The 233,882-nt window shown below is 41.3% G+C and overlaps 1 protein-coding gene across 1 annotated transcript; it reads left to right on the plus strand.

The window, feature by feature from the left end:
- Positions 1-5,961: 5,961 nt before the first annotated feature.
- LOC121607944 (NT-3 growth factor receptor-like) lies at positions 5,962-217,134 on the plus strand. Its single transcript, XM_041939009.1, has 19 exons — positions 5,962-6,002; positions 6,659-6,871; positions 43,627-43,701; positions 48,006-48,077; positions 84,980-85,051; positions 108,506-108,660; positions 110,146-110,288; positions 111,581-111,725; positions 118,867-118,979; positions 119,815-119,998; positions 122,101-122,112; positions 123,195-123,241; positions 126,175-126,277; positions 164,839-165,027; positions 179,625-179,755; positions 184,773-184,945; positions 202,629-202,872; positions 209,470-209,628; positions 216,949-217,134. The coding sequence occupies exons 1-19, from the start codon at positions 5,962-5,964 to the stop codon at positions 217,132-217,134; spliced, it is 2,457 nt and encodes an 818-aa protein (XP_041794943.1).
- The last annotated feature ends 16,748 nt before the right edge of the window (positions 217,135-233,882 follow it).

Genomic DNA, 233,882 nt, shown 5'->3' on the forward strand with positions numbered 1-233,882 from the left:
GCTGGCAATATTCACGTCTCTCTCTGTCTCTCGCTTTGCTTCTCTCCATCGTCCTTTTGGTCCATGAACACATTTCATCAATATTTCTCTATATGGTGACTGACAATTCTCTAAGAGGTTCAGGGGAAAACTCTTTCTCTCTCACACACACATACAAAGACATACAGTACGATCAACCAAGACCTCTCAACATGCCACTAGTGAGAATGCTGGCATGCTATCGTAGCATTAAGCTCAGTGCAAGTCCCTGTTGTGACCTGAAGTGCTGAACAAGTGGACATTTTGAGCCGTTAGTGATAATGGCCTGCATCATTTCTTCGGATTATGTTAGAAAAAGTGGGGCTAATATTATATTCAAGGACTAGACAGCGACATATTCAGGGCAGCAGACATGGTCCAAGACTGGAGCGAGCACTAGCTCTTAGTCTGTCTGTGTGTTGTTTTTGTAGCCTTAAACTTTTTTTTCCTGCCTGTTTATTGTGTGCATTGTAGCCTTAGTGTTTGATTAGACCAGTTTAATCTCCACAGATTTCTAACAGGTCGTGTGAAGTTTTTTCCTGTCGCAGAGGAAATGTGTTCCTAAGTGAAAACATGTTGAAAATGTCCCAGCCTCTTTTTTTCCACCGACACAGACTGGATTGCTGTATATTCAGAACAACACAGTAATTATAAGTCATTCTCTGGGGAACATGAATGCCTGTATCAGATTGTTGGGACAGAACACTGAACCAAAGTACCCATGTTGCCACTGTGGGTCTGGAAATCGACAAGATAACAGGTAAGATACAGTGAAATTTCAATAATAAGCTGCAGGAGAGTCAATGCCGAAGCAAACTACAGCTTGACAGGGGATTAATCTTTTAGGTGCATGTAAAAAACTGGATTAGAATTAATAGTGTGTGTGTGTGTGTGTGTGTGTGTGTGTGTGTGTGTGTGCGTGCACTTGTGCATGCATGCATGTGTATGAAGAGAAAGCAAGAGAGAGAGAGAAAGAGAGGTTAATTTCTTTCCATCTGTCATGAAACCACAGCCTGGTCCCATGCAGTACATTAACTAGCCATTAGGAATCAATGGTTCATCCATAATGCATTGTGGTCATAGGTACATTAAGAAGTCATGACATTAACATATGATTGATGTCATCTGAACGGGTGGGACAAAACCCATTTAGCCAAAAAGCACGCCGGAAGAGGCGTAGCGGCAGCAGCAGTGCAGCGCTTTACGGTGAGGACGAAACGAGAGAAAACGAGAAGCACATACGTCTTTTCACTTCTTTTTTCTTTTTTTATGAAGGCACCCACAACAGCACCTGCCAAACAACACATATCGCTTATAGCATATGCATTCAGCATGTCCATTAGTTGAAGTCAGTGCTTCTACAACTTGGTTTTTACTTGTATCCTAATGGTTTTGACCATCACTCTTGTTGGTACGGTTCTGGTTCTGCTCTGCAAGTTAATTAAACTATGATACGGGAACATGCTGATGTCACTAATCCTGAGTTCAGTCGGTCAGAGAACTCAAGCGGTCAGATGTGGTATCACACAGTGGGGATTTAAACTGGACAAAACTCACTGAAGATGTTCTCTCATTTATGGATCAGCTTTGGTAAGGGTTACGGTTCGGCTCCTGCGCCATCGGGTCAGAATTGTATTGCTGTTTTGTACTTGGCTCTCAAATCTCAAATGGAACCCACCCCAACGCCGCCTCTCAGGCTCCACTTTGGACTGGATAGCGCTGTATGTAAAAACTGATGGCAGTAGGCAACTGCTGGCTGCTGCAGGCAACACTTTAGCACACACAATGCAAAACCATCCACCTCTCAGACAGCAGCTGAAGGAGTCAGTTTGCCCAGTGAGATCTCATACTTCATGGAGCCCGCACGCCACGGTGGGAGCCTCAGCAAGGCCCCGGTCCCTCTCGCCGCCATACTCGTCCCCTCAAAGATGCCGCGCGACCACTTCATGGCCCCAGGGCAGAGGGATCCAGGCTTCAGAGGCAGCTGTGACACCATCTAACAGCAGGATGAGAGGCCGGTGCACCACATACACACACACTCCCCCTCAAAAATTACTCCCTGCTGTTTGTCATCATGCCTCTTTGCCACTCGTCGATACGAGCACCATGGCCTCAAACATAATGAGCCAGAAGCGTCGCGTGGAGCCGGGACATGTTCACACACGTTTTGTACTGTACACCGTTGAAGGCAAAGGAGAAATTTGAAATTTATCCCAAGCTGCAGGATTTTCCACCACTGAATCAGGCCTGAATCAGGAGATAGGTCTGCCTATGTGAAACCAGGCTGTCACCATCTGAAGGGACGTGCACACAAATCTGCATTTGCAGAAAAGCCAATAGGAACGCCCTCTCTCTGAAATGAGTTTGGCCAAAGTCTCCCGTCATGGACTAGATTTTCTAAAGAAAACCGAGACAAGAGGAGAGGCAGAGGTTTTTGCCCCATAATGCTAAAAATAACCTGCTGCCACCACTTTCACATGCAGCAGCGGGACGTCTGAATGTACAAAGAAGACAAACAAATCAACTGATCTTCAAACTTTTACGCATGTGTTAGTCTGAGGCTAATTCTTTTACTGTTAACCACAGATAAGCCGTCGTGCTGCTTGAGGAGAAGATGATGTTCTGTTTGTTTATAAGTCAAGGCTGAACACTTATTAAGAAACCTAAATCCTACCATCTCCCATCCTACCATCAGCAAATAGGATTTTAACTTAGATGCTTGTTCAAGAAGAAAGGGTTTATTTTATGATGACATAGAACACAACAATCTGCTGTAAAACCAGAAAAAATCAACCAATTACTTTCATTTTGTATTTCCTTTATTGCACTGCCTGGTACCAAAGGAGGTATGCTTGCTGCTTGCTGGGCCTTTATCAGTCCTCACCTACAAAATTGACAATAAATGATAAGATCTTTTGCCCATGTGTTTTAATACTAGAATTTACAGACTAAACTTTGCAGCTCGTGTTGGAAACTTGAAAACCAGCAGCTCACGCCTCACATGAGGGGCGCTCACTGATTCAGATTACATTTCCATAAAGTTGGGAACTCAAAGGAGGGATTTTAAAATGACCAAAACTAAAGCAGCAGAGGAGGAGACATCGATCAAGCCCTCAAAACACAGAATCCTACATTTCCCACGCTACTGCTCAATAGCACATTTTCATTGTGTCATATGGGATTGATGGTAAAGACGGAGAAGTGTTGTGACAAGTGGTCACATTAAAAGACAACTCAAGATGGCGAAATTGCATCTGTAAGGGTCCAAAGTATGTACTTTGACAATATAGCTGTATTTCCGTTAAATATAGGTTTTATTATCTTGACCAAGAGACATTAACTGAGATGAAGTGTCAGCATTTCTTTGCTTTAACAAGAAAAGTTTCCCAGTCATACCTGGACGTGGATACTGATGTAAAGTCTATTTGGTCGAAATCTGGTAATTACAAAAACTCCAATACGACAGGAGCACAGGTTTTCTGCCAGAAACCAGTCGCTCAAATGGAGCGCTGCATGCTTAGCAGCCCAGTGAGCCGCTGCAGTACGTGTTGCTCTGCTGTTGTGCCAGTTTAGAGGCCTGTCAGCCTCTTCGGATGCCCTGAAATGCACTCATGATCAAATTCCGAGACAGTGAGCGTGGCCTTTGAGACACATGTACAAATACTGAATGAATGATTTTAAAAGCAATAGTCTCAATGAATGGTTGGATTTTACAGAATTTTCTGTCATTTTGTCACAATTCACTCTTGTACACAGGCTTAATAACACCTGAACAATATGAAATAATGACTGCCATTAGTTCCTCAGCATGGTGCCTGTTAATGTGTTTCAAATACATACAGTAAAACCTTCTAAATATTTTCTCTTATTCACATAACAAATTTTGATGGCTGCAGACAGCGTTTAAAGGACTAAAAGTGACTTTGTCATCTAGTTTTTGTGGTTGCTTTGAGTGGTTATGTAAATTTTAATTTAAAGCCGGATCACATCATGTTAAATAAAGTTGTACATTTGTTGTGTATTTGATCACCCCATGAGGATAAAATATTGCACATATGGCTTATTATTAACGGTGTTTCTACTGTGTACCCAGAGCCACAGTCACAGGCCAGGGCCAGGGGACGTTATGCAACACAAAGTAAGTGACACATTTAAGGACAGCCACTAAATCAAAGGTAGCTTATGTGATGTTAGCGCCAGCATTCATGAGCAAGAGGGAATATGAAAAATGAGACCTTCAGAAACAGGAAACTTCTCATTTTGTTTTCTGTTTGAATTCATTTAACATCAAACCAAAAGCACTATACTTGATGTGTTCTTGCATTTCTATTCTAGTATTTCTGTTTTTCTGCTGTGTGACACTTCGACAACATGCAAAGAAATCTGCAGGTATTTGACTACATCAGTGTTGATGCAAATGAGACTCTGGAGGAAAGAATCTGTGAAAGTATATGTATGTTTACTTAACTAATTTTAAATGCAGGACTTATTCCAGAACAGAGCGTTCCTGCACTGTTGTTCCACATCTTTTACTAGATTAATACTCTGAAATACTCAAGTCAAAGATGTGAGTACTTCTTCCAGCAGCAGTGATCTATGAATTGGTTCTAGCATCAGTGTCTCCTCAGGCTCCTCCGTCTCTTGAGTTTCTCAGAGGCCTTAAGCCCAGCTGACGGTGTTTGCATATGTGTGTGTGTGTGTGTCCCTACTGTAACATCTCCCTGAACTGAGCACCAAACTGTTTGCTAAGCCTACCGCCGTTCTTGACCCAGCTTAGATTCCTCAGTGCTTTTTAGTGGGTAAGATCTTGCCTTTATTCTCAGGTTCAGTGGAGCTTTCAAAAGACGAAACCATCCAGGGGAGAAAAAAGAGACGATGGGATGGAGGAGGGAGGGAGAACACACACCGATGTGAAGACTCAGGTCTCTGAGTTTGAGGGGGTCGCATTCTCAAGGACTTTTTGGACAGTTTGTGTTGTGTGTTTTAGTACTGGTCTTTCATCACAACCAAAGAAAGTGCATTTATTTTGGACTAGTCTGTCAATTCTGTTCATATAATAAGTCGTTAAAAAAGCTTTTGGCGTTGAACTTTCAAAAACGTTGTCATTCAGAATTTTGAAGAGCTATCCTCCATCAGGCTCAGCATCTAAACCCCTGCTAATACATGGCACAGTTCAAGCACTAGCTTAGATAAGATGGACAAACCTGACTGTGTGTTTGTCTGACTGCTCTGGTTTCTCAGTCCTAACCAGAGCTCAAAGCGCGTGGGCCGAGAATATCCAATGCACATTTCATATTAGTTTCAACAGAGGTATTGCACTCTGGACAAAAGTGGGAAACGAGGCAGACCGATGAAGCAAATAGCAGCAGCGTTTTTGGCCAAAAGACAGAAATGTACCGCATGATGTTCTTCTTCAATGTTCCACGCCATAGCTCAGGGCGGGCCACCTCAGGTATGACGGGTTTGACGACGAGGAACCTGGACCCAGGTTTTCTGTGTGACTGTTAACCTCAAGGCCAATAAGATAAAACACAGCATCTAGCCCTTACTGCGCACTTTTGAGTCCTGAAACTGGATTTGACACGGGGCCCCTCTTCCAGACATAATAAAATTCACAGTTAATCAAATTATATGGAACCAGTCTATATACAGTGAACCTTTGGGGCTTTGGGGCCTGTGGAGTTGTGTGGTTCTGGGCCAGGTGCCCACTTTGCTTGGTTGGTATTCAGGCTAGTGATTTTCTTTTGAACATACGGAAATAATGTTACTAACTTCATATGGGATGACAGGAGACATAACTGGACGTGCGTGTGTGTTTGGATAGAGCCATCCATTATGTTTCCTTCCATGTATCTGACTGCCATCTCAAAGCAGAAGCAGCTGCGCGCTCGCCTCTCCGTCAGTTTCCACTCTGCCCAGTAGGTGGGACTTCAAGCTCGGAGGATGGAGGCTTTCTCTCTCTCTGCCTCCCCGTGTCTGTGGAGGTCTCTCCACCATTTCCACCGCCTGGTACCAGCAACAGCGCTAGTGAGAGAGAGAGAGAGAGAGAGAGAGAGAGAGAGAGAGAGAGAGAGATGGAGGGATGACATAAAACGATGCAGAGAGAGGAGAAGAGGAGAAAGAGAAGCGGCGCGCACACGCTCACACCCCTTCATGTCATTCACCTGGAATATTTTCGGATTTTTCCCCCCGTGTTTTCCTTCCCAGCGGTGTAGTTTCCTTTTTTTTAACGAGCAGGAGAGCCGTGACTGGCATCATCAAAATTTGACATACCCACACACAGACACACACACACACACACACACGCACAGAGAGAGAGAGAGGGAGAGACGCACACACACGCATATGGATACGCACAGACATAAAGGGAGATGCTTTTTTCTCATTATAATTTAACACTTGAACTCCAGCGTGAGAGATAAGGTGAGAGCCCCGGTTACGCATTCATACACCCACGTACGCGCGGAGCGGACTTTGACCAAGCGGATTTGAGTCTTTTTTTTTTTTTTTTTTCCTCGCTGCTGCGCCGCAAAGTTGCGAAGAAATCTGGGGACTTGAGTCGTGACAGCATGGATGGATTCGGTGCGTTCTTCGGCGCATTCGGCGTCCGTCGCTCTCCCAGGATATGGTGCGACTGGAGGGTTTTCTTTGTGCTCAGCGTCTTCTTTCACAACTACCTGAGGTCCTTGCAGGACTGTCCGCTCACCTGCGCCTGCTCGCCCACGGAGATCTACTGCAATAAGTCCGACAGCAGCAGCCCCATGTCGTTCTCGCTGCTGTCCTTCCAGGGCACCGGCAGCGCCGGCAACAGCACGGGGAACATCGAAGACCTCTTCCAGAACATCACCTCCATGTAAGTGCCGCTGCTTCTTCAGAGCAGAGACGTCATAGCCGTGCATGTGTCGGCGGTTTTATTTCGAGCTGCTGGTGGAAATACACTTAAACTGAAGTTACCGAGGTTATCTGCGCAGGATGCACGGTTTTTCTCATTGGTTCTGGGCGGAAAAAAACCTGCAGAATTGAGCAAAGCCTAGATTCAGAGAATATGGGGCCAGTGGCCTAACTGATGCCAATATTGAGAAAAGAGTCTTCAGCTGGGTAGAAGAGGAGATTCGTGTGTTTAAAATGTGCTTTTTGGGGGAGAATTTGTGTTTGTCTTGCAGGAAATCAACAAATATAAACTTTAGATCATTAGTGAATGTGCAAAAATTCTGAACTGAGGCGGTCACAAGCCAGGCTTTATTTAAAACTTTCATTAAATTTAATCACAGCCGTGAAAAAAATCTCACACAAAAAAATGTGAAATTTGAACTATTCTAAAAATTGGACCTTTTTGCTTGCCATACGCAGTGTAGTGTGCTGGGATCCAGACTCAAGCCTCAGAGTACTCAAGAATAATTCACCAACTGGAGGTCGCAGTTCACCCTTCCTCTGTAATACTGTCTATCCGTACATCAACTCTATATTTGTGTGCACAAGCCTTTATATTGTATGTCCAGGTCAGCCAGTCCTGTGCAAGACACTGAGCGCACCAGGCAACCACCCTCCCTCGAAAAGACAGAAGACGCCTTAATACGATCTTAACCTTTTCTGAATTGATGCACACAGCTTCAGTGTATATGAGGATTCCTTCAACATGTATCCTTTCATCACTGACATGAGAGGAAACCGTTTTCTATGATTTGCCGGACCTAAACCTTTGGCTGTAAACTAGTTCAGATCTCAGCGCCCGTCAAACCTGTGATGTAGCGGCCGGTAACAGCCGAGACCCTGACCAGCAGCACGGCAGACAGAATCAATTCTGCTCTCAGATAAATATTTCTCCTCTTCGGCAGCACCGAAGACTGACGCACTGTGAATTCAGGTGCCTCAAAAAGGGTGGTGAATTCTTTAGAAAAGGTGGCGGGAATAGCCGGAGGAGGGACTACCTTTGTCTACATTCATGGCAGCAGGTCATCCTCTCCTGCTCAGGTTGACCTTGACCACAAAGATTTGGACTGCTCCACTAGTGTGTCATTGTGAGTGAGTCCATATCTGAAACAGTGGATGTTGGAGGAGCCTGAACGATGCTCCCTGGCCCTTTTACTTTGAATGAGCCAATGGAGGATGACTCGAGAGGGCCGCGTTTGAATTAAGTGCAGCAGAAAAAAAGCGTTTCCCGATTTTGTCCCTTTAAATGCCATTATTTCTCGGAAGTATCTCCCTAAATACCTCCCTTTTTTTATCCTGCGATGACAGAGAACGGCACAGCCTGAGAGGTAATAAGCCCGGATATCTCCAAATAGCTTTTTCATTGGATGATAAAAGCAGTCATGACTCAGTTGCTCATGAGCACAAATCTAAGTCTAAATGTCAGTTTCCTTGGGATGAACTGCCAACCAGTCATCCAAATATCCGTGAAAGCCTGATATTCCCTGGGTGGGCACTGAATGCAAACCGCTGCAGACCCACATCATTTTAGATCCTGTTTTCTTTGCGAGACCGGCCCGACCACCGGGGGCTGAGTCTCTCTCAGCAAACCCTCCTTCCTTTGGTTGAGAATGGCACAAAAAGACCCCAAACCACGTTTTATCAGAGAGAATATTTGATTCGAGACATTTACATGACCAAACCAGAGGCCTCAGCATAAGTTCATCTCACATGTCCAATCTCTTCGTGTGTGTGTGTGTGTGTGTGTGTGTGTGTGTGTGTATGTTTGTGGCCTCCTGTTAGATATCACTCATGTTTTATATTGTCCCCATGATGTTTTATCAAAATGGCCCCATAGAGGAGGACAATGTGCCGGGAGCTTGGCACTAGTGTGTGTATATTGCTTCAGGTGTTTCTAAGGTAGGTTTAGGTTATTTAGTGCTTAGTTACATCAGGTAGTTAGGTTGGTTTAATAATTAATATCTAAATCTGATCTGATCTGCTGAATGATTGTATATGCACCTTTTATTGCTGCTTACCTTTTACTGCTGTTTATATCCTTATTTAATATCATTGGGGTTTTTTTTACATTTTATTGCTTTACACCTTGAATTTCTTTTATAATCTGTTTTTATGTTTCTATAACTTCCTACGAGTTTACTTGTACAAGCGGAGTGAGAGTAAACATCTTGAATCTTGAATCACTTGCTTTAAAAGCGCTCAGCAACAGACAACAACAATAGACAGTCGATTACAACAGAATAGCAATAGATTTGCCATAGACCCATGGTGGATATGTGTTTCGAGCACTTCCATATTTCTCAGTCAGCCACTTGCGAAATATGATATCCGATGACATACGACAATAAATACAACGCGATGCGTCCCTACTTTAACAAAGTGCTTAACAACAACAATGCAGAAGAAAAAAGTGTGTGCAGTGGAAAACATGGGAAAAAACTGGACTTTCTCTGATGTTGAAGCAGCTCAAAGGGAGCATTGACGCTGTGTTCAAGTGTCAAGAAGTTCAGTCTGTTGAATTTCATTTCATCTTCGTGCTTCCTCAAACTGCTGCTGATTCCTCTTTACACCACTTAAGTTGTTGAATCAGATTAGAGAAATCAGCTTAAAGACTCTATAACGTCGCCGCAAGGATTTTCAGACAATTTTGGAGATTGTCTGTGAGTTATTATCTTGTGCTTCTCTGTGCACACACACGAAAAAAATCTTTCTAAAGCTCAGCTGAAGCTAAAATGGGCTTGAAGCAGTCTGTCTCAAATCAAAAGGGCATCTTCATCCTCACTGTTGTGTCTCGGAGTTTCACGCTGCAGAGGCTGTAACTTTAGAGGACACGCACTAAATTTGACCAATTCAGGCGGCTGAAGCTGGTCTCAGCTGAACTGTGGAATCCCTTTTTGCAAAGAACGAGGGCTGTGCGGTATTTTGCTTTTTCAGCACGAGAGAAATCCTGTGTCTCCTCGGGACCCAAACTTACAAAAAAAACGTCATGAATTGCCATAAAATCTACATTTACAATCTGCTGATGAAGAAGACAACAAAGCATGAATGTAAAATGTATAGGAACTGTATTTACCAACAGTGGCACTGACTACCCAGGAGCTCGTCAATGATTTGTCTCTGATCAATCGAGAACTGGTACCAGTTTCTGACCATTCCTTGGTATCCAGCCCTATTAAAAATACATCACTGGACTGCAAACAGCTGATTAGAAATGAGCTGTCTGACAGCAAAGTGGCATGTCTTAATGGGAAGTAACGGCTTCATTGGATCCTGGTGCAACTAAAATCTGTGTGTTGCCTGGCGTTGAGTTCAGGGACTCTCTGTTCTATGCGGCTCTAGCTCGGTTCACTTCACTGTGCTTTGGTGGCGTGAAAGTAGAAAACAAGGCTGACAGGGTGTCAGGATGAAAAGATCAACATTTTTTACATGAATTTCCTTTCACCACCTTGTTGTAGTGCACATGCACGAGTGTCTGTGTGTGTGTGTGTGTGCGTGTGTGTGTGTGTGTGTGCTCACAGGGATTTTCCAGCAACATTTCACCCAGCACTCAGAGGCTGTAGTCCATCAGGTGCGTGTTGTGGAAAGAAGCGGCTGCCACTGTATCCCCATGCTCTCTGCTATGTACTGTCTTATTTAGCCTGCAAAACACACACACACACACAGGCTTTCTCCTCCCGTCAGTTTTCCATCTCTCGCTGCATTCTGCGTCCCAGCAGCGGCGGCGTGTGAGTGCTCTAGATGTGAGCTGTCACTGCTTCCTTGAAAAGCAAAATCCCCCTCTGCCTCTGAGCCCGGGTCTTGCTCTCTGAGTTTCTCTCCGTCTGTGTGAATTCAGCCTTGTTGCTGCTCACAGTGAAATTAAACCATGCCTCTCCACAGCAACTCTGACTGCTGGAAGAGAGGAGGCTCCAGGATTTGTAGACCGCTTGAAAAATGCACACAGCCTAAACAGACATAGTGCACCAAACTCGATCTACTTTATTCAGGAACAGCAAACAATGCTGAAGCAATTCATTGAAGTTGACTGACTGAAAACAAGTCTTAATCATATTTGAATCATTTAGGTTATTGGCAAGAATAACAAACATTTGTTGGTTCCAGATTTTTGAAATTCCTAAATATTGATACCAGCAATATATTATACTGGGCTATAGTCCACCTGGTGTCACCTTAAATATATACCCGCCCCTGAAAGGTGTGAAAACAACACCTTCATTCTGTGGTGTGGTTAGCAATAATAAAAATGTGATATCTGGTTACACTTTCAAAATAAAGCTTATTGAGAAGCCTTTCAGGGAACGGTCGCAGTTTAGTTACTTTTAGTTAACAACTACTTGGCTAGTTTAAGAATCATCAGGATCAAGGTTCGGTTTGAAATAACTACTTACTTAAAAAAAAAAAACGCCTTCTCTTGGTTTCTGTGTGGAGGTCACGGAGGTCAATTGTCCATATTTTGTTGTCATACTACATTCACTGTTATTATCGCCCCCTGCTGGCACTGCACCTTCCCTCCCTCAGTGAAGTCTTTCAGCTGGCAGCAGTCAACACATCGCAGTGCGTTAGGATCACACAGCACAACAATTGGAAATAAAATGACAAAAAAAACCCCAGGAGCTTTAACTTGAAATGTGCTGCACGGGGAAGAAGATCAGTTACATTATCTATAAATCTTTACAAATGGGATGGGGAGAAAACGAAGAAGCAAAAAAAAATCTCCAACTGAAAAAGATCTTTGATGTGATAGATTATTTTGTGAGAACTAAACCTCTCTTCATTATCGATCCGTTTGGTGGAGAAGAAAGAGGCTGCTGCAGCACTGATTCCTGACTCCTGTTTCCACCCACCACCGTGTGTAGGAAGAGTGCAACACAGGGCTGCTTCCACACTGACTGCTTGCTTTCCACGCTGGTCACAGAGCACGTAGCGAAATGAGCGGAAAACACAGAAAATGAGAGGCGCCCTGTGATAAGGGAGCATTGTTTTTATTCAGCGTCTCGAGATGGAAAAAGCACTAGAGAGAGAGAAGATGGCGGGTAGAAAAGCAGTGTGTGTGAGAGTGAAAGCAGTGGGTGAAAGAGAGAGAGAAGGTGGTGGAGCTAAGAGACAGATGAAAGATGAGGGAGATGTGGACAGCAAGTAGGAAAGTACTGAACTGTTTGAAATCAGCGCCACATGTATTGACAGCTTGCTGTCACACACACACACACTCACACACAAAAAGTTTTTCTCATTTTCATTTCCTTCTTTTTGTTTCACAGACTGAAACCAAACGCTTGGCTTTATTTTGTGCTCCCATTAAGATCTGACATTTAGCATACTGACTGTTCAGAGGGGCGCTGCGGTCTCGGGGTTAACACACCTCCATTTGTCAGCGGACCTCTCTCGAACCCCCGCCGCTTCACATGAACAACGCGTTCAGTTTGTTTGTTGATGCTGCAGTGGAGCTTCCCAGAATTCTTCAGCACAGCTTTCCGGTCATCGAAAAGCCCCTGAAGAGTGATCTGATAGCTTTTTAACTGAATTGTTCAGTTCATTCAACACTTACACTGAGCCATGCAGAGAGTTTGGTTTTATTTGCCCAGGTTTGGGGATGCAGTGTCTTTCTTGGTGGCTGACTGATAAGATAAGATAATATGACTATTTCAATAAAGAGCTAATACGTTTAGTCATTTTTTAGGCAAAGTGCCAGCCTTTTGTTGTTTCCAGTTTCTCTATAATGTGAGGATCTGTTGCTCTTCATTATTTTTTATCACTATAAACCTGTAATATTTGATTTGGTTGGTTTGGTCTGTTGGTCAAACAAAACACGACATTTGAGGACATCACCCTGGACTCAACAAGCTGTGATTTTAATATTTTTCACATTGACATTTCATAGAAAAAAAAAAAGCCTAAATATAATTAATTGATAGAGAAGAGAGAGTTGCAGTCCAATTTATCACAGCACATATATTTATTGAAAGTTTCATGGTTTGGGTTACAACGGTTAGGAGACGTTTGTGGTTATAATAATGTAGCCCGAGTGTAGAAATAAGGGAGAAAAATAATTCTGTTCCAAATAAAGTTAAACAGCAAAAACAGTTAAGAGACACAATTAAATTGAAAGTGTTCAAGTTTTAGATAGAGGTAAATTACAATAAAAAGCACAGCCAAGAATGGGAGAAACTGGGATTAATGGGGGCGCAGCAGGTAATTTTTACCCCAGGACCTCCAGCAGGTTAATCTTGCCATGACTTCTAGTGGTATCTAGTCACGCAAAGAGTTGTGGTTTATCTGCCCATGTGTTCAGATATCTGTCTCTGAGATCTCTGCCACCACCCCACTAGAATGGAGTTCTGTTTGTGACTCTTCAATAGCATAGCAACAATACATTTGACCTTGTTGCAGAGTTTCATAGGAAGGTAAGAAAGAGTGAAAACAAGTCACATAGCTGTTGAGTTTTGCACATATTCAATACTCTAAGCAGTGCAAATGAAATTCCATGCATCTTCCTCTTGTTGGGATGGCAGCAGAAGCCTTCAAGCGCAGAGATCTCGAAACCGCAGAGAATAAAATATTTACAGTCTCCTTTATTCAAAGTCAATGATGTTTTTGCACAGAATACATTTAAGCTCAAAAATGTTTGTCATATTTTGTGATATGAACCCTCAAAAGGATGTTCAAACTCACTTCACCGTGTGTTACAACATTATTGCTATTATGAAAATCCCCCCCAAAATTCTAATATTTAATATTTAAGTGCAAAACCAATAAAAAAGGCTGCCTTAAATCCTCCCCCACCCTACCATCCGCTGCCTGTCAGAGGAAGTGATGATGGTAGCTTTTAAAAGCATAAAAGCTGCATCACTTGTTGCTGTAACTCATGTATTTTTCAATGATTTTTAGCAGAACGGACTGGAATGTAATTATTTGTATGACATTAAGTAAATGAGTGTTCTGTGCTGTGACCCAGCCAGTCACCGTGGCCCCAGTCAAATAAATAGATAAATAAAGAGAAACAGCCCGCCGCTCTATGTCCTGTCCGTGAGGCCGGGGCAGAGTGAACGAGCCGCTGTGCTTACGCTATAGGAAAATATTCAATAACATTAGCAGCCATTATGTACCACATCGGTGTGACAGGCCAGATCGCATCAGCTACAGTGCTGTGAGTGAGTGTGTGTGTGTGTGTGAGATGTGTGTGTGTGAGCGTGTGACGATGTGTAAAGGATTAGGCAGTCTGGGTCGAGATGCTGTTAAGGCGATAATGTGACACTGAGTTTTAGTTGGCTATTTTCTTCCTCCGGGTTCATCAGCACTCAGCGGGGAGTCGACTGAAATAATTAAAAAGACATTTCAGGATTGTCTGAGCCATGTGTCTTTTGAACTTAATTTTTCATTTGAATAGGGAATAAAGATCAAGAAAATATCCCAAGGAAGCCATAACTACCTAACATCGAAGACCCTGTGAGGGCGTTGACAGTGTATGCTGCAGATGCAACCAGGCTCCAGCCTCATGACCCTGAACTGGATAAATTAGAATTGGATGGATGGAGGGATACATGACTGGATGGATGGAGCTCAATTTTCCAAATCCCCCTATCAGATACCAAATAATGGCAGGTGTTCCTGCTGCTGTGTCACTGGGTCGGTGCATCAATGCTGATTAGCCACATGCAGCACATGCATAGGTTATTTATATATCTAATACAATAATATAAATTCCATACATTTTTGTAATTAGCACGCATGTGCAAGAACATCTGAAGATTTTAAAAACATCCAATGTCGTGCCATGTTGTATGTGGCTAATGAATAACCGCAGTAACATTTTAACATTTCTATTTAGCAGTGCACAAACCATCACTGGCACCTGTCAAACGAGACCGAGCAGTCCACCTAACGCCGGCGCTAAGCGCTGAAAACACGACTGTGTCCTCCTTTTCATCTTTATGTATCTAACAGAGCTGTTTATGGAACGCATTATGACACAATGTCAATGACTGAGGATCAATGCTGTGCTGATGTCAATATTAAAATGCTGTCAATTATGAAAATGAAAAAAAGAGTCAATATTTTGTTCAGTAATGCACTAATGCTGTCTGACAATGTCAATATCTCCCAGAGTTATGGATCCCAAACAGGTCAGAGGGATGTTTGACGTGTCAGTGTTTTCAAGGCCGACAGCACAGGCTGCAACGCAAGGTGGACTTTGACTGTCATGTTTGTTTTTTTTTGGCTTTAAAAACTGAAAGACTGAAATTCTCTGGCTCCTAGTGGGTTTTTTTCTCATAGGAATAATGGACAAAACTTTGAAAGTTCGATGCTGTAATTCGCCGTCATTTTCCCTTCGCTGTATGGGCAGATTCACAGTCTTTGTTTGTTGCTGGTAGGTTCTGTAATCTGTAAGTGTTCACTGCTCACATGTCCTTGATTGCACAAGTGTGAGCACAGCTAGAGTGTCTGTGAGTGTGGGTGAGTGTTACTCATGTGGGGACTCGCCTTCCTTTTGGGGAGAAAACGCAGGTCCCCACTGCATAAATCACGGTCACGGTTAGGCAAGCAGTGGTTATGGTTTGGGTTTCCAGGAAATGAATGCAACCCTGTTTAATATGATGGAAACACAAGGGTGTGTGTGTGTGTGTGTGTGTGTGTGTGTGGCCTTGTTTATCTGTGTTTGGGTCCCAATACCGGGAGCCAAGTCATGGTGTGGGGTCCCACAACTTCATGGGAACTAAAATGTGTGTGTGTGTGTGTGTGTGTGTGTGTGTGTGTGTAAAAGGGAGCAAGAGTGAAGCAGGTTCAGGGCTCAGTGATTGCCAGTTTCACGTACTGAGTGTGTGTACGGAAGACGATGATGTGAAGTTTATAGTGTGTCGGTATGCTGCATGAGCCAGTTAGAGTGTGTGTGTGTGCGTGTTTGTGTGTGTGTGTGTGTGCGTGTTTGTGTGTGTGTGTGTGCGTGTAGTTTACACTGATGTATGAATCCTTGCGGTTCATGGCAATGAATCACTTCCCCGCTGCAACCTACACAAAATAAGGTCACACACACACAAGCATACACACGCACACACACACACACACACACACACACACACACACACACACACACACACACACACACAAACACACACACACACAGTACTTCTTCATCGGTGCAGAGACATTGATTATAGTGTTCCAGTCTGTGTTATCAGCTCACTGTTAATAATGGTGGATAGTGACAAGGATGTAATGTAAAGCAAACCATAAAGCTTCCATTATCAGCCAGCTCAGAGTTATGTGTTTTGTTCCACAGGGTAAATACAGCTTGTCTCACTCACTACATTTGTGAGGAGAATGTAGAAAATAGCACCCCCCGCTGGCTGTGCGTATAATGGATGTGTTGTACGACTCGGAAATGAAACGCTCTACAGTGAAGTGATCATTTAAGCCAATGCTCAGCAGCGCCATCTTCAGTCTGTGGGACTATGCTGCTACTTCTACTAGTTCAGCTAGCACAACTACACCTATTGTTAATTGTTCTGCGTACAGGATTGCAGCTGCCGCGGCTAGTCTTCAAATTGATGCCGTGTGAAGTGCCTTTACTTTCGATTTCCTCATCAACTGCTCAACATACAATTCAGTTTATTGTGTCGTAGTAATGATGTCTGACACTACCACATACAAGTTGTGCAGGTGTTATTAGAGCAAGGGTAGCCGTTTCCCCCTGCTCTCAGCCTTTATGCTAAGATAGACTAACCATATCCTGATTTTCATTCATCGTTTGTTTCCATCTAAATGTTTTATGTCATCATGAAGACACTCAGCTGTTAGCATTAGCCAGGGTTCCATCCAAATGTGTTGCAAAATATGACCAAAGTTCAGAATTTCAGCAGAAGAAAATGGGAACTAATGCACATTTCCATCCACATTTCCATCCACCACCATCCTTCAATTATTAGGAGTTGGTTCATGGAGATACACAGCTGATGGTGCTAATCCTCCAGTAGGATGCCATTAAACCATTGCAGAAGAAGAGGGTGCAGCAAGATGGCTTAATTAATTGACTGCCAGCCAAACCTCAAATGGTGGAAAAACAATGTAAGCCACACTATAAATTTGCCATTTCTGTTTGTTTCATACCAGCATTTCTCATCTCAAATCACATGCTTCATGCACGTCATGATTTATTCTCTCAGTCTGTTTCCACGACATTTTGTGTCACACTTTCTTTCCTTTGTTGATACCCATCTTTTTTCGCTCATAAAAATGGGGGGACAGACACCCACGTATTGAAGTGGATGGCGGAGATTCTAAAGTCGGTGTATGCTTCGCCTTCGCCCACATCCTCTTATCCAAAGTGCGCTGGGTTATCTGTCAACCACTGGCACACAGACTGGAATATCGATAAGTTTGATTCATGATAATTTTTCTAGAACATTCACGTCCCGAGTGGGTGAATCCTCCTAACTTTGGTTTCATCTTGCGCCATCATCAGGCCAACATTTCAGCTTGTCCTGCACTTTGGTTCCTGCTCAAAAACCTGCAAAAGTAATGACCTTCCCATCTGCCTCAGCTGTACCTTATTCTAAGCGCTAATTAGCAAATGATAGCATGCTCAGATAGCTATAGATTCTTCAACTAGTATGTTTGTCACTGAATTAAATGTATATCAAAGAATGAAATAAAGATGAGAAGAAACATTTTATGGTTAATTGTCCAGTTTTGGGTTAAAACTCAAAGTTGAGAAATGCCAGATTTCCTGAGAAAAGAGAGATGGGGGGTAATAATTTTACAATCACATGTGCAGTCCACGTGTCGCTCGTTAGAGAATGACCTCCATTAAGCCCAGCTCTGGAGTTGTTCGTGCTTGGCTGTAAATTGGGACTCCTCCAGCGGCTCTCCAAGTCTGAAGCAAAGGCAGACATTCGCAGCTGAATTCGGCGTTAGAAAGGAGAGATGATTTGACTGCACTCACAGACCGCATCGCGTTTGTTACAGCTCGCCATGTCACACGTTGCCATCCGCAGCCAAATCCCAGGGAAATGGACTGTCTAACTCGTGTCGCAATTCTTTTATTCAAAGTCACACCTTGCTGTCAGCGGCAGAACCACGGAGAAAATGAAGCCTGGCCTCATACATACAAACATCGTTTCTGCTGCTGCTGAATAGGTTCGTCTGGGAGAGAAAGAGCGAGGCAGAGACAGGACGGCAGTGAGTGGAGAGCAGGGCTCGCATTGCAAAGCAACTAGTGGACAACTGCAGAGGACGGCAGACAAATGCAGCACATTCCCTGGATTTCTGAGGGTTGTATCGTCGTGATTGTGCTGTTTCTAAAATAAACGGACAAAATTTTGGTTTATCAAATATAATTACCGATATACATGTACACATAAAACTCATGTTCACTTGCACATCCAGCATCGTCCTCCTCAACCAAATCCTCCTGTTTAAGTGTAACTTTCAGGTAGGGGGACTAGTCGGAACACAAAAGCTTATTTCCCTATTAATTAGCTACTGGAGTAATTCAATTACTTTTGAGAGATGTAACTTGTAATTTTCAGTAACTTGCACAGCACTGATGGAGATTGAGGCCTCTCATTCAAATGTCATCAGATTTTGCTCTTTAACTTTGCTCAGTATTTTTATTTGTCGCATTATAAAAACATAAGCAGTGTTTAAACTGAGAGAGTTTGAGCAACAAGTTCTCAGCCCATTTCTACACTGGATCACAGCCAAATGAAGCTGTGAATGAAGCAATAGGTTCAAATGAGTCTGTTCCTTAGAGGACATATGTTGATAAATTTATGATATGAGGGAGAAAAATATTATTGAAAAATAATTTGGTTCAGCTGGTGTCACTATTTCAACTCTTTTTACACAAGAAATATTCTGACCACATTTTATTAGCAGATAGCTGCACTAAAAAGACTTTCAGCAAGCCTTCACTGTTTGATGGTCGCTATCGAGCCACAGAAAACACAACAGTAAACAGTCTCAAGGTAGAAATGGACTATTTAGGGAGGAAATAAATTTGGCTTGAGTGGAATCCAATGCATTGTCGGAAAATTGGCAAGCTACACAGATTCCCAGAGGCTTAAGAATTAAAAAGATGCCTACACTGAGGAATACGAATCCCGATTTCCCACAGAAATGGGAGCAAGTCTGAAACATGTGCTCATTCATTCACTCATTGAAACAAGACATCACAGAAATAAAGAATAAGATACTAGGACTCAAAGTGAAGACAGGTTTATAGCCACCGACAAGAAGTTAGACAACTCCAACGTTCAAAAATTAAGAAATTTGAATGTGATGCGGAGGATTACGTGAGTGGATCGGTGCATCATTGGACAAGTGATCAGAGGGAGAAGAAGAATCCCTGGAGTAGAAAACCCAAACGAGGAGAGTGGTGAACCAACAGGGAGCTTTTACACAGAATGCTATATAGATCCTTAGAGATGAAGCGGATTACAAATGCTCAGTGTGAGTTTTTGACAGCAGAGCATCGTGTCACCTCTGCATTATTTTTACTTCTGAAGATCGGTGACAGACTCGCAACTCCACTGGGCAGACCTGCTGCTGCAGGGAACAACACTTTATTCAAAGTTTGCTCATCACTTCACTGAAGATGTTATAAGAACTTTACACTGATGATGTCTTCAAATTATTGTCAGATTCCAGTAACATTTGATGATTATATACAAACATTCCACATGAAGGCGGTCTTGATGCCATGCGATAGTTTTTATAATTGCAAAGAGAGGAATTACCAGTTGAATTTTTAATGGTTCTTCTGAATTTAGTTTGACGAGCGCGGGGCCTCCCTCTGCTCCTAATTATGCTGATTTGTTTTCTGAAGAACATTTTGTAACACGAGAGATTTATTGATGATGCGGTTGTGTGTTTTACATCTACTGAGGAAGAGCCCCATGTTTTTTGTAACTACATTAATCATGCTGACCCTACGCTGAGATTTACCATGAAGTCAAGAGAAAAGCTTGCATCAGATACTGACTGAAATGTTAATTCGGATGCTCGAAGTCCTGAGGAGATGCTAGCCAACATTCCCTGTGCACAGTTTGAAGGGTTGGAAGGTGAATGTAATAAAGGCAGTGATTCTGATGTCAAAACAGGAGAAATGAAGGCAAGATTTGTCCAAAGAGGTAACAAAGACCTTTTATGGATACAGCGGTCAACAAGTCTAGTGCCCTAAATAGAGAACAATTATTTTCTCCATCTCAAAGACCTGAAGAGTTTCTTTTGTATCTGAATATAATTCTGTCTCTGGAAGGATGAGCAGAAAACACTGAGGTCTACTAAAATGTGACTCTACTCTGCAGCATGTATCTGCTCCTATGCCAAGCTCGTGTTATGAAAGGGGTAAGAATGTAAAGGACTCCACTGTGACGTCTGTGTATGTACAGAGAGCCTAACAGGAAAACTAACTGGCTCTCTAAGGAGGAGGAGGAGGTTTATGGAAATTGCAGGTGTGGTAGACGTACACATTGCTCTCACACTTATGATAATAAAGTGGTGAAAGCGGAAATATAAAATGAATTTGATGTCTGTGTCCATGTGGCTTTGTATATGTAGGCCACACAGAGCGTAGTGTGAGGCTGAGGAAAGCTGAACGTGAAGCAGCTCTAAGAAATGAAAACATGCAGTATTGCGAGACGCTGCGAGGAAACAAACCGCGGTTCTGCTGCTTCTCTTATATTAACCGGGACTGAGGGAGTCACTGCTAACCCAGGGGGTGGCAACATCATACATCAGTTATTGAACAGGCAATCTTATTTTAATCCAAACTCAACTCCTCAGAGCCACACGGGTTGAATGAGGCATTAGACTTGAGTCCATTTTGTAACTTGTATGTCAGACCTACATTGTTCCCAAGTGCCCACAGGTGACACTGATGTAGGTAAAGTTAAGCCACTAAAAGTCCTCCTGGCACACCTCTTTCCCTCCTCTCCCTCATTAAGACAGGTATATTTAATATCTACTCTGCAAATAATATCCACCTCCTCTGATTTTTGTAATGTATCATAATATATAATATAAATTGTGTACTGTCCTCTTTTTTATCTTTTTAAATATTTTTTTCTGCTAATTTTTCATATGTATCTTATTATGAGGAAAGTTATGTACTATGATATTTATGGCATCTTAAGGAAATGTTTGGTTTCTGGGTCTACTCATTCTTGTAGTGCTAGCCAGGTTTTGTACTCTGACATTTACTGGATCTCATTAACTTACAGAAATGTAATATTTATACTCACTTTGTATGTTGGAATTGTTGTTGCTGTTACCAATAACTTGACTGTCTGAAGTTCATTCGTATTGGGGAACGTGAACCTGTTAGATTCTCTGCTAATCAGCACCTGAACACTTCAAGGCACACCTGATGGCAATCGAGCCCAGAGCGAACCTTGTGAAGCAACATGCAGACTGACTTTTTGGTTTGCTGTGGTTTAGCCTGCACCAGCTGGCAGCCAGCAGAGAGGCACTGCTGTGCATGATAATGTGTCTCTGGGTTTGCTGGATGCAAAAAAGCAACTCATGCTAACACATCTGTGATTAAAAAAAATAATAAACTTGAGAGAGGTGATGATATGTTAGATGTTGTTTTCTGGCTTTCTCCACTGCCCTCGAAAGGCCAAAAAATACATCAATTTGAGTAAAAGCTCATGACTATTATCAGCCCAGAAAACCAGGCTTTTACCTGTGACACTTGGGGATTTATCATTTGAAAATGAAAATGTATTCACTGTCCTCACAACATAAATAAATTCTGTACAAATGTACTGAAGCAGTCAGGTGCTTTTAGCTCACTGAGTCAGTCACATAACTTACAGATGCACTGTGTTAATTAGATTTCTTTCTTTTTTTTTTTTTTTTAACCAATCTCAGTTTGCTGGAAATTGGTCATACAAATGAATCTGTCCTTTTAGTGCTATTAATCTGCCAAGGCTTTGTTTAATGGAATAAGTTTATGCAGTTTTTAAATGTCTGCAAATTTTCCCCAAAATTATGGCCTGAAAATTGTTCATATAAGATCATGAATATCAGCGCAAAGCACCGCGAGCACCTTCAATCCCTAAATCATCCGTAATGATGGCGTGACAAGACAGCTGTTTCAGCTCGTCTCTGCTGGTCTCATGTCACCACTTTGAGAGTGTTTTCACACAGCACTTAACCGATCAACTGGTTTTCAGTGGAACCCCAAGCACGCATCCCCGCTCGTGTGTGTGCACACACACGCCGTGTCCTTGAAGAACCCTCGTCGACAGAAGAAACAGGGCTGGAAATCTCGCTGCAATTGCTAGTCTCTGATTGCCAACACATCATCTTAAGAGTGACTGTGTGTGACGGCGTGCGTGTGCGTGCGTGCGCGCGCGTGCGCCGGTCGGTCGCAGTCTAATCACAGTGAACAGAGAAGGCAATTTGTTCAGCCAGAGCCCCTGTTGTGTTGATAAGCTGGTCACACAAACCGCTGTCTGCCACCAGCTCCCTCTCTCTCTCTCCGCCTCTGCTCCTATGTCTCTCTCCCCTCCCTCTCTCTCGCTGCCTTGGCGCCCGGCCCGCCTCAGCTTCCAGTGTGTTTAGATCCAGGCTGAACCTGGCCGCAAAACAGCTGAGCCAGCCTCGGTTCACGACCGGCCCGGAGCAGGTCTCAAGCCTCCGAGCGCATCTACATTAATGCTCAGCGATTCTGGAGAGGAGCCATTTCCTGTGTGTCTGCCCAGGCGTTAAAATGTGACAGTTTCACTTTGAGGAGCTGCACAGTGATGGTGCTGTGCCGTGCAGTCCTGAAAAGTTTTTCCTGACGCGCCACGATGCTGTGAGGAAAGTCTAGCCAGTCCACCCATTCATTTCTGTATGGTCCCATCTGGAGTGCTATATGTTTTGCTTACTCTATGACTCGTTTTGTTGAACTGACACTGACTCGTTCAGCACTCCTGCATCAGCTGACGTGTTTTTCTGCAGTGATGATTTCGCTATCAGTGTTTGACTTTGAGCCGTTTGTCAGCGGGTGAAATTCTCTGCTGGTCTCCCTAAATGAAGACGTTTCTTTGGCCCGCTCTGACAGGAATGTTAAACTTTCCTCCTGCCACAGGCACCGACTCAACAGTTTCAGCATCAAACGCCCCACACAGCCAGAAGCAATGGGTTGTAAAATGCTTTTGCTTTTTTTTTTTTTTCCCCCACTTTAATTCAAATGTGTTTTTTAATTTGGTGTCATTAATGGATGTCCTCCGTTTGCTCTGAGCGCCACGATGGTCCAATTAAACTAATTTTGTTGTGTTTTGGCTGGAAGCAGTTTGAGTTGTTTTCATCCGGGCCAACTCTTGGTGTGTTTGAACACATGAAATTATTCGTCTTGAGCAAATTCCTCGACGCACGCACGCGCACACACACACACACACACACAAATACAAAGGGTAAATTCTACGAAACATTTCCAAGCAAAAATGAAAATGCTCCCTGAAAAAGTACAACATTTTTCATTCGAAAGTCCAAACAAGAGGAAAATACAACAGAAAGGGTTATTAATTCAATACAAACCAGCGTCAGAAATTCAGTTTAGAGCTGAGGACACGGTGAGGCTGGCCCAGTATAACTCCTCATGCCTCTTTAGTGTAACGAGTATAGTTTATATAGTTTAATAAAGTTAGTCAGGGTACTTTGGTGGACTTTGGGTATAACATGAACATGTCCATTTTGAATCCTCCTCCCAACAGACCATATCTGGATCAACCAATCAGGTTTGTTGTCATGCAAGGCTGAGCAACGCGTCATAGCGATCTGGAGCTTAATTTGTTGGCTCTTCCGTAAACAACCTGAAACTACCAACCATGTGACCCTTTTCTGGGTACGTCCGCAAAGATGTTTATGTGTAGCTTTGCTGAAGTAGAATACCAGACAACAACATCCTCAAGAGGCTGCAGTTTTTGTTACAGTCCCTCTGAGCTCTAGAGGCAGGTCAGGTTCCTACTCAGACCACCTGTCAGACTCTAATTCAGGGAATTCAATCAGAGAGATGTTTTCGTGTCAGGGAGGCGAGGCCATTGCATCCTGCCAGTGAGGAGGCAGTCGTCTACACAACTGCGATACGAGCAGAAGGAGGTGATGGGGAGAACCAACATATTTGATATTTAACTTCCAACAATAAGGTGACTAAAGAGGAGAAACAGTCTGACTTGTCTCACACTACTGTCACTCCTTCAAACCTTTAAGTACATTATACTGTGTTTATGTGAGTAGTACAAGTTCAAGATTGTTGTAAGGACCCTGTCCAGAAAAATTAATTGTACATTTTACCCCCAATTAAACAATGCAGCTCTTGATACAAGCCCAGTCCGCTGGATTAGGGATGTTTCTTTTGCCTTTGTTGCCTGATTGCACTGCCACCTTTACATCAGCAGATAAAGACACTTGCTTGTTGATTGGAAACCAACTTAAAAAGTCTGAAACATTTTTAAGCAGCACCTCTACTCAATTTGTGTATCCTGGAGCAAGTTTCATTCTTCCGCACACTGGTGCATCTTTGCATGCAATTGTGCTGACTCCAAATCCACATTAGACCTGTACGGCTTTACTAATAGTGAAGGTAAAACTGTAAAATCATCGTATACTCACAGCAATGTTTATGGTAATTTGACGAGTAGTTGCTCTCGACCCAAGAAAAATACATGCATTTTGGCGAACATGCAGAAAAAAGTCTGAAGTTGGTATTTGCAGTGACTGTTTCAGAAACAGGGAATGAGTCAGAGTCAGTGAATTAAGGGAAAAGCTCACTGCAGCCGGTTTCCCGTTGTTCTTAATACATTTTTTACAATTCACAGCATGAAAAGTAATTTTCTGTATGAGTGAGAAACCGTAACATGAGGTTTCAACAATGAATGCTTGTGCAGTAAATCTTGGTTATAAGGCTATAAGCAGGTTAGATATGAGCACGTGTCTCTATCTACAGGCATTTCCTAAGTGGATTAATGTCTCGGGAAAAGATGAACAGCCTCCGAGCTTCAGCTGCTGTGGGTCTCTGCTGAGAGAAATTACACAGAGAGCCGCATTAAGAATTAAAAAGCATGTCCTCCATCATTAACCGAACATCATGTCTGGTGTCTTTTATGGACTCCTTTGAACATTTATCAACCGCTGAGAGTGACTGATGATATCAACTGTAGTAGAGCGCTGGCCCTGCTCAGTGGAAGTTCTTCATCACGGATACTATTTCAGTACTTTCAGACTTCATGTGACTCTTATTTTCATAGCACTCCTGCTCTGACAGTAAGGCGGCAGAATGAGCGAATAGACTGCATTCACACGCTTCATAGGTGAGTCGCATTAGGTTGAATTCACATGAGTATTATGTTAACTACACAAGAGTTTTGGGAGTGTTCATGGAAACAATGGACAGAACTCCAAAGAGATTACTGCAGGTGTACTGGCTCAATATAAGTCAATATGTCTACTATGTTTAAGAAGAAATAGTTGAGGAAACGGTGACATCATTCAGTATGAGGCTGCAAACCGTGACCAAAATTCAATTTTTCTGGGGGAAAACTTAGAATATCAACATGCATCATGTCTTTCATCTTAGTCTGTTAGAAACAAAGAAATAACGCTTTGCACCAGCATGAGCAGCAATAGTGGCTTAGTACATATGTGGCTCAATTAATGGCAAAAGGCAAGTCTGAGAAAACCTCAGTGAGAGTTAATGACTCATATGTCACCAAAATCAGGGACAATCAGTTGATCAATAAAGTATTGTGATAATAGCTTTTATTCATCCAATGCAAGAATACTTCATCATACACATGGCTCTCGCACACCCCTGCATTTGCTTTACTTCTCTTAGATACTGCTGTTTTTATTCTGAAAACCTGACAGCACCATATAATTAAACTACTACAATGAGGGCTTTTTGTTTCCCAAGTGACAGCTTGGTATATATGTATTCATATGTGCTTCAAATGGCTCTTGCTGAATCCCAGAGGGTTCTGTATTTTTTCCTTATTAATAAGGCTGTGGCAGCTAATTGTAGAGCAACTCAAATTCGTTACAAATTCACTGGAATAGCTGTGCTCTAACTAGTTAAATTGCAATTATTGGAAAGGAAAACCCACAAAACCACCAACCTTTTAAAATGTACAAAGAATAGAGGAAAAGAAACTGAGGGAGGAAGAAGAAGAGCAACTGAGATGACGGAGGGTAAGAGAGGATCTGAGAGAAGCACAGAGAGAGATGTGAATGAAGGCAAGGCGGTAGAGGAGGAGTTAAGGTGAGAGAGAGAGATAAAGGTGACAGAGAGGGAGAGGGAGGTAAGTGAGCCCTTAAATTGGATTGTAACTTTAAATTACTGATTTTAAATGTTTCGAAAGTCCCCAAATGGAGTTGAAATATGCTGCCATTACACTGAAGGCTGTGGTAATTACGTTTTCAGAGCCACAGTGATTATAGTGCAGTAACAGCCCCCAGCTACGCTCCAGCCACAGACACGGGCCTGCTGTACAATGACGACGAGGCGTTTTTACTGCCCACCACACGCCACGTTAGGAGTTTTCATCAGGTCGCCTCAATTTCAGAAAAAAAAGATTTATACTGACAGGCAATATCGCATATGTACTCACACATATGCTTTAGTCAGCATATGATTTAGCACCAACGGCATGAGGAATATATTCAGTACTACATTGAAACCGAACACTCCTGTTAGGACTATACCAACTGCCAAATGAAGCATCGCTTCTCTCCTATGAAACCCTGCCTCCTGCAGCTCTTTGCGTTGTGTACAGTCTGCGCTGCCCTCCTGATGGATGCCTGTGTCTGTTTTGGTCCAGGAGCATGGTGAAGTGTGCATGTTCTCACAGGATTTCCATTTGTCCAGTGTGCTGTCTCTTTATTTGCTGATGCGTTCAGGAGTCAGTTAATAATCTTTAAATCTGTCCACGTCTCGGCCCTGCTGGTGCAAAATCTCCCACGGCTGCTCGTTTGGGGCGAGATCGTGTGACTGCGCCGTAACATATGATTTATATCATCCTCGTCAAAGCATTCAGTGAGGAAGCATCTGTAATTTGTCACCCGTCTGCAGAGTGTTCTGGAAGAGAGGATGTTGTGTCACTGATTTTTCAGTAGCGTTTTAACGCACTGATAAAGAAAAGTGCCCGCACTTCGTAATCTGTGCCACTATCCAGCATCTTCTTTTGGACGGAAACCAGTTTAGCCCCCTTTGAGAAGGATTCAGATAGTGCTAGTGCAGATCCAGTGAGAGATGAGATGAAATCATGCAGCTGCACTGCAGAAATGCTTCTGTCCTCATTCCTTTTCTCTCGCTCCGTCTTACACACACATTTCCCCCAAGCTTTCTCCTGTGTTGGAGTGCCCTGCAGAGTCATCTAACCTCCACGTTGTTACACTCTGCTGAAGGAACAAATCCTTTGTGTGTGTGTGTGTGTGTGTGTGGAGCATGAGAGGAATGCAGTTCTTTGAGAGAATATTAAGAGGCAAAGTTTGCCTCCAACCCCTTGTCCTCCTCCCACGTCACCCATTTTTTATAATTTAAAGCTTTTCATTATTAATTGAGATGATTGCTTCAAGCAATCAAACCCCCGTCCTTTTATGTACTTTTTCATTTTTTCCCCCCAAATTTTGGAATAATAAATATGTTTTCAAACACTAAAGTAACTGCAAAAGGCTGTCCCAGCGTGCTGCCTGTGTCTAAGTGTGTGTGTGCGTGTTGCCGTACTTGCAGATGAAAGCCCAGGACGTATTCAGTCGCTATTCTCCACCCACATGTGTTGAAAAATGAAGGCACGGCTGGATGAAAAGAGACTCACTGCTGCCAGTGTTTAAAGGTACTAGCTGTATAATGTCAAGGAAAGGTGGAGGGATGGACCATAAGGTAACGTAAAGAAGAGTCAAGTTAAACAGGCAACTTTCCTACATACGTATCTTTATACATGTTTTGATCTCCTTCTATTCAGACCTTTGCCCTTCAGAAAGGTTACTGAAGGAATGACTCTGCTTGAGCTGCAGGATGATAATGAATCTGTCAGCAGATGAAATTTATGTCAAAATGTATCAAAAAACACATAAAATGCACAAACAGCTACGACGGAGAGAAACAAGAGCAGCTAGATGATAGTTTTAAGTTAATAAAAAGATAAAAATGTGCTCTTTTTTCCGCTCTTTGTGGGATGTGAACATTTGGCTGTCTGCATCACACCAACCTCTCGTTTGTCTCTCCCTTCTCACTTCCTCCGTTCTTTTGTTGTCTGGTTTTGTCTTGCTGTCATTCGCACCTCCCTCTTTTCAAGCATCTCGAACTGTCTCCTCAGTCTTTCCTTCTCAACCCTTTCACGGCCTTCACACCACTGGATCATCGTTTTTATACCATGCGATTACACCCATCGCCCCTTCTCCTGGTCCTGTGCATGAGCGCGGATGCCACCTGTTGCTGACTGGCTGGGATGGCGTTGTGTTGTGCGGTTTGGTCGGAGCCACTGTGTTTGTTTCCCATTGACAGAGCCAGGGCTGTGGAGAAAAAGTGAGTTTTTTTTTCAGCGCACACACAGAACGGACAGCAAGTGGAATGTGAGGAGATATTCTCTGAATTTTAAATTCAGCAAATGTCAACAGTCTTTCTGCAGGATGACTCACCCCCCCTTTAATGTCGGTTTTACAGGCTGATTCAGATGCTGATATTTCTGGATGAGTGTCTTTCACCGGACCGTTTTCTCCACAGAACTTTATTCTTCTCACCAGAAAGACTTGAAGGGCCATTTCTGAATCAGACATGCACAAAGGCAAGCATGGTGGTAGGTCTTCGGCGCACAGACTGCGTGGGTGTCTCCACCTGCTGTTTTGGTTCATGTTTGTGCGCTAGCAAATACAGCTGAGTGAAGGTGAATGAAGATCAGAGGCTGTGGTGAACAATAGATACTCTCAGCCAATCGCATCACTGCTCCTTATTGTTCATTTGCATCTGCATTAGCTTCAACAGGGCGGCCACAAGTCTTCCTACGCATACAAACGTTCCATTCATTTCCTGATTTGAAGACATTATGCTGATTTCAAATGACTTCATCTTTGTTTCAAGTTCCTTGTATCCCATTCTCATGTCTTCAAGCTTTTCTTGAGTGCATTCAGCTCCCGAACATGTCTTATGACACCAGCCAGGCTTGTGTTAGTTCCATCCTGTAACTGGGAGAGTACACTCACACTGAATCATCATCGCAAAGGGAAGCATTACCATGTTAACAGGCATGATCTGTCTGGGGGTCATTCTCAATTAATTTCCGAATTTTGTACAAGCCCGCTATCAACTCCTGGAACATCATGGTCAAATTCAAATTCAATTCTTGAATTTCAATACGAATTTGAATTGAAGTGGAATTGCAATTCAAATTCGAATTGCAGGAAGTAGAATTGGAATTCCATGAAATTCAAAGAAATTCATGATAATGAAAGTATAGTTACAAAGATTCTGTGTAGACTTGCTTATGATTTCAATATGTATTTCATATCTACAGTATCTACAGTATATTAATATACGCCCTTACCTTATGTCCACAGCACGGTTTTGCATATTTGTAAAAGAAAATGGCCCCATTTGTACCACAATGTGTCACTACATATATATACTCAATAAAACTGACCCTTAAAATTGTAAACATTGAAATGGAGCAAAATTAGAAAAGAAAAGACTTCATTTCCCAGAATGCAGTTCTTTAACCCAGTCTTCAACAGACTTGTTTTGGGTAGACTGTTGTGTACTACCTTATTTAAGGGCTATAGCTGGTGTTGAGAGGATATTTAGTGTTGGTGGAAAGATATTCCGACCAGAGCGATGCCGCCTCAATGATAAAACATTAGAAGAGCTGATGACCATTAAATGTAACACTGTTACCCCGTGAAGTAAATAAAACACTTATTGCATTCACCACAGCTTTGTGTTATTTGATTACTATAAAATGAAAATATTGTTTTTTAATATAAGTATGTATGCTTAATAATAGTCTCTGTGTTGCATTTATTGTGTTTCAGATATTATTATTCCAATATGCAAGAAAAACACATGCTAAGTATCAGATTCTCATTGATATGTGGTTAGAATGAATTTCTCTGAATTGCAATGAATTTAAACTTCCACTTCCTGTAATTCCAATTCACATTTAATTCCATATCCTCTGGGGGTGGAGCCAATTCAAATTCACTTCCTGAATTGAATTGAATTCTGAATTTTGTACAAGCCTGGTTGATAGATGTTGGAGATCTAGTAGGCCCAGAAGTCAACTTGACCACAGTGAGAGACAATTTGGACCAAAATCAACTTGATTCAGTGAACGGCTACTTTTAAAAGTTCCAGACAGGATTGCACAGATTCGTGTTGGATTAAACGAAGCCAGACCTTCTGAGACGAGGCATTGCAGCCAACTTGACTTCTCAAATTAGATGCTGCTGTCAAACAGCTGAGCCAATCACAGTGGAATATATCAACAGGAGGTCAACACATGCGACTCTTCTCCATGAAATCATATTCTTATGTGGATGAGCAGCAGAGCAGCACAACTTGAACACACAGCACCACGAATCAGCAGCCAGAGGCAGATGGTGTACTTGTTTTTACTATTATTAAGTACAATGGTGATAAACACACAAAAAAATGGTGATACCATTTAGGATCATATCAGGGCTTCAAAGTCTGGACCTCAAGCTTTATCCAGACCAAATGGCAAGTCAATCTGGACCCAGCCCTCATCGACAATTGGCAGCCCTTCAGCCTGCGTCTGATGCCTCACTTGGGTTGAATCCTTTGTTTTGTTGGTTGGATCATTGTAGAGTAAAGCAGCTGCTTTTTGCAAATTTGGCAAACAGCTTTATCTTTGTTGGTAATTTAGCCATCTGTGATGTAGAACCCAAAATACTTCCACACACTGCTTCTCAGATTGTTGGGTGTCGTGACAAAAAGCGAGCCCTTGTTCAATGTATGCTGATTTAAACGCACTCTACTGGCTTCACATTTGTGGCAGGTGTTTAGTTTGCTCCAGGTAAAAAATCACCAGATTGTCAGCAGCGTCACTTAAGTAAGATAAGACAAGATAAGATAAGGGTTAGTTAATCCCCAGCTGGGGAAATTCGGGTGTTACAGGTAGCAGGAAATAGTCGTAGACTTTGCTTTACTAATACTACACTGACAGGCAAAGTCAGGAAAAATACCAAACTGTCAGAGTGCTGCTCCCAAAAACAACACTTGGACCTCTCATATGGAACATACGCTTATGGAATTCATAGGAAAATATGACTTAGGCGAGTGATTTGGAGGACGGACACCATCCACATCCCCATATAGATTACTGTATTTCCTCTCTGTCTCTGTGCTGCAGCACAGAGGGAGCAGAGTCTACAGTCAATTTCACACCAACTAAATCTAATGGATGTAACAAGACTTCACTAACTCCTCTTGGCTAGTTTTCTCTGCTCTTTATCTCCTTTCACACTGCTGCTGTCTCTTGGTATTTCTCCTCTCTTCAGTCTTTCACAAACCACTTCTCTTTTTTTTGTTCTTTGTTTCTTCACTTGCTCAAATCCTGCAGCTGATAGAAAGATATATGCCTGGAATTTGAGAGTCTACGTGTACCTGCTGTGAACAGTTAATCTACGGTCTACTTTGTTCAAGGGCTTCATACGTACAGTTAATTAGAACTGGAAATGCAGATGTAATGTCTGTAGCATCGCTCGATGTTTGATGAAACATTCTGAAGCTTGGATTTGGGTTATTGCCCACTTCTTCTTGGCATGCACAGCAATACAGCCAGAAAATGCTAATTTAGGCTAATTTAAGAGTTTTTTGGTAGAATGAACAACTGGCAGCCACCGACTGTATGTGATAGGTTTAGACTATGACGGGGCCTTAACGGCATCAAACAGAAGTGTGTGAGTGCATCCTTCTGCTGCTGTGATCACACAGGATGTGTGTGTTCCTCTGTCTTCTTTATGGATTGCAGCAGCTGATGGGGCGTCCTGAAGGCTGGTTGTGACAGCACGTCCCTGTGGCCACCAGTGTTGACCCTCTGCTGAACTTCAGCGCAGAGGTGCAACTGACAAAAATACTTCTTAAAGTGAAATGTTCCCCCAGAGGCTTTTCAACGTATAATCTACTTAGTGATGCGCTTCACTTCCACTTTTGATTAACGGCTTTCAAGATTTTGGGCACTTTTGGTCTGCAGAGGATGAATCAGGGTGAATTATGTGATTCACATGATTTCCTCTAGTGCCACCATCATCATCGAATTCATGTCAGGCCAACATTAGGCCTGGCTTTGACAAGAAATATCCAACTCTAATGGGAGGATTTCAATGAAATTGTCTCACAGCATGTTGATTTTCTCTTGGGGAATTAATCCATCCCTCAGACAATCCATGGCCTTTCCTTTGGCGTCATTATCATGGCAAACTGCCAACATCAACTTGACGGCTTTTCCTGAAGTTTTCATCTGAATCTCACTGTCTTAGAACTGATGTCACATGACGACAACCGAGCTGTTTGCATGAAAACTGAAGAATCTCCTGAGAAGCAGACCTTGAGTTAATTCTTTTTTTTTTCAAACTACTGTTTTCAAGGTCAAGAATGACCATACACGCTCACAATAAATGCAGTACAGGACCTTAATTTCGTGTGCGAGCATGCTATTTGCTGATTAGCACTAAGCACAACGTCCAGCTGAGGCTGATGGGAATGTCATTAGTTTTGCAGGTATTTAATCATTAACCAAAGTATTAAACTCAAATTCAAATTTGAACCAGAAGGGAAACTCATGGGAGCACTAAAGTTGTTACAATTCATCCCTGGGAAAAATAGCAACATTATCAGCATATTGCTGATTCTGCAAGTTAGCGTGCAGCCTCTAAGCGCCACTAGGGGGGTTTCAGACTTGTAGGGGGTTTTCAATGCATAGTCAGGGCTCAGCAACAACCCCTGCTTCATATTTCTCAGTTGCTCAATGAATATGTTATCAAACTTACAATATAATGACCAATATCAGCCCTGTGTATTAGCAAATTGATACATTGCTCGAACAACAGTTTGGAGATTAGACGTTTCACCCCAGGCAGCTATGGAAATTACAGCAAAGTCTGTAATTGAGGCTTGCATCAGGCCAACAGATCTGTGTTGAGGCCATGTGGTAAATGCAGGCTCTTATGATGTCTCCATCTGTACAAGTAGTGGTGGGAAATCATTTATTCCTTTCAACTCTTAGCACTGGTGTCTCTCTCTCTCTCACACACACACACAGATCAAAGATTATTTAATACTTAAACATGCTGTCTGTTTCCATGTCAGCATGTCCTCCACAATGTTAATCTAAAGCAGTCCTGTGTATCACCTCCTCTATTCCTCCCACACACACACTCACACACACACACACATACACACACACACACAAACACACACACATTTGCTGGTCTCTTTAGTAAATGGAGCTTCATGAATGTTTAATGTGTTTGAAACCAAACACGGCAATCAATTCACCCCTCACACCTTATGCACACACCGGGAAAACACCGACGTAATCACATCCCATTCTTCCGTAGCTATTTCTCTTAACCCCGTTCCGTTCCCTCTACCCCTTTTCTTTCTTCCTCAGTCCTCTCCATCTCTTTTCCCCTCCACCTCTTCCTGTGCCTGCTGTACGTCTAGCTGAATGTAAATAGCGTGTGATAGCTGAAGACGGCGGAGGCAGCTAGTTGGCCCCGGGAGGCCTTTCTTTCTTTTAATGACAGGTTGGCTTTCAGAGAGCGTGAATACATCAGTGGCTAGAGAGACAGCGAGAGGAGGAGGCACGAGAGAGACACAAACGGGGAGAGGGAGTGAGACAGAAATGGTAAAGGATTTCTGAAGGACACACACAGAACATACGCATACAATCTAGAAGAGCAGTACCTGCAGCGGATACCTCGTCAGGACAAGAACTCAAATCTGACAATCAAATTTACATAGACCTACAAAAATGCAGGGGAAATGTAGCAGTAATGGATTTTCCTTGTATTGTACACAGGATTTTGCAGAGAGCGGGGACCTGGATGTTGCTCTGTTTTTCCCGCAGGTGCAAAGCCAGGCTCAGGCAAATACAGTTTTTCTGCGATTTTTCCTCAGGCAAAAATCTATTTTTTCTGTCTGTTAGACAGTTTGGTAATATCCTGGCACCAAACGAGTGTGTTTGTGCCAAGGTGCGAAAACAGGCGCAGTTGAGGCTGTATTTCTGCTGATTGGGTGGCACAGTGCAGTTTTGGCACAAAACTGCATTTACGTTAAAACCTGCTCAGACTGCATGTATGGACGTCAGTTTTCCTAATGTGGTATAGCAGTTAGTGAACAGTACAACAGTGCACAACAATGTCATGAAGTTAAGGATCATGTTATTATGGGGTATAGTGCGGTTCACATGATTGTACCTGGGTACAGTAAAAAAAAAAAGGCTCCATCTACTTTAAATAATCACGGACAGTTGAACATATTTAACTCTCTCTCCAGATGAGACTGCCAACAACCACTGCGTTGCTTAGCAACATAGTGTTGTACCTGTGTGCTACACGGTGTGCAGCCTCTCCTTTTGTTTAATACGTGAGCTTGTGGCTGCAGCCGCTGCCGACTTTATATTGTTTATGCATCTCTGGGTTGTCTACCTTGATGATGTTTTATTCTACTCTTAATTCTATGAGAAGTGTCAGGCTATCATGGTTTTAGGCACAATAAGGTGGTAATAGACATCTATTCATCAATGACAGACAGAGATCAATTCGTCAAACTTTCACTGTAAAGAACATTTATTTTTTCTCCTCGTCAGTTTCTCCTTTCAAACACGTTAGAATGAAGCAAAAACGGTCTTTCCACACTGTATTTTCTTTTCTTTCCACACAAAGTGCTTTTACTTGAGCATCATATTCTAGTAGTCTTTTCATTGCTTGATAAAGGCTATAGGAGTTTGACATATACATTACAACAACCAGAGTTTAGACAGGTATACCTTTTGTATTAGTTTTACATGGACATAATAGAGAAAGCATAACCTTGATTTACATGAATGTACAAGTATCAAACCATTCATGTATGATAACTGTAGCACTCAGTTAATGTTAGTTTTATATAGATGTACTTGAACCAGATGTGTTATATTATTGACCTTGTTAGGGGGAAAACAGGAGTTAGATACAAATGGTTCTATACAAATGGTTCAATAGTTATGTAGATAAATCTAGCTGTAGTGTGGCCACAATCATACATATTTCAAGAGTCAAACACAAATAAATAACTGTGGAGTTTGACTTGGACTAAGAAAACCTGAAATTCAAAATGCATGTGCATTGTGCAGCCATGTGTTACCCTTTATTTCCACTAGGCACGTAACGTCCGACCCAGCCGATCGCTGCAATCTAGCCAATGAGCGCATTGTGTTGCAGAGGCGCCCCAGAGGCACATCCATGCTCTGCTCCAGAGAGAACCAGCACAGTCTATTTTTGGAGGATGACGCATCAATCTGCACAGAGCGGATCCGGCCAGACAGGAAGTCAAAGACAGGAACGATGGAGAGAATCCAGTCATTTTTCAAAATAAAACACCCTGTGCAAACGGAGCAAATACGCCTAGCACGTGCGACGTCACGGATGCGTCCTGGTGGAAATCTCGGGTTAACCCTCCATTAACATACAGTTGATCAGTAAGAGATGACACATGTATCACAACTGTGATTACAACTTAAAGCGGAGAATGAGAGACATATACATCCAGCACAGCTGTTTAGCATAGCTGTAAGATTAGCATCAAGCAAATGGAAAAGTCGGAATTGGATAATGTAATCCTGATATTGGTGAGCTCTTTCCTGATGTTGGTGTATCCCTCCATATATCCATCCCTCTTCCTCCACTTGTCCAGGTCTGAGTGGTGCTTAAGCAGGCTAAGTAAAGCAGATCAGAAGCCTCTCTCCCGAGCTACAGCTCCTTCTGAGGGACCCTGACGTATTCACATGCAGGTCAGATGGAATATATTGTCCCTCCAGTCCGTTGCCCGGGGTCTCATCGAAATTGGACCTGCATGGAGTTCTTCCACAGGGAGGTGTTCTGCAGGCAGATCAGATCCAGCCCCAGACTGGATAGCAGACAGCGTTTCAGTTTTACTTGATTGTTGTTTTGCCAGTTTGATAAGGAAGGAGTGTTTGCGGTGACTGAGCCAAGGCCACAGTGGCAAATCTAATGTGCAAGCATGTGCGACTGCTATCCAGTCGCAATATCCTCTCACTCCCTGATTGTCTTAAGTGCAACAGAAATGCTTCGGGTAGGCGTGTTAGGTGCTTGTTCTCTGCATTGATGCTGGTAGGCAATTTGAAACCACCTGTAAGCCTCTCTCTTGTTTCTATTTTTCTCTCAGCTAGCATTTCCCTCTCTTCACCTCCGTCTCTCTGGCTCTTACACTTTGGAGGCAGAGTGCGTAGGAGGCTGCTGTAATGTTGCAGTTCCTTCTCCGTCCTGGCAGGCAAACATTGATGGTTTGTGTGGGTGAGAGGTCTGACTCTTCACACACTGCCAAGATCAGGAAGGAAAGGGAGGAGAGGGGGAGGGTAAGACAGGGAGAGAGAGAGAGAGAGAGGACGAGGGAGAGTAAGGACAGGGGAAGTAGTAGCGTTGTGCATCAGAAATCAGTTCTGGGTTTGAACTTCTGTATGCCAACTGGGGATTGATTGAGCTGCTTTTTGATTCTGCTAACTGATGCTGGATGATTTTTGGACATACTGCACTTTGATCTACACCACATGTTCACGTGTATAGTGTTCACAATAGGCTGGCTTTACAGAAAGCAGTGGTTCTACAGGGCAGACTGATCATTGCACAGCAAAAAGCCAATCACATGGCTATGCGTTTCCTGCAGCATGGTGTCAGAATGCAGTATTTTTGCTGTCTCCAGTCATGGTCATAAGAGCATGAAGCACCTTATACTCGTGCATCCAGCTGAAGTAAAAATAATATGCAATTTAAGATATTTCTCACTATATCTAATAGAAATTACTGGTCATTTATGACAAATGTTTATTGCTGTTGAATTCTCCTGAAAAGAAGAATAAGGTGTTGTTGGTTTGTACTTGTGGCTTTTCTCATTTGAATATGTAATATGACAAGAATCAATAAGAACCACCAGAATTTATTTTTTCAACTATTATTTTAACATTAATCACAGAAACTCTGCTCAGCAAGCCTGTAATTTGATACGTTTCCATCAGTAAGTACGTGTGTAGGAAACACAAAGCTGGCCGGATTATGTTTTTATTAACATTTATATTGATCATTTTTCCTCACTGGTAGATTAAAGATCCACCCGGCAGCTATAGCATGATGAACATGTTAGTGGGTGTATTTAGATAGTCAAATCACTTGGTTAGGCATCAAAAAAGTCAACACTGACTTGAAGCACAGAGCACTTGACGCCTTGACCTTTACAGTTAAGCTGAAACCATCATGTTACCCTCTCCACACACACCCAGCAGACACAGACACACATTAGGTCCAAGTGGTGAACGTGAGTCGGGTGGTCACTCGTTTTTACCTCTGTTTTCGCTTGAAATGGACATAACTCTTTAACGATTCATCCAATCATCCTATAGGACCACCACAAATACCAAAAATAGGCACCTTAACCGAAATCAGAGGCGCTTTATTGACTGATGCAACATATCACATCACATATATGATATCACACTATATATCACATATCATGAGGAGGGACAAACGGCAGAACTTTGAGTGTGAGATTATTAAAATGCTGTCGGCTTTGTGATGATGAAACGAGTGTGAGATTGGTCTCACTCCTGGCTTTTATTTTAGCCAGTTGAGCTGCTTCCTTGAACCTGGATTCGTTGCTCGCAGCTTAATTTCTCTGTTGCATTTCTTCCTTGCCATCACTTCTCTGTCACTCTCCCCAGCTCTCTTGTTCTCTCTGCATATCAAAGATCTGAATCTAATTTGAAATGTTCCCAAATTTAAATGCACAGGCTGCCTGTTAGGACAGAGGAGCAGCTTATCCCAGTCTTACAGAAACATCTTGGCAGCCAGAATCCAGGGTGTGTATGGACACTGACCTTTTGTTCGAAAAACAAGTTACTAAAGTTGTTCAGTAGTGTTTTTTATCAATTAAGGAGCATCCCCCCCAAATAAAAACAAACAAAAAAAACAAAATGCAGCTGCTCAGCTGCTCAGCAGTAACAAATACTAGTTTAGCCTCTCTTCACTGGTTACCACTATGTTCCTCAGACGGGGCTCTGCTGGCTGTCCCTGAGTCCTGGCTAAGACTGAAGGTGAGTGAGCTTTTGCAGTCAGGGCCCCTCAGCTCTGGAGCTGCCTGAAGATCTGAGGCTGCAGAATCAGCAACAGCTTTTAAATCACTTCTAAAAATGTTTCTGTTTAAAAAAGTCCTTTTATTAATGCTACCAGAGAAAGTACTGTTACCTTAAAGACATTTTGCTCAAGTAAGAAAATGTACATGGATAAAAATTAAAACTTGTACTCTGAGTAAATGTTATCTGGTGGTATATGGCTGTACTGTTTAATTAAAGTACACCTTTAGGCTACACTTGCATCAACCCAACAACACAAGTGAACAACATTATGCCTCTGAGCCACAGCTTTTGCAGCCTGTGCATACCACTGATTGTCAATTACCAATACACAACGCAAACAAATGAATAAAAGAGCTATGGACACCGCGGCAGGCGCAGCAAGCAATATATGGCTACAGAAATGAAATAACTGCCACTTTAACAGCAGAATAAACATCACCCAAGCAGACAACATGGCGATGTAGAAATGATATAAACTCCACAGCAGCTGCAGCCACAAACACACTTTAAACTAAAGCGACCCTCCTTTACACATCGTGTCGAGCACACGCACAGCACAGCGTTGCAAGGCGATGCAGTGCTTGTTGGTGTCTCTGCAGTCGTTGCAGGCTGCTCGCCTGTCTGTATGTAATTCTGTGAGCCGTGTGATCGTCCTCACTTCATATTATAACCAGGCCTCTCAGCCTCTCTGTCCCACTTCTGTTTTTACTGTGTGACGGATGAGACTGGAAATTAAACAGTGCAATACTTGTGGTAAAAAGTACTTAACTGAAAGTAAAGTCATCGATTTTGAATGTATGTAAGTTCATATCTCTGTTTTTCCCTCTTTCTATCATTCCACCTTCCACTTTAACAAGCTTTTATATGATTTTTAAAATTATCTGACTCTTAGGGCGCAAGTACCACCTTAAACACCTCCAATCTAATCAATCCTCTTTATTTGGCACAACCAGGAAGTGACTGGAGGGTCAGAATAGGACAATGTCATGGTAGGAATTTGCCTGAGCGCCCTGTTTTGATATGCAGTACCAGAATAAAGCAGGAAAAGTATTTTTTTTTTTTAGCTCTTTCTTGGTTCTCTAGCTGTGCTTAGTAATCCTTTTATAATCCTATATGGATGTTTCGCTTGAGCATATCAGCATTTCCCAAGTCTGCATCATCAACAAGCGCTGGTTGTGCTTGAGATGCCTCGTCACAGTTGATAGTTTCAGGACTGGTGTGAGTTCAGAAACGCATCATCACACAAATCAAGCTGTGTTTTACCTGTAATAATCGAATACATATATTTTTTTCAGATGGCTGAACAGTTGGTAAAATATAGCTTTTAAGTTTTTTCCCGCTATAATATGCAATCTGTCGATAAACTGGTAGAGTTGGTTCGACTAGGCAAGACGTTGTGTGCAGTGTCAGTGGACAGTTTATGCAGCCATGGCAGCATTCTGCATGTTGTGCATTTGTTTTCGCCACAGAAGCCACCTGTTCGTGTTGGAACAAGAGGCTTTGTATTCCGTGCTTGTAGGCCATATGCAAATGATGCAAAACCTCAGCCGCTGAACACAGACCTGCAGACCTAAACAGCAGAAAAAGAAACGTGCACACAGAGGCAATAGCCAAACATCACTGAACTCGTTTTCCACATGTTATCAGAGCAATGCGAACAGGGTATCACTCTATGGAAACAGATTATCGTCCGCTGTGTAGGAGTCTGATTTGCTATTCTGTCCGTAGCCTGAGAGACTGTAGCTGCCCTTTGCTACGCAACTGTTGCTATTCTGCTCAGCACAAATAAGACGGAGAGCCAAAGAGTCACAGAGACAGAAAGAGAGTGGAGAAAGGATTTTTCTTCATTGATCTATCCTGTCCATAGTGCTGACACAGCAAACCATTATACTTCTATGAGGACCATTTTAAACAATCTGGAAAATGACAACTTCATTCATTCATTCTAATTACTGAAGCAAACAGCATGGCTGCATGGGCATGCAGTGAAAATCAGGACAGGACAGGAGGATACTGCCAGTCCTGACACTGTCTTCACTTCATCTGTTCCTTTCTTCACTCTAATTGGCAGCATGTCAGCTGACCCTCTGCAATGTTGTTTTGATGAAACAAACTACATGGTGACCATTCAGTTATTCTTAGAGCCACAGCTGTGACATTTGCCATGTGAGTGGCATTAGAACAGTGATTTCCAATCAAAGGGTCGGGAGGCTCTGATAGGATAAAAGATAAATGTGAGAGGTCGGCGGATGATGTTTGCTTGAGAATTACTGGAAAAATGTACCTAAAAACCACTCACTCTTGCATTGACCTCCCTTTGGGTTGCAGCATAAATCTAAAGGGTTCTAAGTAAACAGGTTTGAAAAAAACATATTTCTGCTCCAGAAAATGTGAAGACTTTTCTCTTCCGAGTCGGGAAATAGAACATTTGCAGTTCACGTAATCAGGTTGAAAATCCTGGACGTTCTTTTTAAGCACTCGAAGCTTCAGTCATCACTGTGGCGTGTCATGCAAGAAAGCCAAGAAAAACAAATGGAATGGTCAAAGTTGGCACATTGACATTTAAGATGCATTGATTGTGGAAAGTTGAAACTTTAGCCTGATGAATGTGCTAGAGGGAAGGTCAGGGGGTCTCCATCAACATCCTCTGGAGACCATAAATATCCACAGTGAATTTCAGGACCAACCAGCATCACCACTCTTAGCTATCGGGAAAAGTATTCTATTAGTCAAAGTTGTTTTTGAATGACTAGTATTAAATCCACAACTCACTCCAGGAGTGAGGAGGTTGCTTTTTAAGAAGTCTGTTTTCAGAATGAGTTCGAGTTGCTGTAGCCAAGGCTGCTTTTTGATGTGACCTGTATTTCAAGAAGGCTGCAGTGTGTTCATGCTTTGCTGTGATCCATTAAAGAAAAAAAAAATGGCTATTAAGGCTATTAAGAAGCAAAGCTCCAACTCTTACACTGGCTCTTCTGCTGGTGAATGATGTTATATTCAGACATGAAAGGCTGCCATGAACAGAGAACTCAATGGAAGTGCTTTTAAATTTCAACATGTGTTTGTGCATCTGTATCTGCGTTATAAAACCGTAATTATATCTAAAAGAAGATTTTCCAAGACTGGTCGGATGTGTCAACCCGATGTGTTGTTTCGAAATTTTTGTAGATGAGGCTGATGTTTGGACTCGTCTTGTCAGACCTGCTGGGCACAATTTGCATAAAATGTGAGTTTTTTGGCTGGAATCTGAACTGATTTCTTCATAAAACTCCTTCAGACATTCGTAGCTGCGTCTGAATTGCCTGCTGTGCTCGCCATGCAGGGATGATTTTTGACGCAATGTCTTTGCATTTTGGATTGCTGGTCAAACAAAATCTTGTAAGGCAGGCAGTTGTCAACATTTTCAGCCATTTTGTCGACCATTAATTGGTTATTATGAGATTAATCAATTATGAAAATAATCATTAGTTGCATCCCGAAACTATTCACACACCAGCAGACACTGAGCATTCAGTTGGAGTGTTTGTGTCCACTTAACGAATCTAAATCCAAAATTGTGTCTTTTAACTCTGTTTTTGTTCTCCACCAACTCCCCAGGGAAATATCTGACTCTTAAGCTGCTAAAAGCTCCACTGTGCACACCTGTTAGTGTGTGCCTGCTGTTTGGTACTCGGCAGGTCCTGTACGGCGGGTTTGTCAGAGGTTTTTCACTGAAAGCAGCTGCCTGCTGCGTTGATGAGGTTGATGAGGGTGGAATTTTCTGTACAGACAATTAAGGCAATGAGCAAAAAATGAAAAAGGCTAAAATGCTCTCTAAAGCTGAGGGGAACTGCAGAGTTGGTGATCATTCACTGTGAGTTCTTCGCCGTGACTTTCACATTAAACATTTGATCCAGTGTTCTGAAGATAGTGGTTAGTGCAGCTGTAAGTAAAATCAGCACAAGTGAGAGTGTGTGGGATTTTTGTGCTTCTCTTGTACAACCTGAATGCACCATTAGCCTCCAGACTGCGACCTCTGGAGGGTCACAGTCCTTTAAAGGAGGCGGCTCCTACAGTGCAACACAGCATGTGGGTTTGAGGCATGTGTGCAGTCTTATTCAGGATATTGAAAGATTTGCATGTCTGCTTTGTATCCGTGTGTATGTGTGTGTGTGGTTATGTGGATGTCGTCAGGATGAGAGACACAGACAATGACTGTCAGAGAGAGAGTAAATATGCAAAGGTGTTTTGGTGATGAATCAATTCCAGGAAGACAGATGGACAAACAACACCTCTAACTGATCTTTCCATGCATACCTTTACAACCAAAAACACACACACACACACACACTCACAGTCAGGGCCAGGAGGAGGTCTCTGGGGTAAACAGATGTTCAGGGCGATGTGATTTGCATGTTTTGATTTGTTGCCATCCGCTGCTGGATCCAAAATGGGCCACTATCCTTTTTCTGCTGCTGGGCTCCCACAAGGCCACGCTACAAACGTTCACGGCCAACAAACCACAGCAGCCAGTGAATTCGGACCGTGTCTGTGTGAGTGCTAAGATTGCGAGGATCCACGTTCAGTTTAACAGTTTACATTGTTTGCAGTGAACCTGTGTCACTAAAGAACAGCGGTGTTCACACTGCCACCGCCATACTAGTTGCTTAACTACTGTACAACTTCAGGATGCTAATGCAGAACGTTCTCCTAACGTTCTTTTGAGCTTTCGGTCTATCAGAGCATCCTCGTCTCGATTGCCTTTCCACCCTTCGAGAGGATTGGTATCTGATTAGGATTGTGTCTCATGTTGTCCACCTCCACCTCCCTGTCATTAGCTTGTTGACGGGTGCTGTCGTTGTCTATCAGGAGCAACATCATGGCATTGTAACCAATGTCAAACCAACAGATAGCATTTAGAGGCCAGTTTGCCTTCTTCACCTTCTTTGGCGCAGTCATTAGTCCACATTCAGTATGTTCACTAAGTAGCCCACATTGGTCTATTTAGCCACCTACATTGTCAGACACACATGGGGCCTAGACCACATAGAAAAATGCTTTACTTAAAAAAAAAACATTTGTATGATTTCCTTATTAGAACCTTAAATATTGCACTTCTCATAATCCTTACCCTCAGCTCTAACCTGTGCATCTGAATATGAACCACGTGGATAGATGTAAACACACTTTTGACACACACACACAAATATGAAGATATGATGGATATTGTTCACTATGTTCTGACATTGATATAGATCAGAATGATTAATAGAGCCGATAATGTGCAATTAATCGATAATGAAAATAATCGTGAGTTGCAACCGCACTAATATGCCTTGTCTGTTCTACTTTCCAGACACATCGAGAACTGGACTGGTCAGCAGACCTTGAAGGATATGGATATGGAGCTCTACACCGGCCTACAGAGGCTGTAAGTAATAACACATTCTTCCTCTGTGTGTCTGTTCCTTCGTGCGGTGCTTGTTGTAATGTTTCTGCAGTACATCACCACCAAAACGCCCCGCAGAAATATTTCCCCCCATTCCTGTTTATCAGACTAATCCCTGGGAAACATCTGTTGCAAAGTTTCAGAGCAGTATAAAAACAGACGCTTGATACAGATAAGAGAAATAATTGTAAAAAAAAAAAAAAAAAAAAAAAAAATACTGAGCATCTACAATGAAATAAGAAAAAGTAGATACCACGTTTATATGAGTTTTTATCATATTTAGTCAAACCTATTTCACATCAGATTTGGCCATCATGATCTGATGCAATGATTAAGAATGCAGCTGGTTTCTAGTTTTAAACTGTCACTTGCATCCTGTATAGACAGCATGCAAGCTAGGAATATTTATTATCATTAATCCTTTTTTAAATTATTTAATGATGATGGTGAACATTAAACTAAATATATCTGCAGAGACTCTGCCCCCTGCCATTATATTTTCTTATTTGCTGTGGTTCGATCGTTTCTGGGCATCAACCTTTGGAGCAGTGGATGCGTAGCCCCCAGCCAATAACAGTGCGTTGGCTGTCAGGGCAGTACTCCATAAAAATGTAGCAAGATAGTAAGCACACATCCAAGAAGAGCCGTTGAGCCTGAGGGGGCATCTTTGAATGTTGTGTTTACAAACCGCAACTGATAAATCCTCCTCATTGTGCCTTTAAGAGCGTTTTCGAACAGTGTTTCTACAAGCAAGTGCACATGCAGACGGCTAAGAGCTTCTCACCATCAGCTGTCTGTGGTGCTGAAGAGGAGATACACTTCAAACTGACTCGGTGGCTTTAACTGCCTGCGCGCTGTACCACACATTAAAATTTAAATCAGGACGCATAAAGGCTGTAAACAATACAACAGAAATGGGACCATTTCAATGCTCATTAATTATTTGGTTTGAAAATGGAGCTTAACGTTCAGTAAAGAGTTTCATCAGTGTGCATTTCATCAGGAGTCATTTCAACGAGAACACAAGAATATATGACACCATAAAGAGTCTTCAGTTGATTCTGCTGGAAAAAGGACAAAAAGAAAGAAAGGAAGTAAATCCCGGAGCCTCCGTCTCTCTCCATCAGAATGATTTGTAGCCATCACTGTGATTTCTGCTGTCTCGACAATGGCAGCCTGATACCATACAAAGGGAGCTCAATAACTAATAATCAATAATTGCTCAATCCATTAGTTCTTCTGTAAATCTAAACATAATCGCTCATTTTTAAGCATCATAGACAGCATCAGTGGTCATGATAAAAATACAGACTTAATGATGCAATTAAATGAATTAAACGACAATTTTACTCGGAGTCTACAGCCATGCTAACAGCTCTGTGAGCCTGTATTTAGAAGCAGTAGTGATTTTAGCTAAATGCTAATGATCGGATGGCAACATGTTCAATACTATGGTACTGACATGCTCATGTTTAGCAAATAGAATGTATACTTAGTTTAGCAATTTAACATGCTATCATCTGGTAATTAGCACTAAACACAAGTATAGCTGAGCATGGGAATGTGACTAGTTTTGCAGATATTTTGTCATAAACCAAAAAGTATTAGACAAATTAAAATTTTGACTTGATTGTGGTGCTAGATGAAAAGTCAGAGACCACCAAAGTCAGTAGGATTCATCTGCTGGGGTCCATGGATGTCTGCACCAAACTTCATGGCAATTGATGAATATCAGATTAACAGACAGACCGAGAGCCATGTTCTTTATTGTCTTTCTTGTATCTATGTGTACAGTGCGACACAGTTCACACACTCTTTATCTTTTTTCCTGTGCACACAGGCCAAAAAGAGATCCATAACCCCCACGGTCATTCCATTGTAAAAGATGTGGGACAAAGTCCAAAGTCCTCATTCTGTGTGAAAATGCATTCTTAAGTTCAGCTAAAGCTAATCGGGTTAAGTAGTCTCAGCAGCCTCAGTTACCCAAAGCAGTTGGGTATCTCTCCAAGTTACGGTCTCGTTAGTATGAAATTCACTTCTTTTGGTTCCCCCAGACAGCATTGCTGTGCTGAAGAGAAGGAATGGCAACATTGGGGAACAGATGGGACTTCGTGCACTGAAGACTGTAACTCTGGGAAATGCACACTTGATTTGACAGGCTCAGATTGCTAAAGCCTCATTTTAGCTTGGGCTCAACATTACAGTGCATTGGGAGAACAAGAACAGTTCCCGGAAATGGTTTCATTGTATGTGCATGTGACTGTTGTTTTAAGACCTAAGAAATAAATGCAGACCGTCCTGGAGTGGAAAGAATATTCTTTTTCATCTACAATCAGTACTCTATTATTCGCCCTGTCAAGGAGGTTAGGTCTTCGGTTTGTTTGTTTGTTTGTTTTTGTTTGTTGTCTGTTTGTCAGCTGGATTAGAGAAAAAATACTGGCCTGATTTTCATGGATGGAAGAGTGGAATAAATGTCATACAATGTCATACATCTGAAAAGCGGTAGATGGTAGTGAAGTCCAATAGGGACATAGCCAACTGTAGAAACATGATAAGTGTTTATCATAATCCACACTCAGTGCAGCCAGTAATCCTCTGGGGCAGAGTCACATGTGGTTGTTCAAACTTCATACAGACAGCAGTCGTTGTGGAGCGCTCAGAGACAGTGGTTTCATATGAGAACTGGTACAACCGCAACATCGCCATGACTGTAGCAACATTTTTTTTTTTATCAAACTAAAGCATGGCTGCGGAAACATAAATACACATCATGCAGCTAATTATACTCTTATGTCCGAATCAGAATTGCCAACAGTTTTGGAAATATACCCGGACATAGTGGTTGCACTTGCAGAGTTGGGCTATTGGCCTTGGTTCGCGCTCTCTGAGTGCCCTTCAAGTTCAATACAGTATGAACTTCAGTGCTTACCTCTGAGTGTAATTACTGACTGACAAGTGGCACTATTATCTGAATAGTTAAAATATTGGTTAGTTATTGGATGGCAAATTATATTGTGCATGTTTTTTGAAAGTCTTCCATTGGCTGAGGAGATGCAGGAGAAGAGAAAGCAGAAGAAACGCAGGAAGCTGCGTCGACTGTGAGGGGGTTGGTGTAGCACATCCACCGCTCTGTGGAACGGCTCCAACCCTCCAGCTGGGCACTGACGCTGGCTCCTCTCCCACTTACAACTCGCTGATTAAAACCGAGCTGCAGGTTCCTCTGCAGCTTCATTTTCACTTTCATATCCAAAGGTGCTATTGTGGGAGACACAGAATACACTAATTTACAACAGTTGGCCGATTGTCAGACTCACTTTAGTCTTCTTTCTCAAATGTTTTAGTTTGATCCGGTGACTTGGTTTCGGTCTTACTGCAAACAAACAGAGTGAAGATCTGGTTGATGAACAACAGAGCAAATTTAAAACAACTAAGCTAAATAAGCTAAATCTAAATGTTGTGTAAGGCTAATTGGCAGATAACAGTAATCCTGAGAGACATGGCTGAAAACCCTGTAAGTGGCCTGTAAAGTCAAGATTTTTACTGTCTAACCCACTCCTCCCTTTGTCCTCACACAGCTGTGCGTCCACATGTCCTTCAGCTACATCACACTGTAATGAGATTCAGAGGCAGTATATTTTAATTGAATTTGATTGGATAGGGTTAACATTTAAACCTGAAAGCAAAGAGAGAGTGAGAGGGAGTGGGCGATGCTCACAGTGTGGAAGGAAATCCATTCTGTCTTGAAAGGTTTAACCATGGCTGAAGGGCCTTTAAGACGCAGCTAGTCTAATAGCCACGAGATGGTGGCTTCAAAAAAAAAAAAACCCTCTTGAACCACCATAATGCCCCCAGAGAGCTATGGATCATGTTATATATACAGTACCTCCTCAAAAAGCAAGTAGATAAATGCTGAAAGCTTTAGTTTTCCTTTAGATTAAGGGTGTCCATGTGTTTTACCTTGAAGGAGAGAGTACTGATTATTTTCCTTAATCAATTCAAGTCAAGAAAAAAATAAATGTCTGTAGGTTCAGCAGAGGATCTGCTCGTCACCTGTCGGGTCCACCTGAGCAGGAGTCACACAGAATCCTGGCCAGTTTGGATATTTATCGAGAATCAATAACTTTCTTAACTCCTTGCTTTGCTTTGCTTGAATCGTCTTCTTGGGTAAATGTTCCTGTCTGCTTCTTCCCCTCCTCTAACTGACTGTAATTCAGAGTGACGGAGCTGAAAGTTATTCATCAGTGCTCTTTTTCTCACTTCTCCGTCTGCCTGTCTGTCTGTTATAGAACGATCACGAGGAGCAACCTGAAAACGATCCAGGTTCATGCTTTCTCCAAGAACCCCCACCTGCGCTACATGTGAGTACACACACTCACACACACACACACACACACACACACACAAAGGCAAAGGCAAACAATGTGGCTGCATACATGAATACAAAAACACATGCTGTCACTAATGCCTGTTCTTGAGCACGGACAAAGGCTGGCATGTGTCCCTGAAAGGAGTACAAACAGGCAGACACACACATGCACACACACACACACACACACACACACACACACACACACACACACACACACACACACACACACAGTGGTCTAAGTCAAGGCAGTAATTTAATCAACTTAATGACATACCTCTGTGGGCTGAGGTATGACAGCAACAATGCTGTTTGCACTGGCGCCTTAATTCCTCACTAATGCTGGAAATAAATGGTAATAAGCCTTGAGAGCAACAGGACTACTTTAAGTCTTTCTCCAAAAACATGCCTCAGAAAACGGGCGCTTATCTTATAATCAGGCTTGCCAAGACGTGGCCAAAGTTGCCTGTGAATTTCCACAGTGAGAGGTTTTAGTTACCTTGAGTCTAGACCGCAAGCATGTTTTTTACTGTCACGTCTCAGGCAACAGACATACCCTCATTTTAATCTATGCGGCTGTCTGCACAGGCTCCGTGCAGGTTTGAATCGCAGCCGTCTCATGGTCAGAACCTCGAGCCGGAGCGCCAAGTTAAGCTCCCCGTCTATTTTTTCATCAATACAAGCGTGAACACGAGGTTGATGCTCAAAAGAAGGGCGCTGAATAAATAGATTTATCTACATTTTGCAACCAGTGCTGTGCTCTTCTTGTGTTTACAGCTGCCTCTGTCCATGATGAATTAAACCATGGATTTAATAGCAGGCTTCCGAAAATGGAGTAAAAAACAAGGTTATGGTAACATTCGAGGTTTTCTAACTATGACAGAACTCATGCTCACCTAAACAGAGGCCATTCTCTATGTAATGTAGGTTCAAGTGTGGAAAAAGCCAACTTCACTATTAATTATGACTGATGTAAGTGTCGCCATATGCATCGGAAAAAGAGATCAAGGATGCTCACAGACAGCAAAGACATGCTGCCCAAGTTTGGCAAGATGGAGCCGGCACAGACAGATGTTTCAGCGTGGCATGAACACTAGTCTCACATAGCCAGACCTATTGCAGATAAAGAAAGGGTCTGCCATAAATGGCATACTTATACCCACGCTGTACATCCAGTGAGTGAGACTATGTGAACGTGGTCGTCACCTAAATGCAACGCCGTGACGTTTGCAGTCTGGACAGGAGGAAAGTGCAGAAAAGCTTCAGTTGCGCTGCGTTTAGTAGAGGAACATCACTGTGAAGCAGAGGATCCATGAAATAGAACAGAAATCTGCTGTCAGGACTTTCAGTTATTTAAGGCCATTTCCTCAATCTGCGGTATGATTCACACGTAGGCCACACGTTTGATTTATTTAAATCCTTACTTCAAAGTCAGTTGTCGGCTCTTAATGATATGCAAGTGCAGCCAATATGCATTTCTGGATGTTTCCAAAACTACGAGAATTGTGTCAAAATATGATTGTGCCCGGCTGAAGCCTCATCAGCTCAGCTGTGCATGCATTATGTAGCTCTACGTTGAAAATATTTCACATACCTCCCTGGTGGAGGTAACAATGGCTTCCATACAAACAGGGCTGACAACGTCAGCTGACTTTTGTGTGTTTCTGTGTTTTCTGTATTTGAGACATTTGTGAGTATTCTCTGCTACTGCTGAATTTAGTACCTGCCTGTCTTTTTTTCTTTGCTACTCCTGCTGTCTTTCTTCTTCCACTGTATATCAGTCACCTTGTCCATACTGTCTTTCCCCCCTCCTCCTTTTATGCATCTTCATCCTCCCTTTTTACCATTCTCCCCACCTCTTTTAAGTCAAAGTCACCTGTAAATGACAAAAAGTGATAAAGCTGTGCATGTCCGTTTGTATATGCGTGCAGTCTCGTATTGCTAACGGCATCTCATCAATCTTATGTATCCCGGTGTTAAATCTGAAGTGTCAGGTAGTAACTGTGGAGGCTTTTACCTCTAACAGCCATCTTTGGAGTCCTGGGAACTTAGTCCGAATTATCGGAGATTGTTGCGAGCAGAAAGAGGCACATCGTGGTGCTGTGGGAAGACATCAATCCGCCATCAGTCTTATGAGATACACTTATCATGCAGGGAACAGTGTTGTCAGCAGATGTGCTTGGTGCTACATTATTTTAAATGGCCCCTCAAACAGTGGTGTGAAACTTGTTTCCATACATCAGTGCTGCACGGGGTGTGGAAAAAGCATGTTGTGTGGTGCAAGCCTGATTATTAGGCTGGTTGATATTATTCTTTGGCTATCAGGATGCCCCACCCCTTGGATTTCGCTCTGAATGTGCAGTGACTGACTATCTTGATGTCTGGAACTGATCGGCTGAACCTGGGCTTCATGCTTTCCTGACTCTTTTGCTAAAGGAGACTTAAGCATGAGTCTTTAAACCCAGATTGCCATCTAAACGATGGTTCCGCTAAGGGAGAGGCTAACCTGTAGCCCCTGCATACAGCAGCAGCACTTAAAAATGTTCAACTTTCAAGCGCAGTTTGATTGCAGCTCCCCTGCGGGGTGGCTGCAGTTCCCACACAATATCCCCCAGCCTCATAAAATACAACATGCTGTTCTCTTTTCTGCCATGAGGAGTATCAAACTGACACATTAATGCTACTTAGTCTATAGTGCGTCTGGCTGTATTTCATGTCATACAGGGCTGCGCTGTTACAGAACTGATCATTACGTTGTTAACACAGTACCTGACTGTGTATGAAATATAACGCATGCACATTTGTAAAGTTAAGAGGACAGCTTCTCTGTGATTGCTCATTTTAAATGTTGATATGTGACACAGCTGCTCTCATTTCACTGCATGAATGTTGACTTTGTTAGAAAATGCTCTTTTAATTACGAGCCAGCAGTTTGATGCTAGTCAAAATAGTGTTCATAAGCCATAAAATCTATTTCTGCTTCTTATTTGCTCTGTTGTCTGATAACAGAGAGGACCCGTGATGGGAATTCAGCTGCATTAAAGCACAGTATAGGTGTAGAGCACAGTAAGAGAGGTTTAACAGGCTGAGTAACCAGCTGTGTCTGCCTGCTCTGGGGCTGTGTGGCGGTGACGTTAAAAAGACAACTGTCTGTCTTCTCTAATTTTATCTGCAATCACTCATTTTAAATATCAATGCAGCGATCACACAGCTGTCATGGCATTAACCTGTATTTCTGCTCTAGTGTGAGCTATTGCAGTGAGTTGGGGTCCGTTTTGCTTTGTCTTGTGTTTCAGCTTCAGTCGACGGTTGAGTGTGTGTGCCTCTGATGGTGGGGCTGGGTGTGCCCAATACCTGTGAGGATCAGCTGATGGGCCCTTAGGGTACATTACAGTTTGAAGGGTTGGAAGTTATCAGGGTCCATTAATCAACATGGGACTTTTTCTGCTGAGTGCATTATGTGGCATCATGAGCACATCATGAGAAGAGCAAAAGTATAACTTCTGGCTGAAGCATTTCCTCAAAGCATCACCCAGACCTTCCCAACAGGAAGCAGTTGATATTTCCAGGACAAAAGGCTTCAGGTGCGAATGTGCATCTCTTTGTCTCTGATTGTGCCCGCACACGTGGTTTCAGCACGAATAAGTTGAACAACATCATATATTTAGGACATTTAAAACTGACCAGAACTGACTATGCACCAATCTGGGAAATGCAACGGTCAGACACAGTGTCGCACACAATCCTGGCGACAGGCTATCAGTGGAGATAAACAAGCTTTACTGTCTGCATGCAGCCTGGACATTTGAACTGCTTGCGGTTTTTATCTCTTGATAAACAGGTGATTGTATCACAGCAACTATCAAACTGTGAGCCTCGGCTGGAGGCTCGTCTCTCCCTCTCCTCCCACTCACATTGCACAGTGTGTTTCCCTTTGATGATGCAAAAGCATAAAGCCATGTTAAAACACAATCACAGGGCTTCTTCTGTGCTTTAGTTTGTTAAAAACAGATACAGTGGGGTACTCGATGGTGCCGATGATGTACTGTACGAGCTCAATGCATGCCGTCATAAGCGTCAGTGCTGTAGTGGGTTTACCTGTAATTTAGTGTTGCTAATGTACATGCTTGGAGATTCACGGTCTCCTCACCTCACCTTTACTGCAGGTGAAGGAAGCATTTGTCAGGGTTGCCCTTGTGTAAAAGTAAGTAAGGCTTGTTCAAGGTGAGGTGGCCCATAAGACGGGACTTAATCTCCTGTTTCTGTGGTGTTCACAAGCCTTAACGGAGCGCTGCAGCCAGCAAAGGCCAACATCCAAGCAGTGACTTCAAATCACACAGCCACGCACATGGACATGTTGGATGTGAAATACATCCACACTGATGCACTGTCATGTCTTAAGGACTTATGGTGCAATGAGCCACAGCTTTTTTTAATCTTTTGTTTATAAGAAAAACTTGTATTGCAGATCACGCCATGCTTTCTGCCTTTCTGCCAGCGTAGCAGAAGCCAATCTGCTGCTCAGAGCCCCCGACCACCGCTATTTAGCACATTAACATGACACGTATGACATAACAGTGCAAAAAGTGAAGTAAAGTTTGGTTTTACTGTGTCACTTTCATGGTTTCACTTTGTGTTTGGAGTAGTAACCCTATCCGAGAATAGCACGCTGAAGACCTTATCTGGGGCACAAGAGGAAATTTGCATGATCGGGCAGCTGGCAGGTCACAGAAGTAATTATCAATAGCTGACAGCAGATTAAAAACGGACCCTGAACAAGAATACAGACTAGCACAAATGTAGGCTATTTACACTTCATCCAAATGAGTAAAGTAAGAATACATATAAAAATGATCAATTATTCACTACCATTCCAGAAATGTGCATCTCTGCAGCCTTAATGAGCAAAAGACAGCTGCATGTCAGCATCATCGAGTAACCTACATTATAGAATACTGTGAGCAGAGAAAGCTCCCTGTGATCATGGTTTATCATAGTTATATGCTTTTGCATCACTAATTCAGGCTTGGACGTGACCCAATGGATAATATAACACATGTAGAGAAAAACACACTCTATAATAAAACGCTTGTGTCAACTCGAGGAACTACCATTGGAAAATTTAGACCCATTAATACTGAAAAAATGCTGTGTGGTGGAAATAGTACCACCAAGATCACTAATGATTTGTCACTTTTCATTAGTGCTGCTGTCACACGTGCAGCCTGTAGACAAACACATGCAGCAGACAATATTAATCATTTAACACCCTGTAACATCTAATAACCTCCCCTAGAATACATGTGCTATTTATTATGCATCGCTCTGAGCTTTGCATGTCTGTGTCTCTCATAAAGAGATGATTATAATATGGCTTTGTATCACCTCAGGCTGGGAATATAACATCCAAGCCAATCTCCACATTCAGCCAGTGTTTTATCTGTTTACTGTTCATGCCAGTAACATCATTTACTTTAAGCTTAAAAAAGCTTAAAAAAACAAAAAAAACAGCTTAAATTGTTAAAAAACAGTCTCCATTCCATAATTGAAGCCAACAGGAATAAATATTCATATATATAATGTTTGCACCTCACAACTCAGGCTACAGTATGTTTATCATCATGAAGTAACCAGAGATTCGTCCACCTGACAGAAGAGTATGTCTTTATTTTCCAGCTTATTTCCATGGTGAGTTGTGATATGACGTGCTGAGGCCAGCCCTGCTCCTATCTTACCACCCGCTCGCTCACGAACATATCTGTAATTTCACAGCATTTAGTGGCATTTTCTTCCCAGGCTTTCTCCTCTGAATGGGCTCCCTCTCAGCTCTACCTTTTCTCTTCCTCTGCTTCTCTCTGTCTCCTGTGCCGCCCATTTGTCCTCCACACTGCTCGGCCACACGCACTTCACGCGCCGACTGAATGTTGTGTTCATGTGAATGCGTGTGCGACCATTCTTGGTGGTGACAGACAGATCATATCATCAGGTTAAAAGCAGCCAGGGGGACTGAGGGACTACTCTATTCATTGTTGGCTGCTGTGGATTCACCTGTGGCTGCGGATGGACAGTCAGGGACTGATTGCAACCAGTTCATTAGTGCCTTCGGGATGACCAAACTGACTGTGAAGCAAATCGTTTTCATTCTACTATTAAAAGTAATCAGACCCTCAAATTCATGGCCCCATGGCTACATAATGGGTGAGGCAATACATAGCCGTAGCTATTAATCATGGTTTACACTGGAAGTCATATTAAATCGGATACATGTTGCATTTTCTAACCTAATACTCATGGGCAATGCAACTTTAATGCATCAAATTCATTTAATATTGACATATAATTAATTATGAAATATATTTCCACTTCTTCATACTGGACTGTTTTATTTTTGTTTATGAACTGTCTGAGCAACCCCCAACCCCCAACCCCCAACACACACACACACAAGCACACACACACAGAGTAAACTTATATAGCAAGATTCCTTCTTAAATCCCAGAATTAATGTTAGTGCGGAGACAGATTTTGCAGCCAGTACTCTGATTATCTATTCAACAGCCTTCCTCTGTTTAGGCTCACAATTAACCAGAAAAGAGGACAAAACTTGATTAAATTAAACACAAATGTCCAACAATACATGAAAAGCGCCACCGTGGCGGTTATAACAAGCGATCTTAAGCTACAGAAATGAAATAACCGCCACTTTAACAGCAGAATAAAACATCACCACAGCAGACAACACAGAAATATGTAAACAATTTCAATTCCACAGCGGCTGCAGCAACAAACACTATTAAGTCAAAGAGAACTGCGCAGTTTTTACACTCTGTGTAGCGCACAAATACAGTGCTCCGTTGCTCTGCAAAGCAGTGGTTGTTATCTCTGCAACCGCTACATCCTCACCTGTCTGAGCATCACTCTCTGAGACTTGTGCACTGCAAAGTCCTCAAACGTCTGCTCTTGGTTCAACTTCTTTGCTTGATCATTCTCAGTTCATATTATGATATACTGTTGGTCTTTTATATGTTGAGAGACCACCATGAAAAGATGTGCTTATTTACTGTATATTTTAACCATGACACTAAGATCTCAGTTGATATGAATGAATTGTGACCCAAAAGTGAAGCCTAGTATTTACGGATGACAAGAAGAAGAAGAATGGCAATGTATGCTACTTGTGTAGTATCACCCCATTACAGACAATATAAAATAAGACAAGATCAACTTTCCCCAGCTTGGGAAATTTGGTGTTACAGGCAGCATCAATAGCAAATAGCAAAGGCAATAGAAAATAAAAAAATACAATATATAAAGGAAGAAAATACTAAATAAGAGGCAGACTATATATATGTGCATTTTATACAAAAGACTACAGAAACTATATTGCCAAGTTTTCCTGCTCACTTTAAGCACATCCAGTCTCTCACAGTGGAGTTTCTGTCAAGTTGCGACGTGGTTTCTGTGATGTCCTCTGATCCATCAAAGAGCAGACCACAAAATTCAGCAGACTGCAACTTTGCTCGAAGCTCTCCACTGATGGTTAGTTGCAGTGCTCTGCATGATATACACCTGTGACATTCACGAAATCCTCACCGCAGGAAGACACGGGACGTGCCTGTTTATCCCGATAAAATGCCAGGAGAAAAATATCAGGCAGATCTTGCTGTTGTTCTTCATTCAACTAGTTTCGTCATTTAGCAAGAGGGCGACTGGACTGGACTGTTTGCTAGCAACAGCTTGTGCTACATTCATGGGCTCGTTTCACGTTCATCAAATAATGGATGATTTAAGTTCTTTCAGCCTGTATAAAATGCAGCTGTTTCACCCGCTAGATGTGGATGCTAACGACATATCTGACACCACATTTCAGCCACTTTTCAGAGAAAGGTCTTTTCTTCTGCTCGGGTTCGCTTTGATGTTTCTTTGTGTCGGTGGAACGCCAGAGTAGCCGCTTAATGTCTGTTGTCTTTTCTCTCACAGTAGGTTACTTCACTGGGTCGAATGTGTTGACAAGAAACGCGTGTCGATGAGAAATGTGTGCAGATGACCAATGACAGCTGCTGCCGTCTTCTTATGTTGAGTTTTATTGCATCTATAAGTGTTGCATCTGCCAAAGCAATCCCACAACATTCACAACATCGTCCATTCTGTAACCCAGACTCCATTCAGCTGCTGTCTGTGAGGCAAAGGTTGGATGCTGCATTGTTTTGTCACACATGCATAACTGCATGTATTGTTGCATATAAACGGCCTCTGTTCAATGCAAGAATTGGATCAAAAACGATTTAGTACTGATTAATAAAGCTGTGCTAAATCATAACACGTGAGTAAAGTCCTTTGTAAGTATTGCATCATCATCAGGATGAATGTAAAATGCTACATTTAGTGAGCACACAAATGATGTGACAAAATCAATAGCATTCATTTGTTCTTCTACATCATGCCATCTTGTATCGTCTGGCATGGCAACTGTCTCCACGGAGGAAACAGTGGCCAATCAGGGCTTCGGCAGGCTCTACATGGGGGCGGCCATCTTAGTGCTGCTGAGACTTCCTGAACAGCAGGAAGTTGGCAGATGGTGTTTGTTCCTCTCTGCGTGTGTGGGTATGTGGATTTGTGTGGATTTGCGTGTGTGCGTTTGTGTTTCTGTGTGCTGCTAGGAAACTTGGACGCGCTCAGTCCTCGACGCTGCTTATTCAGTTGAATTGAAATGATGTTAATGATGTTAATCATTGGAAAAACAAACACAGTTAGGACGCCTTCACCTTCTCCATGCTCTGATTGAATTAATCACAACTTCATTAAAATGGATTAGGTTCATGCATTTGTAGTCATTTTTAATGCTCATTGAGCTTTTTGTCATGAAATCATCAAGACTCTAGTAATAGCATGGTTTTATGAAATTATTCCTGATAAAACTGAATGGAGCAAATGCAGCACCAGCTGCTCAATAATGAGACGTTAGCTGTGGATTAGCCTCTACTGACAAATGTTACATAAGGACATTTTTATCTAACTTGAAAAAGAGCATTAATTCATGTTAGGACAATCGATAAAATATTAGAAACAGGGACTCAATACAGTTCAACAGCACCACAAACTACAACCGCAAAGTGAGCCTTGATTTATTACGCGGCTGCTGTATTAGACTCCAACATGGAAACAAAAAAATGTGTCTGCGTGAACTTTAAAAAGTTTGGCGGTGTGGACAACCCATGACAAGTGTCCACGTGATTGACAAGTGAAACAACCATAGACAGCACTGTGTCACACCCACACAGACATAAACAGAATGAGTGACGGTTTTAATTACTGTGGCAACACCTGTCATTTCACAGCCCAGTCAGTGCTTCTGAAAATAGTCCGCTCTAATCACGCGTGTGCGTGTGTGTGTGTGTGATATTGTCCTCACTGAAGAGTTTCATCTGTGACAGTCATTATAGATAATCAGTGTAGACAGTCCTATAATTTATGCAACAAGAGTAACAAGAGTAAATGGAGAGAGCAGTGAGATAAGAGAGCGGCCATTATGAAAAGTCATGGTGCTAGTGATGATAATGACGGTAGCAGCGGTGGTGAGGATGGTCAGGATCGATGGAAGTGATGATGATGTTGGTACTAATAACTCTGTCCATATTTTATTATTGTTGTCTGCTTAAACCTTGTATGTCCGAAACAATTATTTTTCAGGAAATGAAAATTAAATGAAAAATCTTTTTAAAATAATTGAACACAGCATCACTCCATAACATTGTGCCTTTTTATATAGTCAGACATATGCATTTGACATTATCTTGTTAATTTGTTTTTTTTGTCCATCATTGATTTGTGCGGCATCATATTAAGTTGTCATCAACTTACAGGTTACACATGTTCTTCCTGTCATTGAATAAATTTGACCAAAATGTCTTTTTATCAAAAATTGAGTACCATAAACAGGATATTGAAGACAGTATTGGCTATGACTAGGTGGTGAGTGCTGGACTAAACTGACCAAAACAACTGGCTGCTACTTATACGTACTCTACAGCTGAGTGAAGCAACTACCAACAATTTTGGCTCACTACTGTTTCCCACTGAGTGCACAAAACTGAATCACCTCCACACTGTTTACCTTCAGCTCTGCTGTTCATTCAGGATGGAGGAGTTTTGAGGATCAGTTTGAGAATCCAGTGGAGTTAAGTTGCAAAATCTTTTTAATAATTTTCATTGGTTAAATATTTCTAAAATGTGCAGTCAGACGTAAAGGGTGACTAATAGCATTCAGTCATGGAAACAATCAGAGACAAAATATGGAGATACAAGGTTTTGGCACCTGAGAGCGACACAAGATATAAACAACATTTACTGCATCTCAATAGTACCAAACTCCCTGTAGGTTCCTTGAGAACCGAGGCTGCAGTCGACTTGAAATCATGTCATATATGGTGAGCTCACATGCACTCTAACTTTTTAAAGTCACAATTAAAGCCATGGCAGTTTCAGCTGGTTAAATCAACTGTTAAATGCTTCGCCATGGGAATTTGTGCTGACGTTTATGGTCCCCAGAGGATGAATCCTAAAGAATTTGTGAATCCCCGGACTTTTTCAGGAGTGCCACCATGAAGTTGATATTATCAGCTCAGTAAATTCAAGTATTTCAAGCGTTCCTCACTTTGGTCCAGAGTGAAATATCTCAACAACTATTAGATGGATTGTTGTACATTTTGCACATAAATTCATGCCCCCCACTGGGACGAACTGGATTAACTTTGATGATCCTATCGCCCTCGAGTGCCACCATAAGGTCAAACGTTGCTCTACTTTGCTTTATGACCTGCAAAATGTTCACATTCCCATGAGCCTCTGCCTTACTTTGTGTCTAGGGTTGGTTAGCAAACATCTGCATGTTAGCTTCCTAAAATCAGCACGTAGCATCGGCTACATGATCGCAATGACAATTGTCAATAATGACAAACACTTCCAAAAAGGCCCAGAGAGTGACAACATGAAGTCTGCAGGAATCAGTAATAAATAGCGCACATGTAGTCAGTGCAGTTTGAAGTAAGTGGTCAGAGCTTCTCAGGCAGCATTGAAGAGTAATCAGAGAAAAAAAGGGGGGGAAAAGCAGAAATAGAAATGGAAATAGAAATGAAATGTGTCTTTCTTGCTCTCTCCTCTCTTCCCTGCTGTCCTGAGAGGAATACTGATGAGGGCCATAATCTCAGCAGCTATGAATAATAAACATTGTTACATCATCAGCTGAAAGGAGAGGAGGGACACAGATGGAGCTGGAATCAAAGGAGAATGTGTGATCACAGCAGAGAGACACAGAGAGACAAACACAGACACAGGTTCACTGACGGCTGGTCACTACAGGAAGACTCGTTTTCATTACCAACACTCCTGCTACTATCACTGCTACAGTGGCTCCTTTTTGTTTTTGGCATGGGGAGTTCAAACAAACTTTGTTCTCATCCAGACCTCCTCCCACCACATGCACAACCTCGCCTCTTAAAAATTATGCAATATGAACAATTGAGCTATTGCAGCTATTTTTTTTTGTTCAAGCTTTGTATTTTTTTTTTTTAATCATAGACTCTTAAAACTGAATTTATTTACATGTGGGTGTCCTCCCATTTTATACACTATCTGCAGCTTTTAGAGAAAACCATGTAATATTTCCTAAGTTCTCTTGCTTTCTTTTAAAACTTCTACTGCTAATTTCCACTTGGACTCTATATATATATATATATATATATATATATATATATAGATAGATAGATAGATAGATAGATAGATAGATAGATAGATAGATAGATAGATATACATATTTTTCATATTTTTCTCAAATTTAAATCCTTTCTTCTGGACTTGTCTCTGGTCTTCCTAGTATTCTTTATATGCCTTTTCAAATTTCTGACAGTCATTCAAATGAAGCGATCAGAGAGGTTTATTGGACTAAATCACTCTTTGAGTAAAATGATTGTAATGTACTCTGTACTAATGTACAAGTGATGAAGGGTGACAAGCACATATTGCTTCATTTCAGACATGTTGAAAAGAGAATGAGTTGAGTGTCATCTGCAGAGATGTGTAGGAAAAGCCATGTGGCAGAACAACAGAGCCTCGTGACTTGTGTTCAGAGAAAAGAGGAGGGTCTCTAGAAGAGGAACCTGAGGGACCCCAGCAGCGAGGCTACAGGCACAGATTCTCTCACGCTCTAAGTGCGCTCCTTGGGGCAGGATGTGAACAGAGAGCGTGGTGCTATAGCGGCGAGCTCCTCTGACAGCAAGGATTTGTCTGTTGTGTCATATTGTATAAGAAATTCACACACCATTCCCACTGAGCAGTGTATGTACAAGAACATAAAACAGGGCATGCACAGAAGTAATGAAAAGATAAGATTAAAGGAGAAATAAGATGAAAAGAGAAGATGAAAGAAACAATGAAAAAGCTCTGCTCTAAGTCTCAAGAGGTATACGGAGGATTTGGTGGGATTTACACCAGGAACATATACATTCTACTCCAGATTCCTTACTAACCCTCCTCTACACTCATAGCTTCTCATGTGCCCTCTCCTCTGATATTTTCTTCACTTTCCTCCTCCTCTTATCTGTCTTCTCCTTATTCTACATTTCTTCTTCTTTTTCTTCTTCTTCTTCTACTTCCCGACTTTAATACCATCACGTTTGAGCTTGTGCTAAGTTGAAGCTGCTGAGACGTCAAACCTTACAGAAGATTGTAGGAAAGATATAAAACCAAATCAGTCAGAAGCCCACAAACATTTACTGTAGTGTACACGAATATCAATAAATAGCATCAAGATTGTGCTGTACAATCTTCCTCCTAATCATCCTGTTGTGAGGGGAACCATTACTGCACCGTACTGCAGTTCAACATTCATTTCAGTTTGCTGTCAGAAAAATATTAAATTCCTCCTGAACGTATTTCAGTCAGGGGGGAAACTTGAATGAAGTAAAGATACTTGTTTATTTTAAGGACAATATGTGATAAGTAAGTCTTGATGGAAAGCTTTAGATTCCACAAGGATATTTTGTCATGGAGGGACATCTACCCTGAGCAGCAGTCAGATAAATCCCCCCATGGAGTCCAGACAGTGGTGGTGGTGCTGGCTGATGGCTGCCTGGACTGATGGGCTGAAGAGGCTGATGAAGTGATGAAGCTGATGAGTCTGTGGTGATGGGGAGGTGGAATGGTTCACACAACACTATGAATGTACCAAAGGCAGAGAGAGAGAAAATTATATTTAAAAAGACAGCAGTAAGGTGATGGGCTTGCCTAGTTTTGTCTCTTGCCCACCAGGTGAGGTGTAACACCTGTGAGGCAGACATTCAAACACCGCAAATCTCCCAGTTTCTCTCTGAACTATATACACAAGGATCAATCCAAACCCCTCAGTTTCTCTGTGAGCTCACTGGTCACACTAAAGGAATAATAAGCTTCACTGGCAAGCTTTCTTTAAAACCGTTGTTTTTGTCCACCGACCAGACCAATAGCTTGGATGGAATTTTGGATGTCAGACAGCTGGTCCTACGGACAAGAAGGCTGCAACACAGTGTGATTTGAGGGATGGATTAATTTCATAGCACTGGCTCTGCACGCCTGGTGCTAGTTTAAGGAGGGTGATGTTAGTCTGTTTGCCCAACATTTTGTTCTGCAGCAAGATGTCTTGATAGCTCCTGGCTAGATTGCAGACCCTGACCTTTCCTGTAGCAAAAAAAACACAATGTCCTCTTGGCCAGCACTTTGGTTTGTGGCGTGGCATATCACAACACTAACGGGCAGATTCCCGTGGAAATTGCTGTGAATTTTCACGCTTCTCAGGAGACAAACTGTTTGCGGATACTCCATTGAGCTTTCCTCTGTTGCACACAAATGCCCCATGTACACTTGTTTTGCCATGTGTCATATTTGAATACAAGGATACATTTACATTTAGTCACATTATGTCCCCTCTCTTACACAAATCAACAATCAGACTGTGTAATCTAGCCCCTGCTAGATCCAAATCAAGGTCCAGTCCAGGGTTCTGCCATTCATCTGAAGCTGTTTGGTAATTAACACTTTAGCTAACCAGCAAAGGACTGATGATCCATCAAACACACTGACTACATCCATGGCTGGACAACCAGCAAGGCAAACACTTTGCATACCAGCATGGACTCTTATTCACACTGCTCTCTCCCTGATCAGTGATCAGATTGTTTTAATGCGACAGGGAGAAATATGGCTAATTTCAGTGTCAGTGAAGCTGCCATCATTACAGGGGACACACTCTGTAAGTGGTTACTTCCCACTGTTCTAACATTGCTACAGGAGATCCTCTCTTCTTTACTCAGGCCAACATTACTGCTGAAAGATATTCACAACCAACCAATGTACACACCCACCTCTGCATGCACACACACACACACACACACACACACACACACACACACACACACACATTCACATGCAATGCCAGAGGTCAACTTTATTCACAATACAACAGGGATGCACTGCAGGTAAACAACAAGGCTGTCAGTTTCTTAGAACATTTTCACATGGACATCTCCCTCGCTCCCTCTCTCCCTCTCTCTCTCTTTCTCTTTTAGTTTTTTAGTGCAGCTTCCCCATTTATGCCCTTCCTCTAGGAATAGTTTCAAGCTTGAGAGAATAAATATTATTGTGCGCACACACACACACACACACACACAGACACACACACACATCACCAACTCACACTAAATCAAAGCCAATAGTGCAGAGCACAATACAGCACAGAATTATAAATCCATTTCATTCAAACTGCTGACTAATCAGACAGCCCCTGTATATACACAAAACAGAAAGAAAGAGTTAACTCTTTGGTGTCTGTTCAGCCTTCATAGCACAGCAGCTGACCAACAGCACAAACTACAGTTAGTAACAAGTGTCGCTGAGAAACGCAGGGACATGCACATCCTGCGGTATTTAATACTGTGAATCGGCTGCAGTGCAGTTGCTGTTCACTTTCAAACGTTAGACGTTGGAATGTTCAAGATGTCTTTGATTTTACTTTAATTGAACATGAGTACAGTACAAATCCCATTAGCACATATGTAGTTTGGGAATGTTTTCCTTTTTCTTTGCATTTCTACACCTGTGGTCATGTATGTTATTGGAAAACATGAATTTGATCATGACTGCATTTGTTACAATGAGATTTCATCTGTTTTCAGTGGTCACACATCAGGTGACATTTCAATTGCTTTAATTTCTGAATCTGAATTTCGGACTCTTCGCTGGACTCATTCCCTCCTCCTAAATCCACCTTTTCCTCTCCTCTGTATCCGTTTATCTCAGCCTGAACCTTTTTCTTGAGATTCAGAAAACTATTGAGCTTTTTTGGTTCAGTGTGGGCGACAGTTTGAACTGCAGGCTCCTTCATTCCCCATGGAGCTCACTAAAGTAGCCTATACTATCTCTCACTTCTCAGGCAGAGCTGAAGCTTGGGCAACAGTGGAGGAGGGCTAGGCAGTCTCCGATTTGTGCATCTTTTGACCTTCGCAGCATTTTTGATCATACTGCTCCAGGTCGTGAAGTCTCTAGAGCCTTGATGGGACTACATCAGAGAAGAAGTCATGTTGTGGACTACGCCATCAAGTTCTGCACTTTGCCTCTGCTTGCCGCCTTTCCCCTTGAGTTGCCCTCAGTCCCAGACTCTCTCATCTCCTTTGCTATAAAGATCATTATTTGCCTGAGAGGTTCAAAGCTCCTGTCCACAAGGAACAGGCTACACTCACTCTCCTCACCTCTTGGTGCTCCTCCTTTCATCCATACCAGTCTTCACCCTCTCCTGAACCCACTGCTACTCCGGAGGAAACCATGAAACTGTGAAGAACAAGGTTCTCTGCTGAGGAGCGACAGCGCCGTTCACAGGAAGCGAGGTGCACAGTTTGGCCACTTTATCCCAGCACGTCTGGCTCATCGGTGAAGGAGAGGGCGCTGGTGAGTCATACAACCTCTCCCAGTCCTTCACCAGAGCCAGATCTTTGGATGGTCGTCGCCTTGTCTTCAGTGTCTGTCCAGGATTTGTCCTCCCCTGCTGAAGTCCAGCGTCTGGTGACTCCTGCTGTTCCTGAACCCTCTGAGTCACCGCCTGTCTCTCCTCCTCTGGATTCTTGTGACTCAGATTTCCTGCCTTCTATTTGGATCTCAAGGAGGTTTTTAACAGGGCTACAGTTGCCACTCTGCCCCGTCATTGAGCATATGATTGTGCTGCAGACCAGTTACCTGGCTCTTCACCCCGAAGAGCGTGCCTCAACTCTGTATCCGCCCCAGAGGTGGAGACTATGCACAAGTACATCGACTCATCCCTCGCTGCTGGCATCATCTGCGGGGCTTTGTCACCTGGATTCTTAAGTCTTGTTCTGTGTATTAAACATCATGTTTTCAGTTTCTTATTATCATTTCCTGTTTTATTTTGACATACTCATTTGTCCTCTCGATGCAGACGCTTCATTTCCTGCCCCAGCGTGTCTCCCACTTCTGTAATTAATGCTTTGCCCTAACGTGTCTCACCTTTTTCTCATTACACCCCCCCTTTGTGTGGATTTACTCTGTGGGTACATCTAAAATCTCTTATTTGATATTGTTTCGCTTCCTCGTTCTTGTCCGCCTTCTTGAAGATCGTCTCACAGCTTTTGTGATAAACAAGAGCAGCCTTCAGGGAAGGCTTTCACCAGCTGACCTATTGGTTATCAGTTATTGACTGGACTGTGCAGCTGATCAGGCTGATCTAAGAAATCACAACTCTAGTTTCACACTAGAGTGAAGACAGATAAAAAACTGAACTCAAGTGGATCACTTTCATTTATCAGGAAGATTTTTCTTGTCATGATCTGTTATTTTCCCCACTAACTTTTATTATAGACACAATTAAAGCCATAGAGAGCAGGAGAGTCTGTCAGTCAGTGAGAGACACTGTTTAAAACATCGTCATTTCTTAATTTCCAGTAAAGTTTTTGACAAAAAAAAATATTTCCAGTGTTCAAAAGACACAATAATTATATGCTGGGTTTTTTCATAATGAATTCACAATCAGAATATATATATAAACACAGATGCGAATAATGGATAAGTAATATAAACGCATTCCGCTAGTGAAAGTGGTTGCTGTGTGCCTTTGTCAGTGACAGTCACAGTGCATGTGTGCAGACGCCGATTCATCAGAAGGCTTTACAGCTGTTAAAGCCGACTGACAGCTGATCCAGCTGCGATCAGCTGCTGCTGCCGTCATCACAAACTTCATGTGTTGCTTCACAGCAGAAACATAGTTCCTCATTTCTCCTCTCCTCCCATGGTTTCCTTGCATCACTCCATGCATCCTCGGTGAGAGAGACTGAGATGCAAGGAAAAGACGCAAGTGAGGGAAATGTGGATGCAACTGAAGAGACTTGGGATGTGCCCTTTGTGTCTCCTTCCCTGTGTGCCAGGTCGTCTTTGTGCTGGAACTTCAACGGATGCTTAAACTTAACTTAGTGCAGACACTTAAATTGATATCTCAACTTATTTTAGTGCTTATACTTATACACTTTCTTTCAGCACCTCCATTTTAAGCACCATTTCAACTTCTTTCAGTAAGTATATTTCAACTGCCTTCAACGTTTCTCAGTATTTCTCAGTTTATTTGATCGGAACAGAAACAGTATAGAGAGACAAACTGAAAACAGCTTCTACTGAAAGTATCGTTGAGCTCACAGCAGACTAACACAGACTTGTGTTGCTCCTGTCCCAACTTGTTTCAAATGTGTTGTTGCATCAAATTCAGAATAAGCAGATATTCACAAAAATCAATGAAGTTGATGAGGGAAAACATTACAAATATTGTATTTGCACTCTTTTCAACGGAGTGTATGCCAAAAAGGATTAGCTAATTGTCACACTATGTTTTACACAGCATCCCAACTTTCTTCAATCAGGGTTGTATCAGAATGTAAACTATTTGCACAGCATGACAGCTCTCAGCTGAAAGCACTAAAGAGAGTAATCTCATACTGTAGTGAATGTGTAATCTGTCAAGCTGTGTCATTTCTCTCATATGGGTCTGATGGTGGACCACACTGGAACACATCTGGCTGCTAATTAAAGCACGGTATCAGTGGTGTTATTGGTGTGACTCTCACAGCCTGAGAGCACCATAAAATACTGTTGCTGAGCTGCCACAATGCTTCACAAGGGCTCCAAAGTGTGTGTTTCATAAATTGGTGGAACTAAGATAATGTGTGTGTGTGTGTGCACGTGTGTGTGTGTGTGTGTGTGTGAGAGAGAGAGAGAGAGAGAGAGAGAGAGAGAGAGAGTGAGTGAGTGAGTGATGGCCTCTTGAGCAGCTCTCATTAGGTTACAATGAGAGTCATGTTTTGCACTAATAGCCTGACTGTCACCATGGTAACTCTGAGATGAGTTGACAAATGACTGTGTGTGAGAAATATAGAGAGATTAGTTAAGTGACACATGCTGTCTCTGTCTTACATGTCAGTCATTAAGCATACATTTAGAAATACTGTATGCATTGACCATATTGATCATGAGTTTTGTACAGCTTTGTATGCTGTCGCCAGCCGATCAGCGTCTGGTGTTTGGACACCTGTGGTTGCACTATATAAATCGTGAATGTTTGGCATTTTTGCTCGCAAAATGACCTAAACGACCAATCTGTTACCAGAATAGTAACTGATTAATTTGCTGTCGGTTGACTAATCGATTAATCAATGAAACTGCTGTTTGATTATCAGCTGACAGAGATTCAGTGTCACACCTGCCACCTTGTATGGCAAATACACTCCACTTAAGTGGGGTTTACTGCCTTTGCAGCTATGCAGTAAGACGCACTCTGGCTGGACCAAATTGAACGTAGCTTTTATTGCACCTGTAACCACCCTCAGCAGTGATGTCACAGTGTACTGACACACCCTGGGGTACACCTCTACATCACTGCAGCAAGGTGAGATGTTGAACCACTGCAGGTCAGCTGCTGTCAGTCAGTTCTTTGTTTTCTAAAACAGTCTAAAACAAAGACCTCACAATCAGCGAGTGATGTACTCAAAGTCAGTATCATCACTACGGACACATGCTGTATGTGGCAACATTAAAAAATAGCTAGCTAGATAGTTAGCTGGTTAGCTAACATTTGAAATAATAGAAAGCATGCCCGCAGTAACTTAATACTACAGACATCATGACATTGTTGACTAAAAGCTGTGTGACTTAGCAGGCATAACTATGCAGGGGTGTTGCTTAGGATCAATTGTTGGATTTTGAACTGGCCTGTGGAATATTGTTTCTCTAAAACTTAATTTCCCATCAGCCCTCTTTAGCGTTGATAATGATGATGATGCTTGTTCATCATCTGCAGTTGTCAGAGGCTTGAAGAAGTTTGTGTGTGTGAATTTTGACTTACTGCAAGTTCTTATGCTAAATAGTTGCGTGAGAGTAATAAACCAATGTAAGTTGTGTGTGTGTGCACGTGTGTGTGTGTGTGTGTGTGTGTGTGTGTGTGTGTGTTATTTGTCCGTTTCCTTCCCCCCGTGGGGATCATATTTGTAATTGAGCTGTAAGCTTTAATATGCCTTACGTCATACCTTTGGAGTGTTTATCTATATCATGGGGTGTATGTACCCTCCACTATTAAGACCTTGCATATAAATGTGTGTGTGCGCACATTTTGTTTTCAGAGCTATGACTATGACTTGCTGAGAGCTGCAGTGATGCTGCGAGGGCAGGACACAGGAGAAACCACCACAGTGCTTCCAAAATGAGACTTCATTATTTATTCAGTATATGTATGAGTTTTTCTGGCAGGCATTTCTCTTCATATATACACATACAAACAGGTACAAACGGAGCACATCACATATACACATAAGATAGATTGAAGACATGCCCATATTGCAGGTGTTTATGGGCGTTTTTTCATGATGGCGTGCTGTGGGTGAGTTGAGGGGTCTTACGGCCTGAAGATAGAAGCTGGTCTGTAGTCAGGTGGTACCAGGCACGGCCTCAGGATTGCAACTTTGGTTGTCCAAAGTAATTTTGTCTGGACCTTTTAATAACAGAGATTAATATTGTTTCCAACTAGCCATTTCATTAAATCAGCACTCACTGATGCTATGGAAGGTGACTAGCAAGTCTGGTTGATTATGACACTTTTTAAATGTTTTTCTAAAACATTTCCATTGCAGAGAAAGTTTATTACGTACCTGCAACAGTTTTTATTTTTTGTGGTGGCGCACACAGGTATTGATCAAATGAAGCACCGCATCCTATCCATCATATCATCATATTTTTTGCTACAACACTGGGATTTTAACAGAGAGAGAGATCGACTGCAGGACGAGCTGGATTGACTTTTAACGAGAGAGCGAGAGAGAGAGGAGTGCACTGCACTGTTAATTCATGAGCTTGTCTCAGCAGAAATGCTCTGTGCAATATAGAGACAATCAGCTCAGATGGGAATTTTCAGCTCTGCGAATCCGTTCAAACAATTTTCAGGAATTTATAAATCAATTCCTGTCATAAAATAAATTAATTTAGCTGCAGCCTACAATATTGAAGAGATTTTCCAAAAGTTTTTCTTATGCATCATCTGCTGCAGAACAGTCTCTGTAGCGTAATGTGTGTGAGTGGGCCTAACAGGCCTGGGCCAACGTAAAATGGCCTGTTGTGATTGGTCCAGACTTCACACATGATAGTAGCCTGATAAATATTGTGTTTTACTTTCACAGCGTAAAGCCTTACCTTAGTCCAGCGCTTCAATCAAAACTGATAATATGATTGAAAATGAATTTTTCACATTTGTTTTTGTAATTGTAAGTCTAGGCCTCCTCCAAAAAAGGGGCATTTAGCCTATTTATCTCGATAAATATCTGTATTTTTATTCAGGTGGTCTATATTCAGGCGTCTATTTTCAACCCTCTGGGTAACCATACCCTATTTAGACTATATATCTTTATATTAAGGCCATTTACGGTCTTTATCATTTCAAACCCTATCCTATAAAATTGTTTGCAATTGGCTCCATATTTACACAGAAGACGAGGGCGAGGCCCTTCCTCCAACATGGACTCTCGTCGGCTGCTTTCAGCTGGAGAGATGAAATGGAAGATCCTAATTGGTCAAGTGAAGTGTCAGTCAAAAAGTGTGACTGCAGCGGCCAACACGTCACCACGTCACCACCTGTGCATGCCTACCGAAGTAACAGTAGCCAATTTGAAGTCATTATACAGCTTTCCATTGATTGGCTCCTTTTTTTCTAAAATCAAGGATCAGCTTCGGGGCTTTTCTGACTTTTAACAGTCCAAGAACGTTAAGTTCCTCACAATATGAAGAACTGCTTGAACCCTGTTGGCTCTGTATGCAAACCAGTGAGGGTCCAGGCTGGCAGGGATCTTGTCTTTGTTGTGCTGGAGCATGAGTCAGAGTGCAGCCTGAAAAAATAATCACAATCTGTTCGCATATATTTGTCAAATCGTGCAAACATAGAATAACTTAAATTCATCAAAAACAATCATCTTCAATTAAGCAAAAAAAGATTTTCAGCAGTGGCCTCACTTGATTTTCTTGATGAGTGACTGGAGGTTTTAACACCCACAGTCAGAAAGCCTTTTTCTGGCATTTCCTTCCCAAAGTCCCAAATAAGGCCAACAGTTCGCTTTGGTTATCTCTATAGAAGAAAATTACAACAGCTCAGAATTCCACAACGGGATTTAATGCCAAGGAGCAGCAGCAGCAGAAAAACAAAATAAACCCACGAGTCAACTTCAAAGAAACATCATTATCACAGTTCAAATGTCTTTACAACTTCTTACAAGCGTGCACCTAGTCCTCAGCTCTGCGCCTGTCAGGCTGCGTTCGGGCTGACTCGAGCTCTGCGTGAAAAAGTAATGCAGCCCACTTGTTCATTCATTCCGATTCATGTTTTAATGATTTTAAGATACAGTTAATGAATGCTTCTCGTACACGATTCAAAGTAAACTCCTTCCAGAGAACAGTTAGAGATTATACCCATGGAGTACTTGCAGGGCTTTTAATGTCAATCAAAAGCAAGAAAGTTTGTTTAAAAGATGCACTATCTGAGCTTTTCCAAAAGAAACGTAATCCCTGTCAATCATCGCTGATGACTCACGAGAAGTGCATGGTGGTGTGTTTAGCTGCAGAGACCCTGCTCTGCTTGTGCTTTCTCAAGTTCTTCTTATTTTGCGATGGTCCGGATGTTTCTGGGCTGCAGCCTTTGGGCAGTGGGTGCGTAGCCCCCAGCCAGCAGCAGTGCCCAGGTGAGGTCGAGACTTTATAAAAAGGTAGCAACCAGTACCGTAAGCAGCACACGTCCATGATGAACGAGGATGGATGAAGGAGAGGAAGGGGATGAAGAGCAACTTGGTTTTGTGTTTCTCATTCCAGACTTCAGATGTACCGATGATTTCCATAGTGCTCTCCACAGCCTGCACTGTGTAGACCACTTCACTTCATTCAGCTGTGTACACTGAGTCAGTCTTTTGTTTGAACAGTGGCAACCTTGACAATGAACTAAACAGAGCAAAACCCTCACTGAAAGTTTATCATGATTATTTTTTTTTTCAAATGCCCATAGAAACAAGAGCAAGATCCTGTTTTTCTGATTGTTCTGACTTTGAAGTAGGTGACAGCAATGATTCTAAGCCATTGCGCTTTGTATCATAAGCAATTAAGGAAGGAAATGTAAGAATGTCTTAAAGAGTGTGATCAGCAAGAAATGTGTTTTGTACCTACCCCTGTATGATCAATATTATGTGTGTAATGGATATGGAGTGAGTATATGTGTGTATAGATTTTTTATACATAACAATAAAAAGAAGACAACACACACTCGCCCACACACACACATTCAGATATGGAAGTGGGTGGTATAATAATAGCATGCTGAGGGTCGTGCTATCATCATATGCCTCCGTTAGTGGCTCTGTGATGATGTCTTATTAAGGCCACACTGAGCTGATATGCTGTGGAACAAAGGACAGAGTTGAGGGAAACAGAGCTGCAAATTGTGTTAGCTCGAAAATTGAGCAACTCTGACAGGAATCATACAAATGAAGCAAATAATCAGGGTCCATTCTGGATCATTTGAATAATAACATCCATTCAGGTTACGAGTTTTCCATGGATTTATGCAACAAATGGCATATCATCAGCATATCAGAAGTGTACAGTATGGCAGCGAAGCTTTAAGGCCATTGTGTACAAATGTATATGGAGGCATGTACATTAAGATATATATACAAGCTTAATGGGGTTCTTGTTATTGTTGCATCAATTCAAGAGATTCTCCACATGGTAGCCGATGTGTGTTGCATTGTCCCAGGGACAGTTCTCAACAAGTCATTTGTCAGATATTGACGTTTTCCCATCTGCCACTGCTTCCATAATTAAGGTTTCATTAGAGACAGGCACAACAACCACTTGGTTAAAGTCAGGGAATTACTGTGTAACTGTAATGTATGGAACTGAAAACAAACAGGAGTCCATCATGTCTAAATCACACACTTTGCTGACCCATCCAACCACCCAGACCTCCTCTCTGTGAGGTTTTGTGATGCAGCAACAAAGTCACACTGCCTCCACTTTCGCTTCAGACAGACAAGACACATAATTAACATGCCCACCAGAGTTCCTTGTCAGGTAAACGTAAACATGGGTTGGATTAGACATTTCAGCAAGCGACTGATGCTGTTGTTTGTCTTAGAGCGACAGTGTTACAGCTCCAGCATCAGCATACAGCACCCTGATCAGCAACGGTGATGGGCTGAAGTGAAGTGAAAAGTGTTGATGAATCTCGTCCGCAGGCCTCTTTGCAGGTCCCTCTGGTTAGATTTTCCGTCTGTGTGTTTTCGCTGTTTGCCTCTTTGGTTTTAAGTCGTTCTTGGCTTCTGCCCATCTGATACTCTTCAGACTCCATGCTTGCTCAGCTTCTGCTTGACGCTCATGTACACATGTACAGATGTTTGAGATTAGACATTTGTGCACTTAGGCTTCTGTGTAAAGGCATGCACAGCACAGGAGGTGTTTCAGCCACGTCTTTTCAGTCGCCCATCTCAAGCACATCTGACTGAACGGATATGTTTCTATTCGATTCTTAATCAACGCAGCTGCCTACTCGGGCTGTTTAACGGCTCGCGTATGCACGTAAACACAAACCCTGAGCATTTTTTTGCATTTCTGGCCTACTTCCCATTCTATATTCGTTTAACTACAGTGATTATGTGATGAGCTCTAAACTCTGGCAAAACTCAGCACCGTGCTTGAATGCATCCCGTGCAGACACAGATTCTGCTCAGCTAATGGACTGTTCATGCTACACATCCTGTATAGACATGGTGTAAGGTACCAGAGCCCCTGTCTTTTTACGTGCTAATGAATTTACCATCAGTGCTTTAAAACATGCTAAAACACTCACAGTGATAATGACAATGCTGTTACACAAAGCAATCTGCCTGTCACCATGAGTGCATGAGTTGCTTCATTTGAACTGAAAACAAACATTGAAATGCTCGACTTTATTCTGTCTACCTCTGAGAGACAGAAATAGATGGAAATTCAGAATATGAAAAGCTGGGTGAGGATAAAGACACGGCAAAGGTAAAGATACGGCAGTTAATAAGTGGTACAACATTCTCAATCCAATCCAGTGTGGCCTTGTGTTATGGTTGTGTAATGGTTATGAACCATTAAGAGCATCAGGCCACAGCTTTGAAAGTTTGGTAACCAGTTACAGACAATCAGGAAGTGATACCCAACAACAGGCTCATACATTTTGTTTGGGGTCATCTAAATAAAGAATGTTTGATGAATATTAGATAAACCGTGTGCCACAACAAGCAAAAAAAACATCCAAAATGGCAGAAGAATCTTACAGGTGCAAATGGGTGTGGCCTTCAGTCGAAACGGTCATCATCCACTCATTAGTGGATTGTGACCACATGGCGGCGCTATTGGTGCCATTTCCAGATTGGTCAACTGTCCATAAAGTATGAATACGTTAGCATTTAGCACTAGTTATTGAGATTTCAACTTTTGAACATTCCTCCCATAGACTTCTGTTTTAATACTTAAGTATTATATAATACTTAAGTATTTTAATTCTAGATGTATGTTTTGACATTGAAACACCATTTCCACTGCAAACAGTGTGAGAGCTGTGCCACAGTTGGACACTTGTGCATCCAACAGATGTCTGCTTTTTTTTGTCTAATTATTGTTTGTGCCACAACAAAAGGTGTTTTTCATCTTCAAAGCACTACACATGTTGTGCTAATCAAATGGTAAAAAGCCCAGTGAAATCAATTTGAATTCTAGGTTGTAACACACAAAGTGTGGAAAAGTCCAAGGGGGGGCGAGTTCTTATTGGGTACCAGTGATGTCCTGGGTAGTTTTATTCACCTACTGCAGAGCCCTCCTGTCCTGGGCCGTGCACATCCCATCCCAATTTGTAATGTTTCAAGTCTGATGATTTCTATTGCTAGTTAGTAAAAGCGAAGAAGGACTTTTACCTTCTTAAGATTCCTTGAGACATACAGTCGTTTCTGAGCTTTCTTTAGCAGAGCTGAGATGTGATGTGTGTCCGTGACTGCGTTTTTACGATCCTGTGATTCTCAGGAACCTATGTGCTGACATTGAACAGTGGGTTGTTCTCTGTGCACCACCCTGCAAGACTGTACATTTATTGGCGGTATGAAGTCTCATTACAGTTTGAAATTTGGCAGATGATGATGGTGGTGTCCACGAACTTCACATCAGAGTTCCCTCCGTGTCTGGGATTGCAGTCATGGCTGTGCAGCGTGAACAGGAGGGGGCTGAGCACACAGCCCTGCGGGGCTGTTCAACATCAGTGTGGAGGAGGTGTGACCGCCAGTGAGAACTGTCTGGGGTCTGTTAGTGAGGAAGTCCAATATTCAGTTGCAGAGTGTGGTGCTCGAGCCCAGAGCACGGCACAGAGTCAGCTCATCAGTTTCATGGGGGTGACTGTGTTGAAGTCAACAAACAGCATTCTGATGGAGGCGTTGTTATTTTCCAGACTGAGTGGTGGGCACTGGAGATCCTCTGTGGATCTGTTGGCTCTGAATGCAAACCGGTGAGGGTCCAGGCTGGCAGGGATCTTGTCTTTGATGTGCTGGAGAGCCAGTTTCTCAAAGCACTTCATCAGAAAGGTAGTGAGTGCTACAGAGCGGAAGTGGTTTCGACCAGACACTGCAGACTTATAGGCTCAGGCACGATGGCTGGGTGGCTGTCTTGAAGCATGTGGGAACAGTCTCCCGTGACAGTGGTTTGGTTAAAACATCAGTAATGACACGGACTAGCGGGCTGGCTCGTGTTCTTACTACAGGCCCAAGGATGTTATCACGCCCAGCAGCTTTACTCACATTCACTCCCAGCAGGGCTCTTCTCACATCTGCTGTGCATACTGACAGTGGCAGGTCCTCTGGAGGCGGAGGAGACTCGACAGATAACTCTTTGTTGAGGAGATCAAAGCGAGCATAAAAGAATGTCACTGAAACATGTAGAAAATGATGCACAAGCCTTTAAGATGTTTCCATTTGGTGGAGCGAGTCAGCCATGAAAAATGTTTGTTTTGGAAATTTCAAAATGCAGATTGTTACAAATGAAACCTTGAATTCATAAGCAATGAAACACATTGCGATTGGGAGTTTAGCTGCTACAGCCTTACTTGCTCTGATAGGACCAGTAGCTTATGGTGGCTAATGTTTACAGATGTGTGACTCCTCTCCAGTTGTACTAATATTACAATATATTTGAGCATTCAGCATCATGTCATAGAACATCATTTCAGGCTGCCGGTGTCCAGCAAAAGCTAGAATTTAACCCAATGATGACATCTAGGATATACCAAAATGAAGCTTCAAAGTTGTGTCCAAAGACCTGTGTCGTGAACTTAGGGATGGAATTTGAAATGTGAGGCCATTTGCATGTAGGATGCAGTGTTTTTGGAAGTTGGCCTGTACTAAGGGCTAAAAGTCACAACATCTCATCCTCTGATACTTCAAATTTGAACACTTTAACAACGAGAGACTCTCAGCGTGGAGTGTTACCACATTGCCCTTCGCGTTGCAATAGGATTCTATCGCATGCATTTACATGCATGCGCACAGCACTCACGTATACACGTTCACAAATACACACAATACTCTGTAAACAAGATAAACCCCATACACACAGTGCTCACAAACATACACAGTCCCTGACCTTCTCCGGTCATGACTCATTTCCCTCATTGCTCGTTGTAAATTGTAATAACACACACACATACACACCCACACACTCACGTTCGGTGGTTTGGTGCGTGTGCGTGTGTGTGTTGAGTGTTTTAAATATGAGGCTGTCCTTTTCTGCCTTATTGTAGTCAGGTTGACCTTTCCAAAGGACGCCCTCTGCATGTAGAGAGGACTGAGTGTGAGGGGGAAGGCAGTGAGCTCTGCTCCGGGACTGTTAGCTCCTATACACAGCCTACAGTATGTGTGCCATTCAGTGGATGCTTTCATCCAAAGTGCCTTAAAGCACCACGAGTGTGTACATTTATAGCAGCGGAGGGCACAGGGAATTACAGCCCTTCTCTAGGCAGAGTTAGAACAGCACTCTGTCAGCTGACTCCAAAACCATATTCACACCTGTACAGCACTGTGGCACCAGCACAGATAATGAGTTGGCTTTGATTCTTCATACACACGCTCCCAAATCCAGCCGCACATTATGCTAATATAATACTGTAATTATAATAATGTCTTAATTATGTTTTTTATTGAATTTGTGTAATAGTGTCGGCACGGGGAAGCGGATGAGAAAACCATAGCTGACAAACACTGCATCGTCTTAAAAGAGAAACAATTTGTTGGCAGAAAATCAATTGGCGACCATTCATTCATTAATTGTTAATTGTTTTTAAAGCAAGACTTGCAAACATTCTCTGGTTCCAGCATCTCAGATGTGAAGATCTGCTGCTTTTCTTTGTCATGTATGATAGAATGGTTGTAAACTTGTCCCTGATAATGAAAATAATGATGAGCTGAAGTCCCAAAGACAACTTTGGTCTGTTTTAGCCTCATAAATTATATTTTATTCACACAAATGCTCAATATTTTCCAACCTACATAGTAACCTTAGGTTACTGAATGTGTGTTTCCTTCTGTATCATCCACGCAGCCACTTGTCTCCATCGGAGGCGGAGACACTTGTGTCAAGGAGTTGATGATTTATAGCAAATAGTTGTGCGGTTAGCTTTGGTGTGAAAGTCTCTGCTGTTTGAGGGAGCTCTTGAGACATCTGAGCAGCAACACATTCTGCTGAGAGGCCTAATCTCACCTCAGCAAACAGAACTTTATTAAACTCAGCAGTGCCAAACCCTGAGCACATGAGGAGGATGCAGCCTGTTGGTAATTGGACAAGTGTCAGGATGTAATGGCTGCGCTGTACAGCTGTATTAATGCATATGATTGGCTGTTGTAAATCAGCTGGTAGCCACGCAGCAGGAGTCAATGTTGGAGAAGCGTTAATGAAACAGCTGATGCTAATCAGATAATGCAATTAGAATTTAGGCAATATTGTTCATGTTCGCCTCAGGATGAACTGTAATCGTCTGGCGATGATCTGGCTTTTCATCTAGCGCCATCATCAGGTCAGTCTTTTAATTTGTCCAAGTTCATGAGCAAATAGCTGCAAAATGAGCTGCGTTAGGAGGTCAGTATCAGTTCGGGGTTTGGCTTCACACCTTGCTGCAGTGATGTCCCGCAAGTGTGCTCCAGGAGCAATGAACTGGAGCTTCATAACACACCAACTAACTGTTTTCTCAGTCACAGAGCACCCAAGCACAAAAATAACATGTCAGAGGTCCACTGCAGCTCATACTGCACACAGTAACCACGGTCAGCACCATGGACAGCAGCCCTTTGAGAAAAGCTTCAAATGCAGCTCCTTTTTATGTCTAACGGTAAAGAGCAACTGACTGGTTCACAACAGTGTTTTTTTCATTTTCTGGGGGTCATCGACAAACAGCTTTGCAAGGCATTTTGAGAATCCGGGCGACACGGGAATGACCAGCAATGTGAAAAAGGAGAGGGATCAAAAGTTGAAAATTCAAGCTGTGCAAAATGAAGATGAATGAATTTCCTGCCTGGCGACCAAGAATTTACCTGAAATACTGCCAACAAAAAAACAGTGCAGCGGTGGGTCAGTGAGTTTAGTGTTTACCTGCAATGGTCTGTGGCAGAGAAGATCATTATCGTACTCTCCGGGTTCCCTCTTGTCTCTGTCTCTCCAGGGTTACAGATACAACATGCAGCTTGGCACAGCGTCACATGAATTGTGGGAGAAAGTACAGGTTGCTTATTTACAGAGTGTTGCTAAAGTGCAAGCCACTTGACTGACTTGTGGCGACGAGCGAGAAGTGGCCGAGGCAGTGTTTCTTAATTTGTTTGCTTCATGGGCGTTCTCTGTAAGACTGCCAGAGTGGAACCGCAAATCACACTCCTTACAAGCCACCCAGGTGAGGGAGCCCATGAAACTAATTACAAACCAATGAAACAATGACTCACACATCTGTGGGATATAGTGGCCCTTTGATGGCTTGGAGGGCCCTCAGGCTCTTTGGAGCCATAAGCTCAGCTGTAGTTAACGCTGCGCAGGGCTTTTTTGCACAGGAAGGGTCTGAGACTTACACATGCAGACTGGATTGCATAGCCATGTGATCATGCAAATGTTGAGTGCCAGAGTTAAGTGCCAGCATGCATATTCACTGCAGGATTACACTCCCAATTATGAGCAAACACATGGACACACACACACAGATAGAAGTCTTCCACCCTGAGGGCTGAGAGCAAACATGTTTAGATATCAACTGTGAAGAATGAATCATCAGCTTATGTTTGGAGTAGTTTGATCCCAGAGGTTTGGACTCACACTCGGAAATCAAGAACACATGCATGTTACTCAAGACGCCTACACATGGGAATAAATGTGCATTGTGACTCATACAGGCACACATACAGACTAGGAATGAATCCCAGAAAACGGGATTCCCAGGAATATTCATCCAAACCTTTTTCAAGAAATATATAAATAGAAATGCACATTTTTTGTTTGTTTGTTTAAAGGATTTGGAACACATTAGAATATATTTAGAAAATGTATGTATACATTACAGAAAGCTCACACCTGGATCTGTAATCCATGTCAGATTACTAGATTAATAATAGAATGGCTTTGAAAATGCCAAATAACTTGCCTTAACAAATTTGGTTTGTTTCTTCATTCTCTGTGATTAAATGTTAATCTCTTTACTCACTAACATCACTGATCAAGTGTATATGTTCAACCCTGACTTTGATTTACTCAGCTGCTCACACATGTTGTCTAATGGGCTAATTAATAAGATTTTTTAGATTAAAAAAAATACCCCACATGCTAAGTGGATCTATGAATGTATTAACACATTTGCTCCATTTATTCAAATAATGTCTCTGTCACTACGTCCTCTCATGCCCAGAACATGTGAGCTCTTCCTCTGGCTTCCTCTCCAGTCTGGTCCACTACCCACTCACTCATGAATGGCACAGAATAATGATAATCATTGCCGCTCTAACTTGATTTTAATGTGCTGAATTGGACCTAATGGTTCAAACTGTTATAGCTAGTGCAAGAGTAATCATTTATGAATGGGTGTGATGCTCTGGAGATTTATTTGTTTGTATTGACAGTGTATTATTATTACTATTATTATTGTTATTTCAATACCCATGTCAAATGTTGTGGGTGAATACATGTGCATGAGGGATAATATTCCAGCAGGTTAGTCTTTTTAAAGACAGTCACTGCACTTCTTCTTCTGGCTTTGGCTGCTTCTCTGGACCCATCTCAGGTGGCTCTGTTAGCATTGGCTTGCTAATGGCTAAATCCTTTTTTTACTTAATTTGACCACTTGGGGTGGAAATATGGGCTCCACAACCTACTTCTGGCCTCAGCAGTATGGAAGGAAACGGTTGTTTATTTCCACGCCCAGCAGGCTCAGAGCAACGTCATTCATTCTTTCAGGAGTCGTGTTTGTGTCCACCTGTTGACTGTTAGTCCAGGATTTAGTTCTGGCTTTGGTCTCTACCAGCTCCTGAGAAAGGCACCTGGCTGTTCAGCACTAACCGCTCCACTGTGCTCACCAGCTGTTCTCTAGCTGTGTCTGCCTGCTGTTTGCTGCTGAGCCGGGGGGGTTCAGAGCTTTTTTTTCACTGGAAACAGTGCCAAGACTGAACCAAAACAATCACGATATGTGGAATAAAACCAAAACAATGTGCTGAAAGATAAAAGTAATGATTTGTCACTATGTGCGACCCCACACACAATCATTTGACCTGTTATTGATTGTCTATTGGTGCCTTGTCTAATTCAATGTACAGTACATTGCCCTCTTGTGTACTGATTGCTAAAATAGCTCTTTTTACATGAGCATGTAGGGTATATCTTAAAGTCAGTGGCAGGGAAAGTATTAAAATCACTTAAAGTCAAAGTACCAATACAACAATGTTAAAGTACTTCACTACAAGTAAAAGACCTGCTTCAAAAATCCCCCTGACATAAAAGTACGAGCACGTTATGAGCTTCATGTAGTTAAAGCGTCAGCAGTAAAAGTACTCTCTCCTGTGACCAATATATGATTCTATCTGACATTATTAGATTGTTAATACTGATGCATAAATGTGTATACAGCATTTAAAGTGCTTGAGGTGGAGCCTGTTGTAGCTACTCATCTTGACATGATTAAATGGAGGGGAAAGAAGAAAAAATAATGTTCTGGTAAAATTGGTATTCATTTTTTGGACTTTGGACTCTCGTCATTGCCTCCTATGAATTGAACAGTTACCAACAGTTACCTAAATGAGACCATGTGAACTGTTCAGAACTTTCATAGACATCTGAACCCCATAAACATCAGGACCCCAACCAAACACTGTTTTCTGTAAGGGGCCACAAGCCAGAAGGTCAGGATGCGATGTGTTGTATTTTTCAGGCTCACTAGATGTTTTTTTGATACAAAATCTGCAACCAGTAACTTTTGCTGTAGAGTAAAAAGTAGGCTGCAGTATGTCCTCTGAAATGTAGTGCATTAGACATATAAAGTAGCACAAAATGTTATTTCTCAAGTACAGTACCTCAGGACAGTAACTGTACTTGGTACTTAGCACTGCATATAGTGTGAGTACATAATATGAAACTGGGACAAAAATGTTTCAATCTGTTACACAATGTTTGAGTCAGATGTAATCAAAGGAATTATTTTGGAGAGCTGCATCATTCCCCAGACAGAGAGAGGACATTCATCCTCTTGTCCCCAAGATGTACCAGTGTTGTGAGACAATTTGTCATAGTCTGTGTGTGTGTGTGTGTGTGTGTGTGTGTGTGTGTGTGTGTGTGTGTGTGTGTGTGTGTGTTTATCATCTGCTCATCTCCTGTTGGCCAAGTTTAAAATTGACTCTGGAAAGAAACCACACGTCTCCCTCGTTGCTCTCCCACGAGTCTCTTTTTCATTCTCACCGTCACTCTCACCTCATTCTCCTCTCCTCTCTCCTCCCTGTCTTTTTTGTCTGTTTTTCAGTCTCCATCCCTCCCCATCCTCCTCCGGTTCAGCTCCACTCTTGAGCTGACGACGACAGTAATCAGTATTACCAGCTCTAATTGTGTGTCATCAAATAGAAGTCCTGATGAAAAGGAAAAAATAGACTGTAGGAACTTCTGCTCTGATTGAATGTGTGTGTGTGTGTGTGTGTGTGTGTGTGTGTGTGTGTGTGTGTGTGTAATCATGACGTGAACAGATGTTGCGTGGTAAGTCAGTTCGTCAGTTATTTATCACCACCTGGTAAAGCAATGATTTTCTCCAGGTGGGAGCATTTACTGGACCTTTTCCTCTTTTAACAGGCTGTTGCTGATGCTTTTAGAGGGAAGACAAATTGTATATTTTAAATAGTGCCTACCGTAGCTAACTTCTCTTTTGGGTTCGTTGACCTAAAATCAGAACTTAATTATCCGCTTTTCTCAAGACATCAAGCTGTTATTTCGTGAATTAATTATCTAATTGCCTTGTGTTAACGAGTTGTGATCACAAGATAATGGACCTTCAAAAGTTATTAGAAATCTTAGGAAAGCAAAAGCTAGTTCAAGGGATTCAGTTTAAGAAAACATTAATGCTGAGGTATCTTAATGGGCATTGCAGGAATTAAGGGTTTGTCACACACCAGTGCAGTTTGTAGTAGTGTTTAGAGGGGAATTAATCCTCAATCAGTGCTCTTGTGAGTATTTTGCGCAGAAAAACTGCAATGTATATTGAGTTAAAATAAACTAAGGACTGCTAAACTGTACTGGAGGAATACGCTATGTCAGGTTTTGGATAGAAAGCCTTTTTAATGTGAAGAATGGAATAATTATCAGCAAGTCACAGCAAGTAGCAAAATAACATTTAATGGGCTCATATAGAAACTCTCACATTGTGATGTATGAGAATTATTCATGTCATAGTTTGAATTACAATGGTCACTGTCAGCTGCAGCTTTTGTGTTTTCCTATGTTTTGTGTTGAAAATGTTATTGAAAAAGCAGCAGTGGTCAGATTGGTGGTAGTTACCAGAGGCCTCCAGCAGGGGGAGCTGAAGATTATTGAGCTTCATTACGGGACACCTGCTTTCTCTCTTCGGTTATCACGCACGTGACCTGAGGAAACTTTGTGATTGCAAATCAGTCACTCAGATACTCTTCTGTTCAGGTACAAGTCCTTAATAATAACGACCAAATGTTGACTTGCATGTTAGATGAATGTGTATTTTGGTTCAGGAAAGTATTTGTAATACAGCATGTTCATGTGTTATGAAGTAATTAAGTCAATTACCTGAGGAAGAGTAAGCTAGCGACGTTAACCTTTTGCAATGCTAGCAGCGCTCTCTTCTGTTGAAAAGTGCTCCTTTGTAGCCGTGTAAAAACTGAGTTAGTGTGTTGACTTTTCCGTATTTAAGTTGCTGAAATGTCGGCATTACTGAAGTGGAAGTGAACCGTTGTGTTCATTAAATTACGGGTTACGTGCTATCCATGTATTATACTGCTAAATGCAGTTTATACGCTAATTGACAGCGTGCATTTTGTGCCTGGCTGTTTTTAAGTGTTGTGCTTTCATTTACCAGTGATTCACCAATAGAAGTGCTGGTGCTGAGTAGACATGTTCAGCTGTCAGGTGATTTGCGTTGTTTGTGGTAATGTTTCAGCACAGTCGACTAGTATTATTAAGTTGTGTAGATGTTCACATTATGACACTGCGCCTGCGTTTGTGTACATGACCATGTTGATGAGTCGTTACACACGTGATCTGAGGAACGTTTGTGTCCACCCATCATTCATTCAGACAACCCACCCACCTCCTTTTTCAGGGCTTTTGCACTTGGTTCATATTATAAAAGTGAACCCGAGCCTCATGGGTGAAAGTTGTTTCTTTCAGCCATCCCTCCATCCACCCCGCCTCCCTCCATTTACGGACTTTCTTGCTTTTTACACTAAGTCACCTTGTTCTGAGGGTCTAGCATTGTCCTGGATGGGTTTACAGTGCAGCTAGTTGAAAGCCCGGTGTGTCTCACACCAAGGGGCTTGACAGGGTATTTGACGTTCTTGGCAGTGAGTGATGTGAGGTCACTGCATATTCACATCAATCACATACAACCAGGGGTACTGGAGTCTGTGTACTGTAACCATCAAGTCAAGTGTGAAATATAATGTTGATCAGCAGTGTTTACTGACAGCACATCTCAGGTATGACACAAACACACGCACACACACATCCTTACACTGGAGGCTTTGACAGTCTTATTATTGGTAATAATGAGGTGGTCTGGATTCCAGTGAGTGTCTCGTCCCTCTATGGACTCCAGCCTGAGCAGCTGTACGTGGCTGGCTTTATGTTGCCATGGAAATGGACACCTGTGTTTGTGTTGTGTGTTACTGCGACCCAGAAGGCTTTACGAGTGAAATGAGTCGTGACTGTGTAAAGTTCAAACACTGCTCTCTCTCTGTGTGTGTGTGTGTTTTCAGAGTTGCTAGTCTGTGCTTTATCTTCAGTGTGTGAATGTCTGTAATCTTAAATCACATGTTGCTTGTTTCCTTACGTCTTCCTTATGGTGCCATTTATAACACATTATAGTAGTGATGTTATTGGAATGGAAACCTTCATTCTTACAATCGAACATTTGGAGGCTCAGGATCAAATATGAGAGCTCCATCTTTTAAAAGGACTAATTATGTTAAAAGAAATGACATGGCTGCAGTGACATCAGAGACAGACAGAATATAGCTGATTATTACATGGGCCTTCACTCTTGAATGCTGTGGCAGTGTTGACAGATGGAGCAGCTTCAATGTGTTTTCAGACTTACATTGCTTTTGAAACATTTTAGAGGATGTGTTCCAGCTGCCAGAACGTTTTGTGCTCACATTCAACAGAGAGCTTAATTGACGGAAGTAAAAAAATGTCTTTTAAAATCACATGAACATTTGGACCTACAATATAACCTTCTCAGCAGTTCAGTAGTTTCGGTAATGTTCCTATTTTTGTCAGCCTTTGATAAACACCCGCAAACCCAAGGCTGATGATCACTGACCAAGACTGAAGATGACCTTAACATAAGAGGCAAAAAGTCTGCACTTGATATCCTTCCAAAGTCCAGTTATCAAATATTGTGCAAAATCTTCATTTTCCTGATTGCAGATTTCCGATGTTATTATACAAATTATTTAGTGCAAGCAGGAGCAGAAAGCAGTGTAGACCAGCACACAGACAACAGATTGTGTAAAGACTCTGCTGTGGTCGACAAAAAACAGATGCAAAAAAAAATGTTTGTAACAGACTGTAACAGCAGACATTTGCAGTTAAATATTGTAAGGTTCATTTCAAAATCATGAACGCAAATTAAAAAGCACTGATATTTTTTTATTCTACTTTAATTATTACAGTAAAAATAAGCATTGCATTTGTTCATTTGGTGAAGGGTGCATGGTCTGTGTAACATTTACCAGTTTCACTTCCATACAAGAATTAATTAGCCCTCATAAATAAAGCCTAGCTTGAAAGAGACAGGCTTAATTTCAGTCTACTTTGTATTGGGCCAACCCTGTCAAAAAACAAAGCCTCCATCTCTGATTCTGTAGTTTCATCTGAGACACTTCATCCTCTTTTAAAGTCTCAGGCATCTCTGTGTTTATGTGATGGGCTACTTTCTATAATCTGGGGTTGTTTTCTACTTTATTCAGGTGCCAGCGGCTGCACTGGCAAGATGCACGTTCCCCCATGACTCAAAATAGGCTAGCTAAGTAGGCTAAATGTATGTAGTGAGCCTATTTAGAAAAAGTCCAGATATACCTTTCAAGCTACATGCTTTACACTTACTACACACTATACACTTACATGAGCACTAATGAGGCACCTGCGCCCAGAGTGCAGCAATCAGAGACATGGATGGCAATCAAGCATGAATTCTGCTCCTTGTTTACCAACAAGGAGTTTGTATGTTCAGTTATCCATGCCCAGTACTTGGTGTTGGATTGTAGCATCTCTGTATTAGATACTTATTTGCCTCAGTATATGAATAGTAAACACAAATAGCATGTTTCAGGTTTTTAGAAAGACTGATGAAAGAAACTCTGATTGAGTTACAGAAGCTAGAGGAACACAGGGTGTACAGGAAGAGACATCAAGACTTCTCATTACCTTTGAAGGCAACCGTTGACATAATGAACACGCCAACAAGACACAACTCTGAGCTCTTGTTGTCATTATGAAGTGAAGTTCACCTCTCATTTCTCATTCTCTCTACAGAAACCTGTCCAAGAATCCTGAGTTGACCACATTGTCCTGGCAGATCTTTGAACATCTGCAGCTCTTGGAACTGTAAGTTGACAATTGTCTTTTAGATGCAGATTACACATCATGCCCACACTGTCCTCCGCTCATTGTTGCCTACACAATCACAGCAAAAAGTCTGTACAGTGTATATAGCTACAAGACTGTGCTCCTTGTTCCTGCTCCAATACGCCTCAATCGGCCTGTGTTAGTCTAGTAGCCAAAGGTGGTGGGTTCACTCACTGGCAGACACCCAAATGTCTGTACAATGTCTGCTTTCTATGAACAAGCTCACCAACCAGAAGATGCTTAAAAGGTGACAAGTGTTGAACATTTACAGATTTAACCATGCCTGTGTTCAATAAAACTAGACTTTCCAGTGACTTTAAAAACCTCCATGCTAAGAAAGTGAGAAGTGAACTGCTGCAGGAATCACACCAGGCATGTTTACTGGATATGTTGATCTGTATATTGGCGATCCATTCACTCATGCCTGCAGCAACCACACTTGCAATTACGATAACCACGATTTTAAAAAAGTTGGGCCACTGTGTAAAATGTTCATAATCAATTGCATGCAAACTGTTTTTATTGACAATGATTTAATGTTAGCTGCAGTGAAGCTGGTAGCGTGCTAGAGGAAAGAGAGATATCAGAGGAGACATTTAATGAATGTTCCTGAGTCCATGTAGTATAACAATGAACTTTGGCCTATAATAATACAATCATGTGTTCAAAAAGTGGTGAACCTCGCTCCATCCTTGCTTGTGCCCGACTGAGCCTTTCCAGGTTGCTCCTTATACCCAATCATAATACTATCACCTGTTACCAATCAACCTGTTTACCTGTGAAATGATCCAAACAGGTGTTTTTATAGCGTTCCACAACTGTCCCAGTCTTTTGTTGCTCCTGTCCCCATATACCAGTGTTTATGTAGATGGTCAATATATCCATGCATGGATATTTCCAAACATTAGTGTGGATTGACCTGTTGTTGCCAATACCATTACCATTTACCATACAATACCAATACCATTTGAGAGTGTGTATGCATATATACGCATGTATGCATCAACAGATTGATATCAAGGAGGCATTTTTCATTCACTCATGCAGTTTTTAGTAGAAATGCAAAGAAATCTGTCAGTAGGTTGAACAGTAATGCTGCTGAGTCAGCATGACATTATGATAATTAGGCCTATAACAACCTTCATACTGTCATGTTCAGAGTAATGTTGCAAGTCTTCACATTAAAGATTTAAATACAAAGGAGGAGGGTTTCCTTACTTGTCTCTAGTGGCTGTAGATGTCTCCAGTTAGGTAACATGCAGCACTTCATTTCCATTTCAAAGCTTCTAGGGAAACACATGTTTTCATTTCCTCTTGTGATTATTCTGTCCTTGTTTTTAAGTCTTATATGTACTGCTCCTGTTGCTGTTTGAAATGTTTGGTATCATGGAGAAACACACCAGTGCTTTGCTACAGCTCACATTCACTCTGTTTTCACTGGAAAGTAACACATGGCTGCTGTCCAGGGTGCTGAATCCCCTGTCCTGCTATTTTACCACAATTTACCTCCATGGATTGGCGCACATTATCAAAATAGCAGCTCTCAAGTAACACATCTGCCACTGTGACTGTTGCTTTTCCCCCATTCCATTGCTTATAAACCAGCATCTAAAATGGTGTCAGTTCTGTCTGGACTCAACTGAAGCAACACAAATGCTTTATTCTGTGAATATTATCATAGCAGCTTGTTAAGACACACTGTACCGCCGTTTATGTGCTCTGCATGATTCATGACCTAAATTACTGCTCCTTCAGACAGTCAGTGAGGGCAGCAGTAAAACTTACTGGGCTGAAATGTTTTTTTATGCCTTGTCATCTGGCCAGATGCCAGAGAAACATCAGGGACTTCAGAGGGAAGCAGATCAAGAATGCAAAATGTTCATCTTTACTGGACAGATTAGAGGCTGTGGTTGTATCACTGCACAACAAACGTAGGGTCGAGGTGTCTTTCAGCGAATATGGAGTGACTTCAGTAGATATGATCAGTGAGTGGAGAAGTGAATGTGAGAAAATCTCAATTGAAGAGGCGGCATCAAAATCTTCAATGTCAGCAACCAGCTTTGAAGTGAAAAAGGAAAACTGGCATGAATGTCAGCCGTTTGTAGGATATTTCTAACCCAAAATCCTTGAGACGACTCAAGGTGTAATGCTTTCCAGGCCCCCCCCAGAGGTTAGCCCCCCCCAAACACCAAGGATAAAAGAAGTGTGTAGCCAGCTCTGACCACATACCAAAACAAAGATTGCTATCTACATTTAAGAAGATCAAAGCTGTCCTTGAGGAGACAGAAGACACAACTGATTAGTAACTGATTGCAAATGGCCCTGTTTGAAGTTACGCAGGATTCCCTGACAGCTGAACAGTTGGACCCCTGCCGTGCTCAGCGCAGAACAATCCAGACTTTGTTTCGAAGCCGCGTGCAATTTCTCATCCGGAACAACTGAAGAGTTATCAAAATTGGATTAAAAGATCAAACATTACTGCAAGATGGACTGAACCGAAAATGGTCGTCGGTGGCTGGGGCTGAATTAGTGAATGAATTAGTTCTGAAACTCATGTTAACCAAAACATGCCATTAAGCGCAATCCTTGTTATAATGCACCAGAAGCCTCATACATCATTAGAGGTAATGTTACAGTCAAACATTAACAGCATCACATAGCCTGGCACTGCAGCCATTACCCTAACCCAAGTCTTCACTCTAAAATCTAGTGATGTGTTATGCATCCACACACACCCACAGTCACACACACAGATGGCAGCCACATGAACATAAAATCCAATTGTAAACCATCAAAAACCACACCCAATAAACAACAGTGCTGAAATAGTCAATAGGCTACTACAGTCTGGAGTGGAAAATTAGTTTACTTTAGATGATTACAGCAGGAGACAATAGGGCTTGATATTCAACATTGAAATTATTTTATTACAATCCAACGATTCACTCATCTCTTTGAAAGAAGAGCATAGACAAAGAGTTCAGTTTGTATGTCATCATTGATGTCCTGATGGAGTTTTTTTATCTGACTGACAGTTGAAAAGAGTCTTTCAACAGTTCAGCTTGTTGTGGGCAGTCTGACGTGAAGAGGGCCTGTAGGAGACAAGTCTTTTTTGGAAATATATCACTGGGGTATGCATCAAGCACCTATGCACGTGATGGAAAGGACCTGTCTGCTGTGACCATTGTCTTCAGCTGCTGTGCAAACACTTGATGTTCTGCATCTTTCAAAGCAATGGAAATGTGGTGCTGGTGGGCTCTATTAAAGGTTTTAGGTAAGCAAGGAGCAGCAGGTCTCATACTCATACGTGTGCGCCCTAAAACGAGTGTTCACTTCCATGATCTGCCTCTAGTATATCATTCTATATAGTTTGCAGGTCAAGTTGTTCATGTACATTAAAAGCAGCCAGTGGAAAATAGGCTTCTGTTCCTCTGTGCAACGCACGGGCTGCACTGAATGAAAGAGGAGGGGCTGCTCACAATCTGGCGTTTGCAAAATGCACTGCCACTCAAAAAAAATCTGGCCCTCATTTCTTCATCATATGGTGTACAAGAAGCAAGCCACATTTCTATTATTTTATCATTCACTGAATGATCCAGAAAAAAAAGGAGGCCTTCTGGTTAGGTGGGTCTGAGTGCCAAGTGGGTGGGCCCAGATACATCGCGGCCGTCCACAGGTGCAGGGGCTTTCACTGCGAATGCATGTGTGAGCTCTGGAGGGACTGCGGCATTGCCAAACAAGCCAAAAATTGAGCTCTGTTGTGAAACAAGACCAGTGTATGAGGAGTCATCGTGAGGGTCAGTCTGCCATGCACAGAGGAGGCCAAAGCCCATTGTTAGCACTGATGTGCAAGAAAATATAAAAGTGGGCTGAACAAAGGTGGAAAGTGTTTTTCCAAATTCTCACCAGATCTTGATGCAGAGATGTTGCCCAGCTATCTTAAAGGAAAGACTGGCTGTGACTTTAGCTGTCAATATATTGTCACTGCGAACAACAGATACAGCTTATTTAAAGTGTGCATCAAATGCAATGATGTTGTGGAGATATTATGAGCCACACAAGGTGGGCGTTATGGGGCCTAGTACAGCTGTCTCCACACTTGGTGCAATTGTGCCGCGGGCTGCCTGTTGCAACTGCTGCCTGTTGGCAACAGTGTAGGAGACAGGGCCTGTGTTATGTTTACATGAAACCTTTTTTACCTTAACAGAATTTAGGAAAATCAAACTCTTTAAAGTAGAATTTCCATGAATCCGCTGGTGAATCCACAGCTCATCTTACTATGGGACTAGTGAGAGGAAGGAAAGGAGGTGTGGCTGTTCTATGGCACAAAAAGATGGACTGTTGCCAGGCTCTGTGTTGTCTGTTACTCTTGTGCCTGTCATCAAGGACAAAGCCGGCAAGGTTGAGAGCCTGGATAATTAGAGGCCAAATGCACTAGCCAGTGTGATATCTAAAGTTCTGGCAAGGATTCTGTTGTTGTTCATGTGAATACACTGGTACCATAGACGAGCAGTTTGCCTTCAAGCCTGAGCATGGTGCATTTGTGTATCTATGCCTTGAAAGAAGTCAAAACTGTAGTACAAAAGGGGACCTCAACTTTTCAGATTTATGTTTTTCATGGCAAGTGCTGTGTGTCTGTAATGAAAAAAAATTACCTTGGCACACTTTGTTACAGATCAAATGTTTGATGACGCTGTTTGATGTATAGGCAGTGCCATGTTTTATATACTCAAGCTGTCATATTAGCAAAAAAAATTTGACATGTGCTCAGGCAATGTTGAAGTCCTGTAAGTCTCATTAGAGCATATTGCAACCTCCCTTGTGTGGCAAGTTTAAAAAGGTGAGTTTCCACAGGCCAGTATGATAGTCACAGTGACTATCAACACAGACTGTTACACACATCAGTGTAACAGTCTGTGTTGCACCTTGTTTGTGTTGTATCTTCTGTAGTGGAATCTGAGTCAGACAATAAACCTGAACTGACCTTAACTGATAATAAATCATATGATGTCATGACATGTCAAGTCATGTGATATGATATAATGTCATATCCCATAATATGATGCCATGTCACTGCAGATTATATCATGCCATTGAATGCCTATCACCTATCACATGATTTCATGTGGCTCAGGAGGTTGAGTGAGCCGTCCACTAATCACAGGCTTGGTGCTCCTGTCCACATGTTTCAGTGTCCTGCACCTGTTGGACAGGCTAGCACTTTGCATGGTAGCTCACTGCCATCACTGTGAGAGTGTCTGTCTGAACAAGAGGCAAAATGTAAAACGCTTTGGCTAAAACCAATATAAATGCTATCTATTTACCATACAGCATATATTAAATACCATATCCTATCGAATGATGTAATGGTCTGTCATATCATTAGCATCCCATACCACACCATATCAATGTCTGTGGCTTTTGTCCCTTTGCTCTCTGCTGTGGGACTTTTAATCACCGACATTTCTCCACCAACACATAAAATTCTGGCAAATGATGAAATGAGCAAAAGCTCTGAACTCCACAAATGAAATGTTTTGTGTTACTGTAAGGTATAAGGTCAAGCACCTACGATAACTCGATCAGAGCAGCTACCAGTAGAATTGGAAGCTTGTTGACTCTGTGTGTCACTTAGAGCATTATAAAGACTTTTTTTTATCATTTTCTTCATCTCAAGTACCTTAAGGTCTGTATTGCCATATGCACAACAATTACAGTGAAGCAGTCCTTGGCAGTGAAATTCAGGTTCCCTCCAACAATGCCCATAGAACTATATATAAAAAGAAAACCGCGTAAGTAAAACTTGAATGACATATGACATTATGTCAATGACAAAAAGACATAAAATGACAAAGAAGTTAAAATATAGGAATAAAATGTAATATAAAAGTTAAAGTGCAAATTGCAATATCTGGGTCCATGCATATTGCAACAAAATTGAAAAAAATACATACAAAATTTGACATTTTTGCAGCAGATGACCTGAGAGATTAAGATGATGAAAGAATTTTGACTCTAGGTCAAGCCGTTTTTGAGATAATTACAACAACATGAACTTGGTTATTACAGCATCACAGGTCAATGAGTGTCGTTATGTGTGACTGAGTAGTGAGTCGCATTTGCAACCCACCTGCCAATTTTTTGGTGTTTCTAGGTCTTATGGTTTTTGCTGCACACTTTTAGCAGAGAAAAGTTAGGAAATTACACAAGTACTGCAGAATGTGGTATGTCAACTTTTCAACCACAAGAGTTCAAAACAGATGTATGTATGTATGTATAGATTGATGGATGCAGAGATGTATGTATGTTTTTATTTGTGGATGGATGGATGGATAGTTTCACTTATCCCAAGAATTTTTTTCTAGCCTTCATGTCTCTATGGTTTTTTATTGTTATAACAACATACCAACTTTGCACATTATATAATGAGAAAACAAAATATGAAAAAGTCTGAGACATGTCTGTATGACATAGAGATATGTTGATTTTGTGTAATACTAGAAAGTCTTATGATATAACAAGATAAAGTTATATGGTGTTAGAATAAGGAAATGCCAATGAAATAATGGCAGTTATGGTTGTGTATTTGTGTTTATAATCTTCTTGGTTTCAGTGGCCCAATATCACTCAACATAGTGTACGCTCATTCAGCATAGCTTACTCTATGTGAGCATGGAGCACCAAGCTCCTGCTGGGTTCATCATTTAAAAACCAGGATGAACTCAAGCCGGACCGCTGCTTTATGTGTTGCTTTTAATATGGTAGCATCGTTTTTGCTAAAGGAGACTCTCGTGTTCAGGTATCTTGCCGTTTGCCACTGGCTCCACTGACTTCAACAGTGATGCGTCAGTTTTTGTTGTGACTCCAGCTGTGGATAATGTGACAGGAGCGCCACTGCCTGTGAGGCAGCGTGAAGACATATATGTGCATTGCAACATGTTCTGCCAACAGGAGCCTGGAAAGGTGCTGCTGGCTATTCTAGCTGGGATATTTAAAGCAGTGCTGCTGGGATGTTAATAGTGTGATATTTCAAGCTATGAGCTACTTCAGGCTGCAGAGGTTATTTGCAGCACTGAGGGTGGAGTGCGGGACACACACACACACACACACACACACACACACACACAAACATAGGTTACTGGAGGTCAGCACTCTCTTACTGGCTGCTGTGAATGTTTTTAGTGCTGAATTTGTTTGAGCTTTTTGGGTCTCAAGAATTATATGATTCATGTTTTCACACCAACTGCCTAAGGGCTATTTTAGACATTCAGACATATGGCATTAATATTTCTAAAGCTACAGTTATTGTCGTGACTTGATTAAAATACATTATATTTAGCATTTGTATGATTTCCGTCCCTCTCCTTCCCTCACTCTTTACCTCTTCTTCCTAATTCCAGGTCTCAGTCCTTATTTTTAATGCAGCTGCCAAACTCAATTTAGTCAAACCTTTTTAAATGTCATAAAAAATAAAAAGCAACTTCCCATCAGAAAGGATTGACGCAAACAAGTGAAGCAAATGTCATGAAAAGAACATCCTGCAGAAATGTGGAAGTTGGAGTCTTTTAAGTACAGATAAGTCCTGAGACACTTTCTGTGGACTTAGAGACGTGCAGTTTTAGGACAGCAATGTTAATCTTTATGAGCAGCCTGAGTGGTTGTTCCACAGGTTTGACACACAGCAGCTGGATAGGTAAAGCTGCTGCTACGTGACTTATTTCAAAAGCTCCTCACCTCACCAGCACAGTGACTACCCAAACACACACACATACTGACACGCAGACACACTATTGCACTTTTTGCTGCAATACATTTACTTGATGACTTGATACTAGTTACTTCACAGATTACCAATACAGAAGTAAGATCAGACTTCATAAATTCACAGGCTGTGTTTCTGTGAATTTTAGATCAATGTGCAGCTGAGATAAAGTGAAATGAAAGAGACACTGAATTGGAAACTTTGGGATGTTTTTAACATATGTAAAACTTTCAGTCTGAACCATGGCAGATATTGTTATTCCTGGTGCACACTAGATCTTCAAGTCTTACCTGATTTAAAAAACAAGGGGGACCACATAATAACACATTTAACTGTTTTTCTTCTCAATTTAATCCTAAAAATGCACATCCCAGATCATTCAGTAAAGACGCAGAACCACACACTTGCTGTTTATACTGAATGATTACAGAATGGTGATTCTAGGGATCTCGCAGACACTTGCATGATCAAACGTGACTTCAGAAAAACATGGATATGGACTGCTGTCGTCAGCTGCTTGCACTTGTGCAATGACTTGCACCCAAAAATAAAACAAAATAAAAATAGGATGTGGATGAAGTCAGGGCTGAGAGGACGGATTTGCAACTTATACATTTTGCAGAGCGAGCTGGAGGTGAGCGATGCTTCCTGGTCAGCTCACTCTCATTGGCTGTTGTGGGTTTCTGCTCGGTAAACCATCGTTGTTCCTTTCACAAGTCAGGCAGCCTCCGTTCAGTCACCCCTCAGGCGACAAGATCATTTGGGCAGACAATCTGTTCAGACCAGTGTGGAATCAGGAACGCCGCCATGATTGTCAGGAAGGAATCAGACCCAAAAAAATTATTTTCTGATGAGACCAAACCGAACAAACCAAACAAAATAAAGAGTTCAGTCAACATGGCGCCAGATTTGGTGATTTGCAATTTTTCAGAAAAGCTGATGGATTTTTGTGTTCCTTCACAGATAGATCATTTTAAATCCAGCTGGCTTGTCTGAAAACATGGCTGTTTTTCTTAGCTCTGAAAACTCGATGTTTTGGAGATTCACAGGACAGCAGCCCACACAAAAAATACTCAAATATATAGTAAATAGTATAGTAAATATATAATAATAAGTGCACTCAACATTCACTTTAAATTCTTACCATGAAGGAAGTGTGGAAACAGTGGCAATTGTGGAGCACAAAATGAAAAAGAGCACATAACACCAGCAGATAAAATGATGAGGTCAGAAAGATTCAAGATCAAAATTTGCGTCCATTGACGTATTGCCCCAGTGCATGCTGGGAGGGACAGCTTCACACCAACCTCTCATGTAGTTCTCATTCTCTACTCTTGATGCCTTTATTTCAAACTGAGGTTTCATGGTTATTCCAGCTAACTTCAACAAACCAAACAAATCAATCCTCCAACTGTGTTTGAAGAACCAAATTAGCTGGATTAGAATTAACAGCATCTTTTTAATAAATAAATAATAAAGCCATCTTTGAACAACAAATGTTGGTGCTGTGAACAGTAATGATTTTACAAGGATATACTGTACTATGAATTTATATTATAAAATATGATCTAATCCTAAATAAAGTCTGAAATATGAATTAAATAATTACGTTAATCAGTGAAAATGTATTTATCTAGCCTCATAAAATTATCTGTGCCTGGGATGCCTCTACCTGGAATCAACCACACCTACACCTCCTGTGTGACCCGAATTAACATAATTTCTCTTGGGAAAAAAAAGCAGACACCTGACTCCTGCATTTAAGATACTTCAGTCATCAGTAAAACAAATTAAAATTTCCTTTTTGTTAACCAGCTAGGATAAAATTTTTATTTCCTCCTCCTGTCATTTTGACTTGTTGGCAAGTGAACATGTAGTTAATGAGGTGAGTCTTTTTTTTTATTTCCATGCAATATGCAATGAAATGTAAATCCAATACAAATGCAATTACACACACGAGAAATATGAATGAAGACATCTCACAACCCTGGCCAGTGCCTTCAGTATTAATAAAGAAATCCAGAGGTCAGAGTGCTCACTCAGTTTCCCATCCAGGGTTCTCTCGGGTGCTCTTTAATGATGAATGAACTGCTCACTGACAGGAAATGTTCGTTAGACACCGCAGAGCATGCACATACATCATATTAAACCCTTTACCAAGTCTACTAATGGTTTAAAATGATGAGAGGCTTTGACCTTAACACGGTGGAGATAATTATAAACAAACAGATGACACCAGGTTCACAATGCAGACAACAGAGCAGAATTAAACAGTATTTCAGGCTCTCAGCCTGTGAACAGAATGGACAGCTCTCCTCTGTGCTTGGATCCAGATGTGCTAGGTGTCTGTTTGAGCTATCTCTCGTCATGCGTCCTGTGTTGGAGGTCAGCCACCCATTTCTCAAAGGACGACTTGAACAGAGACCTTTGACACCCTAATACAACTGTAGAGCAGCTGTTTCTTTCTTTCCTTCTTTCCTTTCTCCTGAGGGGTGGTCTAGCCCAGCTCAGGTACTCTAAAGCAGAGTAGGTGTCCCTCCTCCTCCCGCCACTCTTCAGCAGCTGGAGTGTCATTCGGGGAGGGGTGAATGTGCTCATAGTCATCTTCCAATAGATCAGCCAGTGCGTGATTTTCAGCACACGCTCAGAGTGGTAGACATGATCATAGATCCAGGGCCTGTTCTTCAAACTTTAAGCCTCGATCACTGTGTGTAGTGCTGATGATTGAAGTTACATGGGAGGACAAAAAAATTGTGTTTCTGCGTTATGGATGTTATTTTGTCGCACATTGTGCTCCACAGTGTTTCCACTGTTCCTGTGACACATTAGATATTATCAGTGAACGTGGTCAGACTGCAAGCGATCTTGGAGCATGATTGGTGGCGTTCCCTCCCTCCATGAATACTTTTCAGTGATAGTCATAAGCCTGAAATGAAAATGAAATCTCACCCAATCCTTCAAAAAGCAGCTTTAATTGTATGGACAGTTTTCATCAAATTGAGTTTTGCAGTTAATAAGTTTTAATGATCAAAGAAGAAATTCAGATTTTATCATCAAATTAAGAGACAGATTCTGGCTTCATTGGTCTTTCAGCAGTTTAGTGTGGCCTTCAGAGTCGGGCCTGACTAACAGACTCATGGAAAGGTGTGAGTCCAGTCAGGTCTGGCTCCTGTGAGCACACCAGGAACAGGTTTTCATCTTGTCCTAGATGGCCAGCTTGCCTCAAGAGCAGCGACCAGGTTACTGACGACTGTAAGACGTCTTTGCTGCACTCCTGTCACTCACCGTCTCCAGCACACCCTCTTAGTCCATGTTCTGACACCCCTTTACACCCATATAAACTCACAGAACCTTCATTGCCCCCTTGTCCCACCTCAGACCACTTGGCAGACTGGGATCTAGTCTAGGATCCCTGTGTCCGTCCACTGTCCCAATAACTAAGCCTCAATCTTCTACCAGTTGACCCTAGCAAAAGGGGCTTTCTGATACATACCCAGAACTAAACCCCAGACCTCCCCTGACCCTGGATAAATGTGGTGACATCGTCCACATGGGCAGACGCTACAATTCTCTGGGTCTGCATAAACTGCAGCGGAGAGAAGCCACTCCGTCTGAAGCTTAAGGGTCGCCCACAGCAAGAACAAAATAACAATAACAATGATTACAATGTGAGTATTCACACTGATGAACAATTAAATTCTGTAAACAGTGGCACCAAGCGCATGCTGCGTGCTCCAGTTGTGGCAGCAGCTTAGGAAAGCGACATTGATTACTGCTGGATGGTGTGCAGAGAAGCAAAAAGAAACAATCACTCACAACTCATTTGGAGTTGTCGTCTTTTGAAGACAAAATTTCTTTGTAGCTTCGTATGAGTCAACATTAGTTTGCCTGGTGAACACCAAAGAGGACATAAGTAAGGACAAAAATGCTTTAATTTTCATTTAATTGCATTAAATAAGCCTTTGATGTTATTAGTAATAACATTAGCAGTAGTGTATCCCACAGTCGCAAAGTCTCCTGTTTTTTCTCCTGTTTACCTGTTTTTTTTTTTTTGACCTCAGTGATCGGTCCCTCTGCGACGTCTGTCACGGTGAAAGTGACGCCCTGTAAATACAGATGGATTTTGATTGGCTCACAGTGATTCTATTGATCATCAAATTGCTCTGAGAGTGATCCCAACAGTATCGTTCGCCACTGTCACTGACGCCAAAGTTGTGGGGTGGACTCCGCCATCCAAGTGGGTTAGAACAATTTTTGAAATGATGAGAGATGAGAGAGAGCGAGAGTATCAGGGGGTGTGTTTTAGCTTTTTGGAAGCAGAGCAGCTCCAAGGAGAAGAGTATGTGTTATCCTCTATGGAGCAGAGATGGACACAAATATTTAGAAAGATGCAGTTCGCACAGAATGATGCAGAGACAGGCATGCATACACACATACACACACACACACACACACACAAATGCACAGACAGTCTGTTTTATTAGTTTGTACGGACTGAGGTCTGCCTTTCAGTACAACAAGTGGGGCGTGTTTTGGTAATTTCGGGGGGGCCATGGCGTCCTCTTTATATCTATAATGTATCATATGGTTTTGAAGGACATCCCTTGTTTGCACAGAGCACAAGCATGCATTGAAACATATAGTGCTGTCATTGCTGATCTCACATTGTACCAGCAATCTCCTATAATCTCCTGTGAATGTGTGTGTCTGTTTGTGTGCGTGTGCGTGTGGGTGCTCGCTCTTGTACATCTATCTTTGAGGGAATCACTTGGAGTTTTAGACCAAGGGCCATTTAGGGTATATAATTTATGGATTTTTCATAGAAATAGGATGAATAAATTAGGAGGTAAAGTCCTTAATTGTGCCACATTTACTTGTCATTAGCATATGTGCTTTAATTACTAGATACATATGGGCTTTTTCAGGAAATGTCCGAAAACATTTACATGCAGACTTTTATATTTAATTATCAGGAAACTAATGTAAGAGGACATTAAACTGTGTGTAGCAGCATGTAGCCTGGATTAATTGCTTGTTTGGCCAGTGTTGCCCACTTTCAGTGCTATTTGAATTGTGCCACAAAAAACCCAGCTGTAATTAAAATGAATGCATTACTGCAAGGAGAACGAAAACACAGGTTTTTGTCCATTAAACATTAACATTGATTATGTTTCCCATTATATAATGAGAGGATGGAGAGCAGATGAGTTGTGGCAATGGGCAACTTAACACCAGCAGTGTAATTCCCTTATTGCTCCATTACACTTTGATCTACATTTTAACATAGACAGAGGATTATTGTTAGATGAGGATGCAGCACAGAAAAACTTAAAGGAGAGCCTGATCTCTTAACTACTACACCAGTGAATAAATGAACAAATGCAATAAATACAGCAATTAAAAACTACTGAATGCATAAATGAAGCCATGAATACAGCGGAAACAATGACTGGCTGAATGAGGACCATTGTCTACCAGCTAAAGTCATGGCATGATGTATTAACTCGAGGAAACACAGGAGACCACTAAGTGGAGGAAAAACATTCAGCAGCTGAGATTGCTGGGAAATATGAGTGGAAATATTTTAAACAACTCAATCTCAGTCTTACTAGATTGATTGATTGGAGAGGGTACTTCCAACCAAACATTTTTAGTAACCTATAGCATCAACCTCAACAGGAAGTAAAGTTGAAGAAGTAAAATTTCTCTTGGTGGTTCTTGATAGCACTGCCCTCCTCGTGTGGGCCACTCTCGGGCATTCTTGGAGGCGGTCTGTCCAGTGATGCAGCTTGGTCAGATATATGTCTCGTGTGGGAGCTCACTGGAAATTTTCAGGCGTCCTTGATCCCACTTGGATCTTTGGTTGGCCTGTCTCTCCCCGCAGTTCAGCAGTTGGTAGGTTGATCACATCTTCACGCACACCCACTTGGATGTACTGTAAAACCTGGTGACAGTGATTGCCAGAGTTTTTGTGACTTTTGTCACGTTAGAAATGCAGTCGTGGAGCAGCCAGACTTGAGCAGATTTCTTCTAGAAGGTTTCTTTCCTTCAGAGTTGGTTGGACGCCAGCCTTTGCCGCTCAGGATTCAGCTGAGTTGTGTCTGCGTGGGGAAAGCACGCTGCTGAATGGGCCATCAGCCCGCTCTCTCAGGACGAGGCACAAGGCCAGAGGGAAGAGGCTCAAGAGCCATGAAGTCAAGAGATGAAGACAAAGGGCTACTGTAAGGCCATAAACTTTCAGCTTCCTTTTGTTTTTTAGTCTTCTGTAAAACAACCTGAGCAGTGGTTTCCAAAGTCAATGGTGTGAAACTTCACCCCCCCAGCCTAAATCTATCTTGTCCTAATTCTTTCCTTTGTTCCAGTTTCTGTTCTAAAGAATTAAATGTTTGTCAAGCTTGGCCTCCTCAGCTGCTGAAAGATGCTGAAAGCCTTTTATCAATAAACAGGATATCGTCCACTGAGTAGTGAGTAATAGACAATGTTAACCCATGTTTAGAAAGAAAAGGCAATAACATCCAACATCTGATGTTATGACACTATATACACATATGTACATATATTATGTCTATGCATATTAACACCTATATGCATAGCAAATGAAATGAGTTAAGTTAAATCAGTACATGATATTGTTAATGCTTGTCAGAGCTCCTTGTGTCACAGCAATGTGTCTTTGTTTCCTCCCCCCTGAGAGGCATGAAAAGAGGAGCACATTATCCTCCCAACAGGCACACGCATGCACACTCAGGGTGCATTAGACAGATTTCAACTTACGTTTTCTCTTATTGCAAGCTACGATCAATTTTCTGGCTAGACGTGCACACATTAACAATTTTCTACTCGACGACTTCAGACACTGCATGTATATGTTTTATGGATTAGTGGACACATGTGCCCAGTTCCTGTTAGTTCAGAGTTTATTGTCCCTGCATCCAATTCAGCATGTTAACTCAAAACTTTGGATCGTTTTCATGTTGTTTGTTACAACAATTGACGTGCTCCTCAGTTCTGCATTCCCCATTCCTTTTGTTTTTTCGTCTCGTGAGCTCTCAGTGCTGTGTGCTGTGGGAGTGTTTGTTCAGTCTGAGGCCTGTCAGTCATAACTTGGCCACTTGTCACTTAACTTCCCATTAGTGCCATCCTTGAGCCCTGGCAGGGCCTGTTTTGTAACCCACAGGTCAAGTGAGCATTACGATCAGGAAAGGTTCGCTCATTTCTCGATAAAAGATTTTTAAAAATTTCATCATCATCATCATGCTACAGCAGCAAGCTCTGCTTCATTCAATCCAAATTGACAATCCAAATTGATTTTGGGACACATTCCTGTGCAGAGTCACACTGTGGCCCATCTTGGTCCGCACCCAGAATCTCCACAGTATTCAGTAAGTGTCCATTCCAGAATAAAATGGACTGTGCCAGATCAAAACTGGCTATGAACAGAAGCTTTTGAATCCATCTCAGCTCATAATCATAGTATCAGCTCCTGGGAAGGAACAGCAATGAAAATCTTCTACTTGCTTGTGTTAAAAATAAGGGTTCATGCAATATTAGTTTAATGCAATGTTCGGCGTCAAACTTTGTCTCTAGTCATAGAGATTCATAGTATTCATATATTCCTTGTGTACAAGTGTAAATTCTGAGTTTATGATGGTCCTAGAGGAAAGGTCAAGGGTCACAAAAATAATCAAGAATCATACTCAGACTGGCCCAGTTGCAGCAGTCCTTGGGACTAACGCTCCCACTTTGTTTGAGGGCTCATGGCTCTCCTACTGTGAAATCGCACTCATAAAAACCTGGAGGGCTCCCTGATTGACCGTTTGAGATCTTTACGCACAATTTGTATAAGCCTGCTCCTCTTCCGACTTTGCTCAAGGGAAAAACCCACAATGCATAGCGTGGTGATATTAAAACAGTGACAGTGGAATTTGTTATATACCTTCCAACTTGTGGGATGTAGTTAGTGCAGCCTACTGGCCACAGTTTTTCCCACAGTTTGTTATACCCACGCTATTTCCTGTCTCTCTTGCTTTCTGCCAAAGCATTTGACCTCATGCAATCCAGTCTGAGTGCACCATCACGGTGGACATTAGAGCTGCGCCACTGACTAACTGTCCCCTCTGCTACCAGGGCACATTTAAATTCACAGATAATAAATGCCTTATTCAGATGGGGCCAATAGATGAACTCTTCAGAAATTGAAAAGAGATGCATAACAGATTTGTTATCAAAGTAAAGATATCAGGACAGCTTCATTGGAGCTGACCCTCTTCCACAGATAACGTCACTGTCTCTCTAATGGAAATTCTCTCTTGTCATTCAATAATCCCACTGTTCTTTAGCTGGCATGGAATTAGAAAATCAAGTAGTGCCACACCATGCCTCAGACATGCTAATGGGAGCAACTGAATACAAGACAGCAGAATGAGAATAATCCGACGCAAACACTGATCCTGAGGCGAGTTTGTTATAGTTTTCACACCAGAAGTTAAAAAAAAAAAAAAAAAAAAATCATAATCATGATTATTTTGGTCAGTGTTGAGATCACAATTATTTAACACGATCACTCATTGACACTGGAAACATCATGCTTTTATTGAACTTTAGACTAAAACCTGTCTTTTTAACAGTGGATTTCCTTGAACTTTAAATATCATTTATTTTTTAAATATTTTCAGTTCATTCCGTTCTATCTACGTGATTCACGTCTGAATTTCTCCAACTCATTCGCACTGAACGTGCTTGGCGACAAGCTGCACGCTGTCATCTCCGGCCACCTTATGCACACACAGCCATCTCTGAAGAGTGCCGACACGCGCCCCGTCTCTCATCTAAATTATTCATACGAGGATTTGGGACTGCCATAGTGTGGCGTGGTCGTCCCTGCTGCTCTCCCAACATAACATCACTGTGCATGAGTGTGTGTGTGCTTGTGCGCTCGCTGTGCACACTTGTCTTCTTCCTGTCTAACAGCTTAATTGGTTTTACCTTTCTTGTTGACCAAAGGCTGTGTTTCTGTCATCTTGGCTCGAGCTGAATTGAACATGCCACAGCCTGAGAGTGAGCTTGGGCTTATAGGGAGGGGTGAATGCACACTGCTGTAAAGGAAAGGGGTAATGGCAATGGTAATGCAGCACAATAACCGTTTTATGTCGATTATCTTATTCTCATAATCATGGGCAGCCAAAATCCTAACTGAAAATAAAATTTGATTAATAGCGTAGTACTGTGTGCGTGTGTGTGAGGTGCTGTCAGAGGAGAAGGCATATGTGGAAATTGTTCACAATCGTGCAGTTCTGTCTCAATCTTATCTCAATTGTCTTGCTGTATTGGGAAATTCAAGGTTTTGAGGATACCCTTCTGTTTGTTATTTGGCTCTATCTTGGTCTGTTTTTTATTCAGTGTAATTCAGGCTGTATTTTAGTCCTCAGGCTTTTTTCTGCAGACAAATGCAGTTTGTTCTATTTATCAAACCTGTGGCTATGGCTGTAATAATGCACCTATTGATCTCAAGGTTGGGTATAAACAAGGGACTGTGTGTGTGTGCGTGTGCGTGTGTGTGTGTGTGTGTGTGTGTGTGTGTGCGCATTAGCGCGCGCACGTGCGAGTGTATGCAATCAGCTAGGGGTACAGATCAACAAATGTTCATTACTCTTGCCCCTTCCCCTTGGCAAACACACCAACATACACACTAGATAGCTAGCATTCATCACAGCATTCCTGCAGGGTGGTAAAGAACTACTCAATCTTGTGTGTGTCTGTGTTTGTGTGTGTGTGTGCGCACGTGCCTGTGTGTGTACAGTATATAAAGCAGTGACTATACGACATGTGTGCAGAGCCCTGAAAATGGCAAAAGGTAGTAAAATTATGTGACACAAGTCAAAAATATATGTAACACATCAATAAATAATACTGTTAGAATATTAAAATGGAGTGTAAAAGGAAACGTAAGCTCTATACTTTACCTTTCACCTCAAATCAGAGTATAAAAAATATTGTTGATCAATTGATCTGTAATTTTTTTTCAGTCTTGTTTTTTTATAATTTACCAAGCTTTTAACTCATTAGTTTTCCCTTTTTTCATCATGGCTTACATTTAGCCATTTATCCAGCCACTGTTTTTCCCAAGCAACCATGTGTCAGTGTTAGTTTCTCAATTAAACTGCTATAGCTATTGTTACAAGATATTTATTTATCCGTTCCCTATTTTCCCCACCAGCATTACTCATTCTCCCAATAGGCCTGCTGATAATATCCATGTAGCCCCAGGTCAGGCACTGGTCCAGCATGTTTGTGTGTGTTTGTGCGTGTGTGTGTGTGTGTGTGTGTGTGTCTGTTCTGTTAGTGTGTGTTTTGTGTGTGTGTGTGTCTGTGTATGTGTATATATATATACCATCAGTGAAGCAATCTAGAGGACAGTGGCTGGCCAGCTTGACAACACTGGTGGCTAAGTGAATCATGAGCTAAATACAATGCGGACTAACCGCTTTAGCCAGGTACCTAGCTGAGCCTGGCTTTCTTCATGAGACTACACCTGTGCAGGTAATGTTATTCATACTTTGCACTGCTGTAGGATCTCTGTATAAACCTGTGTAGCTAGCATTTTAGCAATGAGCTAAATAATAAAATGATTCAATGGAAGATGACTAAACTTAATTTAATTTTCATTAATTTTATCAATTGATTGGTGGCAAAGGGAAAAACAGCTAAGTTTATTTTTTTACTGATAATCTTTAATTATCAGTCTTGGGGCCTCATGCATATGTGTCCATGTATTTGCAGGCGGTCTGTATTCTACATGTAGATGGTGATAAAAGTGTCCTTCACCTATAGCTGTCCCCTGTAAACTGTCTAGACACTGTTGTTTGGCAATCTTTCCCTCGTCAACGGCATGATCAGCTCAAGTGTAACTACTTGTTTCACTGTGGGAAAAAAAAACATGCCCTCTCGTCCCTGCTCTCTGTCCTTCACACCTCCATGAATCTTTCATATACAGCTGTGTCACAAATCTGCCATCAGCCACAAAAAGTGACATCATGGAGCTCCGGTGGAGAAATTGCCATCCACAAATGATGTATTGAACAGATATATGTGGAGAGGATTACTTTGGAGTGCTTGTAAATCAGTTCAGTGAAATAGAAAGGCTGTAACTAAAAGTGAAAAGTCTCATAGGTTAGGTGTGTTTCTAAAGTCAGGCGAGTGTGAAACAGTCATGTCTTTTCTTTACTGTAAAATAATGTCTCTACCAAGACATTCAACACAAGAAACCCTGTTAAAGTGAAATTCTGATATTTGTCAACTTGTTCTCACGTTATTGTCCATTATGACTTTTGGTCATGAGAACATTTTACTTACTAGTTGTTTTACAACCCCGGTCGTCTTCAGAAACTTATACTCTGGCAGGACAAGGGTCGATGACAGCAACAAGTGCAAGTGCTTCCTCAAAAACTGAAAACTAATGACAGAACTGGGACCCAAAGGCAGACAACAGCAGAAATAATCTCAAACACTTGAGTCCAACTAGACGTAAACACAGGATGTCTTAGCCTGCAAATCTCTGTAGCTGTTGTAGCAAACTATAAGTTAGAGCAGAGCAGGATCCACTCTCCAGTTAATTTGCCAGGTGACTTACTCTCTGCACAGCTCTGTGAAAGTGGTACAGCGAAATCAATGTGCACGTCTTTGCTCTAGAAACTTGGTGATGTAGACTTGCACGGTTAGTTGGTTGGAGGCACATTTTTCTGGCCTCCGAGAGTTAAGAAATGTTCAACTTTGGGTAAAAGGCTGTGCTCACCACTGACGCTTTTTTATCCAGTCATCCAATCACAGTGGAGGAGGGGTAGGACAAGTACCAAAAAGACCAGCCGTCGCATCTTTCATGTACAACTGCTGAACGACAACAACAATGCAGGAGACTAACTGTTAATCTTATACTTGCTGCCATATGTGAGCTCCATACTTTTTTAAAACCTGAATGGTGAATTGAGTCCAAATATGTTCCTGTGATTAAGTGATTAATCCTGTGGCATCCAAATCTCACCCCAGCCAGGTACCCAGGGTTGGCAACCCTGGGTACAACACAGCTAATAAACTATAACAGCATCCCCCATTTTGGACAGTCTGACACTCTCAAAGATTAGCGCTGTCAAGACAGCTCACTGTTTTTTAACACTTCAATTGTGGAGGTCAAAGTCCACCAAACTTAAACTTAAAGCAGAACGATTGTGTCAGTTTACTTCCCGTACTACCCCACGATTTCATTGGAAGGGACAGATTTTGCAATAGAGTTGAAGAAATTTTAAATGCAGGTGTGACCAAGGCTTAACTGTGGTATGTTTCTGTTTGTGTGAGGCTGTTGCTTTCACTGTGTGCATGATGTGAAGTAGAAAGGAAATGCAAGGCGCAGTGCTTGACTTTGAACATATTGTGAACCATGACAGCAGCACAGCATGAGGCCTTTATCTCAGTGAGAGTGTTATATATGCTTGTATGATGGTTGTATATTCAGTTTGATACTGATTTCTCTATGAAAATGCACATTTTGAGGTGCATATGTGCAAGTCCTTTTGTTTATTTATATTTGGTATTATTTTTATGAACAAGATGTGGCATAAAACCTATTGCCAATGTCTTTTTTTGCTTTTTTCTAAATGAACTATATTGAAACAAACAGAGAAAGTATCCAGCAAGTAAAATAAAATCATGTGTATACAACCTGTGTATAGACACATTTATTTTTCATCTTAAGTCATGCATTATGTTTATTTTCATCCTTATTCTAACTTATTTTCACCATTATTATCAAGTGTTTTTTTTTCCTCCATCTTATTTTACTTTTTTTCCGTTATTATTTCCATTCTGTGTCTTTTCTATGTTAAGCTCTTGGTGAATGTGATTTCTTTGTTGTAAAGCTCTTTCAGCTGCAGTTCCTGTATGAATGGTGCCATACAAATACAGTTTATTATCATCGTTACTATTATTGTTGTTATTATTATATAAATATGCCAGGAGCACTAGCATGGTAAAATAATAGAAAATTAATTAAATGAAAACCTTGTAACTCCTGAGCTGGTCACCAGCTAAACCAGTATTTGTCCTCAGAGCATGGCTTTTACTGAATAAAACACAAGTAATGAATAATGACAGAACTGGGACCCAAAGGCAGACAAGCAGCCCAGCAGAGACAGAAGGCAGTCAAAACAGGTAGAGGCAATCAGGCAGGAAATCAACAGCTAGAACACTAAGAGCCCGGCAGCTAAATCTCACACCAATTTAAATCCAGATGAATGGAACTGCCGTTGTTTTAAAATGGTGCTGGGATGAGTTAGGATGTCCCATTTGCTATATAGGATTATTTCTTCCTTTCGGTGTAGGTGGAGGGAAGACAGGAGAAAGAGATGCAAGTGAGGAAAGTGTGGAAAGAACTTAGAGATTAATGAGAGTTGCTGGAGGCAGAGGATTGAGGATAGGGCAGCTGTTGCCATGACAAAACCATCACAGCCATCAAGCTTGGCCAGCATCCGCACACGGCTATTAGCAGCTGTCGAGCTCATAACGTTGGCCATCTGGAGGAAAAGTTTGTTTTTGGTGACCAAATCAATCAATATCTGGGACTGTTCTCACCAAGAAAGATGACAGTATATTTCATTGCAGGTAAACTCAATGTGCTTTATGTCAAAGCAAATAAGGGAGCAAAATAATAAGACATCAATAGATAAAATACAGCAAAGTGCAAAAAAGCAACAAAAGAAAAGAGGAACAGAGAGAAAAAAGCCATCTGCCCTCCCAAAAGATACTGAGAAAACTGAAAAGTTTTACATTTGCTTTTGAATGTGGACACATCATTTTTGTACTTAGCATATGCATTTTGAAAGACACTGACAAACGATGTTCTCATCTATGAAGCGTCTCAGAATAACCCCCAGGAATCGTGCTAAAAGTGAACCTAGAAGTAAAAAACTACTACCTCAAAGAGCTGAGAGTTACTAACGAAGCTTCCTATATTAACTTCCAACAAGAGGGATTACTCTTGCAAAGAATGAGATGCTACTGCAGTATTAGAAAAGGGTAAAAATGTAGAAAAGCATAAAAGTAGTTTGTATTTGTAGATTTTAGAATTGAGTCCCAATTTGAATACCAAATGTGTGATGCCAATGTAAGGAAGAGCTTAATCTGATATTGATATTTAATAATAGGCCATGTATTTAGTTGTTCAAGTAAAATCAGGGATAAAGGACAATAGCATAAATAGTTTTGCTGTGCATTCCCTGAAAGCAACACACATAGCGGCTGTAATCACTAGAATCCATCATGCTGCCTGTCAACAAAACTGAAGTGGGTGTAGAGAGCTCGAAAAGAGAAACGGATGAACCTTTTTGTTGTTGGTGTTGTTGAAGTAAACGTCAAACGTCAGCTACAAACATGTTAAACTTAACTTAAAGTTAATATTAACGCTCTTCGGTGGAGTTTGGGTTCCCAACAAGCAGCTTTCACCAGACCACATTCTGGCAGAGACAGTGTTTGTAGTGAGTGAGCTAATAGCTACGAAGCTAAAACCTCATTCAGAAGAAGAATTTGTGAAGAAGAGCCTTGTTCCTGACGTGGAGCTGCGAGCAGCAGACAAGTAAAACTGTTCCAAACTGTCAGTTTGTCTCGAAGAATTCATGGAGATGAAGAGAAAACCTGACGCGGAAACTCAGTGAGGAAGTGGGTGAAGCATCCACATCTTACAGTTTGTAGTTTCTCTGCAGCAGCATCCATATTTGAAGCCTTGTAGTCCACCTCAAGCTCATTAGTTCTGCTGATATTGAGCTTCAGGTGATTGTTGTTGCACCATGTGATGAAGCCACCATGTCCTCTGTGCTCCTGTAAAAACAGTCTCAAAGAGAAAGAGACATGTCAATACAGGTATCACTTCCATTTTCACCAAAACACACTTAAAACCTTTTATTGAATTCCTTCAAAGTCTTCTACATTTATGAGTATAAACTGAAGAATATGAACTTCGCTGCCCCACTGCTTGGTAATTCTAGTTTCGAGCTGTTGTCATTTCTTCTTTTTTGTGGACTCACATGCTCAGACTTTAAAACAACAGTTGTAAAAATATAACTCTTGTACATTAAAGTGGCGTCTTAGGGTTGATGGAAATGTTGTGTTTTAATATGGTTACGAGGCTGACTCATTCCACCAGCATGAATAAAATACACTTGACAGAAAAATACTCCCCTTGGGTTGCAGCGTTACATAATCGCCAATCTGTGAGCTTCCATGGATTCCAGGATTGTTTTGTGTGTGTTTGTGTGTGTGTGATGAAGTGCTGTTATTTACTTATGTGCGTGCATCCACTCTCTTTTTTCATTTTTTCAACCTGCTCAGTTCTGCAGTCTGTGTTTTGGGTAAGAATGGTTGAGTCTCACTTCAGGCCCACTGGGAAATAGTGCACCTACTGCAGACTCAGCTGTAGAGAGATCCCTCTGGGACTGCTGCAGGTGTCCCCCATTATTTTACCTAACAAGGATTGCCTAGAAGGTCTTGGTTAAATGTTAGCACTGCTATGTTCTTTGTTTTTGACAAACATTCGTGTCTTCTCTTGCATGCAGTACGAAGGTGAGTAGGTCACTGATGAGATTTAGAGCATTTCTAATACTGTCGACGCTCGTTTGTTTTCTCCCCAGTCATTTAGAGGAGGTGGTGTTTGACTGTGGCTGTAAGATCCGCTGGCTGCAGCTATGGCAGCAGAGAGGAGAGGCTGGGCTAGGCGGCCAACAGTTATACTGTGCTGATGGCTACAGGAAGATACTGCTGCAGGATATGAACATTAGCAGTTGTGGTAAGTTTAGAAATGATCCCACAAACATGATGTGCACACTTTGACCTTAATGACTGGGAATTCTGACTGTTGATATTAACTAGTGTATGAAGGCTGTTTAAATGATAGAGCTGACGTTATTCATTTTTTTCTTTTCAATAAATCCTATAAAAATAGGCAAAAAGAAAACCAATGATGTGCTATTCTGTGTCTCAGTATTTTCTGCATACCCTACTCCATCTTTGGCTCTCAAGCCCATTAGTTCTTACTGAGGACACAAACCTTTAAAATGGCTCAACACATCTGGCCACTATAGTTTTATAGTGTTACCCAAACACATGTATTGGTTGTGGTCTTTTCATGGGATTTGTCGACAGTGAGAAAAAATACTTTAGAAATAATATATTAAACCAGTCTTCAGCATCTTAATTTATATATATTTATTGTCTGATAATTCTCTAAAAGTTCATAGGTGCAAAAGTCTCTTGAGACGTTTTAGATCAATTGTGCACGGAAACACATAATGACAAGCTGCGGTCAGGGGAAATCAGACGTAGACTACACTGGCTTGAATATATCACATTTTTAATATCATTATTGTTGTTTGATCAATACGAATGTGTTGCCATTAAGTGGAACATGTGAGTTATCGGCATCAACTAACAACAGTTGCAAAATCTTGAACATATTGCTAGTTATGTATTAAAAATAAATTGAATTAACACCTTTGCGATGAACTAGAAGGCAGATGAATCAAGAAGCAGATTAATGCTGATGGTTTTTAAATCACATGTTCAGGTGTCACAATGTCACACTTTGGCTTTATATTTATTTATTATATTTGTTTAATAACACGTCTATTTTGAGGCTGGGTGAGCTTTTGCTTTTATAGACTTAAGAGTTCAGGTTTATTTGTCAATTCATTCAATCATTCAGTCTTTCTGTTAAAGATTCTCTCACATAAAGTAATTTTCACAATTGTTTGTGCCACTTAGGGTTTTTTTTTGTTATTATTATTAGCTGTGTCGCAATACTAATTCTAAGTAGGTTCACACTGAAAAGGCGAAAACATTGGGGAAACTCAAAATAGTCAGAATGCTGGCCAAAAAAAATGTTTTTTGTTTTTTTTGGTATTACACAGTGAAGTATATTGATTTCAACAAAAATAGTGTACTGTGGAGATCAACACTTAGTACTGTGCATACTGTATGTTATACTTTTGATGTACGATAAGTTTCTGTGGAAACACTGTTTGTCTGTAGAACTTAAAAACCTGCAGAATGTACAGTACACTGTTATTCAAAAGTTTGGAATCATTTCTTATATTGATGTTTTTCTTCTTCCCTTCACAAGTGGATATTTTATAATAGATAACAGCACAATTCAGACACCAAATCTATTATTTACATTTGAAAGAATTTTGGCCCCAAAAGAATAATAATTAGATGGATATATCTGTATATTTTATTTATATTTGGTCTCTCTCTCTCACTCACTCTCTCTCAGACTTGCCAGATATCAGCGTCAGCCACAGCAACCTCACAGTTGTTGAAGGTGATCGAGTAACGGCGATCTGTAACGGCTCTGGATCCCCGCTACCTGAGGTGGACTGGCCTGTGAACGGCTTGCATTCCATCAATGCACAAGAGGTAGGGAGACACACACGGCATCACACACATCGAGAAGAACATGCACACAACAGCTAGACTTGTGAGTGTTGCATTTTACACGTGATTCTGGCAAGCTGCTGGCGGTTACCTCATAAATAACTGATGCGTGTCTGTTGGCATCAATCATTGACATGGTTTCCAGCAGAAACAAACGCTGTACAGCAGTGCAGTTTGTGTTGAAGTCTTTTATTAATTAGCTGTAGCTAGTTAGCTGAGCTCGTGGAGGACAAAATGGCACTTTTGTCTTCCATGACAAGAAACCAAGTGTTACATCATGTGGACTGGAGCTGGCTTCTTAAATTCTTAAAGGATGAACACATGGGTTACATGAATTCCACTTAGTCGTGAAACCCTCTGCTATGAAGTAGCATAAAGCCTCACTAAAGAAATAAACAGTAACTATTAGAAATGTATCTGTACACAGTGTTGGGCAAGTTTGGTTGTGAGGTGTGTTCTGGGTGCGCCAGTGGCTAGCTCACCAGCTAGCGCGACCCAACATGCAAATAAGATAACTCTCCTGTGATAACTGTAAAAAAAATACTCAGTACAATGAAATTTTCAACTTTAAAAATATTATGCAAATATTCTTTGCTTGAAAAATGAAAGAAGATGAATGAATGATGAAAGATTCATAATTGCAGTTCCAGTATCCAACATGCATTTCTGACTGTTTCTAATATGATGGCTATTTATTTTATATGTTGTGTGCACTTGCCAGCTTTGTTAGCTGCTTGTAAATGACCAAGCAGTTGAACACTGTGCATTCTATGTCACTGCTATGTGTTGATATGCATGAAAAAAATCTAATATAGATACTGCTCGTAAATGCACGCATCACATGTACTACAACCTCTGAACTCTGTGACTTCATGCTTCGGTCACATCGCCTCCTGCAAACCTGAAGTGGAACATCTTAATTGTTATAGCATCATTATCCGTTAATGAGTAGTGAGTCGCATTTTCACAGTCCGTGATCTCTGTGATGAAATGAAAATACGTATAAGGAGTCCAAAGTCAACAGTTGGGATAACCACGCATGAATACTTCAAAGTCAGAACCATGTCAGGGTTTCATCTTCTTTCCGCTCAGCCAACTTTGCCTTCCTGCAGCACAACGCTGACATTGACGTTGCTGCCATTGCTAAATGAGCCTGATGGTACTAAGATAACCACTTTCTTAGCGATACTGCCTGCTCCCACACTACGCTCTTGCCTTGTTCAGCCATTACTTGCTCGTGCCCGTTCTCTCACTTTACCCTGGTCTCCCTCCAGGCCAAAGTCTACGACAACAACACTATTCATTCCATCAACATAACTTTGGTCAACGTGAGCAGAGACGACAACAACTTCCTGCTAACCTGCACTGCCACCAACATAGTGGGCATGACCAACGCTTCTGTCCAGCTGACTGTTCACTGTAAGTACGCACGCACACACACACACACACACACAAATTGCTCTTCTTTTGGTGCACTGTTGCATTTTCCATTTAATTGTCACTCTGGAAAAGTACTTATTAGGCATATTAGTGTTTTCATGGTGCTAAACAGGCCCATCCATCATCATTACAGCCCACACACATCTGACCTACAGAGTTTGTGTTTGTGTGTGTTTGCGTTTGGTGTGTTTATATTCATGTGACCTACAAAAGGAGCTATTTTCATGAAGGTGTTGTCATATGCAAAGGCCTCATTAATTAATCTGCCACTCGGCAATTAAAAAGGTCACAACAGCGTCACACCTACAGTAGTCATAAAGGGAAAGGCATGCTGTAGCTGCTGAACACATCGTTAAGGCCCATTAAAGCAAATGATAAGCTTTTTGAATGGCTCTTTGAAGCCCTTTTTTATTATACCACATGAACAATTCATAGACTCTAAATCATTGTATTTCTTATAACTAATATTGTATTAATTTAACTGTTCTCGAATGAGACAATTATGGTTCATCCATTTGATCAGGCCAGATGTTACAGGCTGTTAATTCCAAGGTCAGAGTAGGTCTTTTTTTTGGCTTTCTGGCAGTTTTTTTACTTTATGTCCATGAGCTGCTCCAAATCCAATAACCTTAACATGCCCGACCTCAACAGCTTGACACTGCCATTACCCTTCTGCCAACCTCACATGTTTATTGAAATCATACATACTAACTGCATTTCCGCGAAAAGCAATTACTGCTATTATATGTTTTTCTTACTGTCAAAGAATCCCATGAAAAGACCGAAACCAACAATGTGCTAAGACATCTCTCAGTACTTTCTGACGTCCCTGCTTTGTCTTTAGCTCTCAGCTAAAGACAGCCCATAGATTCCTACAGTAGTAGTAGATCTTTAAAAACTCCTCACAGATGTATGGTTTCGTTAAAAAAAGAAAAGGGTCAATACTTTCCTGAAACAGTTGCTGATTGTATTTTAAGCAAACGTTACTGAAACAAGGGGGAAATGACTCATTTTTTGAGGACTGTTTTCAGCAGGGGTTAATCCACATTTGCTTCCATGCTCAGTCCAAACAGCACAACCACGCAGCACCAGAGCAAAATAACAGTATCAGCCCTCTTGGTTACTCCAGCAACAGCATTCACATCAGCCACAATTTCATGCTTTTCTATTTTTGATTTTACTCGTGCTGTAAAAATATGGGAATAATACGCACAATTCAAACTGATGAGCTTTTTCTGTAGTGTAAAAAAATGCTGATTAATTCCAATAGGCCATAGTACATCACAGCTGCACTGGAATTATCAATTCATCACAAATGATGCTGTGATTATTTTTGCTCACTGGCAGAGGCTTTCTAAATAGACAGTAATTTGTGTGACGATACATCTGATTATTAGGTAACATATGGTGTCAGCCAACTGAGATGACTCCAGCAGAATTTCTAATGACGTTCTGGCTTATACTATATACAGGATGATGCTGTTTAAAAGTGCAATGTGTTCATGAGCAGAAGACATGCTTAGTTGTATATTGCAAAATTCCATTCAGCTTCTTAATGTATTTGATTTAGAGGTGTGTCTAATATGCGTAGATTAAGATGTTTTGGAAGAATGCAGCATTCCTGTCATACTCCAGTGCAAACCTGTGCATGATAATGTAACACACTCATGAATGCATGAATCTATTTTCAGTGCGAGCCCAGTCCGCGCACCGTATGCATACATATATCTCACTCCACCCAGAGGCGTGAATTTAAAAGCACTGGCCCACTGAGGAAACTATTTTAAGTTGCTCTCTAATTTTGTCGGTAAGCAGTATCAGCCAAAACTGTGCTCGCTGCCTTCAACTCCATGTGTAAGCTCACTACATTTGATTATAGAACCTCACCTTCATGAAGCTCTGACTGCTATTTGAAGCTTGGATGGTTTTAATGGCACGACTGACAGGACAAATGACTCAGACCACAACATATTCATCATACTGCATCCATGCATCTCTTTGTGCATCTGGACACAGTTGGATTGTTTATTGATTCATGAGAGGTATAGTGGGTGTTTCTGTGGTCTGTGGGTGTTATGGTAATGATACATTAGCAATATGTTTAGCAAATGGACATGAACGACATTGCCTGCAGCAGAACTACAAAAATATGCAATAGAGATGCAATGAGTGTGACTTTCAAGCATAAATACAGTACATATGCCAGAAAAGCACATTGTTAATATCTTTGTTTGAAAAATGGCTCATTAAATGACTTCCAACTGCTTTCCTTTTGTTTAAAGGCTGTGAAGATCCAGAAGCAGCATTTGTATTACTTCAGGGCCATACAGCAGTATTTATAGTCAGTCATAAAAGAAAAGTGTGTTGTGCCTGGACTGATAAACGAACAGATGCTTCAGCAAATGAAATGCATCTAAAATTACAGACGTGACGCAGATTTGTACATAACATAAATAAGGAATGTGACTGTTTTGTTTTTCATACTTCCTCCTTGGTGATATCTCAGGCACACATGTCCACTCGGATTCAAGGATGAACTGATTTTGGTGGTCAAACATCAAGGTGACTGTGACATGTTGTTGACCATATCTCAAGAATTCATGCTCTAATTATGACAAAATTTTACACATATGACATTTTTTATCCAAAAGGCCAAAGGTCAACTTCACTGTGATGTCTTAATATTCTGCAAAACCAGTTTTCTGGCCATAATTCAACACCATAACCCAGGAGCAGGGGGGCAGATTGTGGCCATATTCCACATTTGGTCAGAACTGGTGACACTAATCTTGGATGTCCACCTAACAACTGTGCTGCCTGTATAGATGTTCTGTGCTGCTGGGTTGAAGATGTGTGTGACTCATCCATGTTTTACTATTTGTAGCTTCTTTGTAGCATCATCCATATTTGAAGCCTTGTTGTCCACCACAAGCTCATTGTTTCTGCTGATATTGAGCTTCAGACATGTCAATATAGTAATAACTTCCATTTCACCAAAAGATACACTTAATACCTTCTATTGAATTCCTTCAAGGTCTTCACTACATATATTGCATGAGTCTAGACGGACATGGCTGTAAACTGCAACGTGAATGGTTGGCAGAGGCACTAATTCTATTTTTTTAAATCACAGCCCTGAATCTGATCTGCAAGAGTCAGTAAAGTAATATCCCAGTTACGATCAAATGTTTGGAGTTGTTTTATTATGTGTTCTGAGGCTTCGAGTAAACATCATGTCCTGCTCTCAGAAGCCTGGACAAGCCTTTTTATAGTTTTGAAACCTTAAATATGCTATTTTGAGAACTGATTTAAAGCTGGATACTGCAACATGTGAAGACCTCCATCAGGATTCTCCACAAAGGTTCCTTCCAGCACCTCAAAAACTCACTAATTAACACATTGCAGGGCTGTACAGGGCGACATATATTTGGCACACACTATTGAAAATTTTATTCTGTGCACAGCAGTAGCACCTGTGCGATACAGCTTTGTGGTGCATGTGTGACAGTCTGAAATGATGCTAAACACTAAAACACTGACAATGTAGACTTAGCCAGAGCTGGGGTTTTTTTGTGTGAGGTGACATTTTGTGTGCTTGTTTCTGTGTGAGGTGACTCGACAGCACATCGCTATACCACTTGGTAGTTAGTCTGTCATGTGCTTAAAAATCATGTCCCAATTTTTGTACAATCTGTACATCTATCACGGCCATGTTGGTACAAGGAAATTATGCCTCCTAGTGCATGTGCTAAGTCTATCAAGGCAGGGTGGCTATTAATTTATCCAATTAAATCTTCAGAAATTTTTAAGTGTTTTGTTTTATTGCACATGTATTTATGATACAGGATACTTGGATGAATTAAAAATGCCTGTTTTCATGCCAAAATCCTCTGTCTTATGTAGATAGTAACAGTTGTATAATGTTTAAGGTGAATTTACCATCATATAATCAATCATATACTAGTATAGTATATATATACTAGTAGTATATACAAGTATATACTTTTTCTTCCAGCACTTAAACTCGCTACCATGATATAATTTCATTTATAATCTGTGAAATAAATGAGGAATTGAATTAAAAAAACACCATAACAACAAACACTTAGTTAAGAGAGTTTGTTAAAAGATCAAGTACTTTCCTGGCAGACTGCACAGTTCTGTTTTTAATTAAGTTTATGATGAAACAGTCACATTTTGCTCATTTCCATTTAAAATCACACATTATGTGCCAAAATAAACAGTATCTCCAGTGTGTCAGCAGGAACGGTGGAACACATATTCTGATAAGGTAATCTTAAAGTGGGGGACTCCAGAACTATATTTACTCTCATCTTTTTTTCATCAACAGTTTTGAATGTCGGTACACTCACAGTTAGCATTTAATGACGTTGGTGCCGTCTCATCATCGTCTCCTCTTAATTATGATGAAATGGTTGTCAACGAAATGAACACAACAGCACGGGCTTTGGAAAACTGGGATGGACATTTTACAAACCAAACAGTTCGTCTATTGATTAATTAATCAGTCAGCGACATATTGAATAATCACCCGAGCATGAATCAGTGTGGAACAGATATGAGGCTGAACACACAGAAACACAGACAATCCACAGCTGGTGATGGCGGCTGCTCTTCACATGACTCCGAGGTTCTGTTTGTGCTAAAAGGGAGTTATGGTGCATTGAATTGTGAAGCATTTTGGTATTTATGGATTATGTTTCTGGAATTGTGTGTTGCTGTGAGCTGCTGTATGTCAGCTGTCTCCTGTCAGTGTATGCTCACTGTTGATGTGCATTTGATTTGGTTGTTGTGTCAAAAGGAATGTCGTCCTGGTGTTTTAGGAACCTGTTGTTAGGTTTATCTCTCTTGTTACTTGTTGGCTTTGAAAGTATCACTCACTGGTATTGCCTTTGTCCCTCTCTTCGCTATTGGTTCTGTCATTGCTGTTGTCTTTGTTCTTGTCCTTGGGACCTCACAGCAGTAGCACAGGAATGATGCTCCTGTGCTGCATCCTCGCTGCCTCTATATGAGTGCAGTATATCAGACATTGACCGTGCTGTTGTAGTTTTCCAGACATCAAGCAGACAGTTAGCTGCTGTAGTTACATCCCATTCATCCATGTCTTGGGCTTACGGCCAATGTTGTCCTGCTTATCGATTCACCAGAGAACAGCGAGCCGTACTGTAGGAAGTCACTACAGCGGGGGTAGACTTTTGACTGGATAATAATTATAATAATGCTTCCTGGAGAAGTATGTGTTTCATGGAAAGGCCTCACTGCATGTATTTTAAAACAGATTGGATCAAATTATTGACATCACCACTGATTGCTGACTTGACTTAATTTCATGTCCAAAACATGACAAATACAGAGCAGCCATTCAGGCTTCCTTTAAATGTGTGATTACATGCTGCAAACAGAGCTGAGTGCCAGAGTGATTTCCTTTTTTTTGTTGGTTTGTTTGTTTTTGTGTTGCTTGGCATAATCCAGTGCACTAAACATGGATACAAACATAAAACCCAGTCAAAATGACATAAAAGCATAAAAATGCTTGTCCACATCAAACCAGCAGGTTTATACAGTAAAAAAAACTGTTGAAATATTGACTCACGGCATATTTACGCAACTTAAAAACATTTCAACTTGAGTAAAAAAAAAGGAAAGTGCTTATTCATGAAGGCACAAAGATGAAAGTGACAGGGAATAAACAGAAAGTTGTTTCGTTTGTTTTTGTTTTTGTTTTGAAGCACACATGGATGGTGTGTGCAGAGCACGCTAGCTAGCTAACATCTTTAGCATTGGTACGTTGGCTGCAAAAACACTCCAGTGGTCAAATTCATGAGAATAACCTGATGCAAAACTTTGTGTCCAATCAGAACTCTCCTTAAACCTATAATAACTGGGTTTTTTTTTACTCACGTAGGGGCAGCAGAAACAAGCTGTAAACACAACACTGATAGACGGTATTATCAGTATTTAAGCTAATGTGGTTATTTACACATCCAGCAGACACACTGTGTGAAGACTTAAGTGATGTGCTGCTAGCAAGGCTTTACTTATTGATTTTACTGGATGAGTATGAACCATCCAAGAGTGTATTCACCCATGCTCCTTTTACCCTCTGATTATCTGACGTTTATACTGTCAGACAGCTGGAGCTTCTGAATCTCATCCAAGCAACCCTGATGACATATGTGGATGTGTGTGTGAATGTGTGTGTGTGTGTGCACATGAAAGGATAAATTCCATTTGTGGTGGAATGGCTAATGACAGCGATCGTATTTCTCTGATGCCGGTTTGAATTTCCTACAGTCGGCCGTGGTAAGACGATGACACTGTGGTAGCGAACGACAAATTGTGTTTGCATTCAGATACAGTTTTATAAGTCAACAGAGAGAAACACAAGAACAGGAGCACACACGCTCACACCCTCCCGATCGATTTCAACAGATTGTGATGAGACAAGCATATTAAAATGATAATCGAGGTGTCTTCCCTTTATGACTCTGTATTTTCTCTATCCCTCTCTTGTCCTTTCATAGACTACCACAAAAAAGTGTAATGACAGTATAAGCTTCAGTGACTACGTTTACATGCACACTAATAGTCTACTTTTAAAACAAATATAAAATTATTTCAAAGATGATATAAACAGCATTTACCAGTCAGATTTTCTAAATTAGGCCTTATTCCAAATGTAGCATTTTTTTTATTTTTCGGCCTGTTGTATGGTCAGCTCTGTGCATTGCCTAGCCCCGCCTACCTTTAAACATCATGAAAGACGTGGAAATCAGCAGGTTCTTGGATATGCACATATATTGCAACGCTGACCTTTCAAGAAGTTGGTTGAACGAAAGTTAGTGGGAAGCTGTGATCATTAATTGGAGTATGCATGGCTGCATGTAAATAGGAACATTAGAGGAATATTCATTTTAATTAACCATGTAAACAGCTTAGTGGGAATATTTTTTTGGAATAAGGTCCAAAAACTGCAATGTTTTGTGCATGTAAATGTAGTCACTGTAGTGCAGGTACAATGTAAAACCATAACATACAGTAATGTCTTCACAAAGTGAACACTGCTCATCTGTTCTTCTGTTCTCTTTTGTCTCCTCAGTTCCTCCCTCCATTGTGAAGCTGAAGGAGCCAGAACGCCGCCATGACACTTGCATAGAGTTCACCGTTCGAGGTTCACCCCACCCGACCTTACGATGGTTCTACAAAGATAAGGTGCATTTCGTTCATCTGTCTGTGTGACTGTCAAGGACAACTTCCGCTTTGCTGAAGTATCATTTTGTTTTTTCATTTGTGTTCCTGTGCAAGATGAAATTCTGTCCATGAAATACACCATGGAGAAACAAAACCCTACAGTGTGTTAGGTATCAAAAGGGAAATGCATTGTTTGATTAAAAAGCATTAGATTCACTCATGGTAAATCATATATGGTTTTATAGATGTATGTAATTCTTGGGCTATCGGAAAAATGGTTTGGGCAGTTACTCATTCAGATGACTGTATTTGATGCTGATCTTGAAAAAGCAAAGCATGTTTTAAAAAACATGTTTTACACCGTGTCTACACAAGAGGTGTAACATGAGCCGCATGTTAGCAGCAGCAGCTTCAGTACTCCGTTTGTTTCTAAACAGTATTCCATTTTATACTTAAGTACAGAAGTATAATCCTCAAAATGTACTAAAGGTCTCAAAAGTAAACATACATATTATGCAGAATGGCCTTTTAAGTGGAATTTATTCAGGATTTTTGTTACTGATTAAACGATGTGTAAGAATAACTTTACTCTTGCACAAGCTGCTATCTTCTTACTGCATTGGAAGATTTTCTCACTTTTGTTTTTTCAGAGCATTTCATCTCAGAATAAAATGGCTTGACAGGACAAATATTTTTTTAATCACTGATTTCTTTCAGCATGTTCAAGAAGCTGATGATATGTTTTATATAGAAAATATCTTGACATGCGATCACTCTCATTTGGCTTGAAGCTTTTGCTGGTGAATGACACTGTTCTCACTGTTCATTTGTTGCTCTTCTGTCACTTCCCATTCAGGAGATCACCCACACTGAGTATGTGCGCCCTGACATGGATATTTATCAGGACTACATAGAGGGCTGCCTGACCTTTAAAAACCCGACACACCACAACAACGGCAACTATACATTGGAGGCCACCAACTATCTGGGTGTGTCCATCAGCACTGTGTACGGACACTTCCTCGACAAGCCCTTCGATGGTAAGCTGGCACCACCATCCCCTCAGACTCTGTTATATTTCACTACGTTCCAGCATGAAACCATGAAGCATTTCACTGACTTGACAAATTGATACCTGTACCTTTTGGGGATGATAATCTAAAGATGATTCCAGTTACATATGCTAAACATGTTTGATGTCATCATGACAGCTCTGACTTGTCTGAGCCTCAATCTGAAAGCAATTGATTTTGAATGTAAAACATCAACTCAGTACAGTATCCCAGTATAGAAGTTGTTGAAATAGCTTTATAGTGTCTTCCTGGCTTTCTGAGAATGCTCCTATGCTGCAAGACCTGGCAAACTCATAGAGGGTGAAGAAAAATAGGTGGAGCAGAGAAACCCTGGAGGAAAATCTGCTGCAGTCTGCGAGAGCTCTGGAAGTCTATTCATTCTTTAACAGGACAGTGACCCAGAACACACTGCAAAAGCACCCTAACCACTCCACAGTTTCTAATAACCATAACATATAATGCCCCAAACCTCACTTCAATGTAGCATCTGTACCATGACTTACTTTATATTCAAAAGTACTGTACATTCAGCTTGATGGAGATTTTCCCAAGAACTCGTAGAACCCACAGAGAGGCACAGTTGCCATTCCTTGCCCGTCAGATGTTTTGGTGTATGCTGGTGTAATCAGTTATCGTTAGTACTTGATTTATTCTGGCATGAAGATGAAATTTCGGCTAGTGGGCCCATGATTACACAACAATCAGAAGAACCACAATATTAAAGTGCTGCATGGGACCAACAATATATTATATACAGGGAATATCACTTGAAGATGGAGACAGAGGAAGGTTCATTCTCAGGGTAGCATGACTGTGTGCCAGTGGAAAGGCCAGGTAGTTGGCAAAAATCACCAGGGCTCATCCTCTAGACCATAAATATCCATAAATCATGTCAAGTGAACCCAGTCATTAGTTAGCTAGCATGCTTGGCTGCTAACAGATCAATATGATGCACATTATTTTAGAGACATACTTGTACCATCTGTTCCTGTCTACTCACCATACCTCTTCTGTGGGGACATATATACTCTGACAGAGGAGGTTAAACAGAAATGGTGGATATGACACAGCTGATAAGCTATGATAGCCCCCTCTGTTTTGGAATCTTCCCTTAAAGGTCAGCACGGTTAAGATGGTTTGCTATTGGTCATTGGTGCAAAATCTGATGTTAGAGTTTATCAAAGTTGAACTGAGCTAAAGATTTGACCAGACTGACAAAGCTGTAGGTGAACTTGTCCATATATATGCATATTTCTGACACAGGAATGCAATTGACAAAATAATGAACTGTTGTCATGGAAACACTCTGATTAGCTCGATATCATCCCCTTGAGGACTGAGGTTTGTTACCCCCATTATTAGATTACAGCACACGTAGAATATGTTCAGCTGTGATCCAGACATCGTCATTTGTGTGTGGAGCCTTCAATGCTAATGTTCAGTACCAGTGGAGGAGAAGTGGTTGGATGCGTCCTGCATCTGTCTGTCACACAGCAGAGTTTGTATCCTGTCACAAATAACCCTGAACTAACACCCAGAGTTTTATTTCCTAACCCCAACAACACCATAACCATAGCTGCCATGCACAGATATTGTCAAAGTGCAATGTTTGAAAAATGTTGTCGATTCCTGAAGCCTGGTTTAGCCCTCAGGTCGACAGTGTCTCTGTCCCCATGGGGATAAGATTCCCCAAGTGATGTCAGCCTCTTATCAGCAGCACTCCGACTATGTTTTTATTGGACGATGTGGTGCAGTAAAACTTATATTTAGTCAAGGTGTAAATGAGATGTGGAGAATGAAGAAGAGCTATATTTAGACAAGAGGTGATGATCTTGTTAACAGTGTTATTTCTGGTGTTTTGCTCTTTTCACACCTCACACACATGCTCCGCTTCTAATCTTACATTTCTTCTTCTTTAACTGCTGCATAGCTTTTAGCAGTTTTTATTTTCATACCCTCTTATCTTGTTCTCAGGGATGTGCATGACTGTACCTGCACCTGCAGAATGTCTTACTGTGTCTTTTCTATCTTCCCCTCTTCTCTTTCTTCTTTCGCAGGTCCAGAAACAGATTATGATTATAGTAAGTGCTTTTTGTAAGAATGTGTAGTATTTTTGATTCTCAGGGTTGTGAGGAAGAGGTTAGCTCTCTGTCAGGACATCCTCTACATATGTAAAAAGCCCCAACTGTTCATGTTGACATGATGCAATTAGCTTGTGTGCACATTGTCATAGAATAGCTTTTAATAAATTCATCATAGAACATGACTAATGCTAAAGTTTACTGACCTGAAAAAACACACACCCTGCCTGCTCTGGAAGTTCTTGATTGTTTATTTATTAAAAGCGAACTAAACAGCAAAGTTATCCAGGTCTAGAACCACTGTATAATATGCAAGCTTAAAACGGCACTGACCACTACAACCCTGAAAAACAACACGGTTAAATGAACCCCCCTTTGAAACCGTTTCACCTAGACGTCAACTGATATATGATTTTTGAAGCTAATACTGATTTAGATACTAATAGATATCCAGTATCTTGAAAGATACATTTTTTTCATGAGCATAAAATAAATATTTGGTAATGAAGATATGTCTGAGTTTGACTTTTAACAACACACAGAGTGATAATGTTTTATTTTGCAAGTCTGTAATTTCCCAGTAATTTCCTAGTTCTCTGCAAAGAACTGTGTGATTTGGGATGAAATAACAAGGAATTAGAAACAAGGTTTAGACACATCCAGTTAATTAAATTCAGTTCTGTGCTGGCTCGTCGAGATAACATAAAGCAGGAAACACCATTTAAAAAACACCAACAAATAACAACACAAATGAAAACTATATTAAACTGGAGCTGAGAAAAGCTTCAGGGCTGCTGAACTGGATTGCACTTGATTGTGTCGATGATATTCTCTGTCAATTAACAGCCCTTTAACAATATCGGTTCATGACCTTGCTGTCTGAGTTTCGTGTCTTCGACCTCCTTGTGTCTGCAGCACTTTTTTGATACTGTATTTTCATTATTGATTTGAGTGCTCTAGTTTATTGTTTTACGTGTGATGACTTCAGACAGTTTCTGCACAGTTTCCCTGCAGAAGCAGCAGAACAGAAAGGCGCTGTGATTTTTAAACCCATTCTCTATCTTCTTGTGTGTTTCTACCAGTAACCCCGACTGCGGAGACTCGCAAACCTGAGGAAGATACTTTTGGGGTGAGTGACTGAAATATTAAACATGTTGAGTGCTTGGTTGAGATTTTGGCTTGTGTTTCTTGCCGATCACTCGGGTAGAGAAGCAAAGCCCATATTGAAAAAACTCATAAACCCAGACAGGGCTGGAGAAAATGTCCAAAGCAGTCCTTCTCACCAGTATTGTGATGGTGATTTTAATTGCTATTAATTTCTGTAACTCCAAGCTTGTCTTGGTGATCTAGATAATATTAACCGAGATTAGTCTGAGCCAAGCATAATCACAAATTTATCTCATTTCTAAATGAAAATAATCCGATTAAATGATGAATTTGCTTGTTGCGGCCCTGCCTTGGTTGTGTTTTCAAATGAGTCGAGGAAAAACTCTCAGTAAACTTACTGTATCTAGTACTCTATAGAAGAAATTATCAGTGAAACTCATAGCTGAGCACAGCATCACGCTACGCTGCTCAGCTGTTTAACAATATGAAGTCACAGTCAACACTTTTCAAACATAAAAATAAAAAGAGAGGCATTTCTTTCTGGAGGAATCCATCTTTGACCAAGTGTAGATAACACAGAGCAGGGACTCAGCACTTTAATCCAATCTGGTCTTTTTTTCCCATTATCTTGGATTTGTCTTTGTGTTGTAGGTTTTTAGACTGGTCTATGTGTCGTGTCTCAGTTTATTGAGTCCTGGCTCGGACTTGTCTCAGCCTGTAGAGTTTTTTGACTCAGACTTGTCTTCCTCTCGGCTAACAGAGTCTCTGGTGTCGTTTTTTTTTTTTTTTTTTTGCCTTTCCTGTCCTGTGTGACCACGAGGGAACCTGAAGGGGTTTCTCTGCTGTCAGTCAGCTGTCAGTTTCCCATAAGATACACATTTCATTAATATCATGTCATTTACAGTGTGGCTAATGCTTGTTTTCCATTGCCATGCAGTAACTAATCTTCCTTAATTTAGACATGTAGTTAAGTGTGCAAATTTGTAAAAAGATATGCGACTATGAAAAGATTTTTTTTCCTTTTATTTATTTATTTATTTTCCACAAACCACTGACATGATGAGACACATGTACCTGTGGCACATTACTGACTGTGAGCAGGTCTCAGGAGTTCTCTGGACCTAACTTCGTCTCAGACTGAGGAACTAAAATTCACTGTGAATTACTTATTAGACCAAAAACATATGAGCAAGTTAGGACTGACGCACTCCTTATTTGTTTCTCTCAATTCCAACACTTCGGAGCTACTTATAGCATCAGAATGTTTTGTGAATTCGGCTCCTGATCAAGCTCCCAGAATGCTGCGAGCATATTAACCAGCCAAGGCTTTTATTATGTGGTCTGGCCAATTTACATGATAACGTTAATTAGCTGCAGCTAAATATACCAGTGATAGTTTTTATTTTAGCCAGCAAAATCAAAGGTCACAAACTAAACTTTCTTTCCATGTGGTATTCATAAAGCCTGCATTGCAACCCTCTCCCTCTCTCCATCTTCCTCTCTTTGTGTGTGTGTGTACGCAACTGGCCCATGTTGCAAGATGTAACAATATTTGTATTGATTCTAATACAGTTTTATCACTTGCTAAGTGGCTGAAAGTACTTAGCACACTCTTGCACAGCTTGTGGCACGTACAAGATGTCTGTATGTATAAAAGTTTAAACATCAGACTTAAACATCACTGTATTATCATCAAGTTCATCATTTAGTATCATTATTACTTTTCATGTGTTATTTTCAGAATTAAGTTGACAGCAGCAACTGTTCATCTGTCCTAGTGTAAACTCTGGAAGATGATGACCATTATATTGAAGTACCAGCGATGTGTGAAGGAAGAAGGAAAAAAGGAGTGTAACAAAGGAGAAGAAAAAAAATCCCAAAATTTTTCTGGAGAAGTGTTGAGTGTTGAGAGCAGAGGGTGCTATTTTAATCCAGCCTTTTCTTCTCCTCCATTCACTCTCAGCCGTTTGCTTCTATCTGCTTAAATCCCCTGGTGGCTGGTGAGCCTGAGAGTCGGTTAGAAATGTAATTGAGTTCATCTTTTTCCTGTAATTGACTGGGAAAAGATAACTGTTGAGGCTGAGGTGGTGAAGAAGCACAGCGGGTTAGTGTGTGTGTGTCTGTATATATGTGTGTGTGGGTGCTGGTGCATTTTTCTTTTACATATTTACATCTTCACCTCTGTGTTCAGAGTGTTCGTGCATCTTTAAATCCGAGCGTATGTGTGTATGACACACACAGATGTTGTCAGATGGAACGGTGGATGAAAAGAAGACAGGAAAATGTAGAGGCTGTGACGTTTCATTACACCACATAATATGAAAATGTGAGGATTCTCAGTAGCAGTGGGCCTCCAAAATGTAATATTTTGCTAATGGTGGTGCTTGAGAAAAGCATGGTCATGGAGCAGTTCAATCATAAACGTTCATCTCCTCGGGATGTGCTTGGGAAATATATTGTGTCCATAAATCATATTTCCTATGTGTAAGTAATGTGAATACACTACAGGAATTTCCTTTTCATACATTATATAATGTCTCATGTTCAAATTGACAGTTTGACCTGAGCGTGTCTAAAGTGAAAAGTGGTTCATCCTCTGGGGACAAAATTGTGATTATTTTTTATAAATGGATCATTCACATGTTCCATTTTATGCCTGAAATAGAATAAATATATGATGTAACAGCGAGATCATTATGATAATAATGATAGAATAATAACATAATATGATGATAGTGATAGTGAAACTATAATAATTGATATGTGAAAATAATATGATAATAATGATTGCAACAATTAATATTAAATTCATACATGAATTGGAGGTCTTGAGCCCTGTCCTGCTTTGGACCAGCCACTGTGCAAAAATCAACATCCTTTCTCTAATCCTGTCTGTCTGAGATTATTTGCCTAACATTATTTTCCTTTCGCCTTCTTTCCCCTTCTCATCCGTAGGTCTCCATAGCAGTGGGCCTGGCAGGGTTTGCCTGTGTGATGCTGGTGGTCCTCTTCCTTCTCATCAACAAGTATGGTCGACACTCCAAGTTTGGCATGAAGGGTAAGAAGCCAGTATATCTCTGTCTCTTTGCTCTGTCTTTCTGGTGATTCATCACGTCTTCAATCATGCTCACAGCGTGCAACATTGGCCTTGAATGAAGCTTAAAGGTGTGACTGGTATGAAGCTGTGACGGTCAGTACTACTATTTGTGGATGAACAGGCTGAATACGTCACATTTGCCAGTATCTTTGGAGAATTCATACCTTCATATATAGTTTGGAGTGTCAGGAAGATAAGATTGCAGAATGATTAAGAGATGGATAAACAGGGGAGTGAAGAACATGAAGGGAGTTCAGTCAGCATGTGTTACCTGGGTTTACTGGTGCCTGTTGAAGCAGATGTAGAGGATTAAGTGTGGAGGTGCTTTGTATTTCTAAATACGTCTTCCATCTCTGCCTTGCTCATGTGCTTGTTGCTTTGTTCTGTGTATTGATCCTTGGTTTAAAATTTAGAATACGACCTTTTTCACAGGCCGTTGTCTTTTTGTGTGGTGACAACGAGACTCGAGCAAAATCCTTCTGATGCAAAGTCCTTTACTCCGAATCAAACAAATCTGAATGTGAATGAGATTCAGACAAATGCAGTGTTGTGTTAGTCCTTGGTAATACACGAGGGCCACAGAATATTAGGAAGACCTCTCAGTTCTATACAGGGCCATATTTTAATCAACCAGTGCAAAGTGGTAGGTTTTGGTGCACAGACTGTGTGGCCGTCTGCCCACGTGCTCTCAACCAATCAGGTCACTGCTCCGATAGCTCTGAAACAGCTTAACCAAGGAGGATGACAACAAATCTCTTCAAATGGAAAGACACTTGTTTAGTAAAATCATATTGTTTTCTACAGAGCAGCAAGATGTGAACACAAATAGACTGTCTTGCAGTCTTTTATTTAGCGCTATAAGCGTTCTCGCCAGCGACTAAAGGCCAGTCTGAGAGAGCTAACTAGAAGCTACAGTTAGCAGCAGGCAGCGGTGACTTTAGTAACAAGTAAAGCTTGTCGGAGGAAACCGTAAATCACAGAGTTTTGAGGCAGAGCAGCTGGAGGACATTAGAGGGAAACACAGAAAAAATTGTCTCTGTAAAGTTGACTTCTCCTTTGAAATGTTTCTGTACAGAAGTGAAGAGTTTAATCCTGATTCAAGAACTACATAGACATAATGTCTATGGGAACAAATGAATGAGACATTTAACTACAGAAACTAGGGCTGCCCAAAATGGCTCCTCCCACCACACAACTCTATACTGGGGCCAGTCTGATGTGTGTGGAGGTGGGTGTGGTTACTGTGTAACATCTGCATGTGATTTAATGAAGCTAAATGGCCGTGTGTAATGGCACTGCGCAAGTCTGCAGATTCATCAATATCTGTCCTGCTGCCTTCAGATGGTACAGTGGTACAGTATAAAGCAGCTGAGGATAACAGATACTGTATTCTTACATATTCATTTATACATAAATGCAGATTTATTTACCAACAATCCTGCTTTTAACACATTCAGCTTTAGATTTTGATGCTGATTTTGACATATGTAATAGTGTGGAGTGCAAAATGTTAAATTGCATTTTGAGGAGTACACCATCACTTCTGCAAATTTACTTTATAGTTTGCTCATGCTGATAAAATCACCAGATTGCCTGCAGAGTGACTTTAGTTTGCAAAGATATATGATTCTGAGACGTTTTGTGTCAGCGTAAAGTCGAAGAATGAATTTCTACCAAAATACCAACATCTCACTTTGTGCCACCTCACATGAATGAACCTCCCACCTGTTTGTTCCTCCGCTCCCACCTGTGCACTGTGTGCTCTGTGGTGGACACCAAAATACCACACAGACGGGCAAAGACCATTTCAAAGTCAGGAAAATACCAAACCGTCAGAGTACGGCTTGTGCTGGTTGTTGTGCTGGCAAGTAAATTGGGCCTACAGTCAGTTAGAGAGACTCATCTCATTGAGCAGCCATTTGTACTGTGTCTGTTCTCTCTCAGGAACAAAGGTGGACGTAATGTTACATTGTTAGAGAGCTGCAAAACTTGTAGTGAAGAGCTTGCCGTGGATAATAACAGCAGAGGAAGATCAGCAAATGGTCGTATGAATCATTGCTGTTACGATCACCTGTATCACCTCGGAAAGCATTCACAAATAGTGTCGTCCTGCAGATGGAGGCACCAAATCAGTAAACATTTGTGTTGTTTTGTGGTGTTTTGAAAGTTTGGAGGACTTGTTGCCATTAAAAGATATGACTTTTATTTTCTCAATAGAAGTGTTGCAAAGATTCAAGGGTTTAATGGATACCTTAAATCTAAAATTTTTTGTCAGGTAAGCCAAGTAGACCATGTTGCACATATTTACTAGCTCATCTCCTCCAGTAGCTCAGAATATAAGACTTGGTACATCCCTTTAAGGAATATTCCAGCAATTTACTTCACTTCCATAAAGTTGGGAGACAGAATTTAAAAAATAATGAACAGAGCCAATGCAGCAGAGGCCAATATGCCCTGACTTTTGGTCCCCAATCTGAGTTCAGCTGTAAAAACACTGGACATACATTACCATAATGCAGCTTGAAGGCACTGTTTTGTTAGACCCTTCCTGCCTGGTAAACAGACGTGCCTTTAAAACTCCATGCCACCAGTCTCCAATTGAGGTAGCACAATAGTGATTGAGCCTCTGGCCCACTGATGAAAGCATTGTAATATTGATGTACTGGCAGTATTATGAACTGGTGTCGGCCTCAACATTCCCAGAAAAAATGGCGGCATTAAATCATTGCGAGTGCAAACCGAACATTTCCTACGGCTGCAGCCTCGCATTAAAAGCATTAAACTGGCAAACACGAGTTGACTTTATTATGAAGTGGTCGCAGGAAATGTAATTTGTTTGTCACTGAGCTTTGCACGTATGGCTCTCGTTTGTCAAAAATGTGTCTACAAAACAAGACGAGGCGACAGGAAGGAGCAGCGACAGTGAAGAGCTGCAGGCTTGCTGCCCCCAGAATTACAGGACCTGCAGTATTAAACTGCATTTGCTGTTGCCACCAGTAACCACGGTGTGACGCCAAATCAACCAAATCTTTGAGCTTGAAGTTGATGTAACCCAAATATCATCACCATGACCTCATCAGGGTTATTTACTCAGACTGGATAAAGCTCCTCCAGAGCCTCAGAAGACATTATAAAGCTGTTTACACAGGCAGAGTAGGACCCCGTCACACAGTTAAGTGACCTTTATGTGTGAAACTGGTGGAAAGACATTCACCTTTAAGAGAGAGAGAAATGACCACACACACATAATGTGACAAATAAATATAATGCTCTTTATCAAGTTTTTATTAGGTAACATTTAGGATAAAAACAACCATGGACAGCAGATATAACATAATTTATGTTTTTAGAAAAGAACATAGAACAGTTTGTAATTTAAAGATAATTAGATTAAATTATGATCGTAAGATAATGATGTAATGAAAATTATCAGCATATGATCAGCAACTGTTGTCCATTTTTCCAAAGCTTCAACTGCACGACACATGTGATACATGCATGACAAGACACATGAGGAAGTAAAGAGTTATATGAACACAGATGTTGTTTGATATTCAGTATGACAGAAGAGGAAACATCCTGACTTTTCAGCCCAAGAAAGGATATAATCACCAATGTGGGACGTGTCTACATAAGTAGTGCAGTTATTACTCCATGGACATAACAAGCATACATTTCCACACATTATGTTCTTATGTCTATAAGGAGCCATAAGAAATATCACTGCAAGAGGCAGTGTACACAAGCCTAAAGCTGCCATAGAAAGCTTCCACATGAAAAATAATACAAAGTGAAATTCAGTTTATCCACAAAAGACCGAACACCTGGACCTGCAGCAGTGCGCCAGTACACATTCACAGCTGACTGACTGTAGCAGCTCCAGTGGAGGATTAAAGTTGCATGACACAGCCACTCACACTGCGCCCCTCAACTGGCAGCTAGAGGTGAGTGTTTGCAGACTTTAAAACCAGAGATGGTGAAAGTAAACTTTTCACAGCACGCTCATGTTTACCAGCCCGGCTCCTCTGTGATGACTCATATGAGCAGATCCAAAAGGGATAAGAGAGGGAAAAGATCCAGTGCTGATGAGTCAAGTTTTCTTCGCAAGGAGCAGACAGTGTGGATTTAGCTCCTCGGTTTCACTTTGTCACTTTGTTTGGGTGGAAAAGATTTCCTGCCACAGTTCAGACTGATCATTCGGGCACCAGACGGGACCAGTGCCCCCTTTAGTGAGGTTAGGCTGCTCTTTTCTGTTGCAGGACCTCTACTAGAAGTCATTTTTACATTAGTGAAGTGGTGCCTCACAAAGACACAAGTAACATTTGCTTTAACTTTGATCTACACTTGTACTCATAAGTCACAGCTGTGGCAAAGTGCAATTATGTTTCAGTATATGTAGCAAATTTCATAGCCTAAATCATTCAGCGTATGTATCCCCCAGACCCTCTGCCCAGACCAGGAACACTGTCTGCTAGAAAAAAGACAGAAGATTGTTTGGTCCAGTTCCTACACAGATACTTTTTAATCTGGATAAAAGCACATCTACCAGTAACTCTTGTTTAAAGTTAAAAAAAGAACATTTCTAAAAGTGACAGAATTTCTTTTCACACTGTGGAAACACTGACAGCAATTAAAGACATTTTTGAGTAACACAAGAAAAAATATTTGACATGTGACATAAACATTAAACCTTTTTCGAAGACAACAAGATTGAATAATAATAATGATACAATAAAAACTTGTGGACTCTGCAGCTCAGTCTAGAGCCAGATCACACTGATCATCTGTGTGGGCCAACTGCACAGCAGGCTTTCAGGAGCATAGGTCCTCTTTTAGTGGCTCTCTACAAACCAGCACTGATTTGTGCTCCGATTTGTATTTTCTATGCACGTCAATCAGGATACACAGGAGTTGCACCACCTGCAGTGACCAGAGTGAAGTTTTTCATAAACATCAGTAAAGATGAGTAATTCTTACACCTAACTTTCAGTTAAATCCAAGTCATCAGCAGTTGGAATATGTATGTCCCTATGTACGTCTGCATTCTCCAGTAGTTAGATGCACAACATGACATTTTATGTATGCCTCACACGGCAGGTATGTTCATTCATTATTTAAATCTTCAGACACACCAGCATCTAACAGTAATTGACCTCCACACTGTTGAGCTATTCTTCACAAATATCAAGTATATCCAGTAAGATCTCTGATATAGTTTCCACCCTTTTTCTGCACTTTAAGACTTTAACCCAACTTCCGAACAATGTTTCCTCTGGAAAATCCAGATATATTATGGAGGCAGCGTTTTCAGTGTTGCCTAGTGCTCCACCTGTGCTCATCCGTTTTGATTTACAACAGTACAAAGACAATATATTTAATGTTTGACATCATCAGCTTCACTGATCTTTGTAAATATGCTTATTTTGAATTTGACAGGAGCAACACATTTCCATGCATAAGTTGGGACAGGAGCAACAAAAGACGGAGAGTTGTGGAACGCTCCAAAAACACCTGTTTGGATCATTCCACAGGTAAACAGGTTGATTGGTAACAGGTGATAGTATCATGATTGGGTGTGAAAGGAGCATCCTGGAAAGGCTCTGTTGTTCACAAGCAAAGATGGGGCGAGGTTCACCACTTTGTAAACACGTGATTGAATGAAGGATTTTACTTAATGGGCTCAGGAACACATCGGAGAACTGTTGTCGGAAAACAGTTAATTTGCAAATAAATGCATTATGTTTTTGTATTTACATTTTACACAATGCCCCAAATTTTTTGAAATTGTTGTTGTACCAGCATGTGTGTGTAGTCAACAACTAACTGTCAAATAAAGGCAGTACAGTTCAATTCAATATTTCAACAAAGTGTATCGTCAGTTTTCACATTGAACTGGAGGAATCTAGAATAATAAGTACTGTAACAGTAGACTTTTCTCATTTTCTCATTTCAAGGAAAATAAAATGCATAAGAGAGATAAGAGAGCCTTTGAAAAATGTAGGAAATAAAGTGCTTGGCACGCCTCCAGTTTGGAGGAGCAGACAGGAGTCCCGACACAGAAGCTGAGCGATGCACTGCTGTGGACGGGGGCAGCAGCTAAACGTATGCAGACTACCAAAAAGCGGCCCACCTAAAAAATGAGTCCAAGTGTACGCTATATTTAGAGTATTTTCAGCGCTTTACCTCGCCGTCAGACAGCCCTTTCCAACAGGAAACTGAAACTGCTATATCTATCTATGCTCTCTTTAAAGCCACTTTAAAGACTCCTTTGACAAAAACTATAATTTTACCCTGCAGAACACTGAAGTGTCCAACCTGTCTCAACAACCTCCATTAGTTGTTTGTGTTGTTGTGTGATTTTGGTGTTTTTAAAGGTTGTTTAGATTCACTGAAGTCACACAATAACACAACCTTGAATCAATTGTCATAGCTGAATTAAAAAAAAAAACAACACTCACCACTCTGTTGCTGTCTCTGTAACAGATCTACATTTTTCATTCACCATTTCTCTCTGCTTCGCCATTTTTTTTGTTTTTATGTGTTTTATTTGTTTGAAGTTATCATCTGCTGTCCATGAAACTCAATACTGCATCAGTGTTTCACATTGAAAGCCTTACAGTGGATCCAAGGGCAGAACAATGTTACTTTATTGATAGTACAGTAGCTTCCTACCACACCAACAAACAGCCTGCATCTGGAATTAATTTTCTTAATGAAAAAAAAAATCTTTTGAAAGAAGGGACTCAGAGCAGCAGAGTGGTGAGAATGACATAAATGCAGTTCTATTAATTGTACTAAATTAGGCCTGTGCTAATGTAGAATATGCTTTACCTTGTGAGCAATTATAATACAGGTAATTGCCCGGCCCTGATTAGTGACTGGCCCTTATTATTCATGCTGACATGACAATTACATGAATACTGGCTTTTTAAAAATAGAATTTACCTGAAAGTAAAAGGAAATTCTAGGGAAAATGTGAGAATGTTATGACATTCACATGCTTCAAAATAAAGCCTTGTTTGCACTTCTCTGCGTTAAGTCTGTTGGACGCTCTATCGTATTGACTTGAACAGGATAACCACACACACACACAGGCCCCATGTCTAAAGGGCACACACGCAGAAACACCATATCAACCATCTGTTGATTACATCCATCTGTTCATTTAGTGCCGCCTTACAGCCAGCCCACATTACTGCCTGTAGGGTGAAAATGCACTTCCAGATACACACGCACACACACACACACACACAACGCTGACATTTGACTTGCGGCACACAGAGATTAAGTGTGTTGATAGGGAATCTCAGCCACTCAAAATGGATACTTTTTAAAGAAGACAGCAGAGCAAAACACTGATGATTCCATTAAGTCTCCATAAATCCTTCTCTTCATACACTCAGCTATACTGCTTGAGGAGGAAATTACAGCTCTGTGGTCTCCTCAGAAGAAATATTGTCATCTTTATCACTCTGCTATGTGCTTTTAGATCCAGTAGTCATTTAATGTCCAGAGAGGACCGAGAGATGTCTATCTGTCTGTCTGCCAGTGTCTGTCTCTCTCCGTCCCCCTGTCTCTTTGAAGCTTTATTGACAGGATAGTATCTGTCTTCTGGAGCGGAGGTGGAAGTGCATAACACAGGTTCTGAGGCTCCGCCAGATATATTGTCACTTTAACTCAACAGTCGCACAAACTGTGACAAAACATTTGTGTGTGTGTGTCAAGAATAAAACAGGGAATGAGCAAACACTTGTGCGCAAAATACGAGGCCACTAATGTAGGGTAATGTAGGTTTTGTGTTTATACAATTTATTACACTGCACCATGTCTTCACGTGGTGATGTGTGACACAAATAATCAAACCAGCATTACGTTCACCTTGCTGCTTCGATAACTGAGTCTGTCCTCTAAGTCGTCTGGCTCAACCCTGTAAAAAGCTCTGAAAGTTTGAGTTTTTTATAGATGTAATTAATGTCTGCGTGAGCGTTGGTTTTCATTGACCATGTCAGTTCTCTGTGGAAAAGAAATATTTAGATAGGAGAGACCATTTCTTTTCATCTCAGCGGAAAGGTCACTAAGACACTTGATGAAGCTGATGTTCTGTACTCGCATGATTCTTGCAGCTTGTGTCCTGACGGCTGAATGCACTGAATCCAAACTCTCAGGTCTCACGTTAGCAGTTTAAGGTTGGGTTTGCAGTAAAGATACGCTACAGATTGTGAGAATTGTGGTATATATATATATATATATATATATATATATATATATATCCTTTTTTTTCAGATAGTGAGATGTTCATCTCAGTATGACTTTTGACAGAGGCAGGCTAGCTGTTTACCCCTGCTTCCAGCCTCTACGCCAAGTTAAACTCACATCCTTGTATCCTCGCTCCAGCTTTGTACTTAACACACTGACAGAAGGATTTATATCATCTTCTCATCTCAAAGATGAAAGAAAATAAGTGTATCTCCTGAAGTGCCAAACTGTTCCTTTAATCATATTTCCAAATCAATTGCCACACCGTGAACATGGGGCTCTGGGGTCCGCTGGGTGTCTGGGGCCCTCTTTTTTGATAATTCAGTGTTGTTTCAGTGGGTAGTTCAACCACAGTCATACATTCTGCAATGACTCTCCTTTCAAGGACAGCAAAGCTTTTTTTCTCCCTGATTATATAAATCTGAATCAGGTAGGCGAGGTGACGTGATCTGTGTCAACAATCTGTGTTTCTGTTGTGCAGCCGCTCGATGGAGCCTTGATGTAATTACTGCGATACTGCAGTGTGCTCGATAAGGTTTTCACAATGATACAAATGGATCCAGTAGATTTCATGTTTCTTAATAGCTGATAGATGGTGTTTTAGCCTCAATATCTTACTCTGTTGAATGTTGTCTTGCGTTATGGTGTCTGTTTGTATGAAGAAAGCAGAGGAGAAATTGGAGACAAACATCGACAGAAAGACAACGAGAAAGGTAAAAGGACAAAGTGAGGCCAACCTGCTCTGATGGTTGAATTTCTTTTGAATGTAATTCATTTTGATACCTCTCTTTCAACACTGAGTTGAATCATTGTACCACGCTATTAAAGCACCCACTGAAGTGAGTAGAGATGAGTGGAAAGAAGCGAATTGAATTAATGTGGTAGAAATAGAAGGGACGTTAGTGGAGCAAAGGAAGTGCAGGGAAAAGTGAGGCAGTGAGAAGAAAGTGAAGAGGAGGAGAATTCACAAAGAGAAATTTGGGATTGCTCAGGGATGCAGGACGTGACCTCAGACTTTACCTGCAGCTCTTCCTATGGCTTGATGGGAATTACATAAACGCTGTCCTTCTTTTATGCACATATTGATGAATGTTCTGTCAAGGATGGAGGGACCTATATTCTTGCTGTCAAGCCATGAAAGGTTGAAATGTTACCACTATTTTCTTTCTTGTGGCAAATGTGTGAGCAGCTGGCCTGAGGCAAAACAGACTGGGTAGGAATATAGCCAAAAGTACACTGGATTGTGAAATAGCTCTGGAAAAACTGAGGAGCCCATCATTGAAAAACATTCAGAAGCTCTAAAATCATGGAAACATACAGCCTTTCAGACCTTAATTCTTTTCCCAAAGCCTCTAATTAGCTCTGTCTCTAATTAACACCAAGTCAGGAGACTTCAGAGTGATTAAACAGCTTCTGTAAAGTATTAAGAGGAGCATCAGACAACCCGATATCAGAGGTGGTAGTGAGACAGGCAACATATGCACAATAACCTTGAATTGAGAGGTGACGGAAGTACAGATTTTCATTTTACTGTGCGAGCAGCAAGTGTTGCATAAACCTTTCAGCAGGCATCCATGCACCGTATCTCTTAGGATGTGGCTCAAACAGATTTCTACCCGGTGGACTGTCTGAAACAGAAAAATCTCTTTCTAAAGATTTATCTTTCCACTGTACAAGCAGGACCATGTCCAGTCTTTTTTGGTTTCCAAGTAGGATCCTATCAATCTACCGATTCATGTTTATCCACATGATAATTCTTAGAGTGTAGCCAACGAGCATCTCCTGAAAAATAAAGTACACTTGTAGCTATGACAACAACGGAGATACCACATAAAAACAACCAAAGCTGTGATCCGTCAGCACGAGCTGCTTGTGCTTTCTCCCCCAAGTTTCTAATGCCAGTGGAGATTATTTAGAGCGATGACGAACTTTCTGCAGTTGAAGAAATACTGCCTTTCAGTAACACGCGTGTAGCAAAGACGCGTCCGTCCTTCATCTCGCCCAATCACCGCTCTCCAGCACGGTGAATGGAAGAACAGCAACATGGTGATTACATAACAGCAGCTTCCTATTCAATAATGAGACACGATGAAACAGAACTCCCAATAACCTGCCTACAGACCTGTTTGTGCTAGTGTGGGTGTCCAACTGTAGCGGTCTTAAATTAGCACTCACCACCGTTACTGGGACCAGTTCCTCCACGGCTGAAATCCTACCAGTCAAGGCAAAAAAAAAGAAAAAAAAAGATCATTTTTGTTATTAGCTGTACTGGTCTAGCTGTTTAGTATATGAGATATACAGACTGACTGACTGACTGACTGACTTTATCCCAAGCTGGGAAATTGCAGTGCAGCAGCAGCATTACATACAGTGAAATAAGTGAAAAACTGTGAAATAAGACTATAAAGAACAAACTATACATAATAAAATATCAAAATAGCGAGCAGTAAAAAGATTATATACATAATAATAATAATAAAATAGCAAAATAGTAAACAGTAGTAATGAAAAAGTATTTATATGTATATATATGACGTAAAACACATGTTGTATTGCCCTGTGAACACATTACTACTCAGAACTTAAAGTGTAGGAGGAGACGCTTGTCAACATAAGTGGTGAAACAGAAAAGAGAAGCCAGCTTGAAAGATGGTGAATGCTCTTGTGGCTTTCTCTCATGTGTTTCTCTCCTCGTTCTTCACTTTGTTATTTCTGACTCGCTCTCTCCCCCTTCTCTCTCTCTCTCTCTCTCTCTCTCTCTCTCTCTCTCTCTCTCTCTCAACGTGGCCCAGATCATACCACCATCTGCTGTGGTGTTTTATTAAAAACCAAACAGCCTCCTCGGGGCCTGCTTTACTTATTCTTGCACAAAAAAACTCCCTTACACCAGCTCAGGCTGTATCTCTGCTGTATCTGAGTTCATTTTTAGATCCTCAAACTTGATTACCATCATTCAATAAGATAAAACAAAAGTATCAATAACATGTAATCTCCTTTCTGTCTGCATTCATCCTAGCATATACTAACCTGAGATGACAGCGTAATACAAAAAACTATTACCTGAAGAATAGAAATATTTCTCAATGGCAAGTTAATTACACATCATATTACTTATGTTACTTTAACATGCCTTGGATGGGTTTAACAATTGAAATGATGTGATTGGTGTTATTAAGTCTTTTAGTAATATCACCTCCTCCTGGGGATGGTATGTGTAAATGCTCATTGCTTTTCGTAGTGGGAGTTCTGGGAATTTCCTGAGGAGCTGAGCACTGAGAAGTGTAACACTGAGCAGGTTCCAACCCACTGAACTGGGGAGCACTTTGAGCCGAGAAGCATGTGTTCATCCAGCTACAGCGGATAAACAATGCAGCTACACCCGAGTGAGGAAACGCTAAAGACAGTCTGTGGTGTCACAGTAAATCTGTGAATAATGAGCTAAAGAGGTTGACGTCCACATCATCAGAGTCAGGGCACGCTGCAGATTAAACACATCAAGGTCAGTTTACATGCCGTGGGAGAAGAAGCTCATGTTAAAAACTGGGAATGTGGAGTTTGAAAGACATGAGTGTGTCATGAAAGGTGCTATCAAGTTGCACTATGGGAAATGTAGGATCAAGTGATTCTGGCGATTGAGCCACAGGAACCTCTGCTGTACTTTGAAGACACATTTACTGAAAATGTTTCCTCATTATGTTGAAGAGAAACATAACGCTGACATTACATGTGCTAATTAAAATTTGTACATAGGTAAACTACTATTTATCAGTAGTTTTTTTTTGTTTGGGGTTTTTGTTTACTTGTTTTGTGGACTCATCTAAAGAACGCAAACATGGATCTTTATTTGGCTCTAATAATAAAGAAGAAGAAAAAGAAGAGTGTTTGTTTAAATACAGATTTTTTTCTGTCTTTTTTTTTACATTTGTGCTGCTCTGGTGAGTTTTCTTCTGTTTAAGAGAAATCGTAATTAAAGCAGCGTAATCAATAACCAAGAAGAGAGAAACAAACAGAAATGAAAAGAGGGGACAAGAAACTGCTCCTCCACATGAGTCACAGCAGATGAATGAAAGTATTTATCCTGTACATGTTCCCTGAAGGAAGACTCTCCATGCTCCCTGTTCATTACCATTTAAATGGGACCATCAAACATATACATAATTAAAGTCTTTGCTTCTTTCCTTCTCTAATGTAGATTTAAATATTGCTTTGTTTGTTACACTTCAGCAATGTAGCCACTTTATTCACCCAACCCTCCCCTCCCCCTCCACGCACAGACGCACATGCACGCACACACACACACACACACACACACACACGCACACGCACATGCACACACATTCATACATCGGGTATTTTCCCAGACAGAGTGCTCATTGGTTAATGCTGTCAGTAGGGAAAAGGGAATGGCTCATTACAATTAGAATAAAGAGTTATCATCTTTCCTCATGACTGGCTCATGAGAACATTAGCAGAGTTCAGAGACGGGGAATATGGAATCATTTTGTGTTCTTTCTGGTGCATACCAGAGCCTCATAGAAGTCCCACAGGGACTTTGTCCTTTTGATATAGGGCTCTGGCTAATAACTTGTGAAAATGAAAGGCAGCAAACACTCTATGTGACAGAGAATTTCTATGCTTGGATCTACACTGGAAACCTCAGGGAATGATGCCTTCTTCAAAACAAATCACAGTTTTGCTCCATGAAATATGGGCTGAGGGACTGGCCTGTATGCCTGTGTGCCACTTAACAGTTTACATAGTTAAAGGGCTACCTTCACTTACGTAATTTGCACTATGGAAAGTGTTTTTCTGTTTGTTGTTTTTTACCATCGCTCCAGATTGGGACCACTTTGTTTTATTTAGAGGCTCTTTGCACGTATAATAAATGCAATAAATCCTTTCTTCAGTAGCATTGAAAGAGGAAAACAGCAGGCAGGAGTTAAATATAGTTGTAGAATTTTCTTTTACAACTTTCTCAAGCTATTATCGAATGAAGTACTGAATAAAGACAATCTTGACAAATGCAATTTGGCTGAATCATGCATTCAGAGTAATGCTATTTGTAACTGCACCAAACACCACATTGGTAAATTTGCCATTTTTAGAGCCTTGCCAGCAGTCGGCTTAAAATGCAATGTTTGTCCATGGAGGTCACAAGTTAAATCAGAGGGGTCACGAGATGATTGTCAGGATGAGAAACAAGAAGGCAACACTCAAAAATATGTTTACTTTTCCTGACATTTCCCTGCTTCTTTCCTCTTCAGAAGGTACAAGCCAATTTTACCTCTTCATGACTCTAAAAGCTTTTGAAATGAAGCGATCTGATAGGGGAACATATCACTGCTTGAACAGCTCATAGCTCAGACACATATGAAACTTGTTACAATGGGTCGTGAGTGGCTTCATGGCTTTATTGGAAAGGGTCACAAGCCCGTGAGGTTGGAAAAATTGTTGTAGAGGAAAGGCCAGGGGGTTGTTGGTGGTGCTAGTGGAGAGCTCATCAGGTGTCTGAAACGTAAAGGATTGATCCTTAGGGGAGCAGGATTGTGCTCGGTACATGTCTTTTGTTTTTTTTGTTTTTGTGTCAAAGTGGAACCTTTGGTCTGATGGTGCTAAAGGAAAAGCACAATATGAACTCATTCTCTGTAGCTCAAAATGTCAACATGGATTTAAATGGCAAATCAAAATGCACCTCCATGACCATAATAATCATATGTTTCATAGGGTGCAGCTATTTTGCTATTTGAGGGGATGGTATATTTTTAATAGACAGTTTCAAATAACATTTAAGTTTACATTTAACTGTTTTAAGAGTTGTTTTACACTGTACTTGCACAGTGGTCCTTTAAGATAAATCCTAATGTCAGAATACTAGCTAGCCCCAGTGCTAGCTGTGGTGGTGTTTAACTAGTGTCTACAGTGTATGACAGAGGGATGAATTTTGTTCTGTGTGGAGCCTCATATGTCATGTTCACATAACGTAATGGAAGAAATTATGTTGAATTGCAAGAAAATGGCAAGAAGATGACTTGAGATGTGCTTCTGCCTTTCACTCCTTACATTATATGACAGTCATGCGTTCAGCTCTTCTGTTGTTTGGATCCTCCAGCAGATCCATTTAGACATCAATAGACCAGTAATAGCAATTCTTCAGTGTAAGTCAAAAGCAATACTACCTAGTATACAAATAATTTACCAACAAAACATTCAGTTTTGTAGCACAAAACCCTGGACCCTGAACACAGGCATTCTCTATGGGCCCCTCCCCACATACATGGTGATTCATTCTAGTATCTTTGTGGATCCTCCTCACATGTTTCCTCCCAGGCCCCTACAGCCATGTAACAGGAGGAAGTTCAACACTAAATAATTAACAGATAGATGATGCCGATTTAATCACACAGTATGACTAACAAGAATAGTAATTAAAAAATGACTGTGTGGTCTATGTAGCTCTGTATCATTGAAGTAAGTGTTTAACTGACAGAGTCCATTTTTGATGCTTTTCCAGACACGTGTTGAGTACTTCTATTATATTTACTATATTAAACTATAGTATTAACAGGAAGTCAGATATATTGGAGAAGAATCTGTCTCCCAGTTGTAATTACAGCTGGGTGTTGACACAAATGTTGTTTACAAGTTGGACACTGATGATTCTGCTTAGTCCCTCTGCAGTATCAGGCAGCGCTTCTTTTCCCTGCACTGCTAATCATTCGTCTGTCTGCTTGCTCCTCAGACTCTTTTCTCTGACTGTCTGTCATTTTCTTCCGTTCTGTCTACAGTCATTTATGAAAGTCATATCATGTAACTGTGTTGTAGCACTAAATGACTGTATTTAAAAAGCATTTTAATCCAAAGCACTTTACAATTTGGCGTTTCATTCAACCATTCACACCCTCACACACACGCACACACACACTGATGGCAGCGAGCTACTGTGCGAGGTGCTGGCCTGACCACTGGGAGCAGGACACTTTGACATGTGGACGGGAGGAGCTGGGGTTCAGCAGGTGACCCGCTCTGCCTTCTGAGCCACAGCTGCAGTCATCATTGTTCCATCAAGATGACGGATAACATTAGAATTATCCATCTGCACGATAAAATTGGTAAATGACAGAAAATTTGTAGTTAGCGCACGTCAAGGCGACATGCAAAACACACAGTGTGGTCGCTCAGGTCTGATAAGGGACATTATTGTCATGGAAACTGGCTCACAGTGACTGAACTGTGTGCTGAGTTTGGTGGGAGCTGCAGTGTGCGCGCCGGTCTGGCTCTGTCAACAGTTCGTGCTGTTAGAGGTACACAGAGGAGAGAAGAAGCTCCCTTTTTTCTCCTACATCCTAGTAAACCTTCACATCTCCCCAAGCTATAATTACTTTTTTCACAAAGACTCTCTTGCTTTTCTTCTTGGGTTGTGGATGAGCAATGATACTGGACCATTGTGTTGAAGAGTGACCGGAATATGAAGGCGAGAGTCTTGACACCATTCACATGGACTGTAAACCAGGACTTTCATGAGCTTTGGTGGCTTTAACATGGTTTGGATGACTAATTAAGATTTCTCTCGGACAGCCTTAAGGGATAATGTTCAATGGAGGAATGTTAAAATCACGTTACTGACTAAATACCTGAAATGTACAGTATTTCCAGGTATTAGGCTCATTATTGTAGACTGAGTGCTGTTGATACCTCTGGTCCGAGTCCAGGGTTCAGCATATTTATGTCTTTGTGGCACAATACTGATGGGAACCACAAGATATTTTCTCAGAACTCAGGAACTTCAGTTGAATTTTTTGACGAACCAGGGTCCAATTTAGTTGCAATGTAGTTCCTGTTAGATCAGGACGATGTCACCTACAAACAATATACTATAACAATAAATTGCCACATTCACCTCAGTAATGATGAACAAAATAATTAATATGAAATGATGAAATACAATTGTGTACAGAATAATAAACAGAAATGAGTCGTATTTAACACATTCAGCTGTTAAGAACACTTTTAGGTACACATTTAATAAAACAGGAAAATCCCCCCAAAAAACATGCTGTATTTCACATGCAGTATCTTAAACACTGGAGCGCTCGTCAAACGGCTACTCCACTATGTCATGATATTCAAAGTAACCGCTGTCCAAATAAATCACATTACCTACATTTTTATTTACCAGCAGATAACTCTATCAGAGCATTTGCCTCTGTTAGTGAAAACTACAGTGGATTAAAAAGCTAAACATTTTCTCAGCACGAGGTGAGAGGTGCCAGAAACATTCTCTACGGTTCATTCAGTTTTTATCACCATCACTTAACAAAAAGGAAGGTGCTGCAAAAGTATGAAATGTCAATTACAGTGTCATTCGCTTTTATACAAGGCAATAAAGCAAGAAAGCTAAATGGGTCTTACTGTGAGAGACAGAGAGAGGCATACTGACCAGAAAACAGGAGTAATAAAAACACACGCAAGAAAGCGTTCAGGAAAACTACCCGTGCTCTCAGTCCATAATCCATAGTGCAGCACATACATTCTGAAAGGCAATACTCCAAATGCCAGATGCTCAAGGGAGACGTGAAAACAATCGTTAGTATTCATTACACATGCATTCAAAATTTCTTGCATCTGGATGAAATGTACTGCGAGGGCTGCCTCTCTGAGATTTTGTAGGAGGCACAATCGAGCCACTTTTACCCACCCAGTCCTTAGACCCACTGAAACATTTGCATTATATCTGTCTTGCTTAGCCCCATTTTTCACAGTTTGCGGAGTTTAGTCTGCAGTGTTCTGTAATGAGCTGCATACTTTTCATTGCCACAAGTCCTTAAAATGAAATGGCAAAGTATGTCAGTCACTGCCTCTCAAAATGACACAGACAGAGTGTTTTTTTGGGGCGCCCTCTCAGCAGGACAACATCAGCAGTGAGAACCATTGCTTCACATATAGCTGTTAGAAAAACGATTCTTATGAGTGTTTCTCTGAACCGCCAGCACTGTGGCGAACTAAGGTTTGGTTACATTTAGGCTCAAAACCTCTTTAGCCTGGCTTCGGGAGGAATCTTTGACGCAGATGAAAGAGGAGCTTTTTATTAAAGGTTAGAAAAAGGTTGCAGTGCCACCCCATTCACATTGTCAGTTTTGTTAACTTTTCAATTAATTGGCCAGCCTTAGTTCCTGCCGCCCACTCCAAAACAATCCCTGCTCAGGAACTAGGAGTTTGACTGGTTATTCAACCTGCTCCTTGGGAGGGGTTGTAGTTCTATATCAATGTCACACTTCTCCCTCCTTTGTTTCTGAATAACAGGACTCATAATTCACAAGGCTGCTAATGGTCCCTGTCAGATAAATGCAAACATAAGTCATTTTAGGCGTTACAAGTGTTTGTCTTGTGAGGACAGTCTCTTTCATTGACGTTCACACAACTACAGCCTTATTGTCAGACAGAATTGTTTCCATAACCTTAACAGTGATCAAGAAAAGGCACTATGACAGAATACAACCTCTGAAGTTGATTGTACACTACAGGTTGATGCTCTGGTCTTAATCACTGTACTGTGGTCTAGAATAACCGGTGCACTTGCATCAGTTGGGGGTCGGCTTTATTGTCTTGGCTGAAACAATTAGCCCAGTATTCCTTGGAAATTATTTGTATATTTTATTCCACATTGTGCTAACATTCAGTGCCCGTTCAGGAAGTAGCATGTCCTTCATGTAGAAAGATGGCGGAAATGAGAGTACGGAGGTCGGGGTGGAGGAAGAGCTGGTGTCCTATCACAGACTGCAATTTTTGCATTTTTTTTAACTGTAACTAGAACCTTATTTGAAGTGTTTTAGTTGCTTAACCTAACTTACGAAAACCAAAATTCCACCAATGGTAGCAAGACCTGATTCAAGATTTGTGGGAAATTCTGTCTTTGAAGCTTTGAGGAGAGCAAATAGCTACCTCCAGCTTTTGCCATATGTGGAGATGAATAATATTACAATGCAATTCTCTTTTCTGTGCTGTATTTTTTAATGAAATCACGCCCACTTAAAGCAGAATATGTACTGTATGTGATTTTCTTCTCTTTTTTCGTTTCCTCCTTTCCCTCTCTCCCAGACCTTCAGATCAATATTTCAAATTGTCGTCTTGTGATTACACAACTATTACCCGTGCTGTGCTGAAAAATTAAAACGCTCATCAAACATTCACCACACTTCCTCTCATTACTGGCCTGGCCTGGAGGGAGATAGGGGGATGAGGGGGTGAAGGAGGAAGAGGAAAGATGCAGAGAGGGGAGAGAGTGTGGCCTGAATGAGAGATGCAAGAACATCTGATATCTGGTAGCTGTCAGGGAGGATTTTAGGAACAGCAAGGTTTCCTGTCAAAGTGTCCTTGAGCAACACACCAAAGACCCTGCAGCAATGGTTCATTTCCTGAGAGTCTCTCCTCAAAAGATTCAGCTAAATTCTCTAATGCTGAGTGGGTGAAGGCAGGGATATAAATGGAAGCATGAGGCTCTTTCCGCTGCTTTATTTAACATGGAATTATATAGCGAGCCTTTGTCAAACCGAGTTACAAAGTGATTTATTAGTCAGGGTGTGAAGTCAAAAATGTTAACTGTGCTAACGAGAAAAGACAGAGAGAAGAAGAGAGCAAAAATCAGATTACATGAGTAAAATAACAATCTCAGTCTTCAGTGAATTCTTTCAAATTGCTGTGCGCTGGAATATGCTCGAAACCTGAAACTCGGTCTAATAACTGGAAATAATGTACAAATTCTTCCAAGGATTATGAACCCAATCGGCCAGATGGTGGCGCTGCAATTAAGGGCCAAAAATGCAGTTTTGGAAAGACCGTAATGGTTTGTTCAAGCAGGGAGTGATTGGGAATGACATGCTCATGCTAAACTAAATAAACCTCAACTCATGAGTAAATTAACTAACTGAACTATTTTGAAGGTAGCCTAGTAATGTTATTTAATTAGAGACTCAGTATTTTCTAGGAGATGTGTTTTATATGTTGCTACAGCCTATAAGGAGGATACAGTTATATCAGCAGGGATACAGTAGTGCACAGAAGCCATTTCCATGGTTACCACGCATAGAGCACCTGGCGTTAACTCATGGAGCGCTTGCCTGTCTGTCTGTTCACATGAGGAGCACAGTGAGGTCCCACAGATCCAGGCGGGTATGCAAACCGAGTGTCTCTTAATTTGATTGATTTATTTGTGCTGGACTGTTGCCACAGACAATTTGTTGTTAATTTCATTCAGTTTGGTTGACAGAAGCCTGAGAATTAATGGCTCTATTCTTTGTTTACCAGGCCAACACACTGTATTTGCACTCAAGTTTTGTATTTGTTGTTAATGTTATGAACATTTGCTGTTCCATTTCTGATGTCTGTCAGAGAATAAAACCGGAAGATGTGTCGCATTTTTGTCGTTGTGTTAAAATGCTAATAATAATGATAATAGTAACAGACTTTGTTTGTATCGCACCTGTAATACAAGAAATGTAGCTCAACATGCTTCACAACAAAGAAATCACATGCACTGCTGGAGTGCATTGTCACCACCTTGTGGCAGGAAACAGTAAAGCAGCGGTTGTCGGCTCCTTCCTCCAGTGTGATTTTTAATCAGCTGGTAATACCAAATACCGTGGGTATATTTGAAGAGATTTAACGGTATCAAAATCTGGATACTGCCTACCCCTAAATTATGGACTACAGGACTGTGTTTCAGTCTGGTCTTGAATTGACTAGCTAGCTTTACTCGAAACAATTTAAAAGCCTTTGATTGGACCTCCAGTCAGTCATTACTGGCTGTAAGAGATTCAAACATCAGCAGCAATCAAGTCTCAATAGAACCACAGGACTACATATTGTTGTTGGTTTGTTTTAGTAACTTTGATAATCGTGAATAAAAGACCTTTATTGCACATAAATGACAGTCCCCAACTGGTAAAAAGGTCTGAATCCAAATTGGAAGCACTTTAGTGAAAAAGGCAAATGCACTAATGGGCACTAACATGCCATATTTAGGAGTATTGTGTTGAAGTGGTTGGGAAACCCCTACTCAGAAGGGTCTTGTTTTCCTCAACAGATACTTTCCCCTTTTCCTAGTTTGTGTATTTGGAACACTTTTGAAAATAACTGTCTCATTATGAAGATATTAGACCTTGTAGGTGGTTGTTTGGGGCCATTGTGTTTGCCACTGCTCAGCTCTTCCATGGCTGAACTCAGTGATGGGTCATGAGTGCTGCTGGGTTTCAGTGTGTGTGGGTTTTCGTCTCCTCCATAACCTGAAACACCTACAGGAACCATCCCTAAAATGAAAGGGTTTACACTTGTTAAGAGAGGCAAAACTTCTAAGAACTGCTGACCAAACCGACATAGCCTGACTCCTCTCTCCCCTCACACCTGCTGTGTGTCATCAAACGCTGTCATGGGAGTTTACCTTTGACTCAGTGTGAAATTGTTGCAGGTTACCAGCAGAGTTTTTCCTCTAGACTGTTCAGTGGATCAGCTCCTCACTCAAACATAAACTTGCATGTTTATTTGAGAATACTTCTTTATTAAGAATCTCCTTAAAAACTCAAGCTTGGCTGACCCGCATGGCAATAATGTTCTCTTGAGTGACTGAAATGCAATTTCCAATTTGAATACTACCTTGATTCGATGTGGTGTGTGAGACATAAACCCAGGATTTGTGTTTTGATTTTGCAATAATTAGAATTTGATTCACTTTCTCTCTTGTTTTAATCAATAGGGCTGTTCACAGAGACAGTAGAAATGGAGAACTTTGTGTTACTCGTGCTTATTTCACATGATGAATGTGTCTCGGTATCAACAGGACCCCCAATGTTTCCTTTCTTTGTAGTGGTTTTAACACTACGGTTCGGCATATGCTTGTCCTGCTTTCTGAAGTTCAACTAGCTTCTCCTCGCTGTTCTTTAGTTTCCCCTGTGGCTCAGTATCAAGTGATGTAAGTGTAGCCCTGGATGACATGTGCAGGGGTCTCTCAAGAGCTAAGAAACTTATTGGAAGCTTACCCTTAATAGCCATTTAAACCTGCGTGTGTTAACTAGTCAACTAACTGACTAACTTAAGGCAACTAAAACTTCACTAAAACAACAGGATGAGGTTGACTGGATAAAATAAAAACTAACAGAGACATTTGACTCATGACCGAGACTAAATACATAAAATAGCTGACAAAATGAATACTAAAAAGAACTATGATGCAGAAACTATTATACATGACTGGAACATCGTGTATATTAATGTCCAGGGGAATGAGTTGGACACATATCTCACATAATTTTTGTGGTAAATGTCACTTGGCCATTATTCATCCCACTAATGCATTTCTGTCACTATTTATCTCGTTATTTCTTTATCAACAAAAAATGCTCCTGTTTCAGTCGAGCGAAAAAGGCTTTTTGGAAATATTAAAGAAATTAAATCAAAATTTGGCATTTCCATTCTGCCTGTCCACTTCAGTACACCATGATTCATATAAAGACACTTGGATGGAAACACATAAGAGCTCCATCTCTGTCTGGCTCTGTCTACCCCCCCACCTCCAAACACACACACACCACCACCACCCCACCACCTCTCTCTCTCTCTGTCTCTCTCTCTCTGTCCTGTCTGTCTCTCTCTCTCTCTCTGTCTCCCTCTGTCTCAGTCCCTCTCTCTGTGTCTCTCTGTCTGTCTGTCTCTCTCTCTCCGTCTCTCTGTCTGTCTCTGTCTGTCTGTCTCTCTCTCTGTGTCCCTCTGTCTCAGTCCCTCTCTCTGTCTCTCTCCCTCTGTCTCTCTGTCTCTCTCTGTATGTCTGTCTCTCTCTCTCCCTCTTTCTATTTCTGTCTCTCTCTGTCTGTCTCTCTGTCTCTCTCTGTCTCTCTCTGTCTGTCTCTCTGTCTCTTTCTCTCTCTGTATGTCTGTCTCTCTCTCTCCCTCTTTCTATTTCTGTCTCTGTCTCTCTCTGTCTGTCTCTGTCTCTCTGTCTCTCTGTGTCTGTCTGTCTGTCTGTCTCTCTCTCTCCCTCTTTCTATTTCTGTCTCTCTCTCTAGCTCTTGTGAGTTGTGACTGACATGAAGCATGTGACAGGTTTACTTTGTGCTAATGTATATTGAATATATTATTTGTATAGATTAGATAGCAATAAGTCCTCCAAATTAAACAACAGCATATGCTCTTTGTAACTCCCCTTCAGTACGACTCATAGAAATGTTTTTGGATGTGACGGCTCTGTCAGCAGGACAACATCACTTGACTGTGCCTTCCAAACCTGTTACAGATCACAAACATTTAATCTGTTCTATGATGTGACGACATTACAGGAAGATCATGGTTTGGGTTACAACAAGTACTATATTATGAGAGCGTCATCATCATAGTTACAGTAATAACTACTTAGTTACTGTTATGGAAAGAGAGTCACTGTATGATCATATTGGAGGCTAAGGTTTGTGAATGGCATAATCGGTAGTTACACGTAGGACACACTGTGTATCCCCATGAATACAGTATACTTACCACCACATCTTAGCTTGAACATGCTCCGTCCACGTAACCAAAAAATGCACTCAAACCAGCCCAGCTTCATCCCCAGGGCGTAAAATTCAGATGCTTTGTCACGCCCCTCGCCCTATAATACAAATGCTAAAGGGCACCTTGTGTGTCTGTATGAGACAAGGTTGTTACCAACTCCACTGTAAACCCATCTGCAGCAATGTTAGACATTCAGAGCAAGTTGATGTAGTACAAAGAGTGTGAAGGGAACAAAAGGAAACAAATGGAGGAAGGTGGGGTGGATGGACGGGTCAAACAAACACACAGCTTTTACCCAGGAGACCCAGGCTTGTGTCCTGTAAGAAACCAAAAGTGAATGATCTTAATAGCTGATTTTTTTTTTTTTTTGCCTAAAGGACAGAATTACTTGCTTTCTCTCGTAAAAAGACAAAGAACTATGTTGCACTTTTGACTGGGGCCTGAATCAGTTGCTGGCATAAAGTGCCTGTACATATAATTTACTACCTCACTGATCTATATAGGTGTGATTATGTGAAACATTTAGCAGCAATGTGTATCACCTGCATGTGTCTCCACTTATTGCTAGAGTGGACACTGTACAAAAACTTAAAACGATGTCAGCTAACATCCTAGATATGTTCAGTATCAACTTTTTAACTTGGCAAATACATTAATTTAAAACATTTCCTCATTGTGTTCATTGATATATGACTTACAGTCTAGCTTCATGTTTCCCCCTAAACATATTTGTGCTCCCAAATTAGTATAAATGTAAGTTCTAGGAGACAGTTGCAGTTTTTGCCATTGAGTAGTGCGGTTTTATTATGTGTCAGAGAAATTTTCAGGTATGTCAGCAACAATAACTTGTAGCCATGACACCAGATATCTCAGTTTTGGCTAAATTCAAGCAGTTTGAATCAACACATTGATTTGAATTATTAAATCGGTACACAGCGGGCACAAAGTGCCACAAGCACCTGTTTTCATCGCTATGAAACAGAGTGAGGAGATGAATCAGAGAGGAGGCTTTCATCTCTCATTGATTTCACCTCTTAAATTCACATCATGGAGGAGGGGAAGATGGAGATGAAAGGCAGGATGAAGGTAAAAGAGGGGGAGTTGAAGGCTTGTGGCAATTGTTACAATTTGTGCAATGTTCAGTATAAATCATCATCGATGAGAGTTTGTGTGTGTAGTCATGTTTTACTCATGCTGTGGGGACATCAGTGTGGGGGGACTCGCCTTACCTATGAGGACAAAGTCCCTTTAATGTAAATCATTACATTTTAGGGTGAAGACTTGGGTTAAGGCTAGGGTTAGGATTAGGCAAGTAGTGCTTATGGTTATGGTTAGAGTTGGGGTAAGTCTCAAGGAAATGAATGTAAGTCTGTGTAATGTCCCCAAAAGTGATGGAAACCTAACATGAGTGTGTGTGTGGTGTGTGTGCATCTTACTTCTGAGTAGTTTCATCTCCCATGGATTCAAAAGACATCTTCAAAGCACAGATACCAAACAATACACATACAAAGCATTCATGTGTCTCAATGGGCATGAACTGAAATAATAATAAAAAGCTTTGTTATTGAACTTGTATAGAAGTCTGCGTTCACCCAGACAATTCAACATGACATCTCTCCTCTTTCTGTCCCACTCCATGAAACCGTCTGTTACACACTCAGACACAGAGCAAGAAAAATTGAAAAGTTAATTTGCCACTGATGCACCATGAAAAACACAGAATGGGCAGCAAATGCCCACTTTCTGAATTCCCAAAGAGGTCAATAGTAGTTTTGGTTACTTTAATAAAGCTGTAGTAGGCAAGAAATGAACCTCTCTCTCTGCTGCCTCACATCACTCCCCTAAGCCCCTCCCACCACAAGTGTGATTGGCAGCTGAAGGAGTCGGCCGCCCTGTGAAATCTCATGACTTGTAGGGCCACATGGCGTGGGCTTTGCCAAGAGCCCGGTGCCTCTCACCGCCACTCGTCTTCTCAAAGACGCCCCTCCAGTGCTTTGCAGCGCCAGGGCAGAGAGACCGAGGCTTCAGAGGCAGATGCGACACCATTTAACAGCGGGATGAGAGGCTAGTGCACCACACACACACACATATCACTGTCCCCCATCAAAAGTTATTCCCCGCTGTTTGTCATCATGCCTCTTTGCCACTCGTCGATACGAGCACCATGGCCTCAAACATAATGAGCCAGAAGCGCCGCGTGGAGCCGGGACATGTTCACACACGTTTTGTACTATACACCGTTGAAGGCAAAGGAGAAATTGGAAATTTCTCACGAGTTGCAGGATTTTCCACCACTGAATCAGGCCTGAATCAGGAGATAGGTCTGCCTATGTGAAACCAGGCTGTCACCATCTGAAGGACGTGCACACAAATCTGCATTTGTAGAAAAGCCAATAGGAACGCCCTCTCTCTGAAATGAGTTTGGCCAAAGTCTCCCGTCATGGACTAGATTTTCTAAAGAAAGCCGAGACAAGAGGAGAGGCAGAGGTTTAGTTTCCCTCAGAATACTTGAATTACAATATCCTGAAAGGTTATTATGACTTTTTTGCCCAATGAGGCCAAAACAAACCTACCACAATATTAATAATAAATGTCTTCCACAGCTTTTAGTTAGTAATTTGTACCAGTTCAGCGTTAAGTGAGTTAAAGCCAGAGTCAGAGATGTGTTTCAGTCTGACAGGGATGTTGCCCCAATCGCCAGTGTCTGTTTTCTCCAAACCTTTGACAACAGAGACGGTGAATCAAATATTATCAACCAAAATATTAAAACAGTACGGTTTGACAAATACCAGAATATCCCTTTCCAAAATTTCAGTCGGTCAGCTCATGCAGAAAAGTTTATTTGCATGTGAATACAGCACAGTCATGCAGTTTGGCGTCTTTGCTCTGACCTCATCACTCCCTGCAGCATACATTTGCACAGAGAGGGAGATTTTCGAGTGATGATAGCAGACATCTCCCCAGCCCCCACCCAGACTAAAGTCAGAGCCTGCAGGCGGATGCAGGGGTGGCGGCAGGCCTGGAGAAAAGAAAGCAGCAGAAGTGAAGGTTGCGGAGATGCTTGCCGAGCAGTGAAGCAGTTGTAGCAGCGGTATAGAGACTTGAGGGTTGTGTGTTGGATCACTGATGTGAGAGTGGGACATGTCATGTGTGAATGCCGCAGTGAAGCTTGAGGTGACTGAACAGGTTTTGCTTTACAGAAGCAAGAAATCCTCCAAACCAAACATTATTATTATTAGATTTCACTGAGTTCCAAAATGACACTTTGTTGTGTTTGCTGACTCGGGTTTGTTAAGGTTTAGGCTGTAAACTATCTGGTTAAAGTTCGGGAAAGATTGGTGTCACGATTTAAAAGAAACCAACAGTGACTGTTGGTGGGTGGCAGGAAATGAACAGTTGCTTCCTGTGTTCACTTCACCCTTCCAGACATGAGGATGAAGGCTCAGTGAAACTATACTTGGACTCAGCTTTAGTCAGCTGGCCAGTGGTCAGTAACGGGTAAGCAGTCAGATCTGGCAAACAAGTCTGAGGGGGGCATAAGCAGCAGGGCAAAAATCCCAAAAGGCAGGGAGGGGTCAGGGGCTTAGGTGGCTCAATAGACAATTTCTGTGAGCTGGTGGAAACGCTATGTCGGAGGGGTAATTGGGCATTGGGGGACAGGTGGGTATGGGGATCAGGTGACTGGGATTGGCAGGAACACACTGAGCACAAATAAAAATAAATCACATGTCGCTAGACGTCCTTGTCGGTTATAAACACAGGACGCTGTAGCTGGGAGGACATCCTTAATTAAAGTCAGCTGTTCTTGGATTTTACATCTGACTAATTGAAATGAGCCCTCAAAGTCTCATCATGAACATTTCCTAATCTATCTGCTGCTCTTTGAAATAAGAAACATATTGGGCTCGTGTGCGAACCCAGAGCAGAGCTAATGTTAGCCCGACGAAGGTCGATACCAGCAGCGTGTTAAAACACAGCCCCGTCATCCCTTTTAGTGACATCATTGCGTTTGCACGGTGGAGCGACCCCAGCAAAACTGTGCAGTGCTTCGCCATCTGGCAATGCAATGTGCTGGCCAATCAAATACGTACAAGCGCATGTTAGTTTGTGATATGATCAGGGTAATTCTGCGGTTTACCTCACAATTTTCCAGGGAGAGGATTAACCGATTGTTGCTGCGATAACTTGTCAGAGTTGTAAAAAACATCCCCACAGTGTTATAAAAGTCTGTGCTGTGTTTCAGCATCTGCTGAGCCCTTGTACTCATTTCAGCACCTCTCTCATCATTTTTTAATCTAAATGTTGCAAAAAATTTGAACCAAATTTCCAGAAAATATGCAAAATTAAATGTGAGTGGATGTGCGTTTTCATCCACTGCTGAGGAAGTGAGGAAGGTTCCAGTCTCCTCATCGCTCCACACAGATCTGATGCTTTCAGCAGAGTGATGTCAAAGTCACATGCTCCATGTACGTCATCATTTATTCACCAAGTCTGCTTCCATTGTCTTCGTATCCGGACACCAGCGTTTCCACCTCAGCAAAGCGTAAACATGGATGTTTTCACTTTTTTCATATTTCCTCGTGGTTCGATTTGTGCAGAAAAACAGGTGGAGGGAACTCGCTATTGTAAACTCAGCGCTGTTTCCAGCAGCAGTCAGTCAGTCAGAGAGGGAAGCAGCCATCAAGCCACTGTGTCACCAGCACCACCCACGCCGTGTAATTGTTTCTTGTTTGTTGTTTTCTCTTGTCAGTCTACATCGCACCGCTTTGCTGTCAGCCTCCGTGACATCCTCCTCTTGCCTCCAACACCCCCCCACCCCCCAAAGCCCCGAGCAGCAAACCAATTACGAAAGGTAGAGAGAGCGAGAGCGCCGAGAGAGGAGGGTTGGGTGTGGGGCAGGTTGGCGCTCAAGGCTCTCAGATGAGAATGCTCTGCCTGCCTCTATCGTTTAACATCACAGAGATGGAGCGACACACGGAGAAGACGGGTAGCATAGGGGGAGGAGAAGAAATAGCACAAGTGCAGACAGGGACAGGGAGAGAGAGGTAGAGGCAGTGAAGGGGGATTAGAGGGAGAGAGAGAGCAGGCAGCGAGGAAAAAAAGGGTAAGTGAGGCTGTGAGTCCGCCTGGAGCTCAGGCCTCTCGGCTCCAGGGACACTGGGAGGTGTTAAAGGTGAAGTAATTATAAGCCATCATTTAGCAACACAGTACAGAGCCCCACACTGGATAAATGATGCGCTATCAATTTACACACTCACCCGTCCCCTGCGCGGGTGTGCGTAGTCCTGTGCGGCTGTCTTAGAGGGAGCCAATTTAAGTTTTAGTCCTTCAAAGTGAGAACACATTTTTGAAGTGAAGTAATCTAGCTGGTCCTCAACTGGAGATGCTTTAGCGCCCAGTTGCACCAGTAAGTGGCAGAGCGAAATTGCCCTTTCTCACACAATAGGTCGTGCTGGAAGCTCAGTGATATCGGAGGAATTCAGCACCGGCGTCACTGAATTCAGCCAGAATTGAAAAGTAAATTAGTTTAAGCTTCAGATTCGAAAAGTTTTTTATCATCCTTGTCACAGAATTTCAAGCCCTGTGATTGAATGGTGCAGTAATGCACCTTGAGGGTCGTAGTTAAGGTTGAATCATACGTGTTAATATGGAGATGTGTGTTTGTGTGTGACGTGTTGCTCCATCGTCAATGCTAATGGCCCAGATGCCTCACACCAGGATAGAGAACACACACACACACACACACACACACACATTGATAGAATGAGGTAACTGTTGCTGTTTGATGGATGTTCGTGGTCAGTCCTCTGCCTGATTTACATCCTTTGAGAGCATGTGAGAGAGTGAAAGACAGGCCGGCTTATTAGAGACAAACAGAGAGACAACAGGAGGGAGAGAGTGAGAGCAGATAAGCTGTCACACTCACAGGTGTCGTGACATCGTGTGTGTGTGTGTGTGTTTGGCAGGGTGGATGTGAAGGTGCATTTGCAAAGTGTCTGTCAGCAGAATGATTTACAGGCTTGGTGCTGAGGATGACAGGAGAGAAATGGAGGATGAATCCCAGAGCAATCACAGAGCTCTGAAAGAAAAGCATCATTTTATATTGACTGTGTTGGTGCTGCTATTACTGCCTTTTATATTGTGTAAAATGAGTTACAGAGCTTTATGTTTTCATGCACACCTCTACACACACATCCTGCATGAGAATAAAATTCAATCATTTTTGTTCCCATTAAATCATCATTATGTTAGATATTAGATGGATTAGATCACTTGCAAATGTATCCCTCATTTTTTAAGGAGATGTATCTTTATAATATAACTTTTGCTGAAAAGCAGCCAAAGTGACTGTAAGCAGCAGCCACTTTCTCTTCATTCATGATTCTCATTTCCTCCAGCCCACTGCAACTCTATACATACAAAATAAGGCTTTGGTGGCACAGAATACTGAGAAGATGGAACAAATTAGAATGAAATGTGTGATGAAAATGAGCTATTAACAAAAAATAAAACAGTAATAAATCAGTTTAAAAATACCCATTAACCCCCTGTTCTTATAGACTTTTAGTCATAAAAATACAAATAAATCCTTTTCTTCACGCTTGTTTTGTGATGCTAATTCTTTTCAGTTTTGCACTCTCACATATGTTAATATTTCTCGCGCACTCCATTCAGCCTTAAAAAGAATACACATCCAAACACTGTCTGGTTTACAGGCCAACAACAACATTTTGATATTATTTGTTATGTTTTACATTCTCCCTTATTCTGTCATATCAAAACTTTTACACTCGTTTCAACAATACAAAGGTAAGATCAAATTTAAATGTAATGTAAATTATGTGAATTTACAATCAAGTTATTGATATGTATTCAGATTTTCTATCCACATGTGGAGAGCAAACTGATACTGTTTGGCTCTGCAGCTCATGCAAGATTATTTAATAGGTCAGGCTGTGAGCTGTTCCTGGTGCTGAAATGACAGAAAACGTACCAAATGAAAAACAGATAGCAACTGAAAAGACCAGACTTCCTCTAAATCTATGGCAAATAGAATTCAAAGATCAACCAAAAAAAAAAAAAAAAAACCCTATCTAAGTTTAAAACCTGCGCGGCACCTGTAAACCTGTACTGGCCCTCAAATAAAATGTCCCTTTGCCAGACGTAACTTCTGACCCCTGGTCTCAGGCACTATGGTGTGATCAGCTGTATGAAAGCTCAAAATGAGATGATTCAACTAATGTAAGGAAGGCAAACAGGCATCAGTTAGAATTTAATATACAAAGACTCATAACTGTATATTTGCCACACAGGCAGGAAGTAACCAAAATGCATGCAAAAATCTGGCACCTTTAAGTTTGCTTTGTTAAGGACAATCTGTTGCTTTGTCAAACACTGTGAACAGCTGATTGGTAATTGTTTGTGTTCATATAAATTCTGTATTCACAGTAATATGTCAAGCTTCAGTTATTTCAAGAAACATTTTGATTACATTATTCATCAGCCCCGGTCTCTTGCCTTTTTTTGGCACCCGTCATTCATTTGGCCCAGCTGCTCTTTGACTGTACAACTGTCAGTCAAACCTTGCAGTGAAATGCACACACATCCTGAATAACCCCTGAAATACCCCGAACGCAGCGCTTTATGGCATTAACAAAAGCAGGACAGCCCCTGCTTGTGAAGCATGCTGATGTAGGGGGGGGGTTGGTTTGGTTTAAGGAGGACTTTTAGAGTAACATCTTGCATGCTCCAGTGCTCAGAGCTGGCAGAGCGACGCTAACAGCTGATCAGGTGATTTACTGAGGCGATAAAGTTCCCCGACTGCTCTTTGAGCCAGTGAGAAGCATGTATCGATACTGGAGGCCTATTACATTAATGTGAGTAATAAAGTGTGATTGAAAGAATGTGGCACCAATTGGGTACTATAGAAAATAGAGGGGGTGGTCATGTTGTAAACTACAGCATAAATCACTTTGACCTAAGGACATTTTTTTATTCTACAAGTGAATTCCCTGGTAGTTCCAATAAGCCATTAGGGTCTCTGTGTTCCAGTAAAATAGCAAGTAATTGGGTACAGATGCCCTTGAAGAGTTCCACTTTTAATGCGTACTGCATCACTGCAGCATGGTTGCACTCTCTGAGGAGACTGTGTCGTTTTCACTCAAGCACACAATCACACACACAAGTAATTGCATCATTTTAAAGGCTTGGAATTTGTGTTTCAGCAGCATTTATATTCAATTATTGTTAAGTAGCCATTCCCTGTTGTTGCATAAAATTGTCAAGTTTTCCAGAAATATAGTAGTTTGGGGCACCAAGGCTCTCCTGTCAGTCCTACTTACTTTTATATTATTCTGATGAGTAAGTGAGGAAAGAACAAATGTCAGAAAAGCACCAGTTCACCATTATATATAACTGTGGATGAATGCTCAGTCTTCAGTGTTGTCTGTATGAAACAAGCAAACATCCTTGAAGGCATCCAATTATTGGGTCACAGACAAATTCAAGTTTTATAATTTATTAAAAATGTTGTGTTCTGAGCCATGGACAGCCCATATCAGCGCCATGTAGTTAGCAGGAGACCACACTGGCAAAGACTTCCACAGAAAATCAGGGTCCATGATCAAATTCACTGCAGCTTTCAATGCTGCTGCCTACCATGAACCTTAAAATACTTTTCCATGTAAGGCGCCGTTAACCAGCTGTAGGTATGTGTACTGTATGCTCTGTTTGAACATCATTTTAATTTAATGAGCCAATAATTGAACCATATTGTACAATCCCTCAGAGGGATTCTATTTCATGTAGATACCAAAAAATGTGTGTGTTTTTCTTATCTTTAGCAATGATGTCTATTAGTGACTCAAGCTTACTCATCATTAATGTGAAAATGCGTGGAGGTAATGTGTAACACATTCAGAACACATGTGGGCAGATTTTTTAGGATGGCCAGATGTCGGTCACTGGAACAATATATGAAGGAACCTTCAGGAAATGTGTGCAGGCTAAGTGCACTTTTATTCATTTATTTGGGTTATAGCTCACATACATAAGGCTTAGTGCTGACTGCGGGCGAAATCATTTGTTTCTGTTGTCATTTTCTATTTTTATTTATTTTGATAAAGTTTGGATTTACCATGAGTGAAAGTCCACCGAACATACCATCATGGTCCAGTCCCATCCCAAATGATGCAGGCTTGTTAAATAGTTTTCCAGGGGATATCACTATGTTGCAAACATCTAAATTGTAAAAACTGAGGATGAATTGGTCTAGATTTAATTCTTTGCAGAATTCTGAACAAATTCATAAAATTATCAGACACATTTTTCCCTTCTTGGCTAAACTGCAAGACTTTGGCTCTGTGGCCTTATTGGTGCCACCTTCAGTGTGGCCAGGTCACTGCGTTGGGGCTTCCTCCCTGAACATAATTCAGAAGATAATTTCACCTGTGGGTGAATGTGCGATGTGTCTTCATCATTACATAACAGCCTGTCAGAATATATGCAGGTCTCTGAACTATGTGTGTGTGGGGGGGTCTGATGGTCAGCTCTCAGTGATTCAATTCACAACAGGAAGAGATGAGTCAAGGAGAAATGGCAGAGTGTTCAGGTTCAGGAATAAAACTCTTTTTGGAGCTTTCCAAGAGAGGAGGAAGCGTAATAATTTATACTACATGTAGTAATGTTTCAGTAATGGTTGAAATTACCTGTTGAACTGTTGTAATATGAAGTTCATTTCTCTCCTTTGGATTGTGGGTGCCATTGTTTAGCTAGCGGAATGCACTCGTCGGATCAAACAGCATACTGTTATTTTCCTTTTGATAGACAGCAGCAGAAGATGGCGAGGTGGACAGTGCATACACCACACTGCATGAACTACATCTGAAAACTGTGCGTGTGTGTGTCTGAGTGAGTGTAAGAAATCCCTTTTAGTATTCCAGTAAAGTGATGTTAACACAAATACATTTAACTGTTTTTCCAATAGATATTTAATGATAGCAGTTGTGAAGAAATCTGTTTTTACTCAATAATGCTAATTACTACTAATATCTTTAAGATATATTCAGTTTTTAAGGTACATATTTACATTTTTCAATGATTAAGACATGTATTTTGAATGTAAATAAGTTACCAGATTTCATGAAGAAAACATCAAAAATAGAGTTTATTAGAAAAAAAAAAACAATCCTTCCTAGCCAGACGTCCTGGCTGAACCCCCAGTGTCCTCAAATCTAAAAATGCACCAATAAGTGGAGTTACTACAACCGTCACTGCTCAGACACTACATGTGGAATATATTTTGAATTAATTATTAACAATATAGATATCCTGTTATATCTGTTACTTTACAGAAAAAGCTCTGAAATTGCATACAGTCTAAGTAGGTCATGAGATGCACAACTACTAGACTGTAAACTACATGACAGCGGCTACGTCTCTGCTGGCTGTCAGAGTACAGCTTTATTCCCAGTTCCTCAGCCTGTCAGCCCACTAACATCATTCAACCTCTGACCTTTGTGCTCCATGAAAACCGTCTACCTCACAATTTCTGACACCATTTATCTTTCTGTCCTCTCTTTCTCTCACATTCTCCTCTCCCCCTCCATTATTCCCCCATGTCTCTCTGTCAGTCACTCTGTGTCTCTGTGTCCTTGCTTATCCATTACCGGCTGACCATCTCAGCTTGTCTGACACATGGCCTAAATATTAGCATAGGCTGGTAACTGACAAAGGTCACAGGTCTGATCCCTGCAGCAGCCGACATGTCCGTCAGTACTCACGCATCCTTTTCAAGTGTCCTTCAACAAACAGCCAAATCCCCGACCTGAGAATAACAGTGGATGGAAGAGCTGCTACAAATCTGTGCTGGAAATGATGTGCATGCCAACCTGCAGTGCAAGGCAGCTCTTCTGTTAAACCATTCGAAACTAAGAAAATCATCATTTTGGAGCGGAAAGATGCTTCCGGTACACAGTAACCAGCACTAAATTTAAAACAAGGTTTGTCATCATCAAGTTTCTCATTTATAACATGTACATACATGAACACATTGACATTTTCAAAGTGCTTCAAATGCATAGTTTTATATATTTGAGAGATAGAGAGAGGTAATATAGTGGCGGTTTGCACTTTTGGTCGCTAGCTAGATAGTAAAGATCAGTTAAGTCTAGGAAAGTTAAGTTGTACCCTTCAATCCTGCATCATGATTGACTGCAAAATAACACCCTCCATGCTGGACTGTCTGTTCCCCCAGAAGTCAGCACTGTCAAGACAGTCTGTCGTTGATCTGCAGCACAAATGTCAGACTGTGCACCAGAAGCTCAGCACCGATTTACTTCACCTTCACGAGTATATCGCTGAAATGAACACTTTTTTGTTTGTTTTGAATGTAGCTTTAAAAAATTATTCTCTGACTGTGTTATTTTTGTATTCAACTTAAGAGAGGAAATCTCTCTGGGTGTAATTGTCAGCCCTGATATCAAGTCTGTAATCAAAATCAGTGCCCATGAACCTAAAAGGTGCTCTCCTTTCAAGCGTTGCATTCCTGCTGAGATCCAACCTTAAAATTAGTCATCCTGCCGCCTCCCTTCCTCCACATCTCATTCCCTGTTTTATCCTTTTATTCATGCTTGATGTCTTTTATTCCCTTTCTTCCTCTCTCATCATGTCCTCCTGTCCCTGTTTCCATCAGAGTCCTCCCTCCCCCCACCACCACCTCACAGCCTCCTTGTTTTCTGTCAGCTGTGAAGGTTGGCTGTGTCACTCACAACAGGCTGATGTGTTCAGTTTCGCCAGAGAATACTGACGACTCCACATCAATAGTTCTCAGCTGCTGTGTCGACACACAACAGCGGACTCCCTTGTCCCCGGGGAGGAGGCCTGTGCGTATATGGCACACCGACTATAGAGTCCAACTATGATAAAACTGTAATGATTCCCATGGGGAGAATTCAATTACTGGAGCAGAACACCATAACAGATTACAGCCAGGGAGAAAATTGAATAGCGGATAGAAAGATATACATATCTCAACGAGAAGAAGCTAATGAGGATTACATAAAACAGAGCTGAGCTTTCCACCACATGCAGAGCAGAACAGGTGAGGAGAGCGGGTAGGATCAAGGTCAGTGCACTTATTATCTTTGCATTACAGTCACAGATGCAGTGCATGTGTGAGTAGATTCCCAACTCCTAAATAAAGTGTGACACAGGTAAGTGAAGCCACAATGGAATACAGGCAAGATTGAAATTCAGCACACAGAGTGCAATGATTTAAATGAATACATGAATGTGTTGGTCCCTGGATTGTAGCTTTATGAGGGTCTGACCATGCTGATACTAGTATGACAATTCCTTCTGATTCCTTTCTGATTACAATATATTGTCTGATGAAACATTTGTAAAGGAATTCCTTAAATTGTGTTACTGAATGATTATGACCAGATATATATGAGCGCTTTATTCCCCTCGCCTTCATCAGGGTGTGTCTCTGATGTCTGTATATGGTTTACCATCCAGTCATTTATGTGACTTTTGAATCATCACAATTTTATCATTGTAGATGAAGCACAAATGTTACTAATAACAATAACAATATTTAAAATAATGTGTATAATAATAATAATTAATCATGTCTCATGTCTCTATTCAGGCGTCCCATTAAGCCATGACAGTCACACATGACGCTGAGCCAAAGTGATGAACATGATAACCTAAAGAAGAGTGGACAGTTGAGGTTTATGTCTATTTGTGGGGCTGCAAAGACTTTTTTCAGGAAAGTTATTGTTGTATAATGCAATAAATGTAGACTGTAAATCATAAAAAATACAAAATATAATGGGAGTAGATGAATAAGTACAAACAGAGAGTTAAATACAGTATATAATGAGAAATGAGCAGTCTCCTCTGTCGTAGCAGGACCAAACTAAACCATGAACAGTAAAGCCTGTGTGGACCTGACCACAGTGTAGAGCAGGTCTTATTGCTTTGGACCAGTTTCCACCCAGCTCATTTCTGTGGGGTTAATATGTTCCCACAGTACTCGGTGCAGGGCTTCCAGGGCGAACACATGCGGCTCAAGTGGGTTTGAGACTGAAAGTACCTCAAGGTGTGAAAGTGTGTGTGTGAGCTCTGTGATGGAGTGGCAGCCTGTCCATGCTGTTTACCTGCCTTCTGCGGCCTCCTGTGAGTTCAGCTCCCCATGGACTGCACTATGTGGACTGCAAAGCAGACTCCCTGCCATGCTTATACAACTCTACTCCACAGCACTGCTCCTGGCCTGCTGGGGGGGTACTGGCAAGAAAAAAAAAAAAAAACAATCCACCTTCTTATTGAAGCTCCTTCAAATTCTTGCAGTGTTTTCTTGTAGTTTTGTAAGATCAAAACAAATTTGTATTAGACTGTTTTTTCAGGTTTTGTGTTAAATCAATGTATTTAGGCATTTAAATGTCCATATTTATTTAAGTTTAGCAAAGTCAGCAAATCTCTTTGTCTTTACTCGCTTGTTATCTCCTGACATACAGAGGCAAAGGTACACAGTGAAACAACAAAAATCATTTTGACATTGCACTCAATATACATAAAACATATATATACAGTGGTGATGGCTTTGGTTTCAGAACTGGCCATGTTGGGACACAGTGGCCTCAAAGAAAAAATCTAGGTATGTTAATGCTATATTGTGCACAATATTAGCCTAGCAAACTGCTCTGATCCCATTGGCTCAAAGACCTGCGCCCCCATACGTCAAGTCTGCAGTTGGAACCTTCTGAAAAGATCAGGAGCTACTGGGAAGTCTCTAACTCTTCATTAAGATGATCATCGCGTTTTAATGTAATAAGTGGCCTCAGGAGAAATTAGAAATCAGGCTCCAACATGATTGTTCATCCGTAGTGTTATGGATCTCTGGAATTCAAGACTTCTAGGACATCTTGGTGCTGTCCTCTCATTTATTTACTGACGTGAAAACTGATGTGGTATTCCAGGTGTTTGAGTATGACTGTGTGCTCGGATCCTGCCACACCATGAATAGGTATGAGTGCAAGATGCATTTTGCACACAGTGATTTAGTTTGTGCCACATCTGCGGAAATCACGTCTTGAACCAGCACGTCCTTCCTCTCCAATAGTTCTCCAAACTACCACTTTGCTTCTGAAGCTCCGGTTTTACCTTTAGACCACCTCCCGTATCACTGAACCTCATAGTCTGCCTCTCAAACCACTGATGTACCACTAAAGCTCTTCTTCTGCCTGTGAAGCTCTTAATCTACCTCAAAAGTTTCTTCCAACTCTTTCTTGACTACTAACTCTAAACTATCTCTGCCCCTTCTAAAAGCTAATTCTGATTTTCATCGTGTTTGCCATCCTTCCTTTTGACAAGATAAGACTAAACTCACACAACTTTATTTCTGAGACCTGGGGATGCGGCACGCTAACTGATAAGAATGATGGCCAAAACTATAAAAACAAAACTCTGGCTCCATAAAAAGCCAGACTTTACCTTTTCCTAGTCCTGCTTTATCTCTCGGTCTTGTCCACAGCCCCAATCCTCTGCCTTAACTTCAGAACCCTTTTCAGCCTGCACCCCAATTTTTACTTAAAGTTCCTCTCCTGTTATTGATTAAACCCCCAAAACTCATCTCTGTTGATCAGAAATACACATTTAGACATTTTTTACATGAAAAAAATCACTTGATGATTTAAAATGGCTTGGATGTACCTCTACACCTTCACTCAGTACATGAAGATCTATGAATTTGCAGATAGTCCCCACCTCTGTCTCCACCCACCCCTCCGCCGCTCTCCTGCAGCTCAGACATACCTGCTCACCCTCTGACGTCTCTTTCTGGCAGAAAGCCCTGAAGGAAGACTTCTCCCACGTGCCATATGCACTTGAATGACCTCACTGTACCCATACGAGCATCTAATGAGGACGACCTTTATCATGACACACTTTTTTCATGAACAACCCCAGAGTCATGAGAGGTTCTCTGTCATAGTGAAACTTAGCTTGAAATGCTGATACGCAGCTACACCTGCCTTCTCCTCTGATGCCCTTTGAAAGCTCCACCCTGCATGTGATGCATAGCAATTATACGTTTTCAATAATATGTCATTTTACAGATGAACTGTTACCCTGTAGATACATTAGTCTGAATGACATGTTGTATTTCTCATCTTGTGTTGAATTCTGATTAAAACCTTCAGTTCAGTGTAATGATACAAATATTTGGTGAGCTCTTAATACTGTTTGATCCTGATTAGCTGACTCGCTGATTGATAGAATAGATGACTGACTACCCAGTAGCTTTGCTGACTCACTGACTGAATAATCGACTGCATTAGTGAAAACATAATTCACTGGTTGACTGAGAGTCTGGCTGTGTAGATGATTGCCTGGTCAACTGATTAACTAGCTGCTTGGATGCTGGTTTGCTGAGTGATGATACTGCAGCTGATTGACTGTCAGTCGTAAATTATGATCAAACTCTTTTTATTTCTCTTCCCTCCTCCCTCACATCCCTCTCCCTAATAGTCCTTTCATCCTTCTTTTTTAATTACGATTTGTATGAAGAAATTGTTCCGGAATTATGAACAATCGAACATTAAGCAGGATTTCATGTTTCCTGACATTTTTGGCTTTTGTATCACCCACAGGTCTGTCAGTCAGTCTGTGACTCTGAAAGTAAAGCGGTATTCATTGAGTCTCTGTTCTCTCTGTCTCTGTCTTTCTAGGACCAGTAGCGGTGATAAGTGGTGAAGAAGACTCCGCCAGCCCCCTTCATCATGTGAATCATGGTATTATCAGCCCCTGTACACTGGATGCTGGGTCAGATGCTGTGGTGATTGGAATGACCAGGATCCCCGTCATAGAGAACCCACAGTACTTCAGACATGGGCACAACTGCAACAAACCCACCACCTGTAAGTACAGACATCTAGGTGGACCCACACACTGTACAGCAGTTGTAATGTGCAGTATATTTCTGTATAATTCTCAGGTCTCACAGATTAATGCCCAGGGGCCAGTTGCATCAGATGGAAAAAAAAAAAAAAAGTTGTTGTACCTACATTGAGCCTTTTGTGCACCTGTTGCATTTAAAACTACTACTAGGTGCAGCTACGTCCAGCGTAGATGATGCACATGCATGCTGACACATTCTTGGCAGTGATAGTTACCACACCATTCAGGTTGCTATGGTGAGAACCTTACATTTCCTGGCGCCACCGAATTGATTAAAAACGACTGCTGGGATGAAGAAATTAAAGTGAAATTACTCACGCAGTGAAACCAGAAAAATGATTGAACTCTACCGTAAGTATATGCACGCATTACTGTGCAAACAAAACAATGCCATAACTAATTAGAAAAAAAACAAGGCAGATGACAACAGTGGCAGTCACTGAATGAATCATGAGAGTGGAGATGGAGATGGAGAAGTTGCAGGAGGAAAAATGGAAACTTACCTTATGAATTCAGCTATTACACCAAAGGGCCAGATACACAATTGAGAATGACATTGTGTTTATGAACATCTGAATAATTCCGTACATCCAAACAAATAAAAATTCCTAATAAATCTAAGTAAAAGCAATTTTTACATCTACATCAGCAATCTTATGTTATTTCTCAACACACAATTTAATCACCAAGTGGTTTGTTTACCAGCTGTTCATTTCATCAATTCATTTAACATCTACATCATCATCTTACTTCAGTCTGAGCAAGAAACATCAAATGCGACAGCCTCAAAACAATGCCACAAAATATTTCTCTCACATTAAAACAGCCACAGTTGTGAATACAATCCTTTGATAGGCTGATCATCCAAATTGTGTTGCTTCTGATGAAACGAGCCGTCACATCCTCCTCTGCGACTTGTTCTCTGATATGTTCCACCGCTGTCCCAAAGTCCTCCACTGGGAGAGGCGCACTCTGAGCCATGCAAATGTTGTGCAGCACCGCTGCTGCACATATGATGGTGCACACCCTCTTGCACGCTTGTGCCAGTGCCCTCTCCCTGGAGATGCGTGCATCGTGGGTAAACCCACACCACCATGCCATCACGTCGGTCATGTGTGATGGCATGGTTAAAGCCTTTCCTGTTTACTAAAAGGTATTCGCTTTTAGAGGGTGCCTGGATGCACACGAGTACCATCAATACAGCCACCAACACTGGGTATGTCAGCGGTTATATTTTGGAAAGATTCACTGGCATCAGACGGAATAAAAATGAGCACCTGCAGAGCTGGGGACAGCTCTCTGTTCCTATCCGTTACATGTTGCAACTGCAGCGATAACTTGTCAGTTAATTTCAGTAATTCAGCCATGCTGATGTTCTCTATCTCCAGGGACTGTATATCCAGAGGATTGGTGCAGTCTCTCATTAAAGTCTCCTGATTGTGTGGCCTGATATTACATTTTATTAACGTTTTTATTTTCACCTTGGAAACTAGTCAAGACTTTTCACTTTGCACCTCCCTTTGACTAAATGTTAGATTTAGTCCCAGACATAGCACTATTCTGAGATAGTGCAACAGGTTTTAATTCCATGTACATGCACATTTCATGTCCAGCATCTGTGTCATCCACAAAAAGGCTTTTGAATAGGATTCCAGATCTGGTTGCGAACCTTTCCCTCCACTTCTGCACAGAAAGTGTCACAACCCATGTTATCTATGTATCATAATAATAATTCGACTGACCTCGACAAAAACAAAAATGACTGTGTTTTGCTACCATAGGTCCATAGCTCATAGGTCAATGTAGTGCTGATGAAGATGATTACAGTCCTGAATCTGTTCAATGAACTGACCTGTCAGTTCATATGAGTTCATGTGTAGAGCCCTTGGTTTGTTTATAATAAACCGCTGTGATCACGAATCAAACCAGATCTAGAAGGCAATAGTGCATCAATTTTTCCTTCGATGCACTCAATGATAAAGCAGTTTTTCCTCTTTTCTCATACGATGTCACCCTGTCAAGACAAAGACATGAAGTGGCTGTTTGGAACAGGGGATCAGCTTTAGCTGCTCAATGTATCATCTAAGACAGCGATATATTCCACAGAGTTTAGTTCAAAGGTTATTTGGGGTGATGTAAAAGTGTGCTTTTACAGACATAAATGTCTGCATCTCAAAGGTGCAAAACATGTGGCCATAAAAAGCTGAAGGAGAGACGTCAACTTTTCAACAGTTCATTTCAGCAGAAAACGTTCAAGAAGAATTCACAGAACGTGAAATTCTGTTTTGTGCTGCGCTAATGGCAAGCTGAAACTAAAGATTAGGTCTTGAGCAAATCTGATTAAACATTCTGCATCTTAAATCAGTTCATTTTAGGATTCTGGGACAATCTGGGATGAAGTTAGCGAATACGATGTGATGCTTCCTTTTCAAATGCTACGATGAAGTGTTAGTAGCTTGCTGCAGCTCTGATATGCACCTCTGAACGGCTCCTGCTTCCAAAGTGGCAGGAAGAAAACATTCTCAGAGACAAAGCTGAAATAATTCAGAGTGATACCTAGTGCATAAACCAATCATTAAAATTTCCCAGACACTCTTGTGTTTCTATGCTGAGGGACAATCTGCAAAGAAAACTTTGAAATGGAAATGTAGAGTGTGGTAAAATATCTCTGACACCTAGAAATCCTCCCACAGTTATTGTGGTGCAGCAGCAAAGAGAATCTGTGTGTTGTAAGTTTAATGCCTGTCACCAGCTGTGTAGCAATAGACTTAATATAAAAAGGAAACCACAGGCTTTTTCATACAAACACATAGAGTAGCCCAATTACTATGGACAATTCAGGTGTGTCCACGTTCAGTTTGTCTTGGATCAGCTGCTGATTAGCGGATTGTTTCCAGCTTATAACTCTGATTGTCCTGCTCCATCTCTTAAAATGTTGTACTGATTGGCTGGAGCTGCTATGGCACTCACTGATATTGATTTCTGGATATTTTTAAAAAGGTGAAGGGGAATTACCCCGACAGAAAGTCCTGTCCACTCCTCATGTTTGCCTCTGCTGCACTGGCTTGTGCCTGACAATGTATTTAGATATGAGCACCCTTTCACTTTAACAAAAATAAAATCCTTATTTTTTTTTAACATTCAACCACTTAATTTCCCATGAGTCTTAGCCATAGTAGTCCTGTGAAAGACTCATCAGAGCTGTCGGAGCTAGGGCAAGAAAAACATTCTTTGTTCCCTTGTTTGGTTTGGAGGATTTTAATGATAAGATGGCATCATCGTGCGTAGACGAGGTTTCACACAGGTGTGAAAAGGTGAAGGATCCTGGGAAACCGAGTCTATGTGGTCTCAGCCACCATTTTGAGTGGGCATGGGCCCGTCGTGTCGTCTCTCAACCCTCTCTGTGTCTTCACTGAACACAGATAGTATTCTGCCAGCAGTGCAGCGAATCACTTCTTGTCTTTACAGCCACATAAATCTCAGCAAGTCCCCTGGGAGACAATACACACACACACACACACACACACACACAGAGGCAAACGTGCATACACAAAGAGAGAGCGATAACCCGTCTTCACTGCACGCCCACATACTGATGCCGTTGCCAATGGCAATCCTGATCCGTCACAAGAGTCACCTTGTGTGATTATCACCATTCTATATTCCCATATTCCCATTTGTGGTGTGTGTGTGTGTGTGTGTGTGTGTGTGTGTGTGTGTGTGTGTGTGTTTAACGGTATTTCAACCTCATGTGTCTGTGATCATAAACCCATCAACATCTTCATTGTGTGAGTTTATGCACAACTCAATAGTACACACGCATACACACACACACACACAAAGAATAAAATTTGACATTTGTTTGTTTTTACACTGATTTGATTGTGTTAGTTTAATATGCATCACGTGGACTATATGATCTTAAATTATGAGGCAATAACATTTTATACTTTTATTCTATTACATTATTATCTCCAAATCAGAGCGAAGTCAATTATTTTCAATCGATCAATCAGGTCATTAATTCAGAGTGGTGCTGTTTCTTACCAAGACACACACAGGGCTGCACTGACAGCAGGCTGGTCTGAACAATTGGAAATAGTGAAAATATAGATGGAGGCTACACTGTCTAAAGGTCATGAGTGCTAATAAACAGAGCTTGTCCGGCGATACACGAGATATCCAGCTAACATCGGCTGTAGCAAGTCAGTGGGGGAATGTTGGACTTTGTCTCCAACTCCTAAACAGCACTCCCTGAGCTGGGGTCAGAGGCCGAGTATGTTTTTGTGGTGGATTCAGATTTGAGGAAGGAAGAATTTGTTGTTTTATTTGTGTTTTGCACAGTATCCCAGCTTTTTTGGAATCAGGGTTGTGCAATTTGTTCTAATTTTAGTTTGCAGATAGAGTGATGTGCACATGCAAACAAGTCACACAACTCTTCTCATGAAAAAGAAATGCACACATAATAAACACACATAATGCATGGACATAATGCAGTTTCGCCTTCACTACCATCATGACCAGAAAAAGAGCCAGCCCAGTGTCAACGTTCAAACCAAACCAATCATCACATAGAATAATGATATGAGACGATTCAGAAAAATCCAGGATTAGGCTCAATCAGCAGTGTAGGAAGAGGCACGCCCTCACTTCTGTCCTTTTAAATCATAGATAAAATGAGATTACACTGATCAGTTACACTGATTTAAGCGAGCACAGCTCACAACTGACTGTCAAATTCTCCTAGCATTGTACTTTAATATCTGAGAGTATTTTCATTGTATACATCAGAGAATAGACAGAATGCAACACAATGAAGCAGGTAACTTCAGTTCCAAACAGAAACACCAGAACGGGCAAATGTAAAACAGGCAGCTGCGCTACCTCACGTACAGTAGTTATCCAACAACACCTACTGACATAATATTAAAACATAGTTTGGGCTGACATGCTGCCTCATTCATTGTTGAGAGGGCGCAGCCCATCGTAAGCTCCTGTTACCGTCTGAGGTAAGAATCGAGAGACAGGCAGAGGTAAGTTTGAACTGTGAATCAAACCTGAAACAGCTGAAGGCTGTTAACACTTAAAAAGGACAGGTGGTATGCCAAAAATAGCTTACCACCAATCCACCAATCAGAACAGAGGAGAGAGACAGAGAAAGGGCAAGAGAAATTTTGAAAACAGCTTAATATTTTAAACGTAACGTAAAAGGTAGAATAAAAGTTGAAGAGAAGCATAAATGTCTGTGTGTGTGTGTGTGAGAGAGAGAGAGAGAGAGAGAGAGAAAGAGGTTTGCATTGTGAATTAAACCTGAAAGAGCCCAAGTTTTGCATGTATTAACTGTTAGAGGGAACAGGGGTCTCAACTGCCTAAAATACCTTAACATCAATCCACCAATCAGAACAGAGGAACAAAAGGACAGAGGTTTAATTAGCTAATCAACATCAGCTGTGTGTACTGTGGCCTGAAAGTGCTGAGTCATTGAGACAGAGAAAGCAAGAGACCTGTCAAAGTTCCAGTCAAAGCAACACCAGCATTCAAACACTGTAGGTGATGGTAATGGAAGGTCAGTGTCAGCATCCTAAGACCGTGCGGAAGATGTTGATGCTTTTTTGTGGATAAAGTTAAAACGACCAAGACACACAGTAAAATGACCCATGCCATGCACGTCAGTTTTTTGTTAAGTTTCCCATTGTGTGTTGTCTTTGCCTGGTTTTTGTCACATCCTGTTTTATTTTGAAAGTTCATATTATGTGTCTTTGGCTTACTTTACTTCCTGTGTTTTCCGTCCCTGTGATTGTCTGATTGTTTCCACCTGTGTGTCATTAGCGATCCCTCCTTGTGTATTTAAGTCCTGGTCTTCCACCCTGTCCTTGTTGGGTCATTGTCTGTGCTACCTTGCTGTCTTGTCACCTTGCAGTATACCTTAGCCACAGCCACAGCCACAGCCATAGTCATAGTCACAGCCCTAGCCACGGCCATAGCCATAGCCCCATAGTGTTGTTGTTTTCTTGGTTCATGTCCGTGTCGTGTTTTAGGTAACTGTCTCCTTGGTTTGTGTTTGTCCTTTGTTTGCTACTGTCCCTGTAAGTTTGTTTCTTGTCTTTGTTCCTGTCCATGCCTTGTTTCATGTCAGTGTTCCACCGTCTTTAATGTTTGCCATAATCCCTCAGTGAGTGTTATTTTGTTGTGTTATCTTTGTTCATGTCCGGGTCTCTGTTAATGTCTGTGTTAACCTTCGGTTTGTCTACGTTCATGTCCGTGCCGTGTCCCCTGTGAGTTTTCCTTTTATTTTAATTTCTATTGCCTAGTTTTGTTGTTTTGGTTACTGCTAGTTATAGCCGATTTTCAGTTCTTTGTTAGATTGTTCTTTGGTTAGTTTTGGTAGTAGTGTTATTTTCCTCCGAGTTTTTAGGAAGTGATTTTTGTTTCTGTTGTTTTGTTAGTTAAGTTCAAGGTCTTTCATAGTTGTTTGTTTCTTCCTCCTACGGGAGCGTTTTCTGTTCTTCATTTTAGTCATTGCTAATTTGTTCATAGTCTTGTCCCTGTCTATAGTCCTGCCACATTTTGTGTTAGTGAGTTTCTTGTGTTGTCTTAGTCTTTTCCCCTGCTCTGTTGAGTTTGCGTGTTCTGTGTTCATTGTTTCCCTGTGTTTCCTTCGTTGCATGTATAGCCCTTGTCCATAGTGTGTGTTTAATCATAGTTCCCTTAGTTGTGTTTCTCTTTGTGTTTAATAAATTCAATTATTTGAACCAAGTGCTCTTGAGTCTGCATCTGGGTTCAACCCATAGCTCCCATAGTTCCCTGTAAATTCCACCTCCCTGACACACAGTCACAAAAGTCGCCACATTTGCCATCAGCAAGACACCTGAAGGGCTTTGAGGCAGAAAACTCAAAAACTGTTAATTCTTTTTGCTTCAACAGGCTGAAATAAGATAGATGTGTCAGCAGAGAGGGATCAGTGGGTGACATCGCTAAGGAGAACAATACACATTCATTATAAAAGGACTGAAAAAAGCAGGAAACAACTGATGTTTTTTTTAAGAATTCAATAAAGTTGAATCCAAGTTAGTTCAAAGTCTAATGTCTGGTTAAAAGTACAAATGACATCTGGAGCTGAAAGTCTGTTTATTAGGTTTGAAGAGGATTTGAAGATTGTTCCATTTGCTCCAATATTTCCAGCATTCACAACAAAAATGAAGAATTCTGTGCGAGAAGAGAGATAATGTAAACGCTGAATCAGCATTCACACTAATTGCAGTATCTAATTACACAATACATAATCCATAAACAGCAATAAAAGACAGAACATGCCATCAGAAACAATAAAATCAAAGAGCAAGGTCAGACAAAATCAATTAATACAATTTAATACAATATAATCATCATTTAATACAATATAATAAAAAATAACTGAATTGACAAAATGATAAAACCCTAAAATATAAAACTAAAATAATATTTTTAAAAAATGAGGATTAGACCAGGGGTCTTTCCCCTGGCGTGGTGGGCCACCGGCCAAAAGCAAACATCTATTGTATAATATTGTTAAGACGCAAAACTGTACGATGGTCCCGAGTTCCCTTAATTAACTGACTTCCTGCACAAAGTGTCACTCTGGCCCTCAGGCTCAGATTATGGAACAACAATGAATAATTAGGAATCCTAAATATTTAAGGAACACTTTTAACTCAGAACTGTAGATTAAAGCCCTGATTTAGGCTGTCACAACTGGCCTGGTTCGGTACGCTATAAGCAGAAGCTGATGTGCTAAAATGACTTCGCAAGTTTCAAAGTATTTCAGGTGATGATGAAGGTATCAGTTTCACTGAAGTGTCTTAAACCCCAAGTGAAACAATGGTGCTACTTCGCAGTGGGATCCTGCAGTACTGTTTTTCCTTTCTCACATAAAGCCCTGCAACGTTCTTGTTCCAACTTTGAGCTGCACACTATTCCCAAGCTGTTCGTTGCATGAGATGTAGCTGGCTTTATGCTCAAGATTTTAAATGATCTGCTCCATTGTTTTTCCACAGGAGCTTTTTATCTGGTTTGGTGTTTTGTAATGCCAACAAATGCAGATGGAAATCTACCTTTCATGAGCACAATACTGGAGGAAGTGTTACATTAAGATCAGGCCACTAGCTACACGGCTGTGCTATTACACATTCCCCTTGACGTTTTTGAACAGTGTTTCTTCTGTTATCATGTGACTAAAATAATCCTCAATAATTCATGATGTTCTTATAATGTATTCAAATCATCACTTCAGGTGTTGTTGACATGATTGAAAGGTCCTCTCCTGGTGCTGTATGCCCTGCTCTCCTCTCCTCTCCTTCCTGGAGTCTCTATAGCAGCTATATGTATGCTGCTGGATGAGTCCCAGAGCTCATTACAGTCTCACTAATTGCAACCCAGTGGCGTAACGGTCAACTCATTCAGCTAACCCCTGTGTGTGTGTGTGTGTGTGTGTGTGTGTGTGTGTGTGTGTGTGTGTGTGTGTGTGTGTGTGTGTGTGTGTGTGTGTGTGTGTGTGTGTCGGGGGGGTTTATGTGTGAGTGCACAGTGAAAGACGTGTTCCCCCTCCTGTGTCTTTGCTGCTGTAAATATATATACTGTACCTGCTTGTGTGTGGTTTTGTTGTATGAGTGCATGTGTGCCCACCCTCGACTGCGTTAAAGCCTTTCAGCCATGCACACGGCACGGCTAGCTCCAATATTGTACAGGTAGTACAAGCTGAAGCGAGGGAGACTTTTACAGACCGTTAAAAATTAGAGGTCACTGCACAACATCTCAGTTTCAGGCCCGGTTTCTTGAGCCTGCATGAGCTTTTCTCCAGCACCATCCCAAGAACAAACATTTCTTTTTGTACACACAATATCAGGATCTGACCTATCACAATCCAACAAGAAGACATTTGTGGGAAAAATGGATAAAGACTCTTCTATTTTAGTGATGCCATGGTCATTCCTTAAATATCACTCTCAACCAAATATTAGACTTTGAGCACCACGACTGTGAAAGTGATAGTACACTGTATGGTGAAAAGTATGTGGAGGGATGTTTTGTGTATTTTATTTATGCACCTGAATGAAAGCAAATATCTGGCCTACTAATGAGACTGAGCTGTCATGATTACAGCCTGACACTGTGTTCATGGTAGCTGATTTCTCGTTAGGAAAGGGAGGTTTGTTTGTTTTGTTTTTTTTTCTATTTTGCGTAACTGATCAGTAGTGAGTGACATGTCCACCCCTGTGACACCCTTTCATCCCACATGGAAGTTGTAATGGTTGCCAGGAGCAGTTAATGTTTGTCAAAACAATCAAAGGAAGGTGTTGATTTCAGAGTTGTTCTGTCTTTAAGTTGACGTACCATGACCTGTGCTGCTGCACCCATCATTTCCATTTCTCTTTCAAATTACCTCCGCCATTTTTTCATGAATATTGCTTGCTGCTATTTAGGAAGATAATGTTCCCACTCTTAATCCCACACAAACGTCTGTGAAACGCAAACAAAAATTACATTTCAAAGTCAAAGCTAAAATAGAATAAAAACTAATTGAAAATTCAAAACTATCATAACCTTGCCCCAGACTCATAAAACATGCTCCTGCTGTTTTCCTGCAGGGACCTGAGCTGAATACAGTTTGTTGTTCATCCTGAGACCCAGACTAATTACTACATTTTAGTAGTGTTATACGGGGGCGTAGCAGAAATATGTGTCACCCAAAGCTTGGTCCTAACCTCATTATTAAATATTAACTGTGCTTTGGATTAGTTTTGGCCTCTCTGGACTTCTGGAGGCTTGTTTTCTGCTTTCACTCAGCAATCAAAAAAAGTATCTGACAGCCGTCTAAAGGTATTAGGCTTCTTTTTTAATCGTTTTGCTGGACAAAAAGTGAATTTAGGTCAAATTCATGCCTTTTCACTAGACCACTGACTCAGTTATAAATTATAATATTAGTCCTGATATCTACATTCTGTCTCTATTTGATCAACTGTCATAATTGCTACAATTCACTGTATTGGGTGTTGAGTCATTTTGTACGAAATGTACGAAATTTGTGGACCATGAGCAACATTTTTAACATCAAACTAAAGGAAAGCCTGACGTGAAAACATTAGACTTAAGCATAATATTTTACCCAAACCACATTTGGGATAGTTTGACCCTTGCGGTGAATTCCAGTGTAAGGTTTTCAAGCAAGGCTAACACATCACACATCAGTCAGACTTGGTGCTGATGTGAGAATTGAAATTAAATTTAGAAATCCTACTCAGGATTCTCAGGCTACACAGTCCAGCCATATACAGCCATCCAGCTCATATGGTATGAATAAAAGATGAAAAAACAATGTCACAGGGTTAAATAGCTGTGGTGTCTATGCCTACCTGAAAGAGAGAGAGAGATGAAGCCTGGGTTTGTGATTGATATGAATATATGCCAGTGGTTACAAAGAGTTGCTGATGATGCAGCAGCAGCATCTTTCAGAGACAGCGCTAGACGCCCCACAGCACGCCGCGGGGACGGTTGGAGCTGACAGCCAATGAGCTTCTTCTCTGCCCTGCACATATTTACCTTCAAAGCTGTAGCGGACACACCGCAGGAGGAGGGTGCACTGCTGACTGTGATGGATTATGGTATTTTTCAGTGATGGATGTGTGGAACTGGACCAGTACTGGTTGTTACATGCTGGGGTGCCACTGTCGATGCAACGTGAACATGGAGAAATGCAGCATTGTACCTCCCTCAGTTTGTGTGGTCAGATACATTTTGAGCCTCTCCACTGTGTTCACACCAAACAGCCCAACATCGTGCCCAAGACAACGACAACAACAAAGGTTTCAGGAAAAGAGCAACAGAAGCAGCTAAGGGAGTGTGTTAGAAGCCATTTTAACAGACGGTGAAGGTTAGAGTTCCTCCAACAAGCTCCACCCTGACACCAGTTATATAGAAAAGGTGACCTCCAGATGACAGAAAGGCAGCCGACCAGAGAATGAAAGGGCTTTTCAACGAGGCAACAAAGTCACAATCACATAGAAAGCATCAGTCAATGTTGCAGACACGTTTCTTTTGTCTTAATGAAGCTGTCAGATGTGTCGGTGCAGAAAATGTCCTGCGGTACGACAGCAGCTCTTTGTGCAGTAGATCGACGTGAACCGTGGTGTTCATCTATGAATCTGGCCAGCGGTGACAGGAGAGAAGGTCATGACAGGGGACTCAAACCAGCAGTCTGTTGAGCTGGTCCAGTAATGAGGAGGCAGCCATCACTTCCTGCTTGAGTTAGTCTGTTGATGGAGTTTGCAGTGAGCGCGGGCCCCCCTTTTGGGTTAAATGGATTGCAGGTTGTCCTTGGGATTATGGTGATTATGGTGATTTGGATTTGGAAGCAGCAACCTCTCCCACCAAACCCGCCTACCTGAACATTTCCACCAGGTGTATGCATCCATTGATATTGGGCCTCATGCAAGACTGCTTTTTGGAAGCTGCTAACCCAATTAAAGACTAATTCTGCCACCTACCCCCACACCAAATTCTATTTCTTTAAATATTTATCAGTTTTCACAATCCACATGAACCACTGTTGACATCAGCATAAACAACTGCACACTGCTTAAATATGGCACAGCTGATTCGCCTGTTACTCTGTTAGTTATTTCCTTCCTCCAAAAAAGAAGTGAAGATCACCGGTAGCCAATGTCAGGAGTTAAAAACAAAATTATTCCTGACTTGTTAACTGCATGCCAAAATACTCACAGCACACAAGGTTGAGTTGCCTCTTAAGTATCATATGACTGGCTACTGACAAGGAGAAAAGCAATGAACCCTTAGGAACCCATACAGAGTGCAGATTTGAGGGCTGGCTTCGATTCTCCTCAGCTCTGTCACCCAGTTGGGTTGCTGAAGCCTCGACTGAACATTTTAGTTGACACGCTGCTCAAGTTAGGAAAGTATGAAGTGATCTTAATACTAATACGGCCCTGCAGGGGTTGCTCAGAGGCAAACACACTGAACACTGCTCATCTCAGTAGCATGAGCTTATTAACACATATTTGTGGAACTTGATAAGTTGAGTTTAAATGAAAAACCTTCAGACAGACAAATGAGAGACCTGGATGATAGTTATAGTGGAAGCATGACATATACACACTTCACACGCACACTTACAGTAAGATCAATTTTCCCATATACAAGACAGTGCAAATTACAACATATTCTCACAGTCTAATGTTAGCACACACACATTTGACACACTTGCTGGCACACACACAACGTGTAGTGATATATTGTGTGTGTGTGTATTATTGCTGACAGGTGAATGCCCCCTCTCTCTGTCTGTGTTAATGACGAAATTAACCCTGGCTATTTGTAACTGCACTAATTAGCCTGCATGGTACACACACACACACACACACACACACACACACACACAGCAGCATAGGTATACTCTGAGGACTCCCCTCCAGACGCTCTCTCTCTCACACACATACATGCAGTATGCGTTCATGCCAATGTTATTACAGTATCATAATACAGTGAGACAGATGCATTCACACACAATGACACAGAATGACAAACACACACACACTTATAGAAACAAATGAAGCATCTAACCTTGCACCCGTAATTATTTATATAATATTCCCTCAGTCACTCTATGTTATGAAATTTCATATGCAGTATGAGCTGTTTCTAGCTTCTGAAAATAACATTTTACAGTTTCTAACCTACTCTAACTTCTCTGTGCTGAGTTGGCTTTTTCAAAGCTCCTCACGCAGCTTTCTATACTGACATGCAGCTCAGCACAACAGCTAATTGCACATCCAAAATGCACTAATGGAAGCGAAACACTTCACACACCTCTCAGGAGCTACAACACTGCCAACATTCATCTCACAACAGCAACACTTTGTCACCCATTACACAATGACCTAAAACAACGCTAATGACCAGCAGCATTAATCACCAAAGTACCGGGAAGACGCTGGCATGGTTTGGTCTCCCCTGTCCAATATTTAAACGTCCAATTTGTAATGTTGTCTTTACAATATGACTTAGCTTTTTTGATTGGATATTTTTCTCAACCAACCAAGCACTTTGCGGGTGCTGTCGGCTCCTCCCGGCTACCTCACCTGGGCTCAATCCTCAGGGGGTCTCCGCTGCAATGTGTGCCCCTGTCTGATTCCCCTGTTCTGGTGGTTAGCCCTCAAGCCTGGGAGCCCGCATCAATCAGCTCACTGGCTGCTGTGTTGTGGTGTTTCCTGTGCTTTCAAACTCTCTGGTCATTGCAATCATCTGCCACTCACCCAAACTTAACCCTGTTTTTCTCTCTGGCCTATCTGAATTTCTTACCCGGCTCTGCTCCATCTCTCCATCCATCCTGCTCCTGGGTGGTTTCAACATCCTCATTGACTCCACGGACTGTAAAATGCCCGCTGAATTTCTGGACATGCTTAAATGCTTTGATGTCACTACATCGGTCAGTGAATCAGTTTCTCCATCCATAGCCATGGGCACATCCTCGACCTAATCTGCTCCGCTAGTATCACCATCAACCACCTCTCCAGCTCTGACCCCATCATCTCCGACCAGCTACTGTATTATCATGGACACTGACATCCCCATCCCAGAATCCAAACACAAGCACATCATCACTTTCCGTGATATCAAGTCCAACTGTCCCTCACCCAAGTCTGCCTGCCTCACTGAAAAACAATCCACCGTCACCCCCTCTCTGAGCCCCTCCACACCAGACTTGATCCACCTCCACAATGACCCACTATCCTCCTCTCTCGATCAGCTTGCCCCCCTCAAAACAGAAGTGTCTCTTTCACCCATACTGCTCCCTGGTGCACCCCCAAGCTCTGATGGAATCTAGAGAAGACCTCAAAACAGTGACAAATCTGAAATCCTCATCATCGGCCCCAAATCCCTCATCAGACCCTGCCATGATTTTCCCTCTGCATCAACGGGTCCACTGTTTCCACACACATCCATAACCTGAGTGTCATCTTTGATCAGATCCCCTCCTTTGAACACCACCTTCACTACAATACGAGAAACTACCTTTTTTCCTTCCTACCTTTTTTAACAAAGTGAACTGTAAAAACACTGAGGTTAGCTGGTGGTTGATTCAGTGTTCATGTTCAGTTCATGAATCATGAAAGATGTGCTCATTGAATGCATTTTTGTGCCTGCCCTCATTTAGTTTTTATTTTTATTGAGTTTTTATTTTGAGAAACAAGTATGTGAGATTTCTGCCTCCACCCCTTTACAATGAATGTGAATTTAGTGGTGCTGAGAGCATTGATGGCATTTCTAAAATTCAGTTGCAACATGTCTTTCCATTGTCCTGGACTGTCAACAGTTTTCTGTTTCTGGAATAGAAAGTTCCAATGAAAAGTCTTCACAGGGAACTGTTCGAACTGAGCCTTTAAGTGCAGTGCAAAGATTCATGGGAAGTAAACTGTGAATGATTATTGGGAAGCTTTTGTGGCTGTGTGCTAGCATGTGATTGTAATGGGTGTTCACTCAGTCCCTCTGTCTCCTTCTCTCTCAGACGTTCAGCACATTAAACGGAGGGACATTATTTTGAAGAGGGAGCTCGGAGAGGGAGCCTTTGGCAAGGTCTTCCTTGCTGAATGCTACAACCTGAGTCCCACCAAGGACAAGATGCTGGTGGCTGTAAAGGTAAGAGATAAAAGAGTGTGTGTGTGTGTGTCATTAGTCCCGTTATGGGGACATAAATCTTTTTACACAAGCACATCTTGGGGACAAAACATCCCCTTCACGGAAATCCTTAAATTTTAGGGTGAAGACTTGGGTTAAGGTTAGGTTAAGGTTAGTGGTGATGGTCATTGTTAGGTTAGTCCCCAGCAGGGATGAAAACATGACTGTGCGTGCGTTTGCAAATGCTGGCAGCTGCCTTTATGTGGAGCAGAGAGAATAGCATTGTGTGGAAATGCATCCAGCCGATGGAACAAGCGTGTTCCAGCCGGCAGCAACAGTCAGTCGCATCTCAGAGAGAGACGCTGACAAGCTGTTTGATCACTCTCACGCACATAGGCACACAGCTGCTGTGTGTCTTGATGATGCATCATTCACTTTGACCCGACTTTGACTTATATAGTCCTAAACACCAGCGTCAAGCCATTGAAGCTGCTCTTTAGTCGAGCCACCCTGTATTAGAGCTGCTCATGACGCTGGAAATGTAAAGATGTTTTTGTGATAAAGTTAGATTGAAGCTAATATTGAATTTTCTATTGATATAATTTCATTTCACCCACATTTAAGCCAGTAGATACAGCCTTCAATCTGTCAAAGCAATAAAAGGGAAAGAATGAACCGCATAATGATTCTAGGATTAGATTTTGAATCCTATTTTAATTAAAGATTTACATTTGTATGTTGATACAAATGTAACAACAACTTCTGCAAGAATGAAATGCATAAAAACCTTTTTCAGAATTATTTGCATTTGGGCTAATAACTAATGCAGTTTTCACAGGTTGTTTGTGTTTCTATTGGCAGAATGGAAACACAAACAAGTCAAAATCCAGGCTGTAATTGCGTAATTTACAATTCTTAACTAAACTACTGTCGTACTTACGCAGTGGCTCAGTGCTTTCTGCCAGTCCTTTAACGTTCGGTTCATAACTTGACAAGGCCAACCTAATCACAAGGCCAACCTAATGCAGTCAGTGAGGTGTGTGTCAGTGAGGCAGCTCCTCTACTTGGATGTTATCAGCTTCAACTCCGAAAAAGTAATTTTACAAAGATAAGTAGGCCCACAGTAGGCCCTGGCTTTCAGTGCACAGGATGACTGAAGACAAAACGTGTCGCTGTTTAAGACCCCAGGAGTCACCATCTTTTGACCTTGCTTTCAGTGCAATGTCATTCTGAAGATCAGTCTTCCCCGTGTCAACTCCAGCTGGCAAACTGAACACTTCCTTGGATTTTTCTGCTACCCACACCACGTTGATGGGTGCCAAGGGGTTTGAAATAAAGGAGCAGACGTTCTCCATCTTTTCCAGCTCTTGGGATCCTCTGTCAAATTCAGCAGACGTCTTGTTCAGTTGGACACTGCCGTGCTCCGGCTGGAAAGCTTCCTGGCCGCCATCGTGCGGACGATGGAAAATGCAAGTCTGTTTGTTCTGTAGCTGGCTGTTCGACATCCTGACCTTGAAGGAGCTCACAGGAGTTCAACATATGTGATGGGCCTCTCTCTCTCCCTTGCTGGTCACAGTTGAGCATGGCTTTTTTCGCTGTCAGGTCAGGTTGGAACCTGAGGTCCGACAGCCCTGTATCAATTGACAGTTCTGGATAATTAGTGATGTTTCTCGTTGACATAAATTGTCTGATTTCCGCCCACAAATCCATGAAGTGCTGCAGCACCTTACCCCAACTTAGCCTCATTGCATTTGCATGGAGGTGCAGGTCTCTGTAGAAAAGCTTCAGCTCCTCATGTGCTCATTTAAATAAATAGTCTGTGTTGGAGCGCATCAAATCAACCTCTTTAACAACCAGTGACATAGCATGTGAAAAGTCAACCAGAGCTTGTTGGTGGATCACACAGGAGTAATTTACAAAAGCAGCAAAGTCAGTGTCATTATGGCAGGGCAATGTTTTTGGAGCATTCCACAACTTTCCCAGTGTTTTGTTGCTCCTGTCCCAACCTGTTTTAACGTGTTTGATTAAGTGTCCCAGGAAAAGTCCCAGAAAGAAAACCATCAATCCAGTTTATGAGGTTAACTCTCTCAGTAAAGCTAATATATGGCTCATAAGACATAGATTGCATTATGAACATGACATAGGTTGAAGACAGAGGATCTCTTGTCAGTACAGGAGTGGTGATTAATGGAAACACGGCTGACACGTTGACCTGCAGCAGACAGGTCTTAGCCTTAGTGAGGATATTGAGGGATTACAGCTGCAGACTTTTTAATCCTGCTAAATTTATTGTCCATTACATGCAGGTTAGGGAACAAGGCTGTGTGTGTGTGTGTGTGTGTGTGTGTGTGTGTGTGTGTGTGTGTGTGTGTTTACATGTGTATATGCGTGAGAAAGACTTGTCTCAGAGTCCGTTTGTTTTCCAGCGCCATCACAGTTCAGTTGCAATCCAGTCCACAGCTACAGAAAGAAAGACAACTCAAACGTCTGCTCCAGTTTTAGATCCCCACAAAGATCCACCAAGACAGCCAGCTCCGATTGGGAAATGGACATATGAACACGTTCCTGTTGACTCCAGAGACAAGACTTATGTTTTACCATGAGTTGTATATTGCAGTAATAATGAATGATAATCACACAGCACACCTGGACGTGGCACATCATTTGAGAATCACTGCCCTAGGGACCTCAAAAGAACTTGGTATTTCACTGGTGTGGGGAGCACACAAATCTGCACACTACAGTAAGAGAACTGGACCGTAACAGTAGGCCAGATGCAGGAGGGAGTGGTGGGATTTTGAGTAATACAGCAAACCTTAACCTCACTTGAAAAGTTGTTAGCTTTAACCCCAAAATGAAACCTAAAGGAGACCCCTCACTTAATTGTAATGAATTTTTTTTATTGTTTTTGTGGTCATGGGTTTACAAAGATACACGACACAGCTTGTACTGCTGGTGTGGCTGCAACCACAATGAGACATACCTGCAGATTTTCACATTACTTTTGCCTGTCGATAAATTCACAAATTGATCATCATGATGTTGTACTGGAAAATATGTACAACTGAATGGTGTTAAAATACACTGACATTTAGATGGACTAAATTACTCAAATTGGGGGTCTGCTTTCTGATGTCAGTGTAGTATTTTGCATCAGTAGATGCCCAGTGGTTTGGGCTTTCAGCAGCTGTTCATGTCCCATGTGAAACAAAAAGTCAGCATTGACTTGATCACGCAAGCCAAGAATCCATCTTGCCAAGCTTCAAGTTATGCTCTTATGGAAGAACCACAGTCATTCTGATCCAGTCAGGACTTACCGACGTGGTTTATATGTGACGACAGCTCGACTGCTCATTTGAAAACCACAATGGCAGCTCCTAAAGATGTTAGCAGAGATGCATATATCATCTGTTATAGCAGAGCTGGAGAGTATTTTGTCATTGAAAGAAGAGCAAAGAATGGCACTGAAGGCTTTTCTCAATGAAAACATGTTTTCATTCTTAGTTTCACTAATTGTGCTGTTTATGTTGCTCAGGGCGCAGCTATTGGTAATGAGGGTGGGACAATAGATGCTTTTTACATAAGGTCAGAGCACAGACAGCAGAACTCACTCACATAAATAAAAATCAATAAGTTGTCTTTGGCCCCATTTATACTCACTATATTCTCACGTCAGGAGAAGATCTAGATGTGATAAACAGCACTTTCATTTCCACTTAGCCTTATATATTTGTCTCTGCTGGCCAGATCACAAATCTGATTCCAATCTGCCTTGGTTTTCCCGCCTACATGTACATCAGGGTCAGTCCCCCTCCAATGCAGAGGGAGGTGATGATGTACCTGAGGCTGTTTTTGAAGAACTTCTACCCTTTAGCAGTTCATTCATAACAGTAACATTCAAGCTAGCATTAGCCAACAACTATCCAAATGCATGAATGAATCATATTTATGACCTTCAAGAGACACAAATGTTTTATCATCTTCACAGCTTTAACTCGCACAGATCATTCAGTGGTTGAACCTGATCAGAGATCAGATAAATACTACCAGAGCATATTACCAGAGCATATGGCTGGAGATGGGTTTTGTTTTTACACCAGCTTTAATAACATAGATTAGAAGTAGGATTTCAGCTGCCATTGTCACAGATCATTGACACTGTGGCTGTTTCCAGTGACTGCTTACTGACTTAGTTATAGGTAGTTTCATGAGAGTGCAGATATTTGACTTGGAGAGATGGTTATTTTCACTCCTTGTCCTTATCTGTCTACAATATGTGTCAAACCATCTTGGGAGGCCAGCAGTTGGATTCGAATCTGTCCTTAATCTTATTGGAATACTTTTACACTTTGCTTTTTTGAGCTACAATAGCTCTCCGCTCTGCCCAAGGCGTAAGTGTGTCGATATAAATTGGGTCATAGTGGGAGAAATGGCGTTGTTTGGCTCTACCTTAACCTTGACTTACGAGGTGTTACTGCCAGATTGCAGACACTGACCCAGGTGTTCACTGACCAAACTGAAGACTGACATAACATGATAAGTGAAACAGGGTCTAGTTATGTTAAGTGCAGTTAGTTAAGTCAAAATCTGACCGCCGGTGTCCTGTATCAGCTGTCACAGCTGGATCGATGAACAAAAGCAATAATTAAAGATCTCCTCAAATTAATTGCAGACGAAAGGGCATTATATGCAAATATGTAATCACAGAAACATCAAAGCATTATTATGTTTTTTTCTCTCTCTTTTTTTCATTTGCCTTAATATATAACTTAATGACAGTCCTAGCTAACTCTTTTCTGTTCAGGCTGCTTTCTCTTCTCTCTGTCATTTTCCTCTAGCTCACACTAAATTCCAGCTTTTACTGCTACAAATAATAAATGTGTATGCATTTGTTGCTACAGATGTTGTCTGCTACAGTAAGAGAACTGGACCGTAACAGTAGGCCAGATACAGGAGGGAGGGATGTTTTCATGGTTTTCAAAGTGTAACCCTTGATCTGGTCATGTAATCCACTTGCTCTCTCTCTCTTTCTCTGCAGACTCTGAAGGACCCCACTCTTGCAGCCAGGAAGGATTTCCAGCGCGAGGCGGAGTTGCTGACCAACCTCCAGCACGAGCACATAGTGAAGTTCTACGGAGTGTGTGTGGACGGAGACCCTCTCATCATGGTCTTTGAGTACATGAAGCACGGAGATCTCAATAAGTTTCTCAGGTTAGTTCAGCAGTCGAACAACAGGTGGTGGAGGAGATGTGGTGTGAGTGCACACTGGTGTGAGATAGGGTTCCACAAAATCTTACATGCTGGTCGTTTAAGTCAGTGGTTCGCAACCCGGGGGATCAATTGGATCAATTGGTACCTGGCCGCGCAAGAAATGATTAATTATTTCTGTTTGATGAAAGATTGAAAAGATTGCTTTTCAGAAAAATCATAATTACTGTGAGTTTTAAAGGCAGATGTGTGTGTGCAGGAGGGTGAAGCAATTTTAAGGTAAAATTTTAACAACCATGCAAAATATTGCAAAAGCTAAAATATGGCTGCACACTTAGGGAAATGACTGGCAGTAACGGAAGGTGTAAGCAGATAGAAGTAATTAAACTAAGCAGCTGGATGTAAGCAAAATGTAAGCGTGTCATCTATTCTGTAAGAGACTTGAAATATGAGCTTTTGCAAAAAACATGCACATTTTCAACATATATTACATTAGATTGACTTTATTGTCCACCTCCAAATGTGCATTCACACTCATGACTCAGTGCACCATCAAAAAAGTACAGAATAAACCTGTATACCATGTACAGCAGTGCAAAAGGGCAGGTAGCAGCAAATAAGTTTTATGAATAATGCAAGAGAGTAAATCTTATAAAATAACAGGTGTTCCCTGATGCAGTCAGTCTGTGTTTAATGCCTATAAGGCATAGGGGATAACAGACTTCTTGGATATGTTCATGCCGGCCCTTGGGACCCTTAATCAACAGCCAGATGGGAGCAGGCTTGAGTTATTTGCTATTATATGTTTTAGCCTTCCTGTGTACAGCATGGACAAATACAGCCCTGATTCCAACAAAGTTGGCACACCGTGTAAAACATAAATAAAGCAGTGTGATCATTAGCTCATTCTTTTTCACATAAACTCAATGAAACGGCACAAAGACAATATATTTAATGTCTGACCTCATCAGCTTACTTGATTTTTGTAAATGTCTGCTCAGTCTGAATTTGATGCAGCTCCAAAAACATGACAATGGCTCAGTCGTTCACTAGCAAGGATGGAGTGAGGTTCACCACTTTCTGAACACATGATTGTATAAAACATTTTACTACATTGACTCAGGAGCATTTTGTTAAATGTTGTCATAAACACATTTGCAAGTAATTGCATTCATTTTATTTAAGTTTTAAACAGTGTCCCAATTTTTCGAGGTTGTGAGTGAGGTTGTATATTGCAATGTTGTTTTTGTGAATATGTGTCCCCAGTGTGTCTGGAGACCCCTGAATACGAGAAAAAACTATCCTCTCTCTTTTTCTCTTGCTACACTTTTCAGAAACTTTTCTTAAACAAAAATCCTTTCCTCCAAGCTAGTGAGATCTACCTCCCTGTCTGGCATCCTACAGGGCTTTTTTCACATAGCCACTGAGCCACATACAGGAAGATGACCATAAATATCTAGTGACTCTACCTTGCTCTCCACCAATCGCCAGTCATTTCCTCGCTATGCCCAACTCTGGTAACGCAAAGATATAAAAGGTACTAGCAACAAATTTTTCTGATCTTGGCTGCAAGAACTAAGACAAGTCTTCCACCATTTGAGGAAGTGAAGACCCAGTGGATTAACTTTATTTTGAGGGTAATGTGCTCACGACAATTGGAAAACTTTTATTTGCATGCGTAAATCATTTTACATCAGACTGCTGTCTCTACAAGAGCCAGCACACACTAGGATTCACTTCCAAAGTTAGACTCAGGGACCGATCGACACCAGCTGTCTGTGACTCAACTTGGAAGCTGTAAGTTTTGCCATCTTTTATATTGTTTTACTGTTTATTCTGGTGCGTAGCGTTAACACGACTCACAGCTAACATGGCTAGCTTTGATTGTAGGTTGCTGCTAAATGTAAATGAAACGTTACTGGATAGACATGCCCTGAAGGTACACATATGAACAGGACACAATCAAACTGCAAGAAATGTTGACTTGAACTGTATTTCATGTGCTTGGGAAAATTGTGTAAGTTTGATTAGCTCCAAGTCGCTAAATTGCTTATACCCAAAACTAGTTAAATTAGTGCGTAGTCTTTGTAAAGTCATGCTGAGGCCAATACGACCATTCTGATTCACAGACACACTCAGTGTTTCAGCAGTACTAGTATTAGTGACACACAATTGCAGCTTCGTTGCCATTCCAGTGTAACATATGTATTATAATACTGTCAACACACCCATGTCTCTTCTGTTGCAGTCATGTTGCATTACAAACAATACTGTGTTTCACTTGGAAAATGAAGCCTTTTGAACTGGGTATTGTCCTGAATTTGCTATTGATATGTCGCAACACAAGACACACTCAAAGTCTAATGTTCTGTAAAATCAGTTTCTTCTTCAGTAACTGATAAAAATGATTTTTAGCCTGATATTATCATTTTTTCACTGTCTGTAGCTGTTGCCATAAGCACACATTGGAGATAGTGTTTGACTAAACTAGAGCTGTTTCCTGCATACTGGCCAGAACATCACTACAGGTGCCTGTGATGAAGCATGTTGCCTGCCAGACGGGCTCACCACAGAGACATAACGTTGGCACACAGTTGTCTTTGAGGACTCTTCAGTAGAAATACAGGTTTGTAGTGAGATAGATTAGGAATACTTTTGTTTAACAATTATCTATTGCAGCCTTTAGCAGTGTACTTGCTGTATGATGTAATATTACTGTGTATTTTCCTAAAAAAATGCAATTCTGTGAAAGGTGTCGAGGCTACTGTGTCCTGCAAAGACTTTGGTGTTGGCACATCCACTGTCCCTAATGCAGCTCCTCTGCCCTGGATGGGTGAATGTTTGAGGTGTGTCCTGTGTGCCAGCGGGTGTATTATGTTCAGATCCGAAGGCTTGGCATTGTCAGTTCTCCTGACATTGGAAGAGCCGGCATGTGCTGGGAAGTACTCGAGCCAGCAACCTCCAGTTTCCATGGCAGTGTGTTTCCGTGAAGCATCTTTCTTCAAATTTGAAAAACGTAAATGAAGAATAACTTTATGTGCTAACAGAAGGATATGGCATGTGATGTCAGTGAATGTATTGCTGGCGGTTCAGAACAAATACCAGCAATACTAAAAGCATTTTTTCTTATTTTTATTTCCCATCAGTTCTTCCAAGCAACGCAACTGCAGCTTTTCCAGTGTGACACATTTTGTCTGCATGCCAGAATGTTCATGGAGCTGGCAGTTTCGAACAAGTGGAAAACATCACAGAAAGTGATAGGTGACCGACACTACAATTAATAACTATACTAATACAATGTAAAAGATTGTAACAATGTTTTCACAGTGTACTTTGCAAAGTGTGGTACACCATGATGGACACCAAGCCCAGGTGAGTGGAATAACATTGCACCATTTTTATATTTTCATTTTCACAATGTTTGTCCATGTAACATTTTTTAACAATATGCATATGTATGTATTGTTTTGTTTGTTTGGACAGAGCAGAGAAGTTTAAGGAAGTTACCACAAAGAAAAAGAAGGTTTGAAGTGGAGCCTGGCATTGTTCGAGGCACATGGTGTGACTCTGGTTTGTATTGTACCACAAATGCAGAAATTCCTGAGGGAAAGCAGCGTCACCCATTTTTATAACATGTGGCCTGTGAAGAAGGTATATTTCTTTATGTTTATGTGCAAACAAGAAGGAAAACACACAAAAGCATGTGACAATGTAGATATTATCAGAGAAACATGTAAAAAATGCTGCTTACTGCTTCAGTGTAGTGCAGGGACATTTGAAAGTGTGTATACAATTGATTGACATTGATTGTGATATGCTTCTCTGTAACTGAACAAATTCAGCAAGATTAATCTTTGCAAAAAACTGCATCAGTATCAAAAAACACATCTACATTACTGCAGAATCATCCAGGCCCAGGCTGGAGAGAGCAGCAATAAACCAGGACCCCATTTTACCAAAGTGTCTACTACAGTGTGTTGGTCATATATAGACCCAAACTTCATCACACAACTCCTCTTCTTATAATTATCAATCACATATATACTATGAAAGATTTAATCAATTAAGTTTTCTTAAATGTAGAATCCCTTTAAAGAACTCCTGCCTTTTACAAGCTGCAGGAGATCCTAAAAACAGAAGATCACAGAGGATGTAATAAAACTCAGTCGCCACCTCCAGATATCATCTTTTGAGGCTTTCCACAATGTCATTCTTAATTTTGTCCTAAAAATGTTATGTAGGTAAATTAAACGTTACTCATGAAAATGTGTATGGTCTCTGGTATTATTTACATTTTAGTTTTTCTCTTCAGTGCTCTACCTGGCTGCCATACATTACAATGAAAATGCTGACCAGCCACAGGCAAAATGTGTTATTTTTTTATTGTCTTGGATGATTGGCGCATGAGTTATCATGTTATTATAATATGTTGTGATAAAACAATCCAACACTGCATAGGGAGTCTATTGTGCAAATTTCTCTTTGGAGATGAATAAAGTATCTATCTATCTATCTATTGATGAACGTGATGCCAGTATGTTTTTCACAATCTGTCAAATGTCTCGTGTGACTTCATGTTTAATATGCACAGTCTCTGCATACATACGCAAAAAACAATTACATTCTGAGCATTCTGGGCATTAAATGCATAGTGAATAATGCCAATAAAATATAGCATTATTCATTACTTCTATTCTTCGAGGTGGATATGTCATAAATGGTGTGTTGTGACCATTGTAATGCCCACTGAAGTAATGTAAAGCAAGACTGCATAAAATTTATGTATTCATTTTCACAAACGGTAGTACTTGTAACCATGTAGTTTGATTGCAATTATAATGATAAAAAACCCCTTACTGCTCTACTTCTGTTAGCTGTAAAGGCTCGTTGTCAGCTCAGTACATGTTATATTAAATGCACTCTGTGTGGAGAGCAGTTTCAGGATAAATTTGTCTTTCTGGTATGCAAAATACAAATGTAATTTGTAATCTGGAAAAATAGCTACCTGTGGTATCTCCATGCATCTTATATTGGCAGTTTCTGTAGGCATGCTTGCACAATTTCCAAATTTTGCAAGCATGCCTACAATTTTTTACTTTTACAGAAAATGGAAACGTGAGCAGCTTCTGAAACTCGAAACCCCACAGACACTGTCAGGCTGAGGTGGATGCACACAAGACCTTTTCAGTATTTCAAATCCAGGTCACGTTGAAATTTTGGAACAGGTGACTTAATGCTCCTTTTCTGAAGATGGATCACAATCTAGTTTACAAAACACAGCACAAAGCCTTGAATTCTTAAAAAAAAATGTTTTTGATCTCATCTCTGTTTAGAATATTGCAAAAAAAGAGAAATGAATTGATTGTCAGTTTCAATCAAAATATCTGTTACCAATTAGAAAATATGTACAGGAACCTAATTAGCACTTAACTAATTACAATATTTCTTATTGACCAAAACGTAACAGTTAGCATTAGCTACCTAGCTGCATGGTAGCTACCATAACACACATCGACAATCTGTAAAAAGAATAGTTACACAAAACTGTTACCTAACCATTCAAAAATGTTCTGCAGGAGCCAGTCATTGGTCTGGGTCAGATTCTGGATCCAACTGTTGAGTCTGTTGCCATATTGGTTAATTTCATGAGGTAAAGGTAAACACTCACAGGGCTCAAAGAGACCATGGCGTCAGTTTCCGCAGAGGGGTGTGGGGAGCAGAAACGCTTTTGCCTCCAAAGCTACAGACACATAGCCCGTCTAGAGCAGGACTGTAACAGAGGGGTATATAGGCAAGCTAGGATACATGCTGTGTGTGGTGTTATCAACAGAAAACTTCAAAGATGCCTTTTAGGGACCTCAGCGACCTGTATTAACTTTTTAAAAGGGGTGTAATATGTCACCTGTAAATATCACAAGAAATGCCAGGAGTAGAGTTGAGTTAGCACTTTGAGAGCGAGGATCCAGCAGACCAGAACAAACTACTGCATTTGGTCTTCCTCCATAACAAGAAATGGGGATTGGTTGAGTTGGACCATTTAATCAGTGTCAGAAATTGGTCTGGTAAGAAATGTTGAATGTTGAATGTTTTCTATGTTCATGGTTCATGGTTCATGGTCATGGTCAATTTATTTACTTCCTGTTAGCTATTGGTTGTATCAACATTTTTTTTTAAATAATCTGAATAATGTTCATAATAAGAGAATTTACATAATTTAAAAATGCATTGTCTTGTGTCATTTCAAGTACAGAGAGTCATTCTAGCAGCTTCCACCTGCAGTGTAGCACACAAAGTGCAGCCGAGAACAAGGTTTCTCCTCTTGACCTTGTTTACACCTGGTGTTAACGGGTGATTTGTGTCTGGATGTGTTATCTGGATAGTGACATCCCATGTTAATGCCAGGTGTAAATAGGGCATAAAGGCTGGGTTACGCTGGTAAAGAACTAGTTTGTTTGTGTTGACCTTGTCAGACAGCAAAAGTGTTTGCAGTTGTTTTGAACGACCACACTTGTCCCAGAAAGCTGGGAGAACGATGCATTTTCAGACTGTATCTCCTGGGAGACGTTCATAGCGGTGTTGTCCTGTGTTGCTCACATGAAAAGTGACTGAAATAGTTGTGTGCCGGATGAAAAAAAGACCAGAGAGAGAAATTCAAACCTCACCTACTATTTCACCCATGAGCCCATTGGATTTATCACAACACTACCTGTGTTGAGTATTTGAAGAGTCTAAAGCTAAAACATGCAACATCATAAATACACATTACATGTAAGACCCACAGGAAACCCTTGTGTTATATGTTATGAGCCATAATTGCGTTGTTACACCATGGAGGTATCTTTTTAATCTGTGCTTACAATGTGATTTGAAGGCATTTTATTTTCTCGTGTGGAACACATGTGTGTTTACAAAGATGCTCTATGTGCTCGCCTTAAATCCATTTGGAATATCTTTAAAATAACATCAGATCTTCCCTCTCAGCTAATAGTTCATTGAACAAATACTATTCTTGTCTGTCTAATCCGTCATTTACAGATGTTTGGACTTTCTTTATGTCTGCTGACAAAACCACATGGATGTTGAACCCCAGGGTTGCTTGTGAACAATGCAAGGCTAACACTTACTGTAAGCATGCATGTTTGCAGCTGGAAGTCTGTGTGTGCACTGGGTGCTGCAAGACAAATATTTCGAAGGCATAAATGCTCTGCAGCTCGACCAGGCAGAGCATTTATGCCATCTTTTTGATGTGAACATCACAAAGTGAACAGTTTAAAATATTTATAGCTCACTGTCCCAATGACACTGATCAGAGAAGTATTCAGATCCTTTACTTAAAGAATCATTTTGGGTTTGTTTGTTTTTTTTTACAATTTTTTATTTTTTGTTCATTCATTTTATTTTACTTATTTTTTTTTTTTCGTAGCTCTGGCCTTCAATTGCCGTTGATAACATTACACTCATCAAACTAATTGCTCAGATCTGGGAACACGGTGTAGGGAAAATGAGTTCAGTTTGGAAGAATATAGCATTAATCAAACCACTTAAATTATTCCATCAGCGATATCATTTTGCAGTCAGTGTAATACCGTTTCTCTTGGTGAGTCAGTCAAGAGAGAGACACAAATTATCTTTGGGAAAGGACTGACCGGAACTCAGGTAGGAAGAAGAAAGAGTCGGATCCGTAAAGTGACTGAAAGTAATATATAGAAAACAAGGGCAAAGACTTTATGTATGAACTATCACTCCAAACAGAGAGTGAAAATACACATACAGATGATTGAAGAAATGCAAGCATGAATAACCACAGCTGGAGTCAGTTTATCTCTCTCTGCCTCTCTCGTAGCAAGCAGATAACGTCTTCACACACCTCTCGCCTGGATGTGCAGGCTTCAGAGTTTCTTTAGTTCTAACTTTCGTTGCGTTAGAGCAGAGAAGTTGAGCAGGCTTCTCTCAGAAAGTTCTTGCTTTCAAAGTTGGTTGGATGCCAGGATGCAGCACGTTCTGTGCGGCTCAGGATGCAGCCGAGTTGACTTCATTCAGCATGCCTCCACCAGCCAGCGGTCCAAAGTGAAGGGTCAGCCACCAGAGGGTTAGGAGCAAAGCCAGAGATGGGCAGAGATCCATCTTGGAGCTCCTCCTCATCTTATTGTAGTCTCTAAGAGCGCTGGAGATGTCCGAGGAGGTGGGCAGTGTGAGATGACACAAGACTTTACTCCCCTCATTCTTTACCTTTCATGTTAAACATTTTTATTCCCTCGAATTTCTTTCTAAAGAATTAATCAAGTCTGTTGCAAGTAGCTGAATGAAACCAAACATAAATTAACAGGATCTCATGTACTTGCTAATAATCACAACACACACACACATTGAATATATTTATATATACAGTATTTCTAAATAAATACTCAGCGTTCTGTAATTCGTTTCACACGAGCGGGATGCCCACGTGTACATGCACGTAGTAGCTGGCCAGGTCCCAGCTGGAGTCTGACTGAAATCCGCACATCTTGCCAACAGTAATGTTGTAGTGAGCCCAACTTTCCTCAAAAAAACTCAATACAGTTGGTTGAAGCAAATAATTGGACATTGTCAACATGGCCAGTTGATGTTTTCAACTGTCACATTGTGGCAAATTCCAAGTTTTCGTTCTTGCACTGCAGTTATTAGAGCTGTCAGATAAATGTAACGAAGTAGAAAGTACAATATTTCCCTCTGAAATGTAGTTGAGAATCACCACAGTGTCCAGTGTCTTCCTGACCAGTAGTCGAAACCCTGCAAAAACGTCTATTTTAACTTTCCCTCACTTATACATTTTGAAGTTACGCAGACGGTGTGCATTAATAGACATCTCTGTAAATGTGCCAGTTTGGCATTCTGTCTAAGTTTCAGCCACAGTCCCTGGACAGGTGTAAATCATTCGTACATGAAGTGGAAAAAGACTAGAGGCTGAGCTGAGCTGCCAGGCCTGTGTGTGGCACAGAGAGCAGTGAGTTAGCTTGTTGACGCTGAGTGATGGATGGGCCTGTCTCACTGAACTACTGCAGGTTGATGCCTTAATTTTAACCTTGTCACTAGACTCCGACCACCTGCTTGTTAAGTACCATTCCTTCTTCCTTTACACTCCCACTTTCCTTCTCTAAAGATAAAGCCCCCGCAGACTCCTGCCAGGCTGTTTATGAAAAATGTTTTCAGAGAGCGGCTTGTTGTAAAGTTATGAAGTGGGCTGCCTGCTGGAGAGTTATAAATATAAATGGCAGACTCTGCTCGGGCAACAAATATTGTCAGCACAGTCAATGCGCCTTACTATGAGAGCCTTGTTAGAGCCTTGTCATGTGCCATACAAGTGTGTTCTACAGTGATTGATGAATGAACCTGTCTAACAGAGTCACAGACTGAAACTGGGAACTGTTCCACACAGAGCATTATGTAAAAATTCAGTCAGCCTTAAATAAAAGTTGTACCCGTGCTGGGTCTTACAGTGTAGAAGTGCTTTAAGTGCTTTAGCTGGTACAGAGTGATTGATGGCTAAGACAAAGAAAATAGGCAGATGCAGACGAGGGATTAATATTTCCCCCCAAAATGAGACATTTTCTGTGCTGGGAACAGAAACACACTTTCCTGGGTATCCCAGGAGCGGCACTTGTTTTTAAAGTATAACTTCAGCTGCAGTCAAAATGCATTGGTCATATTTTACGCAACATGAAATGCAAGGAGAAGTATGCATACACCAATGGGTTCCCAACCTGACTGCTTTAGTGTATTGTTTGGCGACATTAATAGATATTAAGGCAAAAGAACGACATTTATGCTAATCAACATTAGAATGAACGTAATTTAAACTTGGCATCCAGCTTGAACTTCATTATAGCTGCAAGGAATGTGAAGTTAATTGTCTGTGATATGTCTGCTGAGCACAGCCTCATGGAAGTGATATTTTGTGCAATTCTTCACCGTATAAATGAAATTCATTAAAGCAAGTTATTTGGCGTTTTCAAAGTCGTTCTATTAAGCTGACACGGATTCCATATCCTGTAAGCGTCTGGAGGCTGCTGGTGCGAGCCGTCTGCAACGGCAAAGCAATGCTGGGTATAATAGAGCCAGTGATCACTCAGACTTAAAAAGCAAATGTCTCCAAAAGCTCTCACTCATGTGGTGTGAGATTTCAGCCTGATTCTTTGGGAAATTATGGCCTGAAATCTTTCTTCAGTGGTGCTCTGTGATAGGCGCATTTCACCCGACTGTTGAATGCATTTATCAATTACAATAACACTTCAGTGTGTTCCACCGGCGCACACACATAGCTGTTGCATATGTTTTAAGACAGTAAACTGTAGGCCTATATATTTTCTAAATATATTTTTCAAAACATTTTTTTTTTTTTTTCCGTTTTCCCGTCTTTATATCTGCAGGATACAGGAAATTATTTGGGTGAGCATTCCTGGGATTAAACCCTAAAGCAGACGGACCTTATTGATGTAAATCAGTGTGTGTTCAGAGATGGATGGCAAATTTCCATCACATTTGCAGTGGATATTCATATGTTTTTTGTTTGGTTTGTTTCACCCCCTCATCTGGCACCACTGTTTGGTAACTTCTTACACATATAAATTTCAAAATCTAAAAGGCAGATCAGCAGTGATTTATCGAGCACATTCATGCTTTCCAGAGGATGAACTCTTTGGACACTCGATTCAATGGGTGTATGTGAGGAATTCATGAGGAATCCAAACATGGCGGTGTATTTAGTCCAGTGGAAGCTGCTCAACCAGTGCATGCTGAAACAGCTCCAGTGACTGACTGCCAACACACGTAAAAAGGGGAGCACTTGAATTAACTGCTAATTCTCAAAACTCAAGTTGCTTTAGCTAAATGATGAATAAATCACTTCAAACCACAGTGCACTTGTTCAGAAGCACAGCTGGACATCTACTGCTGTGGCAGACTAGTGGTGATGATTGTAAAGACTTGTGGTTAGTTTAAGAGTGGATTGTAAATTGTTGGCATTGGCCAAAAATTATGCCGAAATGAATAATGCACAATTAGGAATAATTTCCAACAGTACTATGCCTCACATGGGGCACCATTTGTAGGGAAAATGGCTTACATGGCATCAATTTTTAAATTAGACAGTGGAATTTACGTTGCATATAATTTATCTCATGGCACCACCCCATCGAAAAGGGACAGTTGATAGCCAATTAATTAAGTCTCATCAGATATATTAAACTAGCACTTTGGAACTCCAATTAATAATTAACTTAATAACTACAACCAAAATTACCACATGAATAGCGAGTTAAGACTGAAGGCCTTTGGAGTTCTGAATAGTAGAGGGTGTTAGACCAAACACATTTATTCAAAATGTATGTAAACGTTATGTTGGCATGTGTACATTTCTTTGTTTTGCCTTTGTTTGTTCTTCATGCACACACGTGTTAGTCAGAAACATATGGAAGTATGTGAAGTGGGATCTTCTGAGAGTTTTCTCTCAACGCGTGTGCTCATGTTTAAGGCCAACAAAGTATAATTCAGACCTCGGACCAGCATACACACAGTTTTGAAGAGACAGCTGCATGTGAAATGATGAGGTGGACATGAATGATGATAGTAAAACCTTGTTTAGGTTGTCTGTCAGATTCACTGATTGTGTTGGGATTTTGCAGTCCACACAGTGTTCTGTAAAATGTTACTAAGAGGCGCATTTATAAACTTAATTTTAAATTATTTATGAGTGATGAATTTTCTCTATTTATTTCTATTTACTTCGGAGCTGTTGCTTCCCTGTTGATGATCTTTTTATCTGATCCTGAATTGCAAAGTATGTGCGAAGTATGAGCTCTACAGATAAATCATTGATCCCCCTTCTGACGGGGTGCTATAAATAGCCACAGCCGTGTGTCACGGTCATGTGTAATGACAGCTGTTCTGTTGGGAGAACGGCAACACCGTCAGTTAAATTGTTTCGTCTTTGCCGTTTTGCTCATTGACAGGTCTAATGAGTGGCGGAGCAGACAAGTGTCGATATGCAAACATATGTTTCTGCGTCCGTTTCTGTGTTGTGGAAATGAAGCTTGTGCATGTCCGTCTGTTTCCACTGTGACTGAATTCTGTAAAACACAATCAGCTGTCAATCTGATGAAAAGAATGCATATTTCTGTCTTGGCATCTGGCCCCTACTGCCTGCATCCCATAGCAGCTTTGCAGCTAGCATTTGGCATACTGCTTTGTTAGCCGGCAGTGATGAGGGGAGCTGTGGTTTTGTTGGCCTGATGATGTCATGGCTCGTAGGTCACACTCAACCAATGGTAGCTGAAAGACGGGTCCATGGGTGGAGTTCACACATAAGTGTGAATACCCAGCCTGGTCTCCTTCCCAGGGCATCAAATAGAGACATTTTGTCATGCCCCTTGGTGTCTCGTACGGATGCACAAGGTACCTTTCAGTCTGTATGAGATGCATTGTGCTTTCTCCAATGTAAACCAATCCACATCAACATTAGACACTCACAGCAAGGTGACATAGTATAAAGAGCAAAAAAGTCAGCAAATAGAAGAGGATGTGGTAGATGGATGGGTCAAACAAACACACGTCTCACGTGAGAAACCAGCAGTGAACGATCTTTTTCTAAACCTAACCAAGTAGTTTTGGTGCTTAAACCAAACCAAACTGCGACTGTTTCACAACATTGCCCACATGTTAGAGAGGCATTATGGCAGGACGGCCTTGTGTGTCGCTGGGATGAGAGCGTGTTGGACAGGCGGAGCAGCTCCTCTGGGCATCTAATATTGCCACGGATGGGTTTACATTGGAGTTAGTTGAAAGCCTGGTGTGTCTCATACAGACGCTAAAGGACACTTTGTGAGTCTGTATGAAACGCAGAGGGGCGAGACAAAGCGGAGGCCTTTGTTGCTCTGAGAATGAGGAGGGGTTGAAATACATGGAGGTTTAAGGGGAACATGAAGGAGTTCAGTGGCTTAGGTTTCATAATAAAAGTTCAGTTTCACTCAAACAATGAACAAATTCATCTGTGGGGTTCCCATGGTACCTTCATGATTAAATAAGGCTGAGGAATTCAATTTGTGTTTGACTGAAATAGACACACTCTTTTGTAATTAAATGAAGTGGTTTTATTTGCCATCTGTTATTCATCTGCTCACTTTATTTGGCTTTATTTCCTCACCAGGAGCTGCTCACAATCTGACCTGTAAAAGATCCTGGTGAGCTCCTCCCAAGTCTCGCCAAATTTCCACATTAATTCCTAAAACATGTATAGTTTCCAAGTTTTAATTTAGCCTGATGTTTATATTATTATTATCATTTTTAACAATAATAATATAAATTACGTGCCTTGCATAAATGTAAAGTATTGGTCTCAACTCCATCATTGGTTACGAATGTTCCAGAGGTGTCTAACACAATTTATTCATTCAATAAATTCAAGTTTTTATTTTATGTATTTGATGTATTTAGAACAAATTAAATGTTTTTTTTTAGAAATGTATGATGACAAGTTGATAAAAAGATACAAGGTCTGTCCAAATAGCCACAATATCCCCACACAACAGGGAAAAATTCAGTGGAAATACAATCAAATGTTCATGTTAGTTGGATTGTTTCTAATGTGCAGATTAGAAATTGTAAAAAATCTTTAAACCTCTTGATATCTATTTAAACATTTTGCAAGAGTTGAGGAGCAAGCAACATATTTTGCGTCTGTTCCATCAGGTTCATTCGCTTTATGAACAGGCGCTGTTGTTTGCTGCTGCGCTCTCAGCTGCTGATAGTCGACCTTTTTTCAGCCTGCTGCCATGGTGTGAAACCACACTAAGGAAAAATCTCTTTTACACCAGCAATAAATACCAATTAACAACAAGTGGTAGAGTTGCTGCTGTGGCCCTTTTAAAATACAGGCATGTTATCTGAAAGTATGTTTGGACTCTGCGTGTTGTACAGAGCCTCTCAGTCCTAAGTTTGTTTTCACACAGAACCATCCTTCAGAACGTTTGCAGTATACAGTACATGCTGCCCTGATTTTAAGTAGTTTTGATGGAAGGCCTGCTGGTCGACCTCAGTGCCATGCAGACTGTGACTGTGTGAGAGCTGCCCTGTGATTGATAGATGAGGCTGCCTGAGAGAACAAAGCTACAGACAGATGGGCAAGCTGTGTTCTGCGCTGAGGCTGAGGATGTCTGAGAGTCATTCGGTTTACACTGCTCTGTTGGATCTGTGGTCTAAACGCAAAGGAAGCTGAGCCATCAGCTCTGCTGTCACGCTCATCCCGCACGCTGAAGGGAAACAAACGTGTAAGTAATAGATGACCTCGCATGGATGTGTTAGCACCAACAGAGTTAACAGAAAGTTACGCAACAGGCCAGTTGGCGTCTTCCACAAGTGAATTCACAAAGACATTGTTTTGTATCAGATGTGAGGCATTGTTTCCCGACGAGCCGTCTCTGATGTCAACTGAGGACTGTGACACAAGCAGGAACATGTTTACTTTTCAATATTAAACCACACCTAAAAACTTCCACCAACATTAACCATAGGGCTTTTTTAACTGATACCTGACGACATGCAGGAGGCATGAAGCAAACCCTGGTCTCTGGTGTCCAATTCCCCCGAAATGTTTTAGGCAAGATCATCTTGTATTTTCAATATAACAGATGATCCCTTTATATACAGATATTTGTGGTGCGTTAAAAACAGGTAGGCCAAAAAACCCCAACATTTCAGTGGATGGTGTTTCTGAGTGGCTCACCCTGTCCTGATAATATAAATATATGGCATGTAGCAACTGTGGTGTAAGCCTGCACATGAGAGAGTTTGTTTGATTTCAGCCCCAACAGCTTTGGTTGATAAGTGAGAATGAGATGTGCTGTAACTTTGAAACATCAGTGAATAATCATTGAAAGCATGACTTTGAAAGCTATGTAATGGATTACTGTCTGTAATTAAACGCTCCACTAGTCAATGTGCTGGGCTGAAACGATGCTCGATAGCCATTTTTAAATATAAAGAACGCATGAGTAAACATACGACCTCACGACGTGAGTGAACATTGACAATATATGAGCTGTGAATTTGGGAGCCATTACGTAAGACTTCTTTTTTTTTCCTGAGGTCCTTACCTCACTTATCTCATGACAAGAAAGTCCTGAGCTGAGTCTCAGCCTTACCTGTTCACCCACTGCGAGCTGCTCTGGATGAGAGCACAAGCTTTGCCTAAATGCCTAAATTGTAAATTGCGGTTGGTAAGCTAATGAGCTGCATTATGTCTGCTGTGATTAGATGTTATTTGCTCCCAGGATGCTTTGCCCTGCAGAATAGAACATTGGTACTACCGCCAGGAAGTGAAGTCTGCCAGTGCTTATGTATGACTCTGAGTGTGTGTGTGTGTGTATTTGTGCGTGTGTGTGTGTGTGTGTGTACGCATGGTTGTGTGGGACAGTGTTTGAATGAGTCTCTCTGTGCCTCAGATGCTAATTTCAGCTCAGTAATTGTGTTTCCATTAAAGTGCTGCCATCAATTCTTCCAGGACATACTGCTAATTTAGCTGGCACCCAGTGCCCTCCAAACCGCCATGCTCACACACACACACACACACACAGACACCGAGCTGCCACTTCACTGGCATCACTTCCTCCATTGGAGACTTAAAAGTCAGTGAAGCTGAAAAGACACACACGCACGGGCGCGTGCACACACACACACACGCTCACACACGCACACACACAGGTAGACTACTGGGTTCACTTTGAATTTAACGACACAGGTCATCACAGCTAAACTCACACTCTGTCCTTCCTCCTCGCTTTGTCTTGCTCTGCCTCTCCACCCTATCGCTCCCTCCAATACAGCGCTGACACACTGTTTGAACATAATGGTCACCGCTGTGCTGTATCATTGACACTGATCAGAACTCTGAGTCAGTCAGAGGTGTCACCAACGATGAATTGTGCTGAGAGGGTTACTGTTTGACAAATCATCATATAATGGAAATTTTGTGAACGTATGCAAATCCATTGGACCAGTAGGACAGTTCGTCACAGGGGATTTAAATCCAGAAGTATACCAGCTGATATATCACAAGCCTGACACACTTTAACATGCTGAATACCAGTGAGGTCAGGTAGTCCGGCTGTCTTATCACCAAGGACACACTGTTGATGAATTCCAACACAATGCACTCACACACACACTTAATGGGCTGTCCTGAAAAAAATATAGCACACAACAGCAGATTTAACAAAACAAAATAAAAAATCAGCAAGCCTTTATGAAACTAGCATCAATAACAAATGTAAGATACAAATGCAACAATATATTTTAGTATGGAGAGTCATTGTCTCATTGAAAAATGTTTTGGATCACATCTTCTTCAATCCTGAGCATGTTGAGTTCACTGAAGAAGGCCTTGGGATACGATTGAAAATGAATGAAAATAAACCTGCAGATATTTGAAAATAATCAATCACAGTAAACATAAAACCACCTATATATTTTAAACCAGTTATGTTGGCATCATGGGGTCCGTTCTCTAATTTCCACCTGGTGTTTTGGTCAAGGACACTCAGACATTCAGGGGCTGATTGGTCAGCAGCTGAAAAGCACTGCCTTGAGGAGATGTCAGAGGATACATTAAATATGAAAAGGGTCGTGTGATTGTATTAGAAAAATCCATGTGCAGCCGCCTCTCAATTCACATGTTTTCCAAATTAACCTAAGGAATGTAGCTGTCAGTGAAATCAGTGGCTGCCTGGAGGGAGGAAATCATCATAAACTGGTTGTATGTTTTTAAAAATGGCCAAAAAAGGTGGGACGCTGTGCAAAACCTAAGGGACAGAATGCTATCAATACTAACCCCTTTTTTTTTCTTACAATTGAAGCTTCTATCGAGGTTTTTGAATGAAGCTTTGAATGTGTGTAGTTATATTTTATGATGTCAGCCCCTCCAACACATACAAATGCAAAGTGCTAAGTGAATTTTCCCCTTGTTTTCATCATGGGAGATTTTTTGTGTTTATTACTAGTGAGCTACAGCAAGCACAGAGGGTGTCTGTGTCTGTGTTCAGTTCAGCCTCTGAATGAACTCTGCACTCACCAGACTCCAGTTCGTTTAATTATTTCCTTCCAGTCTCTTCTGTTTTCCCCCGCTCCTCTCTGTACGTTCATGAAGTGAAGTACATTTCCCCTCCAGTAAGCAGTCAACGAACAGCGACTAATTACAGTACAGGCCGGCACCTCCACGGTTCGCTGTTGCAGACGCGAAGATAAAAAGCACTTTTTAATCCCACAGTTTAAAAAATAATTAATATTTGCTTATTCTGATGCAGCGGCACGTTTCAGTCCAGTTGGGACAGTGTCAACTAAATACTAGGAGAGTTGTGGAACGCTTCCTGGAAAGGCTCAGTCGTTCAGAAGCAGGGAATGAAATCAGCACCTGCCACCAGACAAATACAGGGTAATATTGCCTGTGGTGGGGAAAAAGTTCAGGTCACCTGTCAACAAGGCATGTAGGTTTTTCTTACGTTAATAAATATGATCAACTTTATATTAAGGTACACACATTCACCATTCACTACTTGACAAAAAATGTCAGGCTACGTTATGCTCACTGATCCCACGTGTTTTCTTTAATCTGAGATATTTCCTCAGCTTCTAACTGACTCTGTAACTTCCTCCTCAGAGCCCACGGGCCAGACGCCATGATCCTGGTGGATGGACAGCCTCTGCAGACCAATGGGGAGCTGGGTCTGTCCCAGATGCTTCACATAGCCAGTCAGATCGCAGCTGGGATGATCTACTTGGCGTCTCAACACTTTGTGCACCGTGATCTGGCAACCAGGAACTGCCTGGTGGGGAATGGCCTTCTGGTGAAAATAGGAGACTTTGGCATGTCCAGGGACATTTACAGCACAGATTATTACAGGGTAAGAACATATCTGTTTGTTTCATGCATAACACACCTTTTGTTCTTTTTTTCTCCATTAATTTACCTCAAATGAAAACTTTATTTACAATATAGAGCAGGCATGTCCAAACTATTCCATAAAGGGCCGTGTGGCTGCAGGTTTTCGTTCCAACCAAGGAGGAGCACACCAGCTTAATTAGCTGAGCTCAGTCTTCAGCTGATAACTCAGTGATCCCTTGATGTTGATTGGCTGGCCTGGTGTGCTCCTCCTTGGTTGGAACGAAAACCTGCAGCCACACGGCCCTTTATGGAATAGTTTGGACATGCCTGATATAGAGCATGCGTGTCTCATTTACACATGGATCTAGATATGCTGACATATCATGTGCATGTGCTCAGTTTTTCATGAGATAAATCATAGACTGGTTAGTTTGTGTGTCCGTAACAGTCTGGTCAGGATGATGCATAATCACTGATTCAGTGACCTTTTGTATTGACAACCCAGCTCAGATGTTTCCATCCTCTACAGTTATTTGATTAGAAAGCCAATTCATTGAAATTCATCGAAATAAGCAACAGGTGGCACCAATTCTCCAGCCGGGTGCGATTATGTCATTGCAGAAGAAGAGGGGGCAACAAGGTGATGTAATCCAATGAGCGCTGGTCAAACCTCAAACAACTGTGTGAGGGACAAAGTTTCTTAATGCTATCTCCACTGTAAAGCCAGTTTTAATGATCTCATGGAGCAGAATGAAGCGATCAGTAAATTTCTCTTTCTCTCCTGGTTTCAAAACTTGAGCCCATTTTGAAACTCCTGACTCAGCCGCATGAACATCAAAAATCCGAGGTGGGTTTGTTTTTTTTGTGGTGTTCAGAAAAGCAAGGTCAAAATTCAAAAATCAGTATATGAGTGAATAATTGATAACGTGTGGCATTTGTGGCCATGGTACGAGCAGGATGATGCCATTCCATTTTGTACATTCCATGACTGCACTGGATGACGAGGGGCGGAGAACCGCCCGACAAGGCAAAGCTGAACAGAGGCAAACCATCTCAACCGCTCCATCATCCATTGCAACCATAGAAAATACAGCGCGTCTGCTTTTATCCCTTACATAACAAATGTGATAAGTATCATAGGCTGATTGGCTTGGAATTCACTGAGCGTGTACTCTTTAAACAATGCACCCTTTTGATTTTACTGACCCTGAACAAATCCTCAGGACAGGCCCCACTACTAATGAAGCTGAAGGAGGAGAAAAACCAAGACTTGCCTAAAAAGATGCCTTTTTTAGCTGCTCACAACAGTCCAAATATTCAGCCAATCTTTTGGAAAGATTGGGTAAGATGATTCCAGAGGGTTTGAACTGAAGCAGGAAAGGCACAATCACCTTTTGTTTTGCAGTTGGAGCAGGGGATGGATGAAAGGCCGGGATTTGAGAGTGGGAGTGGTCGAGAAGCGCAATGAGGAGATCAGAGATGTAATTGGGGGAAAAGTCATGCAGAGCCTTATGTGTAATCAAGAGGATCTTTATTTTGTATGTTACAGGAAGGCAATAGAGGGAAACAAGAACAGGGCTGGTGTGGGACCATCAGCTAGTTCTCGTTAATAGCCTGACAGCTGCATTCTGAACTGACTGCTAACAGTTTAGAACAGCTGGACTGAGACACATGCAGAGGGAATTACAATAATCAAGGTGGGAGAAAATAAAAGTGTGAATTAATAGTTCAGAACTGTAAAAGACAATGTCCATCTGAGCCACCGGCTGACTGAGTCTCAGACTCAGACTCAAAACACTAGCACAGTAAAATTGGTTGGAACCAAAATAGCACTGAAGTGAAACTTTTGACCTCCACATTCTGGATGTGAAAGTGCTGTGTGGTAATCAAACCGGCTGCTAGGTTCTGAGTAGAAATAAAAACGCCATCTGTAATCTCTTGCATTGTGATCGGATGAGATACATCATTTAATAAAAATCTGAAACGTGAAATTGTGAAAGTGGAACTTTCACATGGAACATGCAGAGAGTAACAGCGAGCTAGAGGTCAGCAGGGGACAGCCGTCTCCATGACACTGTCAGTCTGGTACCATAGGCCTGGTAACCTAGCAGTGAATTAAATGTGGAATTTTACTTAAAACTGCACTAAAACTCATTAAAAAGCTTATGTTTCTAGATTATAACCTGTTTTTAAATGCTGGCTATACTGTATAACAGCTTCTGCAGGATCTCCTGGATGTATTTTGACCAAATTAATGTTTACTAGACAGCAAGACTAATCTATGTGATGCTCAATTACTCAGTACTTGTGCCTTTGGTTAGAGGTGATGGAGAATTACAAGTCAGCACGCAGTCCATCCTTGGAGGTTTTCATTGACTTCCACTCCACACTAACTGGTTTTGGACTGCCTGAGCATCCTCAGAATGACGGCAGTGGACAGATAGGTAGATGGGTAACTTATTGCATTCTAATAGTGTACAATAGCTGCAGCAGGGAGACGGCTATCTTGACTGACCGTCACATTATGATTCACTTTATAGTTTCTCTAAATTATTTAGCCCGCAGCTGTTTTTCTATGGATTTGTAATGTTTTAATGAGCCCTGGACCCCAGACGAGATGCTGAATTTCTCATGTGGGTCCCAGATGGAGAAAATGAAGAAGCTCGACTGTACGTTTCCTGCCTATATAGAAGAGGTTTGTCTTCATAGATGATGGCAGCAGTGGCTCAGAGGGATTTTCAGGAGACTCTCTCAGCACTATAATTGGCATGGTGGGAAATCATTTGTATTTGGCAGTAAATGTCAATGACTCCATTGAGTCTCATCCTCCTAAGTAGCTTCTGTGGACTGTTTTCTTTTTAATGGCTGCTCCAAGTCTCAGCGGGGCCCCGGCAGAAAAGGCTGACTGACTTCTTTTTTTTTAATTTTAACCCTTATCAGCAGTCGACTGGTTCAGTTCACAAAGTTCTACATTATTTCTCGCTTGTTTATACCGCCCATGTGCACTCACCCACACCTTAATGCAGCATAATGTTGAGTTGTTTAGGATGGATGTGTTGTATATTTACTGTGTCAGCGTCAGCTCAGAGTCAGAAAAATTGAATGCACAAAAGAAGGGGAAGAAAAACAACACACCCACACACGCACAAAAACACACAGAAGGCATCCAGCCAGTCTAGGCAGGCAGAACAGTTACATATCTTTTCACGTCACTGGGGTGTCCAGGTAGACCTGGATCCAGTTCCAACCTGTGGCCTTTTGCTGCATGTCATCCGATCTCTCTCCCTCCCACCTGTCCTCTGTCCTGTTCTGTCTGATAAAGGCTAAATAAGGCTGAATAAGAAATCTTTGCACGTCATCACCTCACTGCCAACCATCAGCAAGGATAGAGTATCTCACATGAATGTGAGCACAATATGGACCAGAGCACAGAGTGCTGCATGTTGGGAGAACAGCGTGATCTGCAGGTTAGAAAAAAAGAAAGAAAAGTGTCAGAAAACTTCATATGTAATGTAATTTTGTTATTGTGAACAAATTATACATATACAATTATACAATATTATAGCAATACACAACTGATGGAAACACAAGCCTTGTCTCTGGAGTCTGTCAGGAGGAGGAATCTGGTGGATGTGTGTGTTTCCCAGTCCCAGTTTCTGCAGGAGTTGCCTGTCATCGCGGAGCTTGTGGGGATCCTGGAGTGGATTTTTGAGTCGTCTTTCTTTTTGTGGTTGTGCACTGGATTGGAACTAAACTGCTGACTCTTTACCAAGTGGATTGAAGTCAGACACTATGGCCTCATTCAGACTGCCTGGCACAATTCCTTTTTTTTTTCTTGGGCATATTGATTTTAAAAAGTCTGGACGGCAAAAAAAACAAATGAAATGCAATATTTGTAAATCGGATCCAAGCGACACTTGGGGGTTGTTTGAAATGCGATTCCAATCAGATTTGTACAGTCAGGACGTGCCGGCCATTCAAATCAGATTTTAGAGTGCCTTTTGCATCAACGCGACGCACAACATCAAATCCAGAGTGATGGAAGTGCATCAGAGCAGCTGAGCAGAGCAGACGCTGCTACTAGCAGAGCAATCTGAAGGGAAGCACAGAGAACAACAGTCTTCTGCACTGCAACTCCACAGCACAATTGCTTGGAGGGCGAGATAGGTCGGTGATGTCTGGACACACAAATCCAATCTGATCACTTGCAAATAACAGTGTGGACAGTCTGTCTTAAAGATCTGATTTGAGAAACAAATCTGATTTGCCTGCTGTCTGAGCAACGCCTCAGGGATAAGTCTTACACACACACACACACACACATACACACAAACACGGATGTTTGTATCACTATCCAATGACATACTGCATTCCCCAGCCCCTTATCCTAACCTTAACCATCACAACTGACTGTCTACCCTTAACCCTAACATAACCTACTTCTAACCCGAAAACCAAGTCTTAACCCTCAATAAGCAGTCTGGACCCGTGCGGACCTCAATTTTGTCCCCACAGTGACGGGAGGTCCCCTGAGGCTGGTGTGCTGTCACCATGAAGTCCCCACCAGAATGTTAAAAACAAAACACACACACACTTTTCTGTCTAGGCACAGAAACAGCTACAGTAAAGGAAAATTTTCTAGGTTTCTCTTTAGTTCATCTTTTGGCAGGTGTGCCAAAACTTAAAATCAGACACTGCACAGGCAGCTGTACTTTGTCTGAGAGGACACTATTGACTGGCTGATTAATATGCATCCACTGTCTGCAGTTTAGACTCAGACAGCCAAACTGACAGAGGGTATCATCTTCCTCCAGTCGTTCTCCTCCCTGTGCAGCCTGTGTGCCTGCAGTGAAACAGAACTCTGAGAACTCCGTCTGCAGCTCAGACTGAGCAGATCGCAGTTCAGCCGTACGTCTGAATTGGACTTCGGGGTCAGACAGAGTCCACACCTCTGTCCTGCAGGCCCGTGGCTGCTCTCCATCAGTGTTCTCAGACTTTATCGTGCAAGAAAACTAAAGCTGCAGTGTCAACATCAGTTCAGTTTTGAATGTTGAGCTGAGTTTCGATGCTTTTGCCAAGACTCTCTTTCCTACTGAAACTGGAAGAATTGAGTTCACAATGTAATGTTATGACTGCTTTCAGGATTAAATCTTTGCACTCATTAAAAGTTAGGAGCACTACCTTCAATAGAAGAGTGGGCGAGAGCGAATTAATAATGATTCCCTGCGATCAATGCACTGCCGTTGAATAGAGAAGACATTCTGGGTTGTACGTCTTCTCACATCCTCACCATTAGTCATGTGTGATTAAAGGAAAAATCTGCCCAACGACTGAATCCACAGAAAGTAACTGGCTTTCTCTATGTTATAACTCAGTAGCACAGCACTTTTCAAAACTGACTCTTACATTATGTACAGTGTGAAAGAATGCTCGCTGCAGTGTTCGCTGTTAACTTGTTGGAGTTAGATGAGATAATTAGCACGCAGACTTGGCATTTTGTTTAACGTGATACAGCTTGGCCGTGGCAGCTGTTGCTAATGAGACGGTGTCCAAAAACAAAAGCACTTTTCTGACAGTGCTTTTCTTTTCCACTTAATTTGCACTGGATGATATGTTTTGTAGGAAGAGTCATGTAAATGATGCTCTTTTTTTAAATCAACATGACATTTGTGATCATAACACTTGTTGAGTTAGGGAAAACTTTATAAACAGATGTGTGCAGCCCACACAGTTATTCCTTACTGTAAATGATTCATTTCCCACCTGTATGGCTTTCGTTTTTCATGCAGTTATGTTGAATAACACATGTTTTGGTGCTTTCATGGCATTCTTGCAGCTTTTTGCCTTGCTTAGTCTCTAAATTCGGACAACTACCTACATTTTATCAAGCTAATAAATAATGAATGTTGTGTAGCCTACAGATGCCAGCATTCTGATCTAACACAATGCGAGCCAGACTAGCTCTAGATGGTCAGACAAATCCAATCAAACTCTGATCTTGCACCTTGTCTTAACATGCATTTTTCCTTGTCTGGATAACTTGTGTTGCATTCAGATCAGGTGTGAATGGGGTGCAAAAACAGAATTATGGACTCAAAAAAATCAAAACATAGCAAAACTTACTCTCCTGCTCCACCAGATTTTACAAGGGTATAAAGGGTAAAAAAACAATTCATGGATTTATAAGGTTAGTTTACAGTAAATCAGTTCCTTGTTTTCTTTCAGGCTTATGGAGATTCTCTGCAGTCAAAGTTTTACTCCGGTCCACCTCCAAAATTAGTGTTTTCCAAAACATTTGTTGATTATTCATTGTTGCGGGACATTTCAGCCTTCAGCTTCACCGCTGATATTTGGACTAGCAGAGTCAGCCAATTTCTCTCAGCAGTTTGACTGCACAGTGGATTGATGAGGATTTTACTCGCCTGAGAGTCATTGAACAAGCAAAGCAGTTTCGGGGTTTGCACACTAGCCATGCCATAGCAGATGTGTTTGAGGATATTCTGAATAGTTCTCTTTATGGTGTCATCTGGGACAAAAACATGATCAAAGCAATGAGTGATATTCATCGTGCACATTTTCATGTTTTAAAACTTCTTCTTCCTTTGTGTGTGTTCAGGTGGGAGGTCACACCATGCTGCCTATCCGCTGGATGCCCCCAGAGAGCATCATGTACAGGAAGTTCACCACAGAGAGCGACGTGTGGAGCTTCGGAGTCATTCTGTGGGAGATTTTCACTTACGGCAAACAGCCATGGTTCCAGCTCGCCAATAATGAGGTACACGATAACTTACATGGATACATGCTGTACGTATGCTTTAAGTCTGTCCATAGGGACTTCAAGGACAGTTCTAGTTCTTTCAGATTTGGGTCTTATATATTTTTGTAGGGTTGGCCATTGTTCATACGAGTTACAACGGCATTAACCTGCATGATGGTCTTGACCCGTCAACAGGGCTGTAGCTACCATGGTCATATCAGGTCATGTGCTTGGTCAGATTTCGTGGAATTTAGAGTGTTTAATGGTGTGAAGAGGAGTTTCCCCTCTGATTTCATACTCTGATCTTTTAAAACAAATAGCTTAAAATTTGTTATTAGGAAAAAACAAAAACAAATGAATTCAAGTAAATCATAATAGAATGCCTGACGGTGTGGAGAAGGCTTTAAAAGAAATTGTTTTTTAAATACTCCACAATTTTTGCAGAGTTTGTCTGGTGGCTATTCAACAACTTCTTAGGTGGCTGCAGTTCTTAATCTTCAATTTGATTGTCCTCAAGTTTGAAGCCGGTTTAAACATGGAATACACCAATGCAGAAGTTGTAATAAACAGGGATTATCCTTTAAGGTAGATAGAACTTGACACCTCCTTCATAGCCAAGCTCCCACGCAGTGGTGATGATGTGTAGCTGACAAAGCAGAAGTAAGGAGATCAATCACTGTATAGCTACATAGAACAGACTATTTTCTGTGACCAGTTTTTTCCTCTTGGAAAGCACCGCAGGGCTCCTGGACGTGCATGTGAAACTGACTGAGCACTTGGCCTCTGCATTCTTTCAGAAATGTTCAGGTTTGAAGGGGATATATTGCCACGCCACATTTATTAACACTACTTGAAAACTACAGTTGGCATTCGCATTTTACCCGAAGGACAAAGGTTTTTGGTCTTTGTAGGGGGAAATATGTTCTGACACTGGCAGCTTGCTCGTCCTCCGTCACTGAGCAGGTGAGTGAGTGTAAGGAAAGTCCTGACACTCCGGTGAGTCTGCATTTTTTGTGCCAAAACAAAGGATGGCCCAGAAAGGCAGCAAACTCAGCACATGGTAGTAATAGTTGAGTCAGTAGGTATTGAGCGACAAGCCTAAATCCCTGCAGATTCATTATGCTCTGGTTGTGCTCTGGGGAAATAAAAAAGGGAATTTCAAGCATAAGTGCATTACAGAGTCATGGAGACATCTCATGGAGATCAACCTTTCGAACATGTCTACAGTCGCCTATTCTTCAGGGAATGGAGCACACTATTTTAGAATCCAATTTTTATGAGGCGCCTATCCTTTGCAGACATCATAACTTCTGTTCTGATATTTGTGCACACCCTGGCTTCTGCTGTGTTATTTTAAAATGTAAAGCAGATCTCAGTGGACTCTGTTTTTGCATCTTGATATACCAGTGAGTCACAGGGGAGCAGAGACCTTGAGAATTGGGTTGGGTTGTGTGCTTGCAGCTCAACGATCAAATAACAGAGATGCTCATTCCTCACCTGCTCAGAAAACGGAACAGCACACTGAAGGAACGACATATTACAGACGTCTCGATGTTGTGCTTTGGCCCCAAGAATTCCTTGTTGTACAGGTTTCATGAGGGAAATCAGTAAAGAAGAGAGCTTTTACCTGGATTCACCTCAGTGATGTCAGCAAAGAGTATGAGTGTCTTGTATATTCAGTTTAAAAGCAGAACTGCTCTTTGCACCTTGTTTATTAGTTGAGCTGAGGTCAGACAGTCAAATACACAGCTTAGAGGACTGCGCCCGCACTCATAGAATCTGGAGTTACGGTATGTAATTAACATCTCTGTTTCATCTAGGTTTGCCATCTAAGGCTGTTGCTATAGTGAGATAAGGACAAAGCAGAATAGGATTGGTGCTGTTAAGAAAGATTAAAGAAAATTATTTTCTGTATTAGAAATTAATGGAAATGCAGCAATCCGACTTTTTCTCTCCTGGTACCAATTCCTGATCTGACACTAGTGCTCTCTTTTTCCAAACATCTTTCAAATCCGCACACATCATCGAGTGGACTGCGACTCATAAGGCCAGGTATTGCAGTGGCCCTGAACAGTGTGGCTTGCTGCGACTGAATGAATGGAACTAATCGCGGAGACACAGGATTTTGTAATGACATTGGCAATGACACTTTATTTAATGTGGAACGGTCACGTCATGGCTGATACCTCATCCACTTAATCACTCATATCATTTTATTATGTTAATGTCGATTGTCACACGCCGCAGTCACCTTCACTTCGGACACATCCTGTGTTGCTTCTTGCCACCAGCTTTTCTATTTTGTTTCTCAGTTTATGATTCCAGCTGCAGAGGTAATGCAGACACACGAAACAAGATCAGATCCAATCAATAAAACTTTTTCAGCGTCGTAGCATTTTTATCTCACCTTTTTTACAGCTTCTCCTCAAAACCCTGAAAATATTGAAAATGCAGTATCGTGGTAGCTAGTCTTCTAATCTGCCTTTTAAATAAATAAGATTAAGCCTGAGTGAGAAATAAAAAAATCTTTGCCAGATGGCTGCAGATCAGACCTCATGAATGCCAGTAATTAATGGCTGGAAGTCGGATAAACACTCAAAAGCAAAAGCAGTGCTTGAAACATCAGTGGTTGTGATCACTGATGTCTCTGTAATATAATTTAGTTTTGACAAAGAATTTGATTTTAATCCAAAATTTGGACTGTTATGTAAAAAATGACAACTATGCATAACAGTTTAGGTTGAAGGCAATGTTTTGCAAGTTATTGAAAATTTGTTATTAGTTAGAGTTACTGTTTTCTTCTCTCAAAAGTAATGGAACTACTTTAATTACTTAAAATAATTAGTTACTTGAGAAAGCAGCTTTTCCATTTTAAAACCACTTCAATTCTCTTATTCATGCACACATATCGTCAAAAACTGTCAAATTTGATCTTTCATTGTACCCACTACCGCTGTAGTGAGAGGACTTATTAATGACTAGTGTTCTTACCTGTAAGATACACTGGGGGGTATGGACTATGTGTGGCTTTTTGTATAGCTCAAGCCATTAACACAGATGAATTAACAGCGCACAGTGAAGCAGGAGCCGGGTGTGAAATCAGCCTGAGATCAGAGAACGGAGCTGACAGAGAGCAGGAAGTGTGTGTGCTGTGTTAATGCCAATATGATGATAATATATACACACAGTATTTCATGCTTCAAAACTACTGCTGCTGCTTTCTGTTGTATGTAAACATCCAAGATAACGGTGTGTGAGCGCTGTGCATTTAATTAATCATGCTCATTAGTGTAGCCGGATGAGACCAACTACTTTTATTTCATGTGGACATGAGTTATGTAAAGTTTCAACCACAGATGGTCTTCCTCAGGTCGAGGTGAAGATGTGAACACGCCTGTATTTAATAGGCAATTAATGATGAAACATCACATCTCCTGATTAGCCTCAGTGAGTCATCTGATTTGAGACATTATGATTACGATCAGAAAATAATGTCGGAGACAGCAAGCAAAGAATGAATTTTAAACAAAATCTTTACCTATTGGTGTACTCAATAGAGTGTAATATTAATGTCACATCTGTAATAATTTGGTTGAATAATTCCAGTCATATCCACATCAAATACATCAGAATCAAGTAGTGTGCTGGTGTTTTTTTGTTATATTATTTCTAAAGTAGCTATTTTGATGCTTTACAAAACAACAGTAGATTTGTTTGAGTAAATTTTTTAGCCAATGTACCCGTTTCTGCACTGTCTCTCTGCATCTGAATGACATCAAACTGACAGCTGTGACTAAGACAGTTACTGTATCTGTGCGGGAGAGACCAAATGAAGAACAGAAAGGAGGAGGAGCACAGAAAGGTGGAAAACAGAGAGGAGGAGCTCTGCCAGACGCACTTATATCTTTAGATTATGTCTCTGCCTATAACATGACATGATATTGATTTGTTATTTTATGGCAGCAATGAATTAAAGCTGCTCCATTGACATTGTGGATAACCTTGAACATGGCTTCTCTTTAGAAGTGCATTCGCTTCAGAATCAAAGAAACTCCTGCTCTGCAGTGAACATGACACACCAGCTCTGCGCCACCATGTTACCGTGACAGTGAGCTAACGCAAACAAACTTATCAATAACAAAGCAGTGCCACCACCCTCGAGCTGAACAGGAAAACACAACATTACTGGTATTACGACTACCTGCATGCCATGAATCAAAAATGTATCTGTTACTCTCTTGTCTCAGCTGTCTTTAAACCCTGAAGTTTGATGAAAAAAATAATTCTGAGTCTGTTGCTATTTCCCTATAATGCTATCAAAGCCATTCTCGTCTGATACGTAACTCAGTAATACCAAGTAATCTCACAGGATGTGGTAAGATACTGGTTTCATCTTAATACAAGGGAAATATTCAACACATAAATGTACCTTACTTATGCAAAGTAACAAGCATGTTGCGGTTTCGCTTGTCAAATTTGAACTGGCTACTATCAGATGAGCATTCTAAACATAAATCCACTGATTTATGAGAATCAATAGAATTAATAACATAAAATTTGTATGTATTTGTGTGATTAGGTCTGATTATTTTGCAGGAAGAATTCATTGTGTTTTGAGCAGACATTACAGTATGTCACCAATTTCCAAACAAAGATATTGTCAATAAACTTTTACGAGAACAGAAGCTGTGGAAGTAGCTGCTCTGAGGCAATGTGGGGTACACTGATCAGGTGCCAAGTTGCAGAGCTGGCAGGGGTGACTCAGGCAGGCAGAGTACCAGGACCTTGGACATGGCTTTTCCCTTGTCTGTGATAAATAGTGGCTTACCCTTGGCGAGTTTGCGGATCCCATAGCAGATATTGTCTCATGGTGGAAAAAGGACACAAGGGTTTGCAATACCAGCAGTGATCAATTTCCTATCTCTAAGAGCTTTAGAGTGCTTAAGGTGAACAGTGGAAAATAAAGATTCCACAGATATATCTGAAATGGTTAAGTCAAGTTTGGATTGCATGTTGTGCCCCTGAGACAGCTATAGAAAGCAAAGAGGAAAAAGGCTTCTAGTTGTGTGTCAGTGAAAGGAGAAAAGCACCCCATAGCAACCCTAGAAATCAGTTCAATAATTAAAGGTAAAATGACAGGAATACATTTATCTTTGCCTTGAGGGTTTCCTTTGTTCAGGCCAGCGAAGTTTAACTACTGTACCTAGCAATCTGCAAACGGATGAGTCCAAACATTAGAGGTCAAATTGAATGTCTGCCACCAAAGAAGCGGACTATAAAGGCACAGACCATGGAAATGTTAACAGGAAGGGCAGCTGTATAAAATGCTGACCATGCTGAGTTGTAAGCTTTTAATGTAGATTTCGCCAGATGGGGCACAGCAGGCAGGATGGGGCAGCATTGGGGCATATAGTTGTCGGAACTCCTGAAACAACCTTCATTGGCAATTTCTTCATTATCACATTAAACTATGATCTTTCTTTTCTTTAACTCTCTAGAACGGTGACATCCCCATAAAATTCACACAACCTGGGCTAACGCTTCAGCAGCGCAGTACTGAAAGTGTTTGAGAGCGGAGGGAGGTGATAATGCTTTTGGCCATGAGTCTGCAAACCAAAGACTTTCTAAAAGCCTCCAAAGCAAATGGTGGGAGCTGCATCAGTGGAAAGCAATGGATAGTTTACAGCATAATTGCATAGCAATAAGTATAAACCTTTCCAGAAGATTAAGGACAAAGGGCAATTTATACATCCCCAGCACAAAATCCAACAAAGATCTTCAGACATTGTGTTGAATACACAGGGGCTTCTTCAGTATAGCACATCATGTCAGCCAGAAAAATGGCCACTGGCACATCACTTTAAAAGTGTCCATGATATCTGCTTGATGATGGTCAGGGAGCATACTTCCTCAGCTATCTCCTGTCAGACAGGAAGTCTGTGATCCACCAGCAGGAAACAGGCACACTCAGCTGGCAGACCTCGTCCTGCAGCAGAGCAAGGATGCTGGTATTAAAAGCAGAGCTATAGTCACAGGACGAATGGCTCAATCACCGCTCCTTTCACTAAGGGTTTGTCTACAATGTTGGACTCTTTGAAGATAGACTCCCAATTATTGCACACATGAGAATTTTTGAAAGCATACACAATCCCTGAACAAAGCCAGTCAGTAAATAATTTACTAGACAGTGATTTAGACACCCTTTAAAGCCTTGGAAAGCCCAGAAACGTTGTCAAAAGAGCAGAAATCTATATTTCTTTTTGCCCAATGAGCTGTATAGTGAGGAGACACAGACTGGGATGGCCATCGCTTCAATGGTTGCAATTCTGTAGGTATTTGGGGTTAAAGTTAATGCACTTAAGATTCACCTTGTTCACCTCGATCCCACTGCTTATGGGATTCGAGTGAACTGAGCAGAGAACATCTGGGGACACAGGCTGACAGAGTGTGCAAAGGAACCACAGATCAAATGACAGGTGATAACTTTGAACTGGTCCAGTCTCTGATGACATTTTTGGATGTACATGGCAGCTTTTGCCAAACATTGCTAAGTATCGTAGCAATGGGGGCCTCCATAGGACAGAGGCAGATCAGATATAATTGCTAACTCACAGCCCAGTTCAGCTCTACAGTCAGGGTAACCCTCACAAATGGTGTCTTCTGTAAACACTGAAATGGACATTAAATTCAGACATGGTCAAGTTTGTTGAGTCTATGATCACTGTCTTTTTAAGACAACTGATACTTCCCCACAGTATACAAGACATTTGTCCTAGTGCTATGCTTCATTGCTGCTATGACTAGAGTATCACGTGCAAAGCTAATGTTGCCAAAAATGTTTGTGACCACCTGCCCCCTAGTGCTGCCGGTTATCTCTGTAATACACTTGTGACTGAACCAGCTCTTATAGTCTATTTGGAAATGCTATCACTACTTGTGACGAACATAATGTATCATAGTGGGCAACACACACCGAAAGCAGTCGTGTTGTGACAGGTATCAAAACACCTGCGTCTGTTGTTTTTATGTAAGACGAGATGTCAGTGTGTCAGGATCTGCTCCAGTATTATTTCACAGCATTGGTTTGCATCAGCTCTCCAGAAGAGCAGCAGTTTTATCACACTCCCTCGTTAGCTTGGCATCCTGACTACTGTGCCATGACTACTACTTCCATCTGTATGTCGGATCCGGTGTCTGCTACATGTGCCCATCAAATGACTCGGTATAGCCAACGCGTGTTGCACTTTATATGTGATGTTTACTTGCATAATCAAAGCCTTTCTTGAACAAAACGATATGTGATGTATTGTTTAACCATATGTCTCTCTGTCTTCTCAGGTGATAGAGTGCATTACTCAGGGCAGGGTACTGGAGCGCCCCAGGCTCTGTCCCAAGGAAGTCTACGATATTATGCTGGGCTGCTGGCAGAGGGAGCCACAGCAGCGCCTCAACATTAAGGACATTCAGAAGATACTGTTTACTCTGATGAAAGCCACACCAGTCTATCTGGACATACTGGGATAGAAATCGATTCAAGTGGAAAGGAATGGGATGTATTTTAGGTTGGACTAGATCACCACTGGAGTAGAAATGGGTTCAATGGATCGGAGGGAAATGGATTGCCTTGGAGTGGAAATCTGGCCTGGACTCACAGCATAGTCTGATGGACCCGTGTGAACTGGGATTAGGCATGGACTGTAGCTTGCATCCAACTGCCTGACATATAAGAATTGGAATGACATAACTGAAGTGCAGTGATGCGTGTTTAACTGGATTTGAATGAACTGGATTACATTGCATTGTATCACATCTTAATCAAATGAAATGTGTTGGACCTTCCCTACATGGTTGGGTCCGGGCTTGTGTGGTTCAGTCTTGCTCCTTTTCGGATTAGCTCATGACTAAAAAGACTTGACTTCAAAGTATGGATTGCATCAAACTGGGCTGAACTGCATTCACCTGATTGTACTGGTCTGGTATGGCTTGGTTTTCTTATCCTAATAATTTAGGTACCATCATTCCCCAGTCTGTGCATTTTCATTTCATCCTGTCTAAATCAGTGCAGCTTTGGTCTTGATGAAGCCTGGCCTGGCCTGGTAGAGTCTGGCTCGGCTTGACTATAGTTTAAATATCCTATCCTAATAGATTATTTTGATCCCCTCTAACGTGTTTTTGTCCGTGTCCCTTGATGAGTCAGGCTGGGGTTGGTTTAGTGTACCTGTAGTTTTCCTGCTCGGCCTTATTTGGCTTGTGTTTTTGGCCGGTCATCTAAAACTTCAACTTCTGCTGTGTAATGGACATGTAGAAGTTCAGAAAGAGGATCTGCACAGATTAATCTTAAGAAATCTCTTTGCCTTTTACAAATCTGGACGCTTGTCTGTTTACCTACATGTATTGGGATTGTCATCTTTGCTTAGCCAGATTGGATTCAAAGCCCTTCATGTAGAACTTGAAAGTGTCCCTGGCAAACATTCTTGAACATCTTCAAAATATCATCATGACTCCCTGCAGTTTTGAAGTACTAAATATGTCCGTTAAATAAATCTGTAAGGGTTAAACTTTTATTTAATGACCTACTTTGTGGGGGTGAAACAGTTGTCTGCTTCTGATGGATTTCTTTATTCAAGCGATGATAATAGTCTTTGATTGGTGGTTCTTAGTAAAACCATGAACAGAGGAACTGAACTGCTGCATCATTTCATTGTGGAACCTTTACTGGCATCACCACTCCTGAAACCAGCAGCAGTCTTGTGACTGTCCAATACAAACGTGAAGAAAGAGGCCAAAATGCTGACGAAGTAAACCACCACATTCCAGACAGCAATCAACAGAAGAAAGACCTGGCAGTTCAGGCTTGATGTTAAGGAGTTGCACTGTTCACATGACCATCTATAGGACAGACTTCATTTAAACATCGAGGAAGTGGGTCAACAGGAAAGGACAGCGTGCATTAGCCAAATGTCATGTACAGCAGCCACTGTGTTCTTAAGTGCTAATCCAACGTTAGCACGCTTCATTGTTTTCATCTGCAAAGCCTTCATAGATGTACCTTCTAGTTCTGGCCTCGTGTTAGTCCACTGAGCTGTTCTCCTCTGCAAGAACCTGACCAGACCTTCCAATCCTGAGCCTGGAAGCATGGCCTGAGTGGCTGTCCGTCGCCATAGAGATGGACTTAAGTGCCTCCTACTTCTTTCTAAACACTGGGAACTCGAAAACATAGTCTTTCAAAATAAGAGCACTTTTACATTTTGTTTACCTGCTTAAAAATGTACACTAGCTGTAAACTGTACTCGTTTTTCTTACGAACAAACATACTTTCAGCACTCTGTGTATTAAGAAAAAAACCCTCAAAAACAGAAATAAAATGATGAAAATGCTACAGAAAAAAAAATCCTGGAGGAGAAAGAAAAAATGAAGGCAAAAAGGAGCTTTTTTTGTACCCTTTGCAGCTTGACAAGAACATTGAACTACCCAAGGTGAAGTTACATTTTCTGTTTTTTTAAAAAATACACATTCTATATATTTTTTATTTATTTTAATTTGAAATCAAAGGATGGACCTCCGCCATGCTCCAAAGCCATTGGAATATTCTGCCACTGGATAGGAAAAAACTGATCGCCGTTAAAAGACGAACAGCTGGGAGGTAGACTTTAAGGATTACTTAAAACTAAGCATTTTTGTTTCGTGTGATACAACTGGATCCGCTCTGGCATCAGATCCCGGACATGATCGAGCAACAATAGCTTTATGGCAACAGCAAGTACGAACTGAAAGGATAACGATGGAGCTACCAGTCGATGAACAAAATCATGTTAATTTTAAAACGAATGTATATACTGTAAATCTCTTCGTCTTGAGATATGTTAACTTATTTCCTTTTCTCGAGTTTGATTATTTTTAGCTTCTTGATGTGTTGTTATATGGTTCAGTGAAAGCCAATAGATATTTTGATAATATTTCTTTCCAGTTGTAATTACTGTTATTATTTACTTTGGCTAGTCATACAGTTGTAGAATGTCTTTTCAACATTTTAACAAGATAATCTACATTTAGATAATTTCTGCTCATTGTATTTTTAGTTGATCATTTAATGGTAATGTATGAGTCAGGACAATAGAGGGAAGATGTCAAGTTATTGGGTCAGTGTCCTATTAACCTCCTCAGAGTGCAAGTACTGTTCTGGGATCAGAAACATTCTTCAGTCTTAAAGGACCACTTCAGGTTTTTGGGACCTGAACTGCTTTGCCACCCAGAGACAGATAGAAAGATTGATTTTGATTTAAAAAAAATACCCTCAACAATTCTGATTCTGAACTCGTGTTCATTTTACTGTGCAATAGTGAATTTCAGATTTATTTTCCAGAAAAGCACTTTTACTCTGAGAGGCCAGACACTACTACACTAACTATATATATATATATCACTCAACTGAGCATCCAGACCTTTGTGTCCCGTGACTGACTGAGAGTCATTATAATTTAAAATGAATGGATGACAAATCAGGGCATGGGGTCATTTGCTAGACATGCTTTACACGTTTGAAAGGTTTGATTCACTGTCAAATGCAGAACATTAGGTCAGTGAGGTTGGGTTTAGTGTGGGTCATCATGGCCATCAGTAAAACTGACACAAACCAACAATCAAAAGGCAGCACTCTGTCCCTTAGCTTGACACACGAAAACCCATGCTCAACTGCAGATTGGTCGACTTAACAGCAAAATGACAAAGCTTTGTTCAAGTTTTGCCCTAATTGATAGCCATAGCTGTATTAACGATCTGTCTGATATTAAAGACGGGGCCGCAGCTTTTCTGTCCCTCAGGGTTGAAAGACTGAGACAGGTTTACTGTGGTCAGATAGCTGTGAGATATCTACATGTAAACAACTGTCATACTATTCAGTGTACTGATGTTTCATTGTCATGTATCTGATGTTGTTTCTCAAAAGCGCCTAAATGATAAAATAATAAAACTTCAGATTTTTACCTGGCATTAAAGCTGTAATGGAGATAAAAATGTATAAATATTTGACAGATGAAAACACCTGTTCTGCCTGGGGAGATAGTATCTGCAAATCTGATCCCAGTGCTTTTCTAAATTCTGCCAACACCTGTGTGAGGCCCTGGGTTTTTACTAAATTATAAGTTCATGTATAAATTACAACCACAATGCCAGGATAAAATAAGGCCAAAGTCATCTTGTGTGCTTGTGTGAAACCTCGCCCAGAGTGTGAACATTTCCAGCCTCTTTCTTTCTCAGCAGTTTCGAGAATCACTGTATGATACAGTCGCTGTTTTCTGATTTAACTGTAGCCACATTAAACAGCTGTATTCCACAAGTATGAATATTTATGAAGATGGAGTTTTAGCAGGCATAGGAAACGCGTGTAGCTACAGTAGCTGTTCAGTCCTATGTGCAACTCACGGCTTGATGTCTTTTCACACTGCTGAAAAAGTCTGTTGTGCATAAAAGCGGAAAAGGCAAGAATGTAAAAACACACCATCCGCTGGTGGATCAGTACTATGTGTCATATACGGTACATTGCATCTTTCTCTCACTGTGAATGTTTTTCTTCTGAATGTCCTCCAGGAAGTCATGTTTTACCAGTAAGGTCTACTAGGTTCTCAGGAGGCGCAGCTTTATTATTGCCTCGCTCTGCGTGTTCATAGATTCATGCTCTCATGTGTAGCACTTTCCATGGATACAGCTTAGAAAAAGTGCATGCACTATGTTTGTGGTATTTCCCTCTATAGGGGTCTTGCATAATGGTGTGCTCCCACCCCTGGGTTTGGCTGCTGTTAGACCAGTCTTACTTTTGCTCTTAAGATGTGTTCAGACTTAACATGACACAGGAATGTGCCTTGCGTTATTCATAGGATTTGACCAGGCGTTGTTTATTTGCTCCAAACAATACTGACTGTACAGATGTTAACTGCAGGCGAGACAAGCTGGCTCTGGGGTATGATCAAATTTTTTGTTTTTTCAGAATTTGGCTGTTGAAGATCAAGTGGATTTGAAATATTTAAGCCCCAGATATCCATTGCTCCTTACTGGAAAATCCACCTTGTTGCGAAGTGACCCTGCTGTGTTCATACTCAGGTCTCAATTACAACATTAGCATCGCAATGTGAATTCATCCTAATTTACACATACTACATACACATATTCATGCACTGCACGCTGCAAGAAAAAAGGATTATTTCTAGTCTGAAAACTTTTCAACAGCCTTTACATGTATCTTAAAATATTCTCACTTAAATATATCACTGGACTTATTGTAATGCTAATGCCAAAAAATGATATTTACGGAAAACCCTGCAGTGGTCACCATTAAAATTGTCATTTTATTTCTCACTGGCTGCAAGTGTTTGACATTAAAGCTGCATTAAGCACGACTGCAAAATAAAATCCCAGCTGTCCTATCAGTCTCAGTCACAAAGTGAAGCCGCAACAGAGAGAAGAGTCTTATCTTCAATGAGTTAGTTCCCTTTCCTTTGTCCAATTAAATTGTACCGTCAGTACTGTTAGTGGCAGAATGTCTCCTCTCTAGACAGGAAGTGAAAAATGAGAAATTAAGAGCAAAATCTACTCTTCAGAACCACTAATATCACTGTCTGTCATTCCTGTGATATCCTGGCAAACGTCACGGTTGGTCAACATGATTTGCTCGATGCTGGTCAGTGACCTCAACTGGCAGGATTTCTGGTTACTGAAGCTGCCCTGTGCAGCTGTTCTCACTGCTTAAGAAGTTTGGCCTAGCTCTCACAGGACAGGGTTCTTTAGACTTAGAAAGACCAGTCATGCTGCTCTTCTGAAGTCCAAATAAACATGAATGGGTTGACAGTGGTCCAAAAGTCCCCCTAAACATTAAGGCCTGTGCAGGAAGTAGTGTATACTTAATATGTCCGTCCTTCAAACAGGGTGATGGATCAACACCTGACTGTCTTGCAGGGGACCGAATTTGTACACCTGTATTAATGTTTGTTTTTGTTCTTTCAGCGATAACAAAGATATTTTGTAAAATTAACCACTTCAGGTGTTTTTAATTCCTCAAATTCAACCACAACCATGATCTTTCCCTAACCTTAAAAAAAACCCCCGAACATTGGCAAGAATGTTGAAGTGATCCAGGATTCTGCAGAGTTTTGTCTGGTGGTTCAAATTCTGCCCAAATCACAAGGATACGAGCATCATAAAATTTAAAATGCACCAGTATTAACTATAGACCGTGTTGTTTTGGGAGGTTTAGCCAGCTGGCCTTCAGCCCTCTAAATGATAAATCTTTAAATGAGGCAACCAGGTGTGTAACAATCATCAGGAACTTCTCCTGTAGTCCGCGCAAGCTTCCTGGAGGACAACATCAGTGCACAAAACACAGCAAACTCTCCAGTATTCAAAACAGACCCAACACACTGCTAAACGTGTCCTGCGTGATCACAGCTTTAAGCTTTTGCTGAGTGAGTCTCAGTTGTCTACTTCAGTAGTGAGAGGAAACGGTTCGCGTCTCTTTCTGTTGGCTCATGACATCACATTTATACTTTTTCACTTCTGTTGTCCTTATGTTTTTGTTTTGTTTTGTCTTTTTTTCCAGCATTGTTCTTTCTATAATCGCCTGGACTGTTTTTCTCTTTCCACACTGTCTTCAATGTGACTGTCGCTCATGTACTCCTTCATTCTCTCCTTCTTTCTCACAAGTGTTTTCCTGCATCATGTTTCCCATACAACCTATTTAAGCTGAATATGTTAAAACACCATTGCTTAATAATAAGTCAGTGTCTTTCTCTACTGCTCTCTCTCTCTCTCGCTCTCTCCCTCTCTCTCTCTGGGTAACGTGTTGTATACAGTATCTGTCTCCATACTATCCTTTATAGCTCCATGTATTAGAATAATTTGGCAACTTATATAATGTCTTTTTAAAAAGCTGAGATGTGGTGAACTTTTAAGGCGGCTCTGTGTATGATTCTGACTCATTAAAAGTTACTTCATCTTTGAATAGTTGTGTCCTCTTTCTTGTTCTGCACTTGTTTGTCTTTCCTTCAAGCAGCACCTCTCCAGGAAAAGCTGGAAAAAAGAGATTTAGAGAATGTCTTCGTTATTGAAATGGATTATCCACTTCATCTTTTAATTAGGTCTATCAATTATTGATTACGCTGATATACAAGAATAGACCACTTCAAGCTTGCATTTGAATGCTCACTTATGCACTATTTGATGCCAGTATCTAACAAGCTTATTTTGTAGTTAGTTTAAAGTTGGACAATTGCTTTCTTGCACGTTTCTTTTCACACTTAAGGGGATAAGTAGCGATTTGATCTTAAAAGAACAAAGTGTAAAAGCATCAAAGAAGCATTCGAGATGGATTGAAACACATGTTCAAATCACCTCTGGAGGAGGTTTAAGGCATTTTGTAGCCAGATGTAAACAACACCTCTTCATGAGTTAGCGGGTGAGCTACTTAAACTATTGTTGCTAAAAGTGTAAATGTTTTTCTTCTTCAGGTGCATTACCACCTCCCTCTGGACTAGAGAAAGACTGACCCTGGCTTACATGTTGCTGGAAAAACCAAGATGTGCAATCAAGTCAACAGACGCATACTGTACACGTGGCTAAGTGTAAGTGAAGGATATGAGACACTTGAAATGACAAGTGTGAATGCAGTGGTGGGTAAAGGACTGAAACCTTTACTCAAGTAAAAGGACAATGACACCCATAGAAGATTGTTCAAGTGAAAGTCGAACAACCTATTTGACAAACCTATTTAAGTGAAAGTATAAATCTACTTGGTCAATAATCTACTTGACCAAGTTACTTTGTGTAACTTTGAACAATGAAATCTTCACATCTTCACAAGTCACATTATGCAAATACAATCCAAGTCTCAAGTCTTTGGTCAAGAGTCTGAGTCAAGTCTCAAGTCTCTGTCTGGAATAAGTGTTGGGCATCAGGCACTTTGCTTTGCATGTTGACTACCTCTAATTTAGCTAGTATTTTCTGTTTAATACAATTATTTTACATATGTTTTTTTATCTACATGAATCTATCAATAAGATTACTTTAAAACATCTTACTTGATATCTGCCTAACCTACTATTGCTGCCGTTAGCTGTTATCTTAATATGTAGCCAACCAAACCTGCTTTGCTATAAACAGAGCTATGATTTCAGTGACTCTAGCAGCTCTTGTGCAAGGTGCTGAAAATGGACAAACTTTTATGCACGAGTTTACATCAACTGGTGAGCATCTTGGCGCTAGTTTCGCTGACACGCTGTCCTGGATGTGCCCCATAGCCACTGGATCAGCTGTTGAGACTCCCAAACCAGCCTTCCCTAACTTCTAACTGACAGACTGAGAGCGTCACCTCCAGCCAGGAGTTAGTCTGACATTGTCCACCACAAAGACAAATCCAGCAAGTAATTAAATAAAAGGGCACCAAGGCACACTCCACCACCTGAACTCTCACTGAACAATGAAAGCTGTGATAATACTCACCATGTTGAAGCCAGGGAAGCTAATCTCACCACCAGCATTAAGGCTGACCGAAACCCAAGAAATAGCCCTAAAACCACTGCCAGGCCGAAGGCCAGGAGAACTATTGCTAACGCTCCACCTGATAAGATGAGGGCCATAAATAATTCTAATAACATCCGATAAGCCAGACACCATTCTGATAGGGGACACTGTAACCAGGTATATAAGAATGGCAAAAACTGACAATCTATCCATGAATGACACATCTGTCAGGGAGCGAACAGAGCTGTTGCCAGTCATCCTCTCAACACATCCAAGTGACCGCAATATTAGTATTCCATTGGGATTGTTTGACATACTGCAAAGGAAAAGTGGCTCTGGGGTCCTGAAAAAAGGCTCTGCTACTGGGGAAACTGAGCGACTGTTAAACTGAACCTCATCAATCATTTCAGGCCCCATTCCAACTCTGGGGAAAGGAAGTGAATCTTTCAGCAGACCCTTTTCCCTGAATACATGGCTGACATCGTCACGCCTCACACATGGAATAAGGTTTAATGACAATTTCAAAGTCTTTTGGAACTGCAAAGACCACTTTAAGCCTGATGGGACACATCCAAACATCATTGTTTGCAGACTGCTCAGCGCTAACCTACGTGATGCTCTTGGCATGTCGTACCAAATCAGGAATCCACAGATTAGCGCATAGATCATCACTCACAGGTAGACAGCCTGTGTCTTTCACTCCTCACCTGACCCTTTGCCTCACATTACTCAAGGCACTCAGAGGATCAAGTCCCAATCAGGGATCCAACGCCCTCCCTCGCCCTCTTCACCTCATTCTCCAGGGATCCAAGATCCTTCCTCCCCACCTCCATCACAATCAGCAATCAAGGAGTAAATTAAAGCTGCCACACTGACGCTCAGTCAAATTCGTGAACTATTAAACAACAATAACCACAGACATCATCCCTCAGGTGTCTCATAAATCAGAAATGAGACAAACACATCTGTGATCGCAGTAATCAGAGTCTCCTCTCCTTTCACAGAATCCTCTTTTTAATGTTGGATCACTGGCTAACAAATCCTTTTTTGTTAATGATCTGATCACTGAAAAGCACTTGCATTTTATGTTTTTACTTGAGACCTGGCTAAGCAGCACGACTGGTGAGGCAACACTGTTCGAGCCCTGTCCTCCAAATTATAATTTTTATCAGTCGGTCTGACAAAAAAGGAACTGAGGAGTCATTGCAGCCATTTTTCCCCAAGCAGTTTGTGCGTAATGACATTGACCTGGGTGAATTTCCATCCATTGAATATCGTGCTCAAAGCAGAATTGTCAGTGCTCATCACTGTGTAGTGCTGGCCACCAAGGAACTCATCTGGTCTTTATACTGGAATTCTCACAGCCGATCGCTCTTGATATCCCGAGGAGACCTGAATATTCATGGCAACAAAAAGAATGACTTTAAAGCTAAGGGGCTTGAGAATTTATTGGAAAACTTTAAATTTGCCCAACATGTAAATGAAGCCACTCATCAGCATGGTAACATTCTGGACTGATCTGAATTATCTATTTCTGACCATCACTGTGTGTTTTTTTTTTTTGATGCCAAACTAATCTTAACACGGACTAAAAGGGCAGTTTTGCTTCAAAAGAGATTCCTAGGTGGCAAGGCTGAATAATGTAATATTATGAGATCAATTGAGTCACACAGTTACGACTGCTCTCAAATGACAGGGTTGAACATTTCATCTGCTTTAAATATTGTTGCCCTTCTGAAGGTAAAAAGAGGTCGACTGACAGAATCTCCCCACGGTCAAATGATAGCGGTGTTAATGAGATTAACACAGAGGCTTCAGGTCTGTATCGGGAGCCCAGTTTTCCAACATTTTCTTTCACTTCTTACTGTCGCTATCTGTTGATCACCTGAAAGAAAATGCAGGAAAGCTGGGCTCCTGATACGGCCTGAAGCCTCTGCGCTTTGCCTCAAATTTAGAATAATAATAATCTTAATCTGATTTTCCATTAATTTTCTACCCCTGTTTTTATGTTCATTCCATGTAGTTTTTATGTGGAGCACTTGGTGCGTGTAATGTGCTACTATCATTATTACTATTGTTGTTATCCTTGGTATATGATCGTGCAGCATTGTGCTGTTCACCGTGCCCAGGCGAGACAGGCGAGACTGCATCCTTCGCATCCCCGTCGCTCAGCCGGTGAACATGCACAGTAAACACAATCCACCCCATCTGAAGGGAGGTGCGTGCGTGTACACTGATATGTGTGGCGTATCTCTCCCGAGGGGAACCCCGCTGACAGAACAGGAGGGTTTTTCCAATATGTCAGGTCCAACTGCAGGGAGGGAGAGACGGCAACAGTTATGAAGGGCATTTTTATCTTGTGGCCGTCCACAGTGGATCTATGAATTGATTTGCAGAAAATAATGGCTGATGCACAGGCACGTCTTTTTTCTGAATAATAATGAGCGAATGTGTGTTTCCGTTTCAGTCACATTATTTGTGCTCTCCAGAATAACATGCGGATGCGGGTACAACCCCAGTCTCTTGCAGCGATGCAGTTGGTTGAGAGTCAGTTTCCATCATGATTTTACAATTTGTTCCAGCATTTCTCCTCCTGCCGCAACTGTGGGAAATATTGTTTAATCTCTCAGCTCAAGCAGGGGCCCCTCTGGGATGCTGATGGTTCACCATCTAATATAATTATTGGCTTCTGCACCACATGTCAGAGCAGCACTCTGTCATCAATTACAACTAATCTAACATGCCATCAGTGTCTCCTGACACTGGCTTAGGCTGAGGACACTGTTCATAAAAGTCCTACAGTTAGACAGATTTAAAATGTAATCTGAAGGATTTTTCTAATCAGAAGTGTGACTTTGGATTGAACCTTTGCTTTGTTCTCCTGCCTGATCAAACAGGTCGGACATCTGTGCTACAAAGGGCTGAAATATACCGAATAGATGTTTTTTGTGCCCATAAAAAACATTCAACCAGTCATTAAGCATAACCAAGTAAATGATGTAATGGTCCGTCATAGAGTTCATTACTCCTCACAGATGGACCATTTGAAGTCAGAGTCCTGTTGGCATGGCTGTAGTGTGACTGGCACTCCCATGCCCCTGTTTGTTTTGGCATCAGCCATTCATAAAAACAATTTGGTCTGATGTGGTGAACACAATGTCTGCCATATTTAATACAAGAATACCAAAATCCCCAGTGTGTATTTGTTAGGCCAGAAGATTGAAAGGGTCCAGTGAAAGACTGTAATTTGTATAATAGCACTCGCCCTTTTATCTGTCAAATGAATCATAGTGCTGAGCTGGAAATTTCGCATCCATCCGTCCATCTCATCCAAGACCAATAGCTCAAATACTTTTTAGACTAAATATCTATGGAGTGAGCTGTGTCAGTGCGACAAGACAAAAGAACATTTACCTGAATAAGATTATTTTTTAAAGATGAGCCTGCCTGGGCCTGTTTACTTTGAACATCTCTTTTCTTCCAAGTACTATCCTCAACATATCTTTGGCTTTATGGACCAGGAAACTTGTAGAGACCCATGGAACAATGATAGCTGTTTTTGCTATAAGCTGCATATACGATATGACCACAATGCCTTGTAGATGTCTACCATAGGTAATTAGGAGATTAATGAATTAGGTTAAAGTCATAATGATGTATATGGTTAGGCTCTGACTTTTGTGTTTTGTTTTAGTGTTTTAGTTATTGGTACGTGCCTTTTTTTCATGTGTTACAATTTGTGAATCTATACAGAATTATCCCAAAAACGTAAATTATGTAGCAACGTGTTCCTCAAGAGGAAATTCATCATGAGGTCCCATCTGGACTGCTGCTGGAGTCATGAAAGGCTGCAGATATGCAACATATAACTCCTGTGCTGACCAACTTGGCTTCTTGCTAGAGTTCACATTGATTTTAATATGACATTTAAAAAGGTATTCAGTGGCCTACCTTCAAATTACATAAGTGATTTAGTTTAGTCATATCTGACTGTACGCCCTCAGATCAGTGGACGGAGCTCGGCTCAGTATTCATAACTCTCCGCTGGTGATGCTGAGCAGGCCTTTGCAGTTAAATCCCCCAGACTTTGAAACATTTGGAAAGAGGCGGCTTGTGTTGTAGTTTGACATTTTAGGAAATGCACCATTTCTTTCTTCCTCAGAGTTTGATGAGAAGATGGATGCCACTCTCATACCTGTATACTTAATATGGGAGATGGTTGGCATAGTTTAACATAAGGACAAGAAACGGAGAAACCGCCTGGCTCTACTGAAAGCAAAAATACGCCTACCAGCAGCTCTACAGCTCACTGATAACATGTTCTATCATGCTTGTTTAATCCAGAAAAGTGTAAAAATAACAATTCGCCATTGTAAAGGGGATTATGGGCCAGACTGAGCGCAGTAACATTCATGGTGCCAGTGGAGACTAGACCGTTATCATTATTGTTATTATTATCCTAATTGTTATTATTATGAAATGTGTAGTGCCACTTCTGGAAACGCTTCAGTTCATATTACATGCCGCTGCTGTTGCATGCTAAAGCGATTAACATGACAGCAGATCAGGCACGGCTGCCGCTCACTATTATAACTCACCCATTCTGCTTTCAGTGTGGCTCGAGGGTGACTCTCCTTCATCGGGGCGACTGTGAGAATAAGAATCGGGACAGAGCTTATCTGTGATCCACTTTGATCCCTTGCAACAGAAATGAGCGAATCTGACCATGACTGAGGCGCACGAACATTTCAAAACATCTGGTTCATCACGTTAACACAAAAAGTTGACATAAGTCTGAAAAAATAAATAAAGTAAGATTCAGAACATTTTGGTGTCTGTCTAAGGAGTGAAACTGGACTTGATAACCATCCTAAGTATGACTTCATAACCCTCTTCATATCAGTGTCTCTGTCACTGGGGTTAGGCAGTATTACATTTACATGACTCACTGTGCCCCTTGGCAATAGGCCTTACCGTAGGTAGAAGCACTTTCAGACTACTAAATAATTCACTAACCACAAATCATAGTACAGATTTCATACCACATGCTCCAGTTTCATATTTTGTTTTATTAAAAACCTGATATAGGTGATATTGGGCCTCTGAGGAGCTGCCTCCTACCCCCTGTCTGCCCCCGTCCCTCTCTCGGCCGTCTGTCTTTCTCATGTCCTGCCTTTACTTTCATCCTCACTCCGTCCCTGCAGACACTTTGGCCGAAGTAACGCGATACCCAAAGTAGTACACCATGTTGTCCTGTCTGCCCCCAGTCCCAACCCCACACCACCGCCCGACCCCACCCTCAGCGATCCACCCTGAAACATTATGCCAGATAGTTATCTAAGTGCTTTCTCCAGCTCGCTGTCAAATGTTACGACAGTTGCTTTTGTTGATGCTGAATTAAGAACCTTGTTTCTAGCTTCTTTGTCATTTGTCAGTGGGCACGGATTCTTGTTATTTTGTTGCAGAGCTGTCAAACACTGTAGGCTGTATCTTACACAGAGCAGCGACTAATGCTGTTGCTCTTCCCGTGAGGACGCTCCCACAGTCGACCTGGATGACTGAGATTCTGCACAGACAGCCAATCAAACTTTAGATTTTAAGGCTACAGGAATAAATACCACAGAACGCTGTTTGTAGATTTAGATGTGGCGTTTGACCACTGCTGATCTGCAAGAATTTAACTGGATTTCGTTGCATGACCTCAGGATGGTGAGGATAGTCTGCTGGTGGCGATAACGCCCTGCAATCTGCTGTGGATGTTCATGGTCCTGCAGAGGATGATAAATCCTGTTTTCTTTTTCTTGTTGTTGTTTTAACCCACTGACCTCCCGTCACATCTCGAACAAGTTCTCATGATGTTGTTAACAGCAACATTTTCCAATTTCAGCCACAGTAGTGAAGCAGAGTATTTATAGCTCGAAGATTTCAGGCTGTTAGTGCAGGCAGTGTATTGTGGGTCCTGCGGTTTTTGCACATACCCTTACTCCTCTCACACATTTACAAACACACACAACCTGAAACAGTAGCTGTGTTGGTGAACGGGCCTGTGGGATTGGACACTTAAATGACCAATTAACTGAGCCGATCAATAAAGCTCCCTCCTGACCAACCTAATTAACTGCTACTGTAACAAGAGAGCTGTTACAGCTCTGGGCATGTTTACTGTGCAGTTATGTTGATAGATGGGAACTCTGGGATGTGTTTTAAGAAACAATACAAGGGTTAAAACACTTCTGCAACACTTTTTTTCTCCACCGTATGAAGATGAAAAAAGCATCCTTTAATATTTAAAGGTGATGTATTGTTGTGCTCAGTTAGTTATCAATAATGCATCTTAAACGACTCTCATAACTACTTATCTGAGAATCAGGCAGAATGTGGGTAATTTGGGAAACTTCTCCAGGGAAAAGTGTGAAACAGAAGGTAGAAAAAACAAAACAAAGAAATCAAGTTAAATCCTCCTGTATATTTTATTGCCTTTGGGAAATTTAATACTAACAATAACAACAATAGATTGACATTCATCACTTCCTGTTTGTCTAAAATGGTTAAGTACAGTATTTTAAATATTTTACTATATTTTATTTTAGGGTTAGGGTGCAACTGGTGCAGACATTCATGATTCCCAGAGGATGAATCCTAATGAATTTGAGATTTGTGATCCGATGACTTTTCATTGGATCAACATTTTTATTTGCCCCATACCTTCGTTTATAACTAGATACCTGCAGAGCACATTTTTTTGGACCTCAAAGCTTCGATGTCATGTGTCATGTAGATCAGGGATGGGCCAGTTAGGGCAGATTTGCAATTCATAAGATGCTTAAAGCTGTAAATACATGAGCTGCCATCAAACAAATCGGTATATAAAGATGTTTTTCAAACCTATACTGTCACTCGTGGGCTAAAAATACACAAGTGTAATTTTCAACAGTCAAAGCTCTTTATAAGAGTGCTTCAGGGTCAGACTTTATTTTAAAAAGGTTACTGGCATCTGACAATTTCCACAATAAAACAGAAACAAATGGGAAAGTAGCGGCAGGAGCTGACACTGAAGTTCCCCTCTTCTGTCCTATCAGCCGCATCTGCTGCCATCATGATTTCCCACATCTCTCTCTCCATCTTTGCCACTGGAAGCAGGAAATATATGAAGGTCAGTGTTGGAGCTGATTGGTCTCTGTAGAATTGATTGAACCAATCGGGGAACAGATTGGCAGGGTCAGAGGGTCAGCAGGGGTATCAGATGATGGCTTTTTCAGCCATCTGCCTGTCTGTCTTTCAGGTTTTCTCTCTGAATTGAGTTGCACCTCTGCCTTTCCCTCTCTGTTATTTACTGTGTCTGTGTTTCCCAGCTTCACTGTGAAATTCAAAGCTTCCTACACCCCCCCATACTCTCTGTGTGGCGATTATGATGGCATGATGACCTGTGTCAAAGGCTTTAGTCCCTCATCAGAAGACACACACAGCATCTAATCTTCAGTATCCTCTCTCTATTGGCTTTATGATCACAGGGTTCACAACTGCAGGCTTTTTCATTGCTGCATGTGCTGTCCTCTGCAGGAATAACCACAGCTAACTGTGGTCAGCTGGGACTCCTCAGGGATATTCTGCTGAATTAATTCATCAGCAAATGTAACAAACACACCTTAAGCTATGCAGTGAAACCTGAACATCCAAGTTATGTTCGTAACAACAGCTCCATCAAAATGACATTGAAATTTGTAATAACACAATTAATTAAAAAACAGCCACGCAACCTAAACTCATTAACAGTGTGCACTGTGTTTCACTCCTTGTGTAGAAAGGCCTTTGGCGCTATTTAACAAACAGAATTTTCCCTTTTTTGACTAAATTCTTACTGAATTTAACACATAGAGGTCATATATTAGGATTCCTTTACTGCAGAGGTTCAAATATGTTTTAAAAAAAAAGCTAAAGAAAACTAATAAGCCAATTAATAATAACCAAACTACCAAACAAAAAGACAAGAAATAACACATTCCCAGTCACAGAGAATGAATAATAATAGAAATGAATAATAGGCAGCATGGGCACCACGTCACATCCCCACCATGTTTTCTGGCCCACATCATTCACACATATGAACATTAGAGTCAAATTAAGTCAACATAAACAAGTGTAGCAATTAGTGTAGCGAGAAAACAGAAGTAGAATACATTGACAAGGCTTTCATTACAACCACCGTTTTCTGCAAGACTGTCACAGGTTTCAATAGACTTCATTTTTCCCTTGGTGAGACTTTTTTGAGGCTCAGCATCACAGTGTCACAGAACATTAGGCATCATTCACCAGCCATTTTCACAAAGACACAGATGTTTTCTTATTTGAGATTTGTTGTTAGGTAAGGACTGAATCAATCAATTATTATTAACATTAAAAAAGAAAGGCATCATAGAAAATATCAAAAAGGCTTCAGTGCATATCTTTATTGTTTTCCGTTTCTATTAATATCACTGGGTGCCTTGCAGATTGTTCCCAGTGTTGAGGCTATCTGTGTAAGTGTTTGGGCCAGTCTCTCTTGGTTGTCTGAGATCAGACTTGGAGCAGCTGAACGGGACCCGGGTACATGCAAGATATTGGTGCAGGAAGGCAGCCTACTGGCTGCAAGGTGCCAGGCTCCGCCTCAGAGGATGATTGCCTCAGCGGGGGTTCATCTGCAAATAAATGATCAAAATTAAACCTTTCATTTCATGACGGCCTTTTATTTTGGTTATGCGATGTTTGGTCTATACTGCAAAAGCAAA

Source organism: Chelmon rostratus, chromosome 6, assembly GCF_017976325.1.
Source record: "Chelmon rostratus isolate fCheRos1 chromosome 6, fCheRos1.pri, whole genome shotgun sequence".
NCBI lineage: Eukaryota > Metazoa > Chordata > Actinopteri > Chaetodontiformes > Chaetodontidae > Chelmon > Chelmon rostratus.

Excerpts from the sequence above, each read along its gene's own strand:
- LOC121607944 (XM_041939009.1), top strand. The coding sequence starts at position 5,962 with ATGGAGGCTTTCTCTCTCTCTGCCTCCCCGTGTCTGTGGAG. Across the intron at positions 123,242-126,174 it reads CTGAGGAAGATACTTTTGGG|GTCTCCATAGCAGTGGGCCT; the intron begins GTGAGTGACTGA and ends TCTCATCCGTAG. Across the intron at positions 202,873-209,469 it reads ACAGCACAGATTATTACAGG|GTGGGAGGTCACACCATGCT; the intron begins GTAAGAACATAT and ends GTGTGTGTTCAG.